The sequence below is a fragment of the Lissotriton vulgaris genome, chromosome 7 (genome assembly GCF_964263255.1).
Source record: "Lissotriton vulgaris chromosome 7, aLisVul1.2, whole genome shotgun sequence".
NCBI classification, from domain to species: Eukaryota; Metazoa; Chordata; class Amphibia; order Caudata; family Salamandridae; genus Lissotriton; species Lissotriton vulgaris.
The window spans coordinates 1,751,566,547-1,751,854,904 of record NC_141695.1 but is presented as its reverse complement, the minus strand read 5'-3'; the positions used below and the strand labels follow the sequence as shown (position 1 = coordinate 1,751,854,904).

At 46.8% G+C, this 288,358-nt stretch overlaps 2 protein-coding genes across 2 annotated transcripts; one reads left to right on the top strand and one right to left on the bottom strand.

Moving 5' to 3' along the window:
- Nucleotides 1–92,595: 92,595 nt before the first annotated feature.
- On the bottom strand, nt 92,596–208,867 carry PRR19 (proline rich 19). Its single transcript, XM_086933049.1, has 4 exons — nt 208,754–208,867; nt 164,755–165,848; nt 128,728–128,873; nt 92,596–95,688 (listed from the first exon to the last, which is right to left on the bottom strand). Exons 2-4 carry the CDS (start codon nt 165,815–165,817, stop codon nt 94,468–94,470), a joined length of 2,430 nt encoding a protein of 809 aa, XP_086789175.1. The 5' UTR covers nt 165,818–165,848; nt 208,754–208,867; the 3' UTR covers nt 92,596–94,467.
- A 10-nt stretch (nt 208,868–208,877) lies between these two features.
- PAFAH1B3 (platelet activating factor acetylhydrolase 1b catalytic subunit 3) lies at nt 208,878–274,667 on the top strand. The gene is made up of 6 exons (XM_086933050.1): nt 208,878–209,196; nt 252,915–253,015; nt 263,383–263,472; nt 264,918–265,034; nt 272,656–272,778; nt 274,126–274,667. The coding sequence occupies exons 2-6, from the start codon at nt 252,935–252,937 to the stop codon at nt 274,402–274,404; spliced, it is 690 nt and encodes a 229-aa protein (XP_086789176.1). The 5' UTR covers nt 208,878–209,196; nt 252,915–252,934; the 3' UTR covers nt 274,405–274,667.
- The last annotated feature ends 13,691 nt before the right edge of the window (nt 274,668–288,358 follow it).

The following is a 288,358-nucleotide window of genomic DNA, read 5'->3' as shown; positions in this document are numbered from 1 at the left end:
TGTGAGCAAGGTAAGCTTAGGCGCTGCACTGATGGTGAGGAGAAGGGTCCCCCATGGTTTAGCTTAGTGGGCCCGAGAGTATGGATAGAGGGATCCAACTGTGTTCAGGAAGGCGAAGAACAGGAATAGACCCCTGCTGTTCGGGACAGGTTCTATGTCCTGTTGCCCCAAGCCGGGAAGCCCATTGAGGTATTGAGTGGTCTATTGGTCTATCCTGGCTTTAGGCTGGAAGGGGGTTGTGTTGGAAATGGTCTTTTTTGCAGGGTTATCCCCAAACTTTTTGCTTCTTCCTCCTATTTGTTCCTGACCTTTGGTTGTTGGCTTTAGGACTCTGGGCACTTTACCACTGCTGATCAGTGGTAAAGTGCAAATGCTCTCTGTGTAAATTGTTATTGTGATTGGTTCTCCCTGATTGGCATATTTGTTTTACCAGTAGGTCCCTAGTGAAGTGCACTGAGTGTACCAGGGCTGGTAACTCAAATGCTACTAGTGGGCTTGCTTGTTATAAGCAGGGGAAATCCAATCAACCCTTGTAGGCTTGGGCACTGTACGGTTAAGGTCAAAGTATGCTACAAGGGACTTGATTCAAAAAGTAATCGGTCTTAGTTGTGAGTTGTACTAATGTAACACACTCAAAGGAATCCACAAATATATTCAAAGAAATGTATATTTACTCAAGAGACATAAGGTTGGGGAGACAAATACGATTCCATTTAAATCGTGCTCCACGTAAATCTACCACCCAAAGCCATCTTACTAAGGCACATTTCATAAATTTCAGGGAGTATTTTCAGCAATGAAATATTCTGTCTTGATGATGGTCTACATGACTGCCCTTTAGACCGAAACATCGACACTTCCATCATCTCTAGTCACGTTGCTTATGGCACAAACACACGACCATTCCTTATTAATTAATTTTGGTTGTCTGCTAAATCCACCAGGAGTTGATGTTTTCAGTTGTGAACTGGAGAGAAATTATTGTTTACCTCTGTTCATAACTATTGCTCTAATTCACTTTTTGTATTTGTCTCCCCAACCTTATGTCTCTTGAGTAAATATAAATTTCTATGAATATATTTTTCTTCTCTGTGTGTTCTATTTTTACCCTTCCACTGATTTATTTCAACTGTGTACTAAGTTAGATATCCAGTGGATTCCTTTGAGTGTGTTACATTAGTACAACTCACAATTAAGACCGATTACTTTTTGAATCAAGTCCCTTGTAGCATACTAGTGGGCTTGCAGCACTGATTGTGCCACCCACATGAGTAGCCCTAAAAAGATGCCTCAAGCCTGCCACTGTGGTGCCTGTGCGCAGTTTAACTGTCATGTCGACTTGGCAAGTGCCCCCACTTGCCAGGCCCTAACCTTCCCTTTTCTTACATATAAGGCACCCCTATGGTAGGTCCAAGGTATCCCTCCACTGGGCAGGGTGCAGTTTATGTGAAAGGTTGGACATGTACTGGTGTGTGTAACATGTCCTGATAGTGAAATACTGCCAATTTCGTTTTTCACTACTCAGGATTTACTAACACATATTTTAGTAAAGATGGTTTTTAAATTGTTTGTTTGAAAATAACACTTTTAGAAAGTGCTATTTTCTTGCTGAACCATCCTGTGTGCCTCTGCCTGTTTGTGGATTGACTGTCTGGCTTTGGAGTGATGGGCTGGGGAGGTGGAGTTGCTCCATAATTCTGGATGAGTCAGCACTAGGCTAAATAGGCCCGATTTGCATTTGGAGTGGTGGGAGGAGTAGCACTTGTACCTGAATACGGCTGTGCCTGCCTTTCACAATGCTGGCTCTGCCGCCCTGTGGTGTGTTTGAATCACTGACAGATTATCGATTTCTAAAAAATCGACCTACTATAACATCGAGTCTCTAATATCGATAGCACTAATATCGACACCCTATACTTAACATGTAAACTACAATAATATCGAGCAAACTATATCGATGCACAAAAATATCGTCTACAGAAATATCGTTAGCATTATTTTCGAATACCATAATATCGACACTCAATACTACATATACCACACTACAATAATATCGAATACAAAAATTTCGATAGCACTATTTTCGTCAATATCAAAATATCGATAGCTAAATTATACTCCATTTTTTATATATAACACCAATAAATCTATTCTCTAAGTAATACACACATTTCTAATGACTTCACTAATGTATTTTCAAATTATTAAGTAACATTTAGTGTACAATATTGTGTTTTCGCAAACTGACGAAATTTGTATATAAACTCTTTGTAAACATACTTATTTAATACTTAGTACTCATTTTACATAAACTTTATTTATTACAAGACTTTTATTTTACATAAATATATAATTTCAATTCCTCAACATAAACTATATAAGAAGATATATCTTAAATGTTTTACTTAAAAAAAATTCAAACTAACCAATAGTAACTCGTCTTTACATATCTGACCAATCAGATGGCAAACTCAATTACACATAGACTATATAAACCAATCACAAACAGCCATACAAGTTGCAGGAAATATTCTTCGTGACCACATACTGCCAATTTTGGGAGCACCATCTATATTCTTCTCTTCAAGAAAATTCGTCCTGAAACTACAAGTAAGTAATCATATAGCTCTGTTAATAAATTCAAATTTTTTTGTCTATTAATTATAGACCAAGATTTGTAACCTAATTTGTTATTTCTTTATGTACTTTACCTTTAAACAGACTCTACAAACAAATCAAGTTATACTTCAACTTCAAGATACAGGACACTTTAAATTTAAAAAAGGTATCTACATATGTTTAACATTTACTTAACGTTCTTTGCCAATTATTGGCCTAATTTAAAACTCTATACTTTGTTTCTTAGCCTGTAAATCTTAATACATATTGTGCAGCCAGAATTTTTTGAGGAAAAAAAGTTACAATGCTGTGTAAAAAATATTTTCTTCCTGTTCTTAAATATGTTTTAATGTGCTTTTACTCCTAATACATGTGTCATCCTCGGTTCTTTTTAGCAATTAAGTAACAATGCTTTATAACAAATGTGTATTATTTATATAACATATAAACGCATTAGTAATTTTCATCAACTTTCTCTCTAAACAGAACACAAAGGTACAGAAAACAGATAATTCACATCAAAGAACAAACATTCTGCTACTACTATAATTCTCTTGGTAAGATCATAAATAAAACATAACTAGTCTTTATAAACTCTATGGAATGTACTAGAAATAAAATGCCTCTTGTTATGCATCTGTTAGTATAATCTTCCTGTTCTTAAATATGTTTTTTTGTGCTTTTACTCATAATACATGTATCATCCCCGGTTCTTTTTAGCAATTAAGTAACAATGCTTTATAACAAATGTGTATTATTTATATTACATATAAACGCATTAGTAATTTTCATCAACTTTCTCTCTAAACAGAACTCAAAGGTACAGAAAACAGATAATTCACATCAAAGAACAAACATTCTGCTACTACTATAATTCTCTTGGTAAGTTCATAAATAAAACATAACTAGTCTTTATAAACTCTATAGAATGTACTAGAAATAAAAATGACTCTTTTTATGCATCTGTTAGTATAATCTTGGAAATTTCTCTTTTTACATTCAATAAACAAAACTATTTTTAGAGACGTTATAACGTAAAACAAAAGTTACCAAGAAAAAAATTGTAACTTTTCCTATAACATACTTAATTATTTCTCAACAGGCCGTGGCAATACAAGAACAACATCTAACTGAACAAGCATCTACTTTCGATAAATAGAACATTACTGGTGGTAAGTAAATTACTAGAAGAATACTAGCTTTATTTAAAATCTTTTATACATTTCAGATTGTATTAATATTTGTATATTAACTTTTCTAGATACCAGAAGTAAAGAATGACTGATGATGCAAGATTTATTACATCTCAGAAAGGGAAATTTTTGTTATGCTATATGGGCTACATTTATACTCAAGAGAAACAAAAAGACCTTAAAGTGAATTGGAAGTGTACAAAATATTACTCCAATAAATGCTATGGCGTGCTACAACAAGGGAAACTAGTGTTATAAATACCACTGAACATAATCACCCACCAAACATCTCGGAAATAGAAGTGAGATCCACTCTTGAAAATATCAAGGAATTAAGTACCAGATCAGAATTACCTACCAACGTAATTCTGAAAGAATTACTACCTAAAGTTCCCAAAGAAGCAAGAGGTCAGCTACCATCTATTGCTACCATTAAAAGAACAATAGCAAGAACAAAAAAAGCAAGTAGACCCAATATACCAACTCCTAAAACGTTTGAAGAAGTCATAATTCCGCCAGAGCTTGTAATTACTCATAATGACGAGCCATTTATATTTTATGATAATCATAGCAAGGACAAAAGAATAATCATGTTTGCAACTAATAACAATATAAAAAAATTAACTGAAAGTACTACTTGGATGATGGATGGTACTTTTTCTATATGCCCAAAACCTTTCTACCAGTTATACACAATTCATGGGCAATATCATAATACCTGTATCCCCTTCATATATTGTTTATTACCAAACAAACAAGCCACTACTTACTCAGAAATCTTACAAAAAATAAAGGAACAAAGTTCTGACTACTTCCCAATGAAAATCATCATAGACTTCGAGCAAGCTATGATTAATTCTATTTTGAAAACTTACCCACACACATCCATTCAAGGATGTTATTTTCATTTCAATCAATGTCTCTGGAGACATTTACAAAAATCTGCCCTTAGTGTTGAGTATGCAACAAATATACATTTTGCATACCAGATCAAACATCTCATTGCCTTGGCATATGTACCAGTAACTGATGTGGCCGAACATTACAATTTGTTAATTGAAAGTCCTTTCTACACCCAAAATGAGCAAAGACTCGCCCCACTTTTAGATTACTTTGAGGACAACTGGGTAGGAAGACTACATAGGTCAGGCCACAGACGCCAGCCAAAATTTGCAATTCCCTGGTGGAATGTCTATCTACCAACACTCAACCAAGAAGCAAAAACGAACAATGCTGTTGAAGGTTGGCACAATGCCTTCCTCTCTTCTACTGGACGTACAACACCCACATTACACAAGCTAGTCTCAGCTATACAAAAAGAGCAAAGCTTTCAGGAACTACGTGTGCAGCAATCAGTCATACAACTGAAACCAAAACTCTCTAGACAAACTGCTCAAATGTATTTATATCTTCAACAGCAAGTCCAACTATATCCTACAACAAGAGGACTGGAATATTTAAAAATGATAGCCAAAACATTGAACTAATTGCTATAACTAAATTAATTGATAGAGATCAAACAATATCCTTAATTTAAAAAAACACATATTTTAATATATTAAAAAAATATTTATTTAGTCTAATTTATTTTTTAACACTATTCTAAAAAGACTAAATAAATATATTATTATATCACAATATTTGTTTTAAAAAACTGCTTCCATCCAAATAAAATAACATAAATTTCTAACTTACCTTTAAATAGAACATCATAAAGATAATCCTTTACCGACAATACAATGTGTAACTATCAAACACTTAATCCAACCAATCATTAATTATGTTTTCTTTAACTCTGCAAAAACTATCCATCATCCAAATTAAACGACTATTTAAATGCCATTTAAAATAACGACTGTTATCTTAAAGTGTGATAAATATATCACAGAACTCAAAATATAAAGGAAGAATGTAAATCATCTCCGTTCTAACAACTGAAACACACTTCCTTTCCCTTAAAAAAAAATTATCGGAAACGGAAATAGCTGTTTCAAAATACGAGGAAAAAAACCAGCTAAACAATCCCACCGACATAACACTAACGAATATCCCAGAATATATAAACATAACATTCCTATTTATTTATAATTTCATTAAATTATACCACATACTCATTAACTCCAACTATTTTAAATGGCTCAAAAATTCGTGACCGAAAATACGTATTGATTCCACTCCATTATATGTAAATAGTCATACTTTAATTCTCAACCCCAAAATACCAAAATATAACCTTTAATTATAATTTACAATACTTTAACAATATAAAAGTAGATTCGTACCTACTCAAAAGTGAACCTGCTTCCAACCGCGACTTTCCCTTTACCAAAATAACGCAAAAAGACAAAGAGTGGTTACAAAAGAAACGATCCAAATTATATGTAACTGTGAAAAGAACTACTATAAATGTCGATTATTGTTATATATATGGCTCGAAATTATGTGTAATGTTAAAAAAATTGTATAGTATATTGTGAATAGAAAATGTTTTTGCCTGTATATTAATTATATATTACATACTTTTAATATTTATTACATTAAGTATAAAAATATAAAAATATTTAATGTAATATTTATTAAAATTATTATATAACTAAATGTGTAATATTGTTTTTGTTTATCAGATTTAATTGTTTACAATATGACTAATATGTGAAAATTGTTATTATTAAAATGTATTTATTAATAATAATAATCATACATAAGAATATTGTAATGTTAAAATAATCATTGATGATGATGTACATGTTCTAATTAGGATATTTATATTATATTATAATTTTAAAAGTGTTCATATGTTAATATCATCATCAGTATATCACTATATGTATTAAAAATTTGTGACTTATGTTTTTCATTACACATGTTGATGTTTTATTAAGAAACAATAATAGTATTATGTATGTATAATATCATACATTGCATTATGTGAACTAACCATTTTTTCTCTACAAATTAAAAGTACTTGTCAAGAAAATTACTGTAAAATGTGATTATTAAAAGGACATTGTCCTCCATTTTTGTTTATATGTATACCAAAGATAACTTAATAAAATGTATATATGTTCGTATATTTCAAGTGTTGAATAAAAAAATTTACTGGAAAGAAAACTGGTGTCATTATTTTGTATTACCTATGACAAAATCATTTTTATGTATTTTTGCAAATGTATTATAACTGTAATGTTCTATCTATTTCTATATACCACATGTAAATAAATAACATACTATACACTGAAGTTATAAAAATTATTATTCATACACCCATATACATATAATATCAATATTTGAAATACACATAATTAAATTTTTAAATATTCCGACTCCAATAACCATTTACTTTAGGTAATTGCTTCTCAAAAACAGTAATTAATTTACAATTAGAAATGCAATCACCATTTAATTAGAGTAAGTGCAGGACACAGAACATATTAAATTTACTCTTCCAACTCCAATTAACAATTAATTTAAGTAACTGCAGGACATTAAATAATAATTAATTACTATAAAAAATGAAATGTAAAAAAATTAATAATGTAATATCATTAAATTTAATTTAATATAATAATTTTAATTTAAATAGAATCTTAATTTATGTTTTCCCTGTACCCCTATAATAAAAAACTGACCCTGAAACCTAAAAATACCCCTTCACCCACAAACTAAAAACTGACCCTGAAACCTCACAAAACCCCTTTACCCACAAACTAAAAACTGACCCTGAAACCTAAAAATACCCCTTTACCCACAAACTGAAAACTGACTCTGAAACCTCACAAAACCCCTTTACCCACAAACTAAAAACTGACCCTGAAACCTTACAAAACACCTTTACCCACAAACTAAAAACTGACCCTGAAACCTAAAAATACCCCTTTACCCACAAACTAAAAACTGACCCTGAAACCTGACAAAACCCCTTCACCAACAAACTAAAAACTGACCCTGAAACCTAAAAATACCCCTTTACCCACAAACTAAAAACTGACCCTGAAACCAGACAAAACCCCTTCACCAACAAACTAAAAACTGACCCAGAAACCAAAAAATACCCCTTTAACCACAAACTGAAAACTGACTCTGAAACCTCACAAAACTCCTTTACCCACAAACTAAAAACTGACCCAGAAACCTAAAAATACCCCTTTACCCACAAACTGAAAACTGACTCTGAAACCTCACAAAACCCCTTTACCCACAAACTAAAAACTGACCCTGAAACCTGACAAAACACCTTTACCCACAAACTAAAAACTGAGCCTGAAACCTAAAAATACCCCTTTACACACAAACCAAAAACTGACCCTGAAACCTAAAAATACCCCTTTACCCACAAACTAAAAACTGACCCAAAAACATAAAAATACCCCTTTACCCACAAACCAAAAACTGACCCTGAACACTTAAAATACCCCTTCGCACATACACAAAAAACAGACCCTAAACGCACAAAATGTACCTTTGATAAAACTACCCACCCTGATCTACTATAAACTCTACATCCCACTCCTAAAAATATGATACATTTATTTATTTAATATCTACTACATTATATATTTTTGATTCTTTTTACTACATACACAAAATACCTCAACTTAGAACAACAACCTAATAGTGTTCATAATTTCGTATTTAAATAATATTTATATAAAATTTCGAATCGAAACTAAAATGAAATACAAGGCGAAATTTTTACTTCTATGATTAGAGTATACTTTGTTTATACACTACCCACCCTTATCCCCTTGAAAATATACATCCCACTCATAACATAATTAGACAAATATTTTTAGAAAATATATGAAAATAGTATAATTACAAATATATTTTAGTACATAGACAACAGCAAACTTAAAAAATAAATACTATATTCGAATAAAATCGATATCATTTCGCAAATATCGAAATATTAATTTCAATTTTTGAAATTTCGCAAATTTATATGAAATTGCGAAAATTTAATTTATATAATTACCCTATATATTTTGAAAACACTACCCACCCTTATCCCCTATAAACTCTACATCCCGCTCCTAAATTTATAGTAAAAATATTATAAATATTTAATGTAATATTTTAATATTTATAATTCTTTTTTGTACATACACAAAAATTATTCATAATGTTTAATGTACTCCCTAAATTTCGATCAAATTTCGACTACTCCCAAACAATTTTTATAAATATCGAAATTTTGAAATCTAAAGGAAATGCGAAATTTAAAATTTTACAATTTCACTATACTTTTTTAAAACACTACCCACCCTTATCCCCTATAAACTCTACATCCCGCTCCTAACATTAATATACAATTATTTAGTAAAAAAATAAATATTTAGATATATTTACACAATTTAATAATATATATCCAAAATCAAAGAACAAATAATTTAACAATACTCAATAATTTTATATAAAATTTCGCATTTATAAATATTTTGAATAAAATTTCGCAAATTTATAAATTTACTTCAAATGCGAAATTTATTATTCCATATTTACACTATACTTTTTTAATACACTACCCACCCTTGTCCCCTATAAACTCTACATCCCGCTCCTAGACTTCTAACTAAAAATAATAAAATTAAATGTAAAAATGATCTTATATATAAACAACATTTAAATAAATCATTACTTAACATACTTTAAAACATCACTTTTACATATCGATATTTTTGACAATCGATATTTTCACCATCGATATTACTGATTTCGAAATTCATGTCTTCGATATTTTTGACACACACATAAATCGATATTTTCTACGACGATATTTTTGTTTTCGACATTTCGTACCATCGATATTTTGGACTCGATATTATGGTACATCGACTTTAACAACTCGATATTTTGACTGTCTACCGTGTGTTTAGAGCCAAGGCTCACATTGACACTGAATATTGTTGTGCACTTGCAGAGTGTCCCCCAGAGCTGGTTTGAACTGGGCTCTGAGCCCCTTGCACAAAGAGAACAAAGACATTTTGGGGTACAAGTATCAGACCCAAAACCCCAGACTTTAGATCATTCCTGGAATTCAAGAGGAACCTTTGCAAAGGAGAAGAGCGGGAGAACTGAGGAGAAGTATTGCCCTTTCTGTGTGTCTGGAGTAGGCCTGCAGTTGCTGTTTCTGCCATGGAAAGAAGATGGACTTTGCTGTGTGCTGTGTCCCTTGCTTGAAGGAGATCTCTAAGGGCCTGAAGGGTGCTGGCCCCCTGTTTTGAAGTCTCAGGGACACAAATACTTCACCCCCAGCTCCCCTGAACTCTGCTGCTGTGGGTTCTAGCCTGCCAAGAGGTGCCTGTGCCAGTTTTGGGCCTCTGGAGGTTGTTGCTGCTGTTTGGGAGCTGGAATAAAGAAGAAACGTGTAGAACTGCTAAAATCGACGCATCGCTCTCCTTGCGGCTGTTTTCTTGATGCATAGGTAAGAGCAAATAGATAGGTATAAATTTACCATTCTCAACTCCAGATCTACATACATTGAAGATATATATATATTGTCAAAGTACATATATGTGGATTTTTATATAGCAAAACTTTACTTACACATAAGAAATTACCTTCACGATATTCTTGTCCTCCATATTTTTGACACGATATTCTGTCCCACGATATTTGTGTTTTCGATTTTTTTCTCCACACACCCATCTTCTGCATGTCGCAGAACTGTCGCATCGCCTCCCCTAGGTCTCAGGAGTGTCACATCTCTTTGTTTTCCGACTCTACGGCTGTTTGGCTTTTGGAACTTTGACACATCTAAAGGTACTTTGGAGAAAAGTCACGCATCCATAGTTTTCTATGGTACAAGTTCTTGAAATCTTTTGAAAGTCATATTTTTAACTGTGTGTGTTGGATTTTGGTCGTTTTGGTCTTGTTTAGTTTAGATAAAGATACTTTATTTTTCTAAACTGGTGTGGTGTCTTTTTGTGTTGTTTCCACTGTGTTACTGTGAGTGTTGGTACAAATACTTTACACATTGCCTTTGGGATAAGCGTGTCTGCTTGTGCCAAGCTACCAAGGGGGTGAGAAGGGGTTATCTAAAGTGTGCATCCCCCCTTCCCTGACTAGAAGTAAGGGTCTCTATTTGGACAAATGTACCCACCTCTGCCAACTAGAGACCCCCATTTATAACAAGGACAGACTACTAACAAACCTATGGATCGCCAAGCGACCTCCTTGACCTATCAAAAACTAGTCAACAACTCCCCTGACCCCCTCCTGCATCTCTGGGAGAACTGGCAAATAGACGTAGGGGAACGGGAGGATGAGGAGTGGCAGGAGGCCCTTGCTTCTGCTAAAGAAGTAGCTAATTCATCAAAACGCAGGTTGATCCAGCTCCGAGTACTCCATAGATCCTACCTTTCCAGTAGTACGTTAGTCAAAATGGGTAGAGGATTGGACTCTGCGTCGCAGATTATGTGGACAGAGGGGTACCTTCTACCACATACTATGGGAATGTCCAATGGGAAAGCTTTATTGGGAGGCCGTCATGCGCACTATGCAGGAGGTATGTGGGGTGGCCCTACTACCAACACCAAAATGGTGTCTCCTTAATATATGGGAGGCAACGGATCTGAGTGGAAAAGAACAAATCTGAGTGACTATGGTGATGACGAATATGAAACAAAATGTTGCTCGACATCGGGGCTTGGACAAGAAAACAATGGTTCCAGTGGAATAGTAATTATCTGTATGTAATTATATATTACATGCGCAATCGCGATGCAGGGGTTTTATTGATGTCAAAGAGAGAGGACCAGAAACACCAGTGGTTTTTTAACACATAAGTATGTATTATTCACACAGTATAGAAAGTTTGTACAAAAAAGTTTTTGTTGCAAAGTGTTCCAAGTGTCATATGAACCTAACAGTTGAGTGACATAGTGTGACAGTATTTACAAAGTTTCACACATTTTTTTCTCATTGAAAGTGACCATTTCTGAACTATTTCACATAATATATGCAGCAGCTATATATATTAATAAGTGCTGTGTGACTGGTTCACTTTCATCAATCGTGTCGACGGCGTTTCGACCCTCTCAGAGTGTGGGGTCTCATCAGGACCTATGATAGTAGGAACATCTGAATTGTAAATCGCCTAGCTCTGGTGTTTTGTGCCAACCGTGAGTGAAATAAGATGAAAATTACTCACAGGGAAACCCAGCCAGGTTCCCCGTGAGGGTGTGAGCCAGCGATCACGATGTGGTCGGCGGAAGAAAATGTAGGTCTGGATGAATGTTAGAACTCAGGAATCACACTCGATAGTGATGCGTAAGGAAAAAGAGGACCAGGATATGGCAGTGAATCTGCTTTGCAAGGTAAAGTCCTCAGAAGTTTCAAAAGGCACGAAGGATGATTGCTGCCAGCTGCCACGCCCCTTGACCCCAGCCGCATTGTTCTGCAGGTGCGCGATATCATCCCCATTAACGCACTAACTGCATATGGAAATGGCCTGACCTCGCCGGCCATATTGGATTTCTTGGTGGCCAAACACGGACCAATGTTACAGTACCCTCATTCCAGGATTGGCTTTTCGGGCCAATCTGAAGCAGCAGACCGAGAAAGGAAATCCACAGGGGCAGCACGTGTCGGCCTGGTGCTTCCCCTGAAATGAGAATGGTTGAAGGGATAAAAACCAACTCAGCACTTTAGGTTTGGTGGCTTTATGCCTGGCCAACCAATTCAAAGGGGTACGGTCAGTGTACAGGAGAAATTGGCGACTCAACAAATAGCATTGTAGCACCTCCATGGCCCCTTTTATTGCCCAAAGGATCGTGCAGTTGCACACCTGTGTTTGGGGTTCTTATTATGGGTTATACAAAGTTGTAAAAAACGTTTTAGATGTATGTAAAGGAATTGCGTGCTGCTCCCTGTCTATGGGAAAAAGACCCTAAATTCCCATTTAATTAAATGCAAAAATGGACTGTGGAAGCACCCACAGTTGAGGGAGTGCACAGCTAATGGACAAATGTCTCAAAACAAACTAAGTGTATTCAAATTTAAACAATATTCACAATTGCTCAAAGGCAAAAAGGTTTTTATCCAATTGTCAGGTTTAGTGCCAACATATTTCAACAAAAGTATAAACACATAGTTTTAAGCATTGTATGCATGTTAATAATCATGTGGTATTCAAAAAGAGCAACAATATTATCTTCAAAAGTCCCAATGCCTTGTTTATGTAGGTAGAACCAGCAGGAAAATCAAGACACATATCATAGAACACGAAAGCAGAACCTCTATTTAGACAACCACGTCTACAACGTGTTCGTGCAGACTGTCCACTCAATAAAGTTTTTGTCAAAGCCTTGTGCTTTGAGCATAGCGCACATTACGTGTAGCATTTACAATTAACGTGGCATACACATCACGAATCACATTAATGAACATGGAGGCAATACATTAGTTACTGTCTCACAGTACGGCCCTGTTATACACAATACTACATTTCTCGCGGCATTAGAACAACTACACTGTCCCTTTAAAACCGCTAAGCATCATGGGACCTCTCGTACACAACGCTATCTCGGCGTTTGGAAGCTCCGGCGGTAGAAAGAAACTTTCACGATCCTGCACTTCGGGTATGTTAAACTTTGTGTTTTTACACCTCATTTGCCACTACGCATTAGTGCGTATCAGTTCATTAACGGTGCGACAACGCCTCTTTCAGATTCTAAGAAGCTCTCGTCCCGAGTATCGACGGACAAGAACACTTCCTGGTTTCAGGTGAGCGCTTAACGTAAACTTGATCGTCCAATCTATTCTTTTTAAACTTCCAATTCAATAACGGTAACGTTTATACTTTACAGACCGTTTTGAACCATAAGAATCCTTTGTATTTCTCTGCACCTCCAAGGCTGCGAAACACGGTAGTCACAAGTATTTCATCAGGCAAGAGCACAACTACGCTTCACATTTTGGGACATGGTATCTCTGTCACTGACCATGATTAATGAAACACACTCTTTCTGAGGTGATTTTTGGTAATATAACCCGTTCCATTAATTTTAATAACACAGTACCCCACACTTTTCTTTTCATTTTGCACACTTAGGGCCAGATGTAGGTAAGTATATTTTACCGACTCATAAATACCGAATTTTACCGATTCGGTATTTATGAATCGGTAAAATTGAAGGAGGGAGATTTAGGTAAATTCGGTAATTGAATTATTGAATCTGTAAAAATTGGTATTTACCGAATCGGTAAATACCGATTCGGTAATGCCCATTGATTCCTATGGGCCTTGAAGCCCATAGGAATCAATGGGCATTACCGAATCGGTATTTACAGATTCGGTAAATACCGAATCCTGCAAGGGTGCAGGGGGTGTCACTTTGACACCCTCTAGCACCCCAAATACAGGCATGTGTGCCATGTGGCACACAGACATGCCCTAAGGGCATGTCTGTCTGTCACATTGCACCGGTGTGCATGCACACATGTGCATGCACACCTAGATTCGGTATTTTACCACCCAATTGGATTGGGTGGTAAAATACCGAATCTGTAAGGCCTTTGTGACTCAGAAGAGTCCCACCTACATCAGGAAGTTATCGAATCGGTAAAAATACCGATTCAGTATTTTACCGATTCGGTAAATTTACCGATTCTGTAAATTTACCGAATCAGTAAAATAGGGCCCCTACATCACAAATACCCATTTACCGGTCGGTAACGGCCGAAATCGGCCGTTACCGGTCGGTAAATGGCCTCCTACATATGGCCCTTAGTCACTAATTTGAGTGCAAATCCTACATTTGATGCAGTAGACTTACTGCATCTTGTTGTGTTTTAGATTACTGTGGATTTCATCCAACTTGGGAAGACAGCTCTACCCACGGAATTGATTACCCCTGACGAAGGGTTCCAATCATGAACCCGAAATGCATTGGGACTTTTGAAGATAATATTGTTGCTCTGCATTTACATGTTTATGTATAATGTTATGCTTTTTTGAACAATTACACAAAGTAATGTCTTTTTGAATACCACATGATAATTAGCATGCATACAATGCTTAAAACTATGGGGCAGATTTATGAAGGCCTTGCGCCGCCGGTGCGTAATTTTTAACATGGGAAAAAGTGACGCACCGGGGGCGCAAGTCCTTCATAAATCTGCCCCTATGTGTTTATACTTTTGTTGAAATATGTTGGCACTAAACCTGACAATTGGATAAAAACCTTTTCGCCTTTGAGTAAGTGTGAATATTGTTTAAATTTGAATACACTTAGTTTGTTTTGAGACATTTGTCTATTAGCTGTGCACTCCCTCAACTGTGGGTGCTTCCACAGTCCACTTTTCCCTTTTATTGCCAAGCATTACCTCTCACTTGTGTCGTATCAGAGTTTTCTTCGTAGAAGTTTCCTGCTAATAAACACAACTGTGTGTAAATGATCATGGGCATCCGCCTAGGACACAACCGCTCCAAGATCCTCAAAGCATCCATTTACAAAAGAAAGGGTTTTGAAAAGTCTGTGCAAAACGGGATCCCCACAGAATACATTCTTCAGTTCATTGAAACGCTTCTGGTGGTTGGGTTCCAATTGTCAATAGCAGCGGCTCGACACTTCTTAAAGGGATCTGTAAGCGAAAGGTCAGCTGCGAGAATTGAGGGACGAAACGTCTGTAATACACCAAAGCCCCAAAAATGAGCGTACTGCTTGCTTTGTAAGAGGACGGGGAATTTCTATGATATCCTGTCCCTTGTTGATTGCGGACGCACTTGCCATTCTGTATGGAGTAACCCAAGCACTGGATGGAGTCAGGAGCGAGTACACATTTCTTATGGTTGGCAGATAGATTAGTGTTGTGAAGTGTAGAGAATACTGCTATAGGTGTTCTAGATGTAAAGGAAGAGCGTTAAATTACCATATTTTATTTTATTTATTTTATTTGACAAGTTTTATATAGCGGTGGCTAGACCCGGAGGTATCAGAGTGCTTTCAGGCCAGGACTGGCCGTAGCGAGCACCAGTGCACCACACGGGTGGGGGCCGGTTTAGCTGCAAAATTGGCCCTGTAACAAAATCGGCCGAAAACCGGCCCTGGCAAAGAGCTTGGCGGCACCCACAACCCCCGGGGGTGGGGTTGGAGGGGCAGGCCGAGCACTTTGCAAGGGCCAGTTTTGGTTCCCAGTCCGGCCCTGAGTGCTTTACGTGAGTTACAGCGAGTTACAGGTTACATAGTTACATCACTTAAATCAGAGTCACAGGGGGAGGAAGTGGGGGAGGGAGGGAATATACAACGGGAGAAAGGAGGAAAACAATGTCAGAAGACCGATTGGGTAGGTGACGGCCGAGGGGGTGAAACCAGGGTCAAACTCCTCTTTAGCTGCATGTGACAGCTCCAACGGGCATTGGCCAAGGTTGTTCGTGCATCAGATACAAACAGTCTTGACGCCCATGGGGCGTCGTCAAAGGTCCAACAGAAGTTCAGAGGAATGTTATTTATGAGTTATGTATAGTGCTGGCTAGACCCGTAGGCATCAGAGCACTTTACATTAGGCTACACAATGTTACAGAGAATGAAAACAAATACACATTACATCAAAAATTAAGCAACAAATTGGGAGAGGTGAGACAAATAGAGAGGGGGGTGGTGTGAAGGGGAGGATGAGGGAAAAGACAGCAGGAGAGACGAAAAGACGGCAGGAGAGACGAAAGGAAGTCTGCCCAAAGACCGACTGGGTAGGTTAGGTCTGAGGAGGGAATCCACAGCCCATCACCTCAATAGCTGAACAGGTAGCTCCATCGGGCATCAGTCAGATTGCTGGGTCTCACCTGACGAGGGAAAGTTCACAGAAGAAAGTCCAGTGGATAGACAGGGTGGAAACTATGAACAAGGACTGGTGAGGGCAGAGGTCAATAGCAGGAAAGAAGAGAGGAGTAGAGAGGAGGGGAATAGGGGGTATGGTGAAGAGGGGAAGGGAGAAAGGTCCAGTAGAGAGACGCAGGAGAGTTTGCACAAAAGACTGGCTGGGTAGGTGATAGTCAAGGAGGGAAATCCATAGCCCATCTTCCCTTTAGCTCGCGAGGTAGCTCCACCGGGCGTCAGTCAAAATGTCTAGGTCTCAGCTGCAGATGGAAAGATCTCCGAGTCAAGTGTCATGGAGGGTGAGCAGGAGCGGGGTCGGGTGAGGACTGATCGAGCACAGGACAGAGCCTACGTTTAAAGGGTATCAAAAAACTCCAACCCCCAAATGTTGGACCCTTTAAAATCTCACAAATCATAAATCCAATAGTCATGAAGCTGGATCTGCCTGCCGAATATCAGTTACATCAAGTGTCTGTTCTTAAACCCTTTGTCCCTACTACTCACACCCTTCCACCAACGCCCCCTTGGTTGTTGAGGGATATGAGGAGTATGAGGTTAATCGAATTGTGGACTCCGGAGACATCAGGGAAAGTTGATCTGCCTGATAGACTGGAAGAGGTACCCACCTGAACAACTGTCCTGGGAGCCTTCCAATTATGTGAACTCCCCTCGCCTTGTTCAACGTTTCCACCGACCCACTGCCCGTTAGTTGGCTTGGGGGGGAGGTACCATCACCACCTGTTCTGCCTGCATGGTCTGTTCCCCTCTTAGGTCTCCTGGTGACGGTCTGACCCCCTAGGCACAGTCCCTCCACGTCTCTCAGTCGAAGCAGATCACTCTTGATTGACTTTAGCTCCGATGGCTATATGTGCATTTTGTGATCCCCGGTCATTTTCAGAAAGAGGAGGTCACCGTTGAATTCTGCCTCCTATAGCTCTGCTTTACAGTCGCTCGCATGATCTCAGCGCTTTGTGCCGCGAAGCTGTCTTCAGTGACATCCCGCCACCCCAGTGGCTGGCTTGTGCTGATGAGCACCTTCTCCAGTGCTGGCATGAGTCCTCTGTCCTGTCGCTCTTCTCCCGTTCCTTCTTGTAGACCTGTGGTGGTTGTTTGCTCTGTGGCGTCGTGCAACTCTCCTTTTCTCCTTCGGGGAGTGCCGCCCTGCCACGCTCCTCTCCTTCGCTATGTGGCATCCAGACCCACTTTTCTCCTCCTTCGGACTAGGCTTGTCAATCGGATGTGGCATCCTGCCACATGTCTCATGTTTGCGCCACATGGACATCTCGCTGGTCGTGTTTGGTTCTTGGGACGGTCTTTACTTTGCTGCTGACCTGTCACAGTATGTCCTGTTGGTAGGAAGTGCTTCTTCTACTGGAGGATCTTTTGCTGCGCCCATCCCCTCTTCAGGGATTTTTGCAGTGCTCCTCTGCCAGGAATGCAGGTTGCTGCTTTGCTCGAGGACGTAGTGCTTGCGCCTCGAGCCTGCGTCCTCGTGGTGTTTGATCCTGCCGCCGTTCAGGCGTGCTTGGCGAGGTCAGTCACTTTGAGTGGCGTGCTCCTTGCTTGCAGTGCGTTGTGGCAACTGGCCACATGCTGCGTGTCCTTGGTGCACAAGTTGCGGTGGCGGCTTGCCACGTGGAGTGTTCCACTCTCCTCTTACCTGTCTTGGGCAACTGGCAACTCCGTATTGAGGCATTGTGAGGGAGGACACTCTCTGCTGTCTTCAGCATTGCTTCTTCTCTGTGGAGAGGTCTCACTCTCCTGGGCACATGCCCATGCGGTTAAACTTCTGGGTGCATGCGTTGGCGCACCTCGGATCTTGCGTTCTTGGCCTTTCACAGCGCCTTCGTCTGGCACTTGGTGTGGTAGTTTTCTAGGTTGCGGTTGTGTCCATTCACCACCGGGGGAATGTGGTGCAATTTCCTCTCCTGTGGTGGCGGCAGACAGCCACGTTGGGGTGCGCTCAGATTCCATTTTCTCCTTGCTCATTTCGTGGGGCGTGCTTGGCTGCCTTCGGTCTCCTTACTTTCCTGGACCTCGTTTGGCCACTTGATGCTTCTCTTGGCTGAGGTATCTTTGAGGTTCTTGGAGCGCTTTCAGCAGGGTCTCAGTCTCTTCCCTTCAGCCGCCTAGGAAGTCAACTTGGGCGTGCTGCGCTCGCTTCTGTCAGTCTTTTGGCTTTGGCTGCTTGGAATGCAGTCTTAGGAGGCCTTTCTTCCATCTACTGGCTGCGTCTCTGGCACATGGCGGCTGCATGTGTCGGACGCTCTCCGAGGATGTCTTGCTACTCCCTCGTGATGTGCAGAAGGCGGCTGATGTGTCCTGAGGCTTAACACTTCTGTGATGGGGCAGCACTATCCTCCATGCTACAATGTCTCTCCCACCTGCCTGGGGCGGGACCACTGCAGGTTTCTCTTTCCCCACCTTGATACTCATCAGGGCCTTGCGGTGCTCATAGGGGTGTTGTACATGGGAAGGCATAAGAGAGCCTTCCCATTGTTGCCGACTGTTTCTGCTGGTTTGGCATGGTTTGTCACTAGGGTACATTTCACGTGCTGCGGCAGCTGTATTCACTTGCATGCCATGCTGCTCTCCCGTGGGTGATGTGCAGGCAGGTGCAGGGGTGATATTCCCAGATGGAAGCAGCAGGGTGTGCTTTGCAGAGTAGGAGCCGGGAATGTGTTTGTGCAGTAGGTGGCTTCGTGTGGCTGCTTTCCTTTGGGTGGCGACCTGAGCTTGGAGCTTCCTGCCTGGGCCTCTCTTGTCCCTGCTGATCCGGTATGTGCCTTTCCGAGTCTTTGCTCTGTCGGGCCTGCTTAATGCAATTGTAGCAGGGTGTGGTGCATGAAACCAGCAGTCGGTGGCATTGATACTTGACCGGCTGTCTCTGCTGCTGCGGCCTTGGTGCTAGACAGCTGGGTTTCTCCTCCTTGCTGAAAGTGAGGCATGTGGAGCAGGCGCCGCATGATGCACCCCACCTTACATATTCTTGCAGCAGCGGTGGGTGCAGTGCTGAGGGTCTCCGTGTCCTGTAGGTGACGCCGTGATCGCCACCGCCTGCCAGCTGAGTGCAGCTGGCCCGAAGCACCGATGCTGGTGCCACAGGCGCGGAGGCTGTGCAGGTTTTGTTGGGCGGCTCTTTCACTCTTGCTTTGCCCTTCAGACCGCTTTAGTTCCGCTGCACTGCATGGCACGCCTCCTGCCGTACACCTCCGCCTGGACAGCAGCGCTGGCCACGGGGGTCACTTCACGGGCCTTCCTGTGGCTGGCAGCTGGGCGGTCCCGTCCCCTCACGCAGACGTTGGCGATGGGGAGGTCACTAGGCCATGCGTCAGCACTTCACCCCCTCTTCAATCTCGGCCAATCGTGTGCACGCTCGAGGCTGCAGGGTCATGCCTTACAGGCACGACGGAGCAGCAGCCGGTGTGCACGCGGGGCAAGACCCCCTCATCGCCATTGTGGTGTCCTGGGCCCATAGGAATGAATGGGGAGTTATTCCTTATTTGCGATTAGCAATTTGCTAATCGCAAATAAGGAATCAGTAGGAATCGCAAACATTTTTGCTATTCCTACATGAATCCCGTTTTGCGAGTCTGGAATAGCGATTCCTTATGATTCGCTATTTCAGACTCGCAAAACCTCCCAATGATGAATCAGGCTGCATGTCCCTATGTCACAGGTCACAGGTTCCGTGGGCACCAGAGGGGTGCCCACGGAACACCCCTGCAGGGGAAGTGGACATGGGCTGACCCACTTCCTCGAACATAACATTCTTCCTTTGCCAACAATAGACTCCATAAACTAAAAGGAAGAATACAACAAAAAGGGTACAGAAGAGAGAACAGAACAGACAAGCAAAATAACAAAAACAAACAAAATGTTATCATTATAAACAAAGGTGCAATAATGTTTCTTTCTTTAGCACAATACAAAGTTCTTCAATAGCAAGGACCTCACAGGATGGAAGCGGAGATGGCACATTTCAGTCCCTTGATGAGTAACGTCATTTCTCCTCTCGTCAGAAATATCAGTTCCTGGTAATGGGCTGAGACCAGAGGGACCTGGTGATCATCTTTCCTGGACACACCTTCTTTCGCCCTCAGAGAGCGCAGGCACCACCCCAAGCGGCGTGAATGGAGCCGGACTGCCACATGACAACTGCTCGTCTCGACTTCAGTAGAGTCCTCTAACTCCGATCTCACACCGGTCGGGGTTAGGGACCCATTCTCAGGAGTTTGGTATCGGTTGAAAAACTAAACATTTCTAGCGAGGGTCTCTCCTTCTCGTTGGGCTCTGATCATGGTACCTTTCACAGCCTCCACCCTCCATGGGCGGAGCTCAAAAGGAAGCGCACATTTTCCTCTGGAAGGTCTATTCTTTACCATCAACAGGTCACCAACATCAACGGAACTTGGTCTAGCCCTGCGATTTCGGAATATGTGTTCATTCAGTGATCGATGCTGCTGTAACTGGTCTACTAAATACAATAGAGCCACCGAATAATCCCCTCGGGACTGGGTATAATCAATAACAAAAACACATTGTCCCTAGAGGAAACATTTGCAATACATTTGTCATTTATAATAATATCACATTCATGATTATTGATCTTTTGATACAGGAAAATGTATGCAGAAATACCAGATTGCATAAAAAAAGTGTAATTTATTACACTCACAATTATCTCACCTGATTACTGGCAACAAATATACTACTACAATACATACATTAGTCAGCAGTAGTATTAGAAAGACCTTTTGCCTAAACTATGGATAATCAAAACACCATGTTGATCGAAATTAAACACAGCATTTCATCACATTTATGATCTGTGAAATCGAACATATAAACAAAATGGTGCTAGGCGTCGACGTTTCGGTCCCCCGTTGGTCTAAACGATCCTTGGAACCATCTTCAGGATGAAAAAGTTGCACATTTACATCTAATGCAATAAAACAAACAATATATCTGATGATCAGTCCGGTATCTAAAAGAGGCATCGTCTGCTCAACACATAAAGCATAAAATGGTAAACACATAAAGCCAACCACAATAGTGACACACACCCAATGTGTCAACTTAAATACCACAAATTCAAAAACATGCCACCAAACAAATACCACCAAAATCATAATGTGCCAAAATCTATGTCACAAAAAATGTGTGACAAAAGATGTGTGACAGAAGAGACCAAAAAACTCATAAGATCACTCCCTGGAATGCTTACGAAAAGAAAGACATCCTATGTTTAAGTATTTCACAGCCAGTCTAAGAAAGGAACGAACAATAACAATAATATCAGTGTACTGGGTCTCAAAACACATCGTGGGCCAACTAAATCGTTAGCAACAGTACTCACATGTCCAGAATTAATCATACATTGGTCAGCAACCTTTTCCTGCAGTCCTGACACTCTTACATTTGAGGAAAAACATCACCCACGGTGCGATTCATGCACAGAGAGCTCGGGCTGACTTGAGTGGTGGAATGGGGATTCAGCCTATATTCCCTTAGAAAAGCATAGGGGTCACAGTCCACATTCTGTCCATTGGCCACAGCAATTTTGAGCATCTTATTATGAGTATGCATAAAGCGATCTGCCTCTCCGTTGCCCTGGGCGACGTGGTGTGATTTTCTGGTGGCGAAAACCTCGGTATTGTAGGTATTGCATTGCTTCTTGACTGGAGAAAGGAGGGCCATTGTCGGTACGCAGTTCTTTGAGGATTCCACCAGTGGCCATGATCATTTCAAGACGAGGTATGGTCTGGTTGGCAGTGGCGGTTTCCATTATCTCCATTTCAAGATATTTTGAAAAATCATCAAAGACCACCAGCATGTGTCGGTCATCTGGGAGGCTACCAAAGTCTGCACTGGCTCTCTGCCAGGGAAATGGTGATGATAGGTGCCAGCGGATCCACAGGTCCAGTCGCTTGACAAACAGAGCACTGATGAACCGTCTGCTCTACCAGGCTATCCAGGTTGGGAAACCACACCTTGCATCTCAATCATGATTTCGTCTTGACAACTCCTTGGTGGCCCAAATGCATACGATCAACCCCCGCTGTTGCAACACCCTTGGAACGACCAGGTGTGACCCTCTCAGGAGACAACATTCATGGTAGACAGCCAGTTCATCACAAACGTTGTGCAGGGAGACCAATGTCAATCTGGCATCATCCGTGCGATATTAGATCATGTCAAGCAGGTTATGCCACCTTCGAGACCATGCAGAGGATATGCTGACCTGGCGGCACTCATCCAGGGAGGTGGCTTTGACGGTCTCTTCAAGCGAGATAGGGAGTGGCAGGGACCGCTCAACAACCAATCGAACATTTTTCCAGACTTCCTCTGCATCCAGCTCTTCACTCGTAGAGGGTCGCGCATGCCTTGATAGATAGTCCACAGGATTCAGAGTCCCCGATAGAAGACCGCAGAAAATTGATACTCCTGTAACTGGAGAATCCATTTTTCGATGCGGGGTAGAGGCCTGGAGGAGGACCCCATGAACAATGCGATGAGAGGTTTGTGGTCTGTGTGGACCACGAATGGTTGACCGTAAAGATACAAATGAAAATGTAGACACCCCCAATGCACCGCAATGGCTTCCTTTACAATATGGGAATAACGTTGCTCCTTATCTGTTACTGCATGGCAGGTGTAAGCCACTGGAGCCCACTCTCCATTACACTGCTTCTGCGACAACACTGCCCCTAGGCCAGTAGAGCTGGTATCAACAGGCAGTTCTGATTCCTTTGCCGGATCAAAGTATGCCAAGGTTGTATCTGCCGACAGTGCCAGTTTGGTGGCTTGGAAAGCTTTCTCTTGGTCTGGCCCCCAGTTCCAACTGGTGTTGGTCTTGGTCAGCTCCCTGAGAGGAGCGGTAAGGTCCATAAGATTACGGATGAAATGGCCGCAATAGGTCGCCATCCCAAGAAAAAATCTCATGCCAGATACGGTGGTGAGAGCAGGAGCAGCCTGAATGCCTTGAACCTTCACAGGATCAGGTAAAACTCCTTGAGAAAACTGGTATCCGAAAAATGCTCTGTTTGCAGAAAAGAGCCAGTGTCAGTCCATTTTCTTGAAGGAGTTGAAACACAGCCCTCAGCCGATCGAAATGGTCTTCCAGCGTGGGGGCATGGACCAGAATATCATCACTAACATTGATGACACTATCTTGCCCAGCAAGGACACTCCTGATGGTGTCCTGTAACACTTCGTGACACTAGAGATGAGAAAAGTGAGGCACTTATACCTCCTCAAACCCACATGGGTGGAGAAGGTGGTGATGGCTCTGGATTTGGGGTCCAATAGCAGTTGATGATATCCCGCTCGCAGGTCCATTTTTGAAAATCATCGGAAGCCACTCACTTCTGACGCAATTTCATGAACTGTGAGTGTCAGGTGCCACTTGCGCTTAATCGCTATGTTGGGTAGGTGCATGTCCACGCATATTCAAACTTCCCCAGGTTGCTTAGGCTTGCATGCTACAACAATTGGGGACACCCATGGAGTTGGACGGCTCACCCTTTTAATGATATCCGCCTTGTTCCAGTTTTAGTAATTCCTCTTCCACCTTTGGTCTTAGGTGGAACGCTATGCGTCGGTGTTTCAGGGCTACAGGTTGGATTGAGTCATCGATGTGCAAACATATTTGTCGGTTTTAAAGGTTTTTGAGGTAGTCTATGCCCTCAAACAGGGATGAGAACTGAGTCAGCAAATCAGCCACCCTTTCTTGGTCTATGATGAGGGCAAACGCGACAAGCTGAGGGCGCTCTGTTGTTCAACAGCTTAAAGGCATCCCGCTGCCTGCTTTGGTAATGTAACCTTTGTACGAATTGAGTGAGACTCATGGATGATTTCAGTTGTGCATACCAATGGAAGTGGAGAGGTTGATCCATAGGCGAATACTTTGGTATTGGTGGGCCTCAGGTCAGGCTGTGCCCGTAGGGTGAGTAGCATGGACTGGGCCATGATGTTTATGGATGTTCCAGTGTCAATTAATGCCTTCACCTGGTGGCCATCCAGGAGTATGGTACATTTCCGAATGTGCTTTCGTGGATATTCTTCCGGTTGCAAAGCATGGATCACGTGGACTGCACCTTCGACATCATCCATGTCGCCTTCATCCACTGGCATGTCTAACGCAACTAGGGCATTGACTGGCTTGGGCTTCTAAACACTCAAGGGTTTTGATGAACGACAAACTTTCGCAAAGTGGTTTAGTTTGTTGCATGTCGAGCATCGCTTGCCTATTGCAGGGCATGTTCCTTGGTGAGGGTAAGAGCCTCTGCATTCATAGCGCGTTCTTGGTGGTAACATAGTTTTATTGCACGTCTTCCTTTTGCCTGCGGTTTTCACCCCAACAGCGTTGACTGGTTTAATCTTTACATGTTGCTGTAGTGCAGCTTCCATGTGTGCTGCTCGCACTTTGGGGAGTACTTTTGACCTACCCATGGTCAAAATGTCCGCTATGGACATTCCTGGGACCTGAAGACTGTTCTCTCAGAGTTTGGACCAAGAGCAACCTTGAATAATTAATTAATTAATTAATGAACTGGGCTCTAATCTCGTCATTTTCATCGGGCAGGATACAGGTGTTTGCTAGCTTACTCAGGTGGGCGTAAAAAAGCCTCCACCGATTTCTCAGGTAGCTGCCTGACCCGACGCAGTAGAAAACGTTCGTAGTCAGGGTTCGCCTGTGGCTCAAAATAGGCTGTTAGGGCCCACTTTAGCGTGCTATACGTGCAATGGGGGACCGCCTTCTACAATTTACTTTCCCAGTGTGTGTATGGCTGGCCCACCCAGGAGTAGGAGATTAAGGCGGCGCCTGTCGTTGTCATGGTCTATGGCCACAAAGTAGGTTTCGAGACACTCCACTCAATCCTTCCATTTTGCTGCCTGTACAGATGGGGGCCATCATTCAGAAAGGGTTCCACAGGGGTATGGCTGACATTTTGGATGCACCAGTAGAAGAGTCTACAGGACCTTGAAAGAGAGTAGCACAGGTCATGTATCCCCTTGTCAGATGCGTGATGGTAGGAGTTATTGCCTCTCGGTGCTCATGAGGTGTACCACACCCAGAATGTCAACCATTATGTCCCACATGACCGACCTTCCTTGTGTCTATGAATGCTCACAATTAGAAGAGAAACAGAGGCCACCAACCTGGGGCAGCTCAGAAGCACTGTTGATGCCCATTGAAAGAAGATGCCCTCACAACAGCCTCTGCAACAGAGGCACTGCCATTGTACATGAATGTTCAGCCACACGTCCCTCTGTACTTTCAGTTTTAGTTTTTTTTATGGGCGTGTCTTGGTTGAAGACTGGGGAACACTGAAGCACTGGACGCCAGAGCTGACGTTTAGACGAAGAACCTGAGCCTGTATCTTTAAGCAGGTAGTCACTCTTGCTGCCAGCGACGTCAATCACCGGAAGCTGCAGGCCGGCCTCTTTGAAGGGCAGGCCACATCTAGCAGAAAGTACGTCCACCACGCGGCCCACAGATCCAGACCGGCACAGCTGACTGCCCTGCAGCCACCAACGAGCGGTAGCTCTGTGCACCGGGAACAGTGCATGCAACCCAGCAGCCCTTCGATCATACGGGAGACCACGGCAGATAGATCTTCAGCCCTTCGGCGAGATACGGAAGAACCTACAGTAGACGCAGATGCAGAGACCGGTCCGGACACGAGCCACAGCAGACCCTCGACACAGCGAAGGATACAGCAGGCAGCTGAGGTAGGAGTGGGTAGGAACCGCCCTTGTTGCCAGTGTTGTATGTGTGTGGCGAATGCGTGGAAACATACGGCCTATGTTGCGCATATGGGGAACATAGAATACGTGACAGCACACAGCAATCTCGATTCATACTCTGAGGAAACGCCCTTGAGTCCGTTTATTTTAAACTCCATGTCCCTACATCACGGGTTGTGACTATCGGGACTAATACCAGAGGGGTTGCCCACAGAACACCCCTGCAGGGGAACTGGAGATGGGCTGACCCACTTCCTCAAACATAACATTCTGCTGCACGGTACTAGGCCTCGACCCCCCCTACCTAGGAGAAGGGTCTTACTATGCGGCCCCGGAACTCTGCTTCCGGCTCTCCTTGAACGCTCCTGTTTCTTCCATGCTGACAATGCTGCTGGATTTCCCTCCAACCTCGCGGCTGGCTACTCGGATTCTGAGGTCAGCCTGCATTTGTTTTTTGCCCCCTTTCATTTCAGAGAGGAGATCAGTCCACGGAATCGTGTTTTTTGTGACTTAGCGAGGAGTTTTCCTTTTTGCTCACTCGTGTGGACCTTTCATATTGAATCTTATCTTTGGGATGTTCATTTTTAAGTACCTTGCCCTTAGGGGCTCATATGGAAGTGAATACTGGGGAGCTACCTGAAGTAGCCTTTCTTGTAGACAGTCATTGTATAAAGGAACAGGAGCCAGGAATCTTCACTTATATTTCAGGTTTATTGTATAAGCTGGGTAAGCAGGTACATTCATCTTAAGGGCTCAAGGCAGTGGTTCCAACTGACTCAAGAACCTTCTATATCTGAATCATAACATTTTGATCAAAGTATTACAGCATTACACAGAATAAGAGTACCTACAAAAGAACAACATTCTATTTTAACTATAATATATAAGAGAAGGACACTAACTACTAAAACACGGACACCACATATCTCCCCCATTAACGAAAATAGAAGAAATGTACTTATTGGATATATCTACTGGGATTGTTCTTAACTCTGTAACATCTCCTAATATAACAGACATTTTGCAAACTCTTATCAGCAGAATCTTGGCTAACCGACCCATGTTCCACCATTGTCCATTATCAAGTTTGACAGCATTACCTCTAATATTGACAATGCAAGCAGGTTCTATAAATTTTGATTTACCTTTTTGTAACAATAACGGATCTTTAAAACAAACCCAGTCACCAATGGTGAAATTAATTACTTTTTTGTTTGGAGAAAATGTAAGTTTTCTACATCTGCGAACACTAGCTTAATCACTCAAATTTTTGGCTTTGATGGGATCTTTTGTTACATTACATTCACTGTTCAAACAATTCACTTTTCAAAATGGATTAAGAGTTGAAACAACTTTCCTGCCTCTCATTAATTCGAAAGGAACACATCCTGAAGCTGGGTGAGAGGTAGTTCTATATGCCCACACATCGTCCCTAATAGCACATTCACAATCTACCCTTGCTTTTATTGCACTTTGAATAGATTCCACTAAAACTCTGTTGAACCTTTCAACTTTCTGTTAGCTTGAGGAAAATATAGCGGGGTGCCAAGATGTTTAATACCCATTTTTGTCAGGAAATGTTGCATGACTTGTGAAGTAAATTGTACTCCATTATCAGTAAGTAACATTTCGGAAGTGCCCTCTCTGCTAAAAACATCTTGAAGAAAACAAACCACAGATTTGGTATTGGGTTCAGACATACCTCTGACTTCTACCGATCTGGATAAATGATCAATTAAAACTATGAAATACTTCATACAATTAGGAAGTACATGAAATGGCCGTACAAAATCAACAGCAACTCTTTGCCAAACTCTGTTGGGAGATACAGTGGGTTTGATAGCAACAGAAGAAGTGGACAAATGTTTGTCACTGTATAAGCACTGGGTACAATCATTAACTAGAGCTTCCAACTCATGATCAACAGAGGGCCACCAAAAGTCGTTACGAATCCTGCGCTTGGTGGCAGTCATACCTAGATGTCCTGAAAGCACAGTTTCTAAAATTCTTTTCCTGAAACAAGAAGGAGGGATTAATTTTCCTTCTCTAACTAAAAGCTTGCCCTCAAAGGATAATTTGTTTGCAATTTTACAAAAGGTTGTAAATCAGGAATGACAGATCTTTCCTTAGGCCAACCATTTACTACAAAGTCCATGACTTGTTTAAGCAGAGAATCATTTTCTAAAGCTTTACACCATTCTTCCATGTCTGTGCAAATTACATTATCACCACTTGCAGCAATAATACACTCTCCAATGTCTTTTTCTTCTGTTTCATTAGAAATGTCATCCCGAACAGGAAGTCTGGACAAAAAATCAGCTTTAATATTTTTGCCACCAGCTATATATTGTACTGAAATTTTTAATTTCAACAACTTAGTGGCAAACCTGGCTAACCTGGCAGTAGCTTTCTTAATTTTAATATCAGACAAGATATCAACTATTGGTTTGTGATCTGTCCTGAGATAAAATGTTCTCCCCCACAGATAAAGCTTGAACTTTTCAACTCCTCACAAACATGCAAGCATTTCTTTCTCAATAACTGAGTACCTCAATTCTACTTCCTTCATTCTTCTTGATGCAAATCCAATGGCAACTTCTTTATTACCCATTTAGGTGCATGTCATTGTATGCATGGAGACATTATGACTGCTATGTATTAAAAAGGGACAATGACTACATGATGTTCTTTGCTGCTGTTGGTGGAAAAAATAATAATAATTAAAAAGAAAATCTTTATTACCCACCATTTGTGATAAAACAGCACCCATTCCATATGAACTTGCATCAAACAGTTATATGTGTGTCACAACCTTCCACATAAGCCTGAAGAGCAGGAGCAGACAGTATGCTATCTTTGATACATTGAAAGTGATGCTGACAAGTGGCTGTCCATATAAAGTCAGATCCTTTCTTTAATAAACTTCTGAAGCATTCAGTGAGACCAGCGAAATTCTTGATACATTTGGAGTAAAATTCGCTAAGTCCAATGAAATATCGAAGCTGTTCTTTGTCAGTGGGATGTGGAGCATTGATGATGCCATCAACAATGCTTGGTTTGGGTTTGACACCATCTTTGGAACGAATATGCCCCAGATATTCAATTTCACCAACCTTAAATATACATTTGTCTTCTCTGACAGTAACATGGTTGTCTTGTAAAATGGTAAGAACTTGTTCCAGTACCACACTATGTTCTTCTTTTGACACAGTATGAACTAAAATGTCGTCTTGGAACACAACTACATTGGGTGTGCCACTGAACATATTACTCATCAACTTTTGAAATACAGAAGCAGCAGACGCCAGTCCAAATAGCATTCTGCGAAATTGGAAAGTACTATCAGGTGTAACGAACGCTGTGACATGTCTAGAGGATTCATCCAATTCCACCTGATGGTAGGCAGCTCGTAAATCCAATTTCGAAAACCACTTAGACTGGCCAATGGCTGTGATAAGATCCTCAATACGAGGTAAAGAGAAGTTCTCTACCCAAATTGCGTTGTTAATGGTGCGAAAGTCCACACATAAACGCAACTCACCATTCTTCTTTGCAAGAACAATGGGAAAAAGCCATAGTGTGGCATCTATTTTTTCTATAATGCCATTGTCTTGCATATTTTTTAACATTAGTGTTAATTCACTCCTTACACTGTGAGGTAAATTGCGCAACCTATGCTTCTCTGGAGTTACTCCTTCTTTAAAGTTGATAGTGTGTGAAAAATCTTTTATCAAACCAATTTTGTCTGAAAATACATCTTTAAATTTGTCTTTCCAGAAAGAATGGTGAGGGGAAGAATGGTCAGAAACAGAACTAGTAAGAGAAACAGGGTGCTTAAGACCAAGTTTGATGACCATACCGAACTCAGCTTGATGCCACCAACCTAAAACATTAATGCCCTTAAAAGCAACATACATTTTTCCCTGAATAGTTTTTGTTTCAAATGTAATGCTGCAGCAAAAAATCCCTGCCAAATCATTTTGCTACCATTGAATGTAGTGGTGATGACATCTGGCAGTAACAACATTTTATGCGCCCAGTTTTGTTTATACTTATCAATAGAAATAATGGTGATTCTTGCACCTGAATCAATAAGAAGTGGAATGTTTACATTATCAATACAAATCTGAACTAAAGGGTCTGAAATTGACTTATCAGAGTGAACAACGTTAATGTCTACACAGTCTACAGCCGATAATAATTCTTCAAGTTTGTTTTCAACTAATGCTTGATCAGTATCAACATCACAGTTTTGAACATATTGAACAGAATGGCGTTTGCCACCTCTACAAACATTGCCAAAATGACCAATCTTCTTACATTTCCAGCACTCTAGTGCCACGGCTGGACAGTTTTTAAAGTTTGAAACATGAGAGTTCGACCCACACCTAAAACATTGTATTCTGCCACGACCATAAGCTGCACCTCTACCACCTCTGAAATTAGAAAAGAAACCTTTGAATTTGTTAGTGGAGTTATTAGAAGCTTGTGGAATGTGTTGAGTTGTTGTAGCAGCCATGGCCATATTAGTAGTGGGTGACGGTTGAATTTCTAGTATTTTAGCATCAGTTTCAGAGGTATCTATGCTTTTTGCTATATCAATAGCTTCATCCAATGAAGGGTTCCTGCAAGACAGTAGTCTTTGTTGAATTTTCTTAGAAAAACATCTGGAAACAAGTTGATCTTGAATTAATTGTGATGTAAAATGATCAAAATCGCAATAGCTAGCCAAGACTTTCAATGCAGTTATGTAAGTGTCAATGGACTCATTGGGACCTTGAATCAAGTGAAGAATTTGTGACGGTGAACTACCAAATTGACCTTCCCTTCAAAATGAATCGCTACTCAAGTAGAGACAGTGGGCTGACCTGTTGGGCGATTGCTGCTCTTGGTGAATCTACGCTGAATATTGACCCTTGACGCCCAGGAAGCGGCTCTGCAGAGGGAGCGCTGCCGCTGGTGGTAGGACCCGCCCTCACCGACCACACCGCTGCGGGACTGCGAGGCAGTCCTCAACTCCTCACACCTGAAGCCTCTTCCCGCAGCGGCCCGCCCCCCCCCGCCTGGTGTTGCTTAAATTTTCGCAGCACCCGCTGCGCGGGTGCTACTCAAGTAGAGACAGTGGGCTGACCTGTTGGGCGATTGCTGCTCTTGGTGAATCTACTCTGGATATTGACCCCTGACGCCCAGGAAGCGGCTCTGCAGAGGGAGCGCTGCCGCTGGTGGTAGGACCCGCCCTCACCGGCCACACCGCTGCGGGACTGCGAGGCAGTCCTCACACCTGAAGCCTCTTCCCGCAGCGGCCCGCCCCCCCCCCCCCCCGCCTGGTGTTGCTTAAATTTTCGCAGCACCCGCTGCGCGGGTGCTACTCAAGTAGAGACAGTGGGCTGACCTGTTGGGCGATTGCTGCTCTTGGTGAATCTACGCTGGATATTGACCCCTGACGCCCAGGAAGCGGCTCTGCAGAGGGAGCGCTGCCGCTGGTGGTAGGACCCGCCCTCACCGACCACACCGCTGCGGGACTGCGAGGCAGTCCTCAACTCCTCACACCTGAAGCCTCTTCCCGCAGCGGCCCGCCCCCCCCGCCTGGTGTTGCTTAAATTTTCGCAGCACCCGCTGCGCGGGTGCTACTCAAGTAGAGACAGTGGGCTGACCTGTTGGGCGATTGCTGCTCTTGGTGAATCTACTCTGGATATTGACCCCTGACGCCCAGGAAGCGGCTCTGCAGAGGGAGCGCTGCCGCTGGTGGTAGGACCCGCCCTCACCGGCCACACCGCTGCGGGACTGCGAGGCAGTCCTCACACCTGAAGCCTCTTCCCGCAGCGGCCCGCCCCCCCCCCCCCCCCCCCCCCCCCCCCCGCCTGGTGTTGCTTAAATTTTCGCAGCACCCGCTGCACGGGTGCTACTCAAGTAGAGACAGTGGGCTGACCTGTTGGGCGATTGCTGCTCTTGGTGAATCTACTCTGGATATTGACCCCTGACGCCCAGGAAGCGGCTCTGCAGAGGGAGCGCTGCTGCTGGTGGTAGGACCCGCCCTCACCGGCCACACCGCTGCGGGACTGCGAGGCAGTCCTCACACCTGAAGCCTCTTCCCGCAGCGGCCCGCCCCCCCCCCCCCCCGCCTGGTGTTGCTTAAATTTTCGCAGCACCCGCTGCGCGGGTGCTACTCAAGTAGAGACAGTGGGCTGACCTGTTGGGCGATTGCTGCTCTTGGTGAATCTACGCTGGATATTGACCCCTGACGCCCAGGAAGCGGCTCTGCAGAGGGAGCGCTGCCGCTGGTGGTAGGACCCGCCCTCACCGACCACACCGCTGCGGGACTGCGAGGCAGTCCTCACACCTGAAGCCTCTTCCCGCAGCGGCCCGCCCCCCCCGCCTGGTGTTGCTTAAATTTTCGCAGCACCCGCTGCGCGGGTGCTACTCAAGTAGGGACAGTGGGCTGACCTGTTGGGCGATTGCTGCTCTTGGTGAATCTACGCTGGATATTGACCCCTGACGCCCAGGAAGCGGCTCTGCAGAGGGAGCGCTGCCGCTGGTGGTAGGACCCGCCCTCACCGACCACACCGCTGCGGGACTGCGAGGCAGTCCTCACACCTGAAGCCTCTTACCGCAGCGGCCCCGCCCCTTTACCCAGGAGTATAAAATCATCTTATCCGTCTCGCGTAGCGGGACGCGCGCGGGACGGAGCTCGGGGCGAAGCCCAGGCAAAGGGCGGGCCCTCTGAGGCCCTCGTAGGCCAGAGTAGGCTGGGCTGGGCCTACCCCTTTACACCTGCAATTCAGTGGTCCCCGCTCCGACAAACGTTGGCTATGTTGGCAGAAGAGGAAACCCCTGGGAAGAAAGGAAGACTACGCAATGGGTCTTTGGACAATTACTTCCCCAAGGTTCTGTGTGAGAGTGATAAGGACTCTATTTTAGCTGAGCGTAGGGCTGAGCGGCGTCATTCAGTAGAGAGCATGAAAAATAGATCCCTCACTGACAGTACTCCTCTTGTCTCGACCCGGGAGGGAGGCTTACTAGACATGAGTGGGGAAACCGCTAGTCAAGAAGGTGTTCCCCTTCTGCTTCGTGATTGCACACCCACACCCTGCTTGCCCTCGGATCATATTGTTATTGTCTCCCCTACCCCTAGCCCCGTCCGCATCACTGTCACAGCCAAGCCTAGGAAACAGAAACCCAAGCAATTAGTTGTTGCCCAGATCCATCGCCCACCACCAAGTAAAACAAGCATTTGCAATGCAATAGGTCTCGCATTAGGAAAGTTTGAGCTATTGGTATTGTAAATGATTTTTTTTTATTTATGTGTTGGTTTTGAAAATAGCGAAATTAATAGCTTTGTCATTTACAATGCCAAAATTTTTAGCTTTCGCAAATGTGACACCTATAGAATTTGTAATGCAATATGTGTTGTATTTACGTAACTTAGATGTATTGATATTACAAATATTAATGGGTTTTAATTTTTTAAATAATTAATACTTAAATAAAAGTTATTGTAATTTATAATGGTAATAGCTTTTGTAAATAACTTTTGTGAAGATTATGTTCATTGTATTTTATTGTGACAAAAATTCAAGAACAGAAGTGAAATATTAACATCTTTTTGTGACATTTGTAATAAAGCTTGAAACATTGAGAGAACATATTTGAACCAGTTGTTGTTGAATGGTTGCACAGATTGATGCTGGGGTGGTGCTGAGTGATGTTGTGATGGCGGCGAGTGATGCTGTGGCGTTCAGTGATGCTGTGGTAGTGCATAGTGATGTTGTGGTGCCCCTGAGTGATGCTGTGGTGGTGCTGAGTGATGCTGTGGTGATGCGATAGATAGAAAGAATGAGTGCGATAGATAGATAGAGTGAGGGCGATAGTAGAGGGAGGGCGATAGATAGAGTGGTATTTGGAGTGTATGTTGCATTGAGTGCAGTGTAATTATGTGGTGTATAATTATGTGGCACTGAGTGGTATTTGGAGTGTATGTTGCATTGAGTGCAGTGCAATTATGTTGCATATAATTATGTGGCACTGAGTGGTGTTGTGTGGAGTGTATGTTGTATTCAGTAGAGTGTAATTGTGTGGCGTGTAATTATGTGGCACTGAGTGGTATTGTTTGGAGTGTATGTTGCATTGAGTGCAGTGTAATTATGTAGCATATAATTATGTGGTACTGAGTGGTATTTGGAGCGTATGTTGCATTGAGTACTGTGTAATTATGTGGTGTGTAGTTATGTGGCACTGAGTGGAATTTGGAGTGTATGCTGCATTGAGTACAGTGTAATAATGTGGCGTGTAATTATGTGGCACTGAGTGGTATTTGGAGTGTATGTTCCATTGAGTGCAGTGTAATTATGTGGCATGTAATTATGTGGCACTGAGTGGTATTTGGAGTGTATGTTGCATTGTGTGCAGTGTAATAATGTTGCATATAACTATGTGGCACTGAGTGGTATTTGGAGTGTATGTTGCATTGAGTGCAGTGTAATTATGGGGCATGTAATTATGTGGCACTGAGTAGTATTTAGTTTGTATGTTCCATTGCAGAGTGTGTGAGGGTACAGAGTGTGAGGGTACAGAGTGTGAGGGTGCAGGGTGTATGAGGGTGCAGGGTGTATGAGGGTGCAGGGTGTATGAGGGTGCAGGGTGTATGAGGGTGCAGGGTGTGTGAGGGTGCAGTGTGTGTGAGGGTGCAGTGTGTGAGGGTGCAGTGTGTGAGGGTGCAGTGTGTGAGGGTGCAGTGTGTGAGGGTGCAGTGTGTGAAGGTGCAGTGTGTGAAGGTGCAGTGTTTGCAGTGTGTGTGAGGGTGCAGTGTGTGTGAGGGTGCTGTGCTCACCCTGCACACTCACACAATGTTCACCCTGCACACTCACCCACTGCTCACGCTGCACACTCACACACTGCTCACCCTACACATTCACACACTGCTCACCCTACAGACTCACAAGTCTCTCATCCTGCACTCACAGTCCTCTCACATTGTACTCATACGCACGCACGCCTCATTCTGCACTCATCCACCACTCACCCCGCACTTTCTCAGACCACTCACCCTGCACTTACACACCACTCATACACCTCTCACCAACAAATCACTCAACATTCGCACTGCAGTCACCCTCCTCTCACGAGTGTGAGGGCATTGTGCTAATAATTATCAAAGCATGTTACTCTTCAAGATACAGGCATCACAGCATATCACTTTTATCGCCAGCAATCACAGAAAGGCAGAAGAATAAGAAAGCAATAATAAAGAAAAAAAAACACCATTCTTTCAAGGACTGCCAAGTTAAAGTACCTAAAATGCATGTAGATTAGCATAGCCCCAGGCATACACTGCCGATCTCTAATACACACCTTCACTCTTCTGATTGTAAGGAAAGGGAGTGGGGGGGCTAGGACTACAAAAGCTGTTATTTAATAGAATCACAGAAGCATGTGTTTGACCTAGAGGGAGAGACAGCTCCATCTCCTGCGTGCTACTGAGCCTTATCTGGCGGGCAAAAGAACCGGCCGCTCAAGCAGCTTTATAGAAGAAAAAAAACATCACAACTGATTGGAGTGTAAGCAGTCTTTCTGTGGACACACACAGCCTTTTCCCACCCAAGAGCTGTTCTTCAGCCACCATCTGGATGGAGCCCCAGTCCCTCTCTGAAGTAACACATAAGGTCAGCTACATCTGAGCTGTCAAGCCAGACCAAAAAAGGAAATGTATAAGTGGACTGTGAGACTTCACCCCTCATGACACATCACCTTCCTACTGCCATGTCCTAACTCACCATTTATGGAATGCACAGGTATTGTTTTTAACATGTCTACAACTGTTTACCGATCAAGCAAATCAACTGTGTCTACATACACCTTAGTTGCTATTTTAAAGATGTTGAGGCACCTGTGAAAGTCTACTTAATTGTTTTACTGCTGAACTGCTTGCTGCGAGATTGAACTGTCTCTCGCCGATGAAACTTTTATGACGTTAAGTGACCTAAAGTTAGATGACAATGACTCCTTCTTTATGTCACAATTTATTTTGCCATAAAATAAATACGACATGTACGTATAGCTTCAAGGCCGGACTTGAGTAAAAAACGTGTCTCTTTACAAATTAAGGTTTAGACTCTAAAATACAGTTTTAACACCGAGCCAGCCAGGAGTCGAACCTGGAATCTTCTGACCCGTAGTCAGACGCGTTATCCATTGCACCACTGGCCCCCACTGAGGACTGACGTCACGACAAGTGGTTGTAATGACTCAGCCATGGGAGACACGAGCCTAAATTCATCAGTGTAATCGTGGGGGCTTGCAGTGCAAAGTCCCAAATCAAAACAAGCAGTAGCAATACCGACAACACTAAAAACGTGCTAAGCCGCTGGTGCCCTTGGTGTGTTTGTGCAACACAGTGGGGTCAGGCACGGTGCTAGTGAAGGGTTATTTCTGAACAAACTACGTGTAGGAGCGGAATGTATATTGTACGAGCAGCTGCATAGTTTGTTGACTTGGTGCACAAAGAGAGCGCACCTTCAATCGAACTGCAGTTCGATGGACACCACAAGCAGCAGCAATACCGACAACACCGGAAACGTGCTAAATGTACAAATAGAGTAAAAAAAATGTAACTTTAAGATATGACATGCCCACTATTTGGAGTTGTAAAGACCACAATCAGTAAACAGTAGTAGCGCAAATTGGCACGAAGTCCCACTGCAATAGTAACAAGCCGAGCTTGGGTTATGAGATCGCGGCTCAGCGCACACCAAGTTGCTTCACCGTGAAACGGATGCATTTGTCTTCAATTATCGCATGCCCACACACAAGTCTTCATGCAAGCTCAACCCAGTAAATAATGCAGCTGCTTCTGCCTTAAGTCGGTAACAAGTATAGCGAGTATAGCAACCATGCAAGCCTGCCAGAAAACTGAAGTATCACGGCCACCCAACAAACGTACAAAGACAACATCTACTGTGAAACACATCTGCACACAACACATGAAAAAAACAAGTAATTTGCCCGCAATCCCAAGTTACCGGTCTAGGTTGCTGCACGGTTTCCGGAAGCAGAGTTGCTGGCGGGGGCGAAACCAGGAAGTCAGGCATCCTTGCCCGTGACATGGGCGGGGCCTGTGACGCGGCCGGAAGAGGCCGGTGTTGCGCATTGATGCGGGCTCCCATCATGGAGGGAGAGCGCCGAGGTAGCGTGAAGATCCACAGAAGTGCCCCGCGTGTGGAGAAAAGGAGCTCAGCGAGGCGATTCAGCGAGGCGACTCGAGCACGGTGAGTGGAGGGGGGATATGTGTATATGTGTGTGTGCGCGCGCGTGCGTGTGTGTGCGTGTGAGCCCCGTGAGGAGTGGTGGTGGTGGTGGGGGAGGGGGATGCGTGTGTGTGTGTGTGTGTGCGCGTGCCTGCCTGCCTGTGTGTATGCCTGAGGGGGGAGGGGGGTCAGTGTGTGCGTGTGGGAATGTGTGAGCGCATGCGTGACTGTGTGTGATTGAGTCTGTGTATGCGCATGCGTGTGTGGTGCCGTGCGCGCCCTCGCGGAGGAATCTGAGACAGCGACGCTCGTGCGTGAGCTCTGTCTCACATTCCTCCTAACACGCCAACAAAAGATGTCTCGCAGACAGCAGGCTTACGCCTGCTTTTTACGTCTGCGAGACCTAAAAAGGAGGAAATCAAGGGCGGCCCAAGGTAAAGCTAAAATCCAGCACTCTGATTTCGGTAAAGGGCTAAAAACCCCCATTCAAAATGAGAGTGTCCTAGCAGAGGGGTCGGACTTTCCACCAGCTGAAGCACCACCTTTGGAAAGCAGATCATCTGAAGTAGCTACACAGGCCGTGGATTCTGATAGTAATGCTGGGGTTGTAGCATCAGATATTCCATTTGCCCCCTCATTGATAGGGAACTTAGAATTTCTGTTAAGATCTCTCCTTATACCTATTAACGAGACCATTAAAAAGGTTGAAATTAGACTGACCATTCTGGAGACGGCTATAAACAGCATGGTCACTCTAACCAAAGCCCAGGGGAGTGTTGTGGTGCATCCTACACCTCCGGCTAGGCTTCCCGTTACCAATGTTGCTAACACTCCAATTGCCCCACCCCAGCCGACCAAACACAAGTCACAGCCCCAGGGAAGGGCTGACCTCAGCTCCCAAAATCCACCCCCTCCTAAACACCTAAACACACCAGTAATCGAAACGGTTGGCGACCCTAAAAGGCCACAGTCAAAAGCCCCGATAAGTAATAAACAGAACGATCAAGGGGAAGGCAGATATATTAGAGACCCACGGAAAAAGGTGCCGCAAGTGGAAATTCCCCCAGAAGCAGTGCCCTTTGTGGTGGTCTTGACTGGAGTCCCACCGTTAGCAGAAAGTAAGAAGGAGGGATGTGCTGAACTTAAAAATAAAATCATTCACTGGTTGAGGACATATAGGCCCTGTTAGACGGACCGGGAGGGTCGGCCGAGACTACGGGGAGAGGTCTCCGGGGAGAGCCGTCTCCAACGACTGTACAGACAAGTAACTTCCCCCCCCACAGACGGACACCACACAAGATTGAAGGTTAACGAGATTTTATAGGCAATTCTTAGGTTACGATGATATGATACAAGGAGGTCTGGACTCAGGGGTCCCCTCGGTTCTAGTCTCTGGCTTAGGAGAGGGGTAGCGGGACAGTCTTTGTTACCAATGAGTGAAAAATAGCTCTCAATCCTTGAGCTCGGCGTTCTAGATGATCGGGCCGCGGCGGAGCCAGGCAGGTCCCGAGATGGACGAAGGAAGACGACGGTCCGCGGCGGAGCCTGCAGGTCCCGGTGAAGATGACGGTTACAACGGTCCGCGGCCACGCCAGCAGGTCCCGACGGCGATGAAGGATAAGAAGGTTGCGAAGGCTGTGGCAGCGCCAACAGGCAGGACGATGGTGCACAAGACAGAGCTACGGCAGCGCCAGTAGTCCGTCAAGGATGAGTTCCTCTTTACGTCTCTCGACTCCAAGATACAACTGCCTTCCTGCTCTGGAGCTGCCCCAGTTATAGGGCTGGCGGGCTTTGATGTCCGGACCTTCGCACTTGGAGGTCGGGAGGTCCGGGATGAGGGAGTCCAGACACCCAGCAGGGGGGTGGAGCCAGCGCCCGGGGAGGCGATGGGCGAGCGGCACTTGGCGGGGGAGAGCCATCGGCACCTCTTTCTCCCATTGACTTGCCAAGTAGCCCGCTCACCTCCTGGGTGGAGGGTGGTGCCGGAATGTCTGAGGCCGGCCAGGCCCAGGGTTGAGGTCGATCGGGGGCCAGGCGGCCTCGTGGTGGAGTGTCCAAGATGGCGCTCCAGGCTGGGCGCGTGGGCCGGCAGTGGATCGAACCCACGAGGTCAATATGCTCGAGGGCAGGGGTCCCTGAGGGGACGGAGAACGTGCAATGGTGGTGTGTGGTACTTGCGTGACTGAACTCAGGCCTGGTTGGGTCGGGGGAGAGCGGCCCTTCATGTGGCCTGTCCAACATGCGTCCCCCCCAGCTGAAGGCGGGGAGAGTTACCCATCCTCCTGGGGACTCTCCTCGTCGAGGCGGAAAAACCGGGACAGGCCATCCGCGTTGGCGTGATCTGGCCCAGGCCGGTGTTCGACTGTGAAGTCCATACCTTGCAAGGAGATGGACCAGCGTAGCAACTTTGGGTTTTCCCCCCGCATATGCATCAGCCATTGCAGGGGTCGGTGGTCGGTCTGCACCCGAAAGTGGGTGCCAAAAAGGTAGGGCCGGAGCTTCTTGAGGGCCCATACCACAGCGAAGGCTTCCCTCTCTATGGTGCTCCAGCGTTGCTCCCGTGGCAGGAGTCTCCGGCTGATGAAGGCCACCGGTTGATCAAGGCCTTCGGTGTTCACTTGAGACAGGACTGCCCCAATGCCCTGGTCGGAGGCGTCTGTCTGGACGACGAACTCCCGGCTGTAGTCTGGGGCCTGGAGCACAGGGGCGGAACACATGGCGGCCTTCAATTGTTCAAATGCAGTTTGACACTCTGGGGTCCAGTTGACTTCCTTGGGCTGATTCTTTGACGTGAGTTCTGTGAGGGGCCCCACTATGGTACCATAGTCTTTCACGAACCTTCGGTAATAGCCCGTGAGGCCCAGGAAGGCTCGTACCTCGGTTTGGGTGATGGGGGGCTGCCAGGCCTGGATGGCGGCAATTTTCAGCTGCAGAGGGGCCACTAGGCCGCTTCCCACCTGGTGTCCGAGGTAGGTTACAGACCCTTGCCCAATTTGGCACTTGCTGGCCTTGATCGTGAGGCCAGCTCGCTGAAGGGCTTGTAGCACTGCTCGGAGGGGGTGGAGGTGCTCAGTCCAATGGTGGCTGTATACAGCGATGTCGTCTAGGTAGGCGGCGCTGAATCCTTCGAGCCCCGCCAGGACCTGATTGACGAGTCGTTGGAATGTTGCTGGGGCATTCTTCATGCCAAAGGGCATGACCGTGAAATGGTAATGGCCATCGGGGGTGGAGAAGACAGAACGTTCTTGCGCTCGGGGTGTGAGGCCGATCTGCCAATAGCCTGCTGTCAGGTCGAAGATGCTGAGGTAGCGAGCAGCTCCCATTCGGTCGACTAGTTCATCTGCCCGGGGGATGGGATGTGCGTCTGTTCTGGTGACCGCATTCAAGCCCCGGTAGTCGACGCAGAACCGGAGTTCTGGTGTGGTGCCGGGGGCAGCTGCTTTGGGGACCAGTACGACAGGGCTGGCCCAGGGACTGCCTGAGGGCTCGATGACCCCGAGCGTGAGCATCTTGGCTACTTCCTCCTGGATGCAGGCCCGTACCCGGTCGGGTACGCGGTAGGCCCGGTGGCGGATAGGGGGGCTGTCCCCGGTGTCCACATCGTGCACACACCAGGAAGTGACCCCTGGGGTGAGGGAGAACAGGCTGGCGAACTGTGACAGGAGGGCTTGACACTCTTGGCGTTGTTCTCTGGTGAGGGCCTCCGAGAGCCGGACCCCATCCACGGAGCCGTCTTGCTCCTGAGTCCGTAGGAGGTCAGGGAGAGGCTCGGAGTCTTCTTCAACCCCATTGTCTGTGGCCATCAGGAGGCTAAGCTCCGTTCGCACAAAGTGGGGCTTTAGTCTGTTAGCGTGGAGGACCCGGAGAGGGTTCCGGGAGGATTCCATGTCGATGAGATAGGTGGCAGGACCCTTGCGCTCGATTACTTTGAAGGGCCCCGTCCATTTGTCTTGTAGGGCGCATGGCTCAGTGGGGGACATCACCCATACCTGTTGGCCAGGTTCGAATTCAATGGATGAGGCATTCTGGTCATACCATTTTTTCATGTCCTCTTGACTGGCCTCTAGGTTGGCTTTCGCTAGTTCTCTGAACCGCCGGGTCTGGTTGCGGAGGGTGAGGAGGTACCGGAAGACATCTGGAGGGTTCTTTAACGGAGGCATCTCCCAGCCCTCTTTGACTAGGCTGAGCGGCCCCCGCACTGGGTGTCCATATAGCAGTTCAAATGGGCTGAAGCCTAGGGATTTCTGAGGGACCTCTCGGTAGGCGAAGAGGAGGCACGGCAGCAGCACGTCCCACTGGCGACGGAGGGGCTCTTCCAACCCCCCGATCATCCCCTTTAGCGTGCGGTTGAACCGCTCAACAAGTCCGTTCCCTTGAGGGTGATAGGGGGTCGTGAATCGGTAGGTGACCCCGCACTGTTGCCAGAGGGATTTCATGTATTTAGAGATAAAGTTCGTGCCTCTGTCGCTGACGACTTCTCGGGGGAAGCCCACACGGGAGAAGATCCCCATCAGAGCCCGGCCGACTACCGGGGCTGTCACAGTTCGCAGAGGAAAAGCCTCAGGGTAGCGGGTGGCGTGGTCCACTAGCACCAAGATGAATCGATGGCCTTGTTTTGTGCGCGGGTCCAGGGGCCCCACAATGTCTATACCGACCCTTTCAAATGGGGTAGTGACCACAGGGAAGGGTTGCAGGGGGGCCTTTAGTTTGCGGCCGCTCTTTCCACTGGCTTGGCACGTGGGGCAAGACCGGCAATGCTGGTGCACATCGTTCCTCATTTTGGGCCAGAAGAAGTGGGTCACTAGGCGACTGTAGGTTTTATCCTGTCCCAGGTGCCCTGCCAGGGGGACATCGTGGGCCAGGTTTAGCAGAAAGTCTCTAAAACGGAGGGGCACCACTAATACTCGGTTGGCCCCCAGCTCGGCGATTCTTTGCTCGCTGTACAGCAGATCATTGTCCCAGTAGACCCAATGAGTTCCGGGGGTATCCCCTGCGCTTTGGGCGAGCGCTTGCTGGCGGAGTCCCTCGAGGGAGGGACAGGTCTTCTGTTCTTGGCGAAATTGTTTTTGCGTGGGCCCTCCTTCTTGAGGCCACTGTTCGAGGTTAGCGAGGTCGGAGGGTTGAGCTGGTTCGAGGGGGATGTCATGGTCGGTGGTTTCGGCTGGGGCGACCGGAGGCGGTGGCGCCGGCCATTCGGGTTCTTCTGGGCGGTGGTCGGCACGGGCGGCCATGGACCGGGTGGTGACGCACGCCCAGTCTGGGACGCCTAACATCCCCAGGTGTTCTCTTCGCTCCACGGCTGCCCACGGAGAGCTTTCAAGGTCATTTCCAAGGAGGCAGTCTACGGGGGCGTCGTCTCGGACTGTTACTTTCAACATGCCGGAGACCCCTCCCCATTCGAAAGGGATGCAGGCCATCCGACACAAACTTTCCGAGTTATCGGCTGATCGTACAGGGCAGAGAATGTTCGGTAGATACTGTTCTGGGGTCACCAGGTGACAGCGGACGGCTGTTACACTGGCCCCGGTGTCACGAAGGGCTTCGGCCCGGCGTCCATTGATGCTCACCCATTGGCTGTACTTCTGGGTGTTAGCGGGTAGGGGGACCCGCGGGACCATGTCTTTTCCCCCTAAGCATGCTAGAGCCATGGCGGCTGGCTCCCACTCCTGATGCTCTTGTTCGTATTCTTCCTGCTCCTCGGAGATCTGTTCTTCCCCTAGGGCCGCGACGGCCACTTGGCGGGGTCTTGGGCTCTGGTACTGCGGGCAGTTTGGGTCGTTTGCGTAGTGGCCGACTCGTTGGCATCGGTGACACGTGACATTGGCTCTGTACCCCGGTCGCGCCGGGGTGCTGCCCCGGTTGGCCGGGGGGGTGGTGCTGGTTGCGGGGGCGGTCGGAGTGTTGTCTTTTCCTCGCCCTTGGCCCCCTCCTCCTCCTCTGGGTCGGTGCTGACCATTGTTGTTCCGGTTCTGTTCGTAGAACCCATTCCGGCCTACTCTGGTGATCTCCCACCGGTCAGCTTCTGCTGCGAGCTGCCGGGGATCTGTTAACTTGCTGTCGAGGAGGTGCTGGCGGAGTTCAATGAAGCAATTGTTCGACAGATGCTCCCACACCATCAGATTGAACAGTTGTTCGTAGGTCGTGACGTTGCTTCCTCTGATCCAGCCCTCGAAGGCTCGGCTGAAGTATGTTACATAGTCCACCCAAGTTGTACCCGGGATGCGGGTGCAGTCTCGGAACCTCTGACGGTACATCTCGGGTGTGAGGCCATAGCGGGTGAGGAGTGCCGCTTTCATATGGTCATAGGAGGTCATCTGGTGGTCCGGGAGCTGTAGCAGGGTATCGCGGCCCTCATTGAGGAATCTCCCCCATAGACCGGCTCCCCAATCGCTTCTATCGATCCGGTGTGCAGTCATCGCGATTTCATAGGCCTTAAACCATTGCTGGATGTCGTCCTCTCGGAAATATTCTCGGACAACATCCTTGGGGATGTGTACCTTTTTCTCTGTGGCCCCTGAGGTGTGGGGTCGCTCGGGCACCCCTGCTTCTTTATTCTGCTTGCGCAGGTTGATCTCGGCTAGGTTCCGTTCGTGTTCGTACGCCAGTTTCTTTTCCTCGAGCTCCCTTTGTCTCTGTTTCTCCTCTCTTTCTTCTCGGAGACGCAGGTGCTCTAAGTTGATTTTTTGTTCGGCCAGCTTGAGTTCAATGTCCATCTTGAGTCGGGCCATTTCCAGCTCGTGTAGTCGGTTTTTTTCTCTTTCCTGGATCTCGTCTTGCGAGAGACCCGTTCTTTGCCCTTCAGGGGCCGTGGTGGTTTTTTCTGCGGTGCTTTGATCGGGGGTTCCGGCAGCCCCGGTCTCTGCCCAAGATTCTAGGGCATGCTTGAAATCGTCTTTGGTGCTTAGTCCGGTGGTAGCGATACCCAGTTCGATGCAGAATTGTTTTAGTTCACGATGGCTGTACTCTTCCAGTTTCTCCATTTGGAATTTCTCGGTTGATCCGCTTTCTTTAGTTGTCATTGTGATTTCGTCGTGGGGTGAGCTACTCTCTGTACGTTATGCGGTGATTCGAATCGCGCCGCTGGCCACCAATGTTAGACGGACCGGGAGGGTCGGCCGAGACTACGGGGAGAGGTCTCCGGGGAGAGCCGTCTCCAACGACTGTACAGACAAGTAACTTCCCCCCCCACAGACGGACACCACACAAGATTGAAGGTTAACGAGATTTTATAGGCAATTCTTAGGTTACGATGATATGATACAAGGAGGTCTGGACTCAGGGGTCCCCTCGGTTCTAGTCTCTGGCTTAGGAGAGGGGTAGCGGGACAGTCTTTGTTACCAATGAGTGAAAAATAGCTCTCAATCCTTGAGCTCGGCGTTCTAGATGATCGGGCCGCGGCGGAGCCAGGCAGGTCCCGAGATGGACGAAGGAAGACGACGGTCCGCGGCGGAGCCTGCAGGTCCCGGTGAAGATGACGGTTACAACGGTCCGCGGCCACGCCAGCAGGTCCCGACGGCGATGAAGGATAGGAAGGTTGCGAAGGCTGTGGCAGCGCCAACAGGCAGGACGATGGTGCACAAGACAGAGCTACGGCAGCGCCAGTAGTCCGTCAAGGATGAGTTCCTCTTTACGTCTCTCGACTCCAAGATACAACTGCCTTCCTGCTCTGGAGCTGCCCCAGTTATAGGGCTGGCGGGCTTTGATGTCCGGACCTTCGCACTTGGAGGTCGGGAGGTCCGGGATGAGGGAGTCCAGACACCCAGCAGGGGGGTGGAGCCAGCGCCCGGGGAGGCGATGGGCGAGCGGCACTTGGCGGGGGAGAGCCATCGGCACCTCTTTCTCCCATTGACTTGCCAAGTAGCCCGCTCACCTCCTGGGTGGAGGGTGGTGCCGGAATGTCTGAGGCCGGCCAGGCCCAGGGTTGAGGTCGATCGGGGGCCAGGCGGCCTCGTGGTGGAGTGTCCAAGATGGCGCTCCAGGCTGGGCGCGTGGGCCGGCAGTGGATCGAACCCACGAGGTCAATATGCTCGAGGGCAGGGGTCCCTGAGGGGACGGAGAACGTGCAATGGTGGTGTGTGGTACTTGCGTGACTGAACTCAGGCCTGGTTGGGTCGGGGGAGAGCGGCCCTTCATGTGGCCTGTCCAACAGGCCCATAGCACAAAACATAGATGGGGATATAGTCCATGTTAGGCGGATCAATTGGCTAGGTAGCAGACGAAAAGATATAGAGGGGGACTTAGAGGTGGTTAATTTTAGAGACCCTCGGGCAGTAGATTACATCTTAAACTGGCCACCTGGAAATGGGGACACTCGTATCATTCCGAGGGCCCTAACGTATTTCTATCCCAGGACAGCGACCCTTCCTCCTAAATACCAAAATAAGCCCCACTCCTATAGGCCACCCCCTTCCTTGCTTTATGGCAACATTTATCCCCAGCATGGGCAGTACTTTGCCCTGGCTGCTGACCACCCTGCCTGGACCACAGTGCCCCACAGACATACATTGAACCACGACACCAGGATGGACCATCTAAGACCCTTTACCCCTTTGGACACTTACAATCGGTTTTCGCAGCTCTCTGGGCTGGAAGACTGTGATTGATGTTCACTGTCCAAGGGGGAGAGAATTGGTCTGTCAGGTGTGGAGGCTCCACAATCACGTGGCAGTATAGATATAGGGCAAGAGAGATCCCATTCAATTCAAATTGCCATTACCAACATCACTATTGAGGCTTCTTCGGTAGCCGGGAGTATGGTCAGCACGGTTATCTGCCCTCAAAACCCTAATCCTTTGGTTCAGGAGGTGGGTAGCTGCATGCCCGCGGTGGGTAATGATGGGGGGAACAAGGGGGTCCACAGCAAAGTACCCAAGGGTCGTCGGGTAATAAACTTGCTATCTTGGAATGTAGCGGGGTTAAAAAGGAAGCTGGACATACCGGAATGGCATACATTCATCGAGAAGTTCGATGTTTGCCTGTTTCAGGAAACCTGGAGCCTACTACCTATAAACAAATCGGGTTACACAACCCACTTTTCACCAGCAGTAAGCAAAGGGAAGGGCAGACCGGCAGGAGGCCTCACGGTCTGGATAAAAATAGATCTGGACTGGGAGGTCACCCGCCACGATTCAGAGTGTAGTGACATACTTCACCTCTCTTCTAGGGGTAACATTGAGGGATGTAGGCTTGATCTATTTAACGTGTATGCCCGAGGGGCACCTGGGGATACTGCCTCATCAACCTTACTAGCTCTGGATTCAGCCTTAGCCAACTGCCCTCAAACAGCGAAAATCATTGTGGGGGGGATTTCAATTGTACGTTTGAACCCCTCCTCGGAGATGATCCCTTGGGTATTGAAGATGAAGACTCGAAATGGTCCATTCCAACCCTGTCCTTGCCCCCTATTAGAAAATGGTCAGCTAGGGCAATCCAAATCATTGCACTAACTAGGGATCATAAGTTAAGAGCCCTTAACGGTAGGACTATGTCCGACCGGACAGGTGCACTGACTTTCAATAGGCTCAGTGGGCCGTCCCGAATTGACTACATCCTAATGGATGTTAGTCTGTGGGCAGACTTAATTGATATGGAGGTGCTCCCAAGTCAGGATAGCGACCATAACCCCCTGTGTAGCAAGTTTAACTGGGGCATTTCTAAAGACAGGAGGGTGAATGCCCCTACAAAGATAACTAAAGAGATTATCCCATACAATAATAACCGCAGATTGAAATGGGATAAGGCAAACCTGAAGGAGGACGATCTAGGGACCATTAAATCCCTGGTGGAGGGTCTGTGCTCGGATCTGGAGGTTTGGGATTGCGAAAATCAGATTAGCATGAACCCGCACACTTCCCTTGACTCAGCTTATAAAGCCACAATCGAGCTAGTTAGTCACTTTTTTACCTCCAAAGGGAAAAGCCATAGGAAAAACACCACACCTCCCATCACAAATAAACCTTGGTATTCGGATCAGTGCAAGGGCAAAAGGAAAAATCTGACTGAAGCCCTACTCTCAAGGGATCCTTTGCTAGTTAGAGCGGCTAGGAAGGACTACTTGAAAGTACTATCAATGGCTAAACGCGAATGGGAGGAACAGCATTGGCAAGACCTAACTAATGCTGTGAGCAGGAGGAACCCGAACCTTTTTTGGGATTTGATTAACAGGGCCAGGCAGGGGAGATCGCAACCATTAGCAGCTCACATAACTAGCCAGCAATGGTTTAATCACTTTTTAGCCTTATATGGCGGTAATGAGGATATAAACAGCCCTGGGGTAGCTAGTTTTGGAGATGGGGATACCACAGGGGTGGACGACCTCCCCTTTACGGCCTCTGAAGTAGCAATGGCTATTAGACATCTCACCCCGAAGAAGGCGGCCGGTCCGGATGGGATCCCTGGGGACTTGTTGATTGCGGAACCTCTGGCTTGGGCTAACCTAATCGCCACAATAATGAATTTGATTGCTAGGGGACACCCGGTGCCAGATTCTTGGAAGGGGGCTGAGGTGGTAACAGTGTTTAAGAAGGGGGCAAGAGATGACCCTGCCAATTACAGACCTATCAGCCTGATAGATGTAATCCAGAAAGTGGTTGGCAGGGTCATCATCTCAAGGGTTGGCGATTGGATGGAGGAGGCTAGCATCCTCTCCCACCTCCAAGCGGGTTTCCGAAGAAAGGTTGGCACGATGGACCAGGTCTTTCGCTTTTTTGTTATCTATTGGAAGGCAGTTACCATCCAAAAAGGCAGTTTATATATGGCCTTCATAGATCTTAAAACAGCTTTTGACCTGGTCCCTCGGGCTAAATTGTGGGAGATCCTAGGAGGGATGGGATTCCCTGGTAGACTCCTGAGTTTAATCGCAAAGCTCCACGAGGGGAATTATGCGAGGATCAGATGGGGTACCCAGGGCCAGCTAACGGATAGGGTCCCTGTGAGGAGGGGTGTACGCCAGGGCTGTGTTATGGCCCCGACTCTTTTTTCCCTATTTGTGAATGGAGTGGTGGACCATCTGAAAGGGGAAGAGTCGGATGCCCCATCCCTGGCAGGGGAAAGAATCCCCACCCTACTCTTCGCCGACGACACCTTATTGATCTCCAAATCCCCAGTGGGTCTGCAAAAACTCCTGAACCGATTTAGTTCCTTCTGCACTAACAGAGGCTTAATCATCAACACCTCGAAAACTAAATTGATGGCATTCTCACCCTCCAAAAGATTCAAAAATAACTTTTCGCTTAATGGGGCACCCCTCGAGATGGTCGACTCATTCGACTATCTTGGAGTTCGGATAAATAGTCGAATGACCTGGAAGGACCATCTGGCCAAAATGTTACTCGGTCACAAAAGAGTATCTGGGGTGACTCTGAGGGAGCTTCGTGAGTCAAGTAGCAAACCTGTCTCCCCGGCCATGGCGATTTATGAGAGCCAGATACTCCCGGCGGCATTATATGGCTCCGAGCTCTGGGGGTTCAAAAATGTTTCAGAACTCTCCATAGCGGAAAATAACTTTTTGAGGAAGGTGGTGGCTCTTCCCGCTTCCACTCCGTTGATCCCCCTGCGATTAGACTTGGGCAGGCGAGCCCTCAAGGACTTGGTGAGGCTACGCCCATTGCTTTTCGGGACCCGCTTAAGAAGGACTGAGGAGCTTGCTAAATATGCTGAAGGGCTGGATGACCTTCTACTGCTCGACACTGGCAAAAAAATTGGATGGCTGAACAATGTGAGAGACCTGATCCACAAACTAGGACTAAGAGACGCATGGGAGTCACAAATGCCGCCGCCCAAGGAAGTGATCAAAAAGCTATACTGGGATTGGGTACAGGGCGAGGCACTGTGTGGTTCGGTTGGGGGTTCACTCATGGATCGGTTTTTGGAATTCAAATGGGTAAAAAAACTGGAACCTTTCCTTGACTTGATAACCAAACCCTTAGACAGAGCGCTATATCTAAAACTGAGGTACGGGACGCTCCCGATGCATGATTTCACCATGAGGTGGTCCAAATCTGATGCCCCCTCGCGTTCGTGCCCAGGCTGTGCAGCACCAAAGGAGACTGTGGCCCACCTATTCTTTGCCTGTCCCGCCTACAAAGTGGCCCGGAAAATCTGGTTGAAACCTGTATGTAGGGAGCTGGGGTTGAGGTGTCATAGTCTGGCATTACATGTACTCTCTACCGATCCATCATCCACTGTCATGATATGCGGGGTGGCAAAATTTTTGGGTAGTGTTTGGTTGACGCGCTCACGGTTACTGAAATTGCATTCTAGGTTACCAACGGACTGATGTATGTAACTGAAGATACCCTCACTTCATTTAGTGACTGTGGAGCATTCCTTATCTTAGGATATTTTTATGCTGTTATATTTTATTGTTTTAGCGGGGGAATTGAATATTTATTGTGCATATGTACTCTTTTATGGTGAACAATTTTGCCGAATAAAGATTATTATTATTATTATTATTATTATTATAGAATCGCAAATTATTTACAGCTAGTTGAAATTCATCAAGGTCACCTAAATCTTGAACTAAGTAAATAGGTAAATGATCAAAAGTGTTTTGTTCTTCAACACCTAGATAGTAATATAGAAAACTGCGTTTTCTTTCTGGTTTGAATTTTAAACCATCAATAGCACCTAAATATGCTTCAAAAGATCTGTACCAAATAAGCCATTTAAGAGGAGGTTCCCCAGGATCTTGTAAAAATGGTACAGGAGGGGTAACAGATTGCATACACACACAAAAAAGAAAAAATATATTTAAAAAAATTTAACAAAAAAATAGCGTGTAAATCACTGATGTCAAATAGTGAAAAGAAATGCACTTAAGTACATGCAGTTCTATTTTGGTACAATAGATGGCGCTGTGGTAAAACAAATAAGTCTGAAGAGAAAATACTTCTAATTATTAAATGGCACTGTAAGGAAGAAATACATTCAAATAGAATACTGGTTGCAACATGAGGCTTAAAATGCTGCTAAAATGTGAAAGAAGATAAACTGTTATTTCATGGGGAAAGGTCACTCAGCTGTGAAAAAAAGAAATACCAATTAAATCTTCAGAGGAAACTTGTTCAGTTGAAGGGCTCTTCACTCGGCTGTGATTAGTAAGAAATGCGTTACTTACCTGTAACTGCAGTTATCCAGTATTGATGTCTTTCATAGATTCACATGCCTGAATCATTCCCTGTCGTCGGGATGGGAGTCCCATCCCGACGACGGGGAATGATTCAGGCATGTGAATCTATGAAAGAGACCCCTAATACAGGATAACTGGTCTTCTACGCACTCAGCTGTAAAGTGAAACTGACGCATCTTCCATGTACTCAGCTCTGAAGAGAAATTTACACGGCATTCAGTGCAGACAAGCTTTGTACACATACAAATTAGGAGCCAGTGTAGTGATGTGAGAGCAGGTTTGGCGGAGCATCTGGGCTTTGTCCCAGTGAGGAGCATGGCTGCTGCATTCTGGACGTGTTGCAGTTTGTTGATAACCAATTTTGGGGCCCCCAAGTACAGGGCATTTCCATAGTCCAGTCTTGAGATGATTAGGCCCTGAATAAAGAGTTTTCTGGACTGGAAGGGAATTAGGGGGAGGATTTTTCGTGCTGTCTGCATGAGGCCAAAGCATGTTCCAGCGGTTTTCCTCGCTTGGGCTTTAAAATTAAGGTCTTGGTCAATCCAGATGCCTAGGCTCTTGATTTACTTTTTGGGAGTGGGTGGTGCTCCCATGCAGGGCGGCCATAAGAGTGTGGTGGGGAGTTTACATGGGTCGCCAAGTAAGAAAATCTCTGTTTTCTCCCTGTTAAGTTTAAGACGAGAGTCACTCATCCCTTTTGAGATGTTCTAAAGGCAGGTGGCTAGATTGTCCAAGCAATGGGCCGACTGATTTAGGGAGACGACAAGTTGATTGTCGTCAGCATACATGACTACCTTTATGCCAAAAGGTGCCACGATGTCTTCCAGCGGGGAAATGTACACATTAAAAAGTGTGGGGCTCAGGGAGGAGCCCTGAGGGACCCCACACTGAAGGGATAATGCTCTGGAATGAGCATGCCCGTCAGCTACCTCGAACGTTCTATGCTCCAAGAAAGATTTGAGCCAGGGCGGTGCCAGTGACTCCCGCTCTATTAAGCCAGTGGATGAGGATGGCGTGGTCCACCGTGTCAAATGCAGCGCTTAAGTCCAGGAGGATCACTGCCACTGATCCCCCTGCATCCAGGATGGTTCTTGCTTCTTCGATCACGGCTATGAGGGCGGTATCTGTGCCCTGCCCTGGTCTAAACCCTGTCTGGGAAAGACGCAGGAGATCATTGGACTCCAGAAAGGTGGATGGTTGTTGATTAACAATCTTTTCAGCCACCTTACTGATACCGGGGAGAGGTGAGATCGGTCTAAAGTTGGCCAGATCTAAGGGGTCGAGGTTGGGTTTTTTCAGCAAAGATCTAATTGTGGCCCTTTTCCAATTTGGGGGGCCGATGCCTTGGTTAAGGGAGGAATTGATTAGGTTGGTGAAGAGGGGAGTCACCGTGGGGGCTACCAGTTTTAGTTTATTCAAGGGGGCGGGGTCTGTCGGTGCTCCACTCTTGACTGAGTTTAGAGTGGCTAGAAACACCTCCGTGGATACCTGGGAGAAGGAGTCAAGGCAGGGGGAATCGAAAACCATAGGAGAGGATGGCGGGTCTGGGAGAATGTTGAGAGTGGGGAGGGTTTTTAAGATGTTGTTAATTTTGGAGGAGAAGAACTCAGCTGACTGATTACATCTGGAGCCTGAAGGATCAGCAATAGGCTGTGGTTCAGGGACTTTCGTCAATAAACGGATAATGTGGTAAGTTTCTTTGGAGGATTGGTCTGCAGCTTGTATTTTTCTTCGAAGAAGGCAGCTTGGGTGTTTTTTAGGCTGGCTTTGTTGCGCTTCATGGCTGCTTTGTATTCCCCTTTACTCTTTGCAGCCCAGTCCTTTCTCCATAGGCGTTCAAGCTTTTTACAGTTTTTCCTTAATTCGCGCAGCTCGGGTGTAAACCAAGGAGATTTAAATGTTCCTTTCTTGCTGGGGAGAGGTTTATTGGGCAGGACTGAATCAAGGGATTTTTCGATCCAGGTGCGGAGTTGTTGGTCCCCTATCGCCGGGTTTGGATCGAGAATTGGAGCAGTGGCTCCAAGTTTACAGGTCCAGGCTGCTGTGTCTAATTTTGGCCATGGGCGGGAGGGAGCCTGAGGGGGGGTCTGCCTAAGATTTCGGTGGAGATTTGATACTTAAAGGGGATTATGTAGTGGTCAGACCAGGGGACGGGAAGGGGCACTTCTGTGGTCAATTTGGTGGAATGCAGCCCCTATGCATGCAACAGTTCAGGAAGAGATTCTAAAATGTGCCTGGAGTCTGGTCCCATCTAATGAGAGAGGCCTAGTGTTGAATGGGCTCACAGGCTGACCCTATCCTTCCAGGGTCTGAATACAAATATCAACACGTGCCCCAAATATTCAGAAGAAGCTGATATGGTGGACACCAAATGGTGCTAGGGCTACACGGCAACAACATTCACCATTCAAGAGAAACTTCATATATTCCGACCCACATGGCAATGTGGCTGTTTGTTTTAGGTGACTCAATGTATTAAGTGCAATGTAGTCGCCCATAATCAAAGTACAGCTTTAGTTACAATATATGGAAGAAGCGCCTATCAATCAACATCGCATGCCAGGGGTGGAACTGGGCAGCGTGCCTCCTAAGAAAAATGTTGGCCACCTGCACTTGTCTTTTTTGTTAATACAAATTAAGCTCTGCTCCTGTGCAGCATTACATTACCTTGTAGCTAGATTTGCACTATAGAAAAGTAGCCAATGTAGGTACATGTTAGTGGGATGCGTGTTGAGGCTTCCCGCATAGGTGCCCTAAGCAATACTTACTCACGGCGCCTGTCCCTCCATTGTGTGACCAGAGGTGGCTGGTCAACAGGAAAGACTGGATGCTTCCTGGCAGATCACGTACCTAGAGGTCCTGTAGACTTGAGGCTGAGTCAGTGATATGTGAGTCACCCTGGGAAAGTTGGATTACAGTGTTGCTTATGTATCTTATACAACTAACAACCATTGACACATCCAATAGTCCTAGCTTCTTGTAGGTGTAATGTTAGTTGTTGTATCACTGAATGCAATGACAGAAGCAGCAAAATAGCAGTCTGCGACACTCTGCTAACCAAAGATTTTAGTTTAACTCTTTTTAAGCCACGTCCTTAATCATGTTCCCGGGGCTTTAAGTATGCCGGGTCCTGCCTGTCCTCAGCACCAGCAGTTCTAAAAAGCAGGTGTTGAGACGGTCCCTATCAGGCTCTCCATTTTTGTCCTAACCATCAGTGAGAAAGAAAATCTTACCTCTGCAGCAAAGCCACTGCTCACTGCGTTTGAGGTCACTTCAAAGAGACTCGCTATAGCTCTTTGAGTCTCATCAGCATTTCAATGTTCTATACAACGAAGCCATTGGTGTTGCCTATCAATCATAGACAACGAACAACCTTTGACAAAGCTGTTGTGGCTTGTTGTAGGTGTATTGTTATTTGTTGTATGATCTATCTGAACTTCCAGGACTGTGGGACACTCTGCTAAGCACAGATGTCCCCCTGCATTCTATCGGTTTGGGGCTGGAGACGTGTCACTGTACAGTGCCTGGTGCCCATGTGACCGCGGAGTACCGGCAGGAGCCACGACAGCCCCTCGGCTTCCACCCGAGCGCGAAGAAAGCATATGAGCGAAAACCATACTGTCAGGGAAAATGAACTGAGAAAGCAGTGTGTGCTGGAACATATACATCCATAGTGCCGCTCGCACAACGTCCATGCACTGTTACCCTTCACTTTTCTCATGTCTAAGCTAGGGCTTGGAAACACCCGTGCAAGCAGCATGCAGAGCGGAGCCAGCGAACACTCTCCCTGGTCCTGCTAATCTGGGGACCTGGAACCCGGTGCCATGGCACTCATTGCACACTACATGCACAGCCATATTCCCAACACAGACACGCAAACACCTCGAACATACCTAGCACTTCTTCTTGAGAACACGCAGGTGCCGTGCCTATCTTCAGTGACATCGAGGAGCGCTAATGAGCTATGTGGGCCTTACGACCCCAATAGCGCCTGAAGTGGGGGTTATAGGTCGAGTTCAGATGGAGAAGTGGCAATGAAGAGGCGTACCTTCAGTACAGACTGTCGGCAACTTCGTCTGACTAAGTGCTGCTGCCTATAGTAATAGGAGAGCCGTGTTTATTATTCGTTTCTCACTGCACGCTTAGGGTGTGGAGCAGCGGCCAGGGCAGCTGACTTTGGAGCACACGGTTCACAGTTCAGGCTCCAGCGGCAGCTCAGCTCAGCATGACTCTGGGCAATAGCTCACTTAATTTCCACGATGGCCCTCAGCGCATTGAGACCCGAAGGGTGAGTAGTTCGCGCTTTACAAATATGGATATATTTATTTAGGGTATTTTGTACTTTTAACTAGTGCCACGCTTCTGGGGTGCACTTGAAAGTAGAATGCCATGGCTTTCCACAAGTTGTCTAACACACAGGCAAATAAAGAAGCGTTGTTTAGGAAGTGCAAATATTTGATATGTATATATCATCTGCGCAGGAAAAGCAATCAAAGCACTTATGTCAAGTGACGTCGAAGGCCAGCACTCCATCTCTGAAAATTGTATCAGCACCACTGGTAGCCTTCCCCAAGCAATTTCAAGGTGTTCTCTTGTAACTCGCTGTAAATACACTCGGCCCTGACCCCACCCACACACAATAATATTTACCAGTCAGCCTTGCCTGGATGATAACTGACACGTGGGTCTATAAAAGTTCTGCCTTGCAGAGTGCTGCTGGGGATTTTTGGTTTTTAGAGAGGGGCTCATCTTTTCCAGGTCCTCCTCGGCATGTTTCCTCTTTCAAGAGACGCGCCTATAAAAAGTGCAGCTGGTGCAGCGGCACCGGGGCCCAAGGGTCCCACTACACATGAATTATAGCTGCTCTTAATACCAAACCAGGGGATAGGAGGATGTTTGTTGCTTGCATATATGTAGCTTGTCTCTTTGTTAGTTACTGGCGCTTTCCTTGTGCCTGTAAGCAGCAGGAGGTAGGGTTTGTGGTTGGGGACAGGACGAGCTCACTGAGGGGAGGGGGCGCCCATGTATCAGCTGCAACCTGACCAGGCTGATTGGTTATTCTGTGCCTACAGGCAACGCAGGCTGCAGTGAGAGTGGTGCTTTCTCCAGGATGCCGCCTGTGACCGGGATTCTTCTTTATGATTGTTGCGGTTGCCCACCTTGCTTGCGTATTCGCATTGGGCTAACGTTATGGGTTAAATGCACACTTGGTCCTTAAATGAGCTGATCATCGCCAGAGCTGATGCTAAGGTGTATCAACCCCCTCCCCTCTCCTGTCCAGGACCGGCAGCCTCCCTACACCTACAGCTGTTTAGTTACCATCCGATGAGTCGCCTGTGCCAATCTCAGCATCAGCACGAGTCCTCTTGGCGTGGCCCAGCCCCTGGTACTTCCAGCTATGTCCAGGGATCCTCTCAGAGAGACGCAAATCAAATAATCGCGCACCATGACGCCTGACACCATGACGTAGAATTTTCTTTTTATGCCGTCCCACTTGGACGGCCGAGGCCTGCTTTCCTTTGGTTTGTTTTCTTTATGGGGCCATCTGTTTGGCCCCCATAAGGATAACAAACCTTTTACGCCAGAAGGAAGTCAGTGCAGTCCATCCAAGTGGGACGGACAAAAAAGAGAAAAGTGTACGTCATGAACACCTCTTTTCCAATGACTGGCCACCGTTTAGCGTAAACAGTGATGCCAGCAAATGGGAATGAGGGGCGGGGCTTAAAGCCCACTAGTGAATCTCCCTCTAAATCACTAAATTGCGCCAGCGAGACTGCGCATGTGCGCAGCTCTAGGCTTCGACCTAACAACAAAGGTACGAACAGCCGCTGGAGAAGTAGGCAAACTTCTCTTCAGGAACAGTCAGCCACTGGAGAGGGTAGGAATATAATTAAGCCTTTCTTGAAGTATAGATGTTGGGGTAATGAGACAGCGTGCTAAAAGTGATGCCAAAGAGAGTCAGCAACGTAAGGAGACAGGGACAGTCTCTCAGTACTTCTTAAATTAAGGTGTGGAGGGTGTGGGAACAAACGTGTTCTCCAGATGCTTTTAAGAAATGGCGAAGTTTAAACAATATCCTTGAGCCCTCGGGATTATACGGAATTATAAAAAAATATATGTTTACAGTACCTTGCAATACGTAGATAACGATGCAGGTAGAAAAAAATATTTAAATCCCAAACTTGCCGCCAAAGTAGACTTTCTTGTAGACAGTCTTTCTAAAAAGGAAAAGGTGCCAGAAATCTTACATTGACCCCTTTCCCCGTAGGGCTAATCACCCGCACCTGTATATCTGCAGTGGAGGGCTAGCCTGGAGGTGGGAGGACTTGTATATCTGGAGTGGGGGGCTAGCCTGCAGGTGAGAGGACTTGTTTATATGGAGTGGGGGGCTGCCCTGCAGAGGACTTGTATATCTGGAGTGGAGGGCTAGCCTGCAGGTGAGAGGACTTGTTTATCTGGAGTGGGGGGCTGCCCTGCAGAGGACTTGTATATCTGGAGTGGAAGGCTAGCCTGCATGTGAGAGGACTTGTATATCTGGAGTGGGGGCCTAGCCTGCAGGTGAGAGGACTTGTATATCTGGAGTGGGGGGCTAGCCTGGAGGTGAGAGGACTTGTATATCTGGAGTGGAGGGCTAGCCTGCATGTGAGAAGACTTGTACACTGGAGTGGAGGGCTACCCTGCAGAGGACTTGTATATCTGGAGTGGAGGGCTAGCATCGAGGTAAGAGGACTTGTATATCTGATGTGGAGGGCTAGCCTGCAGAGGACTTGTATATCTGGAGTGGGGGGCTAGCCTGGAGGTGAGAGGACTTGTATATCTGGAGTGGAGGGCTAGCCTGCGTGTGAGAGGACTTGTATACTGGAGTGGAGGGCTACCCTGCAGAGGACTTGTATATCTGGAGTGGGGGGCTAGCCTGGAGGTGAGAGGACTTGTATATCTGGATTGGAGGGCTAGCCTGCATGTGAGAAGACTTGTATACTGGAGTGGAGGGCTACCCTGCAGAGGACTTGTATATCTGGAGTGGGGGGCTAGCCTGGAGGTGAGAGGATTTCTATATCTGGAGTGGAGGGCTAACCTGCAGAGGACTCGTATATCTGGAGTGGGGGGCTAGCCTGGAGGTGAGAGGACTCGTATATCTGGAGTGGGGGGCTAGCCTGCATGTGAGAGGACTTGCATATCTGGAGTGAGGGCCTAGCCTGCAGATGAGAGGACTTGTATATCTGGAGTGGGGGGCTAGCCTGCATGTGAGAGGACTTGCATATCTGGAGTGGAGGGCTACCCCGCAGAGGACTTGTATATCTGGAGTGGGGGGCTAGCCTGGAGGTGAGAGGACTTGTATATCTGGAGTGGGGGGCTAGCCTGCATGTGAGAGGACTTGCATATCTGGAGTGGGGGGCTAGCCTGCATGTGAGAGGACTTGTATATCTGGAGTGGGGGGCTAGCCTGCATGTGAGAGGACGTGTATATCTGGAGTGGAGGGCTACCCTGCAGAGGACTTGCATATCTGGAGTGAGGGCCTAGCCTGCAGATGAGAGGACTTGTATATCTGGAGTGGAGGGCTAGCCTGCATGTGAGAGGACTTGCATATCTGGAGTGGAGGGCTACCCCGCAGAGGACTTGTATATCTGGAGTGGGGGGCTAGCCTGGAGGTGAGAGGACTTGTATATCTGGAGTGGGGGGCTAGCCTGCATGTGAGAGGACTTGCATATCTGGAGTGGGGGGCTAGCCTGCATGTGAGAGGACTTGTATATCTGGAGTGGGGGGCTAGCCTGCATGTGAGAGGACTTGTATATCTGGAGTGGAGGGCTACCCTGCAGAGGACTTGTATATCTGGAGTGCGGGGGCTAGCCTGGAGGTGAGAGGACTTGTTTAAACAACAATGGAGGAGTACCCCCTGAGGGCGCGAAAAATACAAAGAAGAAAATCCTTCTGTATCAGGAGCTTAAGGCTCTGGTTAGCAAAAGATTGCCCCAACCCTTATGTAGGACAGTAGTAGTCCTTAGAGAAGACCCCTCACTCACCAACCTGGTTGGTGACATGCTTCATCATTGGGGTCCCACCCCATAGGCCAAATGCCCATAGGGTGTGCTACGACACCTGGTTACAGTGGAGCGGGTTTCTTTGCTTTTATATGTGCAAAGGATAACTGTGAAAAGTGTGTTAAAAAGGGCCAAGTCTACTCACACCAAAAATTTATTCTGGAGTGCTTGAGCCCTGTTAAAATATATATGTGGCACCGGTGCCTAATTAGGAAGGTTTTGGTGCCTCAAGACGTGTGAAAAACTTAAAAATAGCCAAGTGTGCTATGTGAGTTAATACAAATAGGTCTACATGTTTCAACCATCTGTAAGATTTTTTGGTTTTCGTCAGGACCGTGTATCTTGAACGGGGTGGTCCACACATGCTAAGGCGTGTCCAGCCCTCGTTCAAAAACAGACCATAAATAGTGGTCTGGTGTAAAAAGTGCTTTTTCCTGGATCAGGAGAAAAACACTTGAAGCGGTAATTAGCGCTTCATGGGCATCGAGTCGGCCAAGACGGCAAGTGTCCGTCACTTGCGGCTTCTGCTCGTCTGGCGTCTAAACCTACTTGGTTCTCACTCAGTACTGCCCCGTGGAGGGCTAGCCTGGAGGTGAGAGGACTTGTATATCTGGAGTGGAGGGCTAGCCTGGAGGTGAGAGGACTTGTACATCTGGAGTGGGGGGCTAGCCTGGAGGTGAGAGGACTTGTACATCTGGAGTGGGGGGCTAGCCTGGAGGTGAGAGGACTTGTACATCTGGAGTGGGGGGCTAGCCTGGAGGTGAGAGGACTTGTACATCTGGAGTGGGGGGCTAGCCTGGAGGTGAGAGGACTTGCACATCTGGAGTGGGGGGCTAGCCTGCAGGTGAGAGGACTTGTACATCTGGAGTGGGGGGCTAGCCTGCAGGTGAGAGGACTTGTATATCTGGAGTGGAGGGCTGCCCTGCAGAGGACTCGTATATCTGGAGTGGGGGGCTAGCCTGCATGTGAGAGGACTTGTATATCTGGAGTGGAGGGCTACCCTGCAGAGGACTTGTATATCTGGAGTGGAGGGCTAGCATCGAGGTGAGAGGACTTGTATATCTGGAATGGAGGGCTAGCCTGCATGTGAGAAGACTTGTATACTGGAGTGGAGGGCTACCCTGCAAAGGACTTGTTTATCTGGAGTGGGGGGCTAGCCTGCATGTGAGAGGACTTGTATATCTGGAGTGGAGGGCTAGCCTGGAGGTGAGAGGACTTGTACATCTGGAGTGGGGGGCTAGCCTGCAGGTGAGCCGGACTTGTATATCTGGAGTGGAGGGCTGCCCTGCAGAGGACTCGTATATCTGGAGTGGGGGGCTAGCCTGCATGTGAGAAGACTTGTATACTGGAGTGGAGGGTAGCCTGCGGAAGACTTGTATATCTGGAGTGGGGGGCTAGCCTGCATGTGAGAGGACTTGTATATCTGGAGTGGAGGGCTAGCCTGCATGTGAGAGGACTTGTATATCTGGAGTGGAGGGCTACCCTGCAAAGGACTTGTTTATCTGGAGTGGGGGGCTAGCCTGGAGGTGAGAGGACTTGTATATCTGGAATGGAGGGCTAGCCTGCATGTGAGAAGACTTGTATACTGGAGTGGAGGGCTACCCTGCAAAGGACTTGTTTATCTGGAGTGGGGGGCTAGCCTGCATGTGAGAGGACTTGCATATCTGGAGTGGAGGGCTAGCCTGGAGGTGAGAGGACTTGTACATCTGGAGTGGGGGGCTAGCCTGCAGGTGAGAGGACTTGTATATCTGGAGTGGAGGGCTAGCCTGGAGGTGAGAGGACTTGTACATCTGGAGTGGGGGGCTAGCCTGCAGGTGAGAGGACTTGTATATATGGAGTGGAGGGCTGCCCTGCAGAGGACTCGTATATCTGGAGTGGGGGGCTAGCCTGCATGTGAGAGGACTTGTATATCTGGAGTGGAGGGCTAGCATCGAGGTGAGAGGACTTGTATACTGGAGTGGGGGCTAGCCTGCATGTGAGAGGACTTGTATATCTGGAGTGGAGGGCTACCCTGCAAAGGACTTGTTTATCTGGAGTGGGGGGGGGGGCTAGCCTGGAGGTGAGAGGACTTGTATATCTGGAATGGAGGGCTAGCCTGCATGTGAGAAGACTTGTATACTGGAGTGGAGGGCTACCCTGCAAAGGACTTGTTTATCTGGAGTGGGGGGCTAGCCTGCATGTGAGAGGACTTGCATATCTGGAGTGAGGGCTAGCCTGGAGGTGAGAGGACGTGTACATCTGGAGTGGGGGGCTAGCCTGCAGGTGAGCCGGACTTGTATATCTGGAGTGGAGGGCTAGCCTGCATGTGAGAGGACTTGTATATCTGGAGTGGGGGGCTAGCCTGGAGGTGAGAGGACTTGTGTATCTGGAGTGGAGGGCTACCCTGCAGAGGACTTGTATATTTGGAGTGGAGGGCTACCCTGCGGAGGACCTGTATATCTGGAGTGGGGGGCTAGCCTGGAGGTGAGAGGACTTGTACATCTGGAGTGGGGGGCTAGCCTGGAGGTGAGAGGACTTATATATCTGGAGTGGAGGGCTAGCCTGGAGGTGAGAGGACTTGTACATCTGGAGTGGGGGGCTAGCCTGGAGGTGAGAGGACTTGTACATCTGGAGTGGGGGGCTAGCCTGGAGGTGAGAGGACTTGTACATCTGGAGTGGGGGGCTAGCCTGCATGTGAGAGGACTTGTATATCTGGAGTGGGGGGCTAGCCTGGAGGTGAGAGGACTTGTATATCTGCAGTGGGGGCCTAGCCTGCAGGTGAGAGGACTTGTATCTGGAGTGGAGGGCTACCCTGCAGAGGACTTGTATATCTGGAGTTGGGGGCTAGCCTGCAGGTGAGAGGACTTGTATATCTGGAGTGAAGGGCTACCCTGCAGAAGACTTGTATATCTGGAGTGGGAGCCTAGCCTGCAGGTGAGAGGACTTGTATATCTGGAGTGGGGGCCTAGCCTGCAGGTGAGAGGACTTGTATATCTGGAGTGGAGGGCTACCCTGCAGAGGACTTGTATATCTGGAGTTGGGGGCTAGCCTGGAGGTGAGAGGACTTGTATATCTGGAGTGGGGGGCTACCCTGCAGAGGACTTGTATATCTGCAGTGGGGGGCTAGCCTGGAGGTGAGAGGACTTGTATATCTGGAGTGGAGGGCTAGCCTGCATGTGAGAGGACTTGTATACTGGAGTGGAGGGCTACCCTGCAGAGGACTTGTATATCTGGAGTGGGGGGCTAGCCTGGAGGTGAGAGGACTTGTATATCTGGAGTGGGGGGCTAGCCTGCATGTGAGAGGACTTGTATATCTGGAGTGGGGGGCTAGCCTGGAGGTGAGAGGACTTGTATATCTGGAGTGGGGGGCTAGCCTGGAGGTGAGAGGACTTGTATATCTGGAGTGGAGGGCTGCCCTGCAGAGGACTTGTGCATCTGGAGTGGGGGGCTAGCCTGCGTGTGAGAGGACTTGTATACTGGAGTGGAGGGCTAGCCTGGAGGTGAGAGGACGGACCGTCTCTCTTCCTGCGGACTCTGGTTTGCAGGTGAAAGGGACCGTGCCAGAGGAACTTTGCCCCACACACAGCCTCTGTCTTAGGAACACACTGGAGGCAACTATAACGGAAGCCACCTCAAACCAGGTGACCTGCCTGCCGATTTCTGAAAACCAATAGCACATTCAACATCTCAGGTATGTTGGCCAAGGTCTATTAGCATGATTGCTTCCACATCTGTCTCGTGACTGCAGTTCGTCTGCAGTCTCCTCGCTGTAACAAACAGCACCCCTTCAACACTTTAGCCAGAGATGCAAAGAAAAAAAATATAACAGGATAAAGAAACATTCCAGCGGAATCAAATCTAATACATATAGGAAGCATGTAACAAACTAAAAAAAAGCCTACTTCTTCTTCATCAATATATCAGTTTCAGAGGGTGGGATTTGGTGCATCTTTCTGTTGCATCAAAGATACCTCAGATTCCAAGAGACTGCCTGCCCACAGCCCTGCTCTATAATTTATCCAGGGCTCCTGCTCTTTTCTGCTGACTACAAAAACATAACCATAAACAGCCTGTGTGGGGCTGAGGTGTTGTTCTCATTCGAGCTCCAACCGACAGTGCCTCACAACGCAGTCAGTGCCTGTCCTGAGACAATAACCTGAACATGTTCAGGCATCCCCTTGGGGAAGGCCCACGCAGCACACCGTGTGCATTCGCACTACACCCCTTGCATCGGCACTTAATGCACTGCACTTACAAGAGCGTTTGGGCACCTAGAACACTGTATCTGCCGCAGGGAGGCGTGCTTTGCCAGTGTCCCAATAAAGCAGGACAAGAGCTCACAGAACATGGTACTCATCTTCTCCGGTGTGCTGTAACACAGTATGGCCCATGATCGCTTTGCTTCACCACATGCTATATCAGATCCCACTGCAAAATCTGAATTGGCCAACAGGCATGCTCGACCAGAAGGAGGCTTTCAGTCCCAGCAGCTTCAGAGTCGACCTCTTTGAAATCCATGGCTGAAGGATCATAGCTTGAATGTCCTGGACTCTTTTCAGGGGAGGAAGACACAAAACTGAACCAATATCAGAAAGGGACTGGAGGAAAGGGAGCCCCTGATAAGGAGTCAAGTGTGACATCAGCACTTTGATAGTGAACCCAAAAGATGACAGGATGTTTGATGTAATCTGGAAGAAGTTGGCGACTGTCTGGGGCAAGCTGGCTTCCAACAGACAGACACAGAGGTACGGGAAGACTGGCACCCCTGATCACCAGAGGTGTGCGGCTGCCACCACCATCACTTTGGGGCTGCGAGTGGGTGTAGTGGCCTGGGCAGCCCATTGATCTTAACAGTGGGGATAGTAGGCATCACGGCCTCGACCACAAAACTATTGGGTGCTTTGTTTATGTTGGATTGATTGGTGGTGCGAGGCACCCATGCAGAAGCCGTACAAGGTGTGATCGGGCTGATGCGGCTGACAAAATGGGGCGTATAAGCTGAGGCATCCTCTGCTTGAACCCCTTGAGAGTAAATCTGCCTTGTCCCTGTTGCTCGGATATCAATATACATTAAAGAAATGAAAAGACAAGAGGTGTTTAGCAAAACAGGAACAAGATGGTTTAATTAAACGCTGAGGCGGGGACAGTCTTGACAGAATGCTTATGAAAAACATTACCCTATGTACAGGGTTTTGGCTGTTTTTATCCATGTCTTGCAAATGCCATACACTAATTACTGCATTCTTAAAAGGCATTACAGTCATACATAAACAAGGTTGGGCGTCTTGAAAAGGACACAGATGGCTCTCAACCTCGGGGAAAGTTAGTGTGGGCCAGTGTGTATTTGTCCAGGTGTCCGGCATGGGGGACGCATGATCTCTACGTGTGGTGTACATGTCATGTCCTGATTGGCTGAGAGTTTCTATCTACATGTGACATCTTGCTTTATGGTATTTTGGGGGAACACGAGCCTTTAGCAAACCGTGTTTTATTGGGGCCAATTGCCGCCGACCTGTTTGTGGTGTAACTATCTATCTGTGGGATCGATCAAGGTATTCCCTAGGCGTGTGTTTATCTTCGGGTTAAGAGAGACCTCACCAGTGACCTGTTATTCAGTAGGTGTGGGTGTGGGTCGCAGGGCCTGTCTAACCAAGTATCTTTGACTCTGGGTTGATGCGAAGGTCACTTTGGGTAAATCTGACAGTAATGATATGAGGTCACTAAACTTAATATGGCAGTCACTTTTGTAATTTTTATCGACATTCTTAATAGCTTCTGCACAGTTGCCAAAGCGTATATTTGCATTGTCTTTTCCAATATTGGCTTATTTTTGCATTCTTAGATCATGACATACATTTACATTGCGTTTACTGGTAACAACATTGTTATGAAATACATTGGTATTGCATTTATTGGTATTGTCGTTGTCGGGCCTGCACATATCACAGTACTCACTGACATCATATTTACATATTCTAACAATCCCGAACAGGCAGTCCTGTCAAACAACATATTCATGAGGGATGACTAGACATTGTCTGAAAAACCAGTGGACTGCAGCCAAGCATGGTGGCGAATGGCGACATGGGTGCCAATGGCACAACCAATGAACTTGCTGTGTCACAACTGTCCTGTATATCCTGGGTGAGGGCAGGTCAGAGGTCTTCAGGAACACCCGGGAGGACTTGAGCCACTGAATCCCAAAGGGTGCGGGAATAACACCCCAGCAGGCAGGTGTCATTTACAGACTGAAGCACCAAGGTGGTGGACGAGAATACGTCTGCATCCTTTTAGAATCCATATCCGGGGGATTAGTTGGGAACATGTTGGGGTTAGTCTTACTTGAATATTGGTCTTGACCTCCAAAGTCGGGAGCTGGAGGTCAAGGACTTTGGCCCAACCTAAGCATTGCCATGGCATAAGAAGAACTCTCCGCAGTGGCAGGACCTGGGGGGTGAGAAGAACTCCAACTCAGAGGAGGCATCATGGCCATTAGCCCCTTGTAACTCATCAAAACCACATTTCTTTGTGGTATGACTGACCAGCCTCATCACTGGTTTCGTAATTGTTGTTCAAATCCTTGCTAAAAAGGGAATACTGAGTATGTGTGGCTTGGATGGATGAAGCAGCACCTTGACGGTCGAACCAGTGCCGGCTTGGAGTCAGAGAGTACAACAGGTATCTCGTCTTCCCGCACTGATGGAGTAGGCGACAGTATTATGACAAAAGCAGCAGTTGTGGCTCTACTTGACTGCACAGGTTTGTCCCTTAATTCGAAAGTGAGTGCACCCCCACCCCCCAAAGATCCAACTGCCCCCAGACCTTCTACAATGCAATAGTATTTAATCAAATGAAAGGATGTCAACCAATATATTCATATATTTGGTATGAATACAGTCCATCAGTGAAGAGCCTTAGGTAATGGTCAGGTGTATTTCCACAATGGAGAAGGATCATCCAAATCAGAGAACTTTTTTCAAGCACTTTATCCCGGATTCTTCCTTTTGTTATCTAAAACATACAATGCTATTCCATCTTCCTTTACTAAGGTCAACATGTACAACAGTGGCACAGCCAATGCATTTCATCCCCACAATGAGACTTCATCAGGGCTTATAGAAATATACACAAAAACAATTTACAATAAAAACAATTAAAACCATCTACTTGGTGATACCAAATAATCAAAAAATACCAAGTAATCATGATTTAAAGTATGAGCTGCAGTGGTCAACCGACTTTATACCATCATCTGGAATAAAGTGCTTGAAATCATTTCCTTGTCGTGGATGCTCCTTTTCCATTGATGAACTTGGCATTGGTGTCGAAGATCCGGGAACCAGCATGGGCATTGACCCCGGAGGCAGAGTCAGAACTGTAGCCGCAGACGGCCTCATGGTGGGCCCTGAAAATCCAACCAGCACTGAGGGCAAACACGCTGGTGGTATTCCACATGGTGGACTTCTCAGCTCGATGTGGCCTGAAGAAACGCCAGATGTAGTTGGCAACCATCCAAACAGGTGGTGCAGCCTCACTGAACTCTATCATCTGCCTTGGAATAGTGGATGCCCGGAAGCTCAGGCTTTGCGGGGACAAGTTGCCGGATAGGCTCTGATGTCTACGGAGTAAGATCGAGAAGTATTACACCGCCGCCTCACCATCTCAGGAGAGTGAGAGGGGTGTGATGGGCAAAATTCCTCTTAGATTTTTTGTGCTTTTTCTTTGACCTAACCACCAACTTTGTTCATAAGGAAGATTCACTCATAGAACGACTCCAGGGACTTCTGGCTCTGGAACTGGACCAAGATGGAACTTTCATCTCGGAGCGGTCCTGTCGATGAATCTTCAGGTATTTGTCGGTATAGTTTCACCTTTCGGTCTCATCAATGGCAGACAGTAATTTTACCAAGGAGGGAAACTAGGAGGGCGGGAGGCACACACACACACCTCACGCACACCCAGTAAGACCTTGACCTTCGTCACAGGCCTGCACTCTCCCCGGAAGCTCCCACGCTCCAACATCGCCGCTGAGCCGCCTGCCTGGGTGGTTGTGGCTGTTGTCCTTGATTGGGTAAAATTGTGTAGTTGTGCCCCGATTCTTGCTGTATAAATGTGCCCCATTTTTTGCTGCTTAATTGTGCCTGGATTCTTGCTGTACATCTGTGCCCCGATTTTCGTTGTTGAACTTGTGCCCGGTTCTTGTTGTTTAACTGTGCACTGTCTGTTTTCACTGTCCATGCCCCTCTCTCTTAACCTCTCCGTTCCCGCCGCTGCTAACCCCCATCCCCTTCCCCCTGCCCTCGCCAGTTTCCTGCCTCCCAGCTAAGTGTCCCTCCCCTCCCCTACATAATGACGAGCGCTGGGCGGTTGGGCCACTGGCGCGCAAATGCGCGCCAAAGGCAAGCCCGTCTATGCCCGTCGGCGACACGACTGCGGCCAGCGCCAAAAACCCTGGATCCCCAGGGTCCCGCTGATATGACACTGCCACCCTCCTCGCTCTGAACCCCGGAAGACATCCTGACTGCCAGAGCTCCTCTCCAAACACCACTCACGGATCTTTTTCCTGCAGACACTGTCAAGGCTCCTGCCGCTGAGCCCCTGCCTGGGTAGTTGTGGCTGTTGTCCTTCATTGGGTAAAATTGTGTAGTTGTGCCCCGATTCTTGCTGTATAATTGTGCCCCATTTTTTGCTGCTTAATTGTGCCTGGATTCTTGCTGTACATCTGTGCCCCGATTTTCGTTGTTTAACTTGTGCCCGGTTCTTGTTGTTTAACTGTGCACTGTCTGTTTTCACTGTCCATGCCCCTCTCTCTTAACCTCTCCGTTCCCGCCGCTGCTAACCCGCGTCCCCTCCCCCCTGCCCTCGCCCGTTTCCTGCCTCCCAGCTAAGCGTCCCTCCCCTCCCCTACATAATGACGAGCGCTGGGCAGTCGGGCCACTGGCGCGCAAATGCGTGCCAAAGGCAAGCCCGTCTGTGCCCGTCCGCGACCCAACTGCGGCCAGCGCCAAAAACCCTGGATCCCCAGGGTCCCGCTGATATGACACTGCCACCCTCCTCGCTCTGAACCCCGGAAGACATCCTGACTGCCAGAGCTCCTCTCCAAACACCACTCACGGATCTTTTTCCTGCAGACACTGTCAACGCTCCTGCCGCTGAGCCCCTGCCTGGGTGGTTGTGGCTGTTGTCCTTGATTGGGTAAAATTGTGTAGTTGTGCCCCGATTCTTGCTGTATAATTGTGCCCCATTTTTTGCTGCTTAATTGTGCCTCGATTCTTGTTGTACATCTGTGCCCCGATTTTCGTTGTTTAAATTGTGCCCGGTTCTTGTTGTTTAACTGTGCACTGTCTGTTTTCACTGTCCATGCCGCTCTCTCGTCCCCTCGCCGCTCCCGCCGCTGCTAAACCACGGCCTCTCCCCCTGCCCTCACCCGTTTCCCGCCTCCCAGCTAAGCGTCCCTCCCCTCCCCTACATATTGACGAGCGCTGGTGCGGTCGGGCCACTGGCGCGCGAATGCGTGCCAAAGGCAAGCCCGTCTGTGCCCGTCCACGACCCGACTGCGGCCAGCGCCAAAAACCATGGATCCTCAGGGTCCTCTGATATGACACTGCCACCCTCCACGCTCTCAACCCCGGAAGACATCCTGACTTCCAGAGCTCCTCTCCAAACACCACTCACAGATCTTTTTCCTGCAGACACTGTCAACGCTCCTGCACCATCTACAGCGCCGCTACATTCACCGCAGGCTCACGGGGCGCCAGCATCACCGAAGCTCTGATGTGCATCCTCCTCAACGTGCGCTCTCTCCACAGACACGCCATAGAGATTTGGGACCTGATCGACACCTTCACGCCCGACGTCGCCTTCTTCACGAAAACCTGGACAACCGCCTCCTTAGGCCCGACATCGCCACCGCAATCCCCGAAGTCTACAAAATCCAGAGGAAGGACCGCCCAGCCGCCCAGGAAGAGGATTCGCCATCGCACACAAGATCTTCCTCCAACTCTCCACCTCCAGCACGAGCGACCGCCACTCCAACACAGAACAACTCCACTCCCAGATCCAGATATCCCCCAGGACCATGCTATGTGGCACCCTCGCCTACAGAACACTGGGACCCCGTTCCCCGGCAACAACAACTATCACCAACCTCGTCAAACCCCATGCCATCACCTCCACGGACTACATCCTACTCGGAGACCTGAATTTCCACCTCAACAACCTCATCGACCCCGACTCCACCACCCTCCTCGACAACCTCTCCAACCTCGGACTGAAGCAGCTCGTCAACACCTCCACGCACTGAGCAGGACACACCCTCAACCCCATCTTTGCAGGAGGATCAAACATCCACTTCAGCCACACCACGCAGCCTCCCTGGACGAACCACCACTGCGTGAATTTCACCATCAACACCACCATTGCACTCACACTGAAGAACTTCTCAATGCCACCCTCCTCCTAGACCCCCCCTTCACCGCGACCGACGCCAAATCCGCAGCCACTGAATTCCACTGTTGGATCTCCAGATGCGCAGACAGGATCGCCCCCCTCCACCACCCGGCCAAACTACACCCCAGAAGACCACCTGGTTCACCACCGAACTCGAGACGCCTCGAGAAGGCCTGGCGAAGCCGGAAAACCACAGAATACCTTCACAACCACAGGAGTGCCCTGAAGATGTACCACCAGCTCATAAAGGAAACCAAACGGACCTTCATCAAGAGCAAAATCGATGCCAATGCAACCAACGCCATACAGCAATTCACAAAACCCCCCAGCGAGGCCACAGACGTCACACCATCCCACGAATTCTGCAGCAAGCTCAGCTCCTTCTTCCATCAGAAAATCAAGGTCATCTACAACCACTTCAATCAACCAGACGCCGTTCACCACCCCTACCCCCTCCGCTGACCACCAGCCGACCATTACCACCTGGTCTACCTCCACGGTTGAACTCATCACCACGACCATGATGGAATCCTGGTCTGGAGCCCCAACGGACCCCTGCCCACCACACATCTACCAGAGGGCCACCACTGCCAGTGCCCCCGAACTATGACTGACCATCAACGCCTCCCTCCAATCCGGCATCTTCCTCGACATCTGGAAGCAAGCGGAAGTTAAGCCCCTCCTCAAGAAACCCACAGCCAACCCCAGGACCGGAAGAACTATCGGCCCATCTCCCTGCTTCCTTTCACCACCCAAGTCACCGAAAGACTCATGAATGCCCATCTGACCACGTTCATCTAAGAAATCGCCATCCCAGACACCTCCCAGTCTGGATTCCGCAGCAACCACAGCACAGAGCCCACCCTCCTCGCCGCCATCAATGATATCCACATGCTACTCGACCAGGGACACACCGCAGCCCTCATCCTACTGGACGTCTCCGCAGCGTTCGACGCCGTCTCACACCCCACTCGCAGCCAGACTACAAGATGCCGGGATACAGGGAACCGCCCTCAACCGGATCCGTTCCTTTCACCTCGGCAGAACTCAGAGGATCAGACTTCTCCTCTTCATCTCCGAACCCACAGAGATCAACTGCGGAGTAACATAGGGATCATCGCTCAGCCCCACACTGTTCAACATCTACAAGGCCCCCCTCGCCGCCATCATCAGACAGCATGGACTCAACATAGTATCTTATGCAAATGACACCCAGCTCATCCTATCCCTCACAAAGGACCCCAATAACACCAGGATCAGTTTCAAGGAAGGAATGAAGGACTTCGCAGCCTGGATAAAGGACAGCTGCCTGAAGATCAACACTGAGAAAACAGAGGTCCTCATCCTGAGACCCTCGACCTCCGCCTGGGACAACACATGGTGGCTCTCCGCCCACGGGAGCCCTCCCACCCCGACAGACCACGTGCAGAATCTCTGCATCATCCTTGACTCCTCCCTCTCCGTGACTCGCCAGATCAACACCATCACCTTCACCAGCTACAACTGCCTCTGTATCCTCCGAAAGACTTTCAAATGGATCCCCCCGAGCACAGAAAAACCGTCACCCACGCACTCATAACCAGCAGACTGGACTATGGAAATGCCCGAACACATGACGCAACACCTCCGCGACCTACACTGGCTCTCTGTCGAGAAAAGAATAACCTTCAAGCTTCTCACCCACACCTACAAATCCCTCCACAACATCAGACCCAAATACCTCAACGAAAGAGCCTGCTTCCATGCACCCAAAAGGAATTTCCGATCCGTCGAACTCGCCCTAGCAGAGATCCCCTGCATCCGCAGAAGCAAAGCAGGAGGAAGGGCGTTCTCCTACATCGCAGCCAAGACCTGGAACAAGCTCCCAATCAGCATCAGATGCTCCCCGAACCTGCACGCCTTCAGGAAGGACCTCCAGACCATGCTCTTTGACTGAGTAGGAGCTGCCCCCCACCCCTAGTGCCTTGAGACCCACACGGGTGAGTAGGGCACTCTATAAAACCCCTGATTGATTGAGCCATTCATTCACAACACTAACAAATACATATACATTCATACAAACATGCACGTACCGAACAAAAAAAAAAACACAGAAAACTTACCTCAACAGCAGCTCTCCAACAGGGAAGCCTTGGAGGTCCATGAGGATTGGGACTACTGCCTTCCCTCATTGGCAGCAGTCACAATCTCGTCAAAGAGTCAACTGACCCACTTCCTGGAGAAGAACAACGTCCTGGACTCCTCCCAATCCGGCTTCCGTAGCAATCACAGCACCGAAACCGCCCTCACTACCGTCACTGACGACATTAGAACCCTACTGGACAACGGCAAAACCGCGGCCCTCATCCTTCTGGACCTCTCTGCCGTCTTCGACACCCTCTGCCACCACACCCTGCGCACACGCCTCCACGACGCAGGGATCCGAGTCAAAACCTCCCCCCTTCCCGTTCCGAAGCCACCACGATCACATGAGGCGTACCTAGGCTGTGGGGTTTTAGGTTTAAACCTATAATAACTGATAAAACCCCACTGAAAGAAAAAATAGCCCTCACCGGTGAAAACATATAAACACTGAAAAAACACCTGCATAACCACAAACTAAATGCCATTCAAAGAAAGGAAAAAGAAAGTGAAAGAGTAATTTTGTTCTTACTGAAGGGGTCAATAAGATGTACATTTGCTGTAGAAGCTAGCATTAAGAATGACTGGTTAACATTATCCTGCTTGAGTTTTGTTCTTTAGGGATGCCACTAAAATATTGTTTCTTCTTCCTTTTACTTTTTTCAGTTTTATGGCCTTTGGTCTAAAGATGCAGGGTTTAGTTTCATGTTTTAGGTCTAGTTTAATTATTTTATAAACTGTAGAGAATCAGGACATATCAAACTCATATTTGAAATTTTGGCTGCATTTGATTCTTTCACTAATAGGTAAAATGGCTAGTTTCATAAAAATCTTTCCTAATATGTGTCATCACATTTACCCACAGAGAATGGGTAAAAACCCCTAATACATCAGACCATAGTTACTAGTGGATCAGTATTGATAGTAGGCGAATTGCCAACACCTCAGGCATTAAACATTAAATGCAAGGTATAGTGACAAGTATGTATATCACCAAGATTCTGGGATGGTGGTGAAAACGTTACACCAGACTTTTGGAAAACATGGAACGCAGTGTCACTTGTTCTGCTCTGCAAAAAAGGTTCTTTCCAAGTTCAACAAAGATTAGAGTCATACTGTTTGTATTTGCAGTGATTCAGCTACGTATATAAAAAATGTGTGTGATGACCTGTCAAAATTGATACCCGAGCTGAAGTGAAGAGATCCTTGCCACTTGTTAAATGGTATGCTGAAAGCATCTTGACAACCTTCAGAGTTAATGAGGGATGCTATTGACTTCTTTGTCCATTCTGGTGCACTGTTTTCTTATGCCCAGGAACTAAAACGCAAATATTTATCATTTTGTGCTTTATGTGGCATCAAGGAAAGAGTCATCCCAAATGACGGTTCTCAGCCCAAGGGGCTATGAATGCTGAGAGGGCCTTTTCAAAAAAGTTTACATGAGAAGGAAAGCGCAAGTGCAGATGACCAAAGACTCACTGAAGAAGTATTGTATGGTGTACCACAATAAGATTAATTTGCAAAAATCTCTTTGTACCTCATATACAATATACGTACACTGTCTCTATACCATGTTCTTTCAGTGCAGAAAGCAAGCAATGATATAAGCAAAACGTTCCATAAACACCGGAAAAACACTTTTTCTGTTGTTTTTAGTGGCAAGAAAATGTGTAACCACTGATAACAACTGTTTTTTAAAATATTGAAAACACTGAAAAAACCCCACCAGAATTTACCAAAAATAGAAACTGAAAACAGGACAGCCTAGGCGTACCCAAAGGATCATCCGTCATCCCGACCCTTTTCAACATCTACATGGCACTGCTCACCAACATCGTCCGAGCACACCACCTCAACATCATCTCGTTTGCCGATGACACCCAGCTGATCCTGTCTCTCACCAAGGACCGGCCACTGCCTAATCCAACCTCCACGAGGGAATGAAGGCCGTCGCAGACTTGATGAAGACTAGCTGGCTGAAACTGAACTCGGACAAGACAGAGGTCCTCTTCCTCGGTCCCACCCCCTCCGCATGGGACGACTCCTGGTCGCTGGCCATGCGGGAAGCTGCCCCGACACCATCCAACCACGCACGCAACCTGGGGGTCATTCTGGACTCAAAGCTCTCTATGACCCAGCAAGTCAACGATCTAAAGATGGATCCCCACCGAAACCAGAAGGACGGTCACCCAAGCACCCAAGCACTCGTTAGCAGCAGTCTAGACTACAGAAACGCCCTCGACGAAGGAACCACGGCCACACTACAGAAGAGACTCCAACGCATACAAAACGCCTCTGCACGCCTCATCCCTGAACCCCCACGCCACAGCCACATCACCAACAACCTGAGAGACCTGCATTGGCTTCCGGTCAACAAGAGGATCACCTTTAAGCTCCTCACCGACGCTCACAAAGCACTCCACAACGCCGGACCAGCATACCTCAACGAATGACTGTCCTTCTACACTCCAAACCGCCAGCTTCGCTCCGCCGACCTCACCCTCGCAACCGTCTCAAGCCTCTGCCGAACGACCACCAGCAGCAGATCATTCTTCCACCTCGCCGCCAAAACACCCTCCCCGTCCACCTACGTCAGAGCCAGGATCTGCTGACCTTCAGGAGACTGCTCAAGACCACCTGGCTGTATGACCTGTAGCTGCCTCTTCGTCCTCCCCCTCAAAGCGCCTTGAGGTGCTCACGGGTGAGTAGCGAGCTCTACAAATGTTTGTTTGATTGATTGATGGGATCAGTGAGACTGCTGACCCCACCCCACCCCACTCTGTGATGAGGTGTCACTGATTGACACTCGGCTCTGGGCGCACAGTTCTGAGACAATCGGTGATGCTCCCCTCTGTAGCGGGAATTCCGTTCTCCTACAGAACTGTGCATAGAGACCTGGAACCTCGGTGAATTAGGATGGCCCAAAACTCACCTCAGTACCCATAATCCCCTTACCGAGCTAGCTACAGTGTGCAGAACATGAACTTAGATTACCTCAGATATCGTGGAACACATGAACACTCTTTCGTTATATAATCATTGCAAACCAGAACATGGAGTAAATTAGGACACGTGCATGTTTGAAATATTTATTTACTAATGTATGGTTCTCAAACGCAGTATCTTGTACAATACTAGCAAACATATTATAAGCAACAAAGTTATAAGCATAGTTATTAGACCATAAAAGGCGAATGGTGACAGCATACTAAGATGCTGAAATGAATAGGAATTAACAATACCTAATTCACACCCTCCCTATTTAGCATAGTATTTTATATCTATGAAGGTCTCATTTGGGTTTTAGCAGGGCTGGCCCATACCTCAAAATCTCAGTGGCAGAGGATCACATCATCTTCCACCAGCTCTCTGCATGCGAAGCACCATCAAGTGTCTTACATGTGTGTTCAGCACAACAATATAAAACCCGCCTAGAGCCAGATTTTGGCAGCAGCATGTGTGTTATGTCTATGGAGGAGCGAAGATCAGACCTCACAACAACATTGTGTCAAGTTATCCTTGCAGCCTTCAGCACTCACTGTGCAGACAGTGTACCGAGCAAAACTGATATCAGAGCAATAACATATTATTTCTCAAGTAAATCGCGAAGCTCTTCTGGGTTGAAAGTTAAAACAACAATTATGTGTTGTGTGCAGAATAAGGCAGAAAGGTAAAATGGCGTTTAAACATTTAATAAGCTCATGCTAACTTAACACAGTATATAGAAAAGAATTAGCTATATGACACTCCCCCAATGATCCGAGCACGGACAAAACTAAGGCAAGGTAAAACCAGAACAGGGGCACAACATGAAAGCAAAGTTCAATAATAATGAGCTAAGCTAATCAAAAAAAGGCATACATGAAGGCCTATAGTGGCCAAAATAAATGGATCAATCACTCCAACACAAGGCCCTAAAATATAATGTCAATAGGCCAGGGGCGCATAAAGAGAATGGAGTGTAATAAAAAGGCACCCTAAAAAACATAAGCTGGTACGTGCCTAAATAACAAAAAGTCTCTGAGGCATCTCAGGATAGGACTGTATATGCAAAATATGCAGCAACAGCTTCCAACATGAAATCACTGTCATCATCAGAAAACAGTTCAGCCATCCAATTAAGGAGCGGAAAAGAACATACGTGCTCCTCCAGCACTGGATCCTCTAGCATCATCAGAGGACAACTCGGTGGGTTTTCAAGAATGCTCTGTGCCAAGAACTCATGCGCCGCTGCGAGTATGTCCCAATGACCCATTAGTCCATGCATCGCTGCCAAGGCCATAATCCTTTCGCCAGAACAAACCAACTCGTGAGCAACTACGGGGCTCATCAGATGATTACAATCGACGTCAGGAGACACTGTCAAGCAGAGACACAAATCAAGGGCCCATTCGAAATAAATCGCAGCTCAGGCAATGAAACACAGGCTGGACACATGTGAAATAGGAAAATCGAAACGATAATCCAAATGCCGTGCTTAAAGTCGCAAGCGGCAGGGTGCCATAGTAATCAAGCATCCGGTTGAGAAACAGCAGTAGGAGGGGCTCTGCGGCTTCTAACGCAGGATGGGCATCCATGTTTAATAAAACAAAAAATCACCAGAACGCCTGCAGTTAATGCCAGTAAAACCGGGAAGCCACCAAACAGACTCGAAAATATAGAATGGAAAAAGCTAGGGATGATTCCAAATATCTTCTCGAATGAAGTCACAAGACCACTGCTAACTAATTTAAAAAAGTGAGCCAGGCCAGAAGTGGAGGAGGCATTAAAGAATTGATGAACCAGCTCGTAACGGTAAATCAGTATTTAAAGGGCCTGCACCTCTGTGCGTGTGTTAGCTATGTGAAGGAAGAATGTTTCACGGGCCGAACTCAGGGCCACTTCCTTTTGAGACAAAAGGGCTCTTATTCTACTCATACCATTGAACTCTGCTTTCAAGGTTGGGATGCGCGGCCAGAAGGATACAGCTGAATTCCCATGCGTAGGGGGATACAGAACGTTTTTGCAACAGCCGACACGTTCTGATACAGTTACCACATAAGCGACACCTTTAATTAAACCGCAACACTCTTCGTTATTCAACAGTAAATAACTACCATTCGCCAGTAATGTGAATGTGGGAACTATTGCAGGAACTGGAGTCCCTTTTAAAAAACAGGCTAAATTAGGGCGGTCCTGATTACAGGAACCATGTAACTGGATGTGCCTGCATATCAATGAATGGTCAGGGGACTCTGTGCATTCTTCTCCATTAAGATACACTTCTTTCTCGTCTTTCAAGCATCTATAAGTGAATGGAAGAGACCACGCCTCGTGGAGGAATGAGTTCCCTAATGGTTCATATCTCCCTATAGCAATGTAACGCATACAATTAGTAAACCTGTACAAGGCAAATGGTAATGTGAGTAAACCGTGGATAAGCCACGTTGCAGCAGTAGCTTCAGCTACAGAGAACGGTAACGATTCCAACCTCTCAATGTGTAACATGGAAAAGGATGCATCACGCATTGAAAGCATGCGTTGTTTGTCAGTTAAATTAAAAGGGGCAAAAAGAGAGGAAACGTTCATGAAACTCCAAGGCACACGACCAGCCTTAAGTGTCTGCAAGGTCCATGCAAACTGCATAATAGAACGCAATTGATTTTGACCATAGTACAAAACAGACACCTCATCATGTACACTGTCAACAACAGAAGATACAATATTATTCAACGTATAAATGCGGGAAGAAAGCATGTTAATACTGTTATCGACTACTGCAAGCACCTTTTCTAAATTAGCCTGATCTATTGCCCTTAGGCGCTTAGCAGCCTCAACCTGTGAAGTTTTCCAGATTTCATTGTAAATTGCATAAATCCATCTTTTAGATCTACCATTAGCCGGGCCCTTTATGAAATCATTTAAATCCACATCATCAGTCAGCTTGGATAGATGTAATTTAACAGCAGCTAATGTAGAATGTTGTAGCCAATTCTGACATAATTTGCCAACTGAGTAAGTGGTGACAGTATGGCCAGTATCAAAACGTGGATCAGGCCTGACTTGTGTAAAACCTTCAGTTAAACCCAAAAAGCGACGTTGGCAAGAATCAGAGCTTCTGTGCCACACCAGCCAACCCCTCAGATCCAAACTGGATACATTAAAGGATGAATTGTGCATTAACGTTTGCAATTCTTGAGTGGAAAACTGTGTGAAATTATTCCAACCGGAATACACTTCTAAATCAGGAATAGAAGGGGTATTTAATTTTTTTGAAGTAGCCAATCCAAAGCATGTCGACTGAAAAATGCTAGAATTTAAAAACAACATATGATTTGGGATGAGACATGCACGGTGCAAAGCCTCAGTGCCTTGTACCTGCCAACTTTTAGAACCCCAAACCGATTTAAGGTCAATGGTTTCCTTCCATAGCTCGTAGCCCTCCGCAGCTAATTTGTCTAGAAAGGACTTCGAATACAACAATTTAGTATCGGTAAGTCTAACTTTGGACATGGACTTTTGTGTCATCTTAAAATAAAAGGACTCAGGACTTGATTGATTAAAGTTGGTGAAATAAGTGTACTTTTTCAAAAATGTACTGGAGCTGCCTTGTAACGGTGCTGGGCAATGTTCCCACAGTGTGTAATTTACAGTACCCCTTCTGGAACTTGTTTTATGCAGAAAATGGTTACCAAAATGTTGAAAGCAAAATAAATCACCATAATTAGCAGATTCTAAATACAAATGTTCAGCATCAAAAGCAGCATAATATTTTAAATCAGAAAATAATGATTCTACGCCCTGAACATCCCAATCATCAGAACGTATGTTTTGTTTCACCACATCCCCCATGTTCACTCTGAGTACAATAGGGACATTAACCACTTCAGTTGGTCCATGGATTTGAGATTTAACTGCATCCCACACAATACCATCAAGAACCGGCCAAGCAGTGATATTTACAAAATTCAAGTCTCTCTTCAGTCTGTGTGCAGAATGGGACAAGGAAAGGGGGGCCAAAGTTCCATTAAGATGCTGAATGCATGTTCTCTCCTCGACATAGTGTTCATCGATCAGATGGAAAAAATAAAACACAAAACCAATTGACATAAAAAGATAGACTGAAAAAAGCACCAGCCAAATATACGTCCATGGAGGGACCAAAAAATGTTTTTTAAATAAAGTGGCATAAGTTGCTAAACGTGAGGGTTTTTTCGAATTCACTGAAACAGAGTCAAATGAGAATCGGGATTCTGTGGCCAGACGTGTCTGTAAATCAGGTCCTGACAAATCAGCAGGATAGGCATAGTCTAGATCACCAATGTTATTAACGTGATAAGTATTTAATAAAGGATTGGAAATAGCAGGCATCTCGAGGGCCTCTTCTGGTTCAGCATTAGAAGTTGTGGCCAACACAGAATTTCTCACAATCGAAGGACAGGAGACCGCCGGTGTCATACTATGAAGAATCGGCCACCCTGTGTATCATGACATTGTCAATTGAGATTAACCTGTTTTCCTTACGACCTGGAAGTGGTGGTAAAATGACTGTTCTTGTGCCCTTCACTCCAAGAACGGGAACCGGTGCTCGATAGGAAGGACCAAATTCTTTCTTGTTATCGATCTTCTCTCAAACCAGTTCTCCAACTTTGGGCAGCCAGCCAACTACCGGGATCTGCAACGCATCATCCGATGTGGAGGGCAAATGTTCCTTTGCAAGACTGTCTCTGGTCTTTTGTAGATCCTGTAAAACATTGCAATGTTCATCTACGTCAAAGGCCGCGGCTTGAGCCACGCAGTCTAGACCGTCGAGGTCAGGGACATACATCTCGATACCAAAGAGCATTTCGTACGGGGTCCGCCCACCCAGAGACCTTCTAGGGAGATTGTTTAGAGCAAGCTGGTGGGCCAACCAGTTTCTGCCAGTGCCTATAACTCGAGCTGTCAAAGATTGCTTTAAGTCACGGTTCATTCGCTCCACTACACTATTACCCTCAGGTCTGTACGGAGACGAAAACTTGACTTGGACCCCCAACGAAATCATAGCATCCTTATACGCCTTAGAGGCGAAAGCCGGACCTTGATCCGAATGGAAGGTACCACAGGCAAAAATCCCTACAAAGGCACGCAAATCTCTTATGACAGTCCATGAATCAGCGCTGCGATGGGGCCATACCCACACAAAGCGTGTGCATGAATCAACTGCTACTAAGATGTATTTATACGCAGTATCAGATGAAAAAGGACCGCAGTGATCTAAATAAACGCAGCCCAGTGGTTTATTAGATATGTACAACTGTGTCTGAGGCGGACGCGCAGCAGTCGAAGGCTTGATCTGCTGGCAAATGTCACATTGAAGGACATAATCTCGCGTCTGTTTGTACAGTCCCCGCCACCAGAACCTCTGTTGTAGCTGTGTTACAGTGGCTGGAACGCCCGCATGCGCAGACACCACACCTTCATGCGCCGCTGTAATCAAAGTAGCTCTGCGATCCGAGTTGGGAATCAAACGTTCACCAACATCAGGAATTTTCACATAAGGAACCTTATTGGGACTTAAGTGGTATGTGTACTTCGAAGGGAACCCCGCAGGATATTTACCTGCCTTCTCAGTGGTAGCAACTGCCGCCAAGATGTCATCATCTATTTTACTTTTGGACCATGTAACTGCTGCAACTAAATATTTTGATACTGCAGATTTCGACGCTTCATCAGCAAGCGAGTTACCGACAGCGTGGATTCCTACACGCTGATGGCCGAGAGTATGAATCACAAACACAAGTGGCAACCACTCTTTAAGCTCAGCCACTCGGACCCAGGTCATTTTATGTTTTATTGTGCTACCCTTGGAATCACTAAAGTCATTCTGAATCCAAAAGAACAAGTTCTCATTGTAAGACTGGACACAGTAGTAAGAATCACTTACTATTAGAGTTGTCACACAAGGATCTGCGTACTCCAATGCAAGCATCAGAGCACGATGCTCTGCTAATTGTCCGCCTTTGACACTGTCAGTCACAGCACCCTCATACAACGCCTCAACAACATCGGCATACAAGGAAAAGCCTTGGACTGGATCATCTCGTTCCTAGCTGGGAGAACTCAGAGAGTCCGACTTCCCCCATTCAAATCAGAGGCCACCGAAGTCATCTGCGGTGTACCAGAAGGATCATCACTCAGTCCCACCCTCTTCAACGTTTACATGTGCCCACTCGCATCCATCGCGTGTCAACACAACCTTAACATCATCTCCTACGCTGACGACACCCAGCTGATCCTTTCCCTCACCAAAGACCCTAAAACCGCCAAAACCAATCTTCACGAAGGCAAGAAAGAAGTAGCCATTTGGATGAAAAACAGCCGCCTAAAACTTAACTCAGACAAAATGGAAGTGCTCATCCTGGGATCATCCCCCTCTGCCTGGGACGACTCATGGTGGCCCTCGGCTCTAGGCTCAGCACCCATACCCACAGACCACGCACGAAACCTTGGCTTCATCCTAGACTCCGCACTCTCGATGACCAGACAAGTCAACGCCGTCTCATCCTCCTGCTTCAACGTACTTCGTATGCTCAAAAAAATCTTCCGCTGGATCCCCTCCGAGACAAGAAAGACTGTCACCCACGCACTGGTCACGAGTCAACTAGATTACGGAAACACCCTCTACGCCGGAATCACAGCCAAATTACAAAAAAAACTCCAACGCATCCAAAACGCATCAGCGAGACTCATTTTAGACATCCCTCGCCAAGATCACATTACCGGCCACCTGAAGGACCTCCACTAGCTTCCCGTCAACAAGAGAATAACGTTCCGTCTCCTCACCCACGCACACAAAGCCCTCTACAAACTAGGTCCCGAATGCCTCAACACTTGACTATCCTTCTACACACCCACCCGCCAAATGAGATCCTCCAATCAAGCCCTCGCCGCAGTTCCGTGTATCCAAAGATCCACCATGGGAGGTAGATCCTTCTCCTACTTGGCGGCCAAGACCTGGAAATCACTCCCCACTCACCTCCGCCTTACACAGAACCACATCTGCTTCAGAAAAGAACTCAAAACCTGGCTATTCGATATATAATGAACCCCCTCCCCAAGCGCCTTGAGACCCTCTGGGTGAGTAGTGCGCTATATAAATTCTTGAACTTGAACTTGAACTGGACTTGAACTCCTCGTTCACCATGGCACCGACCACAATGGCGCATACGGAAACGTAGGCGTGTTTAGAGCCATGCGCAACCTGCGCCGAACCATCAGTGTAAATGATGCAATGGAAATCCTCCAGGGGTCGCATTGCTAAAGGAGCCGGATGAACAAATTCATACTCTAAGTACTCCTGCGACCGTAATGAGGCGTCAAAAAAAAACGTGACATCCTGGGATGTCAAGGATGAAGCCCATTGAATCCACCGAGGGTGCAAAGCTTTAGAATTTGGTACACTGGCTTTTGTGACTGCCTCCAAGGCAGGACACGGGGTAACAACCAACATGCGCTTTCGCTGTGACAGGGCACGTTCCTTAAGAATTGCCATCTGCACTGCCGTCAAAATTTCTCCACTGTGGAAAAGCGCAATTCAGCCGAAGTGTACAAGTGTGACTTGTAAGCAATAGGTACTGTGTCTCCTTCATTAAAAGACAGGTATGTGAAACCTACCATCCCAGGGATAATTCTTATCACAAGGTTGGTCTGGTTATCACGAGTCAGTAAGAATTTAGAAGCGAGCAGATCAGCTTGCAAAGACTGCAGAATAGCCGAATGCTCTGGCAGCCAGCATGATTTGGAAAAAGATGGTTGTATCAAAGCATACAACGGCTTGATACGCTGGGCATATTCCGGAATGTATGTCCTCCCGAAATTCAAGAAGCCCAGTAAAGATTGTAATTTTTTCAGTGTTGTCGGAGCACGCAATTGTGCGCATTTCTCCAGGAAGTGAGGAGCCAATCCTTTTCCCTCATTGTTGAGCTCGTAGCCCAGAAAAAACACTGTGTACTCTGCAATGTGCGATTTTGCAAAGTTGAATTTGTAACCTAAGGCGGCAAAGGTACAAATAATCCTGTTGAACCGACACAGATACTCCCAAAGTTCATCGTCTGTGAGATATATGTCATCCACATACGAACAAGCATCTGGGTCGATTCCCTCCAAAAGAGAGACAATGCGGGCAGTGAAAATCCCAGGACTATTCTTATAGCCCATAGGCAAACGCCGAAATTGTTTTTTGACACCGTCGCAAGTAAAGGAGGTCCACTGGGAACTTTGAGCATCCAATCGATGGGCATAAAAACCGTTGGAAATATCAAGCATGGTCTTAAACCGCTTACGCACAAGACTATTCACTAGAGCAGAGCTGTGGGTATTCTGTACTGCACAGTTACGGCAATGCGAGTTTAAATGCCGGTAATCCAATACCAAACGATATGAACCGTCTAGCTTGTTTATAGTAAAAAGAGGGTTATTCATTGGTGACACACATGTTTCAATTACACCTTGATATTCTAATTGTTCAAGGATAGCCGCGACGGAAGCCTTTGCCTCACGCCGTATGGGATATTGAGGTTGAGGTTGAGGTTGTGGCTGAGACCGTAAAGGAATCTCATGGCATAGGGACAATTTATCCCAACCACATTGATTGCGGTACACAGCGGCGCTAGAGCCAGAGCCCACTCTTCTGCAAAGTTCAGCGCATCCTCTTTCGAGACTGTGTTCGCGAAACTGGGGAGGATTACCTCCTCCCCTCGCGGAGCTGCGAGCACAAAAGGTGGGGGCCAGTCAGCCTCCAATAGCAAAATGTCATATGTAGACGAAAGATTTTCCCAAAATACCCCTTTTATGGTTCGCTGTATGTCACCCTCGATTAACAGGACAATTTCAAAAAGTCTATCAGGGGGAGCAACTCTTGTATCAGCTGTTTCAATCACAACATAAGTATCAGTCGCTGTCACCTTCAGTAGTGGATGGAGGGCCTCTCTCACTATGGTAATCTCCGCCGCGCTGTCCAGCAAGGTCAGAGCCCACGTCAGATTCCGAAGCTGCATTCTCACAATCTGTGGCATATCGATGCGCTGTTAAGGCTGCGACTTTCTTTTTGGCAAACTGCGGTCTCTTAGGCGTAGAGCCCTCCTGCTTTTCTGCACCGTTTCTCGGGCGGGGCTGGTCACGTCCTTGCTGGCCACCCCGACCCCTGCCGCACCCTCCACCACCGGTTGTCGGGCCGATGAGTCCTGAAAGGAACGAGGAGAGCGTTGGTCAGAAGCCTAAAATCGATCAGGAGTTTTAATCGTCGCACGACCGCGCAAGTCATAAACACGTTCCGACTGCGCAGGCAACGAGACGCAGGACGAGAAGCCTGGGTTTGTTGTTGTTGCTGTTGCTTTCCCTGTTTCTGTTTTTTAGGCCAATTTTGTTTTTTGGACTTGGGCTGAACTTCCGATTCCGAAGTTTGTCCCTGGGGCTGCTTCTTCTCTTTAACAGAAAAAGGCTTAAGACCCTTACTATTGCGACCCACAGTTTTATAAGCCGCCTCAATAATTTTCGCTAACTGTCGGGGTTTCTCGGCATTGGGAAGTGCCGCCAAAGCGTTAGCAACCTGAAAGTTCACTGCATCTCCCTTGACATTAGCAAGGATCAGATCGCAAATGACATCAAAAGTGCCACACAGGCGCATGCCCAATTCTACCGCAGACTCCGGTCCGTGATCATCTTGAACACGTTTAAGGACCGTAGACAGCACAGACATAGACGGGGTGCCATAGCACCTAGCATAGACCGCTGCAAAAGTCTTACCCCAGGACTCACAGTCAACAAGCTCAGGGGTCAAATCCTTCGGCAAACTTAGCGTAAGAATCCGGTGTTTTTCACCAGGAGTCGTATTAGGAAATACAGCTTCCAGCTGGTCAAATTTCTCGGCAAGCCAGAAAGGAAAATCATCCTTATCCTGGGGCTTCTTGCCCATTACAGCATTGACCATGACGGGACTGAGTTCCAAACCACCATGTCCAGCCGGAAGCGCCGCACCCCCCGGAGCTCCACCCGGAAGATTACGGCCCATGTAATGCACTAATGCTCTAATCACGGCAATTGCGACTACATGTAGTCGTCGAAGTTCAGCCACATTACAATTGCCGTGTAGAGCACAGCTTTCCAAACTTTTCATTTTGGTGACACACCTTTTTGTAAAAAAAAAATCGGGGACACAGTAACGCGAGGAAGCGCAGCGAGCGAGTTAGAACCACCTATAGTGGGTTCGGGCCCCACGCACACCCACCCCTCCCCACACACAACCCCACACACCCACACACACCACCCCACAGACACACCACCCCACACACACACACCCCACACACACAACCCCACACACACACACACACCCCACACACACACACCCCACACACACACACCCCACACACAACCCCCCATTTTTATTTATTTATTATATTTATTTAACGTATTTGTAGAGCGCAGCTGATACCTTGCAGGTTGCCTGGCGCTAGAGAATACTCTTAACTGAGGAGAACTAGAACGAGTAGCAAGCAGGAGGAGTTAGGGAAATAGCCAGGTCTTGATACGTTTCCGAAAGGGAAGGAGTTGAGAAATTTGGCGGATGTCAATGGGCAGACTGTTCCATAATTTAGCCGCTGCGACCCTGAAGGATCTGCCCCCAGTTCTGACTTTGTTGTATCCGGGCACTTTTACCAGACAGGCTGAGGCTGATCGCAGGGCTCTGTTAGGAGTGTACCAAGAGAACAGGGCTTGCAGAGGTCTGGGCCCGACTCCATGCAGAGCCTTAAAAACAAGGCAGAGGGCTTTGAATGCCACACGCTGCTTCAGAGGTAGCCAATGTAGCTCGGCTAAGGCCGCTGTGGCCGAGGATCTCCTAGTCCAGCCGAGAGCTAACTTGGCAGCGGCCGATTGCATTCTTTGAAGCCGATCTAGCAGCACAACTGGAGAATCAAGTAACAACGCGTTACAATAGTCGAGGCGACTGAGAATAGTGCACCTGACTATCAATGCCCGAGCTTGTGCAGGGAGGAGTGGCATAATTTTACGCAGGGAACGTAAAAGGGCTGAGCAGGTCCCCACTGTTTTTGTGACCTGGGTTTCCATACTCAGCTTGTTGTTGAGCATGGCTCCCAGGTTGCGGCCTGAGGTTACTGGCTGTGGTTTGTCCCGTGTTTCTGGAGGCCAGAAATCGCTCGGGAACTGGCGAGGTATTTTATTTCCAGCCCAAAACAGAACCTCAGTTTTAGAGGAGTTAAATTGTAAGGAATTCTTGTGCAACCACCCAGCCGTCTCTCTTAGGCAGTCGTGGAAGGAAGTTAAGGAGATGGAGTCTTCTCCCTCCCAAGAGAGAATGAGCTGGGTGTCGTCAGCATAGTTAATCGTTTTTATCCTGTGGGACTTTATTAACGGGATCAAAGGCTTAAGATACACGTTAAAAAGGAAGGGACTGATGGAGGAGCCCTGGGGAACTCCCTGGGGCACGGGTGCAAATGCGGATTGGAAAGGGGGAAGGGATACAGCCTGTCTCCTGTCCCGCAGATAGGAATGAAACCATGACAGAGCAGTGCCATCCACACCGGCCTCACCGAGTCTCTCCAACAGAGTCCTGTGGTTGACCGTGTCGAATGCGGCAGACAAGTCCAGCAGTATCAAAGCTACTGGCTGGCCCCTGTCTGCACGCATACGAAGATCCTCCATGGCTGTCAAGACAGCTGTTTCGGTGCCGTGGGCTGGACGGAAACCGAATTGGAGGTCATCCAGGATGTTGTTCTGCTCCAGGTGAGTGGAGAGGCAAGAGCTGACCCATCGTTCGGCGACTTTTGCTGGAAATGGCAGGAGGGAGATGGGCCGATAGTTTGACAGACAGTCAGGACTCAAGGAGGGCTTTTTCAGAAGCGGGGTAACGAGAGCCTGCTTCCAAAGGGTTGGAACATATCCGCAATGCAAAGATTGGTTGCATATTCTGCGCAAAGTGCCGAATAGTTCGGTTCCAAAGCTTTTCCAGATTTTTGGAGGAAGAGGGTCAAGAGGGGAGCCCGAGGTGATTCCGAGCGCCAGTCTTTCAAACTCGGATTCTGGAATGGGGGGGGAATTCCCTCAACCTTGCCGTAGGGATGGAACCTGAAGGCATCGAGTCATGGATGATGGTGCTAGCTCCCGGGCTGTTGGGACAGCCCAGCGAGGGGGAGGTCTTCAGATTGTGGATGATGGTGTTAATTTTATCAATAAAAAATGCTGCGAGATTGTCACAGAGTGCTTGTGTAGGTGGCAGAGTTATAGTGGCACAATCTGGGTGGGTTAGGTTTTTGAGTATCTGAAAGATACTTTTCGAGCTGTTGGAGGCGTTGGCAATGGTAGAGCAAAAGTAGTTGGCTTTACTTTGCACAATGGCAGTTTTATATGCCCGAAGGTTATCTTTCCAGAGAGATTTGTTGGTGTCCGAGTAGCCTTGCCTCCATTTTCTCTCTGATTGTCTGCAGGCTAATTTGAGGGCTCTCAAGGAGTCGTCAAACCAGGGGGCTGGTGCTCTTCTCTTAGGTTTGCACTTTTTCTGGGGGGCGAGGGATTCCGAGGTGTTAGATATCATTGTGCAGAGGGCCTTGTAGTTGTCCTCCACCGACTGAAAGGGGGAGAAGCTATTTTCCACATTGAATACGGGGCCGGACGATCTTAGTTTGTCCAAAGCTTTCCAATCTCTGTACAGAGAATCGGAGGAATTGCTATGTGGCGGCCTGCTGGCTCTGCTACCAGCTATGTGGAATTTAATAAGTGAATGGTCAGTCCAGCACATAGGCAGTATGTCGCTCAAGTACACTAGCTGGGGGGAGGAGAAGATTAGGTCGAGTTGATGCCCTGCAGAGTGGGTGGGTTTATTGACCAGTTGGGAAAGTCCCATACTTTCACAAGAAAGTATAAGATTGTTTAGGGCAGAGTCCAGGCTGCCGTTTGGCCAAAGGTTGAAGTCGCCCAGAACAATCAGCTTGTTGTGGGTGGTAGCCATATTGGTGAGGGTGGTGAGAAGCGACTGTTGCTGCAGGGAGTTGAAGGCTTCCGGGGGGCGGTAGCATATCATGGCCGTGAAGGTGATTCCAGAGTGACAGTTTATGGAAAGGCCGAGGATTTCCGTTCCAGCAACTGGGTCCATGTCTAGGATGTTTATGGACCAGGAGGCTCTATAGATAATGCCTACTCCACCACCGCGACCCTTGGGTCTGGGAAGATGCAATATTTTGAAATCTTGTGGACAAGCCCAATCCTGTTCAATGTTACAGTCGGAGTGGGTCCATGTTTCAGTAAGAAATAGTGCATCGAAATGATGGTTATCAATGAGCTGTAGGATTTCATTGGCGTGTTTAGGCAATGACCTAACGTTCAGCAGGCCACCCGATAGCAGACCTCTAGAGGCAAAGTCATGCAGAGGGTAGGCAGTGTCTGTAAAAGAGAAATGACCTTCATGAGCAAAATCTCTGAGACGGAGTAGAGACTCGCGGGTTAGATGCGGAAGGATGGAGGTGGTCTGGGGGGCCAGGTCATGGAAAGCCGCTCCAGTCGCTGCCGAGGCGCGGACGAGCGCAGATGAGCTTGCCTTATGCGCGCCTTCGGCGCGCAATCGTCACGCCCGCTGCGCTCGTCCGCTGCGCTTCCTGCAAGGACTCATATTTTATAGTAAGGGTCGGTGCGTAGGAGGGGGGGGGGCGTGGCCAGCCGAGGTGGGCGTGTCTGGCGTGTCCCTCGACCAGGAAATGGTGGCAAGACGCGATCCCAGGGCAAAACAACAAGCTATCTGCTGCTAAGCGCCAGTCAGGTGATGCCAAGAAAGTAAAGTGCACAGAGTTTTAAAATCACAGTAATACACTTTTAAAAATGAGCATACGTTTTAAAATAGCTGCTCCCGGCTTTCCGCCTCCCCACCCCCCCACACACACACCCCACACCACACACCACCCCATACACACACCACTACCCCCCACACACACCCCACACACACACCTCACCCCACACACACACACCCCACCCCACACACACACACCCCACCCCACAGACACCACCCCACACACCCCACAGACACCACCCCACAGACACACCAACCCCAAACACACAACCCCCACACACCCCACACACCACCCCACAGACATTAAAAAAGCCTTCTGTAACCTTGGTAACGTTTGTTTATGTCATGTTCCTCGTGCTGCCTTCATGACAGGTTAGACCAGGGGTACCAAGGGCATGCCAGACTACCCTTGATGGACATCCATGATTCCCACCCTCTCGGGCCCTCATGGAGGAATGAGGATGAGGTCAAATGCTTTTTTCAGGGGGGGGTGGTATGGGGGGGGTGGGGGGGCAATAAAATCAGTGTCGGGCCAGGAATGAGGTAAACATGCTTCCACTGGTTAACAGTTTCATGCTGAATTATCCGATCGGCACCAGGCATGTTTTGTGGTACCTAATAGACTACTGCGCTGTCAGCCTGCTGACATATTCGGCCCATCAAAGGCTCTCTGATATTGGTGCCGAACTTCAGTAGGTGAACACTCTTCCTTTGCATAACAAACTGCAACAGTGCGGAACAACCACCCTATCCACGAAATGAAAATCACTGTTATTTGGGGGGGGGGGGGTTGGGAATGCAGCATAACACTCTGCTCCCATAGCAGCGTCTTTTTCGGCTTGACGAGGCCTTCCAACAACTTAGATGAAATTTTGGCACATCAGTGACAAATAACAGAACAAGTGAAAAGTGAGGAAAGACCGGCGATGTCATTGAAGTCTACGAGAGGCATCTGGCTTGCTTTAAGGGTGAAATCACACCACAAGAGAGATCTGAGAGCGCTGAAGGTTCTGGTATGTTATACCGTATTTATATCGCGCACGTACACCAAAAAGGTTTCTTGGCGCTGGCGCAGGTTTCTGGACTTTGCAGTAGAATGAGAGACAATCTCCAAATGAGGAGGCTACTAAGTCTGCAGCATGACCAGAGAAACTAAACATTTTTATATAGTGTGCTGTTTAGGGATGAACGAGTTGAGAAAAGCCAATCGGACCGAGATTAGGCTTCACATTCACATTCCGAGGCACACATAATTCATCAGAATGAGGTAATTTCAATGACTTATGGGAAGTAATGCATAGGCGTTTTAAATCTGCTACTTTACGTCCTGCATGATTGGAAAATCTGGAAACGTAATTTACATGCAATGTGTAAATCAACGTGCACCGCTCTGCAGTCAAGGCGCTATAAATCTACTTCTTGGAGTTTTGGAGTGCGGCTCTCTGTATGGAACTGGGCTGAATTAGCGCGGGGATCATGTTCAGTGCGGGTGCTGCCATCAATGATACCTCACAGAGCACAAGTTGTAGAAAAAGATCCAGACCAGGGGATTTGTTTAAAATGAGAGCCCCCGTCGTGTGTGGCATCCCGGGCCCGCTCACAGTCGCACCCGAGCATTTCACAGGTCGTTAAAGACCTTGTGCATGTTAATAGGGCTTTGTTGTTGTTTCACCCCCTTCTAGAGCCCCTGCAGCTCGACTCTGCCAATTGCCGGCAGACGCCAGATCATCACATCGCGCGACACACCTACATATGGGGCGCGACACAGTAATGTGTCGCGCCACACAGTTTGGAAAGCTGTGGTATAGAGGATGAGGTGTAAATCCAGCCAAAACAGGCCAACTAGCGCCTGGAATGGATAAAGGACCTAGCCTCGGAGCGTTCAAAGAATGGGGTAGGGCGTCACCAAACCCAATTCGATGCTACCAAACGTCAATAGGAACTTCCTGTGCCCTGTACGGAGTATACTCATTAGGTACAGCCATGGGAGTGTACGCGTGGAACACACCAGAATTCGCGTCCACCGCCGGAAATGTCACCCACGAATAAAACAGTTCGTAAGGGTAAGCAGCATCCGCACTCACCACCATAATCACAGCCAAGCCTTCCAAAGGCATATTGTACATACGCAAATGATCTCGCACCGCAATGAGACTATGTTGCGGAATGTCCACGGCAGCCACGACAGCACAGGAAATATGAAAAACAAAGGAAACTTTGTAGCACAACTGGGTAGTAATTCAAGGAAACCGTTTTAGTAAGAATCAAGCTTGAAAAGACCTATTACAAAAATAGGTAGGTTTTTCCGACACCACTGTTTTCCGGAAACGGCAGTGAAGGGGTTAAGGATTGAATGATATACTACTCGAGTGTCATGATATAAGGCCAACAACGTTGGGCGCCATGTAGCGGGAATTCCGTTCTCCTACAGAACTGTGCATAGAGACCTGGAACCTCGGTGAATTAGGATGGCCCAAAACTCACCTCAGTACCCAAAATCCCCTTACCGAGCTAGCTACAGTGTCTCATTGGTCATAACAAACTCCCAATGCTTAGACAGAGCAGAACATGAACTTAGATTACCTCAGGTATCGTGGAACACATGAACACTCTTTCGTTATATAATCATTGCAAACCAGAACATGGAGTAAATGAGGACACGTGCATGTTTGAAATGTTTATTTACTAATGCATGGTTCTCAAACGCAGTATCTTGTACAATACTAGCAAACATATTATAAGCAACAAAGTTATCAGCATAGTTATTAGTCCATAAAAGGCGAATGGTGACAGCATACTAAGATGCTGAAATGAATAGGAATTAACAATACCTAATTCACACCCTCCCTATTTAGCATAGTATTTTGTATCTTTGAAGGTCTCATTTGGGTTTTAGCAGGGCGGGCCCATACCTCAAAATCTCAGTGGCAGAGGATCACATCATCTTCCACCAGCTCTCTGCATGCGAAGCACCATCAAGTGTCTTACATGTGTGTTCAGTACAACAATATAAAACCCGCCTAGAGCCAGATTTTGGCAGCAGCATGTGTGTTATGTCTATGGAGGAGCGAAGATCAGACCTCACAACAACATTGTGTCAAGTTATCCTTGCAGCCTTCAGCACTCACTGTGCAGACAGTGTACCGAGCAAAACTGATATAAGAGCAATAACATACTATTTCTCAAGTAAATCGCGAAGCTCTTCTGGGTTGAAAGCTAAAACAACAATTATGTGTCGTGTGCAGAATAAGGCAGAAAGGTAAAATGGCGTTTAAACATTTAATAAGCTCATGCTAACTTAACACAGAATATAGAAAAGAATTAGATATATGACACCTCTGTTACGAGGGGGAGGGACTTGAGGCAAGTTTCCAGACTGAGGCGGTCATACCCACAGGGATGCGAATCCTCAGCGTGACAAAGTTCAGCTTAAGCAGTCAGGAGACTGTGCATTTATAGCGTGTCTAGCTCCTGGCTGCCTCACCTGAACCAGAAGAATGTTTGTCAGACTGACGTTTGTTCAGCTTGCCAGACACACACTCTTTTTGCCTGGAAAAAGGTGGGGGGCGTGGCCCCTCAGCCCGTACAAAAAGGCTGCTGCTTGGTCTCATATGTCCTTAGAGTTTATTGATGTGAAACAACGTGAAATCACTGCAGGTCTTACAGTCATGGAGAGTGTTTGCCACAGACATTTGTTTGTGACAGTCCCCAAAATGTTTAAAACTTGCCATTTTGGGAGGTGGCATTTTCCTTGCACACTGTTTTAATTTTTTTTAGGTAATCTGCGTCTCAAAGACAAGAGAGGTAGCTCCAGATCACGCCTAGTTGAGCGGAAAGGACCTTACCTCAGCACCCAGGAGTAGCGCCCATATAGGCTTCGCAAGTCATTTCCGGAGCGGAACAGCATCAGTGTGGAACCACATGGCGCCACCTACCCGTGAGTGAAGGTAATGCTGAGAAGTTTTCGGAAACTGTCCGACACCTCAAGAATCTCTATGGAACAGGGTCATACTCTGACCGGCAACAGGCAGTCCCTCTCCCTCCATATACATTCAGCTGTTTTTATGAACAGTCTTTTCTCGCCCCCATTCCAGCACATATGCTTCGACTAGGCTGGCAGTGTATTCAACCAAAAAAGACCTATGTACTGAGGCACTGCCAGCACAAAGTAGCAAATCTCAAGTTCAATATGATATTATTTTTAATTTTGTGATGAAATAATTTTATGTCTTACCACTTTTATTCTAATTTATTGTATTGTTCTCTGTACTTTTATGCATTTTATATTGCGAAATAAAGTTCCGATTGATTGAAGTCCCATATGAGGACATGCCAGCTTTAGCCATACTCCAAGTAGGAAAACAAACTGATGCTCAAAAGAAGATCCTTCCAGAAACAGAGTCCTTGAAGACCTAACAGGAAAGAAATACACTACTTCACTATTTCAGGCCTTGATTTTATTAAGACGGTTTCTTGAGCTCTGATTATTTACGATTAACACATTTTTTCAGATTTTGTACACATGGGAACATTTATGTAGAGTTCAACAAAAACAGCAGAGTATCTCCTTCCCTTCTGTTCATCCCTAAACACATAAACAGTTTCAGTTTTACACAATGTGCAAAATAATATAGCTAAAAAAGATTGGTACAAGTTACAAACCCAACTTCAACCACTGTGACCAAGACAAAATCCAGAACCTCTGAAATTAACTTTCATGCAACCAGAAACTAGCTTCTCGGTGGGTTCCTTTCAGGACTGTAAACTAAAACCAGCTTCTGATTACTCAAAGCACAGTAACCTAAAACTGGAGAATGGTGATTCCCACCCTTGAAATCAGCTTTTGGTCATATTTCAGCACTGTGCACAAAGACCAGCTACTGCTGATCTCAAGGTTGGCAACCAGGAAATAGCAATTGGTGATCTCAAGTGTAGTAACTAGAACATGCTACTGGTGATCTCAAGTGTTGTAATCAGGAACCAGCTCCTGGTGACCACAAATGTTGTACCCGGTAAACAGCTATTGGTGATCTCAAGGGCTGTAACCAGTTACCAGCTGCTGGTGACCTCAAAGGTTATAAACAGCTATTGATGATCTCAAGGGTTGTAACCAGGTTCCCTCTTAAGGTGAATCTCCACCACTGTACACAGAGGGAGATCACCTGACGATCCTTCATAGTTGTGACCAGGAGCTGCGACCAGAAAATGGCACCTAATGATCTTGGTATATTGACCATAGCCCAATCTCCAATGGATGACAACAGGACTGGCATCAAATACAAGTTTCTTGTTCTGTCCTAGGACTGAGACCTACAAGCAGTTACAACTGATGCCTCAGCACAGTGAACAGAGACAAGGTGGCGAGCCCTTAAGTTTGTGAGTGGACGTCAATTTCTGACAATGCCCAAGGGCTGTGACCAGAACCCTAATTCTAAAGTTGCCTCTGGATGTGATTAGAAACCAGTTTCTGATGATGTCTCAGGATTGTGTCCAGGAGTCAGCTTCTGATGACGTAACAGACCTCTGACCAGAAATCAGGTTCTGATGACTGTAATCAGAAATCAGCTGCTGATGATGATTCAGGGTTGCGATCAAGGACTCGCTTCTGATGAAGTCACAGGGCTGTGACCAGAAACCAACAATTGGTGATTCTCCAGCACTGTCCACTTGGAAAAGATATTGATCACTGAGAGCTGTGATCTGAAACCAAGGATATTCTGGTTGTAAAAAATGCAAGTTTCTAAAGATATCTTGCCACCTACTAGTCGTCACCTTTGGTGTAACCAAATATCTGCCTTTGGTTATCCTTTGAGCTCTGACCAACACATAATATACACTTTTGTATTTTTTACCTTGTCCTTGTTCCACTAAAATGGTCATGGGCTGCTAGGAGTGCACACCCAGTTTCTACAGACAAACAAACACCAGTGAATACCCTGTTCACAATGCACATGAGCTGCTAAGTGAGGCTTCTGAATCTGGCATTGCTCAGTCTTGTGAATATTGCTGATGCTGACATATAAAGTGCATTTATTGCAAACTGATTCAGTGGTTCAATGATGGGAGAATGGTGCATCAAGCAACAGTAATAAGGTATGTCTAAAAGGACTTTCCTTTGCATAGTCAGAAGGAAGATGGGGAGTCTTATGAGCTATCAAATAAAACACATACAACATGAACATAAAAGGTGGATGCATAGCAGCAGATGTGTTATTTGACATGGTTGTACTTTGTTTGCATTTATGAAAAGCTAATGGTGCCATAGACACTGTGTGCACGCTCATGCCGTCTCATCTACATCACCTCCACGGTCAATACAGTTTCATTCTGGGGAAGACCCAGGACTCTGGGCTTGTTTGCTCCAAGAGTGGCCCAGCAGAAGTGGAATAGGTGGGTGTGGCCAATACCAGGCCCTGCTCCAGTTCTTCTGATGGTGGGAAGGAGGAGATTGGGAGCTGGTAGTTCTGTTCCGGGAACCACCAGTGTTCTCTATTGTGAAGGTAGGCCCCCTTACATATGCACCTTTGTTCCATATGATCACCAGAGGAGAAAGGTTCCCTAATCAAAGAAGATCTGGGGTCCCATGACACCATGCAATTTCTGCAAGCTCTGATGTTAGCTACTTGTCTCTTGTCTCTCGGGATTCCATCTCTGCTCCAATGGACTGAGGCAGATGTGCCGCACACATGCTCCTTCACTTCAGAACCATGAAGGTACACTTCCTTGGGATACTGCAGACTGGGGTGATGCTGAAGCATACTGTTTGAGTTTGGCTGAGGTAGTGGGTTAGCCCATGGGTCTTTGTCCAGCTTCTGGCACCCAAGAGGCAGTGCTCTCTCACACGAGTGAACCAAGTCAAAGGCTTTTCTTACAGTCTTCTCTCCACCTCCACTCTGAGTCTTACTACTCCAGTTGCTCGTAACTTCATTAAAAGAGGTTGGATACTCCTGGCAAATTCTTCCAAGGCTCTTACACCCAGTCTGGCGCTGCCAATGACTAAATACGTCTCGTGTAGGCTCTTGGGTGCCTTCGCTTGTCTTCAGCCGCCACTGTGTTTCTGGGCTGCACTTTCTGTGTCTGTGTAGGGTGGGTTGATGGAGGGGGAACTCACAGGTGCTTGGACAGACATTACAGTTGCGATTGTAGCTGAACTGTGACGTGTGTGTTGCTGATGAATCACTAATCTTAAAAGGAAGATTGTAGGCTTTGATTCTCTTGGTACCCTGCTGTAAAGGATCAGTATTTCTTTCTGAATTGCTCCTCCTATCCCGGACAGTTTGAGATAACTTCAACGGTGGAATACTTTGTTCAAAAAGCTCCCTATTTCTGGAAACCATGCGTGGATGATCCCCATTAAAAATGAGGCACTCCATGTTTGTTGAAAATACAGGCGTTGAGTGATCCAAGCTCCTTGGCAGCATAGATGGAAGATCAGAGTTTATAGATGAGGTAATGAAATGCTGCCGGTGGCCATGAATACAAAGCTCTTCAAACAAGTCTAGGTCCTCTTTTTGGCCCAGGGATTCTTCATCCTACATTAAGATCAAGGGATAAACATTAGGCACTTGACGTCAGGGCTCTTGCAATGTACATGGAAATAAAAGAGGCTGAAACATTATTATTATACTAAACCAGCATGACCATCCCTCATCTAAACCACTATACATACCCACAACCACAGGGTTGATCTGAAACTAAACTGACAGATGGACCATCAGCAAGAGGAACCCAAACCAACCTAACACAGAAAGTACCTCAACAAAGAGAAACCCAAACCAAACAAACAGAAAAGCACATCAGCAAGAGGGACCATAATCAACCTCTCAAGAGTCAAGACATCAGTAAGAAGAAACCGAAAAGAAAAAAGTGCAACATCAACAAGGAAAGAAAGGCCAACTTACTGGGAAAGCAGATCACTTAGGAGAAACTCAAACCAACATGACAAAGAACAACAAGGAGGTACCCAAATCAAGCTGGTGCAGAACTGATATCAATGAAGAGAAAGTCAAATCAACCTGGAGAAACCCAAACAAACCTGACATAAAAAGCACATTAGAAAATAGGAAACTAAATCTACCTGACAGAGAAAGTACATCAGCAAGGAGGAACCCAAACTGACCGAGAGAAAAAACACATCAACAAAGTGAAAACAAAACCATCCTGATTGACACCAATAAAGAGGAAAGGCCACCAACTTAGCACAGAATTGAGGTTACAAATGAGAAACACAAGTAAACCTGACTGAGAAAGACAGAAAATGCACATCAACAAACAATATTAATCCAAACAAGCCATTCAGAGAAAGTACATCAGCAAACAGGAACCCAAAGCTACTTGAAAGTGAAAGCACATGAAAAAGGGAACCCAAACTATTTGGCGAGAATCAAGAGGGAGAGAGAGGACCAGAAAGCTAGTCCAGATCCCCGGTTTATATGTATCGGTATCAATAGGAGACTAGCTCTACAATGGATTAATCTGACACGGTTATGGTAGATTAATATTAGTTATGTAGCGACTCAGTATTTTGCCGGGTGGCAATGGCACCTCTTGGGTGTCTTTTGAAAGCCCTCACCCACCAACCTAGTTGGTGGCATGCTTCATCATCGGGCCCACCCAGTGACACCTAGCGTGTCCCGGGTGTGCTTCGACGCCTGATTACAGCGGAGCAGGTATGTCACTGTGTGTGCGGTGTGAGGTGCTAAGATAAGTGAAGTTAAAACGGCTTGGCAGGTGGTCCCTGGGGTGAGGATATTTTATTAAAAGGGCCTCTGCCAGCGGTTAAAAATAAGGCTGTGGGACGTTAGAGGCGGGTTACGACCTCCTACGTCCTTGAGTAGTCAACATGTTTCAGCCAGTGCCTTATGTTAATCTGGCTTTCATCAGGACAATAAATATGTGTGGGTTAAAATTAGGGGTTGTGTAGTGTAGTCTATGTGTCTACACGCCCTAAAGTGTATCTAGCTGTGAGATGGGGGATTCCCTTCTCAAGAATGTGATCTATCTTATAACCTGCAGATGTGGACTCAGATATGTGGGCATGACCACTCGCAAAGTGAGAACCAGGATCACAGAACATCGCAGTACCATGCGATGCAAGAAAAACATCAGTAAACTAACAAATCATTTCATCACGCATGGGCATACTCCCAATGACTTTACATGGACAGTCATTGAGCAAATACAAGTCAGTCCCGTCAACAATGACAAAAAACTTCTGAACAAAGAACAAAGGTGGATATATCGTCTATCCACAGCTACTGATGGGCTCAATGACGCAATTCCCTGGAACTCCTTGACCCTATGATGCCAGTCAAACCATCAGGCCATTTATCCTAATGGACCTGTCATAATATCCACTAACCAGGACAGTACGCCCCCTGACCTCTACCTGCCCCAGGTAGGCCCCATCTAATACCTCTGCGCCTTCCTGGCACCTGAAAATAGTTGGTGCAATAAGCAAGCATTAGCTGTGCCATCTATGTGCCACCTTTGTGCATTATTGCCAATTACCTAGTTCCAACAGATACTCTCCCCAATAGTAGATAAGGGAGAAATCCCCCCGTGTTTATGCTATTCTGGTGCATTGTCAATTTCCATATATTACCCTAGCCACACCACGAAGGGTAAATTTTACATCATTAGCACGAACTGGGATAGTCTCCCGTTCGCGCCCCAGAACACTACTCCTGACGCATGCGCGGGCCAATTGCCGGCCGCGCACGCTCTCTACGCATGCGCGGGCCGCTTCTCGACCGCGCATGCGCAATACTCAGCCGCACCCGGCACCCGGCAGCTGCAGACGCTTACTCTAGCGCTCCACACTCACGCAGCTGAATGCTATTTAGACCCTCCCGCGAGTCTTTCTACCATTACTCTCCCAACAGGTGGGGTCAATCACTCAATCTATGACAGCATAAAAGCCGGTAACAGCAGTCAATCTCTACCGGTTCTGCGAAGGAGGCACAACAGGTCCCACGCTGGTGCTGGCCAGAAATCCTGTGAGTATGCTGAGTATCACCACCAAGGGTAAGCGCTCCCCACTTTTTTCCTACAGGTTCCCTAATCCCAATGGTCCTACCTCTCTCTCCCCCAACTAGGGCTTCACCCTGCCACTTCAATAACCTTGGAGCTACCAACAAGCATTGAAAGCGTAAGAAATGTTCCTTGCGCCACAATTCTTCACCTTTCACTGTAATTTTTACCGCTGTTTTAACCACTTCACCTTCGAAGTACTAGTGCGATACCACATTAATGATACCACCAGTATCATTACACTTGAGCCGCTCATAGTCTGCACCTGTCGCAATTTATGTCGGCTGTCACACTTCATGACCCATACTTTCTAGTGACTCTTTTTCTCCTATGTTTGTCCTGTACTTGTCCTCAATGTTAAATGTACAGGTGATCTTGAGAAGGGAATCCCCCATCTCACAGCTAGATACACTTTAGGGCGTGTAGACACATAGACTACACTACACAACCCCTAATTTTAACCCACACATATTTATTGTCCTGATGAAAGCCAGATTAACATAAGGCACTGGCTGAAACATGTTGACTACTCAAGGACGTAGGAGGTCGTAACCCGCCTCTAACGTCCCACAGCCTTATTTTTAACCGCTGGCAGAGGCCCTTTTAATAAAATATCCTCACCCCAGGGACCACCTGCCAAGCCGTTTTAACTTCACTTATCTTAGCACCTCACACCGCACACACAGTGACATACCTGCTCCGCTGTAATCAGGCGTCGAAGCACACCCGGGACACGCTAGGTGTCACTGGGTGGGCCCGATGATGAAGCATGCCACCAACTAGGTTGGTGGGTGAGGGCTTTCAAAAGACACCCAAGAGGTGCCATTGCCACCCGGCAAAATACTGAGTCGCTACATAACTAATATTAATCTACCATAACCGTGTCAGATTAATCCATTGTAGAGCTAGTCTCCTATTGATACCGATAACCCAAACTATTTGACAGAGAATGTGCATCAAAAGGTAGAAACCAAACTGACAAAGAAAAGACAAGAGGTACCCAAACTAACTAGATAGAGAAGGCACATCAGCCTGGAAGAATCAAAACCAATGTGACAAAGAAAGACATCAAGGGAAATCTAAAACAACCTGTTAGAGATAGCTCATCAACAATAAGAACTCCAACTAACCTGCCAAAGTACATCAACAAGGAGGAACCTAAAACAATCTGACAGAGAAAGCAAACCAGCAAGGAACTTAAACCATCCTTAACCCCTTCCATGCTCATGACAGAACGGTTCCGTCATGAGCGTCGGTTGAGCTGTGCTCATGATGGAACCGTTCCGTCATGGTTCTATTGGTTCTTTAGAACCTTCAGCACAGCGCGAAAATTCGCGCCGCGCTGAAGGGGTTAAAAGAGAACAACAAGGAGAAATCCAAACAACATGACAGAGACAGCAAATCAAGGAGGAACTCATTTATACATAAAAGAGCAAACGCATCAATAAGGAGGACCTCAATTTGACAAAGAAAGCACATCAACAAGAGAAACACAAATAAACCTTACAAAGAATAGCGAGGAGGAATTCAAATCAACCTTACAGAGAAAATTAGTAATTGGGTACCAAAATCAACTTGGCAGAGATATCACATCAAGGAGGGAAATAAACATGTTTGACAGAGAAAGAAAATCAATAAGGAGGAACCCAAACTAACCAGACAAAGACAGAACATCACCAGAAAAGGGACCCAAACCTGGTAGGAACATGTCAAGACACGTGAGTAACACAATATACAGGTACATGGTGAAGCACAAGAGGAAGAAAAAGTCCAGGCACACAAGGTCCAATAGGAACAAAACCAGAAGGGTGACAGATAGGATCAGGCACAACATGATTGGGAACACTTTGGAAATACGGGACCAAACTGTCGGGTCGGCAGTGAGCTTTTGCCTGAGACTCTTTTTTTTTTATCATGTTAGTTGAGTACTTTTACCAATTGCGCCGCATTTCAAAGCACATCTGTATTGAATTTGTTTGTGACAGTTGCCTGCATCTCTGCTTTCCTGCCGGTTCAGCCGGTTAGCAATAGCTCGATCTGTGATTGGATCAGGGGCTTTCAGCCAATCAAGTGGGGAAGGGGTCGGAGTTAGTTACACTCCGAAATAGTGTAATTGATGGTCGCAGCATGATTGCGCCGCTGGCGTGCTGAAGGCGCGCCTAAGGCAAGCTTGTCTGCATCCGTCTGCGTCTGGACAGGGCCAGAGGCTCGCCACTATGCTCAAAAACAAATTTACACTCCAATAGAATTCAAAGATTTGGTCCTGCAAGATAGGCAACTGTTATCCAGGCTAGTTGCCAAATCTCTGTAAGTACAGGAACACTTGCCAGGCCTCGGGCCAACGACTTTGTTCACCCACTCAAAAACTAAACAACTTGTAAAGGAATTAAATATAATGTACCTAAACACTCGTTCCATGGTCAAACACCAGTTGGAACTATTTAACCTTCTAGACACAGACTCTCCTGACATGTTATTAACAGAAACTTGGCTGAAAGAGGAATCCACTCCAGATATCATAGCTGCTCTCCCAGATAATTATTATCTCCTACAAACTAATAGATTAACAGGAAGGAAAGGGGGTGGGGTGGCAGTCACCATCAAAAAATGACTGTCTTTCACTGCCATCTCTCCATTTGAGATAGCACTGGTAGACAGCCTAGTTATCAAACTTGACTCCCTAAACAGCACTGTAGTTTATGTACTTCTGTATAGGCCGCCCACATCAATGCCGGATTTCCCTAAAGTATTTGCTAACTGTATGGCTTCTCTGATAGTGGACTATGATAAAATTCTGATAATTGGTGACATTAACTACTGGGCCAATGAGGCAGATGGGGGAAAGAGCACCAAGGAATTGGCCAGTGCTCTTCAAAGTTTGAACCTCACACAACACAGCCAAGGACCCACACATATTTAAGGTCATACAGTTGACCAAGCCTGGTCCATTAACCTCTAGCTGCAGAAATTAATATTTCAACCCTGCTTATGGTCTGATCACTACACAGTTAGTTTTACTGTGTGTGATATCACTCTGCCCAATATTACATCCGTTCAAAAGCATCTATCCAGGAATTGGAATCGTGGTAACTTAGAATCCCTATACGAGACCCTGAACCATAAATTGCCAGCAAGCCAGGACAATATAGATACATTGCAGAAAGAAATCACCACTGCAGAGCTAAACCTCTTGCATCAAGTGGCATGAAGTAGCCAAATGGTTCACTGCTGACGTAAATTCAGCCAAACTTGGAACACGACAGGCAGAAAGGAAATGGCGAAACAGCTATTCGATAGATTCCAGAGAACATTACAACACAAATCTTATGGCCTACAAAAAAGCCATCTTGGAGGCAAAAAGCTGTTTTTCTCCAACAAAGTACTAAACTCTAACAACAAAACAAAAGATATTTTCAACACAGTAAGGGAGCTATCTAACCCCGATTGTGTGGCCCCCTCCATCCCTGCCACACAGAAACTATGTAATGATCTCAGATAAAATTAAGAACATTCACGATTCTATGGACTCCAACAACAGGGACGTGATTGAACCTCCTGGAATCACTAACACCCTCTCCATGGCTCCTATCTCATGCCTGAGAAATGAATAGTTCCTGGAACTCCTTAACAAAGTAAAATCAGGCTCCCCTAATGATACCTGTCCCCGTCACATACAATCATTATTCCTAACAATAAACTTTAGCATTGGAACCCTACTCATTGGCCCGCAGAACTAGGACCGGCACCTGCCCCTAAGAACTAGATTAAGAGCCTAGGCATTGACTCTGAGCTCACCATGAACTCGCAGACTGGGGCAGTTACTTCAGCTGTTTCTTCCAACCTAGGAAATTTCACAAAATCAGAAGGTTTTTCAGCAGGGAGGCCAGCATTCAAATCATCATTACCTTGATCCTATCTAAAGTTGACTATGCCAATGCACTCAACCTATGCCTTCAGCGTAACCAGATACACCACCTGCAGCCGATACAAAATCAGGCAGTAAGAATTATCTATCAACAAGGCAGACGCTGTCACGTTAAACCACTGCTAAAGGAGCTGCAATGGCTTCCAGTAGTGCAGCGCTCCATGTTTAAAACAGGATGCATCCTGTTCAAAGCCATTCATGGTACTGGCCCAAAGTACATTTTCTCAAAAATTCACAGGTACTTCGCGACGCGCACTTTAAGATCCATGCACATGAATCTATTGGTGGTACCGGGTTTCAGACGTAAACGCACAGGAGGATTGCACATCTCAATTCAGGGACCCAAGTTTTGGAACGCCCTACCTACGTCATTGGGACTAGGAAGTGACCATCTGCACTTCAGGAAAAAGCTGAAGACATGGCTTTTCTCGCAAGCTTATAGTTAGACATGGACTCTTCTCTTAGCGGTGCCTCCAAGGAAAGAATAGGAAAATATATCAGCACCAAGAAACATGTTGATGAACGTGCGCTCTAAAAATTTTCAATAACATAACATAACACGAGGGCAATGAGCAAACGTATAAAGAACTCAGACGGAAACAAGGCTATTGTCAAAGATGTTATGAAGCAAATGCCCACACACCAGACCAGGAAACAGGTTCTAGAGGAGTGGAGAACAGATCACACTCAAGTGAAGTCTCCATAGTTACTGCCATACCCCTAGCTCCATGAGACAAAGCGGTGTGTCAGCTCGGTGTATAATAGTGTCCTAGTGTAATATGTGCGATGTAGAATTTTTAATTGTACCAATCTAAGCTTAGATGGTATTGCTGCCTCCTTAGGGGATGCCAGAGCCTCCTGTCAGTCTGCATCATCTATGTTACCAATTTCTAGTTCCCACTTGGCCTTTAATGCTGCTGTGGGGTCCGGCCGATTGTTTACGATTTTGCGGTAGGTCTGTGAGATTGCCTTTTTGTGGAGGTGGTTCATTAGAAGCCTATCTTCTAAAGGCAAGGATTCTTTAGGTCATGTTCCTGGTGGGAGCAGAGACTGCAGTGCATGTCTAACCTGTATGTATCAATACATTTCCGTCTGCGCTAAACCATAAGTGGCCTGTAAGTATGCAAATGTGACCATTTTCCCTTTCTTCCACAGATCCCCAACTTTGGAGTTTCCTATCAGATCCCATTGATTAAAACCATTGGTATTAGGCAGTACACCCAATCTCTTTGTGTCCCAGAGCGGCACAGCTTGTGTAATTACTCCCTCCCATCCTAGTGCGCTTCGAACCATACTTGTAGCGTGTGTGCAGTTGGGCCTGTGAGGTTGCTTTTCCTATCCCTATTATAGAGCGCTCCCATAATCCCTGTAGCGTCTAGTAGGTGTCTGTCCATTCGGTATGCTGGGTCTTCTTGGGGTATATGCAGCCATTGGTTGATGGCAACCAACTGGGAAGCCCAATAATGTATTTTAATATCAGGGAGAGCGATTCCACCATCATACCAGCTTCTCGTAAGTTTGTGCATTGCTATACAGGGAGTTTTCCCGTCCCAAAGCAGCGTCGTCACTTCTGTATTTATCGCTGCAAAGTATGTTGGGGGGACTGGGAACGGTGTATTTTGTAGTGCATATAGAAATCGAGGAAGTGCCATCATTTTAAAGAGTGCTGCCCTTCCCAGCAATGTCAGTGTGCGCCAGTGTTTGACGTTTCTTTTAAATCTCGCCATGGGCTGCATTAGATTTTGTGCAATGAACTGTGTTCGGTCATGTGTTATAAAGATCCCTAGTTATTTAAAACCGTTGTCTGCTACTTTAAGTGTACATCCAAGCAGGAGCTGCGGTGGGGTACCGTGTAGGATGTAGAGTAGTGACGTTGCCCTAATTATGGTGTATCCGGAGACTCGTCCATAAGCTGGGCAAACATCTAAGAGGCAGTTAATGGAGCGTGCTGGGGATGTTAAATATGAAGATATCGTCTGCATATAGCGATATTCCGTCTTCCCAGTCTAATGCCCATCTCAATCCACGTACCACTGGGTCTTGTCGTATCCATGTGGCTAGGGGTTCGAGTACGAGCGCAAACAGAAGTGGAGATAGTGGGCAGCCCTGCCTTGTCCTCCGTCCTAATGGAAATGCAGTCGATAGGTGGCCGTTCACCACTACTTGTGCTAGTGGTTGAGTATATAGCAATTGGATCCATGCGCAGAATTTTGGTCCGAATCCCATATGACCAAGGACTGCAAAGAGGAAAGGCCATTCAACTACATCGAACGCCATTCGTGCGTCCAGTGAAAGAATGAGTGCATCCTCTGCTATTGTAGACCTACGTTCTATAACACTATGCCGCCTCCTCAGATTTAGAGCAGTATTGCAGTTTGGCATGAATCCGGATTTATCCGGGTGGATTATCGTGGTGAGATGTGATTGTAATCTTGTGGCCAGTGTCTTAGCTAATATTTTTGCTTCTGCATTTATCAGAGAAATTAGTCTGTAGGACATACACTCCTGCTGCGATTTGCAAGGTTTACGTTTTGCGACTATGGTGGCAAGGAGCTGATCTCTCAGAAGGATCCCTTTCTCTAGGCTATCCGTGTACATGACTAGTAAGTGTGGTATGTGCTGGGGTGCTGCTTTTTTGTTGAATTCCTCCGGAATTCCGTTGGGTCCGACGGCCTTCCCTGTGTGCAGTGCTCCTATTGCCTGTGTGAGTTTCTCTGGTGTTATATAATTTTCCAGAGCCGCTACAGCATCTGGATGTAGTGTGGGCATGTGTATATCTTTGAGGAATGCAACATTGTCCACTTTGGAGGTTGTGGCAGTCGATGTATATATTGTTTTGGTAATTTGCTGCGGAGCAGCTGTTACTTGTCCATCATCAAATTGGATCTGCGCTATCCATTTATTTGTCCTCTCCTTTTTCTCCAACCAGGCCAATAACTTCCCAGCTTTGTCACCAAGTTCATAAAGCGTGTGTTGTGTTTTCGTGAGAGTTTTATTAGTCTCCTCCTGTGTGTAGGATTTATATGCTTGTTGTGCAAGGTGTAGTTTGTATGTCGTCTCCTCAGTGGTACCTGCCGCATGTGCAGCTTCTGCCATGGAGATTTCCAGTTCTAAGTTATCAATGTGGCTTTGCTGTGTCTTTTTCCGTTCAGTGATTAGGGAGATAGCGTGCCCGCCGAAGCACCGTCTTGTAAGCCTCCCATAAAGTCGTTAAAGAGAGAACCGAGTGCTGGTTTTCACCTTGTATGTCGGCTCTGCAGGAAGAATAGCAAACTGATCATCAGAGCGTTCAGGTAACTCAGTTGCCTTTGACCTGATGAAATCTGTATTTTTGGCAGACCACAAGTACAGTGCCAGAGGCCAGCCACCTGCCGATATGTTTTCTGAGGCTAACTCCCTTATCCAAGATGATTCTAACTCAGGAGCCTATGGCCAGTCAGATTCCAAGCATTCCTGCCATTCTTGTCTTGGTAAAAAGAAAAGAGGCACTATCTTAATTCCTTAAAACAAAAGTTTTCCACAAACCCTTTAGGCGTACCTAATTTCAATCATGGGGATATTGTGCACTCCAGGACTGTAGATTGGTTACCCTTACCAGCTGAGGCAGCATATGCCCAGCCACAATTATAAAAGTTTTTTGATAAAGAAGTCCATAACTGAGAGGGGAATGCCCAAGGTCATCTTTGGTGGTCAAAGTGGAGTCTAGAAAAGTAGTGGGTGACATAGCAAGATAAATTCCTCAACTAGCTAGACCTTAACGAAGATCTTGGAACTGGCTTACCAAGCCATGGACGATGTGACCCCCATGGACCTTGACATTCTTTCAGGATGCCACAAGAAGCCATTTGTATACAAGGGAACACTAACTTTACCATCTCCTGTGAGAGGCGCTGCTTAATTCTGCTGTAGATTGTCCGAAAGCTAGCAACTTTGGAAGCAGTCTCTGTGGAGAAAAGTATCCTCTTTGGAAACTCTTTCAGCGAATAGACAGGAATATCTTGTCCATAATGAAGACATTTATTCCAGCCCTCTTTACTAGGACCATGTGAGAAAGAGGTACTTTGGCTAGAAATACACTGTTTTAAGGTCCCTAAATATTTCCAGGTGCACGGAAAACAAGTAGGATGCCAAAACAATTTTTGTGGAGACACCTTCTTCCCATTAAGAGCTAGAGGTAGACAAACCAGTGCCGGAAGGAGCAACAACAGAAGTGTTAACAATTTCATCTCATCCTTCAACGACCAAGTAAAACCTTATCCATTTTCTAAGTAAAGTTGGGAGACAGACTCAGTTTGCGCACTACTGGCCCAGTCTTACTCAGGACTCATGAGTGTCAGAGATGCTGCTCCGCATGAACTTGCAGTTTTATGGGACTCTATCTCAACCATTCCACATAAAGAGCCCTTTCTTTTTCCCTAATCAGGGAAGAATTTTAATGGAAGGAAGCAATATAAAATATGTTTCTTCATCGCAAGGAGTTCCTCAATGGTGTATCCTTTGTCTAGAAGAAAAACTGAAGATTCAGATTAGTCCTGAAACCTCTGAGTTCAATAGTTTGATACTTTATTGCCATTTCGAAATGGAAGGTATCCATCTTCTAAGAGATCTGTTAAGGAAAGGAGATTGGCTGGTGCACCTGCATCTCAAGGTTGTGTATCTAATGATCCCTATTTTTCCTCATCTGCACTATCTCCAGTTTCAGTAGAGTGACCAAACATACAAATTTGAAGAACTATCTTCAGCCCCTTGGTGCTATACTAAGTTAATGAAGTCAGTTGTGGAATTCTTGAGGACCTAAGGGGTTAGATAAGTTACATGGAAGACATGAGTCTCATGTTGCGGGATTAACAAGAGTTGACAATATTTTATTGGGCGGTCACTATCCTACAATACCATGAATTCTTCATTAACACAGCAAAATTGACACTCACTGCTTAGCAACAGATTGGAACTTCTGGGATTTGGCTTAGATTTGGAAGTGGTACAATTCGACCTTCCAAAGTCAATGTTGAAGTGTATCAAAAAGGAGCTGAAAGCAGCTCTCCTCTAGAATCAGATAGCCTTGTACCAGCTAGAGCAGATCCTAGGCCTTCAGACTTCAAGTATCCCAGCAATCATGGTGAGTTTTCTTCACTTCAGAGCCCCAGTGGCGTGACACAAAATTATAGGGCCCCCCTCCAGAATGTGACGAGGGGCCCAAGTTTTCCATATCTCATAAATATATATTGATTTTGGGCTGAATGGGGCCCCATATGAAGGGTTAGATGGCACCAACGAGTTTGGAGCCCCCAGGGCCTCATAGGCTGCAGGGGCCTGCATTACACCCCTGCAGGGCCCCTCAAAGACTGAATATCCAACACTTTTGAAAGGGGCTCTCTTATTTAGATAGCCTTATCTAAGGCAGGCAGAACATTTTATAGTGGTTGGACCATGCAGAGGCCTGGAATGGGAGATGACATTCTCATCAAGTCAGTTACCAGTAAATGGGACTAGACCATCAGATGGGGCTCCTGCTCTACAGAGGATCGGTGATCGAGCAATGAGCTCAAGTTATATATTGCCTGGAGTTAGCAGAGGCAAATTTACCATAAAATCTCTGTCACATTTTCAAACAAATTATTGCACCCTCCAGGAGATGGACAACCTTTTTGACAATCCAGTAAATAAAGCTTGGTGTTACGGACTCCACAGGTTCAGATTGAGAAAGACTTTGAAATTATTGCCTTCAGCGTCAATCAGTGACAGTAGAATGCCTTCTGGGTCAGGCGAGTGTGGTAGAGGGTGATAATTCCAGGTCTCTGAAAGACTCCAGAAACTGGTGGCTGATTGTGAATGTCTTCTGGACATTGATGAACATTTTGGGGCCATGCTCCATAGATCAATTCGCTTGCTATCCTAATTTTTCATCTAGAGGCCTGACCCAAGGGTGAAAGCTACTAAATGTGTTTTTGCAAGGCTGCAAAAGAATGCACCAATTTGTGCTGTCCCAGCACGCTGGTGAAAGCTTAAGCCAGAAGGCAGAAGGCAGCTGTTGGAACTAGTCTGAGAAGCATTGATCTGGAACGCATTGGTATGGTTTCCATTCCTTCTGGAGCATTCTGGTACTCCAACAATTTCTCTTCCTCTACTTCCAGTGATTCTTGCTGATCTGACAGGTCAGCACCATTGGTAAGTCGGTTCTGCTTCACCTAATGACCTGGAGAATTTCTGGGGTCACAAATGCTGAGAAGTTCAGAACAAGTTTAATCATATATCAGGAAAGCCTGGCCCGTTTGTATACCTAAAAGGTATTCTTTAGCTCAGAGGACATGGGTAGATTGGTGCAACAAAAGGAGTTTTGAATTCAGTGGGGGTAGATGTGTCCCATGTCATACATTTTTTGAATGTATCAGTTGGTGACTGAAGGCTTTACCTACAGGACAGTGACTTTTATAGACCAACCATCTCAGTGGGACACTTCACACTGCTAATAAGCTGGTGGGGAACCCCCTTAGGTTTGTAAAAAGCTTAGGGAAATCAATTTGTCTTGTCCTCCAGAGGTTAAATACATAGCATTGTGGGATGTCAAGGTGGTGCAATTCCTTGAACGTTGGCCAGCTAATTACCATTTGAGCTGCAAGTAGCTGTCAGTGAGTCTCAACCATGTTGTTATGCTTAATTTACAACAGAAGGGCCTCGGACATAAAGGTTTTGAACTTAGCGGATAAGGTACTTTTCCCTGATGGGGTTTTCTTTACTATTTCTTGGAGAGCCATATGTGTGGTACTTATAACCTAGATCAACCATAGCTCTGTGTGGTACGTGGTTTATTGAGGACCGTACCAAGAGGTTTAGGATAAATCATAATGGACAACTGATTACTGCAATCAAAAATCTGTTGAAACCAGAGGGGTTGGCTACCCTTCCAGGTAGTAAGTGCTAATCTGACTTCATTTGGTGCTCGTTCTACAAATGGAGCTATTGCTTTAGCTTCCATTGCTTAGAGGATATTTTGAAAGCCATTGATTGGTTATCTGATGCTACTTTAAAAACATTTGACTTTAAGCCTGATGTAGATGTTGGGACACAAGACATTCCAACCTATATGCAAGTCCTGTGTTCAATGCACTTACTGGCATCAGGGTGTTTCCAAGGGGTGATAGCCGCAGCAGCTGGGGTCTCACAGAGTTGCCTGTCGCGCTTCTTCCATGCATTCCTGGATGCAATGGTGCAGAGGCTACATCATCACATCCAATTCCCCAGCACACAACAGGCATTACTGCAAACAAAACAGGACTTCTACCAGATTGCACAAATCCCCCACGTAATTGGCTGCATAGATGGAACCCATGTAGCCCTCTCACCCCATCAAACAATGAGTATGTATTCAGGAACCGCAAATCTTATAATTCACTAAACATACAGGTCATCTGCAATGCCAAATATATCATCAACGATATTGTTGCAGAATGCCCAGGCAGTACACACGACTCATTTATATTTAGACATAGTGGCATATACAGACGTCTCACTGCTTGCGATTTTGGTGAGGGTTACCAGCTAGGTAAATGCATGCCTAACATTCTAACATACAATTAAGGTCTGAAGTGGGAGGACAGTGATTGACCTCATGTCTTTCATCTTGTAGGAGACAGTGCATTTGCAGTGCAGGACTTCATCCCAACACCATACCTCAATCCAGCCAATGCAAGGGAGCGGAGATTAATCACGCACACAAATCTACGTTCTGTGTAATTGAGCGGACATTTGGGATACTGAAGAGCCGGTCCCGCTGCCTGCATAAAAGCAGAGGAGCACTACAATACAGCCCAGAGACCTGCTGCAAGATTGTGGCCACTTTGCCGTGCTCCACAACATAACTACGAAAAAAGGCATTCCAGTAGAACTTACTGAAACAGAGGCATCTGAGGATGAGGGCCCAGGTCTGCCTTGCAGACCAGCAGGTGGTGTTCGGGCAGCTGCCGGACGACAGAGACGTGATGAGATTACACAAAACTATTTCCTGGTGAGTAATGATGACACAATGTAAAAGATGTTTTTGTGCACAACTGTGTTGAATTAATCCTTTAGCAGCAGGATAATTTCAGTTACACAGCCTGACAGACACTTCATGTGTGTCACAAGATGTTGCACATGCTATGGCCACAGTGCATGTATGAAGGCGAAACACAAGTCCACATGCAATGGATCACTTCAACCATTGGCTTTCCTCAGTGGTGGCAGTTTATTTTTTACGGGAACGGCCTGCTGGTGCACGCTCAGGGTGCTGGCTGCTCTCCCTTGACTCATCAGGTGATGTGCCCTGCCTCCCACTGCGCTGTCTGGTTTCAGGAACTGGTGGGGTGATATTGCTCCTGCTTGACAGCTCCTCGCTATCCCCCGAGCCCAGGAGTCCTGTGCCACCTATGGTAGCTGTCTACAGCTGTTCCATGGTGGCCGTCACCTGCACCAGGCCTTTGGCCACATCCTGGCTGCAGTGGGCCATCTCCACTTGCATGCTCACTGAGCGGCGTGATAGCAGGGACGTGGCAGTACACAGGCGGTTGACCGCCTTGCTGTAGGTGTCCAAACGGCTGTAGAGACGTTGTCTCCCCCTGCGCCTGGATGCCTGCTCTTGCTTCACCGTGGCACACAGTTCTTTGATTGCTTACGTCATTTCCTTGATGCCCTCCCTCATGTTACTCAGGTTGCGGTTGACTGAGACCAACTGCCGGTGAATTGACCGCATTGATCTTTATTTGCAGGCGCTGTATCTTGACCATGCTGCCTTCCAGTCCAGAAAACACTGCGTGTTCCTCATCAGCAGCAGCGCTGGCGCTCGCCCTTGGCCTATGTCTCACACATGTTTCCTCTGTACTGTGCAGAGTGGGCTGTTCCTGGACCTATGCTGCACGCTGGCCCGGATCTGGCTGGGCATCATCTCCGATGGACTGTGGTTCTGCCACTAACTGTGGCAGTGGAGGCACAATGTTACACTGTCTCTGTGGGACGGGTATTGTCAGTGTGGTTTCTTCGATGTCCTCTTGCCCTGCCTGCTCCTCTGTATGTGCGGCCTCCTCAGCTCCTGCACTGTCATCCTGTGTTTCAGGTGGTAATGTGAATGAAAAGGCACATTTTAATTTTGTGTTCTGCTCAGCATTGTTCACTGAATAAAGTTTTCTGATTTCGCGTTAGCTAAGTGTTGTCTAGCGTTTTTTGCCTTTACTGATTTACTCATACTGCTTTTACATTGCTGTGTCTCATTGCTCCACTGTATGAAGCATGTGGCTACATTTCCCATGATGCATTGCTGGGTGTGCTGGGAAAAGTGTACTGGAGTAGCATATATACTTGTAGTTGGTGAATTCCTGAGTGTGTGATTGGGATGGTGATGTGTGAGGCATGATTTGGCATGCGCCTTACCTTGTCTGGTGTTGGGAGGGTCTGAGGTCCACCAACTACTCGAGGGGTGTAGACTCTGATTTGGTTGAAATTTCCCCACCAGTCTTCTTAGCCTCTGCCAGCCTGGTTGCCACCTTGTCCTTGGACCTGGAGCGAATATCATACCTTCGCTTGCGCAAGTCCTCTACAGGGCGCTGGGTCACACCAATGGCATTAACCTCTGCCTGGATGTCCAGACATATTTTTCTCTTTCTTGACTCTGACACATAGAGTGATTTCTTTCCAAATAGCAACTCATGGCTGTGTACCATTTCCTCTATCAGCACCTCCTGCTCCCTCTCTCTGAACTTCTGCTTTCTTTTCCTCCCAGCCTCCTCCCTGTCCTTCTCTTTCTCCTGGCGATCCATTAGGAATAGTTGCAGTTGCAGTACTCAGTTGGCGGCCTCTCCTCCCAGCCTCTGACACAGCCTCAGGCAATCAGGTGCAGCATGGGCAGTCATACTTCCTGGGTGTGATGTCATCAAGCTGCACCTGAATTGCAAATTCTCTCTTTTTGCGATCCTTTAATTGCGAAATCGCAATTAAGTAATCATTATTAGCAAGGTTGCAGTATATTTCTGTGATTTTTTGGGAATCGCTAATTTTTAGCCATTTTTTTATTTACATCGCGTTTTGCGATTATCAAAATGTGATTCGCTAAAAATCGCATTTTGAGAATCGCAAACTCCAAATTTCATACATTACCCCACAGACTTCATGAGGAAGGTTGAAAGCGGTCAACTGTTGATGCTCAAGGTGAAGGGTGCACAGGGCAGGGTGCAGAACCCTCCCTTGTTGCTGAGACAGAAGATCCTCTCATAGCCTGATTGGAGGTTCGACAGTCATGCTTAACAATCCGGGATACCAAACTCTCGATGCCCAATACGAGCCACAAGAAAAATGTTGGCATGGTTGACACTGATCTTCTTGAGAACGCTGGGCATACAGGAGTCAAGAGCTCCACTCGAGATGAAAAGCGTCTCTGAGCGAGAGTGGCCTTGGAAACTCCAGCATGCAAAACCTCTGATACTGCGCGTTCTCTGCTCTAGCGAACAGTCCTCACCAAGGCTCTGCCCACTGCTAAAAGAGTCCTTACACCACCGCTGGAATGAGATGCCATTTCTGATTCGCTAGGCATCTTCGACTTAGTTTGTCCACCCTGGCCTTCACAGAGCCCTTCTGGTTTTGAACCACCAGGGAAATGCCCTGGTGTTTCAGCCATGTCCATAGATGCAGAGCCTCTTGACAGAGTCCACGACCCCACCCCACCCTGTTTGTTGCAGGACCACGTGGCAGTGATGTTGCCTGTGAACACTTGCAACAGCCTTTCCTTGACAAAGGAAGAAAGGTTTTCAATGCCAAGCCAATCTCCCAAAGCACCAACAGGTTGATCTGGAGTGCAGAGTCCTCTGGAGACTAAAGTCCTCTGATCTACACCTTTCCTAGATGACCACCCCATGCCAGAAGTGATGCATCTGTCACTACAGTCAGCTCTGGTTCGGGAAGGAATAGGGATCTGCCACTGACCCAATCATGTTGTGTTAGTCGCCATTGCAGATCCTTTGCAGCTCCCTCCAAGTTCTGGAGAGATTCCCTGATGCTGCACCCACATGGACTTCAGGTCCCACTGCAGTGCCCACCTATGCTAACAGGCGTGTGTTACAAGCAGGATGCATGAAGCCATGAGACCCAACAACCTCAGATTCAGTCTTACTGAGATCCAGGACAGAGGCTGAGACATCAGTATCATAGCCCGAATATCCTGGACGCTCTGCTCCGGAGGATAAGCCCACTACAGCACTATAACCAGAACAGCTACGATAAAAGGGAGCATCTACAAGAGAGTCAGGTGTGACTTCGGCACATTGTTCATGACCTCTTTGAGTGCAAGAGGTCCACAGTAGTCTGGAGTTGCAAGACGACAGCCTGGGGTGAGCAAGCCTTAAACAACCAATCATCAAGGTAGGAGATGAACGGAGCCCCTGACCTCCAGAAATGTGATGCGACCACCGCCATCACCTTAGTGAACCCCCAAGGGGCATTGGTAAGGCCAAAAGGGAGCACTGCGAACTGATAATGCGTGCGGCCCATGTGAACCACAGATAATGCCTGTGGGTAGGCAGGACGGGAATGGGTGTTTCATGAAGTAATTGAGAGGCCTTAGATCTAAGATAGGACAATGGCTCCTTTGGCACCAGAAAGTAGCGGGAATATCAATCACGACCTACTTCTGACGCTGGTACCCTCTCAATGGCTCCTTTGGCCACATGGACCAGTACTTCCTGCCACAAGACCACAAGGTGGTCCACTGTCAGCCTATTGGTGGACAGAGGAAGTGGCATCGGAGTCTGTTGGAAGGGGAGGGCATAACCACATTGGACAATCTGGAGGACCCATTTGGCTGTAGTGATCTCCTGACAATGGGGCAGGTATTGTCGGATTCTGCCACCAACCGATGCCAATGCCGGATCAAGGGCAGAAAAGGGGCTTTGAATGTGTGGCTGCTAAAGGGATGGAGAGCGGATGGATTGAGTGAACCTCTGCCTTTGTGCCCCACAAGGCTTGTGAGAGCTGCATCTGTGGCCTCGAAAGGATTGTACCTGCTGGCTGTGGTGGCTATGGAGAAAATAACGCATCTGATAGCCCTTGCCGTAACCATGAAGGGGTATAAGGCAGAATGAAGCTGTTGTAAGGCCCTGGGGAGCCACAAAGACCTAGCAGTAGCCCTACTGTCCTTGAATATCTCCAAGGCAAATCCAACTTTTTGCCAAAGAGACGAGTCCCATCAAAGGGCATGTTCATTAGAGATGCCTGGACGCCCCTAAAAAGCCAGTATTTCTCAATCAGGTGTGACGTTGGTCCGCCATCAAAGAAGCAATTTCTCCGCCCTGTGAGTTGGTCGTACCTAACCAGCATCTTATCATGAATTTTGTTGCATCTCGCCCATCAGCAATAGCTTGGGAGAGTATGGTCTGGACCTCATCCAGATCCATAGGTAGCCCTTGAGCAACCATATCCCCCAAAGTATGAGAATAGTGACCCAACAAACATGCAGTGTTTATAGACCACAGTGCCAGGCTGGCGAAATGGAAAATCCTCTTACCAAAGGTATCCAGCCTCTTGAATTCCCTATCCGGTGGTGTGGTAGAAAACGCACTGGGATTGATCTAGGATTTTGAGGCCTGAACCAACAAGCTCTCATGGGGGAGGTGATGGGGCAGGCAGGTTGGATCCCCAGGAGGGTGACAGTGGTGATAGCGGCAAGCAATAATCCTGTGTGCAGGAGTGCTCATGCAAGGTTTGGCCCATGCCCCAGCAGAACATCAGTGAGGGCTTGGTTAAAGGGTAATAAGGGTTCTGAAGGAGATAACCCGGGCTGAAGTACCTCTGTCAAGAGATTGGTCTTGAACTGAACGGTGGGCAGCGTTAGGTCCAGGACTTCAGTCGCCCTCCGTACCACCATCGCGAAAGCAGCCTCTTCTTCTGTAGCTACTGTGGAAGGAGAGAGGAGTCCAATGTCTGGTGAGATGTCCAGACCACTGGCTTTGTACCAGTTGTCATCGGCAATGGACTGCGCTAATGGGTCATTGCAGGTATAGGGATCCTTAGATCCCTTCCATTTGGGTTCCTCAACAGGCTCTACAGGAAAACAGGGATCCATCTCCAATTCAGACTACGTGGGCCTGACCAGCGCCAACTCCTTATCAGAGTCCGGAATCACAAGAGGTTCTGCACCACCGTTGGGTGTCAGCAGGGCTGAGAATGGCACTACTTGAACGGTCCCTGGAGGAGGTTGCAAAGTCGCCGTCAATCTGGATCCACCAACATATCCTGAGGGGTCAACTGTCACCAAAAGTAGAACGGCCAGCGGCGCCCCAGTCAAAGACAGTTGTGAACCCATGGGCTCAAGGGCACTCCGAAGGGGTTCAGCCGCCCAAAGATGAGGTACTTGGCCTTATAAAACTCTTGGAGTTGGCCGGGGGTCCTTCAGGCTCCCATGTTACTTAGGGAAGCACAGTGCAGACTTAGTTTCCGATGCTGGCTGCACAGGAACAACTTCAGAGTGGAGTTCAGATTTCTGGAATCCTTGGCTTGCCTCATCTGAAGAATGGAAGCAACGTGGATAAATGGTAGAGCACCTTGACTTCTTGGACCTCTTCTTATGGGACTTACCTGAAGAAGTCAAAGAGTGCAACAGATACTGACGCAAGCTACTCTAGGAGCGATCCCAAGACATGCCACATACGTACAGGACCTAGAGCAGTGCAGTCACATGGTGAGTGGCCAATGGCATCATTGCCCACATGCAGATGGTGGGGTTCATGGCCCTGCACTTTGCACACAATGCAAAGTCGTGGTTACTCTCCAGGCACCACAGATGTCACTTCCCCCACAGATGACGCCAACTACGCCACGCAGATCTGAACTTTGCCACCTACCGGCGCACACAGGAATTGCTCAAAATTTTCCGGATCCAGTCGAATCAGCAACCAGGAGTCAGTCATCCAACCACCGAATAGAATATCAGTTTTGTGAACACCCAAGAGGCACTGGTGAGGCTGAAGGGGAACACAAGAAATTGAAAATGTTCCTGACCTAACTTGAACTACAGGTAATGTCTGTAGGTATGCAGAATGGTTATCTGAAAATACACATCATGCTATTCCAAGTCTACCATCCAGTCGCCCAGATCCAGGGCAGGCAGAACCTGGGTCACCATGAGCATTTTAAATCTGTCTTTCTGCAAGAAGGTATTCAGAGGGTGAAGATCTTAAATATGATGAAGGCTGCATCCTTCTTCAGCCTGAGGAAATAACGGGAATAACAACCCAGCTCTCTATCTGAGGTAGGAACCTTCTCAATGGTTCCTCTGGAAAGAAGAGCACTCTCCTCTTACACCAAGATGTAAATGCACTCCTCTGAAAGGCACTCTGCGGTGGGAGGAAGCTGTGATCGGTTAAAAAGGAATGGAAGGGCATTGCATAGGACCAATCTGAATGATGTGATGGCTTGCCACCATGGGAGTAAGTGATGTATCCTGCCTCCCACAGGGGTGGGTTCGCGCCGCTATGGACAAACTAAAACAGCTTGGCAGCCTGGAGTTGGACAATCAAGATTGGTGTCCTTAGTGACCTTTACGGTGCCCGCTGGATCTCTGTCCCGAAATAACAGGTGGCTGTTGCGGGGGTTGAGGGGCTTGGTGCTGCCTGTACATGAACAATCTTGAGTAGTATCAGAAAGGTTGAAACTGGAACTGGTGGTAGCACAGTCTAGCAAGGGTGAATAGTCCTAAGACCGCACTGCGCCATGGCTCTCCTTAAAAAGTTCTACACAGAGTCAGCTTTTTCAGAAAATAGGTGGAGTCCCTCCAAAGGCATAACCATACGGGATGACTACACATCTGAAATCCCTGGGGATCACATCAACACAAGACGAGGAAGCACCACATTCCCAGAGAGCATCTGTATTGGCCTAGAAGGGAAACCGACCTCAAGGCACAGCTAGCTGAAGAGAACACATTTCCTGAATGCCTCAATCCTCTCTGAAACCCTGTCTGAATGGTGAGAGGGGGCGGAGGTCATAGGGCATTCATTGGGGCCCATCATGCTGGTGGGAGCTAGGCCCATCAGACTTTCTATAGTCAGATGCTGGATCAGAAAGTCAGGGGTGCCTGGCACCGGACCAATGTGTCTGGTTAACTGCATGTTCACAAGTAGGTAAGCGAAAGGTTTAGACCAGGTGCCCAACCCATTATCAGTTAGAGGCTCGTTGATTGGAAGGAAGAACTCAGATGAAGTAGACCCAAACTAAAACGGCATTCGTTTTAACCTTAATAGAAGTCAGTTTTAGGTCCAAGATCACAGCAGCAGGTTGAACAAGCACAGAAAAAGAAGCACTGGGGCCAAATGGTAGCTAACAACTCTTTATCAGAGAAGTATCAAGCCTCCTGTAGGTCCATATATAAACTGTCATCATTATAATTTGGAGGTAAATCTTCCCCACCATCACAATTTTCATCTCCGGGAGGTAAACTTTGGTCTGATTCGGAACCAAAATGGTGATGAAGCCTCTGAGGACAGCTCTGTGGTAGTGGCTCTATACTGTGAGAATCAGGTTGTACAGGAAACAGGTGCTCCGGAGTGGACTGAAGAACAACATTGGTCGTGATCGCAATGGGTTCGGTAGGTGAACAGACATTGGAGTTGACACTAGATACCCTTCATGTGTTGACAGCGTCAGCATGGGTGATGAGGAAAGCGGGACTGATGCAGGTCTTGGAGCCACAATGAAAGTCTACAATGGAGACAGCATAGAAGCTGAGCTGGATTTGAGGGGCTCAGACAGTGCTGAGGATGGATCCGTCAGCTGGAACCAAACTTAAGGTCCCTACCGACTGTTTGGGCCTGAATGGCATGCTTGTGTCACCAATGGCCCAGCGAACTCGGGTGGATCACGACCACTTGCAGAATGGGCTCCTCCAGTAGTGATCAGGAGCGAGACCGATTGGGACTCCAACACCACGGTGACTTTCCTTTTGATAGAGAGTGGCAGGATGGGATCAAATCCTATTTTGCCTTCTTGTATTTCCTCTTCGACTTGAAATTTGACTTACCTGATGATTTCCACCATGCAGAGTATCTGTCTTGGGATGGGCATCGAGAGTGGGAGCAGGTGCGCGCTCTCAACTAGGAGCAGATTTAAGCAATGTTTGGCAACGTACATCTCATTACTAGAAGTGATGCCCAGGTCCCAGGAACCGAAGGCACACATCATGCGGGTCCATCACTGACATCTGTTTACGACAGTCAGGGCACAGTCTGAATCCTGTAGTTTTAGGTGAGGACTTAATTCAGTCTTTGAAGGTGCGAAACGAAAGGAATTGATTTTGGCATGCAGGGGTGGTGCTCATATACAGATTAGCTCTGTCACTTCCAGGGTGAAACAAAGCCATCACAGTTTTGCATGGTGCCACCTAGCAGCACACAGGCCCATTAAGAACATTTCCAGTTAAAGTCAGGTGAACTGGGATATTCTAAAGGTGAGGAATCCGCAGTTAACAGTATCCATCAGAAACTTCCCGCCCGCCTAAGTCAGCAGCAAGAAATCTGGGGATAACAATAGATAACAAGCTCTCCATGGCAGACCACATCAACAATGTAGTGCGTACCAGCTAGGGGCTAATGCGTAATCTCAGGAAAATCTTCAAATGGATTCCTCTTCCCTCGCGCATGCCCCTTATACAGGGACTAATCATTAGCCGTCTAGATTATGGTAATGCACTACTCGCCTCCATAAATGAAGAGCATTTGACAAAACTTCAGGTCCTGCAGAACACTGCAGTCAGGCTGGTCCTAAACCTCCCTCCCCGCACTCCCTCCGCGCCCAGTTTGAAGACCTTACACTGGCTCCCCATCAAAAAAAGGAACAAATTCAAACTATGCAGTCTAGTCCACAAGACCCTTAACAGCAAAGGAAAAAAGAAAGGAACAAAGGAATAGAAGGGGGTTCCCCGCTGGGGTTTGGATTTGCGGCAGGTTAAGGGGTTAAACAGTGCAGAAAATCAACAAGGGAAACCCTGCAGCTGCATAATGATAAGGTCCAATAATGGATCCAAAAAAATCAAATAGGGCAACATAGGGAACTGTCTAAGCCAAACATCACATCAAACTCCTTGAGTCAGAGATTTATTCATTACTGCTTGTTTTAGTCACACTTTTCTTAAATATAAAAAGGAATTTTATATCATTTTTTAGGTAGATAGCATTATTGGACCTTATCATTATGCAGCGGCAGGGTTTTCCTTAACGGCAAAGGGCCAAAATATCTCACTAATAAGCTGATAAAATGCCAACTGCCCAGAACTCTTCGCTCTACCAGTAAACACCTCCTAACAGTACTAACAGTCAGAACAGTAAGGAATGGGGACTGATCGTTCTCTAAAATTGCCCCTGAAACATGGAACACTTCGCCTCTATATCTCAGATTGGAATCGGATCATAAGTGGTTCCGAAAAACCCTTAAAACCTGGCTTTTCTAGTTCTGACGAGTCACCTCTTCTGACTTCTCTGAGTATCTGCTGGCGCTATGAGACCTACGGGTGATATACGCGCCTAACAAATACTTCTTGGAATTGAATTTGTTCCTTCTGGGTTTTTTTTATAACTCTTTTTATTTGCAAAAATAAACTTGTTGGTCATTACACAAAGGCATTCAGTTATTACAGTGTTGCATCCACAGATTCTTATACAAACATACCACTTCTGATGTCATAGTACACAAGATGGTAGTAATACATAAAACACTAAGGCGTTAATGGTTCATCAAGGGAAGGGATCAAGGGAGGTTCACACAGATTGCTGCGGTACTCATTCCATTTTGACCAGATTGCCACCCATTTCTGGGACAACCACATACACTGTCTTCTCTTGCAGCATCCAACAGTCCCTGTCTTTCTTCCATGCACTGAGCGTTGGAGGTGTTCTCGCTCCCCACAGACGTGCTATATTGATTCCTTCTATTTTTAAAGACAAAGTTCCTGCTTGTTTAGAAGGACAACACAACAACGATATAATATCTGGAAAGACAAGGAGGGAGTTGTGCCAGACCACTATGCCTGGAAGCACAAACGATCTAGAAATGGCTTAGAACAAAAGACTTGCACATCCCAGTGGTTATTTGCCAGGGATCCAGGATGCAAAAGCGGACTCACTCAGAAGGCCATTCCATAAAAACTCTGAGTGGGTTACCAAACACGAAGTGCTGAAAAGCGTCTTTCATGATTGAGGCAATCCACAACTATATTTATTCGCAGATGCAGAAAACAAGAAATGCTCACACTACATCTCTAGTTACAATCTAACACAGTCGACGGGGAATGCCCTTTTGATAAGACTAGTCACATAGGCTTCTGCATGTGTTTATCAAACTGTACCATTGGAAAGCCAGACCAATCCTGATAGTCCCGCAGTGGCCATTTACGTGGTGGTTCATGGGCCTTCTACATCTATCCAAGCTGCCACACAGGAAACTGCTGTGCAGATCAGCTCTCCTGTACTCCACGTCAATTCCAACATGCCAACATTCCATTGCTGAACTTAGCAGCCTGGCTCCTGAATCCACACAGTATGGGGATTTTAAATTGCCACTGGACTATATTCACAAGAAGCACCATGACCTTCCACCAGAACATCTTACGAGTTTAAATGAAAGAGGTTCTGCATGTGATGTATCCAAAATACCTACGAACCCATCATGTGAATCTATAAAGAATGCTCTTGATGATTGACCCTGAGGGCCACGGAAGCAGCACTGGCATTGGATGTCTGAGAAGAATAAGCTACTGTCCTCTTCCTGTGGTGCCCTGTCTTGGCATCTCCAATAGATTCTCAATCTATGATGCATCACTCTACCTATGAATTTACAGAGGGTGCTTTGATGATGTACCCTGGAGGCCATAGATCAGGCCTTGAGAAATCTATTCGCCCACTCACTATGGTGAGTCAGATTTTATCAAGGTGGGCTATTTTTAGGGATACTGGCCCGTTCTGCTGAACTGTCAAAGAACAGGTGTTGTGTTCACTCCGAAAGTGAAAGAGCAAGAAAGATGCCTTTAAATCTTGTTTTTATCTTGCCACATTTACTCTGGGAGACAGAGGTATAATGACGGCTTATGTCTTCTTACAATTTGCTGCTTATTTTATTCTAGAGGTTGGTGTTTACTTTCCTTTCTCTGACTGCACAGTTTGAGGATTTCATAGAGCGAACTGTCTGACAAACCTGCTATACAAAGAGTGTGAAATGAAAGGCTATAAGATGTCAGATTTTTTTCTAACACACAACATTTGAATAGCTTGTAAATGGACTATAGAAACATTTCAAAATATATTTCAGTAATTATGAAAGCACATTTTTGTAACTGTGATGGAAAAAAATGGGAGAGCATGAACACAAATTGGAACACTACTTGGTTATGTGCAAATGATAAATAATTTTGCAGAAACCCAAATTCCACTGATTATTTTCTATACACTATATTGTTTTATCAGTAAAACAGCATGATTGTGGGAAATGGGAAATGAGCTAACGGCAGTAAGCTACACATCATGCTTTAGTAAATATGTATTACAAGTGAGTTTTTAGCCATGAACTGAGAAACATTCTCGCACCCGCCCTGATTTTTTTTTTTGTGTAAATTGTGTTTTTATTGCAGATTCAGAAAATATACAATCGTTTGGCCCAACTCTGCCACCCCCCACAGACATCACACTCAGATCGTAAAGAAAGCATCATACAGCCATTTAGCCCACATCCCGGAGGCTGGGCGGCGACAGCTAGGAAACCATGAAAATAATATAGCAAAGGAAACAATGACATCTGCTAGGCAAGGTGGTCTAAGATCTGCTTTTCTATATCTACTCAATCCCTAACCCCAACAAATAACTTGTCCCATCGCGCAAATGATAATTGTGGACATTGCCATCGTACTGCAGTAGCCCTCCCTGGCCAACGAACTTCCTCACATGTGTGTCACCTAAAGAGCCAAACTCAGTGTGCCGATCCCTAATTAGGGAAACACTGCAAATAGACACGCCATCCAAATGTCCTCACACTATGCACTTAGTAGTCAGTCATCTCCTGTACCATCAGCGGGACCCCTATCTACCCCTCCCCACTCTCCCCCCCAACTACTGCCGGTGTGGGCATAATGCAGGGCTACTCCTAATCGGACAAGAGCTGAAGGAGCAATACTCATCTGTCAGTACATCACATGGAGTCCTAGGTAAGATTCTCATTCCCTAGTCCTTCTCACTAGCTTGGCAGCCACTCAGTGTTTGCACCAGTCCCTCCCATGCCCGTGCCATTTCCAAACTTTTCACATTAGCAGTACGAGATGCCTGCCTAAGTCTTACAGTACTTTCACTACGGGCCCATTTATGAAATTCGGCAGCCCATCGCCTACGAGATGGGCCCTCTGACGATTTCCAATGCCAGGGGATTTCCCTCTGGGCTAAAATAAGACCTAGATCAATGAACTTACTAGTGACTTTCGTTTTCTTCGTGTGAGGGAACCAGAGCAACAGACAGGTCGCCATGTCGTAGTCCACCTGCCTATCTGTTACTTCGTTCAGAAGCGCCCCCACCACAGACCAATACGATCCCAATTTCGGGCAGTCCCATAGCATATGATCCAGCTCCACCTCAGGCAGCACACTTCGCATCTGCTACGTGGAAATACCTCCGAATCCTCCTCGGGGTAAGGTAAGCTCTATGCACTACAAAGAAGTGCACCTGCTGAAATCGAGCGTTCCTACACCACTTCCACGTCCTTCTCAGTATATGCCCCCATGTCGTATCCGGTATGGGCTTCCCTACACTCTCCTCCCATTTTTGTTTTAGGGCCGTGAGGGGTTCTAATCCTTCGTGAAGCATTCGAGAATGCAGGCAAGTGACCGCCTTGAACGTACCCACCGCCATTACCACGTATTGGCAGGCCATCGTGGTCGGAGGTTCCGACTGCCCAGTCTTCCAGTGTTTCCTTATCGCCGACGTCACAGCCATATGCAAAAGGAAACCTCCGTCGGGAAGACCGAATTGGTCCTGCACTGCTCGAAAGGGCAATAACTCGCCATCAGCATATAGGTCACCAATCATTTGCAGCCCCATCTGCTCCCAGTCCATGAGGGGGGACCAATCCCCTCCATGTGGCAACGCTGTCAGCATGCCCAGAGGTATCTCAGGTGCATATGGATGAGCCACTCCTGCCCTCTTTTGGCTTCTATTCCAGCACAACCTCAGAGTCTTTTCCTCCAGGGTCAAGTCCCGCACATCAAGTTGTTGCTGCATGACGATATATGACAGGACATGCCTCTGTATCCCCGCCCCCCGATTCTGGGTAGGGCCCCTACATTCTCTTGCGACATTCTGTGTAAGGATCGTTAGCTGCGCTGCCAGATAGTAAAGTTCGAAATCAGGAACCGCCATTCCCCCTTCCGATTTTGGCTGGCGCAGCATATCCAGCGCCACCCATCGTCTCCCGCACCCCCATAGAAAATCAATGGTGAGCGTTCGCAGTTCCCTAAAGAACCTAGGCGGAATCCACAGTGGTAGCGTACGGAAGTAGTAGAGCAGTCGCTTTAAGGCCACCATTTTGAGCAGCGCCACTCTCCCCACCACTGACAGTGGGAGGGTGGCCCAAAACGCCATACAGCTCCTCAGAGCTCTTATGCAGCGTCCTATGTTCCCTTCCAACCTGTCATCGGCACCGTGATAGACCCTTACTCCTAAATAGGTGAAGCACGACCGCTCCCATACCATATCTGCGACCATTGGCGGTGGGGGCATATCTGCTCGCAGCGGGAAAATACACGTTTTGTTCCAGTTAACTCTAAGACCCGATAGCGTCCCGAATTCTGTAAGAATGTCTACCGCTCCCTCCAGCGCTGCAGATGTGTCCTTCATGAACATCAACAGGTTGTCTGCATAAAATGAAATATATTGCTGAATACCTCCACACATGATGCCCCTGTATGCCATCTCCGATCTAGCCAGAATAGCCAGAGGCTCAATCACCAGTGCGAATAACAGGGGTGAAAGTGAACACCCCTGCCTCGTTCCTCTCTTTACCTTCTGTTTCTCTATGTTCCTCAGTGTCTCCTCAGCGTGTTTGACCTCCGTCAGAACCACTGTCCTTTCCCCAGAGTGTTTACTAATACATATCCCCCTCACCACCACCTTGAAAGCATCCCATTCTATTCCTCTAGTAGACGCCGTCCCTTTATTGACAGTGAAATAGTGTTCAACACCTTCCCGAATCTTGGAGCTAAAAACCTGATCTTCTAACGTTTCCGGGTTCAATCGCCAAGTGGGGATCACGGTCCTCACCCGCTGCCACTGAAGGGATACCAGCTGGGGATTGTGATCAGAAATGGTCCTAGCCAGGTATTCTGAGTGCGTCGCCAGGGAAGCTATTGTGCGGCCGCATAAGATCGTATCAATTCTAACGTGAGGTTCATGGAGTGCAGAAAAGAGAATAATCCCTCTCCTCAGGGTGGTGTCCTCGCCATATGTCAATCAACTCCCATCTGTCCTGCCATTCCACCATCTGCCTCGCTACTCTGCGTACCGGGGACTCAACTAATGGTGGATGCGACCTATCCAATGGGATGTCAGTAATCGAATTGAAGTCTCCCCCCAGTATTACCGGCCCTGCCAAATAATGTGCCAATGCGCCGGATAGAGTGTCGAAAAATTGGGACTGGTCTGTGTTCGGGGCACAAACACTGCAGAGCACCACCTCTCGGCCATACAGTCTCCCTTCTACCGCCACATATCTGCCCTCTGGATCAATAGCCTGATTCGTGACCTGGAAGGGAATCCCCGCTCTCACCCATATCAAGACCCCCCTAGCAAATGCTGAGTAGGCTGTACCAAACACCTGGCCCCGACAGCGCTTCTGCAGCGCAATACACTCTTGTTTGGTAAGAAGGGTCACCAAATATGCATGCACCCTATGACGCCTGGACATGGTATGCAGCCCAAGGACGTTCTACGTGATACATTTCAATTCAGGTAATGTCCCCATAGCCGCTTCCCCTCAATGTCCCCTCCTCCAAACCCTGCCAGCCCACACCAGAACCATTAACTCCTAACCTTTGAACACACCCTAGAACACCCATGAACCTCCCCCCAGAACAGGACCTAATAGCAAGGTATCAGTCCCCATCCAAACTACCACAACAATGCACACAAAATTATCCTGCAGTAGCAGGATACAGGTTGCCTTAAGGGCAATGGGAGCGTGGTTCGACCCCGACAGGTGGCAGCACCCGCCCCAGCCTCCCGCCCCGCAATCCCGCTTTGTAGCATGGCACAGCGACAATAGTCATAGAGATTACCAGGTACTCCAGCTTCTCTAATTGCAGTCCAGGGGCAGGGATTCACCCAGAAGGCCATGCAGTTTACAGATCGTCCGTAGTTCTGGGTGTCACCTCCGGACCCTTGGCGCTGTCTTCATCTGATAGTTCAGTGCCCAAGTGTCTTCTGTCGTCCTCTGATTCCGACCCCCTGACCGAGTCCTCCTTCTGGGACCCCATTATCTCCGCCGTCGCCGCCAGAGCACCCCGCCTGTCAGCAGCCAGCTGCGTGAGCTGTAGAGCCCGTTGATTCTTGTTCCTCTTACGGACACATTGCGATTGGCGCATCTTTGGCGGTTTAGGTTGCCTCTGTCTCCCCTGCCCTTTTGATCTGTGCCTGCCCTATAGGATTCGAGCCAGGTCCAAGCTTCCTCGGGCGTCAGGAAGAACTGTGTCGTACCGTCCATGATGATTCGTAATTTGGCAGGGAATAACAGTGAATATTGGATCCCCTCATCTCTGAGCTCTTTTTTGACGGACAAGTACGAGGCTCTGCGCCTCTGTATCTCCTGTGTGTAGTCCGGGAAGATCGTGACAGTGCCGTTCTCCACTTTAAAAGGCCCAGCTGCACGGGCATTCTGAATCAAGAGATCTCTATCTTTGTAGTGAAGGACTCTAGCCACGACAGGTCGGGGTGGGCGGCCCGGCAAGGGCGGCTTGGCCGGGACCCTGTGCGCCCTCTCGAGCGTGAAGAAGGAGGAGAGGCCCTCCGGGGCAACCTGTGTCCTGAACCAATTCTCTAAATAGGTTATCATGTCAGTGCCCTCGATTTTTTCCGGCAGGCCAACCACCCTTACGTTGTTGCGCCGGTTTTGACTTTCAGCATCCTTGGCCTTTTTCTCCAGCGTTGCCAGTCGTTGCAACGCATCCTCCATCTTACGTTCTACTGTCACCACCGCCGGCTTCAGGTCTTCAACCACCAGTTCAGTTTCTTTTACCCTGTCCACCAGTTTCGAGTGGTCAGCCCTTAGAATTCCCAGCCCCGTCGCGACTTGCGTGATGTCGTTGCGCAAGGATTCCTGCGTTGCTGTGATAGCCTCTAGGATTTTATCTAAGCTTTTGTTCAGCCTCCTTTCGGACACCGAGCTTTCAGCATCGTCCCCGTCATCCTGGGCGTCTTCCTGCCCCACCGCGTCCGCCCCCTTATTTTTGGGTTTCATTTTGAATGACAGAGCGTCCACTGTTCCACAAAGAAAAGCTGTCCTCCCCAAATCACTGCTCTCAGTGCGCCACAGGCTGTTGCAGGAGCAATATATCACTTGTTGATGTCCATAGATACTCGTTTGCGCACAGCTGAAGCTCACCGCCCCACTCAGGCCACCTGCACAATAAGTAGTACTGTACACTTCTTCACCGCAGAGGCAAGAGATCCCCAAAATCACGTGTACACCCCCGCTCTGTGCGCCGTGCTCGTGAGCCACCAGAATCGTTTCTAACACCGCTGGCATATCATAGCTCCCTGTGGCGAGTTCGTAGGTTCCAGCACTCCCCCCTCAAGCATTCCCTTCACCAGTCGCTGCTCTTCTCCTGGGCCAATTCTTCCAGTGAACCCTCTAAGGCATCCAGACCTCCGGGAAGGCACTCAGTGACCCCCACATGTCCAGGCTCTCATCGCTGCCCACAAGCCAATAATAGGGTATGGCCCGGCTGGCCCCTGCCCGCTCCCCGCTGTTCCTCCACTCCAGCTATCAGGGCTCAATAGGGCGGGCCTCACAGACCACAGCGTCCTACTGCCAGGCGGTATCCCGGGTACTCTCACCCCTCAGCTCCACCAGTCGAGCATTCACGGCCCCCGGCTGCGCAGCGCCACAGGCCTGCCCCCGCCCCCACCTCCGCAGTGCCGGGATCAGGCCCGCACCACCCCACTCACCGGAGGTCCCAGGAAGGGTCCGTCTTCTGCCACACGACCCCCAGTCCTTCCGACGGGCTCCGCAGCGTACGTCCCGCCGCACAACACCCGCTCGGCCACAGAGTCTTCCAGCCGGCTCCTCAGTGGGCGCACGTCGTCCGTTCCAGCTCCCTCTGTGTTTCAGCGCCACCGCGCCACAGGATCCACCATGAGCGCTTTGTGGGCAAAGGGCACCGCAACTTGCGTGGACAGCGCCTCACCTCAAGCCCTCTGTGGGCGCCGCTACGAACAACACTGCAGACGCCGTGCAACGGAGGCAGCCCCCAGTCCGGGCACCATTTTAGGGCTCCTCGCCGCCTCAGCCAGCAAAAGCGTTGATCAGGTATGCTGCACCACAGGTCTCGCTCTGCGGTCCCTCAGCGCTCCCGATTCAGGCACAGGCATCATCACAGCGCAAATGAGTCATCACTTCCCAGTTCCCCCAGTCGCGGGCTGCCGCCATTTTGCCACTCCGTCGCCAGCACCTCCGGGAACAAACTGCAATACAGGGGCACACCGGAGCCACCGGAGATCACACCGGTGAGCGAGAAGGCTTCCGCAGTCGTTCCGACACTTGCTCAGTCAATCCTAGCCGTAGCCCAGGCAGTTTTCAGGATTATTGGCGGAATCGGGCTCGGAGCTAGCTGCTCACGCCGCCTCCGTCATCGGCGCCCAAGCCACGCCCCCTCGCACCCGCCCTGATGACAATACCATTAGCAAACTAAGAAACAAGTCCGCAGTCATGTGTGCCCTTTATGTGGGCTAGATTCTTATCACACATGGAGCGAGAGTCTAGTCTATTAAACCCAACAAAAGTATTTTGTATAGCGGAAATGCTGTATTTGAAGTCTGAGGAGACTAAGATTCAGTCCTCTCCCTGTGGTTTTCCAATCTTGGTATCTTCCATAGATTATCAGTCTGTCTCCTGACAATGAGATACAGTTTGCCACAACATGAGCATCTATGGAAGGTACCACTGCCTGTCACTGTGAAATTATTCATCACTGCAAGTGATCTTACAATAGCAAGCTAAAGGGTATTCAAAATCCTCCTAATGAACATACATATACACATTGAGGAACTGGGAGACGCTTTTCACAAGTTGTTCCATATTGTAACCACTTTCAAATGGGCATGCAATGTTTTAATTCTTTGGCAGGGCAGCTTTTAAATATGTTGTTCTTTCTTTATGCCGTGTTTCTGATCAATTTAAGTAAAACAAAAAAAAATCACCTGAGTTTATAAGTAGAGTCAGCAGCACAGCACTAAGACACCACTGCTGATGAATGCTGTGCTGTACAAAAAAAACATGCTCATGATACAATACATTGCAACGCAAGGCACAAAGGCAGCAACCTAACTCTTCCTGTCCACACTTCTGCAAGATACTCACGCTCTGTGGCCGTGATGGAGTGCTGCTGGACTGTGGGGCTTCACAGAAAGCCAATGGAGGACTCTGCTGTCTCATCCTCTTCACATGGGGGTGACGGCACTTGTCATTTCGGCAACGACTGCCACTGCTGCCAGGGCCATGGTCACCTACACACAGAACAAGAGGACACGGTTTCAGTGTTCTCAGGGACAAGCACGCTAAGGTAGATATGTGCCCTAGAGAGGACACGGACTGAGTGTTCCAGGAGACCAGTACTCTAAGGTAAAAAATGTGCCCTAGACAGGACGCAGACTGAGTGTTCTAAGAGGCCAGTACCCTAAGGTTAGAAATGTGCCCTAGAGAGGACACGGACTGAGTGTTCCAGGAGATCAGTACCCTAAGGTTAGAAATGTGCCCTAGAGAGGACACGAGCTGTTTGTTCTAACAGGCCAGCACCCTAAGGTAAGACATGTGCCATTAAGAGGACATGGGCAGAGTGTTCTAAGAGAGTAGCGTCCTAAGGAAAGACGTGCCCTAGAGTGGACACAGACTGAGTTTTCTGAGAGGCCAGCACCCAAAGGTAAGACGTGCCCTAGAGAGGACACAAGCTGAGTATTCTAACAGGCTGCACCCTATGGTAAGATATGAGCCCTAGAGAGTGTTGCAAGCATTCTGCGTAGGATTATGGGACCTTAGTATATAGGGACTGAATCATCTGACTACCTTAGTAAACATGAGCCAAGGACTAACTAGCTATAGTGTCTCTCTTTTGCTCATACTCACTTACAGAGGAAAAACTGATTAGACACCCCAGAGCACAACACTCCCGACTCTCTCAGGAATCACTGTTACAAGACACACCTTTCCGCGCACATTCTTGTACTTGTCCACAATATGATCTGACAGAGACGCAAACAAATGTAAAATATTTATTTTGACTAACGTGCTCTAATACGCAGTATACGTGCCACAATAAGCAGAAAAATGCATAGCACAAATACGGTCAGAATAGCAAGTAATCTGTAGGTCATAAAAGGAGCTGTCATAGTGAGAGACAGATTAGCCTAACCTCCCTCCCCTTGCACAGACGCAGGATGATTATATATTAGAAGATCTCTGGTGTTATCTGCAGACCCCGTATCTCAGTATATAGAAGATAGTTCTACATCCTAGGTCCTTCTTGCTCTTCTCCCTGGAAAGGTCCCTCTCCAAGTGTGTGCTACCTATCCGTGTATTTTAGTAAGACCAAAGTACGTGTTCCCAAACAACAGCTGCATCTGTATGTTTTGTCTAGGTGCTAAGGCCTGACCAGAACAGAATAATAAGGAGCATTGTTGTTTGACATTGTTCGCAATGTTCAGACTAATTCCCAGGAACCTACAAAGCATGAACAGAGCACTGGGTTCTCATCTGAAAATATCAAATGAAGCATCTGCAAAATAAGCTCATCTAGTAACGTGTGCAAAGCAGAGGACAGTCTGCAGTGTGCTCATGCTAACTTAGGGAAGACGACAATGACCCTATGGGTCACGTGACACCCTCTCCTTGGTCAGGACGACAGCCCTGGACTAATACAGAAGTCACAGGTATGCAGAACCAAAGCGCCTCCGGCAGACGACAAGTAGGATCCAAGATGCCAATAGCGGACCACGATGGAAGGTCAAATTGACAAAGTAAATTTAGTACTTAAAATGCATATCCAATCACAGCATATCCTCCAGACCAAAAACTTTGTGAGTTAAGTAGAATGCCATGAGCTCCAGAAAGGCGTCAAAACCATCAATATTAAACAGTGATGCCATCCAATTAAGTAATATAAAGGAACAGACGTGCTCCTTGTATCCTGCAAAAAGAACAATTGATGAACAGAATGCAGAACAATGTCATACATTCACCCCAGCACAGAGATCTGGGCCTAAATCCATCGTTTTTTTGTTCACCATGCCATTCTAGTTTGGCCCCAGCCATATGCAAATCAGTCTTGACCCTGCGCCCAATGGGAACAGTCCAGCCCGAACTGCCAGGCCTGATCCTCCCTGGACTAGAAACAAGCATCCTAGGACCGGTTTCGGGCTTTCAACCCTCATGAGTCAGGATAGCTTTACTCCAGTGGCATGGAGAGCACGGACCCACGTCTGGGCATACCCGTCGCACTCTGGATTACACATGCAAAAAGAACAATTGATGGACAGAATGCAGAACAATGTCATACATCCAACCCAGTACAGAGATCTGGGACTAAATCCATCGTTTTTTTGCTCACCATGCCATTCCAGTTTGGACCCAGCTATATGCAAATCAGTCTTGACCCTGCGCCCAATGGGAACAGTCCAGGCCGAACTGCCCGGCCAGGTCTTCCCTGGACTTGAAATAAGCATTCTAGGGCTGGTTTCGGCCTTTCATCCCGCATCAGCCAGGATAGCTTTTACTCCAGTGGCATGGAGAGCACGGAACCCTCGTCTGAGCATACCCGTCCCACTCGGGGTGACACATGCAAAAACAACAATTGATGGACAGAATGAAGAACAATATCATACAATCACTCCAGTACAGAGATCTGGGCCCAAATCCATCGTTTTTTTGCTAGCCATGCCTTTCCAGTTTGGACCCAGCCATATGCAAATCAGTCTTGACCCTGCGCCCAATGGGAACAGTCCAGCCCGAACTACTAGGCCAGGTCCTCCCTGGACTGGCAACAAGCATCCTAGGACCGGTTTCGGGCTTTCAGCCCTCATCAGCCAGGACAGTTTTACTCCAGTGATATTGAGAGCACAGGACCCACGTCTGGGAATACCCATCCCACTCGGGGTGACACATGCAAAAAGAACAATTGATGGACAGAATGCAGAACAATGTCATACATTCACCCCAGTACAGAGATCTGGGACTAAATCCATTGTTTTTTTGAACACCATTCCATTCCAAATTGGACCCAGCCATATGCAACTCAGTCTTGACCCTGCACCCACTGGGAACCGCCAAGCCTGAACTGCCCGGCCAGGTCCTCCCTAGACTGGAAATAAGCATCCTAGGACCGGTTTCGGGCTTTCAGCGCTGATCAGCCAGGATAGCTTTACTCCAGTGGCACGGAGAGCACCGGACGTCCCATTCGGGGTGACACATGCAAAAAGAACAATTGATGGACAGAGTGCAGAACAATGTCATAAATTCACTCCAGTACAGAGATCTAGGCCTAAATCCATTGTTTCTTTGCTCACCATGCCATTCCAGTTTGGACCAAGCCATATGCAAACCAGTCTTGACACTGCGCCCAATGGGAACAGTCCAACCCGAACTGCCAGGCCAGGTCCTCCCTGGACTGGAAACAAGCACCCTAGGACCGGTCCCAAGATGCTTGTTTCCAGTCCAGGGAGGACGTGGCTTGGCAGTTCGGTCTGGATTGTTCCCACAAGGAACAGGCTCAAGACTGATTTGCAAATTACTGGGTCCAAACTGGGGTGGTGTGGTGAGCAAAAGAAAGATGGATTAAACCAAGATCCTTGTGACTGGGGATGAATGTTTGCATTGTCCAGCATTCCGTCCATCAATTGTTTCTTCTGCATATGTCACCCTAAGTGGGAAGTTATGCCCAGACGTGGGTCCCATGCTCACTACACAACTGGATTCAAGCTAGCCTGGCTAATGAAGGGTCTGTTACATCCTGCTTGTCTTTCTTCCCTGTCCTTCTTTAGTGTTTCTCATTACTTCCTCAGCAGGCATCTATGATGTCACTTAGTGTTCCAATTGTGTATGCTTGAAAGCAGGGACAGTTACATCTGAGGCTGAGCTGGAGTCCATCTGCTCCTAGTGGGGTTTCTATTATTGGATCTACTTTATTCTATTTATCTACCTTACCTGAATCTTCTCTACAATAAACCGAATCTGTTTCATATACTGGACTTAAGGACTTCAATTTGTTACAATTTTGGTGACGAGGTACGGAAAGAAGACTGATTTAATGGATTACTGCAACTTAGGAACTTAAAGTCTTCTGCAAATACTACTGTAAATACTGCAACAGGAGAACTTTTTCATGCCAAAGAGGAAAAGGTATTTTATGAGAGCACCCTGGTTAACCTCACCAGTGTCCTCTGTGATCTGGACAGCCTGTTTCCCCAGGGTGTTGGGATTCTTGCTGCATGATTTGAAAGGTTTCTGTGTTTTAAAGAGAGAGTTTTGCTTGCCTCATTTGAATTTAAGAAGACCTGTTTCAAGTGCAAACTATTTGCTTATGAAGATGTCTGTCATGTTTGGAGAGAGACACACTTCTGTCATCAGCTGTGCAACATTCATTTGTATTCGACGCTTCAAGTGTGTGAGCAGTCGGGAAAAGACATGCAGTTTTGCCATGTCCCCTGGAGGAGAAATGCTGGTATTGCTGAACAGAGCACAGAGTGCGGTGTCTGCGGGAACATCGGCAAAGGTTATACAGCTTTATTTTGGAAAGTGCGACTGTTGCGGTGTTTCGAAGCCGCAGTTTTTTAACACAGTTTTAATGCCTTGTGGTGATTTTTTACATGTTTTCTACATTTCAACTCTTGAGGCGATTTAAAAAATAAAGAAAAAACGATAGCTTACGCGTGCAATGGGTCGTGCGCTCACAACGATTTCTGAGCGTGGTCATCTCCTTGACAACGCTGAGCTTTTTGTCTTCTCTCCGTCCATGGGAGCCGCTGATGTCATCAAGGTTGCGTGCGCAATGAGACGTACGCGACAAAACGTAGCGTCATTGTGTCATCGGCAATTTTATTTCAGATTGCCCTCAAACCAGAGAATATTTCCTGCTTCGACAACTTGATATTCGTGAAGACCGAAGGTATTTGGATGACGTTTTGTTGCCTATTGTTGATCTTTACTGTGTTGTAGACTTCATTGAGGAACTCTGGCCCAATCTTTTTAAGCCGCGGATATGTATTGGTATTAAAACTCAACTGACAATTCACTGTTTCACACGCATGAATTTTCGTCAGCTTTGGAGTCATTTTTTGCAGTTTTAATTGAGGTCATGGACTATTATCATCTGTGAGGAAAGTTGCATGGGTGATGCTTATGAAGTCTTCAGCTGGGAACTTCCTGTCCCGGTGATTTACAATCATAACCTCTAATCTGTTTTCAAAGAGGAAATTTCAGCGTCTTGCTTTGTACTGCAAATCTTTCTACTTGTTTAAAGGAAGCCCATTGTGAGAAGTCCTCGGTGAGAAATCGCTCACCGGTGTTATATGTTCATCTTTTTGTGGAAAATTAAGACCTTTATTGTAACTTGTTTTCAGAGGGAGGTGGTGGATTTTTATATATGTATTCTTTGGGAAGGACTGCACTTTATTTTATTGACATGCATTACTTCTCATATGTTAGTTGCATGTGTGTACTTTGCATGTGTGTACTGGAACTGATAATACTACAGTTAGATAGTATCTTTAATGGTTGAGGTGTTTAGTAGTACTACAGTTAGATAGTATCTTTAATGGTTGAGGTGTTTAGTAATACTACAGTGAGATAGTATCCTTAATGGAGGGAGCCATTCTTATGCTCAACGTTGGTTGAGGTGCTCTGTTGTTTTTTTTTAAATCCGATGTAGATTGCATGTTTGATTGCAGTTACATTTATTTTCTTGTTCATGTGTTGGGACTTATTGGTGTGTACATGTATACTTTACGGAGCCACATTTTGTGCTCATTTATTGAGGTGCTCCATTCTTTATTCCATTCCAGTGTTTACGGCTTGCATCTTTTGATGAGCCATGTTTGAGAAATTTCAATATTTTGAAGAGTTTTAGTATTTTGCTGAACCACAATGTGCTCTAATATTGTTAGAGGTGTTCAGTTGTTTGAGGTTTTAGTGCTGTAAATTGCTTTAGGATGTGAACCGCTTTTACTAATATGTTCGATGTTTAAAGATCCGCAGGTTGCTCATGTATAGAACTACAGGTGTTAGCTATTTTTGATTTGTAGAACCACAGGTGTTCGCTATATTTGATGTTGGAAGATGTGGATTGCTCATAGATGTGAACCATTTTAAATGCTCTAATGTTTTTAGAGGAGTTCACGTGTAATCTATCATATCCATTCTTATGGATTTTGTATTTGGTGGGTGACTGTGTTCTTTCATATGTTCACCATGTGATGTTCTATCGCTTTCTTTTATTTTACCAGCAATATTTTCTGTGTATATGCTATATCTTCTATTATCAATTTTTCTTCTCTCTTTTGTTTTCTTATCTTGTTTTATTTTGTCGAGGGGGAAGATGTGTTACATCCTGCTTGTCTTTCTTCCCTGTCCTTCTTTAGTGTTTCTCATTACTTCCTCAGCAGGCATCTATGATGTCACTTAGTGTTCCAATTGTGTATGCTTGAAAGCAGGGACAGTTACACTGAGGCTGAGCTGGAGTCCATCTGCTCCTGGTGGGGTTTCTATTATTGGATCTACTTTATTCTATTTATCTACCTTACCTGAATCTTCTCTACAATAAACCTAATCTGTTTCATAAACTGGACTTAAGGACTTCAATTTGTTACAGGGCCATGCCCTTAAACCAGTCCCAGAATGCTTATTTCGGGTCCAGGGAGGACCTGGCTTGGCAGTTCGGGCTGGACTGTTCCCACAAGGAACAAGGCCAAGACTGATTTGCATATTACTGGGTCCAAACTGGGGTGGTGTGGTGAGCAAAAGAATGATGGATTAAACCCAGATCCTTGTGACTTGGGGTGAATGTTTGCATTGTCCAGCATTCTGTCCATCATTTTTGTCTTTTGCATATGTCCCCCTGAGTGTGAAGGGTATGCCCAGACGAGGGTCCCATGCTCCCTACACCACTGGATTCAAGCTAGCCTGGCTGATGAAGGGTGATGCCCTGAAACCGGTCCAAGGATGCTTGTTTCCGGTCCAGGGAGGGCCTGGCTTGGCAGTTCGGGCTGGACTGTTCCCACAAGGAACAGGGTCAAGACTGATCTGCATATGACTGGGAACAAATTGGGGTGGTGTGGTGAGCAAAAGAATGATGGATTAACCCCAGATCCTTGTGACTGGGGGTGAATGTTTGCATTGTTCAGCATTCCGTCATCAATTGTTTGTTTTGCATATGTCACTCTAAGTGGGAAGGGTATGCCCAGACGAGGGTCCCATGCTAACTACACCACTGGATTCAAGCTAGCCTGTGTGATGAAGGGTGATGCCCTGAAACCGGTCCCAGGATGCTTGTTTCCAGTCCAGGGATGACCTGGCTTGGCAGTTCGGGCTGGACTGTTCCCACAAGGAACAGGGCCAAGCCTGATTTGCATATAACTGGGTCCAAACTTGAGGTGGTGTGGTGAGCAAAAGAATGAAGGATTAAACCCAGATCTTTTTGACTGTGGGTGAATGTATGCATTGTTCAGCATTCCATCCATCGATTGTTTCTTTTGCATATGTCACCCTAAGTGGGAAGGGTATGCCCAGATGTGGGTCCCGTGCTGACTACACCACTGGATTCAAGCTAGCCTGGCTGATGAAGGGTGATGCCCTGAAACCAGACCCAGGATGCTTGTTTCTGGCCCAGGAAGGACCTGGCTTGGCAGTTCGGGCTGGACTGTTCCCACAAGTAACATGGTCAAGACTGATTTGCATATGACTTGGTCCAAAGTGGGGTGGTGTGGTGAGCAAAAGAATGATGGTTTAAACCCAGATCCTCGTGACTGGTGCTGAATGTTTAAATTGTCTAGCATTCCATCCATCAATTGTTTCTTTTGCATCATATCCTGTAGCCGCAAGGAGCATACCAGGGCAACCTTTGTCAGTCTTGACGAAACTAAGATCCAAGAGGTGCTGTGCACGGGCCATCGGCCCCAGTGAAGAATCGTACATAAGCCGCATGCCCACGGAACAGCCATGCCTATGGGACCTCAACGGGCCCAGCAACAGTTCAGAAACCAGGGCAGCGGGTGTCGTTGTGGAGAGGCAGATGTCCAGGGCCCACTGAAAAGGGCACCGGATGTAATAGAACACAGGGTGCACACAAGTGAAGAAGGCATAACGAAAAGTCAGCCAATAGCCGATGTAAGAGCTCCCAACTGAATCAAGCCAATAAGTTTCTGCATCCGATCAAGGAACAGCTGCAACTGTGCCTGACTGGGCAGTACCACAGATCGAGCATCATTTTGGAACAGCAAAAGAACCAGCACGCCACACACCAGGAGGAGCAGCAGAGGAAACCCTCCGAGTAAACTGGAAAAACAGAATGAATAAAAGCAGGTATTACTCCAAATATTGTCTGAAATTATGTAACAAAGCCAGATCCCACAACTTTAAAAAAGTATGCAAGGCTAGCTGCATTAGACGCATTACAAATTTGATGAATTATCTCCCCAAGTGTAGGGGGAGATTTATGTTTATAAATTATTGTATTTCTGTAGATTCCTTGCCACCGGCAATTCGAAGATCTCAAGAGCTGACATGAGAGCCACTTCTTGTTGAAACAACAGCGCTTTGAGTCTGCTTAGCTTATTGAAATCTGTTTTAAATGTTGGAATGGAAGGCCACAGGGTACTATCCACACTCAGGTGTTATGGGGAAACAGGACATTTCTGCAACAAGTAACGCGTTGCAAAACTGTTACTATGTACGGGATGCCTGCCTGTAAACTGCAGCAGTTCTGATTGATGAGAATAAGATAACTGCCATTAGAAAGCAAAGTAAGAGATGGAATAATAGCAGGGACTGTTGTCCCTTTTAAAAAGAAGCTAAATCGGGTGCTGAGACGTTGCAAGCGCCATGGAGTTTTACTTGTTTACAGACAAGGGAGTACCCAACAGTAGAGTCACAATCCTCCGCTGTAAGTAAAACTTCCTTCTCTGCACGGTAAGCGAATGGCAATGACCACAATTCATGTATGAAACTACTCCAGAGGGGTTCATATCTACTGACAGGATAGTGTTTCAAGCAAGCCGATAATTGGAAAAGTGAGATTGGTAAAGAAATAACCCTATGTATTAACCACACTGCTGAATCTATTTATGCTACAGTGAATGGCAACTGTTCTAGTTTCTCAATGTGTAACATAGTGTAAGTTGCATCTTTCATAGATATCATTTGCTGTTTGTCCGTCAAATTAAATGGTAAAAACAGCGCAGAAGCAATAAGGTATTCTCACAGTATTCTCCCATGTTTCAAATTTTGTAAACGTAACTGATTTTGACCATGATATAAGAAAGACACTTCATTTTGAACAATATCAATTACAGACAAAACAATATTGTCTAAAATATAAATATGAGAAGACAGTGGGTTTATACTGTTATCAACCACTGCGAGAACCTTATCCAAATTATACTGATCAATTTGGCATAAGCGTAAAGCTGTTTCAATTTGCGAACGTTTCCAAAATTCATTATAGGCTGCATACACAAAAGGTTTAGTGCACGGGGATTTTGGACCTGAGAGAAACTAAGAAAGATCAATGTCACCTGTTAAAAGGGGAAGATGGTGTTTCACAGATGTTAATGTGGAATGTTCCAACCACAGTTTACACGATTTGCCAACAGAGTAAATGGTAACGGTAGGCAAAGTAGGGTAACGAGGATCAGGTCTAATATGGGTAAACCCCTTAGTAACAGTCAAATAACATAAATGACAAGCATTTGTGTCAGTAGGCCGCAATACCCAACCCCCTTGATCTAGCATTGATGAGTTAAAAGAGCCAACTGTATCATCCGAGTTAGGTCATCAATAGTATAATTAGTGTGTACACTCCACGACTTGTACTGAGCCAAAGATAGAATAGAAGAAGCATTATAATTATTAGCGGTGGCCAAACCGAAACAGGTTGTTTGTTGCACAGTCTGATTTAAAAATAGTATTTGGGACGGTATTAAACACGCACGTTGCAATGATTCACTCCCCTGCACTTGCCAAACTTTAGTGCCCCAAATAGACTTTAAATCAACAGTGTGTTTCCAGAAATCGTAACCTTTCAGTGACAGTTTTCAATAAAAGATGAAGAAAATTTTTGTTTAGTCTGCGCAAGCATGTATTTGTTCACGCTAGGGACATTCAATTTAAAATAATATGATGCAGGGTCCGATAAATTGTAACCAGTGAAATATGTAAATTTAATTTTCTGTGTGATGGAACACCTTTTAGAAGGGGTTGGACAATGTTCCCATGGTGTATAGTTGAAAGTGGGATCTTTGAGTATTGGATTTAAGAAGACAATGATGGCCATAATGTTGGTAACATAATCGATATGCATAATTTGCCAAATTCAAATATAGATTCTCCGTATTGAAAACAGTATAATATTGTAAATCAGAAAACAAAGAATTAACAGCACTGATATCCCAATCGACTAAATGCATTCCAGGTAAAACCACATCACCCAAAGAAACTCGGAAGACATATAGAATTTAAAAGGTCTCTGTCGGACCATATACATCGAATGGTACTTTGTCTCACACAATGGCGCCAGCAATCGGAACTGCAGAAATGTTAACCAATGTTTGATCTCTTTTCATTTTATGTGAGGACGTATGCGGAGCCAGTACTCCGTCAACCAGTTCCACTGCAGAGCGTTCAGGTAAAAAGCGTCTATTAATCAAAAGAAAAAAGACAGTCATAAAACCAATCCACGTGAAAAGGAACACCATAGACAACACAATCCAGATGTAAGTCCACGGAGGAACCAGGTATGTGCTCTTCAACCAGGAGATGAAGACACAAATCCGAGTAGGAGTCACAGCAGTAAACGAAGACAATGAAGATGTAGCCGGAGAAAAGTTATCCTAGTCAAAAGATAGTAACCGCTGGAGCTTAGCTGAAACAGTAGAGGCTGCCCACTGTTAGAAGGCAAATAGAGAACAGTGTCTGGGACAGCAACTGTAAGTTCCACTGGTGGGGAAGAATACTCACTCTCTACCTTCTCACGAGTTGAAGGCAAAACAGACAGGAAATCAATGGAAGAATCCAGTTCCCCTTCCACATTTATTACAGATGCAGGAGAAACTGTAGTCATTTGCTGGAGTGGAACATTCAGTTTTGGAGCGCTCCTAGGTATGGTATTGAGAATCGGCCATATGGTGTAGCTTTACATGTTTCACAGAAATGAAACGGTTATCTTTGCATCAAGGAAGTAGAGGTTAAATTACAGTTTGAGTGCCCTTCAGACCAAGGACCGGGACTGGAGCACGGCAGGAGGGGCCAAATTTGTTTGCCACTTTTTCCGAGACCAGATCACCAACTTTAGGAAGCCAGCCAGAAACGGGGACCAAAAGGGCTGTATCCGTCGGCGAAGACAAATGTAATTTTGCTAGAGCATCTCGATTCTTTTGTAGATCCTATAACAAAGCACAGTGGTTATCTATGCCAAAGGCTGCGGCAGCCGCCACAGCGTCTGGACCATCAAGGTCAGGTACAAACATCTAAATGCCAAAGAGCACTTCATACGGGGTCCACCCACCGAGAGATCTTCGAGGGAGATTATTAAGTGCACGTTGAAACCCATTGAAATTAGATAACCAGCCCCATACCTAATACCCTTGCTGTTAAAGAGTGCTGTAAGTCACGGTTCATCCTCTCCACAACAGAATTGCCCTCAGGCCGATATGGAGACGGGAAATACACCTGCACACCCATCGATTTCATCAAAACACGATAAGCCTTAGAGGCACAAGCCGAACCTTGCTCCTACAAACACATGCACATCTTTTATAACAGTAAAAGCGTCAGCACAGCGCTGTGGCCAAATCCGGAGGAATCTTGTGCACAGATCAACTGCAACCAACATATATTTGAAAGCATTGTCAGAGGTCAATGGACCGCAGTGATCAAGATAAACACAACCAAAGGGTTGATTAGAAATGAAGAGTTGGGTGTGTGGTGGACGAGAGACAGTAGATGGTTTAATCTGTTGACAAATGTCACACAAAAGTACATACTTGAGCGTTTGCTGGTATAAGCAGCACCACCAATAACATTGCTGTAAAAGTGAAATTGTGGCTATCACCCCTACATGCGCAGAAGCAATTCCTTCATGGGCAACCACAATATGCGAAAGCTTGCAGTCCTCATTGGGAATTAATCGATCGCCAACGGAGGGAATAGTCACAAATGGCACTTGGTCAGTGGTCAAGTGATAACTATAACGAGCAGGGAAACCCTGGGAAAACACTGTCCCCTCTTTTGTCGCAGCGATAGTTGCCAAAATATCATCATCAATTTTAGTTATGGATCGTGTAACAGCTGCTACTAAGCATGTGGCTACTGCAGATTTGTTGGCTTCATCAGCCATAGTATTACCAACAATGTGTGCTCCCACGTGTTGAAGGCCCAATGTGTGGATTACTCGAGTGAGTGGCAAACGTTCCTTAAGAGTGGCCACCCGGACCCAAAGCTTTTTATGCTTTATTGAGCTACCTTTAACATCACGTTAATCATTCTGTTTCCAGAAGAATAAGTTATCATTAAAGGATTGTACAAAGTAGAAAGAGTTGCACACTACAAGAGTAGGTACCTCAGGATCAGCAAACTCAAGGGCTAACATTAATGTGCATAATTCGGGTAATTGTGCCATACAATCTCCAAAGGACTGTATGTGAACTAGGGAGGGTTTGAAATCACCATCCACCATCGTGCCAGCCACAATTGCGCACGCAGCAGAATAAGCTTGTTTGGTACCAACAGCAGGTTGGGAAGATCCATCAGTTTAAATGATACATTTATACTGATCAAGAGGGAGTAAGGACAAAGTAAGAGGATGAACGTGTTCGTATTGTAAAAACTCTTGTGTCTGCAAAGAAAGATCAAAAATAAAATTGACATCAGCCGATGTCAAAGAACTAGCCCATTGTATCGAATGAGGATGCAGAGTCTTAGCATTGGGCATGCTCGCCTTAGGCACCGCTTCCGAAGCTGGCACAGGCGAGACCATGAAAATACGCTTGCCCTGAGTCAGAGAGCTTTCCTTCAGGACTTCCATCTATACTGCTGTTAACATTTTAAAGGTAGAGGAAAAACGCATTTCAGCTGGAGTATGCAACTGTGATTTATAAGCTATGGGAACCATATCCCCTTCATTAAAAGTCACGTAGGTGAAAACCAAAGCCCCTGGTACAATCCTTATTTAAATCTGTATTTGCAAAGCGCATATTACTCACCCTTATGGGTCTCAAGGCGCTGGGGGCCGTCATGGAAATTAAGTGAGCTATTGCCCAGAGTCACATGGAGCTGAGCTGAGCTGCCCCCGGAGCTGGGGTTCAAATCGTGAACCCTGTGCTCCGAAGTCCGCTGCCCTGGACGCTGCACCACACCTCTCCACCCAAATTAGTCGTATTATCGCATGTTAACAAGAATTGAGTAGCAAGCAGATCAGTCTGCAAAAACCACAGAACTGTGGTGTGTTCCGCAAGCCAACTGGAAGACGAGAAAGAGGGCTGTATCAACGCATAGAGCAGTTTGATATGCTGGACATAATCTGGAATGTAAGTTCTTCCAAAATTCAAGAAACCCAGCAAAACTTTTTGAGGGTAGAAGGAGGTTCTAATTGAGCCCATTTCTCCCAAAAGTCGGGTGCTAAACCACTACCTTCATTATTCAGTTTATCACCGAGAAAAAGAACTGGCAAAAAGGCAATATGGGACTTCGCGAGGTTAAATTTATAACCCAAAGTCGAAAAATGTGTAATTATGAGATCCACGCACGAGATGCAGATTTAATTCATCTACCAAGTAAAAATCATTGACATAAGAGAAAGCATCTGGGTCAATTTCATATAAAATCAACACTATGAGTGCTGCAAAAATCCTGGGGATATTCTTATACCCCATAGGCAATCTAGCATAGCGTCTCTGATTGCCAAGAACGCTTAATGCAGTCAAGTCACGGCTCTCAGGAGCCAAAGTGTGACTGAAAAATCCATTGGAAATATCTAAATTCATTTTGAACTTCTTATGAACAATGTTATTCACTAACACAGAGCTTTGTGACTGTTCAAATGTCTGTAGTCTAAAACTATACGATATGAACTGTTGGGTTTCAATATCGGAAAAAGAGGATTGTTCACTGATGCCACGCAGGATTCACTAACACCCTGATATTCCATTTGTGTAAGAATGTCACTAACGGATGCTTTAGCATCATGTTTAATGGGATACTGCGGTTGAGATCGCAAAGGCATCACATGTCTGATTGCGATACAAAGCAGGAGCTAAGGCCAGAGCCCACTCCCAAGCATAAGCTTGTTTGGTCTTCTCAGGGACATATTGAAAGAAAGACGGTAATATAACCTCCTCACCCCTAGAGGAAGCGAGGACATACGGGGGAGACCAATCCACCTCCGCTAACAAAATGCAATAAGAAGTCAAATTGTCCCAAAAGACTGCTTTTATTGTGCATTTTATATCACCTTCAATTTGAAGTTCAACGTGGTAAACTCTATCAGGGGGTGCTACGCGGGTGTCCGCAGTTTCAACAGTAATAAAAGTGTCAGTTGCTTTCACCTCCAGACGCTGGTGTAGTGTCTGTCGAACTATGGTAGCTTCCGCCGCGCTGTCGAGGAGAATTACCGCCCACCTCCTGTCCAGGAGGAGGTTTCTCACCGTCTGGGGCATACTTCGCTGTCAAAGTGGCAACTTTTTTCTTCTGAAACTGGGCACGGTACTGAGGTGGTTCCACTTGTTTGACTTTCACGTCAAACTAGTGCTGCGTGTCCCGCATCTGTTCCACAAACTCACTGTTGGACTTGGCCCTTTTTGCAAGGTCATCTCTGAACTTTTTGCTTTCCTCCTCTATTTTTTCTGACCTGTTGTTGGCTATTTTATGACTCTGGGCATTTTACCACTGTTGATCAGTGCTAAAGTGCATATGCTCTCCCTATTGTAAATTAATGAATTCATTAGTGATTCCATGATTGGGTGGTCTGGTTTACCTGTCAGACCCTAGTACAGTGCACCAGGAGAACCCAGGGCTTGTGAACCAAATGCTGCTGGTGGGCTTGCAGCACTGGTTGTGCCACCAACAGAAGCAGCCTAGTAAAGTGTGTCTCAGGTTTGCCATTGGAGAGCCTGTGTGCAGTCTGGTACTGCCATGCTGACTGGGCAAGTGCACCCACTTGGCAGCCCCTAAACCTTCCCTTTTCTTCATATCAGACACCCCTATGGTAGGCCCAAGGGCAGGGTGCATTGTAAGTATAAGGTAGGACATGCCCTGGTGTGTGGCATGTCCTAATAGTGAATTACAGCCATTTTCGTTTCTCACTATTGCAAGGCTGCCTGTTCTCCATAGGTCAGAATGGGCAGTCAGATTATTACATTTTATAAGCCCAACTGACTCAGGGAACATGGTAGAAATTCGAGTTTAGTATGCCTGAACTCAGAATGATAATACACATCTTTCAGTGAAGTTGATTTTAACATTCTGTGTTTGAAAATACCACTTTTAGAAAATAGGTATTTTCATGTCTAACTATCCAAACCTGCCTCTGCTAGGCTGTGTATTCCTTGTCTAGAGTTTGAGGAAAAGGACTGGTGGATCCAGGTGACAGAATGAGTCAGCCTAATGGTGAATAGAGAGATCTGCATCTAGATGGGAGGGAAGAGTTGCACCTGGGACCGGAATAGGACTGTGCAAGCCTCCCACAGTGCTGGCTCCAGCCCCTGTGGTGCGTCTGATGTCTCTGCCATGCACTGTGAAAGGAGAGAAGGAATCATGTCAACAAAGTGCTCCAGTGCTGTGCTTTCCCTCCACATTGCTGGCTCCACCTCATGTGGGGCGTCTGATGCTTCTACTCTGCACTGTGAAAGGAAACAAGGAGTCATGTAAACAGAGTGCTCCAGAACTGGTTTGGACTAGGCAGAGGCCCCACTGCCTTAAGAAACAAAGGACTTTGGGGTATAAATTAACCCTGGGCATTATACTACGCTACGCTAACGGAACATGCAAAGTTTGTACTCATTTGCACTTCCCAAATTGCATGTAGTGCAGTACCAAAACTGTGCTTAATCACGTAGCTTGCGGTACAAAAGGGGGTGGTGATGGACGGAGCATCTGAATCAATCATACACTCACACCCAGTCAAAAGATCTGGGTTTAATCCATCACCGTTCTTTAGCCCACTCTGCCACCCCAGTTCAGACATGGCTATATGCAAATCAGTCTGACCCTGTGCCTCATGGGAACAGTCCAGCCCGAACTGCCAAGCCATGTCTTCCCTGGACCGGAAACAAGCTTCCGAGGACCGGTTCCTGGCATTCCAGCCGTCTTCAGCCCGGCTTGCTTGAATCCAGTGGCAAAGTGAGCAAGGGACTCACGTCTGAGCATACCCTGCCACACTTATGGCGGCCAACAGCGGTACAAAAGGGGGTGGTGATGGACGGAGCATCTGAATCAATCAAACACTCACACCCAGTCAAAAGATCTGGGTTTAATCCATCACCGTTCTTTAGCCCACTCTGCCACCCCAGTTCAGACATGGCTATATGCAAATCAGTCTGACCCTGTGCCTCATGGGAACAGTCCAGCCCGAACTGCCAAGCCATGTCTTCCCTGGACCGGAAACAAGCTTCCGAGGACCGGTTTCTGGCATTCCATCCGTCTTCAGCCCGGCTTGCATGAATCCAGTGGCAAAGTGAGCAAGGGACTCAAGTCTGAGCATACCCTGCCACACTTATGGCGGCCAAAAGCGGTACAAAAGGGGGTGGTGATGGACGGAGCATCTGAATCAATCAAACAATCACACCCAGTCAAAAGATCTGGGTTTAATCCATCACCGTTCTTTAACCCACTCTGCCACCTCAGTTCAGACATGGCTATATGCAAATCAGTCTGACCCTGTGCCTCATGGGAACAGTCCAGCCCGAACTGCCAAACCATGTCTTCCCTGGACCGGAAACAAGCTTCCGAGGACCGGTTTCTGGCATTACAGCCGTCTTCAGCCCGGCTTGCTTGAATCCAGTGGCACAGTGAGCAAGGGACTCATGTCTGAGCATACCCTGCCACACTTATGGCGCCCAAAAGCGGTACAAAAGGGGGTGATGATGGACGGAGCATCTGAATCAATCAAACACTCACACCCAGTCAAAAGATCTGGTTTAATCCATCACCGTTCTTTAACCCACTTTGCCACCCCAGTTCAGACATGGCTATATGCAAATCAGTCTGACCCTGTGCCTCATGGGAACAGTCCAGCCCGAACTGCGAAGCCATGTCTTCCTTGGAGCGGAAACAAGCTTCCGAGGACCGGTTTCTGGCATTCCAGCCGTCTTCAGCCCGGCTTGCTTGAATCCAGTGGCAAAGTGAGCAAGGGACTCACGTTTGAGCATACCCTGCCACACTTATGGCGGCCAAAAGCGGTACAAAAGGGGGTGGTGATGGACGAAGCATCTGAATCAATCAAACACTCACACCCAGTCAAAAGATCTGGGTTTAATCCATCACCGTTCTGTACCTTTTCGTATTAAAATTTGTGCGTTGAATTTAATTGTTAATAAATGTTTCTATCTTTCCATTTGATACACTCGTAATCCCAGTTTTGATTTTAAAATTGTGATATTGTACCAATTTACCTTGAATGGGACCACTGTTTTTCTTAACATATGTCCACCCTCGATCCCTTTAGACTTTTAGGGTCTCCTTGTGTCTTTTTTTGAAGTCACTGAGCACCATGACTTTCACTGTGCTCAGTTGGTCAAACAATATATTGACAATTTAGAGGACTTTTACAGGTTTAGTTTTAGCTTTCACATCGTTTTTACATGTACCATGTTTTTCAGATGTTTTTTACATTTTTAGGCAACATTTGTATGCTTCTTAAACATACATGATTTATCATTAGTTTTATAATATCGTCTATCGGATGAGGAGTGGGTGTTATGAGCCCCAATGTACCCCAATATAGGCCTAGGTAGCTATATGACCTTTTACCTATATTTGTTCTACCTTGCTCTACATAACGGCTCTGGCGCCGACCTTTAACCCAATTATGTACTAATAAATGTTGTGTGGTTTTCTTAGAAAACTAGCCTAATTTATTATGCATGAGGATTCTTAGTATCACACAGCAGGATTACCATCTTCAGTATAATAACTCTGTACAAATGTCACCGCTATCGTCATTCTTGGACAACAGGCCCACAGTACCATTAAGCAGCGAGGTAAAATCCCTGAGAGAACCTTTTGGGTATAAAAGAACTACATCTTCGCTGGCCAACCAGAGGAGAAACTTCTATGCTGACACAAGACGCTGAGATTCCTGAACGCAGAAATTTGAGCACGCAGTGGTCTGACATTCCATGCGGGATGTCCAACTAGTGACCAAGACAGGGTCCTTCGTTCTCTCCCATCAGGTAATGGGTTGGTTCTTTACACCCACATACATGCTAGGTACACTTACGTACACTTAGATAGGGTCAGCATAGTAGGAGTATGTCTGATTATTGCTATGTATCTATATGTCTGCATATACTCACTGTTTTAGCACCAGGGTAGAATTCTACCTTTTATTTACTCTGTTTGTGTTCGCAATCTTATATATCTGTTTCTGTATGATGATTGTTGCAACACACATATTTTATACTAGAATGATGTTAGTTCAATAAATAATTATTGAAAACATCCCCATCGTTTATTCTTGGTATCTCTCTGAAACTAAGTGAACACCAGTGACTGAGCAAAAAGTGCTGTACTGTTTCCATGATCCCTGAGGAGTCAGGGTTGCCATGTTTGATAGTTGCCAGAAACTAATCGCTCCTTGGTAAGTTTGGGGGGCTTATAGTGAGGTCTGTTCAGAAGTTGAATGGTGATTCCCACGTAGTGGGGTGAATCCCACGTAGGGGGTGTTGCAGTATTCCAGGCAGCTGGTGATGAGGAGTTGGGTGACGATGAGTCTAGTGCTGATGGATATCCACTCGAAGATTTTCCAGAGCATGCATAGAGTGAAGAAGCATGCTGAGGATACTGAGTTTATCTGGCTTTCATGGTGAGCCTGTTGTCAAGTATGATGCCGAGGTTCCTGGGGTGTTCTGAGGGTGGGCCCAGTTCAGCTGGCCACCATGTATTGTTCCGAGGGGGGTTGTTTGTCTCGAAGATCATCACTCCCGTCTTGTTGGTGTTAAGTTGTTCTGAATTAAGGTGGCGGAGCTGGTCATATACCTGTGGAAGTTTGCTTTGGTGTTACTGGGGTCTGCAGATAGGGAGAGTTTGAGCTGTCTGTCTTCTGCGTATGAGACAATGTTCATACTGTGGGCTCTGACTAGGGAAGCTAATGGGGCTATGTGGGTGTTGAAAAGGGTGAGACTCAAGGAGGAACTTTGAGGATCACAGCAGATGATGTCCTGATGGCTGGCTTGAGAGGCGCAACTTTGTCTGCGCAGTTTGTGATTCATGTGTTGACGTTTTTGACAGCCACCTCGAGATTGGAGGTGGTGTCGGGGGTGGATGAGTTGAGGGTGTCGGTCCAGAGGTCTTCGGCTACCTTGTTTCAGCTCCTGTGGCGGGTGTTGGTCTGGGTGCCATGGGTTTTTTGGGGTGGCTGTGATGGAGAAATGGAAAAACAAATGGTTGGCCAGGTTATTTTGGGGGTGTGACTGTATCTGACCTGTATCTGACCTGTTTCCTGGCTGTGAAGAAGGGATTCAATGTGTGTCCAGCGATGTGCGTGGATCGGTGACTGGTTGCATGGGGCCAAGGTTATTCATGATTTCGAATAGGCTGCCCATGTTGGGGTCACTGGGGTCCTCGAGGTGGACGCTGAAAGTCTTAAAACTAGAATTTTTCTAACTTTACTACGACTAAACTGAGAAAAATCCCAATTTTAAGACTTTTGGTATTTACAGAAAGCATTTAGAAGTCCTAAAGTTAGGAGTCCTAACTTTACTAATACTAAACTGAGAAAAATCTTAATTTTAGGACTTTCGGTATTCACAGAAAGCATTCAGGAGTCCTAAAGTTAGGTGTCCTAACTTTGCTACTACTAAACTGAGAATAATCCCAATTTTAAGACTTTCGGTATTCACAGAAGGCATTCAGGAGTCCTAAAGTTAGGACTCCTAACTTCTGTGAATACCGAAACGAGTAAGTGCTTTCTGTGAATACCAAAACGAGTAAGTGCCTTCTGTGAATACCAAAATGATAGTAAGTTTAGGATTTTGTCTTAAGTTAGTTCTGTGAATCGGGCCCCCAGTTAATAGACGAGCTAGAATCGAAGGCTATCTCCCTCACCCACAAGATTCTTTACAATAATATGCTAGACACACTAGCTAAACAGCGAGCCAGGGGTAGAGAGACATGGTGGAGCTGGGGGAAGTGGATTAGGAGGTGGCCTTGCTGCACCCAAAAGAGGTGCCATAAAATCCCAACTGCATTAGGTTTACTATGATATTGACTGTCTACATCACATGGGAAGGGTGGCATCCCTGGATTGTGTGAGCTGTGGGAGAGCAAGGGGTATATTTATCCATATGATATGGTGTTGCCCAGCTATTCAGGAATACTGGTCACAGGTGGTGAGGTAGCTCAGTCATGGGTACAGTATGGGCTCTATGACGCCCGTACGCCAGTAGGCACTGCCCTGTTGTGAGCTGTATTGGCAGTACAGTGCAGGAAGCAACATGCCGCATCGCTGTGCAGTGGTGACCCCGTATGCCAGAGGAGGTCCCCAGTCAACTGGTTTTGGGCCAGGAGTGTGGGACCTGTGACTGCCAAAATCAGCAACCCCATATGCCAGGAGGGGCCACATTAAGGAGGACGATTGCATAAGAAGAGTCCACTCCCAAATTGTGAGTACTATGGCAACTGCGTATGCCAGGAGGGATTGCCGGTACTACTTTGGCCAATGGTTCGGGTTATTTGCCCTGACCGAAGAATTGCTGTGATCATCAGGTCAAACCCATATGTAGTGATTTCCACATGATGGATTACCTAAGGATCACCAAGATACCACTAAGGATGTTGTACCCTCGTTGAAGCTTCGGTCGTGATCCAGAGTATCAAACCAGCAACCCATCACCCTTCTGCTTCGTACAAGAGAAACTTACCTTTGTGTCTGCTAAGCAGGAACAGCTCCGATCACTAGAACGAAATGGCAGAGAGAGACAGCGGCGCCGCGGTCTGACATGTACACTGCGAGTGTCCCGACTTCGCCGTACAGGTTCCAGACTCGTAAGCACTCGCAGAACACTGTCATACTGCTGGAGTGGGTAAGACTGGAACTGGGCCTTTGGGTTCCCAGTGGACCTGCAGATAATGGTGCAGCAGCACCAAAGCCACTTGTCTAATTCCTAAAGAATGAAAGGGAGAACTAGCCTGCATTCCCTGGATGATCCAGTAAAAGGGGAATAACCCGAAACAATTTACACAAAGAGGGTGGGAAAGGGATTACCCTGACAACTACTAGAGCCCGATCTCAAGGGAGAGTGTGTTATTGCTTCCCAATGTCCTATACCTTTGCATGTGTAGAGTTAGAAATAAAATACTTCTTTTTTCTATAAAGGTAAATATTGGACTGAACAGGAATCCCTCTAGCCAAGGCCAAAGAAGAGGACTCTGTGCTGGTCGGATGAGCACGAATACCTTCAGGAGGCTCCTTCTTGGCCAAGGCATAGCAGATCTTGATAAACAGGATGATCCACCTGAAGAGCGTTCTCTTGTGGACAGCTTTGCCTTTTATCTTACCCACATAACCAACAAAGAGTTGATCGTCCAACTTGAAGTCCTTGGTTCTGTCCAATTATAAGCTGACCACCCTCTTGGGGTACAGGCAATGAAGTCTCTCCTCCTCCTTCGAAGGGTGAGGTGGAGGGTTGGAAGTGGGTAAGGTAATAGACTGCCTCAAGTGGAAAGGAGTGAACATATTAGGCAGGAAAGCAACTCTGGTCCTAAGAACCATTTTATCCTTTTACAGCCTGCAATTCAGTTCAGTTCAAAGACCTTTATTTCAGTCGCTAGGACCATAAAAGTGTACAGACATAAAAAAAAGTAGCATTGTAAATTTAAAACATACCAAACAGTACAAAGGCCACCTATTCCATCAGAGGCAATTTGCCTACACATAATAAAGTAGCATTTTCATTGATCGAGTAACACTATACATGGGCAGGGATACTAGGTAGCAGATCAGTTCATTTAGTGTAAATCGACCTAATGCATGCGACATAACAGGGGTCAATACAATAAATAATTAAAACTACGAGATTCAGTTTAAAAACTTCATTTGACGTAAAAATTTAAAAAGCTGTTTCCCATTATTAGGCAGTAAGATAGTCTATGCATTGGACGCTTATGTTGATACTGTAATCTGTCTGATGGTTTTTATTTGTTTTTCCTTTTGTAAAAATGCCCATCTCCTCTGCCACATTGCATTTAAAAAATGGGAGACAGCGAAGACAATAAATTTGGAGGTGTCGTGCTTCAGAACTCTAAATGCCGCCTTACATCGCACAAACCCCAGATTCCAACACAGTTGTATAAGCCAGCACCGCCTTGCTGCTTTGTACCCGGGGCAAAAGAATAAGACATGCAGTTCAGACTCCTCCTGGTGAATGCATGCTGGGCACCCACGTAGGGGCAGTCTGGCCCATTTAGAAGTGAAGGCCCGGAGGGGTAGAGTGCTATATCTGACCTGGACATATCATTTCCTTGCTGTGAACAGTAGGATGTCATCCAGAAAGGGTTCTAGTTTATACTCCTCCTTTACAGTGAGGCATTGTATAGTTAGAGCACCTAAATTCGGATTAACCTGAATGGCCTCCAGCTTTTGGGTTCGGTAGGTTCTCAGCAGTTCGGCTCGGGAAACTATGGAACTAGTTTCTTCAATATTACTTCAGAGGGTTGGTTTGCCTATCCTTGCACATTCATCCCTTACATGCGCAAACCAAGGAACTTTTTTTTAATACCCCGGGGTAGTCTAATGGCTCTTTGGTTTCTGCTTGGTACTCTACCAGTTCTGGGGTCACCCCCAGGCTACGCCAAAAAGTTAGGGGTCGTAGGGCAACCTAATCTTCGATCGGAGCTATGCCTAAGTCTAGCCGCAAAGGGGTTAACAGCGTGCTGAGCGGGAGGCCCACATTTTGTCTAAGGAAACTGTTCTCAACTTTACTTAAGGAGGCAGAGGAACAGTGGCCCCAGAGTTCTGCCCCATATAGCATGGCTCCCCTCGCTTGCACACTATAAATCTCAGTGGCAGGGCCAATAGGTTTAATAGTCGACTCCCTTAACAGTTTAGCTATACCCCCAGAAGTCTGGGCTAATTTTAGCTTGGCTTTGGCTATTTGGGGCGCTCAATCCATGTTTTCAGTAAGGGTAACACCCAAATAGTCAAATACAGAAACCCTATCCAGTGCAATGCCATTTAGTTGGGGATTTGGGCGTGTTTTCTTGGGCGGATTAACTACCATGAACTTAGTTTTCATGGTGTTGATCACCAGGCCCCTATTGTTACAGAAAATGACAAACCTGCCCAGTATCCTAAGGATGCCCATCGGCGACTTGGACAGCAAGAGAGTGTCATCAACAAACATCAATGCTGGTACCTGTGAGTTTGCCAGCTTGGGGGCATCGTTGTTCTCAACCTCTGTAAGTTGGGCAATGAGTGTGTTGACAAAGAGGCAAAACTGGGTCGGTGTAAGCACACAGCCCTGCCTCACTCTGTCAACTGGGAGTCTGTTGGTTAATTCTCCGCCTTTGCTGCATCTTACTTACGCATAGGTGGCGTCATACAGCTTAATAAGCATGCTGAGCAGATAGGTGGGAATCCCCAGTTCTCTTAGCACCCCAAAGTTTGATTCTGGGCACCAAATCAAAAGCCATTTTCAGATCCACAAAAATTAAGTACAGGCTGCCACCCTCCATCGATACCTTCTTCCAAACAATGTGTTGGAGTCTATATATTTGGTCCACGGTAAAGGTGTCCTTCCTGAATCCGGTTTGGGAGGGAGTTATGATGTCATTCTCTTGCAACCAGCCCTGGATTCGATCTAAAAGTACTCGTGCAGCCGTCCTATTCAAGATGATGGCCCTGCCCCGCTTGCTCTATGCACTGCAGAGCTCACCCTTCCCGGTCCCGGAGCACGTATTCAAAACTGTAGAGGCAGAGCAACGCTCATTATTGTGGAGTGGAGGGTGCCCGAGAATAGCGCTTAAAAAACGACAACGGGGAGTGCTCGAGGGAGGGGTGGCCATGCCCGACATTCGTTTCTACTATTGGGCAACACAGTTAGTCAATATAAATGGTTGGAGGAGGAACCCGCGTACCGAGCAGACCGTATGGCACTGAAGAAGACTCCTATTTGGCGGCCTTATACTCTAAAACCAGGCGAAACCAGACCCTGCCTCCTCAGACGGCGGTGGTGGTGGCGGCGGTATGGAAGCGGGCAACGAAGTCACTGGGATGGGAGGCAAAACTTACGGACTGTACACCTTTGTGGAAAGGCGACTTCCTTCGGGAGGTTGCAAAGCTGCAAGATCTGCGTCAATGGAGCCTAATCGGCATAGACAAGCTGGGGATGTCTGGAAGAGGGGAAAACTGGTGGATTTGTGATTCTACAGACGGAGTTCCGCATGGGTGATGGAGAATTTTTGCATTACCAGCAACTCAAACACGCCATACACACACACCTGCCGCAGGAGGAACAGTTACCTGAATATGCTCCACTTGAGGATAGGCTGCTGCTAGACCCTATGATTGATAAGGCTATTTCCCTTACCTATAAAAAGCTTGTGAATAACCTCCCGGACACACTGGGACCGTTGAGAGAAAAATGGGAGTCTGATCTTGGCTTACTAGAAGATGATGACTGGAGCGAGGCTCTGCAGTGCCCTAGAGAGGTGCCGATCAGGGCTAGATTCAGACTGGCCCAACTGCGCGTACTCCATAGGTCCTACACACCAAGAATGGTGCAACATAAGATGGGGTTTGCAACTTCACACTTCTGCTTAAGGGGTTGCGAGGAGGAGGGCACCTTTTTTCACATCTTATGGAACTGCCCCAAAATCCGCACATACTGGGTCCAGCTGCAGGGGATTATGGAGGAAGTAATTGGGGCAGAGGTTCCGCTAGAGGCCCTTTGGCACGTTCTGGTTGTGACAGGGGAGGTTACCTGGCCCAAGGGGCACAAGATATGGCTAGCACTTGCCAGTATGGTGGCAAAAAGGTACATAGCACGACTCTGGGGGAGTGACCTGTCACCAACGGTGGAAGAATGGGAGAGGGACTTGGACTGGTGCCAAAGGGCAGAGAAAGTTATTTACAATAGCAAGGGTTGTCCCAAAAAATGGGAGAAGATATGGTTGGCATGGAGACCATACAGGGGGGAGGGAGTGGTTGAGTACCCCCGATGGTTCACCACTGGGATGAGCTAGGCCATATAGGACCTCATTCTCTGACCGACACGCTCAGTGAGCACTTACTGCACCCTACTGTTCGAGGGAGTGCCTGTCCACTGTTGCAAGAGGGAATAGCCATGAAGCCGGGGGGATGAGGGGGGAGAGGACGTGGAGTGGAGTGGGGGGAACTGGGCGGAGAGGGTAGGGGAACTTAAGCATAGAATGTTGAATTTCGTAAGGGGTTCACCATGGGGGTAGACTTGCATGGACCTTGCCAACAGATTTGTACATTTATACATTTGTAGGATTGTCACTGTACCAATGCACTCTCACTGCTATCTGATGTGTCTTTTAATGGAGCTGTTATGTTCAATAAAAAGATTTTAAAAAAGTACTTGTGCTAACAGTTTTTGTGTGACATCGATCAAACTGATCGGTCTGTAGTTTGCAGGGGAGCAGGGGAGTACCCTTTTTAAAAACTGGGACAGTTTCTGCCCCAGCCCAGGTATCAGGGATCGGCATGCCATTCATAATGGTGCTAAATAGCACACACAAATAGGGACCCCTGATAAATGGTTCTTCCCAAACCAAATCCCCTGGTAACCTATCTAAACCAGGTGCTTTGCCTGCTGGTAGTTTCCCAATTGCCTTGGTGACCTTGAGGAGGGTTATCCCAACAGCCACCTCGTCAGCGTGTCTAGGGGCAGTAGTAGGAAAGTCCTCTACCTGCCCGCTATCTGCACCCGAGTCGCCTAAAGGAGCGCTATAGTTAATAGAATGTGGATCCGTATCAATTTCTACTGCGTACAATGCCCAAAAATGATCAGCCCACAATTCTGCTGGGATGTTCAGTTCAATTGCTGGGTTACCCTCCCTACTACCTGTTCTGGCTATGGCCCAGAATTCTTTCATATTCCGGAATTCACTCACCCTCCTAGCGTAAGTGATTACAACCAAAAATATAGTTTTAAAAACTAGAAGCCCTAAGGGACAACAATGCAATGGTTTAAAGGGTGAACCCATTAAGAATATAAGAACCAAACTCAAAACCCACTGAGGCATGATCAAAGGAGTGGGAGGAAACCTATTAGTGAGACCCTTAATGTATCTCATAACTATGGGAGATTTAAACAGCGGGGTTGACCTGGGAAACCGAGAAAATCCAAGTAGGCAGATAGTTATCTCTTAACAGTAGCTACTGCACAACCCAGTTGTGCTAGGGTAAGAGAGAAACTCAGAACATCAGATAAATGGGCCTGTAAGGAAAGAAACAATCTCTCTCCACACCATATAGCAAACTTGGCCCACCTACCAGAATATATAGACTTGGTGGAGTGTCTTCCGGCTGATAATATAACTTCGACCACGTCCGGTGGGCGAGAGAAAGTTCTCAGGGTTCCTTGTTCAATCTCCAGGTATGAAGGTGCAAGCTCTGAAGGGGGGGAGGGGGGGGCGGGGGTAGAGTCTGCCCCTGTGAGAGGAGGTCTGCACTGTGAGAGAGATGGAGTGGAGGATGCAATGAGAGGCAAAGGAGGTCTGTGTACCACACCCTTTGTGGCCAATTCAAGGCGATCACTATGATTTGGGCCCAGTCTTGGAAAATCTTCCTCAGAACTCGAGGAATCAAGGGTATGGGAGGAAAGAAGTCGTGAGCCCCAGTCTAACTGAAACGTGTCCTCCAACGTCCCCTGGATTGGATACTGGAGACTGCAGAACACCGGGCAGTGCGTGTTTTCGTGAGTGCCAAACAGGTCCAATTGAGGAAACACCTCACATCCTGAAATTATGAAGGGCCACCTCCGTATGGAGACGCCACTTGTGATCGGCCGAATACTGCAGACTGAGACTATTCACATTCACATTCAGATCTCTGGCCATATGATTTCTGACTACACAAATCTGATGGTCATGAGCCCAGGACCAGAGTAGCAGAGCCTCTCTGCAGAGAAGATACAACCCCACTCCTTCCTGTTTGTTGATGCACCACATTGCAGTAGTGTTGTCTGTTAGGACCTGAACAGACTGCATATGAAGGAAAAGAATGAAGGCCTTGAGAATCAAACGTATCACCCGCAATTCCAGAAGATTGATGTGAAACAATCTTTCCTCTGGAGACCAAAGACCTTTGACCTTCAGATCCCCCAGATGGGCTCCCTACCCTAGAGTGGAGGCATCCGTTATCACTGCGGCCACCAGAGAAGGAGGTTGAAATAGCTTCCCTTGAGACAGGTTGCCTGGAACACTCCACCATAGCAGATCCGCTGCGGTGTCTCTGGAGATTCTGCCCACCTCTTGAGATCTCCGTTGTTTTGAAACCACTGCCTGCGGAGGTACCACTGGAAGGCCCTCATATGTCAGCTTGCATGGCTGACCAACAGTATGGAGGAAGCGAACAGACCAAGCAGGCACAAGACTTTCAGGACTGGAACAGCGGCTCCATTCATAGTCTGAATGTCTTGAATCCGCTGTAGAGGCAGTAAGGCAGGACTTACAGTGGTGTTAGTACTGCCCCAATGAACAGGTTGCGCTGAGAGGGCACCAGGTGAGATTTGTTACATATATATCGAGAACCCCAACTTGAACAACAGTTGTGTTGTTACTTGAAAAGGAGAAAATTACAAAAAACTATTTGATGGACAGAATGTAGATCAATGTCTTACATTCACCCCAGTACAAGGATCTGGGCCTAAATCCATCGTTTTTTGCACTCCACACCACCCTGGGTTAGATAATGGCTTTATGCAAATCAGCTCTGACCCTGTGCCCCATGGGAACAGTCCAGTCCGAACTACACAGCCATATCTTTCCCAGACCGGAATCAAGCATCCGAGGACCGGACCGGTTTCGAGGTAACACCTCTCATCAGCCCGGCTAGCTTGACTCCAGTGGTGTGGAGGCTCTGGGACCCACGTCTGAGCTAACCCAGTACACTCAGGGAGAAAATTTAAAAAAAAAACAATTTGATGGACAGAATGTAGATCAATGTCTTACATTCACCCCAGTACAAGGATCTGGGCCTAAATCGATCGTTTTTTGCACTCCACACCACCCTGGGTTAGATAATGGCTTTATGCAAATCAGCTCTGACCCTGTGCCCCATGGGAACAGTCCAGTCCGAACTACACAGCCATATCTTTCCCAGACCGGAATCAAGCATCCGAGGACCGGACCGGTTTCGAGGTAACACCTCTCATCAGCCCGGCTAGCTTGACTCCAGTGGTGTGGAGGCTCTGGGACCCACGACTGAGCTACCCCAGTACACTCAGGGAGAAAATTACAAAAAACAATTTGATGGACAGAATGTAGATCAATGTCTTACATTCACCCCAGTACAAGGATCTGGGCCTAAATCCATCGTTTTTTGCACTCCACACCACCCTGGGTTAGATAATGGCTTTATGCAAATCAGCTCTGACCCTGTGCCCCATGGGAACAGTACAGTCCGAACTACACAGCCATATCTTTCCCAGACCGGAATCAAGCATCCGAGGACCGGACCGGTTTCGAGGTAACACCTCTCATCAGCCCGGCTAGCTTGACTCCAGTGGTGTGGAGGCTCTGGGACCCACGTCTGAGCTACCCCAGTACACTCAGGGAGAAAATTACAAAAAACAATTTGATGGACAGAATGTAGATCAATGTCTTACATTCACCCCAGTACAAGGATCTGGGCCTAAATCCATCGTTTTTTGCACTCCACACCACCCTGGGTTAGATAATGGCTTTATGCAAATCAGCTCTGACCCTGTGCCCCATGGGAGCAGTCCAGTCCGAACTACACAGCCATATCTTTCCCAGACTGGAATCAAGCATTCGAGGACCGGACCGGTTTCGAGATAACACCTCTCATCAGCCCGGCTAGCTTGACTCCAGTGGTGTGGAGGCTCTGGGACCCACGTCTGAGCTACCCCAGTACACTCAGGGAGAAAATTACAAAAAACAATTTGATGGACAGAATGTAGATCAATGTCTTACATTCACCCCAGTACAAGGATCTGGGCCTAAATCCATCGTTTTTTGCACTCCACACCACCCTGGGTTAGATAATGGCTTTATGCAAATCAGCTCTGACCCTGTGCCCCATGGGAACAGTCCAGTCCGAACTACATAGCCATATCTTTCCCAGACCGGAATCAAGCATCCGAGGACCGGACCGGTTTCGAGGTAACACCTCTCATCAGCCCGGCTAGCTTGACTCCAGTGGTGTGGAGGCTCTGGGACCCACGTCTGAGCTACCCCAGTACACTCAGGGAGAAAATTACAAAAAACAATTTGATGGACAGAATGTAGATCAATGTCTTACATTCACCCCAGTACAAGGATCTGGGCCTAAATCCATCGTTTTTTGCACTCCACACCACCCTGGGTTAGATAATGGCTTTATGCAAATCAGCTCTGACCCTGTGCCCCATGGGAACAGTCCAGTCCGAACTACACAGCCATATCTTTCCCAGACCGGAATCAAGCATCCGAGGACCGGACCGGTTTCGAGGTAACACCTCTCATCAGCCCGGCTAGCTTGACTCCAGTGGTGTGGAGGCTCTGGGACCCACGTCTGAGCTACCCCAGTACACTCAGGGAGAAAATTACAAAAAACAATTTGATGGACAGAATGTAGATCAATGTCTTACATTCACCCCAGTACAAGGATCTGGGCCTAAATCCATCGTTTTTTGCACTCCACACCACCCTGGGTTAGATAATGGCTTTATGCAAATCAGCTCTGACCCTGTGCCCCATGGGAACAGTCCAGTCCGAACTACACAGCCATATCTTTCCCAGACCGGAATCAAGCATCCGAGGACCGGACCGGTTTCGAGGTAACACCTCTCATCAGCCCGGCTAGCTTGACTCCAGTGGTGTGGAGGCTCTGGGACCCACGTCTGAGCTACCCCAGTACACTCAGGGAGAAAATTACAAAAAACAATTTGATGGACAGAATGTAGATCAATGTCTTACATTCACCCCAGTACAAGGATCTGGGCCTAAATCCATTGTTTTTTGCACTCCACACCACCCTGGGTTAGATAATGGCTTTATGCAAATCAGCTCTGACCCTGTGCCCCATGGGAACAGTCCAGTCCGAACTACACAGCCATATCTTTCCCAGACCGGAATCAAGCATCCGAGGACCGGACCGGTTTCGAGGTAACACCTCTCATCAGCCCGGCTAGCTTGACTCCAGTGGTGTGGAGGCTCTGGGACCCACGTCTGAGCTACCCCAGTACACTCAGGGAGAAAATTACAAAAAACAATTTGATGGACAGAATGTAGATCAATGTCTTACATTCACCCCAGTACAAGGATCTGGGCCTAAATCCATCGTTTTTTGCACTCCACACCACCCTGGGTTAGATAATGGCTTTATGCAAATCAGCTCTGACCCTGTGCCCCATGGGAACAGTCCAGTCCGAACTACACAGCCATATCTTTCTCAGACCGGAATCAAGCATCCGAGGACCGGACCGGTTTCGAGGTAACACCTCTCATCAGCCCGGCTAGCTTGACTCCAGTGGTGTTGAGGCTCTGGGACCCACGTCTGAGCTACCCCAGTACACTCAGGGAGAAAATTACAAAAAACAATTTGATGGACAGAATGTAGATCAATGTCTTACATTCACCCCAGTACAAGGATCTGGGCCTAAATCCATCGTTTTTTGCACTCCACACCACCCTGGGTTAGATAATGGCTTTATGCAAATCAGCTCTGACCCTGTGCCCCATGGGAACAGTCCAGTCCGAACTACACAGCCATATCTTTCCCAGACTGGAATCAAGCATTCGAGGACCGGACCGGTTTCGAGGTAACACCTCTCATCAGCCCGGCTAGCTTGACTCCAGTGGTGTGGAGGCTCTGGGACCCACGTCTGAGCTACCCCAGTACACTCAGGGAGAAAATTACAAAAAACAATTTGATGGACAGAATGTAGATCAATGTCTTACATTCACCCCAGTACAAGGATCTGGGCCTAAATCCATCGTTTTTTGCACTCCACACCACCCTGGGTTAGATAATGGCTTTATGCAAATCAGCTCTGACCCTGTGCCCCATGGGAACAGTCCAGTCCGAACTACATAGCCATATCTTTCCCAGACCGGAATCAAGCATCCGAGGACCGGACCGGTTTCGAGGTAACACCTCTCATCAGCCCGGCTAGCTTGACTCCAGTGGTGTGGAGGCTCTGGGACCCACGTCTGAGCTACCCCAGTACACTCAGGGAGAAAATTACAAAAAACAATTTGATGGACAGAATGTAGATCAATGTCTTACATTCACCCCAGTACAAGGATCTGGGCCTAAATCCATCATTTTTTGCACTCCACACCACCCTGGGTTAGATAATGGCTTTATGCAAATCAGCTCTGACCCTGTGCCCCATGGGAACAGTCCAGTCCGAACTACACAGCCATATCTTTCCCAGACCGGAATCAAGCATCCGAGGACCGGACCGGTTTCGAGGTAACACCTCTCATCAGCCCGGCTAGCTTGACTCCAGTGGTGTGGAGGCTCTGGGACCCACGTCTGAGCTACCCCAGTACACTCAGGGAGAAAATTACAAAAAACAATTTGATGGACAGAATGTAGATCAATGTCTTACATTCACCCCAGTACAAGGATCTGGGCCTAAATCCATCGTTTTTTGCACTCCACACCACCCTGGGTTAGATAATGGCTTTATGCAAATCAGCTCTGACCCTGTGCCCCATGGGAACAGTCCAGTCCGAACTACACAGCCATATCTTTCCCAGACCGGAATCAAGCATCCGAGGACCGGACCGGTTTCGAGGTAACACCTCTCATCAGCCCGGCTAGCTTGACTCCAGTGGTGTGGAGGCTCTGGGACCCACGTCTGAGCTACCCCAGTACACTCAGGGAGAAAATTACAAAAAACAATTTGATGGACAGAATGTAGATCAATGTCTTACATTCACCCCAGTACAAGGATCTGGGCCTAAATCCATTGTTTTTTGCACTCCACACCACCCTGGGTTAGATAATGGCTTTATGCAAATCAGCTCTGACCCTGTGCCCCATGGGAACAGTCCAGTCCGAACTACACAGCCATATCTTTCCCAGACCGGAATCAAGCATCCGAGGACCGGACCGGTTTCGAGGTAACACCTCTCATCAGCCCGGCTAGCTTGACTCCAGTGGTGTGGAGGCTCTGGGACCCACGTCTGAGCTACCCCAGTACACTCAGGGAGAAAATTACAAAAAACAATTTGATGGACAGAATGTAGATCAATGTCTTACATTCACCCCAGTACAAGGATCTGGGCCTAAATCCATCGTTTTTTGCACTCCACACCACCCTGGGTTAGATAATGGCTTTATGCAAATCAGCTCTGACCCTGTGCCCCATGGGAACAGTCCAGTCCGAACTACACAGCCATATCTTTCCCAGACCGGAATCAAGCATCCGAGGACCGGACCGGTTTCGAGGTAACACCTCTCATCAGCCCGGCTAGCTTGACTCCAGTGGTGTGGAGGCTCTGGGACCCACGTCTGAGCTACCCCAGTACACTAAGGGAGAAAATTACAAAAAACAATTTGATGGACAGAATGTAGATCAATGTCTTACATTCACCCCAGTACAAGGATCTGGGCCTAAATCCATCGTTTTTTGCACTCCACACCACCCTGGGTTAGATAATGGCTTTATGCAAATCAGCTCTGACCCTGTGCCCCATGAGAACAGTCCAGTCCGAACTACACAGCCATATCTTTCCCAGACCGGAATCAAGCATCCGAGGACTGGACCGGTTATACTTAAACCGGAATACTTAAAGGGTAAGACCTGAGTACGAATTTTGTAGAGGGACCAAGTTCTAAGCAATTTCCTGCATCTGGTCATGGATTTAAAGGATAATGTGCCTTTTCTTACAAAACGTTCATTGTCTAAAATCTTCAATGCAAAGAGAGCCAGACAACATTGCCTCATATCTCAAATTATCGAAATGTCCCAGAAGGATATTTTAAGAGTGAGAAAATGATCAACGATGTTTCCTGCATTGAATCGTGCGTTTTAAAAATACAACAATATTTCTTACAAAACATTCATTTTCTAAAAACTGTAATGCAAGGTAAGCCTGACGACATTGCTTCATACCCCAAATTTTCAAGATGGGTTTAATCCACCTCGTCCTCGGCTCTCGATAGAATTTGCAGAATAGTACTATGTGAATTGTTGATTGGGGTGAGACTCCGTCGCAAAGACAATTTGGTAAGGTTTTAGACCAATCATCTATGGTCAGAAAGCTTACCAAACTGTGTAATACGTCAAGTCTGAAACGTGTCAGAACAAATCTTTCATAACCTCTCATTACATATATTAGATGTGGTTGAATAGCGAGGATTGAGCGCTTCAATTGATTCCTTTGAACCATGGGCTTTGATGCCTCACTGGCAAATCTATTTGCCTCCATGTGATTCATACGTTGTTTTTTAAAATCCTTTCTAGGGATTAAACCCATCGAAGAAGGATTTTCATAGTATTCAGGCTGGCCTAAATCAGTCATGAATTCTTTCATGTATTTCAACCACCTGATCTCTAAGGCATGTTCTAAGTTAAGGCTGTCACTTAACACTTGCCGACTGAATATCGTTTTTTGTTGAAGTCCAGATCTGGTGCCACAATAAGACCGGTTGCACCTTTATTGTGTCTGTAATAAATGGTAGGCCCAATTCTGTGTAGCAAATATATGTTGATGTAGATCGTGGAACAGCCAATAAATACCTTAAAAACGTGTTCTCAACCCTCTGTATATCATTTACGCCACAATAGCCCCATATTCCCGCCCGTAGATAGCTGTACTAACGCACTTAGCTTGGTAGATTTTAATCAGCTCTACTGGGGGCCTTTTTCCTAACTTTTGTGAGAAGTTTACTAGGGCTGTTGCCGGTCTCATAAAATGAAGTTTCCTAATTTTGATGGCCTGAGACCACGATCCTTTTTGATCAATTAAAATACCTAAATAGGAGTACGTTGTAGTGGTATCCACTTTTTTGTTCTCTATAAAAATTTCCCTCTGCTTCCTTCCACCCCTCCCACAATTCATTATTAAAGTTTTTGTAGTATTTATTTTTGGGTCTAAGTTTTTCATTAAATCATTATAGCTACTGAGCGCCTATAGGAGTTCGGGCCATAATTACAGCATCACCTGCGTAGAGTAGGGCAGGTATTGGACGTTTTTGCAACTGAGGTAAGTCCCAACACCCTTCCAGCATGGCTTTCTCCAGGCCATTTGTATATAGTGTAAACAGGAAAGGTGCCAGGACACAACCTTGTCTAACCCCTCTCTCCACTTGGAACGACGCTGTGCATTCTCCGTTGGGTCCATACCTTACCCGCGCTCTTGCGTTTGTGTATAGTTCTCTTAAATATTTAATAAGAGGTGCCTTAACCCCCATTGCCTCTAGGATACTCCATAATTTTTCATGGGATACACAATCAAAAGCGACAGTGTGGTCAACAAAGGCCAGGTACAATTTTCCATTTCTGGCCTTTGTATACTTCCCCGTTAATATGGTTAAATTGAGGCCCTGTTCTATTGTACCTAGACCCCCCTAAAACTAAATTGAAGTCTGAGATTATAATATTGTCCTCAGACCATTGTTGGAGCCGATTGAGGACTATACGGCTAGCCACTTTGCCCACCGAATCTAGCAAAGAAATGGGGCAGTAACATGCCAGATTCTGCCAGTCACCTTTTTTTAAAATTGGTACCATGATGGATTCTGACCATGTCTAATCGTTCAGCAGGCGGTTAATATTCGCATTAACAGTGGGCCCCATAATTCTATGTTATATTTAAAGATATCAACTGGTCGTCCGTCTGGTTCCGGAGCCTCTTCCCCCTTACTAGCTTTTAAAGCAGATTGTACTTCTCTTAATGTGACAGTTAGTTCTATTGGTAAGGGTGAGGGTGCACAACTGTAATTTACAACACTTTCAACTACAACAACCTCCTGCCCTTCTTGTCGAAATATTTTGGAAAAATGTTCAACCCAGTGACCTTCGTCAATGGCAATTTCTATAGTTGGGGTAGTCTCTGTGTCAGAAAAGGGGATTTGCCCAAGCGCCAAAAGGCAGTACTGTTCTTATTAATACTTGCCTTATGCAGGTTGGCCCAGGTATTATTCTTTAGTTCTAATTTACATATTTTTATGCCCGATTATTCGCCTTCCTACACTGCTTTATTTCAGTTCTGTCCCTTTCCTTTTTGTGTGATGCCCGTTTTAATTCAGTGTATACTTTTGCACACTTACTATTGCACCACCCCTTATTATTTATAGTCCGCATTTTTATTTCTACTTTCAATGTATTCCAGATTGTTTCTGTTATTTGCGCATATGACTCCAGTACTTCCGCGTGTGACGTGGGTTCATTCAAACATTTCATTATTGATTCCAAGCTTTTCTCAAACACTGTCTAAGTGATCTTATGTAGTACTACCTTATCCCCTTTTAGGGAGTACTCCACAGGCAGATGTGTCCATCAGAACTACATCTACATCCGACAGAAGGGAGCCTTGACAGCTCGACCACAGCTATCACTGAGAGTCAAGTGCAGAAGGGGCACTTGGCCCAGTTGCTCAGGACCCATAATAAGTTGGGCCCTGGGACATCAGGAGTTAAAGGCCTAACCCCCACAGTTGGGCCCAGTAGCCCCGGTGTGCCCAGTGTCTCTCTGAAAGGGCCTCTGAGAGCAGCTAATACACAATTAGTTGTGATGCACAGAGATTAGGATAGTAAAGTTCATACTTTACCTTTGTGTGCACCTGGGGTGCTGCTGCAATCCAGCTTTCTGCAGGCGGTTAACCCAGATATGTCTGGTACAGATCCATGTCGGTTCACAAGGAGGGCCATAATGCTCTGCTGTCTTTCATTGATGAGGCTGCGACCCACAAAGGCAGGTGGGGTGTTCAGAATGGTAAGCAGCTGTACTACCACTTCTTTGACTGGTACACTCCTCGTGCCCACTGCCACCCTATCAGGATTCTGTCTGTCAGTGTCATTTGAGGCTTTACTCTGGCCACATTGGGCCCTTCCAAGGGGTGTGTTCTCCTTGTCACTCAAAGGTATTCTCTGATCCAATGGCACCCTTTGGATGAGTGTATTATCCTGGTCACTGATGGATCGTGAAGTTGTAGTCCCTTTGACTGGGAGTCCTAATAAAGGAGTTAGAGTGGAGTGTGTGCTACAGTACTCAGAGCATGGACTGGTCGCTGGAGTTCTGTTGTTAGGATGCCACCGATTCTCATTCAGAAGCCTCGCACCTAAGCTCTCCATCTCATGCACTGCTGTCTGACATGGTTCAACTCTTTCTTCAGGGCTGTGATTCACTGGTCTTGCCTCTTCTACTGTTACTGTACTGTCCTGGTGGTGCATGGACTTTTCCGGTGCCAACTCAGCCAGATCCGAGTCTTCTGCCAGAAGCCGACCGATGTCAGCAGATTTCACCTCTCGGTTGAACATTCCCAAGTGCTGGGTGAGACGGTTCTTTGTAATAATGGCAGGCTCAGAGCTGCAGATGCTCTTCAGGCATGTGGCTGAAGCAGACCATGCACAGCGCTGAGAGATCTGCACCCTCTGGAAAACCTCGTCACTACTCCTCTGCTCCAGAGAGGTTCTTCTGAATTTGGCATGATTACGCTCACGTTTGGTTTTCCTACGCTGGATCCTCGGTTTCTCAGCGATGCTGGAATATGCCTGTCCAACCCTCTTGCTGGAGCTCCCAGGGTGTTTCCCATCCACATCTCCACGGGGCTGTAGGTGGCCTCTGTGCTCAGATGGCCTGGCAGGCTCATGGTTTCCACTGCACTGGCTCATGGCACCTGAAAGGTAGGGGATGCTGCTGAGTCTAGAACACCAAAGACATTTATTTTAGGAAGAAATATAACAATCGAGAGTAAAACAGGCCATACAGATCATAAATGAGGTCAAATCCAAAACTTAAATGAACAACATCAAACCGTCCTCTTTAACAAGACTCACCCCATACGAAGGCTTAAAATCCTCATTAACACAGTAACCTTTCTCCTTGCCACAGAAACTTCCCCTTCTACAGTCATACCCACTCAAACTCAGCCTTTCCTTCAGGAGTCACAGAAGACCCAATTTTCTTCCCAAGAGCTGTTCCATCTCTTTAGTGTATTCACAACAGAGCAGATCATATGCCTGCAGGCACCCAATGACCAGTATCACCTGCTGGTGAAACGCTTACAGCATTATCTGCTCAATGGATGACAGGCTGCCTAAACTCGCCCATCTCACAAGTCACTTGAACGTCCTCAAACACTTGCCCTCAGTTCATTCAGAAGAACTACAGGTCTCATTCAGGAATGTAGTGCAGCTGCACCGGGGCAGAAAGGGGCCAGAGGGGCCCACTAGCCCTGAAGAACAAGTTGCTTACCTTCTGTAACGCTTTTTCTGGTGGATACAGTATCTGCCTGTGGATTCCTCACCTTTTGAATTTACCCAGCGCCAATATTCCACTGAAACTTTTTCATAGCTCTCCCACGTCGACGAGGACGTCACAATAGCACGGCTCCGCTCGTGACTTTGCTTGCGTCACCAGAGCATAAGAAAACCTAGTCGGCTTGTTGACGTCAGTTCCACCCATTTTTTGTGACTTCGAGGAGAACGGGTGGATTGACAACATATCGCAATTATACACAGTATACAATACATACAGAAATATACACAGTCTATGATTAAAAGAAGAACGAAAGAAAACAGGAAAAGCTAAAGCCAAGACATTTCCTAGCAACAAGCATCATAACAATGTGAATGACAAAGAAATACAAGAATGTCATGCGCAAAAATCTTTTTCGTATATGTAGGTAAACAACAGGGAGGAGGTGGGTCAGTGAGAAATCCAAAGGCAGGTACTGTATCCACTAGAAGAAATGTGTTACTTACCTATAACTGCAATTATCCAGTAATGGTATCTTTCATAGATTCACATGCCTGAATCAATCATTCCCCGTCGTCGGGATGGGAGTCCCCCTTACATAAGAAAAGTAATGTCCCATTAGACATATAGAGAGATAGGCCAAAGGCCACATATTAGTAACATATCCAGGTCCTTTTGTAATGAGGACTAAACTCTAGAGAACAACCAATCAGCTATCACCACCCTCTGGAACCTTCCTGGAAGGAGCTCTAGTCCCTCAGATTTTCATAGGCACAGTGCTAAGTGGATGTATCACTGAGAGGACTAGGTGAGCTCTTCCAGGGGAGGCAGGTGGGTTGCATGTGAATCTATGAAAGACACAAATACTGGATAACGTCAGTTACAGGTAAGTAACGCATTTCTTATCCAGTATTAGTGTATCTTCATAGATTCACATGCCTGAATAAGAGTAGTAAGCAATGATAAGCACATTTCGGATGGCACAGAATGTACAAGTTCACCAGATAATAACATATCAATGTGAAAATAGAAATTACCAAACTGCAATCAAAGAAAAACAGTAGAGAACACAATGGAGAAATGTGTGTGTAAAAAGAAAAGGATGGTGGGATGAAAAGAAGGCTCACCTCTATTGAAATAGATGACGTAACACCGCCTGTCCCACTGTAGCATCCTTCATGAGTATCTAAACAGTAATACTTGGCAAATGTATGCAGCGTCTTCCATGTCGCCGTTCTACAAATGTCTGTGATAGGCACATCTGCAAAGAGTGCCATGGAGGTAGAAATCGCCCTAGTGGAATGGGCATGAACCATGGAGTGCAAGGGTTGGCCCGCTTGCTGGTGACTGAAAGTAATAGATCCAGAAATCCACAGAGAAATACTTTGTTTAGTAAGTGGAAAACCTTTCCTAGGTAGACTGTAAGCTACAAAGAGTTGTTTGGATTTGAGGAACACCTTTGTTCTGTCAAGTTAGAATTTAAGGCAGCGTTTAAGATCCAGAGAATGTAGAGCTCTTTCTGCCGCCGTTTGAGGATTTTGGAAAAAAGGTTCGCAAGACTATACGCTCATTAAGGTGAAAGTCCGACGGGACTTTGGGCACAAATTTGGAATTAGTCCGAAGTATAACCCTACCATGTTTGAATTGAAGAAAAGGGTCTTGAATCGAGAATGCATGAAGCCTGCCTACTCGTCTTGCAGACGTAAGGGCTAGAAGGAGTGCCGTCTTCCAAGAAAGAAACTTGAGATCGAAATTGTGTATCTGCTCAAAAGGGTGTTTCATAAGCTGAGCAAGAACTATGTTGAGTTGCCAAGTTGGAGGTAGAGACTTTACGGTAGGGAAAGTCCTAAACAGACCTTTGAGAAATTGTTTAATCAGTCTACTTGACCATAGAGAAGGGCCTGTAGAAGATCTCCTGAAACGGGATATTGCTGCCAGGTGAACTTTATTAGAGGCGTGAGCAAGACCTGAAGTCGCCAGATGGAGAAGGTAAGGCAATATTTGCTCTGGAGAAGAAGAGAGAGGGTGTACATTTGCAGACTTATACCAGATGCAGAATCTCTTCCATTTCAAGGAATATGTCTTGTTGGTACGGTCGGCTTGAGCCCGATCCAGAACTGCCCTGCAGTCCGGAGGAATGTCTAAGCCACGGAACTCTCGGAACTCAGGAGCCAAGCCGATAATTTGAGATATGCTGGATCCGGATGTTGGACTTGTATCTGGTCCATTGTGAGGTGAGAGGGAATTAGTTTCAAAGGAATCGGCGGTTGCAGGGAGAGAAGATGAAGCTCTGTGAACCTATGCTGGCGAGGCCACGCTGGAGCTATCAGGATTATCGTGCAGGGTTCTGCCTTCAACTTCCTGAGGTCCCTCGGAATCAGGGGAATCGGTGGTAAAGCTTAGGCAAAGACGTTGAATCATGCTATCGAAAATGCATTCCCTAGAGATCCCCATTGGGGATGCCAGCTTGCGAAGTTTTGGCATTTGGCGTTGTGCTGGGTGGCAAATAGATCCAAGAGAGGGGTGCCCCATTGAGAGCATATGCGGTCGAGAGTCCGCTGGTTCAACTCCCATTCGTGACATGTTATTTGTTGCCTGCTTAGTGAATCGGCCAGCACATTGTCTGTTCCTGGAACATATTCCGCTCCTAGGGAAATGTTGTGCAGAAGCAACTAGTTCTAGATCTTTTGAGATTTGTGAGAGAGTGGCAGTGAACGACTACGCCCCTGCTTGTTTAGGTAGTGAATTGTCATAGTATTGTCCGTCCGGACAAGCACTACAGAACCTTTGATCCTGAGCAAGAACGCCAGGAGGGCCAGATAAACAGATCGTAGCTCGAGGAGGTTTATGTGAAGCTTCCGTTCGGAAGTAAACCACTTTCCGCTGATCTGGAGTTCTTGGAAGAAAGCTCCCCAACCCTCCAGGAACGCATCCCTTGTGATTATTTGTGGAGAGGCGGGAAGTAAGAAGGGCAGGCCTTGAGAAAGATTCTGTGGACGAGTCCACCACTGTAGAGCAGTGACCATCTGAGGGGTCACTTGAACGACATCGTTGAAGGATCATTTGGCTTAAATCCACTGAGTGGAGAGAGATTCCTGGAGAGGAATCATGTGGAGGCGACAGTAGGGAACCAACAGAATACAGGATGACATCATCCCGAGAAGGGATTTGAACAGGCGTACTGAGAGGAACTTCCTGGATCTTATGCGGTTTGCCAGGTGAAGAAGTTTGCACCGTCGCCCTTGTGACGGGAAAGCTTTCTTCTGGTTTGTATCGAGAATAGCACCCAGAAAAGTTATTGTTGGACAGGCCGCATGGAAGGCCTGGTCCCTCGCCGCATGGCGGGGCCCGGACCCCTGCTCCTCCTATGTCCTCCACAAGAACCATCCCGGCAACCCACCGGGGCAACCAACGGCCCATCACCAACGGAACCCCAGCTCCTGAACTCCCCGGTATCGGCTGGCCCGGGCCCCTTTCAGCACCCCGGCCCCCGGCCCAGCCGCTATTTTGGACACTACACGACAAGGCCGCGTGGCCTCAGATCGACCCCAACCCCGGGCCTGGCCAGACCCCGACATCGAGGCACCACCATCCACCCAGGGGGTGAAGAGACCACTTGGCAGGTCAATGGGAGAAGGAGTGTCGATGGCTCTCCTCCGCCAGGTGTCGATCGCCCCCAGCCTCCCCGGGCGCTGGCTCCACCCCCTGCTGGGTGTCTGGACTCCCTCATCCCGGACCTCCCGACCTCCAAGTGCGAGGGTCCGGACATCAAAGGGCGCCAGACCTATAACTGGGGCAGGTCCAGAACAGGAGGGCAGTTGTATCCTGGAGTCGAGAGACACCGAGACAAACTCATCCTTGGAGGCCTGCTGGCGCTGCCGCAGCTCGTCCCGGTGCCCACCACCAGCAACACCCCGCCCCCGGCCAGAAGAGGAAGCCCTCCGACGCGGCCAGGGTTCCGCACCAACGTTACCTGCCACCGATGCCAACGACCCGGCCACTACGCCAATGATCTCAACTGCCCGAAAAACCAGAGTCACATGCCCCGCCAGGTCGCTGCCGCCGCCCTGGGAGAAGAACAGGCCCCAGAAGACCCCGAAAGGTACGGGCCAGACCAGCCCGAGTGGGAACCCGCCGCCATGTCCCTGGTCTGTCTAGGGGAAAGAGACCTGATTCCGCGGGCACCCCTTCCCGCCAACACGCAGAAGTACAGCCAGTGGGTCACCATTAATGGACACCGGGCTGAAGCCCTCCGCGACACCGGGGCCAGTGTGACCGCAGTCCGCTGCCATCTGGTAACCCAGGACCAGATCTTACCAAATGTTCTTTGCCCAGTACGGTCGGCCGACAACTCCGAGAGCCTGTGTCGGATGGCCTGCGTCCCCTTCGAGTGGGGAGGGGTATCTGGCATGCTAAAAGTGACTGTCCGCGACGATGCCCCAGTAGACTGCCTTCTGGGGAACGACCTTGAAAGTTCCCCCTGGTCCGCCGTGGAGCGAAGAGAGCACCTGGGGATGCTGGGTCTCCCTGAATGGGTCTGCGTAACGACCCGGTCCATGGCCGCCCGCGCCATCTCCAGCCCCGAAGAACCAGAATGGCCAGAACCCCCACCGCCGATCGTCCCCGAAGGAGCAGCCCCGGAGCCCAGCTCCCCGGAGTCCAGCGAAGAAGGACTTGATCGGCTCCGGGGCCTTCCAGAACTGGCCCAGTGGCGTCAAGAGGGGGGCCCTACTCAGGAACAATTCCGACAGGAGCAGAGAACGTGTCCCTCTCTCGAGGGACTCCGACAGCAAGCCCTCACCCAGAACGCAGGAGACTCCTCGGGGGCCCACTGGATTTATTGGGACAATGACCTGCTCTACAGTGAGCAAAAGATTGCCGAGTTGGGGGCCAGCCGGGTACTGGTGGTTCCCCTCCGCTTCAGAGACTTCCTCTTGAACCTAGCACACGATGTGCCTCTTGCCGGACACCTGGGGCAGGACAAAACATACAGCCGCCTAGTGACCCACTTCTACTGGCCGAAGATGCGGAATGATGTAACCAACCATTGCCGGGCCTGCCCTACCTGCCAGGCCAGCGGGAAGAGCGGGCGAAAACTCAAAGCACCCCTGCAGCCTTTTCCCATCGTCACCACCCCGTTTGAACGGGTGGGAATAGACATTGTGGGGCCCCTGGAGCCCCGGACAGCACAAGGACACCGGTTCATCCTGGTCCTGGTGGACCACGCCACCCGCTATCCCGAGGCCATTCCTCTTCGGACCGTGACGGCGCCCGTGGTGGGCCGAGCCCTGATGGGGATCTTCTCACGGGTGGGCTTCCCCCGGGTAGTCGTCAGTGACAGGGGGACGAACTTTATCTCCAAGTACATGAAGTCCCTATGGCAACAGTGCGGGGTCACCTACAAATTCACGACCCCCTATCACCCGCAAGGAAATGGGTTGGTAGAGCAGTTTAACCGCACCCTTAAGGGAATGATCATGGGCCTAGAAGAACCCCTACGTCGCCAATGGGACCTGCTACTCCCGTGCCTCCTGTTCGCTTACAGGGAAGTCCCCCAGAAATCCCTGGGCTTCAGTCCGTTCGAACTACTGTATGGACACCCCGTCCGGGGCCCCCTCAGCCTGGTCAAAGAAGGGTGGGAGGTGGCCCCTCAGAAGACTCCTCCGGATGTATACAAGTACCTCCTGACCCTCCGTAACCAGACCCGGCGGTTCCGGGAACTTGCCAAGGCCAACCTGGAGGCCAGTCAAGAAGATATGAAGCGCTGGTATGATCAGCATGCCTCCTCCATCGAGTTCGAGCCGGGACAACAGGTCTGGGTGATGTCCCCGGTTGAACCTTGCGCCCTACAGGACAAATGGATGGGGCCCTTCAAAGTAGTAGAGCGTAAGGGTCCAGTCACCTACCTGATCGACATGGAGTCACCCCGGAACCCCCTACGGGTCCTCCACACCAACAGACTCAAACCCCACTTCGTGCGTTCAGAACTTAGCCTCCTGATGGCTACCGACAGTGGGGCTGAAGAAGACTCTGAGCCTCTCCCTGACCTGCTGAAAACGCTCGAAAAGGACGGCTCCGTGGAAGGGGTCAGACTCTCCGATGCCTTGTACCCAGAGCAACGCCAAGACTGTCGAGACCTTCTGCTCCAATTTTCCGACCTGTTTTCACTCATCCCCGGGGTCACCCCCTGGTGCCTTCACGACGTCGATACCGGGGATAGCCCCCCTATCCGACACAGGACGTACCGTGTGCCGGATCGGGTTCGCGCCTGCATCCAGACAGAAGTCTCCAAAATGCTGGCTCTGGGAGTGATCGAGCCCTCTGACAGCCCCTGGGCCAGCCCGGTCGTGCTGGTCCCCAAGGCGGCCGCCCCGGCGTCACCCCCGAGCTCAGGTTCTGCGTGGACTATCGGGACCTGAACGCCGTTACCAGGACCGACGCTCATCCCATCCCCCGGGCAGATGAGCTGATTGACCGCATGGGGCCGCCCGCTACCTGAGCATCTTCGACTTAACAGCGGGCTACTGGCAGATCGGCCTCACCCCAGGGGCCCAAGAGCGATCCGCCTTCTCTACCCCGGATGGCCACTACCACTTCAAGGTGATGCCATTGGGCATGAAGAACGCCCCCGCCACCTTCCAGAGACTCGTGAACCAGGTACTGGTGGGCCTCGAGGAATTCAGCGCCGCCTATCTGGACGATATTGCTGTGTACAGTTGCCACTGGGCAGAACACCTCCACCACCTCCAGGAGGTCCTGAACGCCCTCCGGCAGGCCGGGCTTACCATCAAAGCCAGCAAATGCCAGATTGGCCAAGGGTCCGTGACATACCTGGGACACCAGGTGGGAAGCGGCCTGGTGGCCCCCCTCCAGCTCAAGATCGCTGCCATCCAGGCCTGGGAACCTCCGGTCACCCAAACAGAGGTCCGAGCCTTCTTGGGGCTCACCGGGTACTACCGGCGCTTTGTAAAAGACTATGGCAGCATTGTGGGGCCCCTCACAGAACTCACATCCAAGAAAAACCCCAAAAACGTCAACTGGACTCCTGACTGCCAGGCGGCTTTTGAGAAATTGAAGTCCGCCATGTGCACCGCCCCGTGCTCCAGGCCCCCGACTACAGCCGGGAGTTCATAGTACAGACAGACGCCTCAGATCATGGCGTGGGGGCCGTCCTCTCCCAACTCAACACCGAGGGAGTTGACCAACCAGTGGCCTTCATCAGCCGACGCCTGCTGGCCCGAGAGCAGCGCTGGAGCACCATCGAACGGGAGGCCTTCGCAGTGGTGTGGGCCCTCAAGAAGCTCCGGCCCTATCTCTTCGGTACCCACTTCCGGGTGCAAACAGATCACCGCCCCCTGCAATGGCTAATGCAGATGCGGGGGGAGAACCCAAAGTTGTTGCGCTGGTCCATCTCCCTGCAGGGGATGGACTTCACTGTGGAGCATCGTCCAGGCCAAGACCACGCCAACGCAGACGGCCTGTCACGCTTCTTCCGCCTCGGCGAGGAGAGTACCCAAGGAGATGGGTGACTCTCCCTGCCTTCAGCTGGGGGGGACGCATGTTGGACAGGCCGCATGGTAGGCCCGGTCCCTCCCCGCATGGCGGGGTCCGGACCCCTGCTCCTCCTATGTCCTCCACAAGAACCATCCCGGCAACCCACCGGGGCAACCAACGGCCCATCACCAACGGAATCCCAGCTCCTGAACCCCCCGGTATCGGCTGGCCCGGGCCCCTTTCAGCACCCCGGCCCCCGGCCCAGCCGCCATTTTGGACACTACACGACAAGGCTGCGTGGCCTCAGATCGACCCCAACCCCGGGCCTGGCCAGGCCCCGACATCGAGGCACCACCATCCACCCAGGGGGTGAAGAGACCACTTGGCAGGTCAATGGGAGAAAAAGTGTTGATGGCTCTCCTCCGCCAGGTGTCGATCGCCCCCAGCCTCCCCGGGCGCTGGCTCCACCCCCCTGCTGGGTGTCTGGACTCCCTCATCCCGGACCTCCCGACCTCCAAGTGCGAGGGTCCGGACATCAAAGGGCGCCAGACCTATAACTGGGGCAGCTCCAGAACAGGAGGGCAGTTGTATCCTGGAGTCGAGAGACATCGAGACGAACTCATCCTTGGAGGCCTGCTGGCGCTGCCGCGGCTCCTTCTTGTGAACCATCTTCGAAGCCTGCTGGCGCTGCCGCGGCCCTCTTCATCGTGAAACCATCTTCGAAGCCTGCTGGCGCTGCCGCGGCCCTCTTCATCGTGAAACCATCTTCGAAGCCTGCTGGCGCTGCCGCGGCCCTCTTCATCGTGAAACCATCTTCGAAGCCTGCTGGCGCTGCCGCGGCCCTCTTCATCGTGAAACCATCTACGAAGCCTGCTGGCGCTGCCGCAGCCCATCCTTGCGAACTCTCCAGCTCGAGGATTGTGAGCTCCATCTCCTACTGCTCCCGTACCGGACCGGTACTAAGACTGTCCCGCTACCCCTTTACCCCAAAGAGACTAGAATTGGCAGGATCCTCGTATCCTGGTCCCGCTGTATCGCTTATCACCTTGCCTCGAGATTTCTATATAAAGTGTGCAGAACTCATCTTTGTGTGATGTCCATCTGTGGGGGGGAAGTTACTTGTCTGTACGATCACCGGAGAAGGCCCTCACCGGAGGCCTCTCCCCCTGTACTCGGCCGACCCTCCGGGTCTCCGTCTAACAGTTATCTGTTGAGAAGGTTGGAGGATGGACTTGTCCTGATTGAGAGTGAGCCCCAGGCGACTGAAAAGCTGTAGACAGACGTTGGAAGATCTGTTCGCGACATCTAGAGAAGGTGCCTTGACGAGCCAGTCGTCGAGATAGGGAAAACCTTGGTGACGTTGTTGCCTGAGGTATGCAGCCACTGGAGATAGGCATTTTGTGAAAATGTGTGGGCTGACTTGAGTCCGAAGGGCAGGACTCGGAATTGGTAATGTCTGCCTGCCACAGCGAACCTCAGAAATTTGTTGTGATTCCTGTGGATAGGGATATGAAAATAGGCATCTTGAAGATCCAAAGATACCAAGTAGTCATTTGCATTGAGAAGTTGCAGCACCTCTTGAATGGTGACCATGCGAAATGATTGTTTCTTTAAGAACTTGTTGAGACTTCTCAAATCTAGGTTTGGTCTCCATTTCGTCTCCTTTTTCGCACCAGGAAAAAACGGGAGTAAAACCCCTTCCCTCGCTGACGAAGAGGAACCCGCTCTATAGCTCCTTTCTGGATCATTAGTGAGATTTCCTGGAGTTAAAGGCGCAGATTTTTGTGAAGCATAGGCCGGGGAGGGGTCTGTGGAGGAGTCTGAACGAACTCCAGTGAGTGTCCAAATTATACCAGTTGAAGAACCCAACGGTCCGTTGTTATTTGTTTCCAATTGTGTAAAAAATGGGAAATTTTCCCCCTACTTTGGAGGGTGGAGAGGAAATGGAGACCAGCAGTAGAGAAAAGTAATTGATGCTGGGAGGAATCCTTCTGTCGTCCGCCCTTTCCGTGAAAGGAGGACTTAGTGAATGGAGATTGCTGCTGTTGGCGCTGTTGGAATTGTGGACGATATTGCTGGTTGGAGGAGGAATAGGGAGACCTATATTGTTGGCAGTTCTCTCTAGTGGAAGACTGTCTTCTACCCCTTGAGCCTCAAAAAGGGGGCTTTTTAAATTGAGGGGTACCCAAAGCCCTGGCCGTGTCTGTATCCTTTTTTATGCCTTGAAGAGCTTCGTCAATATGAGTGCCAAAAAGAAGCTGACTCTCATAAGGCATGTCCAGAATTTTTGTTTGGACTTCTGGGTGGAATGTAGTCGCCTTAAGCCAACCAGTGTTAAACTGTAACAGGTATTATGCACTGTCATGCTGTCATGACCACACGTGATACAACGGGTTTATGTTACGTTGTTTGTATTATGTAACGCTATAAAATCGATTACATTTTCTTTTTAAAAAGACCTTGCTAGGCCAAGGAAATTGAAAAGCTAAGAACATCCGATAAATGGACCTTCAAGGGGTCAATCAAACTCCATCCACACCACTTAACAAATCTGGCCCATCGACAGGAATAAACAAATTAGGTGGTGTCTTCTGTCCGATAAAATAACATCCACCACATTCGGTGGGAGAGAGAAAGAACTCAGGTTGCCAGGTTCATTCTCCGGGATGGTGCAGTGAGCTAAAAAACGGTGATGGATCAAGCCCTGATCTTTGGACTGGGTAAGAGTGGTCTGCTTAATTCAGACACTCTGTTCATCACCACCCCCTTTTCTGAATCATTTTGTCCACCATAAGCGTGGAAGGGTATACTCAGATGTGAGTCCCTTGCTCATTGCACCATCAGGATTCAAGCAAGCCGGGCCGACGACGGCTGAAATGCCAGAAACCGGTCCCCGGAAGCTTGTTTCCTTCCCAGTATAAGAATTGGCTTGGTAGTTTGGTTTGCCCTGTTCCCATCATGCACTGGGACAGGAACAGACTAATTTGCATGTAGCCAGGTTCTGAGCTGGGATGGTGCAGTGAGCTAAAAAACGGTGATGGATCAAGCCCTGATCTTTGGACTGGGTAAGAGTGGTCTGCTTAATTCAGACACTCTGTTCATCACCACCCCCTTTTCTGAATCATTTTGTCCACCATGAGCGTGGAAGGGTATACTCAGATGTGAGTCCCTTGCTCATTGCACCATCAGGATTCAAGCAAGCCGGGCCGACGACGGCTGAAATGCCAGAAACCGGTCCCCGGAAGCTTGTTTCCTTCCCATATATAAGAATTGGCTTGGTAGTTTGGTTTGCCCTGTTCCCATCATGCACTGGGACAGGAACAGACTAATTTGCATGTAGCCAGGTTCTGAGCTGGGATGGTGCAGTGAGCTAAAAAACGGTGATGGATCAAGCCCTGATCTTTGGACTGGGTAAGAGTGGTCTGCTTAATTCAGACACTCTGTTCATCACCACCCCATTTTCTGAATCATTTTGTCCACCATAAGCGTGGAAGGGTATACTCAGATGTGAGACCCTTGCTCATTGCACCATCAGGATTCAAGCAAGCCGGGCCGACGACGGCTGAAATGCCAGAAACCGGTCCCCGGAAGCTTGTTTCCTTCCCAGTATAAGAATTGGCTTGGTAGTTTGGTTTGCCCTGTTCCCATCATGCACTGGGACAGGAACAGACTAATTTGCATGTAGCCAGGTTCTGAGCTGGGATGGTGCAGTGAGATAAAAAACGGTGATGGATCAAGCCCTGATCTTTGGACTGGGTAAGAGTGGTCTGCTTAATTCAGACACTCTGTTCATCACCACCCCCTTTTCTGAATCAGGTTCATTCTCCAAGCATGAAGGTGAATGCTCTGGAGGTGGGGGTGTAGAACCTGCCCCTGCGACTGCGAGAGGAGATCTGACCTGAGAGTGATACGGAGTGGAGAGTGCGATGACAGATGAAGAAAGTCTGTGTACCACACTCTTTTTGGCCAATTCGGGGTGATTATTATGACTTGGACTCAGTTTTGGCAAATCTTCCTCAGAGCCTGGGAAATCAAGGTTGTGGGAGGAAACGCGTAAAGAAGTAGAATACTCCAATCTAATTGAAACACGTCCCTCAACGCTCCCCGCATCCGATACTGGAGACTGCAGAATGAGGAGCAGTGTGCGTTCTCGTTAGTGGCAAACCGGTCCAACCAAGTAAACCCCAACATTCTGAAAATGTGGTGGACCACCTCCGGATGGAGACACCACTTGTGATTGGCCGAGTATTGCCGACTGAGACTGTCCGCACGCACATTCAGCACTCCGGCCAGATGATTCACAATTACGCAAATCCACTTGTCCTGAACACAGGACCAGAGCTGCAGAAACTCTCTGCAGAGAGGATACAACCCTACTCCTCCCTGTTTGTTGATGTACCACATCGCTGTAGTGTTGTCCGTCAGGACCAGAACTGACTGACCGCCAAGGGAGGGAAGAAAGGCCTTGAGAGCCAAACAAATCGCCCGCAATTCTAGAAGATTTATGAGAATTAAATGACTTTCATTTGATTTCATTTAAATCATAAAAGAGCGGCACAACCTCTGATACACATAAAATTCACGAACAAATTTGTTGGTAAACTCTCATTAAAATTTGTAATAAATAACATGTTAAAACAAAGTACAGTTGATTCCTACAGTCTTGTGATCGCCTGTAATGCTATGAAAAAACGTACCTCTTAGGTTATACTTGGGCTGTGTTTGGCCAGGCTGGTTGTGTGATCTCTTAGAGTGGCCCTAGGGTGATTAGCAAATAAAGTGGCGATGTTCATTTAAAAAGAAATATATGATTCTAAGAGACTATGGGCCCGATGTAGGTAGGGCGTTACCGATCGGTAACGGACGAAAATACCGATTTTTGGCCCTTACCGATCGGTAAACAGCCATCGAGATGTAGGGAACAAAAAACATAAAGAATCGGAGTGAAAACCGAATCGGAATGAGTACCGAAGGGGAAAGAATCCGATACGTACATACCGAAAATCGGATATGTAACGAATCGGAAAAACACCGAATCGGATGCAAACACCGAATCGGTCCATGTACCGAATCGGTAGTGACACCGATTCGGAAATTCACCGAATCGGTCCATGTACCGATTCGGTAGTGACACCGAATCGGAAAATCACCGATTCGGTCCATGTACCGAATCGTTAGTGACACCGATTCGGAAAATCACCGATTCGGTCCATGTACCGAATCGTTAGTGACACCGAATCGGAAAATCACCGATTCGGTCCATGTACCGAATCGGTAGATAGACCGATTCGGACATGAGCCGAATCGGAAAACATGCCGAATCGTATGATTCGCCGATCGGGAAATTCCCCGATTCCGACAGATGGGGAGATGTAGGGAGGCACAGAAACACCGAAATCGGCTCAAAATCGGTAGAATTCACTCGGTATTTACCATGGATTGCAATCAGGTGGTAACCAACTCCAACCCATATAAACAGGCCCAAAATGCATTGCAACTTGCAGGATGGCAGCTTTCTATGTCATTGCGAGGCGGCTACGGCTACAGCAGGAAGGACAGAGGGAATGGCTAAGAAATGAACAGGTCTACAGACAGAGGATAACCCTGTTCATGCTCACAGAGGCAGAGATACTACAGAGATACAGGCTGGACTCTGACACCATACTTGAGCTCATCAGGGATCTCAAGCCATTCTTGGACCACCACACCCCAAGGGCACACGCCATCCCTGCGCACATCCAGGTGCTATGCAGCCTACACCTGCTAGCGTCTGGCAGCTATCAAAGTGGAGTAGCAGCAGCAGGAGGGGTGAGCCAGAGCAGCCTGTCAAGGTTCTTCCACACATTCCTTGACGCCATGATACACAGGATGGACCAATACATCTCTTTCCCTGCAACCCACGCAGAACTGCTACAAACCAAAGCTGACTTCTACCAGATGGCACAATTTCCCCAAATCATCGGTTGCATAGATGGCACGCACATTCCGATTTGCCCACCAGCGGACACCGAATACATATACCGCAATCGCAAGTCTACACACACCATCAACGTGCAGGTGATCTGCAATGCAAAGTGCACCATCACAGACCTGGTTGCAAAATTTCCAGGGAGTACCCATGACTCCTATATTTTCCAACAGAGCGGCATCTATGCACGGCTGATGGCTGGCGAATTTGGTGAAGGATACCTCCTAGGTGAGACACATCATCAGACCCCCATAACACATAGTAGCTAGGTGGAATACATGTATGCATGTGTGTAATGTAACCCCTTTCTCTTCCAGGCGACAGTGCATATGCCCTCCGCTCATTCATACTCACCCCCTACCTCAACCCCTCCACACCCAGCCAAAGGAGGTATAACCGGGCCCACATACGCACAAGGAATGTTGTCGAATGGACCTTTGGCATCTGGAAAAGTAGATTCAGATGCCTGCACAAGAGTGGAGGTGCAAGGCAGTATACCCCCATCACCTGCTGCAAGATCATAGCTGTATGTGCAATGTTACACAACCTTGCGGTGAAGAAGGGCACTGAGGTGGAGTTGTCTGACTACGAGGACCATGACGACGACGAAGCTGTGCCACTGACACAGCCAGCTGGGGTGTGTACGCCAAGTGATGGCAGATACAGACGTGAGGAGATTACTGAGAACTATTTCTGAGTGAGTACAGATGCAAAGACAGCTAAATGTTGGTTGGGAAAAAACAAATTTTAATACTGTTGCAACACAGTTACAGCACTGATGTGCAACAAAAAATGGTGTATAGGAAAAAAACAAAAGTCCAAGGTTCAGGTTGCCTCACCCGCCCTTGCAAGGCTATTTCTTTGCCCGCTTGCCAGACCCACTGGGGTGTCCCTCAGCCCCCTCTGAATGCCCAGCAGCATCAGCGGAGCGCCTGGTGCTCCTACGTGGCTCCGACGCAGCGCTGGCCGGGCTGCTGCGGCTGCTGCTGTCCCCAGCATCACCCAGGTCCAGGGCAGGATTGGAGGCCGTGTTCGAAATAATCATGGCCTCCATAGCAGTGGTGATCCGGGCCATCCCCCTTGTGAGCTCTGCCGTATGCTGACTCAGGCTAGATTCCATGTTCGCGCTGCGATGGCACAGTTGTGCCGTCGCCGCAGCAAGGCGGCTCATGGCGCGGTTCAGCACCCGGGCATCCCGCCTGCGCACCAGCTCATGCTCCTCCTGTCTGCTAGATGATTGGGTTATGGCAGTGGTTAGCCTGCCTAACCCTGCTGCCACCTCCTTGTTCGATTCCACGAAGGCCTGAAATCCCTTGACCATTTCTCCCATCTGCAGGTTGTGCTGCAGGAGCTGGCGTTGGCAGGCCATCGTGGATCTTGCCTGTTGCCTCTGAATCTTCACCATCTGTCCCTCGAGGCCCAGGAATACACTGCCCTCCCGTGCTGGTGCAGCAGTGGTGGTGATGGTACGGCGCCGGGCACTGCTGCTTCCGGCCTGCTGAGTGGGCTGGGGTGCCACTGGTGGGGGTGTGGTGCTGGCCGGTCCCTGAGCCCCTGCTCCCAGGACAGGTTGTACAGGTGGCAAGGCCATGGTTGTGGCAGGAGCTGGTGTAGGCGGAATGGTGTCCCTTGTAGGGGAGTTCTCTGGGGAGAACTGCAAGGGGGGTGTGCTGGCCATTTGTGGGGAGTGCAGTGCATTGAAGTCTATCACCAGGTCTCCCTCCATACCTAGCCCTAGGGTGTTTCCGTCCTCCTCCTCCTCCTGGCCAGCCTGGCTGGTGCTCGGCCCTGCGAGTGCAGTGTCAGACGGTGCTGCTCCCTCTGATGTCAATGTTGTTCCGCCTGATGGTGCCCCTAGGTACAAAGAAGCATTTGTAAACTGAGTGCCGATGTATTACAGTCAGTACAATTAAAGCATTCCACATGTCCTTGCATCTCCTTACACTGTGTCACACTGTTTCCTGTCTTGTGATTCTGCACTGCCATATTTAGCTAACTTCTGCTGACTACATGTACCATGATGCTTGTCTCTTGTATGTTGGTGACAGTACTGTGCTGGGGTTTGCCTATGCATTGTGTCTAATGGGGAGGTGTCTGGTAGGGTGTGTCATGATGCGCATGCTTCTTACCTGTAGCTGTAGCTCTCGCAGAGCTGTCCAGGGTCCCAATTCCACTGACACTCTCCCTCTCAATGGTGCTGGAGACCAGTTCCTCCAGCTCGGTGAGGGGTGGCGCCGGGTTCCTGCCTCCTCCAGTGCCTCCAGCCTGCCTCTGTATCTCAGCCATCTTCCTTTTTGTGAGGCTGCGGATGTCGTAGAATCTCTTCTTGAGTTCTTCTACGGACCTGGGGGTGACACCCGCAGCATTCACCTTTTGGGCGATTTCCGCCCAGATCCTCCTCTTGGTGCTGTCTGGCACATTGAGGGACAGCTTTCCAAACAGCTGGCGGTGCACCCTCACCACCTCCTCGACCAGCACCTGAAGCTCGGTGGTGGTGAACTTCGGCTTCCTCTTCTGGGAGGACTTCTGGCTTTCGCACTGCTCTGCCATGTTCTTCAGTAGAGTTGACAACCTCCTACTCCCACTGCTGCTAACTGTGAGTGTTGAACTCAGGCTGGCTCTCCAGAAACTTCTTAATTAGCTGCACCTGCCAGGGTTGCCACTCCCTGTTTGGGTGGGGGAGGGGGAGCCACCTCATTGGCTGAATCGGCTTTTACCGAATCGGATATTACCGAATCGGTAAAATCCGAATCGGTATTATCCGATTCGGTAAAAGCCGATTCGGTTTCTTCAATGCATTCCTATGGGCTTTTTCGCCATGGGTGTGTTTTCATGGCTACGAATCTATGATTGCCGAATCGGATTTTACCGATTCGGCTTTTACCGAATCGGTGTTCGCCGAATCAGGACTATCCGATTCGGTGTTAGCCGATTCGGTAATTTCCGAATCGTTGTTAGCCGATTCGGTACTTCCCGATTCGGTCCGTGCCGAATCGGAACGTACCGATTCTCATTACCGATGCCGACCGAATCGGTATTCATTCGCTTTTTTTTCCCTACATCTCGTTTTCCGATTTCAGAATACCGATTCGGCCCGCCTCGGTATTTTGAATTCGGAAAATCGCGTTTACCTACATCGGGCCCTATGTCTTTGTATGTGTATTTCCTATATGAGATCTTTTCAGTTCAGCTTGTTGGTCTGAGATAAAGTGCTGGTGCGATTGATGAATCCCTGTTATTTTTCCAAGTTAAAGTGCATTGTGCTTTAAACAAACAGACTGACGAATGATTCATTAAGCTTTATCACCTTGCATGCCTTACCGGTTCGAGTTCTCTGTCTCTCTTTTCTAGTTCGTTTGCAGCTAAGCTCAGAAACGTTATTGCTTTACATGCCAGTTGTACTGTCGAGCCTCCTAAACATTTTATTACGGCGGATCTACAGGTCTTTATTTTTTCTCTTTTTATTGTTGGCCGTATGAGTGCTTTCCGTATGGATAATAATGCCGGACAAATGCATAGCAAGCGGAGCAATGATTCATCTCCTTGTCCACAAAGGCGGCAGTCCATTGAGGGCAAGGTCCGTTTCCATTTTGGGATTAGGTCTTTTGATAGATAAGCTCCCAGTCTCAGTAAAATCAGTTTCTGCTTTGTGGAATTTGCAAAATGCTCTGACAGATATGGTTGAGGCTTCAACATTTTATATGTTGGAAACACCATCCATGCGTTGATTTTTGAGGTCAGTGAGGCTTTGTCTTTTTCCTGAGATATTTGCTTGATCGTTTTATTGACTATTCGTTTGATCTCTGGATAGGATTGTATTTTGTGCCAAGCTTCCTCTAACTTTAGAGCTTCAATTGATTGCTTCAGGAATGGGTAAACCGAGTTACTCAATCTGGATTGCCTTTCAACCTCCAGCCAGCAGTAGTGTGCCAGAGACTCTTCATCTGCTTCCCTCATTCTCCAATAGTATTTTATCAGAGATCCTTGTCTTGACGGGATCTGTTTTTTTAACCCGAATTCCAATCTAATCCGGGCTTGTGGAATATTGCGTCCTTTGTATTTAGGAGTTCCTAACCGTATGTGATTGATGGCAAGAATTTTACTGCCACGACCTTTAATAAGTGAGTCGTTGAACAGTCACTTAGTTTTTTTTTTTTGAAAGATTTTAAATGCAAATGGTAGCTGTTTGCTTTTGCTTTCCTCTGTTTTAGATATTGCTTGTTAAGGTGGCGATCTAACGTTACTCCCAGGTATTTATATGTTCCCTCCTGATCCAGGCGGTTAGAAGATTTATATGAAGCAATCTTTCCTCTGAAGACCAAAGACCCTTGATCTCCAGATCCCTCAGATGAGCACCCCACTCCAGAGTGGAGGCATCCGTTATCACTGTGGCCACTGTAGAAGGAGGTTGAAATGTCTTCCCTTGAGAAAGGTTGCCTGAAACACTCCACCATAACAGATCCGCCACAATGTCTCTGGAGATTCTTACCACCTCCCTGAGATCTCCGTTGTGTTGAAACCACTGCTTGCGGAGGCACCACTGGAGTGCCCTCATATGTCAGCGTGCATGGTTGACCAACAGTATGCAGGAAGCGAACAGACCTAGCCGGAGTAAGACCTTCAGGACTGGAACTTCCGCCCCTTCTTGAGACAATGGAATCATAGCCTGGATGTCTAGAATCCTCTGAGGAGGCGGGGAGGCATGGTTTACAGTAGTGTCCAGTACTGACCCTATGGACAGGTTGCGCTGAGAGGGCACCAGCTGCGATTCGGGTACATTTATTGAAAAACCAAAGTTGAACAACAGCGAACAGTTATTTGCAGATGAATCAGCACCAACTCTGGCAACCTCGCTTTGAGCAGTCAATCGAATCCCCAACCTTCTGAGATGAGCTGCAACCACTACCATCTCATTTATGAAGACCCGGGTGCGGAAGTAAGGCTGAACGGAAGGACAGCAAACTGGTAGTGTTGAGATCCCACCGTAAAACGGAGCTACTTCCAATGCGACTTCAGGATGGGGATGTGGAAATACACATCCTGGAAATCGATCGACACCAACCAGTCTTCCTGCTGCAGCACCAGAAGAACCTGAGCTAGGGTCAACATCTTGAACTTCTCCTGCTTGAGGTAAAAATTCAAGACCCTGAGGTCCAGGATCGGTCTCAACAGCCCGTCCTTTTTGGGGATCAGGAAATATTACGAGTAACATCCCTGCCCCTTTCCTGATCCAGAACCACCTCTATCGCACCTTACTGTAGCAAGGCCAGGACCTCTTGCTGCAGGAGCAACAAATGGTCCTCCGAACACTAGCCCTGGCGATGAGGGTAAGGAGGGGGAAACTCCTGGAAAGATAGGGCATACTCATTTTCTACAAGATTCAAAACCCAAAGATCCAATGTAACGCATTTCCAATTTTGTAGAAAATGGGACACCCGGACTCCTACGGGGCTAACATGCTGCAAAATGAGGGATCTAGAGCTGTTTCCCTGTAGAACCAGTGGGGGGAAAAGGAGAGGAGGAGGAGGACTGTTGCTGGGCTGCCCCCCGCAGACTTGTACCAGGGGTTCTGCTGCCGACGGCCTCGAAATGAACCCGCCCTCCCAAAACCATGAAATCTCCTGTAACGATAGCCTGTAGGCTGGGACTGCAGGCCTAAGGTTCTCGTAGTAGCCCTGCTATCCTTGAAACGTTGCAGGGCAGAATCCGCTTTAGTCCCAAAGAACGGTTAGCCGCTTTGGCAAACATCGCATTAAGAAAATGCGACGGATCCGCACCTGGGCCCGGTAAAAGTGGGTATGGATCCAGAGCCGCCTGGTCTGGATTCGACTGAGGCCGTGAGGTGGGTGGTGGATGCTGCGCCGGGGACAACAATGGAGCAGGTGAAGCAGGATGTGCCGGAGACGTTTCCCTGGGTGCTGGCAAATCTCTTGGCGCCGGAGAATGGACCGGAGTCGCCTGCGGAGAAGGCGAGGGAGAAGGCGAGATGTCATCTTTACCATTATGCCACTGGACCAGGAGAAGCCGACCTCAAAGACTTGCCTTTTGAAGAACAATGCCGGAACCCATGGTGATGCTTCGTTTTGTGCTTCTTCAACGACCTCGAAGGTGTGCAGGTCGTCGACTTCGACTTGGATCTCTTGCTGCCTCTCTTCTCTTTTCTCGCCCAGGCCATGAATAACTTTGCCTCCCTCTTCTTAAGCGCCTTCGGATTCATTCTTCTACAAGACGAACATCCTTCAACGTCGTGATCCGACAACAGGCATCAAAAGCAGTCTTTGTGGGGTCCGTGTTGGACATACGACCGCCACATTCTTTAACAAGCATTTACAATGCAATAGGTCTTGCAGCATTAAAGTTTGAGTTACTAGCATTGTAAATGACAATGCTTTGCATTCATTTTTTTTTATTATTTGCAATTGGTATATAAACATTGTTTGTGAATGGTTAGCTGTTGCTTATGCTAAGCAAAGTTGGCAGTAATATAGAGTGCTAGTCTTGCTTGGTATAAGCATGCTGATTAAAAAAATGATTTACTGCAGGAGAACCTTCCCAACTACACTAAAGGGTAATAAGCTATATGAAAATAAAAATATTGCTTAATATGCTTCAGCACGGAGATGGAGTTTCTTCACGTACGCACTTAACCCTCAGTGTACTTTTTTAAATTAATGAGAGGTGGTTGACGCCATGTGATATTTATTAGTAATGGTTGTGTTGAATTAAGAGCTAATCTTTGATTTTATGTCTCATTTATTTTCAGGATTTGTACAATTGCACACTTTGCAAGTTATTCTTGTTTATTTGAACAGTTATTTAAATGTATAATATGATTTTTAAGTGTCTGCAGCTTGTGCAGTATTTGTACCACTTCTTGCACTAAGCACTATATATGTGGGATAAAAATAGCGCCCATCAGATTGATAAAGGCTGCTGAACAGCCGAAAACGTTCTCTCTTTCATCTGCTGGGTCACGAGGGACCCTTTTCATTAAAAGAAGCCGTAATCTTACAAGCTTTGTGTACAAGCCTTTTTTCCTGCTGGAGTAATGGGGTTTTGTGTATATATATATATATATAAATATATATATATATATATATATATATATATACACACACACACAGAAAAATAACTTAGACATAATTTAACTTTTTTTTCAAGTAGCACAGGAGGTCAGATGTAAATGTAGCCTCCTAAATGTGTCTATATATAGGCACACATTTTACAAGACTAGGTTTACATAAAATTAGCTATGACAGGACCACCGTCCTGAGCACCAGTGCCCCCCTCCCGTCTGTTGCCTCCCTACTGCAAACACTAGCTGACCTCCTCCGGTAATCCGTGAAAGAAAATGAGAAATTAGGTACTTTTTTTCCCTTCAGATGCACAGTTAGGAGGGCATACGATTTATTTCTGCTTTGCACAATGAGCTGGCAATTTTCTCAAAAACCTGGGTATGTAATTAAAGTGAAGAAAAGAATCCAAAAGCTGGGACAGTCCTCTGAAAACCAGGACTGTCCTGGGAAATCTGAGACTGCTGGTTCACCTACTCTCTCGGAGAACAGGGTTCTCCAATTAATTCACTATATACTTTTAACGTATATGTTTGCGCAGGGCTTTAAATGGGCTGGGTCCTCCTGGTGCTCAGTGCTGAGATGGGTCCAAATCTAGCTCTCCATTTATGCCCTCGCCCTCAGGGTGAAAAAAGACATCTTAACTCTGCAGCAGTGCCAACCTGCACTGCCTTTGATGTAACTTCAAAGATAATCTTTATAGTTCTTTCACAATCTCATTTCATAAATGAAGCATTAACGTATCCATAGTTGTTGCTGATTTATCTTATGCATGTAACATTCATTGACACGTCCAACAGCCCTGGCTTGCAAGTGGAATGGCGTGTTGTGGTTGCATTATATATCCAAAAGCAATGACAGAAGCTGCAAAATACCAGTCGGGTAGCACGTTATGCTAAGCACAGATTTTCAGTTGATGTGTTATAAAGCCACACCCATAATTATATCGCCCACCACAGATTTTTAATGCCACTTAAAGCACGGTGCCCCCATCAAGCACGATTAACATGATGTTCATCCCTCAAGGGCAGCAGAGGGTGGCCTTGACGCCACTTCAGACTTCCGTGCTAGATACAGCATCCCCGCCTCCAGTCCAGCAACAACACATCAACGATTACCAACCACCTACTTTTTGCAGGGCACAAGTCCCTTCTTCTCCTGGAGGACCCTGGTGCGACGCTTCGTACGTCACGGACGCTCTGACGTTCCTGCCCGTAGTGTGATCGTATTGCACTGTCCTGCCCTCCCACTGCAGCGGCGCGAGGCAGGGCTTGGGCTCAGTGGTCCGGCAAGGGTGGGTTCCCTCAAGGCTCAGCCAGCAGCAGGCTAGGAGCAGAAATATTGGCTTCAGAATTCCTGCCCGTGCGGGAAAGATATTCGAGCTCTGCCCGCTCGCCATGGTATAGGGAGGATATGGTCTGGGTTCTGATAATGTGGTACCTCCGTAGCTGTAGGCACAGCCGCTTGTGGCACTGCAGCGCTGCTCTTCTGCGGGAGGCGGGTCTTACTCGTTTGCACACAAGAGGCTCGTGACAGGACTTGCAATGCATAGCTTTGGCAAGGAGAACGAGCAGTGTGCTGGAAGATTCCGGGGGCAAACAGGTTCCAGGGTGAACGTCGCTCAATGGGAAACTGCTGAGGATGTTTTAGTCCAGTTCACAGTAATATTAATCTCTGTTCTTCGTACCATATTCACCGTCTGCTTTCGCTTTTAGTACGTTTGCCCAGTCTAACTTCATAGCTGCCTGCCTAGGGTTGTCAATGGAGCAGCTTTGGGGGTGGGTCTCGGTGTCTGTCAGTCTTGTCCGCCATTCCCGAATGACAGGATTATTTTTTATTTTTACAACCTACCAACGATTTTTATTCGGTATTGGCAAGGAAAATGCACTTTGGAGCTGAAGGACACACTAAAATAACCTAGTAAAGCTGCTCACGTTTAAGTTAGTGCTCACTGGAAACATTTTAAGATAGCTCAGTGTGTTGACTACAGGGATCTATGGTCTTCATTAAGACTGCTCCAGATTTTTAAGATGCCTTTGAAAACACCAGTTTGTGCAGGGACGACAAAAGAGGTGTGGAGTTTATTGGGTCTGTCATTTACTGTGTGCGAGAAAGTTCTGAACCATTACATAAATTTAAGTATTTTTATTTTCTTTAATGCGTTTTTATATAGCGCGGACAAAGGTGAAAGGCCTAAATGAGTACAGGGAAGTACAGAATTTGGTGCCGAAATTACAAAAATCCGCGGCTATTATTCCATTTTGGGAGAGGAAATTCCAGATAATTATTATACCCTGAAAATCCCACACCCTATTTTAACGGATGCAATCATTGTTACACAACCCTCTGAGTCGGTTTTAAGCATGGTCTATGTGTATCCTGCAAGTCTCATTGTATAATACTAATAAACTAGTTCAAAAACTATTCTTTTACGAGACAAAGTGAGTGCAAGGACTCACCAAATATAACTGCAGTTTAGAAAACAAGAGACCCCCTCCCCCGCCTGGCACGCGCGCTTCAGTGCATCTCGCGCTCGCCTTCCCCTCCAGTATTGCTTCTCGCGCGCGGCCTTGACGTTCATGGTGCCCGTATCGCCCCCGTGATGCCCTCCCCTGGGTAGGAAATGCCAGTGTGACCAGCAGTCTCCACGGAAGAAGCCGGACTAACGCTGGTGGGGGGCTGGGACCTAGGCGATGTGGCTGATGGGTCGGAATCCGATGCCCCACCGGGCCAGGAGGAGTGGCGCTGATGTGGTGAGTGGGGCTTAGTTGGAGGGGGGCGGCGGGGGGTGTCTCTGTGCGCGCGCGTGTGTGTGTGTGTGTGCGGCGGTGGGGGAGGTGGTGTGTGTGTCTCTGTATGTGTGCGTGCGTGTATGTGCGCTCGTGTGTGTGTGTGTCTCTGTGTGCCCATGCGTGTGCGAAAGCAGGGGGAGGTGTGGCAGTGTGTGTTGGAGCTTCCCAGGAGACAGGAGATGTGCACACGCGTGCGCAGTCCGCTCCGATCCGATTCTTGAGGATGCGCTTGGCCATCTCTTGTCTCCTGGGAAGCTGAGCTGGTGACTACAGGTCTCTGGCGAGACCGCTCTTTCACGCGGTAATCACCACGAGACCTAAAGACTAGGACCCTGACTTCTTTTGTGTAGCCATCGCACTGCTACACCACAGAATGAAACTGAAACAATGTAAATCCACGAGAAATGGAGAGTCCCGGAAAAACTGTTACTCGTCGATGGCGTGGAAAAAAAGGAATTGACGTCAGTACGCGGACAAGGTCTTCTTATGGCTCCGGTGACATCATATGAAGTCGCATCGGAGCCTTGCTACTGTGACGTCCTCATCGACATGGGAGAGCTATGAAAAGGTTTCCGTGGAATGCTGTCGCAGGGGTAAATTCAAATGGTGAGGAATCCACAGGCAGATGTATCCATCAGAATATTTCTGTACTTTAGAATTCAAACAGCAGCCTTCCTTGCACTAAGGCCCATGACACACTGCCAACACTACAGATCTCACTTGCTACTGTTCGTAACCTATAAGGTCTCCTAAAGCTCCGTCCTCTTTACAAAAACCTTCAATGTCTAGACTGAACTTCACACCAGTTAATAAGCAGCATGCAGGTCTTCTGTACTCGTCATAACCAGGTAAATAGGGAGTAAATGATACACAGCAATGTCCCTCAAATTTCACCGGCACTGCACTGATAGGTGATAGGTTACGCTCAGTGCCACATTAAAAAACATTTTTGCATGATACAAACAGTGGCTTTTCAGATAAAAATACATCTTTTTATGTCTGTGAATTGCCAGATCCAACAAAGGAATAGATTATAACAAAAATACGGATGCTCTAAAGTTACTATTGTTTTTTTAAATTATTACATGCTTAAAATGATTTTCCATTTTACTCTCTAAAACGTATTTTACTCCCCACAATAAATAATCCAGCTTCAAACTCTCATCTGAAGCCCTGCATGGGACCCATTCACTGTCCTCTCAATAAACAGGCTACAACTATTTCAAACAACTGATGACACCAGCTGCAGCTTAAGCTGGTCATTGCTAAAATCATTCAGGAAGGCAGGCAATCTTGAAACAACTAGATGAAATATAGCTGGCACCTATCCTGATCATAGCACAGTTGGTCTCAAACAGCGGAGTCTCTAAACCACAGACCTAATACGGCCTCGCTGCAAGGCGATGGATGGTGCTGGATCCCTTGTTTCCAGCATCGACTCACTCACACAGACCATCTCTTTTCAGCACAAACAACACTGGACTTATCCTCCAACCACTAAAAAGACACTCTGGGCCTTTCCAACCCTGCCAGTGCCTGGTCAATCACTCACGTACCCGTAATCAGAAAAGTCACAGAAAAAGCCGAAGACATCCTTTTCTGGAGCTGGCAGTCAGTTTACACTGCATCGCGGCACCGAGACAATGATTATCCAAGTTCTAATCAATGCCACTTCAGGACGGGTAATGGCATCCCTCGCCCTATGATCTGGCTTAATCTCTCAAAGGCCTCTTATGTTCATCCATTAGAATCACACACACACCTATGAAATGCCGAGTAACTACTAGTGAACTGCAGAGCACCCCAAAGATGAATCCTCTCAATCCTCGATCACAGGATGGAACCTTTCGGAAATCTCATGGCTACCCATTGACACAAGAAATCAGCACACCAAAGACACGCATTAACAAGTGCCTTAAAGCTCATACATCGAATGTCTCAAAGACTTCCTCACTCTCATCAGGTTCTAGATGTCTGTTGCTTTTCTCACATTGAATCCACTAAAAAGAGAACTCAAAGCTGACAGCTCCAAGCAAGTCCAGCTTCATGACTGTCTCTCCAAAATGAGGCTGCAGAGATTCCGTTCCCAACACACCACTACCACAAAATCCATATGCTTTATGAAGGACATTACCTCTACTTCAAAGCACTCATGGCCAAGGAAGCATAAACTACCTATCAGCAGCTTTTACTGCATTGCAAATTCATGCCCAACGTTCCTCTCCCAACTGATGCACAATCCTTTAACCCTTGGATGGCAGTAAGGCTCTATTCCACGCACAGCTGCCAAACACCTGGTTCTAATGAAGTGTGTCTGCATGCAGCAATCTGAAACATCAAAGCCCTACAAAAATAGGGTCATATCACTGTGACCCTAAAATAAATACACTGCCTGCCCCTAAAAGGCTACATTTGCAATACATGTTGCAGCACTTACAAGGTAGCAACAATCCTCCCTAACTGCATAAAAAGTCAGCATCTCAGTAGACCAAAGCAACCTACACAACTAGGGCATCCTACTGGTAATCAAGGGGTGCAAAAAAACAAAACAGCCCTTCTGAAATGATAAGCTCTGGGAGTGTAACAACATCCCTCCACAGAACAGGCTTGTTCCCTCATTTCTTAACTTCAGAGAGGAGCTGAGACATCAGCTCTTCAAGGAGCACCCTACCTTCCCCTGATACGGAAAGCCACTGCTCACCTGCGCCCAGGATCCAACCCTGAATAGAGCCTTCTCTATTAGTTGTACTCAATCTTAAAACATTCTACTCATAGCAAATGACCTGGCTTCAGGTGAGCCTCAAATGCAAAGGAAACCATGTTTTCCAAGCTACACTACTCTGCCTTTGCCAGCTACCTATCTCTCAGTGACCAACAGGGCAACACATTCTACCCTACACAACCTTGGCTCCACTAAAGATTGTTTTCCACCCTCCCGCCTGCCTGATCAAAGCCATTAAGAAATGTTAGCACATCTTCCAAACTACAAAGTAGAAGCACTGGCTCCCCTTCAAGTAAACATAATGGGCAAACTACGCTTGGTTTGTCCAGTTCTGCTCCACGGAATCCGATTGATGCTTATAAGGGTCCACCTCCAAACGTCACAATTCCTCTTGTACAAATACACAGAAGATTTGAGCCATTAGGTGAGGGATAAAAAGAACAGGGAAGGGAAAGGGAAGAGCCAGCAGGGAAGGGATATTCCTTGTGGTATGAATGCAAAAACGGTTCTGGCAATACGTCTCCTCTATCACCTCCTGTCACCTCATGCAGCCATGACAACAGGCGAGACGCTGTAAACTGGATTCTGTTTAAGGCAAAGCACCCTGCTGGTTTAGCAAAAGAAATAAAAATCCACTAGGATTGAAGAAGTAATTAAGGCTTCCTTATTATCAGAAACGGTAGTGCGTGGGAAGCAAGAACCACTACACTCCGCTCTGTATGGCATAAGGTATGGACGTAGACTGTAACCCTTCCAATAACGTATAAGTACAAAGTATTCACTGATAGATCCAAAAGTGAGAAACCTCTCAACTCGAAATACAGTCAGAAAAGTAAGTACTTGTGAGTAGCAGCACACGGTAGCGCGTAGTTTTGACCACCACCACGCCCCGCGAACTGTGTACCAAAAGAAGTCTTTTTCCCAAAAGAAACAAAAGGGCAGAGATCCCTCAATGTCCTCTCAGAAGTTTGCTCATTCCTGAAACGAGAGAACGGTAACGCATGGTAGTCAACCACCGCGCTCCACTCCTTTGATGACAGATCAAAGCGCGGCGCTGCCGAAGGCAGCCCGCCCGCTAGCGAGTCAATCCCCGCAATTCCGATCCTACCTGGATCTCAAAACGCCGAAGAACTCCGGCTTCGCCCAAATCCAGAGCACCGAGCAAACGCGGCGTGCAGCGTCTCCCAACAACTTCTGGGAGGAATCCGGAAACCAACGAATTACACGCAACAGGAAGCGTGTTGGAGATACTCTAATACTTCCCCTCACCGGGGAGTCTGGGAGTTGTAGTCATTACTCTTGTTCCAGCTTTTTAATGTTCTTCCTCCTAGCACATGCCCCATAAGTGTTTGTTAATGCAGGCGCAACCCGGAGAATCCGGACATGGTTAATCCATAAACCAACTGAACAAAACCAATATCGTGTCAACAAAACGTTTTGTCATTAACTGCTTCTGGACCTCTCGCAACAGCATCCAGACAGAAGAGAAATCCGGAGTGTAAATACATATAGAACCAGGAGGCAAGCATTTACTAACTAAGGCCTCACACAGTTGCAATCTTCCGGTGACCCTGAGTTTTTTGCACTAGTCTTCTGTTCTTGCCATACCTGCCTGAGCTCAGTTAACCAAATTCAAGCATATCTCTCTGTTGAACAATGTGGTGAGTTAACATTCCTACAGCAGACACAAGGGGGCACATGCATCAAACGAAATTGCGTTCGTAAAGGGGCAGATTCGCGGACCGCGACTACAAAAATCGCAATTTGTCATTGCATTATGGAACTCTCAAACTGTGATGCCTTAAATGCAATGCAAGATTGCATTTAAAATAGAGATTTCGCTATTATGGACTGTTAAATACCGATTATTTGAACATGATGGTATTTAGTGGAAAATTTGAAAAATGCACTAAAGTGCATTTTTTAAGTTTTAGGTCACACACATGCCCTTGGGGCATGTGTGTGTGTGCAATATGGGTGCACATCACAATTTCAGGGGTGCAACAGGGTGTCCTTTTGACACCATTGCACCGTTGAAATTGCATGCGCAATTTGCGAGTACCTATTGGTACTCGCAAATTGCGCATGCAATTTGCCATTCATTCCTATGGGCCTGTATGACATTTGAAGACCTCGATGAAGAATCAGAGGATAATTTACAGGGTACATCTGTGACAATTATGAAAATACTAATTAGACACAGTGACAAAAAGGTATCCAAATTACAGACTGAGATTGACAAAATGGAAAAGGAGATTGACACAAGTGGTCTGAAAGAGGTCATTATAAACATCAATGACATTTTGGAAAAGATAATGGAGGGTCTTCAGGTATACTTGAGAGATACAAAACTCAAGAAAATCAGGAGTAATGAGATGGATTTCAAGGAAGAGAGAGTGTACACGTTCGCAAGAACGTATGAATATTTTAAGGTGCCAGGGGATGGTAAGAGAGGACGCGATGAGACACTGGGCACTAGATCTATTAGTAGTAGCTCCCTGACTTCTGCAGAAAGCATCCCTGTACGAGATAGAGACCCAGGTACTTCTACCACACAAGGTCAATCTACTTTTTTAGTGAAAATGGAAAGTTTGAGATCAGACAACACAAGGTCAATCTACTTTTTTAGTGAAAATGGAATGTTTGAGATCAGACAACAAACAGATGAGAAAAGATCAAAAACCAGAAGGGGTGGGAGGAGATGGAAGAAAACTAAAGAAACCTGCGGGTCCAAGGGGGCAAACAGGGTCCAGGAAAAACAAGGACCTTCCATTACTACTGACAGTCGGGGTTGGAAAGAGTGAATTGAACAAAGGATCTTGAGTAAAGGACTGGGCTTTTGCCCCACACAAGTAGGGAATCCTACTAATGTATTTGTGGACCTTTACAAATGTACTTGATTGTTTATATAAAAGAATAATTTTCAAACAACTCCGATACGAAGACCGCCGTTTGTGGAACAACCTCCCTCCCTGAACACACCGTGTCTGACCTGTATGATTTGCAATTGTTACTTTGATTAGCGGAGGATGAACCAATACCACTGGAAAGGTTGCCAGATAGCTTGGACATTGTCGAGAATGTAAATATAGACAATGGTTTAAACAACGATCTAACTTTGTACCTTCTTGAACACATCAGAACATAGATATTTGTAGGGAAAGCGTGCCAAAAGAATTACACAAACGTTATGACACTCTGAATAAGAGACAAAACGGTCCTTACAACTTGACACAAGAGGAGTGGGGAGCACGGTGTAAAATGCAGAGTAATGATACGATTGTAGTGAGAGAGGCAGACATAGGCAGCAAAGTCATTGTAATAAACAAGACAGTTAATATTCAAGAAATTGATAGGCAGCTATTGGACACTAGTTGTTATGAATTGAATCACTTATAACCAAGTCAAGGAATTTGCTACTTTCATCAATATGAGACTTATGTGACTGGCTGGAAAGAGATATAATTTCTGATGAAGAATATTGGTACATGCTTGTAAGGAATCCATCATTTCCTTGTATCTACATTCTTCCAAAAATCCATACAGAGGGTGATTTCCCCCCAGGAAGGCAAATCATCTCTGGGCGCTTCCCCTACCGAATGTCTAGCTGAATATGTAGACAAGTTTTTTTAGCCACTTGCTAGTAATTGGCCCGCATATATTCAAGATAGTAACAACATCCTCAACAGGTTCGAGGATGTCACATGGTTGGAGGACCTCATGTGTGTGACTTTTGATGTCACAAGTGTTTATACATACATACAAAAGTAATTTGGCATTGAAACTGATGAATCATTCCTAGGTACTAAAACTGCGGATTGGTTAGAACATAACAAAATGATTATGGAAATGATTGATATCGTCTTAGCCAATATCTTTTTTCTGCATTATGGGCGATGGGATCTTCAAATACAAGGGACAGCGATGGGTTTCAGGTTTGGCTCCATTGTATGTCGGCCTTTGGAAGAGGTGTGGTGTAGCGGCCAGGGAGTCTGACTCCGGAATACAGGGGCTCATGGTTCGATCCCTGGCACTGGTGGCAGGTTAGCCCATCACCTTGTGACTCTGGGCAATAGCTTGCTTAATCGTTCCGACGTCCCCAGCGCCGGGACACCTCTCCGGAGGTAGCTGTGCGCTTTACAAATGCTGGTATTTCATTTCATTTCCTATTCATGGGCTGGTGGGAGAGCGAGCCTGCCTAGGGCAGATATGTCTCCCCCTGGATGGATAACATTGTGTTCTGGGGGAGGTATATCAATTATATCATTGTGCTCTGGAAAGGATCAATTTTTAAGCTGACAGAGTGCTATGGGTATCTCAATGACAACCCTTACAGTGTTAAACTTACCATGGTTCACAATAGGGAGATGACTGATTTCTTGGACCTTCATTTTCATATTAAGCATGGACAGATACACCAGCACCATTTTCACGAAGACTATGGCCTGAAATAGTGTCCTCTACGCTACCAGTGCCCACTGCAAGTCAACACGCAATAGCATACCCTATTAGGACATGATGCATGTGAGGCACAAATGCAGTGAAATAGAGACCTTTGCACCAAATATAGTGGGGGTAAAACACTGTTTTAGATCCAGAGGCTATGATGACAGCATTTTACAGAAGGCCAATGCCATGATACAACCTGTACCTTGAAATGACACACTGAGGAAAAGGGTCCCACAAATGAGGGGTAAACAGTGTCAATTGGCATTCATCATAAATACATGAAGCACAGCAATGACATTTTCAAAATTTCATCAAGACATTGGCACTTACTTTTGGACATACCTGGGGTCAAGGATGACATTTCTACCAAACCCAAGCTAACATATCGAAAGGGTAGAATGGTAAAGGATAGGCTGTGTCCAAGTTATGTAACTTGCCTGAACCTACAAAGGGTTTCTTTTCGTGTAATGACTGTAACATACGCAAGTATGGTAGAAATAGGGTCAAACAATTTTGTTACAATACTAGGCATACTTATGATATACACCATTACATCAATTGTAGAACAAAGTTTGTGATACATGTTATTTGTTGTAAATGTAATATAATATATATTGGCTGCATTGTAAGGTTACTGAAATCCCAGAAACAGGAGCATATTCGTGCCTTAAGGAATAATGATAGGAGATATCTGATGACCTCTCATAAGTTTGAGCAACATGTGGGTATATTGAACATTTAGTTTCATGGTATTGACCATGTCCCCCCTTACACCTGGGGTGAGGACAGAGTTATTGCTGAGACGCAACGAGTCAGGGTGGATCTGCCGCTTACGTTGCGTTGAGAAGAGATGGGTACCAACACAGATGAGGAGTTTCATTACTTCTTGTGATTCACCTTTTGACTCTATTCTCATGGCCCGGTAACTTGGAGGACAGTCTGCTATATTTCTAATGAAGATCTAATGCTCATGAGAATTATTGAGGCTATATGCTGATCGAGAAACTTGCCTCCTCATGGATAGCATTAAAGTTTTCCATTGGGATAAGACAGGAGGGTTCTCCCTTACCATGTTTGTTTACATTTCTTTTGGTTGTTTATTCTTGGTGTCGTGACTATAACCCTTGTGGAATTGCTACCAGGGTTCATCTATTTATCCATCCTCCTACTTTGGGGTTTTGACCACAGAATAATTATATGGAATATTTGAACATTGGGTCATTGAACAATAGTCTAACTTATGCGGGGAAAGCACGATCCTGCCTTCCTTTTTTGGTCATATGCCATGAAGACCTGGCATTTTCATGCTATAGGAGATCTCTGGTATATCCATCGGTTTTACTCCATGTGTGCAGTCTCACACCTCTACGACAATATCGCGTCAACACCCATGGGCATTTGTTGCACTTTATAAACATCATTCAAATCAAATCCATTCAAATCACATGGAACATTGAACAAAATCACCCCAGCAAAATTAGGCCACTGCATATATGCTTTTTTATTTGTAGTACTAAATTATGTGACATGTGGTGGGTCTTTACACTTTAAGGGAGTTTATTTGTTTGACTCTGGTTAGATATGATCCATCCGGGTTCCTCTCTGTATGAGGTATGGTAAGGAAACCAAAGAGCAATTAAGGCATTGTGAGGATTACCCCTTTGACACTAATATGGAGTGTGGGCGGCCATCATGGGGTTAATATGGCAAATGGAAATTTGGTTGTAACATGGAATGTAATATAATGGAGGTGAGGTACACCTTTTTGAGATTAGAATAAAATAGAAACATCTTTTTCAGTTTCTTACACCGCCCATCCCAACTTATTAAGGTGAACATAGGATGGACAAATGCATAAGTTGTTGTAGGCCAGATGTACAACCATTTTGCATTCGCAAAATCGGTCGCAAATTGATTTGTGCATGCAAAATTGGCCGTAAGCAATGTACGAAATGCACTTTCAAAGCAAAAATTGCGCTGCAACTGAATACCGAGTCGCAGAAAATGTGACCGCAGTTTGCGTATTCTAAATTGCGACTCGCAAATAGCAAGTCTCAAAATAGTTTGTAGGGAGCAGTTGCAAATTGCGACTATGAGTAAAACTGGCCATTTGCGCATGCAATTTACCACTAACCTGAACCAGGTGGTAAACAGTCCCAAACTATTTAAACAGCCTCAGAATGCACCAGAACCTTTCCAAACTGGCTGCCCTGTATGTGATAGCGAGGAGGATGCGGATAATTGCTGCTCTGCAGAGGAGGCAAAGACAGGAAAGGATTTTCAGAGTCAGCCTGACATTGTTTGAGAAGACAGAGGAAGAGATATTTGAACGGTACAGGCTGCCAATTATGCTGATTTGTTTTGTTATCAACATTATGGGCATCATTTCATCCATAAGACTAATGCACTCCGACATGTCGTTAATTATACACAGTGGGAACATTGCCCTAGTCCAGTAAGAGGTAGTTCGAAAACACTTAGAAAGAAATAAACATACTTCACTGATTTTGATAGGTCATCACCTGAGTCATATTACTTCAAATTAAATGTTCCTTCAACTCCCAAAGTTATGTCGACCCATACGAAATTAATATATTCAAACTTTTTCAGACATGATCTGTCGATCGGGGGTTATGATCACTGGAAGGCCACCATCGATTTGAAATCAATCTGGGAGGTGCATGGCACTGAGGCCTTGCATCATGCCTGACTCATCCCAGCACAAATGTTGTTTTTAAATATACAGTGAACCAAACAACTTGCTTTGGATTGGCAACAGCAAAGAAGTTGCATGACCCTGCCGTTCCATCTTTGGCTGAATATCACAATTGGCGCAAGTCCACAAACTTTACGATTGATGCATTACAAAATGTATTTAAAAATATTTCCTTTATTGTATCTGAAATGGATCCTTCAGGTTGGCTGGTATGGCAGACAAATTCAAATGCATGCAAACTCCGTTTTCATAACACTGCTTTAGGTTATAAACCAGACAGACCCGACCAAAGATTTCCAGATACCCATTTAGTAACAACCTATTCGGTTGGTAAATTAAGTCAACAGTGTTTGCAGCACTCAACCCTATCGTACGTTAAACAACATTTATCGTTGTTGTCCAATAATATTAATTTGGCCGTCTTTGTCCTGGGACCCAAAGTTCCTAGAACGTAAAGATATATATATACGTAGCTTATAATAAAATTTGGCAACTTTCACAAATTGAAGCGGCGTCCCGTTTACGGGAAATCAACCAAGCTAACTTAGAAAAGGTTCTTGCTGTTGTTGACAACAATATTAATACACTGTCTTCCCGCATTTATACACTGGATAATATTGTTTCTTCTTTTATTTATATTGTACAAGAAGATGTGTCTGTGTTGTATCATAGTCAGAATCAATTGCGTTCTGTAATGCAATTTTCATGGACTTTGCAGACCCTAAAAATGGGAAAAGTACCATTGGAATATTTGAATGCAACTGCATTGTTTTTACCGTTTAATTTAACAGACAAAAAGCAATTTTATGTCCATGAAAGATGTTATTTACACTCTTCTGAACATTGAAGAGTTAGATCCTTTACCTTTTTCTGTCGCAGAGGCTGACTCTGCTGTCTGGCTCATCCATGGAGTTATATCTTTACTTTTCTCACTATTTCAATTGAGTTCTTGTATGAAACATTACCCGCTAGGTCGCTTTGAACCCCTGTGTAGCGCTTTTCTGCATGAACTGTGGTCTTTGCCTTTCACCTATCGCTGTTTACGGGACGATAAGGAGGTATACCTTACAGGTGAGAACTGGGACTCCACAGTAGGTCATTCCCTGGTGTGCAAAAACATAAAGTTACACGGGGCATGTAATATGTTAGCTCCAAACCTTGCTTGTGTTTTAATGGGTAAACCAGTTCCTGCAATAATTCCCACGTTCAGTCTGCTTATTAACTGTAGTTATCTTATTCTAATTAACCAAGAATGCTGCGGCATGCTTGCTGGCATACCTTACATTGTAACGGTTTCACAGAGCGTAATTTGTTGCATTAATGTGCTTTTTACTCCCCCGCATGGACAGCTCGATAGCTCTGTTTGGCCTTCAATACCAACTTTGAAAGATTTCAACAAGTTGAGCAGATTAAAGGTGCTTTTAACCCAACAAGAAGTCCCCCTTACTTACGCACGAGAAACCTTCAACCTGCAGGTGGCTAGCACTGCTACTGAGACTCAAAAGCTTCTAAACAGTAATCTCCCACTACGTTTTGGGGAGGGAAGTCATACATCGCATATTTAATGCGTCGACTACTCAAGGCCTGGCACATTTTTTTAAGGTTGTCGGCTCTGGCCTTGTGACTTCTTTTCAGACTACATTTGGTGTAATACCGGCATTCATTCATTCTATCTTTTCCAGCATCTTTGGTGGGTTCCCATTAATACTGTCATTAGCGGCTGGAATGCTGCTTCTGCTGTGCCTGCTACGCAATGACTTCTCCTCTTGTGGCACTGCACAGACCAGGGCGGCTGCAATTGCTCCGTCACTGCATGCATGAATGCTTTGGTACATTACCACTGGCAACACTCAGGGTGTCCTATGGGTTGTCCTTCCGTTTTGCATACTTCCCTTGCGTGCAACCAGTATTTTCATGCTTACAATGTCAGTTCACATGGACATTGGATTTATGCCTTTCCAATACTTCATTCCCAGACCCGGATTTCGACCAGCTGATGGGTCCTTTGGTGGTCCATGAGCAGGACTTTTCTGGGATTGGCTTAATGGCACGTGCAGCTGCACTTGGAATTTTGACTCAATGGGATATCTGTGAGGCTGCACAGAGTCTTCTACTTCAAAGTTACACGGAATATCACGCCAGTTATCCATGCTAATGGAAACACCCGACTATGAGGAACCCTCATGTTCATTCGACTTGCTGAATTGGATGGCGTCTCCGTTTTCTTCTGACCACAATGATGTCCTTTTGGAGGGTGTTGCATTCTTTTGCTCCTACACTCTGATTGATTGACCTCACAAATGCCCCACCAGCATCACTGGAGTTTCGGATGCTGTTCTTCGACTAAATATTTTTTTCTTCCAAAAATTGTTTTTTTAACGAAATTTCATCAAACTTTTCTAAATTGATTGGCATGCCTTTTAAAACTCATAAGGCTGCTTTTGCGCACAACACTGCACTCGTTTATTTTGCAAGACTCTTTTTGTGCCCCTTTTCACATGAGAGCTGTCTGCCTTTCGCGTTCTCTACTGTGCTCTGAGGTTTAGTCTGCTCACGATGTACAAGGCCGATCAACAATGCCCCATGTTATTCTGTTCTGGTCAGTCCCTCACACCTAGACATAACATGCTACACACAGCTGCACTACTGGAAATCGTATGCTTTAATAATTCAAGCGAAACATGTGGTTCAAACTTGGAGAGAGACGCCTTTCCAGAGAGAAGAGATGTGCTTGTCCTGAGATGTAAACCTTTCATCTAGGCCTTGAGGTATGGGGTCTGCTGACAAAGCCCAGAGGTCTTCCTTTTTATAACACATTCCTTTTTACCACGGGGAGGATGGTCAGGCACTGTAGTCCTTTTCCACTGTCTTTATAAAATGATTTGCCCGTTTGTATTCTATGGAATTGTGACAATGCTGACTATATTGTGTTTTTGCATTTTGCTGCTAGTATTGGCACGTGTATTGTACCATAGAGCGCTTTTGTTAAAATGAACATATTAAACTATACCGCGTCTCTGATCACTCGCATTGTGGACAAGTATGAGTGAGTGAGCTAAAGAGTTGTCTGGCTCCCGCAATCTCTGAGAAGCTTTGGGAGTGTCATGTTCTGGGTTGTCTAATCATTGGTAGCTTTGCTGTTAGTTGGAGAACGAATGAGACACTATTGCTAGTCGGTTTGGGATTTTGGGTACTAATGTGGAAGGTCAGTACACCCCCTATTCACTGAGGTCCTGGTTTCCTGCGCATAGTTCTGTATATGTGGAGAATCCCCTCAACAGAAGATTATCAAATTTATCAGAGATCACTAAAAAAAACATCATTCAGTCCCTTATAGTCTCTCGCCTGGACTATGGCAACTCTCTTTATATAGGCTCGACAACATATGCAATAAAGAAACTCCAGGTGGTCCAAAACGCGGCAACGAGGCTCCTATTAAAAATCCCAAGCTTCGTATCAGTAAAATAATCTTTTAAACAACTCCACTGGCTGCCAATCAAAGCAAGAATCAAGTTAAAATCCCTCTGTATTGCTTACAGGGCCATAAATAAAAAAAAGCCCTGTAAAGCTCCGTCAACTGATATCTATGTACACTCCTACCAGGCACCTAAGATCCTCCCAACTACAGCTCCATAGGACCGCTAAAGTCAAAAAGGCAAGATGGGGAGGCAGATCATGTGCCCATCTGGTACCAAGGCAGCGGAATGCCCTCCCACTTGACCTTAGATCACTGCCTAATAAAATCTCCTTCAAGAAAAAACCTTATGACTTGGCAGTTTCCCCTTTAATTTATGTGTGGTCGTAGCCCTCAGTACAGCACTCGCCAGAGTTGGAAGCCTTCGGGCAGCCAGCGCTTTACAAAACACAAACATAAATATACTACCAATATCTAGGAACCGGTTTCAGGTGGTTCCTCTTTAACCTCTTGGCTGCTGGGGCTATTCCCCTGCTGTGCTGGGGGGCGGGGGCGCGCACAGCGCCCCCATGCTCATGACGAGCTCAGCTCGTCATCAGCCACGGTGCTCATGACGAGCTGAGCTCATCACGACCACGCCCGTTTAATGGAACGCTCAGCACAGCAGGGGAGTTAGCCCCGCATGCGAGCGTTCCACGGGCTATGACGCACTCAGCTCATCATGAGCACCGGAGCATCGTGGCTCATGACGAGCTGAGCTCCAGGCTTTGGTGTGCCCAACCGATGGTGTCCCAGCATCCTCCCACTATCCAACTCACCTCTCCAGTCGTAAGATTTCTTCAGTCACTCATCTGGACTGAGCCTGTAGCCTTTGTCTCCAACCGAGGTTCTCCTCTGATTTCTATATGGCAGCGGACACCCCCTTTGCACCATGCACCCGGCCTCCCCTGTGCCTCTGGTGGTGCAGCTTTGGTTCTACTTTGTATCCCCTACAGTGCTGACCTCAACCACTAGGGCCTATGTTCCTGAACCATGGGTACTTACCTGCAACCGTTACCTCTCCGAGGTGCCCCCAGCTCCCATAGGCTAACATCAGGCCTACAAATATAAAATTAATATGAGACGGTGGACATGTGGGTCTGTTATCGGGGTTGAAAAGGACAGTGGAGGGATGGAAGAGGGAGTGGTTTGCACTTATGTAGTGCTTGGTGACCCTGATGAGGCATCAAAGCATTTTTAGATGAGTAGCATGCTACTCTGGTACCCAAACAGGATTAGTGGTGAATAAGTTTAGGGATATGATGAAATTAATGTGAGTTTTGTACGTGCAAGTCAGTTAGTTGGATTGAAAATGATAGTGGAGGTATAGAAGATGGAAGGGTCTAGAAAGAGCTTATTTGAAGATCATAACAAAGGGAGAAGGTTTGGGATGAGTGGGGGGGAGTCGGATGGAAGGGTTTAAAAAGGCTTATTTGGGAGATCTGAATAGTAAAAGAGGTTTGAAAAGATTCAAGGGAGGGGTGAAGAGGGAAGAAAAGAAAAGGGTTCTTTTAGGGATTATAGTAAGGGTAGAGTTGGGAAGCGTCTAGAGAGGATTATTTTGTGAACCACAGTGGTTAGAGAGTGGAGGTACAAGATATACTGAGAGGTATAGGATGAGAAATAGGGTAGAGCATTCGAGAGAGTAGTAGATTGAGGTTTGGGATGAGTCAGACAGTTGCGGTAGAGGATATATTTAGAGAGGTATGGAGGAGATTGAGGGTAGTGCATTGGAGATGCTCAATTGGGAGTAAAGTAATAAATATAAAGATGCATAAGTACATGGAAGGTATGTATGTGTAAGCAAGGTAATATACCTAGATTCAAGTTGTATTAAATAAACTCAGACTTTGAAGTGTTGTTGTAATTTAAGAATATATATATATATATATATATATATATATATATATATATATATATATATATATATATATATATATATATATATATATATATATATATATATATATATATATATATATATATATATTGTTGGAAAGGGGATCTTAGGGCTGGCCAAGCAGGGGTGAGAGGCCTCCTGGCGAGGTTCCCCTCCTAGGATCGTACAGATGAGCAATCACCCCCCCTTCAGATGGACACCACACAAAGATAGGTTCTTAATGCTTTTATCAATATTCTTAGGCAGGTTATCGTACGATACAGGGATAACGGGATCCAGGGATCCTTTCAAGCTTAGTCTCTGAGGGAAGGGGGTAGCGGGACAGTCTGAGTACCAGCCTGGTACAGGGATACCCTGCGCTCAGCTCTCAATCCTCGAGCTGGGGGGTTCTTCGGTATGGGCCGCGGCAGCGCCAGCAGGGCTCCAGAGATGGTTTCACGAAGATGGGCCGCGGCAGCACCAGCAGGGCTCCAGAGATGGTTTCACGAAGATGGGCCGCGGCAGCGCCAGCAGGGCTCCAGAGATGGTTTCACGAAGATGGGCCGCGGCAGCGCCAGCAGGACTCCAAGGATAGTTCGGCGAAGATGAGCCGCGGCAGCGCCAGCAGGACTCTAAGGGGGTTACGGGTTCCACGCGGATGAGTTCGTCTCGGTGTCTCTCGACTCCAGGATACAACTGCCGACCTGCTCCGGAGCTGCCCCAGTTATAGGTCTGGCGTCCTTTGATGTCCGGACCCTCGCTCTTGGAGGTCGGAGGGTCCGGGATGTGCGGGTCCAGACACCCAGCAGGGGGGTGGAGCCAGCGCCCAGGGAGGCTGGGGGCGATCGAAACCAGGCGTCAGGGGACGGATGGGGGACCATCGAAACTCCTTCCTCCATTGAGCAGTCAAGTGGTCTCTTTACCCCCTGGTTGGATCGTGGAGCCTCGATGTCGGGGCTTCGCTGGGTCTGCGGCTGGGGTCGGGCCGAGGCCACGAGGCCTGGTCGTGGAGGGTCCAAGATGGAGTCTGGGCCTGAGATGGTCGTCCAGGATAGGGTGCGGGCCAGCCGAGAGTGTTGAGGAGAGGTTGTCGAGTTCCAACGGGGGAGAGCTGGGGGCTGCCCGGAGGGGCGGCACTCGTGGAGGGTGGATGGTGCTGCTCTCGGCCGGGGAACAGAGGTCGTGGTAGTCCGGGACCCGCCATGCAGGAGGAGTGGGGCCACGCCTCAAGGCCGGGTCCAACACACACATATATATATATATATATATACATATATATATATACATATATATATATATATATATATATATATGTGTGTGTGTGGGTGTGTGTGTGTGTGTGTGTCCCAAATAGTGAAGCAATTGTAGATGAATACTTATTATAAAAATTTACTCATTTATGCACTGACCTATATACATGATAAACAAAGAAAAATATAACCATAAGTGATATGTACATTTGTTAAGCAGAACTAATGAAAATGATTATATTTATAAAAAAGATTATTCTACACATTTATACAAAGAAATACACGTATCTAGGTACACATATATAATACAAATAACTGCTCGCTGTATACTTATGTTTGAGTATGGTGGTTATGTGGGGAAGAGCCAACTCCTGAGTAGTCTTCTGCAGATAAGGTAGTTATCCATGGATCTTATGTTTGGGGGTAAAGAGTTGAATAGTTTGGCTGCTTGAACAGAGAAGGATGTGCCACTTTTGTTTTTTTTTCTGTATATGGTGGGATTTTGAGGCGAGATGCAAATTTAGAGCGGGGTTCCTTTGTTGAATGTTTTTAGTGATTGTATTCCTGATGAAGAGAGGCCCTGTTCCGTGTTCCATATTCTCAGACTTCCAAACAGGATTCCATCCAGGAAGAGGCACTTACTGGTGTGGCAGTTGAAAGTTTGTTGTGGACACGGATCATAAGAGCTTCTGACAGGCTTGCTTGCTTTGACCAGGTCCATAAATAAATTCTGTGATATTTACTTGAAGGAATGGAAAAGCTAGGTTGGCCTACTCTTGGAGGGTTGTTTTGGAAAAGGGTCGGTGCTGGTGGTTTTTCTTTGGTTTAAATAGGAGTCCAATCATTCTGCTTGGTGATGAAATGATTTGCCAGTTTATCTGAAAACCTTGAGTAATGGGATGAGCTCCTTCTAGGCAATAAGGTTTTTGAAAGTTGGTCAGAATTTTATGGAATACTTAATTAGCACATTTTGTTTAGCATTTTAAATTCTGTGTGAATAGTATCTTTTCTTAGCTTTTTTGATTTCTGACTTGTATAATCTATTACGTTTCTGTAGGTGATTTTTTTCTTGATTGGTGTTTGTTTTGAGTCAGGCCCATTGCAGCTTTTTAATTTGCAGTTTATTCTCTTTTAGCTCTCCAAGGTGCTTGTTTTGTTTTGTTCTTTTGTGTTGTTCTGAATGGTATTAGGATATCAAAAGCTTCCTGTAGCCACTCATATATACTTATTGAGCTGAACTTATTGTGTCTATATCTGAATTGGATGTTAGTGGTCTTTCTAAGTGTTCAAACTTGAGATGGTTCCACAGTCGATAGGTGGATGCATGTGTGGTTGTTTTAGGTGCGTTGCTGTGTGTTGTTTTATGCGGGAAAGCAAGCAAATTGTGGCCTGACCTTGTGACTGAAGTAATCATTTGAAAGGTAACTATTTCTGGATTTGAAAAAATGACATCTGGGATGCATCCAGCGATGAGTGCGGCCAGTAATTATTGTTTTTCAATGTGGCATATTTTGTTTGTCAAACCAAATGTTTAGGTCAACAAGAATGCATAGGGAGTGTGGTGTTATCAGGTTTGAAACTGTGTCTAGAAGTGTGTCTGGGAATGTTGCATTGCTAAGTTAAGGTCCGTAAAGTGGAAGGAAATTATAGGAGGAAGATGGTGTAGGGTTGCATTTGGTGAAGTGGGCTTCACAACCTTGTATGGAGACGTCGTCAGTTTTAGTGATATTTAATGTTTGTTTGAGTACAACAGCTAGGCCACCTTCTCTTTTGCTTTTAGGATTTTGGGTGATAGTTTGATAGCCTAGAGGAATGGCTTTATACATTACTGGAGCCATGTCATCTCCCAACGATGACAACATAATGAACAGTGTGTCAGGTTGTGTGCCAGTTAGGAGGTCATAGAAGTGATTGCTGCTTATTTTATAGTGATCGAGCACTTATTAGTAGGCAGTTTAGAGAATGTCTTTTGGTGGTGGTGTGACTTTGTTTTATAGAAGAGCGAGCAGTGTTTTGTGGACTTGTAGCAGGTGTGTCCTTAGTGCTGGCGTTAGCTGTATGAGGAAAGCAACGGTGTAGTTGTTCTGCATTGTATTCCTTTTCCAGCAGGCTAAGAAGGCATTTTGATGGGTCTTGAATAAACATTGATAAGCACTGATTTCAAAAGGTTTGGATCACACCTAGAAAACACTGAGATGTCATAGTATCTTGTATGACGTCACTTCCTGGTGTGTGACAGCATCACATGATGGTAATTCCGTGTATTTGTAGTGTTGTGAAGCAGTGAGTCTTACTGACGTCATAGTTAAGAGCATGTATGACACTGACATGTACACTGTACATGTACATGTACAATGTACACTGACATGATGTCACATCAGTGTACATTGAGATTGTACAATGCATGGTGTCCTTGACCCCTGTGACGTCACAATGCGTGGTACTATACCACTCTGCAGTGTATGTATGGAGCTACAGTACCAGGAATGACGTCACGGTGAGCTGCATTGCGTCACTCTCTGTATTATGACATCGAACATCCCTCCCCCCTACCTGTGATAGGTTCTCGCTCCTGCATCACTTCCTGTCGGGGCCCCGCCCTTTGCCCGGCCTCCTCTTCGAGCACCCCCACGCCTTCGCGGGAGAGGACATGCGCCGACTAACCGCCTCCGCCACTGCGCACGCGCGAGCCCCCGCCGTTGCTGGACCGGACCATGTCCCGGGGGTGGAGCTAGGACCGCACCATTCGCCGGGTTCCTCTAGGATACCTTCTCAGTTCAGGTGGCTTTGGTTCGCCCCGCCCCCCGGTTGACGTCAGGAGGAAGCCCGCCGGCGCGCGCACTGTGGGCGGCGGAGCTGGAGCTGGAGCTAGGACGGCTTTGAATCCGGGAGGAAGAGCGCCATTCACTGCTCACCCTGCGCTGTTGTCGGCATCTGCCTGCCGGAGCTGCACCGACCGGGCCTCGGCACCCCGGGCTCCAGCGCTGCCAGCCTCGGTGAGCCAGCACACCCCCCCCGTTCCGTGATGGGAGAGTCCAGACTCCATTAGTGCAGGTGGTCATGGAGTGTACCACCCCCTGGATATGGGGGAGTTCAGCATGTGTTAGTGCAGGTGGCCATGGGCTGTACCACCCACGGGATATGGGGGAATCCAGCCTCCATTAGTGCAGGTGGCCATGAGCTGTACCAACTCCCCCCCCCCCCCCCCCCCCGGGATATGGGGGGGATCCATCATCCATTAGTGCAGGTGGCCATGGGCTGTACCACCACCTGGGATGTGGAGGATACAGCATCCCTTTGTGCAGGTGGCTATGGTCTGTACCACCCCCCAGGATATGGGGGAGTCCACCAGCCTCCATTAGGGCGAGTGGCCATGGGAGGTACCACCCCCCAGAATATGGGGAAGTCCAGCCATCATTAGTGCAGGAGGCCATGGGCTGTAGCACCCCCGGGATATGGGAGAGTCCAGACTCCATTAGTGCAGGTGACCATGGGAGGTACCACCCCCGTGGTATGGGAGATAGAGCATCCATTTGGGCAGGTGGCCATGTTCTGAACCACCCCCCAGGATATGGGGGGGAGTCCAGCCTCCATTAGGGCAGGTGGCCATGGGAGGTACCACACCCCGGGACATGGAGGATACAGCATCCATTTGTGCACGTGGCCATGTTCTGTACCACCCCCAGGATATGGGGGGAGTCCAGCCTCCATTATTGCATGTGGCCATGGGAGGAGCCACACACCGGGATATGGGAGTCCAGCCTCCATTTGTGCAGGTGGCCATGGGAGGAGCCACACCCCGGGATATGGGAGTCCAGCCTCCATTAGTGCAGGTGGACATGGGAGGTACCATCCCCTCATAGGGCTAATATACTCTACCCTGCTTGAGAAGGGCTTCCATGTCCCTGGATTCCTCTGCCCTGTCTGCACCCCTTCACATTCCAGCTCCCTCTCCCCAGGCCCAGACCCGCTGGAGACAGGCGTGCTGCTTGAATGATGGGGCTGTGGGAGTGTGTCCGGGGATGGTACATGTGTGTGTACATGTCACATGCTTGCATTGTTCCAGTCTCTCCTGCAGCGGCCATTCAGTGTCCACTCCCGGTTGTTGCTGTATCCCAGGTTGATGATCAGTCTGCTCTAGGTGACGCACAGATGTGTTTGACTGCCCTCTTTGCGTTCTGTAGCACGTCACACATGGTGATGCTGTCATCTGTCAGTGTTTGTATTGAATGTTTGTGCTTGGTAGGGGGTCCGTGCAGGAGAAAGTCTGCTTCTCACTAACTGGGCACATTCTTGAAGTATGCTTACCACCGCCCCCCCCACCCCCCCTCTCTGGTCCCTGTAGTCTTTCTTTCTAGTCTATCCTGCATGAGCATTGTTCTTTTAACTAGTTTATTCTGTGATTTTTTAGCACTACATCCCACGTGTGCTTCTGAGCGCTAGGTGTAAGGTGAGGTCCAAATGATTTAGACAAAGTGGGCTTAGATTGTCTTTGTGCAGATTTGTGGGGCACGGCGGTATGTTTTGGAGTGGGGAGGGCCATGCTGCTGGAGGATCGAGAGTGCACAGAAAGCTAGTAGAAAGGACATTAATTGAGCCAGGTGGCGGAAAGTGTTGTATTCATCTGACCTGCTTATGGCTGAGTGTAGTACTTCCTAAAGTAATATGGGCGAAATGCAAGCAGTTTATGGCGTAATGAATTAACTTATTCTATGAATCTTGGACGGGGGGGCTTCTTCGTGAGGGCTCCCTGGGCCCTCTTCACAACATAACAAAGAGAGTGACTTCGGCGTGTGTGATGGTAGCCACCTTGTTAGGAACTCCTCACATGAAGCGCCCTTGAACCCCTCTGGCAATCCCACAAAGTGCAGATTATTTCGCCTGGTGCGGCCTTATGCGTCCTCCTGCGCGGCAAGCTCTTGGGTCACCGCCGTGAGTCGAGTTACTTTTTGTTGAAGTGAAGTTATTGTGTCTTCTACGGCCGACACCCTGGTCTCGGTCTCTGTAACGCGGTCCACAGCCTTCCGGAGATCCTGTTTAAGAAATGAGACCTCCTGTGCCGACCGTGCCAATTTTTGCATCCGTAAGAACAGGAGTAAACCCATAGACCACGTCGGGGTGGGTGTGAAGTTAGAACAATAACATTTCCCAACAGGTTTCAATTTAAGACAGTTATGTAATGTAATATGCGGCCACCTCCAGACCACAACCTCTTCTACCACCCGGTTTTTAGCCCGCGGCCGCGGCCAACCGCCACCTCAGAATCGACCAGCCAGAACCAGACAATACCAACCACAAGTACCAGGCGAGCGCCAAACCCGGACTCGCTATTACCAATGGGGGCCACCCCAATAACCAACACTTCAGCTACCTTGGGCACTGAAATGACCATTCCCATTTTTAACCTTTCCAACCACATTTTGACACCCGAAGAAACCACAGTTTTATCTCGAGGTCTGACTTTCGTACCCACCGTACGAACCAACTTCCTGGAACTACAAACCAATCTCTTAAAATTCTTCAGGAGAATTCGCCTCAAGCACTTTTTTGCTGATAGACCAGACTCCATGACATTCCAATTGTCTCCCTTCCGGCTTCCATCCACCTTCAACCCCCCTTCAAATCTTATGCCACCCGAAATATTGGCTTTCGAACGACTGGTCATGAAGGAAGTGATGGACCTCAAAACTATACCACGGTTCATCCCTTACAACCTACCGCTTATTGAAAAAAACGCCCTCCACTCCCTCCGAAACAACAATGAAATCATCATTAAACCCGCGGACAAGGGCGGAGGTATTGTCATCCTGAGCGACACCCAATATGACCAGGAGATAAAACGCCAACTCTCTAACGCGGAACATTACCGCCCTCTCTCTAGAGACCCTATGAATGACATTAAAGAGAAAATTCTATCAACTACCACATTGGCCAGAGACCTTGGTATTATCACCAAAAAGGAATTTGAGTATCTTAACAACCCACACCCCAGGACACCCGTCCTGTACGTCCTCCCTAAAATACACAAGGACGCTACCAATCCCCCAGGATGACCGATCGTCTCCGGTTGTGGATCCATACTGGAACCTTCGGGAAAATACATAGATGCCATCATCAAAGAATTTGTGCCTACCACCGACACCTTCATACGAGATACAATGGACCTCATAAACACCATAGAGGATAAGGCCTTTGATTTGAACACCCAACTGCTGGCAAGTATGGACATCGAGTCACTCTACACCAATATTCCTCACCATGAAGGACTCGCAGTAATCAAAAACCTCCTGCTTTCCAGACCCCAACCCACCAAGATCCCAACTGAGTTCATCATGGAACTTCTTCGAATTGCTCTTCAAAACAATTACTTCCTGTATAGAAACACATACTACTTACAAATAAAAGGAGTCTCGATGGGCGCCTGCTTCGCGCCGAACTTTGCCATTCTGTTTGTCCACGATATGGAAAAAACAATCATCCTCAACCCCATCAATCCGTACCGATCGCAGATCGATCTATGGCGACGGTACATAGATGATATTCTCCTGATCTGGAATGGCACCCCTGAAACTCTTTTACCCTTTGTTGATTGGCTTAACAACGCACAAGAACACCTTAAATTCACCAGTGAATACAAGACGAACGACTTACCTTTCCTTGATGTGGTTATCCATGCAGAAGATGGCGCCCTTGGTACATCCCTCTACCGCAAACCGACGGAGCGAAATACACTGCTACATTACTCCAGCTACTACCCTAGAGGCCTACGCGACGGTTTACTGTATGGCCAATTCTTACGGATCAGTCGCAATTGCAAATGGCGCAAAGACTACTTCAGGGAGGCCGACATATTGGTCACCAAGCTCATTAACAGAGGTTACCCACGTCGCCTAGTGACAAAAGCCAAGAAACGCGCCTGGTACAACCACGGAGAGAACTTACTGACCCCGAACAACAAAAAGACGATGACCAGAATCCCTTTGGTTTCAAAATTCAGCCGTGACAGCAACAAGATTAGTAAAATAATCAAGAAAAATTGGTCCCTCCTACGTGCCCAGAAACATTTTCAAGAACCCCCCCTATTCTCTTATCAAAGGGGCAATAACATCGCCAACCATCTGGTACAGGCTATCACCTGGCCCATCCAAACCTCGGACAAAAATACCATCACAGCAGCCTGGGGCCTAGACCCTGTAGTGGGCCACTACAAATGCCAATCCTGCAGCGTGTGTGATCCCACCACCAACACCAAGGAATTCATCTATAATGGAATCACTCACAAACTCAATCACCATTCCAACTGTATAATTCAAAATGTGATTTATGCTATTCGTTGCCCATGCGACCTCATTTACATCAGCCAGCCCTCCCAAATGGTTAAGCAGCGGATTATACAACATAAGAGTAGAATTAACTGCAAAGTTCTGACCGCCCCTCTGGTCACACATTTCCTTGAACAACTACATCTCGACACAGACCTGAGTTGGTTGGTAATTGAGAAACCGCAACTACCCATCAGGGGCGGTGGTAATTGAGAAACCGCAACTACCCATCAGGGGCGGTAATGTATCCACTCCTTTGAACAAAGCAGAATGCAAATGGCTTTCACGCGTCGATTCTGTAAATCATGGTCTCAACACACTCGACGAGTGGAACAGTACCATCACCGTCTAACACCAGCCAAGTCTTTTGCTACTCTGCTCTGCCCAACTGCTGTGTCGTTACTCTCTCTGCTCAAGGTCACCCCCTCTGGGACCACTGCCCACCCCTGCCCCAGGGCGTCTCAAACATCACGCCCTTACAAGCATTTACTAACACATGTATAGCCGTCGTTTGCCCTACTACACCAAGACCGATGTACATTTCACAATTGTCTTAACCTATGCAGCGACTTTGTGCCTCTAATGTACACTGTATTTATGACAACCACACCAACTCTATGTTTTACTTTGAAATTGTAAATTAACCTCCTGGTTTTATACCGCTTAACCTCTGACATTGTTCCTGCAAATACTGATGTAGTTACATGCTTTTCTACTCCATTTGTTTGGACGTCCATTATGTTCTAATGCGAACGTTTTGCTGGCTATGCGCTTTCCTTCCTGTCTGTCTACGTCCTACATGGCGTTTTTCCACACCAACTCTTCCTGGTATATTCAGTTACCACGGTAACACTGACACGTCTCTACCCTGCCCCTCCCCAGCCACGCCCCCCCCCCCTGTCTCCGGCAGCCTAACCTAGGTTATTTACTATATCCGAACCCTTCCGGGTTTCACGGAGCCTCGCATTAACCGCGAGCTGCCCACAGATCCAGAGCCCTAAACTCCTTCGGCCGCCTTGCTCAATTCAGGTATGCACATCAGTCTGAACGCGCTACTCGGCTTATACCGGCGCGCACCGGTATTGATCGTAGCTTTACAGCTATGTCTACAGTTGTCCTATACCCTAAACGGCCCCTTGCCTTCCTTTCTTTTTTCCCTCGCAGGCGCGGCCCAATCCTCAAAGCCATTGACTGTGCGCTCCTTCTTCAGGTAATTGTTTTTACCTACCGAGCCCGTACAGTACCTTCTCACCCCTCCGATAATTAACAACCCTGTTTCCCTCGTAGACGCCGCATTCTTAGATGATACCAGGGCGTCCAGCGACTCACGGAATCCACACCACGTGACCCAGTCCGCCCTTGCCCTTTATCTCACGCTGCGCTTAGTTCACTTATACCGAAGCAACCCTAAGTTGCCTTCCACTCCCTCACGCTACCGCGCACAAACGATGCTATCTAATTCACCTTGTGCCCAAGTAGCCTTCACGGCCCCCTTAAGATCGCTCACACACGTAGTACCTTATGCACTTGGTGGTAACTTTGACCTTTCCTTATGTGCCTCACTATTGAGCCAGGTACCTACCACCGCACGCCTCCCTACCACTTCCCACCATTGATAGCACCGGGTTTTGACAATTGCGCCGGTGATCCGCTTACTCACCCGTCACCTGGCCCCCTTCGGTCTGTTGACGCATGACATGTTCACATGCCGACCGTGACCACTCACCTGCGCTGTGCACCCCCCCCAATACCGCACACCCCACCCGCCCCCCCACGGACTTGCCCCTTTTCCATCCCCTTCCCTGATTCTTTCCTTTTTCCCCCCAGCACTGCCTGACATCGACAACCCTGTCCTGATGACGATCCCGACTCACGGGGATTGAAACGCCGTCGACATACAGCGCAATTTTAGGGCGCTCATTTACGTTTTTTGCTCCTGTAAAACTGTTTATTCCACGATTTAAGTGAATTTAACTTAACCCTGGGGAGCCATCACTGTATTATTTTCTTGTCACTTCGCGCCGTTCACGCTGTTCACCTTTTAGCACTTGCGTCTTCACTTTCCACTAAGTGTATATATTCTTCACTCACCAAGTGCCCTCGGGTTGTCACATGATTTTCTCTGTACAGTGCTGTTTAACTGTATTGCCATGTGTAACACCCCTCCTTTACTTTGGTGAATAACAAACTTTTAAATCATATGAGCCTCCTTGTCTCCTGTTTTTGTAATGCCGACTGCATACATTACATAACTGTCTAAAATTGAAACCTGTTGGGAAATGTTATTGTTCTAAATTTTTGCATCCAGCATGTTTCATGACTGTGATTGCAGGCAGCAGGGCAGCGTTGTCTGGAATAGGGTACCCACCATTCGCCCCTCAGTAGCCGCAGTGATGGCGGTGGTATTTGGTTAAGAGTGCTCTGTTTCGTGGAGTGGGCCGACATTTTATCCTTTGTCATTGTGCCACGAGGAAGGTGTCTGTAGATAGAGCCCGGTCTTCACCTAATGCTGTCCCGGCTCCAGTCAGGATCCTCCCATACTGCACCTGACTGAGGACCTGCCAGGAAGTTCCTCCGCACAGCGGGTGGTGTAGTCATCCAGGCGCTGAAGACCTCGCACAGTCAGCGTGCCTCCCAGCAGCCACAGGCATTGAGTTGAAAGCCCAGGGGCCATCCACTCTGCCCAACGGGCTGGGTGTATCACTCCTCCCTAGAGCTCACAAATGGCCTCCACACCAGGATCTCTGCGGGCCAGATGTAGTCTGGCCTGCCACAGGACCACTGCCCTCAATTTTCTCAAGGGTGCAGGCCGAGCGCAGCATGCAGCCCTGATGTCCAGGAGCCCGGATCAGACACTCATGGGGCAGGGGACCCACTCCCACTGGTCTAGAAATTGCCCAGTCAGCCTTTTCAGGGGAAACTGGCGGATGCTGTCGGATATTGAGGCTCAGTGGGCCGGAGCGCTCTTAGAAAGTGGCCGCCATGATAACTCGTCCGGCCACGCCCTTTTCCTTTAGGGTTTGATTACTTGGTTTTTCAGCAGCTGGTAGCAAAGGGTCGCCATGATAACTCGTCCGGCCACGCCCTTTTCCTTTAGGGTTTGATTACTTGGTTTTTCAGCAGCTGGTAGCAAAGGGTATTTGGGTTACTTCATTGTTGTGGCAGCAGAATTTACACTGTCATTTACTTTCATCTGGTTGTTGGAAGCTAATGAAAGCACTGGTTGTGATAAGTTGCAGTTGATAGAATGCATGTTTCTAGTGGGACTGCGCCACAAAAAACGTATATGCAAGAAACATTGGAGAACCGTTTTAAATGGCTTTGTGCAAAACTGCCATAGACTTAAAAGCAATTTTGTGACGTATAGGTAACCAGAGAAGGAATCTTACATCGGCTTAACATGGTCCAACCTAGCATAGGCAGCCAAAATGCGAGCTGCTGCGTTTTGTTCAAGTTGACCACTTTGAAGCAGTCTGTTAGAAGATGCCAATTGGCATAGTCTAGTCTTGACTGGATCAGTGCATTGACTACCGCTGACTATGTTCTAGTCACCATCCAGAAAATTGAGAATTTTCTGTATAACTTTAAGCCGAAGGAAGCAGTTGTTTGTTTTTGGTGGCTTGAAGTTTCATTGACAGTGAAGTGTCAAGATGAATCTTTAAAATTTCTTCCAGCATTAACACAGGTGCCTGTTGAGGACTGAGGGCCAAGAGGTCTTGTTCTTTTGCTCGACACTGAGAGGGGCAGGACCTCAGTTTTTGTGTGAACTCAACTTTACAAAAATGAAGGGCATCCTTCATCAAGTGATTGCCAAGAGGTTTGCTTAGAGTTTGATGTAGAAGTAATCTGATATCAAAGATCTCTAAATTCTTGACTGAGTGGTTGGAAGGAGCAGTCCGTGGGCTAGTGGACCATTGATAATTCACAACACCCTCCTGCCCGCCTAAGATTTATAGTAACTTTCAGGTAAAGGAGGCCTTCGTCATCCACTTGTGGATGTCTTGTATGCAGTTGGTTATGTTCTAGAGGTCCTGAGCTATTCTTCCTGCTGGTGTGGGGCTCTCCATCGTACACCTACTTGTATCAGGTGGAGACAAATCCAGGTTGGTTGTTGGTCTTCTAGTTTAATGAGGAACTCTTGCCAATGTGCCAGAGCTGATGAAGCACCACTTTCAAGCCAGGAACACGATGAATCTGCTTTCATTGTTTATTGTGCTCTTGGAGTTGATTTATTGCAGCTTTTTCCAGGTATTTGCTAGGGTGTGGTATGTCAGAAATCTGGCCTCAGTTGGTTGAGGGTTATGGAATGCATTTTGAGTGATGCCCAGGACATTCTGTTTAGGTCAAAGATTACTTTTCCATGTTGTATACATGATTCATTTAGGCAGAGCCTTTACTAATGGGGCGAGTGCTTTCAGGAAATTCTGAGCTCAGCTTGCATAACAGATAGTGGTCTCGATATAAAATGGGTAACTCCTTTGCAAAAGTTAACATTTTAAGGCCATTTAGAATGCTCTGAGCATATGCATGCATAAGCATAGAAGCATGATTGTGGAGTATTTGCTTTAAAAATAAAATGTACTCCGAAAAATTGCAACTTAAAAAAAAAAAGTTTGCTGAACCGACCTTATTTCTTGATACAATACAAATGTGAACTTCTCCCCAGAACTGTCTGACTAACAGAGCGGCCGGAAATGCGTGTGCTCTACCTTAAAGTATTGCATGTGTTGCTTACCAGATGCCTTATGGAATATCCCAGGATTCCATTGTTTTTGGGAAACTTTAGTCGGGTGATACATTGTCCTGATGAGACTAAAAGTCAACTACAGGTTGATTCGTCAACATCCCTAAGTTGCTTTCAAAGCATGGTATGGTTCGCCAAGACATACCATGTAGGAACAGATTGGACCTCCCCTTATTTTTGTGTGATATAAAATCATATACAACCTTGTAATCTGTTCACTGTCCAGGCCTCAAATCTAGAATATTACTAGCCCTGGGGGTCTAGTAATTTGAATAATTCTCTCGACCTAATTGCAATGTACTTGACCCCTTAAACTGGTCTCCAATTGTGTGATCCTAGGCAATTATTTGATTTACAGAACCGCTTTTGTCTTTATCATCACATTTGACACCCCCTTCAGATATGAGTTCAGCATTTCTGCTATACAAAAAAACCTTGTTTGGTTAAGTAGACTAAAAGTTTGCTCCAGGTGTAATGAGAATCTACCCACATAGGGTACACATGATCTGAATTAACTCATACCATTGCCATCGGGCAGGAGTGTTTCTCAGTACATGATCAAAACTCACTTTTAATAAATATTGGTAAAGCTTGATGTGGTAGCGCACAGTCATTTACAGACTGTATATTTTGCGTGGAAAATGCCTAACATTCACGGGCAGTTTTACTGATAACTATATACTGTATAAACAATCTTAAAATTGGTGTTAAGCAAAACCTTTATCATTTGCACATCACCAAGTAAAGTATTCTGATTTGTTTTCACCTGGGCGTCATCCTGGATTCCTCACTCTCGATGAACAGACAAGCCAACGCCGTCTCTTCATCTTGCTTCAACATTCTTCGCATGCTCAAAAAAACATTTCGCTGGATCCCTACCGAAACTAGAAAAACCGTCACCCACGCTCTGGTCACGAGCCGACTGGACTACGGAAACACCCTCTACGCCGGCACCACCGCAAAACTCCAGAAAAAACTACAACGCATCCAGAACGCCTCAGCCAGGCTCATATTAGACATCCCACGTAAAGAACACATCTCTGATCACCTGAAAAACCTCCACTGGCTCCCCGTCAATAAGAGGATCACTTTCCAGCTCCTAACCCACGCACACAAAGCACTCTATGAAATCTGACCCGAATGCCTCAACACACGACTATCCTTCCACACCCCCTCCCGCCAGCTACGATCCTCCAACCAAGCCCTTGCCACTGTACCTCGCATCAACAAAACCACCATGGGAGGTAGATCCTTCTCCTACCTAGCAGCGAAAACTTGGAACTCACTTCCCACTCACCTTCGCCTTACTCAGAACCACCTAGCATTCAGAAAGCAACTCAAAACGTGGATATTAGACAAGTAACTCCCCACCCCTCTTCAAGCGCCTTGAGACCCTCTGGGTATGTAGCGCGCTATATAAATCTTTTGACTTGACTTGACTTGACTTTATAGAAAGTAACATTTGAATATAGGCAAAATTAAAAATTAGTTGAAAAAAACAGCCATTTGTGCCAACGTTTTCGCCTGTAACTTCTTCTGAATAGGACATCTGTTTGAAAGAAATATACCGTTACATCCGCTGGGCCTTTCTGGTTGTGGGTGTATATAGGACTTGTAGGTTCTCCAAGAACCCGAATAACCCAGAGCCAATAACTGAGCAGCTCTTGCAATCGTTTATTATGTACAGGATATATAGCAATTTGGGAAAATATATACAGGGAAAAATCGGTATGAAAGATACCCATGTATTTCTGAACTTGGAACAAAATATACAGTTTAGAAACAGTGGCTATTTGCAAATTTCCGAAATTGTGAGTAACCATAGGAGCATAAGAATTATAGGACATTTTTCAGTGACTTCTTTTTTACACATTGTCTTTCATTAGGAAGGCAGAAATGCATCGAAAGTCAATAGATAGTAACAGTTGCTCTACAATTCTGTTACCCTAAGTCTCCAGATAAAACTGGTACCTCACTTGTGTGGGTAGGCCTAGTGCCCGCGACAGGAAACGGCCCAAAACGCAATGTGTACATATTTTATTTTTACAGTGAAAACTGACCCTTTTTTGCAAAGTGCCTAGCTGTAGATTTTGAACCCTAGCTCTGCCGGCACCTAGGGAAACCTAACAAACCTAAGCGCAAAGAAGAGTCCTCCTACAGTTCCAATAATGTTTCTTAAGGTAGGGAAAAATCAATTAATGTACAGATTTAAGGCACTAAATATATGGACCATGATTAATGCTGAAACATAAACGATAATGATCAGAAAGAACCAAAGACAACACGTTATTTATCAAAAGTACAAAATCCGCATTTATTAAGTTATTTAAACTATTAAAAAGCATGTAATAATCAATCATTCGATTTCATATCCATCAAACAGACTCACAGACATACTGAAGACAAGTTAAAAACAAAGTTGGAGTGGTAACAAATTGTTTAACCAATTAAATTTGTGCCACTGAATTTCCAATTGACATTGTTTTACATATATTGTGTTAATCTTCCAGTGTTAAAACAATTTGCAGTTACTTAGTTGTGTAGTGCCTTATATGCGTGGGTGAATAACTTGAACTGGCATCTCTTCATGACTGGTAGCCAGTTGAGTTTCATGAGGTGATGGGTTATGTGCGTCTGCCTTGGGCGGTCGAGGATGAGCCTGGCCCCTGTATTCTGGATCGTCTGGAGTTTCTTTGTGAGTTGGGCTGTTATTCCTGCATAGAGGGAGGTGTCATAGTCTAGACTGCTGCTGGCTAGATCCTGTGTGACAGTTCGCCTGGTGTTGGCCGGCAGCCATCTGAAAACCTTCCTGAGCATTTGGACCACGAGGAAGCAGTCAGTGGAGATAGTGCAGATTTGCTTCTTTTTGGATAGCTGGGTTTCGAGGATGATGCCATGGTTGCTTGCGTGTTTGGTGGGTATCAGGGTTGGGCCCATCTCCAGGGGCCAGTCATGGCTCTTCCTGTGTAGTCTAATGATAAAATACAAATGCATTGTATGTTGCCATATGGATCAGGTGGGTAAACAGCTTCTTATACCCACTGTAAGTTTTATGACTCATTGTATGGCTGAAGAACTTGGTAGTTCTTATCCACTCCGCCCATGTACTTGTAATCAAGTATTCAAGTGGGATTGTGAACTTCGGCCATCTGACCCCAAACCATGACTGGGGAAGTGCTTTCATTATTAATTGCAGTGAGCATGCACACATCACGCCTATCGGAGAACTTGAGTAGAACTTGAGAGAGTAGTTCATTGGAATGCAATGCTGTGGGATTTCTAGAGCTTCTTACTAACCAGCTCCGCCGGAAATCCTTTGTGGTGACCATGAACTGACCGCATGCCTCAGTGCCAGCAACAGCTCTACTACCGTATAGAAACAGTCTTCATGAAGGTTGTAACATTTTTGAAGGAGCGGCTGGAGAAGCTCTCACACAATCTACTCTGCGACTCCTAGCGTGGGAGGGCAACCTATAGGGTTTAGAGTAGAGTCCTTCCCTGTATACACTCCCAAGCTGGACACAAAACCAGTAGAGCTCTTACATAGCACGTACAACATGATGCCGTAGCAAGCTCTTTTGCTCGCAGTGTAGTGCCTGAACAGTAGCCACTCTTTGTACTGGATCAAGGACTCATCGGTGGCTATAACCTGGGATACAGATGTTTGAAGACAGGCTGAATTTTCAACAACTTTTCATGGTCTGGATCCGATAGGTACTCATAGTATGGGCCGCCAGTAGCCAGGCAGGCCTTCTTTGGTGGCCAGCGGACCTTCTTTTTTTTTTTTTTTTTGTTTGGTGCAAAACATTTATTGAGCATTGTCAGAGTTGCACAGCATCACGCCAACAACCCGGAGGCTGGCCGCTATCCGTGCACAGCTATAGGACAAGCAGTGACAGAAGAATAACAGTGCGAATATTGTTGTGCAAATCAGCATCTTCAAAATGACAATTACAGTGTCAACATAGCTAAATCAATGTGTCTAGCATTTTGTATTAATTTTTGGTTAACTTTAACATGTGCAGTATCTCGGTGAGCCGGGGGGGGGGGGGGGGGGGGGGTGCGCCAGTCAGTCGCTGGACAATCACAACAGGCGGCACAAGGCGTGCAGCCTGCAGATCCGGAAACTTATCAAGGCAGAGATAGTGTGTCTCAGCACCTGAGATAGACAGACGAGCCACCGCATTCTAGGCAATAGGCCGTGAGCTGCTAGGGTAGTATCATGGGAGCATGAGTAGGCCGCCGGCACTGTACAGTACGGGGGGGGAGGGGTGGAAATAAGAACCACAGTACCTCGGACCATACTAGGTCAGTCCTAGGCCATCATCTCTGGAATTGAAACAACACAGCAATGTCTCATCATCTCCGCATCAATCACTGTCATCTTCCTGAGGGTCAGTTATTAAATAACATTGCAATGGGGCCCAAATATCAGTAGACCTGGAAGTAGGTGGCAGCAGTTCGGAATAGGTATTCAATTGTTCTTGACAGAACACCTTGTCACTCATCCAATCCTTGAACTTGGGTGCCCTTTCCCTTCCCCACCTACAGGCCACCCTGTGTTTAGCCAGAAGCATAGCCAGTGCCACAAATTTGCGGTGGGCCGCCTGGAGCGGCTCAACATACCCCAGTAGAGCTACCAACGGGGACGGGACCACTGTCATGTGTATCATCTTGGATAGTGCTTGAAAGACCTGGATCCAGTAGCGGTTCACTTCAGCACATCCCCACGCAAGGTGAAGGAAATCCACCCCTGGAGCCCCACACCTATCGCACTTGTCAGTAGGTCTTAGCTGGAATCTGTGTAGGCGCGCCGGTGTGTGGTATAGTCTGTGTAGGAATTCATAATGAATTATCCAATAACGGCTGCTAGAGGATATGCGCTCGGTCTGTTGTAAGCAGAATTCCCACTCCCTGTCAGTAAGGGTCATGGCCAGATCCTGTTCCCATTTTCCCCTGGCAGGAAGAGCAGCGTAAGTCATGTTGGCTCGGATTGATTTATATAGTGCAGACACCAGTTTAGTGGGGTTGTCGTGTATCAGCAGGTTCTGTAGGGGAAGAAGTGCGGGGGGTTTGTGTGGAAAATCAGGCGTGATGGCCTGCAGCCCGTGCCGGAGCCTGATATAGTAGAACAGTTCTAGAGGTGTAGGTTGTATGCCTTCATATAACTGGTCTTTGGTACCATTACGGTACAGGTCCCCCCATGTAGTAACACACATTTTTTTTTAACAACTTTTGAAAGCCAGCTTCCTGCAGGAGCGGAAGTTGTGGGTGGTAGGTCAAGGGTAACAGGGGGGCATATAGGAAGTGCAGATAGAGTCTTAAAGTGATGCAGTTCCACGCCGTCACCGTGCTAGAGACCGTGTTAGGCGTTTTGTCTCGACCTTCAATCAGGGAGTAAAATGCACCGTCTATGGGGGTCGGGTGGGCCAACCAATGTTCAGCCGCCAATTGGGGCATGTATCTCGGCTGGAGAACCCAGAAGTATGCATAATGGGCCTGAGCAGCCCGATAAAGTTCGAAATCCGGGACACCAAAACCACCCTGCGAGTATGGTCTGACGAGGACTTCCCACTTGAGCCTGGGCGCCTTTCCGCCCCACACCAGCCGGAGCAATTCCGAGCGCAGCAATCGAAAAAAATAGGTCCCGGGATGAAACGGTATGTTCAGAAAGAGATACAAAAGCTGAGGGAGTATCACCATTTTGACTAGTGAAGCCCTCCCGGCCATGGAAAGGGGAAGTGTGATCCATCTGGAGATATTGTCACTCATCTTATCCATCACCGTGCCATAGTTAGCACAAATCAATGCCTCTCTATCTTTTTCCACATGTATGCCCAGGTACTTAAAATCGCCTTCACTCCAAGCAAGCGGGAACTCAAACGGAAACTGACGCGTCGAGGCAGTAAGCGGGAAGATGCATGACTTATTCCAGTTGATTTGGACTCCCGATAGGGTGCCGAACCGTATAAATTCCCTGAGTATGGGATGCAGGTTGTCGCCTGGGTGGCGAACATAAAGTGTAATATCATCTGCATACATAGAGATGAGTATCTGTCTCTGAAAACAGCGGAGTGCACTATCTCGATGATGTTGACGTAGTTTAGCAGCTAGGGGTTCCGTGGCTATAGCAAATAATAGTGGGGATAGGGGGCAGCCCTGTCTAGTCCCCCTGGAGACAGGGAATTCCGGAGACAATTTCCCATTAATGAGGACCCTGGCTACTGGGCGTGTGTATAACAACCGAATCCAGGAGAGAAAAAAAAGCGGAAAGCCCATTCGCTCAAGAACTTTGAACACATAATCCCACTCGAGCGAGTCAAACTCCTTGGTGGCGTCTAAAAAGATGGCTGCCATCGGGAAGTCCTCGTGGACTGAGTCAAAGACCGAGGAAAAAGGTACGGAGGTTGTGCGACGTCGCCCTTCCAGGGACAAATCCGGCCTTGTCGGGAAGGACCAGATCGGGTAGCAGGAGGCTAATGCGCGCTGCAATCAACTTGGCGAGTATTTTCACGTCACAATTTAACAAGGATAAAGGTCTATAGGAGTCGCAGCTAGTAGCAGGCTTCCCTGGCTTGAGTAGAGACGTAATAAGGGCAATTCTCATGGAGGCAGGGAGGTGGCCCAACTCCAGCGCATCTTCATATACTTCACACAGCACGGGCGCCATGAAGTCAATAAACGTTTTGTAAAATTCAATGGGGGTGCCATCCAACCCGGTGGCTTTACCTGATTTCATATGCATGATGGCCTCTCTGACCTCATCTAGTTCGAACGGGGCACTCAGAAAGGCTCTTTGTGAATCGCTTAGCCACCCCAAGGACACATCCGCCAAGTAGTCATCCAGTGTAAGTTCACCAGACCTGGTAGAGGAGTACAGCGTACTATAGTGCCGCACAAACTCATTCAGGATTTGCGTAGTGTCTCTGAGGACCAGCCCCTCGGCAGTCTCCAATTCCAGGACAACGGTCGGTGAGCGCATAAGTTTAATCGTTACCGCCAACGCCTTTCCAGGTCTCTCACCCTCCCCATATCGTCGGGCCACCCAGTGCTTGTTTCTGAACTTCTCCTCCCGAGCAGCCTCTTCCGAGTACTCTGACAGCTTCTCCCGTATGTCAGCGAGGGTGGTATTCTCAGGGTTCGCTCTGAGGCTCTCCTCCGCCCTCCGGAGGTCAGACTCCAGAGCGTGTAATCTATTCAGTATGCTTTTGAGTACCCCCGAGCCTTTCGAGATGCAGAGACCTCGGAGCGTGGCCTTAAAGGCGTCCCATATTGTCTCAACGTCGCGGACAGAGTCTTTATTGCGTTTAAAGAAATCTAAACATTCTTCCCGGAGTTCTTCCTGGAACTCCATGTCTAACAGCATTGAGGGTTGCATACGCCACGCCGTTACTGGGGGCCCCAGTTCAGAGCCGTTCAAAGGGATAAGTACGGGGGAGTGGTCGGAATATGTTCTGGGGAGGTGCGTCGCGTGAACCAGTGTCGTATAGAGGTGCGAAGTCAGGAGTATATAGTCAAGTCGTGCCCATGATCTAGCCTGCGCTGTGAAATGTGTACCTTCCCCCCTTGCTCCGCAGTGGGAGCGCCAGGCGTCTATGAGATTATTACTGTCAATAGTCGCTCTAAGGACCTCTCTCCCATTAGTATAATGGTGGGGGGCGGGGTGTGATCTATCCAGGGGAGGGTGTAGGGTTGTGTTGAAATCTCCCCCCCATATGAGGTGTTATGGTCCCGTCTCCACTATCGCCGCCCACAAATCAGTAAAATACTGTGGATCATCTGTTAGGCCCATAACAACACGCCAGCGTCACTGCCATACGTCCCAGCCTACCCCACAGTAAGCAATACCTCCCCTGAGGGTCAGCCTTGGAGCCAGCTGGATGGAAAGGCGTATTCCTCTTAATCAGAATGGCCGTACCTCACGCATATGAGGAGTAAGTAGAGAGGACTGTGTGCGATGCCCATCTGCGTCCAAAGGGGTGCAATCTATGGGGCGCAAAGTGCGTTTCCTGTAGGAAAGCAATGTGAACTTTGTGGCGGTCAAGGTAACTCAATACTTGTCTCCTTTTCGTATGATCTCCCAGCCCTCTCACATTCCAAGTGATCACATTTAAACGTGAATCCCCCATGTACGTTCTTGTGTATCTGTATGCAGGATCAATGTGTCAAGCACGGCGCAGCCATCCTCAGCTATTAACGGGCAACTGCCGGGTCGCACCCGCCCGGTGACACCCAGAGGGAGCAGGAGTCTCAACACCGAGGCAACACCCCCACCACCTGCTTTCTGTCCCAGCCACGGACAGTGTACACACTCCACATCTGGCTCTCCCACCTCCCGGCCACAACCAAGTCGCCCTCCATAGGAGCGGAGCAGCGAGTTCACGATACCTAATGCACATGCCATAAACCAAACCCCAACAGTTCCCCCAACTTGACCCCCCTCCCATCTCCCCACAAAGAGTCCCAACAAAAGGACAAAGCCTGTAGAGAAAGAAACTTTCCTTAGCACCCATCCATGTAGGACGAGTCTACCTGGCTCCACTAGAGTGAGCCAAATCCTGCCAGCTGCATGCCCACCATGCAAGGTCGCCGGCCCACCACCCCCCACCCACTGAAGCTTCCCCAACTCGCCAGCATCCCAAGCCCACCCCCCCCCCACCCATATACCAATCAAAACAAACAAACAACCAACAGAAAAAAACAAGAGTCAAGGTTCTTGGGGAATACCCAGTAGGGGTCATCGGAGGTGCACGGTCGACCACCCCCAGTCCTCCCACTCCGTGCAAGTCCACCCTCAGCGTCTCTATCCGGAGCAGAGAGGGAGTAAGGGGGGTGGGGGCCTGGCATACATTACCACCTGCAGTCCAGCACCCGTCCATGACACCCCAGGAGTCAGTCGCAGCCACTGCATATAGTGTTAGCATCCGCCATGTAGTGCGTCAGTGACAACAACCCAGTAGGCTGCTAGATCCAAAAACAACACAAAGCCAGTTGTCGATCATTCGGGACCAGATGCATGTTGGTCTTCAGTGTCCGCAGGTCGCCTCCCCCGTTTAGGCAAAGTTTTAATGTAATCCTCAACTTGCTGGGGGTTGAGAAAGAAGTGTTGCGTGCCCTGATGGGTGACTCGCAGTTTGGCCGGGTATAGGAGGGCATAATCAATGTTCAGGTCCCGCAGCTTTCTCTTGACCACAAGGAACGTCCGCCGTTGTTCTTGAACCACTGGGGTAAAGTCAGGGTATATAGAGAAGGACACGCCATCACACTTGAGGTTTTGGTTCACCCGGGCCGCTCGTAACGCTGCATCGCGATCACGATAGTTGAGTAAGCGTGCAATTATGGGTCGTGGCGCAGCGCCAGGTTTGGGCTGGGGTCCGAGTGAGCGATGAGCGCGTTCCACAATAAATTGGCTCGAAAGAGCCTCCGCTCCCACTGCTGCTGTCAGTAGCTTCTCAATGTACAGCTCCATCTTCCCCGTGTTGGTCGATTCTGGAATGCCCTTAACGCGAATGTTGTTCCGCCTACTCCTCGCTTCCAACTCCTCATTTTTGGTGGCAATCACCCTGAGCACATTGTCCATTCTAGAGAGTCGTGAGTTATGTGCCGCCGTGATGTCGTCGTTCTCAGATATTCGGCGCTCCACCTCCGTTATGCGCTCCTCGTGCACATCCATCTTCTGGACTATGCCGTCCATTCTGGCAGACAGTCTATCCACTTTGTCAACCACCGTTGCAAAGCCTTGGTGCATCTCTTGCAGCATGGTGGCGATGTCTGGGGCCGGAGGGGCCGACGTTGAAACCTCTGCGGCCGGGCTCCGGGGCTGCACACTGTCCCCCGTGTGTCGTGTCACCTTTTTCTGCGTTGCAGGTTCAAACTGCAGCTTGGGTTGGCGATTGTCCGGTTTCCCCATGTTGACAATAGGAAGGAAAGTATTGCTGCGTCTTGGCGCTCTCCCCACCTCAGCTGAAGCGGCAGGAGTCGAGGAATATCACCCACCGTTGACTAGGCGTGGTTGCGTGGTGCCCCTGCCCCGCACGTGTCACTAGGCAGAGGGGGGAGTGTGGCGGGTGTCTCCAGCGGTAACCTACTGTGAGGTGAAGTGCAGTCACGGGCGTGTGGTTGTTGTAGCCTGGTTCCAGGCGCCGAAGGTGAGCGCGCCACCGTAAGCGCTACAGTGCCAGACAAGATGCAGCGCCTCGAGACTGCCACCAGAAGCACCAGGTTGGAGGAGCCTTCCGCTGGTCTGGAGTTGTGGCAATAAAAGGCCACGCAGTTTGTGTGCAGCCAGGAGGAGAGCAAGCCGCTACAAGCCTAGGGCGCACCGCAAGTACGGGAAGGCAGTCTAATATGCCACTAGAAAAGCGCGCCAGACGCCACAGCAGAGGTGAGTTTGTTGGGGCGAAACAGCGTCCGCAATGCCCCACCGTTATCCCAGCACGGCTATTGGCACTTGCCTTGTGGTTCACTGCGGTCGTGTCCAGGACGGTGTGCCGGGTCTGCTCCTGCCACCAGGAATGGCGGCGCCGCCCGTCCCAGCCTCGCAGGCCTGCTTGCCTCGTGGCGAGCCCCGGGCTCGCGTAATCCCAGGAGCCGGGCACGGGCTCCACTGCGGCTGGACACCCGTCGGCTGGGGGGCTCCGCTGGCGGTAACTTCGGAGTCCAAGGAGGTAGAGCCTTCAAACTTACACCGAGTGTGCAGTGGCGCTTGCTGCCCCTTCGTGGGGATTTTCGGGCGGGTGGGAGCAGGAGAAAGAGGATCAATGCCGGATAATCATGCCAGGCTGCTGGAGCCTCACAAAGGTGCGGCCATTCAGCTTGTGCGCCCTCTAGCGCCCCCCTGGCCAGCGGACCTTGCTGTGCCATTTTTAAGTTTCCAGTGAAGCTGGCAGTTAACACGGAAGGTGGCCGCAGGAGCATTGGTATTCAATACGGAAATGTGCAGACCATATGCAAACCATGTATCTAACCGCACAGGTGACTTCCAGCCCATTCACAGACCTCCTTCAAAGACTGTGCATCTAACGCTACAGATTAATCTGAGCGCACAGATGAAAGTTGAAGCTCATTAACAGACCGTGAATCTGACCCTACAGATAAAACTGCCCCCTTCACAGACATCAAATGTAACCACCTAGATTAAACGTGCAGCTATTCACAGACTGCAAATCTAACCAAACATATTAAACTTGTACTCCATTCACAAATCACTGAGTGGGCACAGCAGGCTGGTGAATACATGCGCACTTCTCTTCTAGGTGCTATGCCACTGTCTGATCTGGTGGATTTGGCACAGGCCTAAACTGTCCTCACAGCTCTTTTGATACAGGCAGTAGAGCGACAGTGTGAGGATGAAATCCATGGATAATCAAACCAATCAATGTGCACTGTACCTGGCCAGAAAATCCTACCATATTCGGAACCACACCCCTCACAGCTATAGGGTGTCATTGGCACCACAAAGCAGACCCTCCAGGATTTCGCGGTTTGCCGCGAAATCGGCACTTTTGTAGAAATCGCGGTATTTTTCCAAAAACTAATCCATGCCACTATATCCTGGGGGGGTCTGTTTAAAGAGTTAAACAACACGCAAGGCCTGTTCTCTGGGGGGATCAATTTCCTCGACTACTGAAACACAGACGGTGTTTTTTTTCCCCTTTTTTACCCGTACACACTGCACTGTTTGACAAAGGTGTCATCAGATATTAAACATGATCTCAAACCTGCGAACACTAACCTTTGCCCCAGCATTCAAATATGAAATGTAGATTTGGCCTGGTGACAAAATCCCTTCTAGAGAATGGATTAGAAGAGAAAGTTTACACGCCAGTTTGAATCGGAGCCGTGCAATGCGGGGGTCAGCCTAACACAAAACACCGAGGCTACGAGACATAACGCAGGCGGCCTCAGACAAATTACCAATGTTGTAAAACTATTTCGCTCTGCAATCATTGCAAGTCAATATCAGACGTCAGGAGAGGACCTAAAAGACCGGAAACAAGAACCAAATAAGTGGCAATAGGTGAAGTTCTGTAGTAAAAATAATTAGAAGGGCCTAGTAAATCAAGAGTACAGTAAAACCGCTGCAAAAGTCCCAATTACGCGATATTTACGCAATAATTACAAAACACAGTCGCAGTGATTGAGGGGCATTAAAGTACTAGGAAAACCAAAACTCTTTACATTGACGATGTGACCATAGCTCCCTCACTGTATTTAAAGTAACTACACATCACAGCAGAAGCATATGTACACACATCCAGAAATTGCAGCCTAAAGCAAGTTCTATAACTATAGTTGTTTGATTTGGGAATGCAGTCATTTTCTTCTGGCTAGCTGGCGATTCAAGGTAAAAGGGTTTGGGGATTGGGAGGTAGTATAGGAATTTGGAGGCACAAAGTGTAGAGCCTTTGGAACTGTATTTCTTGTTCACTGTACAGCCTATATATTGACTCAAAAGAAGACCTTTATTTTAACAATCCAAGTGGCCATGGTAAAGAAGTGCACCAGAAATGTAGCAGCCGTTTTTGCCCACTTTTTGCATCCAAAGGGATTTACAAATTTCAGAAAGGTCCCAGATTCCGTTATCTTTTTCCCTGCTGGCTCAATAAAGTTCAACAAAGCCGGCTCTTGTACTGAAACTTTCCTTAAACCAGCAAAACTGTTCTTGTAAGTTAAAAGGTCAGTCTGCGTTTGATCCATACAACCCTGCCTCCCAGTCGTAAATCCGTGAGGTACTACCACTTTACTCCCTTTCTCCCCGCACCTTACCGCAAAAGAGTAAAGCTTCTTTCTCTCAGTCGCTGTTTTGTGAGGTTGTTGCTCAAATGTATATGTCGCCGGGCCTCTTAATTTAAGTTTGAATAATACGGAGCGAAATCTGCTCCATAAACACCGCCAGCGTTCTTCCAGCGTGGATTCAGGTTAGCGCCGGTCCGTGAAGGTCCTAGCGCGGTCTCTTTCCATGAATATTCAAGCCAGCCGTAGCCAGCCAAAGCCTCGAGAAAAAAGGAAAGCAGAGCGGGTTGCGGTTAAACGATATACGGGACCCTCTCGCGCTGCAAAGCTCTCATGTCTCACCTTAAGGCAGGTGGTTTTCAGCGATCAAAAAAAAAGGCTTTTCTCGCGCACGGCTCATCTGCTCTCGATTAGAGCCACGGCGATCCTTGGTTGCGTCCGCGACCGGCTCTCAGCCTGCCGCCATGTTCCTCGTGGGCGTGTCCACCAATCTGGTCGGATGACAATCCCCAAAGACCGGCCTCTTCCAGTCTGGGGGTAACATTCCCCTCCACTCACAGCCCAGTCTGGGGGTAACATTCCCCTCCACTCACAGGAAAGTTTCAGTACAAGAGCCGGCTTTGTTGAACTTTATTGAGCCAGCAGGGAAAAAGATAACGGAAGCTGCTACATCTGGGGTAATAGTCTGTTAATGTTGATATAAGTTCAAAACTAGTAAAAAAAGGAAACACTCCCCCAACAAGAAGAAATAGGTACCAGCTGAGATCTAGGGTAGAACTAAAAGAGAGAGGGGCTTTAGAATTTGAAGAGAGGGAGCGACCTATGCCATTAACTCCCTGTAAAAGTAAAAAGAAAAAGACTACTTTAGTCAAAAAATCTAAAGGAGTAATCCTCGAGAATCAGACGGTGAAAAGTACCCCATCTCTTAAATCTTTTTTCAAGGTCCTAGATCAGGCTAGGCGTCCCTCAGCGCAGTTGGAGGGCAACATTGGCACTATACCCTTAAAAAATCGTTTCGGGGCTCTAGAAAACTTGGGAAATATGGAAAATGTTGATGAGGGAACAGAAATTTTGAGTTCAGCGGGCTTCGGGCAGCATAAGGCTCAGCCAAATCTTCCTGAGACTGAAAGTGCAAAGGTACCCCCTGCATCAGTTACCCCGGTCAATGTAAATAAAGCACCTGTAGCAGACAAAGTGCAAGGAAAGCAAGACACTAGACCCAAGAGTCAATCTTGAACAGCTAAACCTGCACAAAGTAGCTCTAAGGAGATAGAAGAGGGGACAAGGAGACCGGATGTAAGTAAAGTCAATCAATCAGACCCTGCTCAAACATTCACTGGAATAAGGAGAAGTTCTGAGGACTCATGTGAGCGAGAGGGCGATCGTCTAGGGGACCTATTTCGATCTTTGAGAGGTGATATGATGTCGAAATTTGAGATATCAGAAACTAATCAAAAAACAATACAGGATAGATTTGATTTGCTAGAATCTAAGTTAGAGGAGGTCACTCTTCGTACAGGGAACCTTGAAACAGAAGCAGCTGTTCTGAACAAAACTGTACATGGAAATCAAAAGGATATAGACAATCTAAAGGCCCAGAATAGATCATTGGTTATGGACATTGAGCGACTGGAGACTCGAGCACGGAGGAATAACTTAAGGATCCTGAAAATACCAGAAGGGGAAGAGTTGGAGGACATAAAGGGATTTGTCTGTAAACTCCTGAGAGAAGGTGTTTTAAAAGATCGCCCGGACATAGATTTGGAGGTAGAAATTCAAATGGTGCATAGAGATCCCTATAAGAGACGCACGGACAGGAAAGCACCTAGAAAGATATTAGTCAATTTCCAAACATACAGTGTCAAGGAGCTTATTTTGGGGAGATCCCTTTCAAAAACAGATCTCCGCTACAAGTCCAGTCCTTATTTCATCAGGTCTGACATAGGTGCAAGAACTGCACAAAGACAATGGGAGCTGGGCACAGGAATGCCAGATCTGAGGTCATTGGGAGCACACGTGCAGATGAGATTCCCGGCTTTGCTCAGGATTATGTGGAAGAATAAGACCTATAGCTTCACGCAGCCAGAAGAGGTTGATAATCTTTTAGACCGAATGAGAAGTGAGCAGGAGGAATAATAATGGGCAGATCTGGTTACTATCTTAAGGGGGGAAAAAAGGAAAAGGGAACAAAATAAAAAAAAATAAAAAAAAATAGGTTGGGGGAAACTTTATAAAGTAAATTAATGTACGAATATGCTGTATGACAAAACAGGGGGCATGATTTATTTGTGATTTAATTTGTCTCGCTATAGTACAGTTAATTGGTCACAGGAATCACCTGGTTGTTCCGAAAGGCGAAGTCATCGTCAGGTATGTTGGGGGGGTTCCTCACGGGGGAGGGGGTTCACTGGGTAAGGGGAATAAGGGGGAAAAATAAAAAATCCTCATATATAAACAAACGTACTTTGTATATAGGCACGGATGGGTATGAGTGGATAATAGACTCATGAGTAATCCATATAAGCTTAAAGTCCTATCATGGAATATTAATGGCATAGGGGAAAAAATAAAACAGAACAGAATCTGTGAATTTTTAAAAAACTCAGATGCTCAAATTATAATGTTACAAGAAACACACTTAGAGGCAGCTTCATGTAATTCTCTCTTTAAGAAGTTAAGGTGGGTTCAAGAAATAATTAGCTCCAGGCAATCAGGTGCTACAAGGGGAGTCTCCATCATAATTCGAGCGAACAGAGGGATAAGTTTAAGAAGTTATGAGACAGATCATTCGGGAAGATGGTTAGCTGCAGTAGTATATATTCAAAACATCCCTTACACAGTTGCAGTATACTACGGTCCAAACGAGGACAATCCGGGCCCTCTAAACTCGAAATAGCACTATTAGCGACAACCGGCCCTTTAATTTTAGGTGGTGATTTTAATTTGGTCTTTGACCAAAAATTAGATAGAACCTCTAAAGCTAAATACCATGCTCCCTCAAAATCACTCGCTACTTTAGACGCCTTAATGAAAGACTTTACTCTATTAGATGTCTGGAGAAAAAAGTGTAAAACACAACTAGGCTTCACCTTTTATAGTAAGAAATATAAGAACTATTCTAGGATAGATCACTTTTTAGTTGATCAACTACCTTTCCTTTACGCCTACAGGTTTATCGGACCACGCTGTTCTGGAAATGGTAATTGAATTGAATATAATTCCTCTAAAACCAAGGTGGACCCTGGAAAGATCACTTTTATTAGATAATCAAATAAAAGCAGAAGTTAAAGATAAAACATTAGAATTCTTTACAATAAATTCAGGAACTTCCTCCCCCCAAGTCATATGGGAGAATTATAAGGCCTATTTGAGGGGAGTCTTAAGCTCTCTAATGAATCATAAGAGAAAGAGCATGAAAGTAAAAAGAAGGGAAGACTTGGCAGCAATAATAAGAAAGGATCTTGAATTACAAAATGCAATCCTAACCAACTCCAGGAGAGTACATCTGCTAGAGAAGGAACTTACTGATTTACAACTTCAGTTAAAAATTTCGGATGAGAGAATTCTTAAGGAAAAATGGGAGTCTAGTAGATTAAAAAATTTTGAATATGGAGAAAAGTGTGGAGCCCTCTTAGCCTGGAAAGCTAGAGAAGAAAGAACGAGAAACAATATCAAATCCCTATTACAAAGGCAGACAGGAGACTTGATGGAAACAGACGCAGAGATCAGAGAAGAAGCAAGGTCCTTTATGAGAAGTCTCTATACGGAAGACAAAGATCCCAAGGGGGAGGATTTAGAATCCTGGCTGCTAATGAAAAATTTGCCGCAAATGTCTGAACTGGATAAAGTATACTTGGAAAGTGAGATCACAGAAGGGGAAATATTGGGTCAATTGAAGAAAATGAAACTAGGGAAAGCAGCAGGTTCAGATGGGTTGCCAGTGGAGATCTATTTGGACAATAAAGATCAATTAATATCTTCACTTAGGGAACTCTTCAACCTTTTATTAATTCATGGTTATTCTGCACCTCCCTCATGGGCAGAAGCCACTATAACGCTTATACCAAAACCGAATAAAGACCCAAAAAGAATAGTCTTATAGACCAATTTCATTGTTAAACACGGATATGAAGATCTATTCCGGAATCTTAGCTACTAGATTATCGAAGGTCATAAATTCTATAATTCACCCCGATCAGAGAGGCTTTATCCCAGGGAGACAGCTAAATGAAATAACATTTCAAGTTATAGGGGCCATAGACCACGCTAACGCCAAAAATCTCCCGCTGGCCCTGGTCGCGATAAATGCGGCTAAGGCCTTCGATCAAGTTAATTGGAAGTATCTATGGGCCACAATGTCGGCATTTGGGTTCCCTCTAACCTTTATAGAGGCGGTCAGATCATTATATCACAATCCAAGGGCAAAGGTTTTAGTCAACGGAATCTTATCCGACTGGTTTGATATATCCCGAGGTACTAGACAGGGCTGCCCTTTATCCCCTATTTTGTTTGATGTTTATATGGAGCCTTTTGTTTGTGGAATCAGAGATGACAACATAATCCAACCATTTCAGCTCGGCAATTTGTCCCTGAAAGTGGCTTTGTACGCAGATGACCTTCTTTTATACACTTCCGACCATTCAGTGGCAATACAGAGGTTGTTTCTTTTATCGGAAGAATTTGGGAAACTGTCAGGTTACCAGATTAATAAGGAGAAAACAGGGATTATGGGATGGAACAATAACACACATATATTGGGCGCAAAACATAAAATGAGGTACATGGGAATTTATTTAACTCGATCATCAAAAAAATATAACATCACTCAGCTGGCAAATGGTGGTTAAAGATATTAATAAAACCTTAATAAGATGGGGGAACCTGCCTTTGAACATATATGGTCGTGTTAACCTCATTAAAATGACAATTCTTCCAAAATTGATTTGTTTATTTAATTGTATCCCCTTATCATTCTCCCCGAAAGATATTAATACTCTACAGGGTAAAATCGGATCTTTCATATGGGCCTGTAAGTCAACAAGAATTGCATGGAAAAAATTGAGAAGGGGCTTAAAAATAGGAGGCTTAGCCCTCCCTGATCTATTGTCATACTGTCATGCGTTTCATTTTAAAAACTTTAGGCTACTTGCAAATAAGTTAGATGCTTCATCACAGGGCCGCCTGTTTCAAGCTTTATTAAATGATTCACCTTACGACCATGATTATTTTCTATTTAAGTTCGGAGACCAGAATTTTTTTTAAAAATTTGCCTTAAAATTCTACAGACTGCATTAAAAAATTGGGGGTTTATCAGGAAGATATTTGATATCCCTTACTATCACACATATACCCCAATATGGGATTCTCCTGGTACACCCCAATGCCCCCAGGATCAATTGTCACAACCTTTGAAAACAGCTGGATTAAAAAAATGGGGAGATCTTTGGGCAGATTCAGGCCTGGTGAATTGGAATTCTTTAGTACAACTTACTAACGGTCAGTTGACTAGGTTCAAATACTATCAACTATCTGCCTGGTGGTCAAGTCAAAATCTGCAACGGGAGAAAGATAGACATTTTCGATGCAATCGGCAGAGGGGGGAAATGGTTAAAAGAACTTTCGTTTTGGTACAACTTGATAATTAAAGATGAGGAGAATAAACAGCACTTGGAGGTGATAAATTTATGGGGAAACTGTATATCTGAACCTCCTGAAGAAGTCAGCAAAATATGGTTAGACTCCTTTTTTCTTTCTCAGAGGCTAATTAAACCAGCCAACTTAAAACGCAACCATCTGTTTACGGCCTTTAGAGTTTATTGGACTCCGGCCAAATTGTACAAGATTACACGAAATAACTATTATTGTCCCCGTTGTAACCATTATGCAGCTGACGACATTCACATTTTCTTGGACTGTCCAGCTATTCAGGACTACTGGAAAGCGATAATGGACTTTTTGGGTGATGTACTTTCAACAACTATTACTTGTTCACCTAGACTTGTCTTTTTTGGTTTATTGAAAGATTATAATATTCACAGTTTGGATACTCAGTTCATTTTTTATATAGTAGTCATTGCGAGGAGACAAATTTGCATGGAGTGGAAGTCAACAGCTCCTCCTAGATTCGCAGTATGTTTGAAGTATATAATGGAAGTATGTAAAATGGACTTGGCTGGTCGTAATGAGAACACCGAGAATGTCTGGTCTAAATTGGTTGTCTGGATAAATAAGTGAGCGGTCCTGTGATTATGCCAGAGGTTGTGTCGGTCCTGTCCTCCACCAGGCCTAGGGTTCCCAAAATAGGCTTGGGGGAGTAGGATAAGGAAAGCAGCCTACCTCTGGGACATCTGTCTGCTATGATACTGTTTCCAGGGCGGACTCGAAAACAACAGTATAAGAGGCAACAGTGAGACCCATCTAGAGCATACAAATTCTGGTGGCTTATATGAGGACAAAAAAAAAAAAAGGTCCCAGATGATTGTGCGGCCTCTTCAATATTATTAAATCTGTGTGCACCAATTTTGGTCACCTGTGCATCTCTAAGGCAGCTACTTAGAAGAGACTTCTGGATTTGCCATTGGACTTGGGAATGCATAGGGAGTTCTGCATGTTGGAGTTTAGGGGTTAGGAGAGGGTGCATTCACAGTACACATATTGCTGCAGAGAACCAAAAGTGCACCGTGCAGCGCGACGAGGCATAAGTAGGGCTGTGAGCCAAAGGGTTTGCATCACGGTGGACTCGGGTGAACTCTGCATTTGACATCTCACTCGGTCACGCCATCACCTACTCCAGGTCTGGTTCGACAACAAGCAGAGCACGCACTTCAAGAGACCAATGGTGCGGACTGTCCATCGACGTCACGCCCCTGGAATACTTCACCACTTCATTTCCCCATGACCAGCACCAGGATTTGACACGTTGAGAATTCCCAAACCATATCCAGTGATACACTTGAATATCTGTACATGCTTTTCGAGGGAAACAAAGTGTCTACATTGTAATTAAACCAAATATACATAGCTTCATGTTGTTAAATAACTAAAAAAGCTAAGATATCTGTGTTTTTTGTAGGAAAAATGGCCAAATAAAATGCTGCAAAATTGCCGCTAAATTTCAATATTTGTGCCGCTAAATTTCCATTTTTGTGCCGCTAAATTTGCGAATCCATGCCGCTATATCCTGGGGGGGTCTGACGAAGGGTGTGGATGGAGCCCACATAGAGGCTGCAGCGCACACGAGTCATACAGTGCAAGTTTCTGTTTCACATTAAGCCCCGCAAGGGGTCCCTGAAGGGACCCGGTGTGTGTCCAACCTCTGATCAGCTTTCTGTTTCCGTGTTGCTGACATCCTCTTCGGCTGCACCCTCTTCTCCTCCCACAGCCGCTCATCTTCAAATTTTTGTCAGATATTATGTGCAGTAATAATAGTGAACTGCTGATGTGTTACAATATTGATAACACTCATCACTATCCCTGAACATTAGATGTAAACACATTTAGAATTTTGACATTTGCACCTGTATACTATCAGTGCCCTGGCCCAAGGGGAGCATAAAAGAGATGAAATTAAATCATAAATTCAAACCTCCCTGTTTCTTTCTCCACCCCTACTGTATGTGTATATATGTGTGTGTGTGTATATATATATATATATATATATACACATACACACACACACACACACACACACACACACACACACACACACACACACACACTGCAGGCACCAGTAAAAACCCTCAGTAATGATGCCCAGGTGTAAAACCTGAAGCAATGCTCTCTGGGACTGGTGGTTCAGTAAAACCCAAGTGGGTCGCCGCTGCATGCAGCTTGCCGCCATGTCACATGTGCTGCCACTGAAGAGGGCGTTGGCCCGACACGCGTCTGGCAGGAAAGGGACTCTGTTCGCTGCTCGCACCCTTGCGCTGGCATCAATTCCTACCTGTAAGTGCTTCCCCACCTAGCGGCAACTTTTTCTTTCCATTTTTTGCGGCCTGCCCGGTCGCGGGGTTGCACTACCGCTTACAACTGCGGGTCCACAGCTGCCTTACTTGGGCAGCTTTCTGTGGTACAGGAGGTGCCTTTGCTTGCGGGGACATTGGAAATCCCTTTAACACTTTTTTTGCATGCGAATGGCGGCGGCGACCCACTTGGGTTTTACGGAACCACCAGTCCCAGAGAGCATTGCTTCATGTTTTACACATGTGCCTAATTATTGAGGGTATTTACTGGTGCCTGCAGCTTGCCGTCATGTCACATGTGCTGCCACTGAAGAGGGCCCGAAACGCGTTTGGCAGGAAAGGGACTCTGTTCGCAGCTCGTGCCCTTGCGCTGGCATCAATTCCTACCTGTAAGTGCTTCCCCACCTAGCGGCAACTTTTTCTTTATTTATTTATTTATATATATATATATATATATATATATATATATATATATATATATATATATATATATATATATATATATATATATATATATATATATATATATATATATAATATTTATTTATTTATATATATAACTTTCCGTAAACAACACAAGGAGATTCGGCGAATCTTCTACAGAAATTTGAATTGGTGAATTTGTAGTGAATAAACCCAATATCACGTTCAGAAAATCTGTATCCATGTCTGATAGACTAGTCCGTAATTTTTTAGAAAAAGCTATTTCGGACACTTGGGGTGCCCTTGGAGGTGGTTTTAAGAAATGTGCTGTATGTAAGGCCTGTAAAAGCGGGTGCAACAAAACCCAATACACAGTGCCTTTCAACAGCAAACCTGCATTGATCAAAAAATGCATGTCATGTAGGACTGAGTTTGCAGTCTATGTGCTGCAGTGCCCGTGCGAGTTACGATATGTAGCAGCACTCGCTTGCCGGTACATAAACGGGTACTGCAGCACATTAGAGCAATTGTGGGTAAAGACCAATCTTATCCTGTGGCCCGTCACTTCGAAAGTGTACACAAAAGTGATCCATCAGGCCTACAATATTTTGCTATTGACTGTGTTATGCCACTAAAAAGAGGGGGTGATAGAGATGCAAAGCTCCGTCTGTTGGAGACTAGACATATAATCGAACTTGACAGTAAGGCCCTACGAGGCCTTAATGCAAGTGAAGATTTATATACATGTTTATAGGTTTTGTACTGAAAAGTATACCGGACACAATAGAGAATCAGTAATTTTGGACAACCGGTTTTAAATATTTATTTTATTTATTTATTTTATTTTCAGAGTTTTATATAGCGCGAACAAGATCTTTGCAGATATCAGAGCGCTTTACATAGACGGGTACATGAGGGAACAAAGTCAAATAGGTGGTCGATAGTTCACACAGTACAGAAGGGTACATGAGGGAACAAAGTCAAATAAGTAAATCAGTAGATCATACAATACAAATAATACAATTGGGTGGCTGCAAAGCAGTCAAGTGGGTGATAAGACAGCTCATACAAGTAGATAAGGGGTCATGCAAGTAATACAGATCATCGCAGGGTGTTGATAGGGTTCGAGATAGTAGTACAGGTGAATTTAGCCATGAGGATAGCTTTTACTTCTTTTTTGAAGAGTGTAGTGGAAGAGATAAGCCTGGTTTCGGGAGGGAGTGAGTTCCAAATCCTAGGCGCCATTCCTGAGAAAGAGCGTTTGTATGTTTTCTCCTTCCGGAATCTTCGAGGTTTCAGCAGAAGATTGTTTGCGCCTCTCGTGTTTCTGATTCCCCCAGAGATTGACAATTTCTGAGCAAGGTAGCCGGGTGAGTTTAGGTGTACCGCCTTGTGTGTCATGCAGGCTATTTTCAGATGTATTCTGGCTTCAAACGGCAACCAATTCAGGGATTTCAAGTCAGGGGTGATGTGGGAGTGCTTTTTTGACCCCGTGATGAGTCTCGCTGCAGCATTTAGAGATGCTTTTAGTGGTGCGGTTGTAGTTAGTGGGAGTCCGCAGAGGGCGGTGATGCCGTATTCAATTCGTGGGATGACTAGTGCTTGCACCGCTGTTTGGAAGTCTTTGGCTGGGAGGTAGGGTTTAAGTTTCCTCAGAGTATTGATCTGGAAGTTCGCTCCCTTTGTTGCTTTGCTGACATGTTGCTGCATGTTGAGATTGGTGTCGAGTGTTATGCCTAAAGATTTTGCTGATTCCACAATGGTGGGTTGGACATTGAGTGCGGTTAGGAGTTTAAGCCAATGTTGAGTGGTGGATATCTTCGCTGGAGGTGCGATCAGAAGGAACTCTGTTTTCAGGGCATTGAGTTTGAGGTGATTGTCGGCAAGCCAGGCTTGGGTGCATCTGATCGTTGAGTTCAGGAGCAGGATGTCGTTGGGTGATTGCAGTTTGAGGTAAAGTTGGGTGTCATCGGCATACATGTGAAAGTGTACATTGGATTCTTGTAGCAAAGTGGTGAGAGGTTCCATGACTAGGTTGAACAAAGTTGGGGATAGAGAAGATCCTTGGGGGACGCCTAGCGTTACAGGTACTGGCATGGACATCAGGTTGTTGCTCTTGAATTTTTGCGTCCTGTTGCGGAGAAAGGAAGTGAACCATTTGAGGACAGTTCCAGATATGCCCATTCTTTTGTTTAGTAGTTCTAGTAGATTCTCATGTTTAACGGTTAATAGCATTTCATCCTTGGTTTTTTGATACCGATTATTCTGTCTAACAATGTGTGATTGACAATCTTTTACATCTAAGTTGGTGTGTTAATATGCTGAATCAAATAGGATCAAAAATGACCAACAAATTTCCTACCACTCCCCTGAAATATTGAAACATGTAAAAAAAACCTTTTAAAAAAAACACACAAATATTTGAATGATTATGTTAAATTTCGCACAATATGCACGTATGTTTTGGGGTTTATGATGAGATTTGGTACTTAGAACCTGGATGAATTAAGATGGTTTAAATTGTTTTATACAATCCGGTTGTACTCTTTTTGTAGTAAGGAATGGTGTTTATTAGATACATACCAACAGTTCCTCGGAATGATTCCTTTTTATAAGATTGGATCATGAATTTCATATGAAGTTTGCTCTTGAAAGAAATCATATTTAAATTGCTGTAGTTTGCACAATACAAATGCTGCTAGATCAAAATCCAAAGAGGGTTATTTAATTGTATAGTAGACACTTTGTCTTTTATTGTAAATAATGTATATAGTATGACATTTATAACAAAATATGTATATAATTTTCTGTATACTTTCCCCCTTAAAATTTGAGTTTTATTCTATTTGATTGTATATAGGATATTAACATACTATTGCACAGCATTTTTTGTGGAACTTGTTGAGAATTTAATTGGGCACTGTGCCTTTTATTTAACAAAAACTGACACCATTCACCAATGTGAACAAATCGTGGTACATCAAAGAGTTAAGGGGGGCGGACCAACAATATTCTGTGCCACCTCTTTGTAGTTCACAAATTCTATAAGTACCCTCATTTATTTTTAGTAACGTATCATGTGATCAAGCCTCTGGCTAGAGGCGAAACGCGTCATGCGGAACTGCTTGGGTGTTGTTCTATGAAACTGATGGAATAAAACACTGTTTTTGCACAAAAATCGGGTCTGACTTGTTCGTTCAGAGAGTCCAGTCGAAGCAGCAGGACTGGGATGCGAAGTGAATAGAATATATATATATATATATATATATATATATATATATATATATATATATATACACACACTAGTGTTATATTAGTCCATTAATTTATATGCATAAAATAAAGGCAGTGGTCAGGAAAGTGTGTGTGTGTGTGTGTGTGTGTGTGTGTGTGTGTGTATATATATATATATATATCAAGAGAAAGTTTGTGAGTACCCATGGTCTAGATGGTTCTGGGGCAATGCAGCAGAATTGTCATTGAAATGCAGGGTATGCTGCAATAGCAAAAAAATAATCTGCTCATGTACGGTGCGAAGATGGGGATTATCCAAACCATGTGAGGAGACCAGTATGAATGCAAGCTTAATTTGTCAACCAACCCCACTTTGAGCTTAAAACCATAAAATATCTTCAAGTGGGTGTCCTGGCTATAGAGTGCCTCCATGCTCTCAAATTGTTTAGCGTGCAAATGTTTGCTGCACTTTGCTCAAGGTAGTCAACATCAAAAAAGATGGGCGTGTTCAGTTGGCAAAAAATTGACTGTACCTACTTTACATTCCGTGTCCCCAGTGAAAGATGGAATTTTGGGGCTGAACTAAATTGGGGGGCTGCCAAGAAAGCACTTTGTCTGTTTGCCGCCATATGTGCCTGCTCTCTGGGTTTGTCTAACCTGCTACAGTTGTCCTGTTGCACAGGTTGTGCTTGTGAATGGACGACAGCACAACTGCCATCATGTCCCTCAGAATCGTTAGAAGATGAGTTGCAGGATGAAACTCTGCTCACTGCTACTAGATTGTGCTCCATATACCTCTTCCTCAGGGGCTGTCTCATTATCTGCCATCTCGTCTTTGATCCTGCCTCAGAGCTGTCCTCCATAAACCGAGTTGGGACCTGGGGGCAGTAGTTATCCACCGAGGCACCGCCTTTGCTAACTGACTAAACAATTCTTTCTAAAACTCTGTCCTGCGTAGAAGGCAGAAAGATTGTTATAAATGAGTGGTTGAGTGGATGTGTTTGTGAGATATGTGCAACAGTAAATTAAAACATATTTTTGGGTGAATCTGCAGGTTCTCCAAAAGCACACAAAGAAAGTTTTACTTCACCTCGCCACATTCCCTATTCCACAGCATACTATTTTATGACTTATGCAAACCTTTATTGTTGGGGGTTATCCAGTATAAAACGAATTGCCTAAAGCCAAAACACAGTGCTATCCATAGGGTCACTGAAATTATACCACTAGGAGAGCCCCCAGTTATGCAACAGGGTTGACTATAGAACATGAAAATGCAAATTGCAAATTATGCAGCACAATGTACAGTATGGCTTTTTAACATGTTTTATAAATGTGTTTTTTTCCCAGTGGGGGGACATAATTGTCCCACCTGGGGAAAACACACATTTTTATTAATAAAAAAGAATGGAGGCCCCAAAGGAGGTCGACCCATGTCCTTTAGGCTGACCCCCATCTACAGCTATCGCTCACACCCCACATTTCCTAACAAACATGGCCCCAACAGGGTGCTGACCCCTCCCCCTCCCAACTGGTAGTTGTTGGTGGTTCAGTGGTATTCCTGGCTTTGGATTGCGGTACAACCACAATCCACTGCCAGTACACTGTTTCAGGAAGGCATCATTGGAAAGGGAGAATCCCAAAGGTGATAGTCTCCCCTATCTAGCGAGGCCTCCCTGAAGCGTGGGTGGACCTTTTTTAGGCTTTTGTTTACCCCACCGGAGCAGGGAGAGCACTTGCCTTGCTGCTGTTGCCACTCCGGTGGGAAATCTGTGAACAAACAAACAAACAAATTTATTTATTATGTTTTGGCTCTCAAAGAGGGCCACATAAATATGTACATACAAAGCAACACAATCAATAATAAAAATTACGAGCTTAAAAACATAGTATTCAAGCCAAAATAGGTACACTGCAAACCATCAGTCCCACAAGGCCAGGCCGGCACCGTCTTCCAGAAAATTTAATAAATAGCTAAAAATCCTTTAAAAAAGTTAAAAACATAGGCGCAAAACATTTCATTAGGTGGGCAGTAAAGTGCATGAAGAAAATCTTGTAAAGTGACAATGCTGAGGCGTAGACAAATTACTTTAAGCCATCGATTACGCAAGCTACGTAGCATAGGACAAATCAACAATACATGCATACAGTCCTGGATATTCAAATTACATAAGTTGCACAGCGGTGAAGTGCCATGCCATTTGGACAGCAGCACGTTAAGAGGGATTAAGTCGTAACGTAATAGAAACCAGAACCTACGTATCCCATGTGGTAAGTTCCACAGGGCATACGGTTGGGGCTGTTTTAACCTATAGGATGAGATGAGCAGCTCCACATTCCTTTTACCACTAACTGTTTTTTTATCAGATAGAAAACAATACTCCCACGAAGCCTCCTTGAGGACCTGCTTTAACTGCGTGGGAGAGTAGGAGAAAAGAGCGCTTTCATCCAGTCTAAGGATTTTCACAGCCCCTCTAAAATTGCTAACAAGTTTGGAGAACTCCTTGAAATTGCCCAAAAGCTCATTTTTGAGTAAGACTCGCAGGGTTCCCTCTCTTGCTCTAGCCAAACTGGCTACCCACCTTATTAAGGCACACAGCCCCTGAACCCAGGCACTCCTGAGTCCAAAATCCAGCCTACAGGCGGCCAGTGGGCAGGCATTATTAAGAGTCGAGAGGGATCTCAGGAGTTTTCCCTCAACCTTGTGGCAAAAGTCCCAGTACTTAATCTCTATTATTTCTATACCATACAAAATGGTAGCGGGGATTTTAGCTCTGAATACTTCCAGAAGGCTGGAAAAATGTCTTTTCCCCGTTGCAAGGTATAGGGACTTTAGCCCGTTGCCATGGGCAAGAGCTTTGCGGGAGCAATGCTCTATATGAAAATTCTCGCTCATATTGGCCGAGAATATTTTCCCCAAAAAAGTATAACAGGTTACGACCTCCAATCTATGCCCTCCAATGGCCCAACTAAAGTTTGTCGAGCGGCATTTCTTCCTACCAGCAATACACATCACTTTACTTTTATTAGTATTGATCTTCATGAAATGCTCCCCAGCAAAGTCCTGAAGAGCCTGAAGCCGATTTGCCAGACCCACAGGAGTTAAGTCAAGCAATAACACATCGTCGGCATACATCAGACAGGCTATTGGCACTCCTCCTAGCATCGGTGCGATCCCCTCACTGTGGGACACAATATCAGGGAGGTCAGATGTATAAAGGGAGAACAGCAGGGGCGCCAGTAGGCAACCCTGTTTCAGGCCATTCTGAGCTGGTATTTTGGCTGAAAGCCCCCTTTCGCCCCCCATTAAGACCCTGCACCAGGTCTCAGTGTGCAGAGCCCGCACCAATTCCAGCAGGGGAGTAGGGACACCGAGCATCGCCAATTTTCTCCACAGCGTTCTCCGATCTACTTTATCGAACGCTGTGGAGAAATCAATAAAGGCGGCGTAAACAACACCCCCCCTCACCTGGACATATTTATCCGTAATAATCTGAAGGGCAGTCAGGTTGTCCAGAGTGCCATGTTCCCTACGGAAACCAGTCTGTTCCAGTGGCAAGATATTGCGCTCCTCGACCCAATCAGAGAGAGAACTCAAGAGGCATTTTGCAAATACCTTTCCGATGGAGTCGAGGAGCGCAATCATACGATAATTACTGGGGCTGTCCCTTGCCCCCTTTTTAAAGATGGGGACCAGAATGCTTCCTCTCCACGATGCAGGGACACATTTGGACTGATGGCATGCCCTGAACAGGGGGTACAGGATTTTGCTCCAGATTAAAGGGTCTTGTTTTAGGACCGTCATCGGGAGCTCATCCGGACCCATGGCCCCGGAGGGTCGCATATTTTTTATACCAAACTCGATTTCCTTCTCAGAGGGAAAGAAAACCGAGTCATCAGGGTCAGCGTACGTGAAATGATCCACACCGGTGGGCTCATTCCCTGCATATAATTCTCTAATATGGGAGGACCATAGGTCTTCTGGTATAGCTATGGGGGTAGGGGAGTGGCGCGTACCACATCCTTTCCCGATTATTGCCCAGAAATCTTTGATATTGCCATGCGCTGCAGATTCCCTTAGTTTAATCCATACTTCATCCTCCCTATCCCTTTTAATTTTTAGCTTGAGTCTGCTTCTCTTTCTTCTTAACCTAGCGATTTCCTTCCCACGTTCCGGTACCCTTTCAATGTACTGTGCACGGATTAGTTTGTTTACATCCCTATTCAAATTGCGGAGGGTCAAAGGAACTGCCTCTCCTTTTTTTCTAGGGGGGACAATTTTTTTGACATTCCATATAATCTTTTGCATGAATTCCTCAAAACGAGCTATTTCTTTTCCGTGCCACTCTTCTATTTCCCTGAGGGTATCCGTCAATAACTCCTGCACCCCATTAATGGCGGCATTATTCCAGAAGCATCTTCCAGATGTTGGGTGGAGGGTAACCTCCTTGCCGTTAAGCGACCAGGATGCCGTAGTCAAAGACTTTAACGAAATAGATAGTAATAATATGCTATGGTCGCTCAGAGATGTGGGTATGATCTTTAGGTCAAGAATCTGGGGAAACAGACTATAGCTGGCGATAGCATAGTCCAAAATTGATGATCCAAAGGGGGATTTATGGGTGTAATTTGCGGGGACGTCAGATTGAAATCTTCCGTTTAAGATAATGCCATCCCCGATCGCAAGTTCTTTTAACAGGATCTTCCCCCTTTTATTTGTTCTTAAATTTTCAGGAAAAAGCGTCTGGGGGATGCAATATGCTTCCTCCTTAGCTTTATCCCTGAAAAGTTTTAGACTAGCGTTTGAAACTTTACTATTCAAATCCCCAATAAGCAGAATTACAGGGAAAGGAGGTGAATTTTTTACCTTATCCATATACTGGAGAACCCGCTGCAGTTTATCGTTAAAACATTCCTCAGGCGGAATATACACATTAAAAATTACCATAGAGTATTTTACATTGTCATAAAACATATTTTCCAATGTTATTGTGTGAAAAAGTCTACTGGGATCGATGTAATGGGAAAATCTCCATTGAAACTTATTTGATAGTAAACAGGCAAGCCCCCCCCCTGGCATGCCCTTTCTTAGAGGGCGCAGCCGGGACTTCCAAAACAAAGAAATCATTTAAAGGCGTTAACCTATCTATGCACCATGTTTCCTGGATACACAGTATATCAGCCTCCAGAGTGGATAAAAAGGTCATTTTCTCCGGGCTGCAATGAAATCCAGCCGCGTTCCAGGAAATTATGTTTAAGGCTGGGTTAAAGGTGTTGGAACAATTTGGGGTTATCCTTATTTTTTTTGGATAATGCACTATGAAGCCAATTCCACCGGTCGTCGTTAAGTGTGGGATTCTCAACAAGTGGGAGAGGCTTCACGTGTGATACTGAGCGTTTTCCCCTGGAAACCCAAATTTTCAGGTCTCTCAGAGGCGAGGTTACCCCATTTTGCTCACCATCCCTCAACCCCAGATTATCAAAAGAATTTGGCTTGCCTGGGGTAGCGATAGGCAGAATATCAATGCCTAAGCGTTGAAAATTTTCAGCCTGTTCGAGTATCAGATTTGTTATAATAGGGGAAAAGAATTTCACCCGAATACTCAAAACCCGACTACCTCCCAACAGAGTCACCAGATCTATGTCTCTAGACTGAATATGATAGAGACATTCAACCTCGCTAAAACGCTTAAGAAGCCATGCTCTATTTAGTAAGAGGTCAGTGTCAAATAATGGAACAAAGTCTAATATACGCACATCCGCAGGTGCCTTAGACATACTTGCTTTAGGCCAGGCCGGAGGGCGCGCATTTACAGAGTCAACTGTTACCACAAAGGGAGGGGCAAAAGGGTTTAAGGTCCCGGATGGATGAGAGAGTAGTCCTCCTAGTGCACTCCGAGAAGGAGAGCCGGGTAAAGAGTCCTCAATTTGTGGAAAATCCTCTTGGGGAGGCAAGCTGCCTTGATCATTTTCCTCCTCCACAGATGTTGATGTGGTTAGGTTCACATCCATGTCCACTTTTAAGGAAGTAGATGAGGGTTCCCCATTCCTTGTTTCATTCCCCCTTTCCTCTATTCATTTTTGAAAAATGATCCTCCGTTGCTTCTTCTTTCTATATTTTCGAACTGGTTTCCTCTTGCTGGCTTTGGTAGTTATTTGTTTACCGTATTTTCTTTTTTCTACAGTGACCTCGGGGTTGTCGGCCAGGAGATCTTTTCCGCCATCCGGGGCAAAGATAGGAAATAACTCCTGAGCCGGTTTGAGGCTGGGCAAGACTTTATCCTCCTCCTCTATCTCCAGGACTATATTCTTGATACAGTTAGATGCTGCAGTATGAGGCACCTCCTCATGAGTACCCATGAGGGGCATTTCATTTTTCCTAACTGGTTCGCTTCTAGTGGCTTTAAATTTCCCCTCCGGTGCGGATTGTTCAGACTTGGGGGAGGAGGCCTTAGTTAGGTCCGGCACTTTCTGCAGCAATAATTTTAAGATTTGGGTGACTGATTCAAGGATACAGTCCGAGCTGCCTACAAATTTCCCTAGAAGCAGCAGAATTGAAGCAAGCAGTTGTTCCAGCGCGATCATAGACTCTGAGATCGGCTTTTCTCGTGCTTCTGCCGTACAAATATTATCCAGGAGATTCAAGTCAGGGCTCTTGGAGGAGTTAAGCAAGTCAGATATTTCATGTCTATTTAGCGACGGGGTGCTACTATACAACATTAACCCTGAAGGAGTGGCACCCCCCTGAGCTTTAAATTGCTCCAGAGATTCCACTTTAGCCGGGCTTACGTAGCGTCCCCATAGTTCCAGATCAATGGATAGTGCAGACAGGTCGTCCCTTGGCCTGTCATTCGTAGATAATTGCGGGATCGATGAAGTGTGCATAGGTTCGCTTACAGTCATCAGCTTCCCATCTGTGTGATCCCGAATGGGGGACCCCCCTACTATAGTTTGGGAGGCCCCCTGCTGGACTTGAGGAGATCGGGTCTCAGAGGTAGTTGGTAAGTGAACTTCCTGTACTTCCAGGACTTTAGAATCTGAGTTATGTGAAGTCGCACAATTAAGTTTTTTTATAACAGGTAGATCCCAGAGTTCGGATAACTGACATTGACCTTTCAAAGGTGGATTGTTTACTGACTTAGTTCTTGTGCGGATTAGAGTGAATTTCCGACCAGGTTTTTCTCCCACTACCCTTCCAGATCGTAGAGTTTTAGACATTTTCCACAACAGCAGATAGGAATGTAACAACTTAAAACGGATAAAAAAACTGGAGTCAAGTCGGTCCCTGGCAAAACAGGTAGGACCAGGGTGCAGTGTAACTATCACAAGACTTGTATCAAAATGCCCTCCCACAGAGATGGGCACAGATGCAATTAGAATCACAAAGCAGTGAATACAATATAAGGGACTGGGCCCAGCCCGGCCTACCTCGGTCACTGAGGGCCACAGAGGGCCCGCCCTTTGCCCGGGCTTAGCCCGGCGTCCCGCTCGCGTCCCGCGAAGCTGGAGCTGTGCTTTAATTTATGCGCCTCCAGACGCGCTGCTCGCCGAGGTCACTTCCGCCCCTGGGAATGCTGGGAGTTGTAGTACCAGCGTCCCTCTCCACTGCGGCCGCGCGAGGTTGGAGACTGCGGCGGCGGGAGGGATTCAACCAGCGGGGTTTTCAGTGTCAACGGGATTCAGCAGGGTTCTTTGGCCACAAGAAGGTTCTCGCCGACAGGGTGCTTCTGACAGTAGAGGTATGCCCGCTCCACCGGAGCTGTGCTTTAATTTATGCGCCTCCAGACGCGCTGCTCGCCGAGGTCACTTCCGCCCCTGGGAATGCTGGGAGTTGTAGTACCAGCGTCCCTCTCCACTGCGGCCGCGCGAGGTTGGAGACTGCGGCGGCGGGAGGGATTCAACCAGCGGGGTTTTCAGTGTCAGCGGGATTCAGCAGGGTTCTTTGGCCACAAGAAGGTTCTCGCCGACAGGGTGCTTCTGACAGTAGAGGTATGCCCGCTCCACCGGAGCTGTGCTTTAATTTATGCGCCTCCAGACGCGCTGCTCGCCGAGGTCACTTCCGCCCCTGGGAATGCTGGGAGTTGTAGTACCAGCGTCCCTCTCCACTGCGGCCGCGCGAGGTTGGAGACTGCGGCGGCGGGAGGGATTCAACCAGCGGGGTTTTCAGTGTCAACGGGATTCAGCAGGGTTCTTTGGCCACAAGAAGGTTCTCGCCGACAGGGTGCTTCTGACAGTAGAGGTATGCCCGCTCCACCGGAGCTGTGCTTTAATTTATGCGCCTCCAGACGCGCTGCTCGCCGAGGTCACTTCCGCCCCTGGGAATGCTGGGAGTTGTAGTACCAGCGTCCCTCTCCACTGCGGCCGCGCGAGGTTGGAGACTGCGGCGGCGGGAGGGATTCAACCAGCGGGGTTTTCAGTGTCAGCGGGATTCAGCAGGGTTCTTTGGCCACAAGAAGGTTCTCGCCGACAGGGTGCTTCTGACAGTAGAGGTATGCCCGCTCCACCGGAGCTGTGCTTTAATTTATGCGCCTCCAGACGCGCTGCTCGCCGAGGTCACTTCCGCCCCTGGGAATGCTGGGAGTTGTAGTACCAGCGTCCCTCTCCACTGCGGCCGCGCGAGGTTGGAGACTGCGGCGGCGGGAGGGATTCAACCAGCGGGGTTTTCAGTGTCAGCGGGATTCAGCAGGGTTCTTTGGCCACAAGAAGGTTCTCGCCGACAGGGTGCTTCTGACAGTAGAGGTAATCTGTGATGTCGTGCTGGCATCACAGATGGGCAGGAGGTGGGCCGACGCAGAAGCGATTCTGTGTCTCCCTGCCTGAAAAGGGGGGGGGGGAAGAAATTCCTAGGTTCAAGCACCAGAGGATCCTTTTCGGCCCTCCCCAGTGTCTTTCAGTGGCTGACAGACGCACTAGGGCTGTGGGTGTCAGCCATTGAGTGCCTCAACTCGATGACACCAGGCCCTTTCATTCATACGCCCAACCGAATGGTTTTGCTAGTGCTTGTTTAATAGTTCATGCTGTTTTAACGTTCAAATACAGTCAGGCAGTGATTTGGTCAGTGATCTTATTTTTTTTTATTTCACCTTTCCTGAATAAAGTACTAAAAATACCACTTAATTAAAACTCACATTATACAATATTCATTTAGAATTTCTTTTTAATTCTTGCTGAATTTCTTGTTGCTGTTTGCAATTCTGAAATCTTAAAGCGTTGTGCTATTTATTTTGAAAGTTTTATAGAGCACAAACAAGACCCTTGCGGATATCGGAGCTCTTTACAATCAGTGATGAAAAATTATAGAACAAAATCGAAACGGGTAGATTAAGTATACATAACATATTGTACAAAGTAATACAAAAAGGTGCAAAGCAACCGTGATGCCTAGGTTGTCTAGTTGTCACCACATCGGCCTATTGTCCGAAAAGGCTTTTACAACTGATATTACTTTTCTATGGAGCTGGGGTATGAAGCTGTGTATTCAGTCGTAATGCAGTGACAAGATGGAAGAATGTCGTGTGTGGCTTCACCAGCTACGCAGATGTCATAGCACCTACTACATAAAAAAGAATCTGCTGTATAGTTTGAAACCATTTCAGGTGCCACATTAGGTGATGGGAATCTTCTAAAATCTCCCAAATTGAACAATTTTTGAATAAATTCTATTGCTATCAAGTGTATAGCTAGAAAACCTTGGTTATTACTTATTTTCATACGTTATCACCCGCATAGCTTGAAAATGCTGTACATTTTTTCATAATGGAATTACTTAACATGTGTGCTATTTCCTTTTTTCTCGTCTTAATAATCTTAAACAGGTCTTTTATTATTTTGTTTGGGATATCTTTGGCTACAGTTTTTAAGCAAGTGGTCCTTGATCAGTGGTTCATGCTGCGGATCGCTCTGAAGGGATTCTGCCAGCCGCACGCTTCTTTGTACCATGTGCGCGTTTATGAAGTCCATGCAGGGCTTAGTAGTCGCATATCTAGGCACAAGACAGTTCATCCCACCCTTTAGCATGGGAACCCCTACGCCCTTAGAGACCGGGGCTGGGCATATAAAGCTTTCCACCCTCACGTCCTCTACATATGGGCATTCCACCACCGTCGTCTACTTTTGGTGCCCTTTTATAGTGTAAATGACTGCTAGTATCCAGATGCAAGCATGGTATGCTGAAGAGACGCAAGCAGCACCGATGTGTAGTCTCTTTTACATCTTCTCAATGTACTCGGTGAAAAGAGTTCTCCTAGAATAAAGAATCTTTCCCCATCCCTGATCCTACATTCCTTTCCTTCCAGGTGTCGTGGACATTCACACAATGAGTGACGGCGACAGAAACCCCGCTGGTGTCCCGACTGCTGTCGAAGATGTCCAGGGGGATGACCGGTGGATGTGTCTGGTAAAGGATGGCTCCTTGAGCTTCTTGTTGATTGGTTAAATTAGTGCTTGAAAGGTTGTGTGGGGGTCCTGGGAAGATGTTAATTTGTGTAACTATATTTTAAGTTATTACTAATTACTTAAGAATCTCACCAAACATATTCAGGTAGGACTTGCTGCCTTTATACTTTTTTTTGCTAATTCTAGATGGTGAAAACCCGTCAAATCTTGAAATGGGGCGAGTAAATATAATAATCTGCGCAGCATGACTGTAGCATAACATAATAGATGAAGGGAGGCAAAACGCAATCTGTTATTTTAAGGAAGTGAATGTTTTATCATTGGCGAGCAAATCAGCTGAAAGGGTATCCAAGAACCGTGGGCCTAACACAGGGGGTTCTGTGGCAGGCTGGATATCTATAATCTCATTAGAATATGCAACATCGATTTAATTGTTCTGTATCCAAACCACATCTTTCCTGATTATCCGCAACCTATTCCTGCATATTGGAGACCAATTTCTTATGTATTAATTTCACCACACTCCTGGAATATGAGTTGTAGGAAGAACAAAGTCTTAAGCTTTAAGAAATTCCATTTGATGGCAGAGGAATTGTGCATGCTGGGACAGAAGTTTCTTCTGTAATATGGCCACATCTATTTTATAGCAGTCCAGGTAAGCGAGCTTTTCTCACCTTCCAAGTGTTGTTAAGATCCTGAACTTGGCTGCTCAATAAATAGTCGGAAGGATGTTGTTTTCTCATTTTGAGGTCAGTATGTAACCTTAATCTGCCTGCATGCCAATACCAGTCAAATTATATGAAGGTCTTGATAGCCATATAAATAGTACTGAGATGGGAGTTAAACTGCCTTCCTTCTCACCACATCAACCCCAGTCATCGATCAACTGCTCTCCTAAATTTATTCTATGGCACACCAAACTGCTCAGCTATGAAAACCGTACACTGCATGCTCCACGAATGGAGGTGCATGGAAACTCCGTAGGATGGCTGAGCTTTCAACCATCAGTTGAAGGTCTAAGCAGGTGTGTAATTGATGTATGAGGGCCAAGGATCACCATGCAGGGCTCCAGCCGCTAACGGGGCACAGTCCTGCCTCAGCTGCTCGAGGAGTCGGGTGATCAGACTTAGTCCATTCTGGTCCACCTCTTGCTATCTCTTTGGTCGCCATGCAGGGCAGCCAGAAGCACCTTCTCTTCCCTAATTTCTCTGGCCAGAACGTACCACCATTGCAGCTACAGCCAGTGCACTCATCCTGACTAGTGCGAATTTACATGGAACCAGGATCGGAACGCACATTTTATTGGTTTTCAGAACTCTGATACTCTCATAGTTCATTTGCAGACTCCTACCAGTCACCAGATTATGGAATTCATAAAGTCACCCGATACCAACGGGGTAACTGTTTTATTCATTTCACTGTAAGCCAACATTTGCTGCCCTTTATTTGCCAGTAGATTTGCCAGTAGATCTTTTATCAGTCTTTCACTTTCTCCTTTGGCGAAAAGGAACCCATGTACTGTGCTCAGATAGTTCATCTGTCTCATAGGAGCTTCAAGAATGTTATGTTGGTAAACGTGAACTTGGTGACAACTGTGAGCTGTTTCCTAGTTTCTGTCTCCTGCTAACCCGACTAGATTGCGATGACTACTTCCAAATGGGCCTTTAGATGTAAGGGTTTGTTCCTTTAATTCCTTTCTGTGAACACGTTTAAGGCTTGAATTAGAATGTTTTAACAGCCATGTGAAAGCCTGTCTTCTTGCTCCATGTAAAGTTGTTTGAAAGCAGCAGCCTTTCGGCTCGGTGGGGATGGCCTCATGGTGGAGTTGCGAGACTTTACCTGACAGGAGTTGTCCTCTTCGTGGAGCATGTGAATTTTATGGCTTTTCATCCTATTCTGTTTGGTACTTTCCACTGTAGCTGCTAATGTCATCCTGTAGTCTTTGGTCCACCAGCTGAACTAAGTCTTAAGTCTCAAGGCATACTGGCCTGTTGGGATGGGACAGATTCACATGTTGTCTATTAATGACTGTGGTCTGCCAGGTGTTGAACAGCTTCAAGGCAAACTAAGGTCCCAGGCAAGCACAAACGCCATTAAAGATCTGTCACTGTTCCCTGGCTTCATGTCTGGTGATCCAAAACCTGTGATGTACAAGCTGCGTGCAAGGAAGGGCCGCACTCGCACTTCAGCAGGTGAGCAGGTCCTGGAGGTTTCCATAGCAGTCTGTCCCTGCTGAGGCTCATATACTTCTAGTGAAGGTGTAATATCTGCTTTCTATGTAGGGAGTGCCCCCCCCCCCATGTGAAATTGGTAGTTTAGAATCTGATATGTGGAAAACTAGTCATTCTGCAAAAAATACTTTTGTACCTGGCGTGGAAAGAACTTTAATTTATATTTAGATTCTCTTTCTGAACACAGATCTTTGTGTGCTCTTTATATCTGGTATTAATAATCTTCTATTTTTCTCTTTCTCTTCTGTACCTTTCTAACAATCTTTTATTTATTTTTTATTAACGTTTGTGTGCTCGACTCTAAGCAAACAGATGCAAGTTGTTTTAATTATATCCTGCTCTGGTCAGCCAGATATGTTTTAGCCCTCATATTTTGTTACTGCAAGTATTACGTTTGGGCCGAACACAGATGTGATAGTGGGATCTTAATCTTACCAGCAATAAAAAAAATTATAGCGCGTATTATCATAATTTTTCCTTTTTCTAAGTGCTGTAAATAAATTGTCAGTTCGAGGCATATGGGCTGCAGATGGTACATTATGAATAGATCGCCATCTGGTGTTGGGCTCGGATGATTGCACTTTGTTTTTCTCTTGGAGAGTCTTTTGTATGTTGGTGACTCCTCCCTTAGTTGGTAGTGCGCATGGGCATCGGCTCCATCCTTAGATTGTTTTTTTCCGCCATCGGGTTCGGGTGAAGATCGAGACGCTCCAGATCAACTTCAGAAGAAAGTGATTTTTCGGCGCGTATTCCCTTTCCAATTCGACGGTATTGTTAGCGAACGCGTTCTTTTCCATTCCGACGCGTTACAAATTCAAAATAGAAGAGAAAAACTTGGATCTACGTCGAAGAACAGGAGACCTTTCTCGACGCAGTCAAGCCCGGAGTCCATGGAAAGGACTCCATTCAAAAAATGTCCATCGTGTGGTGCTAAGTTCCCACACAAGGACCTACACGAGGTGTGCAACCTCTGTCTATCGCCTGAACACGAATCCAGGGACTGCGAAGCCTGCGCAGCATTCTCCTCCAAGCTAACGATTAGAAATCGTCGAGCCCGAAGACACGAGGCTTCCAGAATGCAGGCGGAGGCAATCCCGGAGCTGTTCGGAGACGAACAAATCGAGGAAGAAGAGGACCAGTCGGGGTCGGAAGGGGACCAGTCGGAGGTTGAAGAACTCTTCGAGCAACAAACCGTGAGTGACGACGTCCCCTTACCGAAAAACCGACCCCGTGCGGTAACGACCCCGCCCTCGGGCCCGGTCAAACCGCTGAAAAAAGTTTCCGACGCCCCGCCTTCGGGCCCGGCAACGAAACCGAAACTGAAACCGAAATACTCGGAATCCCACCACGTCGGATCCGAGAAAAGGGCGTCATCGACTTCGACACCGAGGCTGCATACAAAGGAGAGCTCGGTATCGAAACATTCCATGTCGAAAAAGAAATATGATGTATCGCCCAAAAGACACTCGATACCCAAAAAGTCGGAATCGAGCAGACATTCGGTGTCGAAAACAGAAAGATCTGAAGATCGAAAACAAAAACAGCTCTCGGAACCAGGACCCTCGGTACCGATTCAAGAGCAACAAACAGATCCCAAACAAAAGATCTTGTTTATTGACCCACAGACTGGGAAAGTGGTCACGAAGAAGAGAAAGAGTGAACAGTCAGAAGATAAACCTCTTCCTTCAAAAAAGAGAACAATGGGGACGAACATAACTCCTCCTGCTTCTCCTCGTCCTAGAGACACACCCTCTTCTCCTATTCCTCACAATAGGCCACATATTCCTACACCCTCCACACCAAGACCAGCTACACCTCAATCAGATGTAGACAGTGATATAGGGGAGGGAGAACCTCAAGGGGATGACAAATCTATCCAAGATGAGGAAGATCCATGGGAAAATTACGATGTAGGGTCAGATGAGGACAACGACCCAGAGCTATACCCCTCAAAGCCTTCACCACCTGATGATAACACAGGTTTTGTGCAGCTCATTAATAGGGCAGCAAAATATCACAAACTAGATATGCACACAGAACCTCAGATAGAGGATTTCTTGTTAGAGACTCTACCTAGTGCACAGAGAACATCAGGTACTCTTCCTATGCTAAAGGGTCTTCTCACTCACACAGAAGAAATATTCGAAAACCCAGTGAGAGCCAGGGTGTTAAACCCAAGAATCGATAAGAAATACAAAGCGGCTCCAAAGGACCCAATATTTATTAGAGGGCATGTACCTCTAGACTCGCTGGTGGTCTCAAACGCTCGTAAAAGAGCAAACTCATTATCTACAGGAGAGGCTCCGCCACCAGATAAAGAGTCGAAGTTAATAGATGCATCAGGCAAAAGAGTAGCATCACAGGCAGCGAATAGCTGGCGTATAGCTAATACACAAGCACTACTCGCACGTTACGACAGGGCACATTATGATGAGTTAGAAAAACTTCACACATCTTCCAAAAGAACATCAGAAGAAGGCAGACCAATTAATACAGGAAGGTAAAATAATAACCAATACTTCCATTAAGTGTGCATTAGACGCAGCAGACACTGCAGCAAGGTCTATTAACACTAGTGTCATGCTAAGAAGGCACGCGTGGCTTAGAATCTCAGGATTCAAACAAGAAGTTCAAACAGCCCTACTGAACAGACCATTTGATCAGAAGACATTGTTTGGTTCAAGTACAGACGAGACATTAGAAAAGATGAAGAAAGATACGGAAACGGCTAAGTCAATGGGAGCATTGCAACAGCCAACGCACAGAGGTTCCTTTCGTAGATCCACCTATAGAGGGGGCTCAAAAAACACAGGAACAAATCAGCAATCCACATCTTTCACACCAACATCACCCAGAGGTAATTCAAGAGGTAATTACAGAGGTAACAACAATAAGGGTAGAGGCCGCGGGAATAATAACAACCGCAACGCCTCAACACCAAAACAGTGACTTCATAGATCTCCCCCCAGACCACATAACACCGGTCGGGGGACGTCTATCACAGTTCCTACCTGTCTGGGAAAACATCACGTCAGACAAGTGGGTGAGACAAATTATCCAACATGGTTATTGCCTAGAACTCACAGCTACCCCACCAAACATCCCCCCCAAACAGCGTCCAATGAGTCAGGATCATCTGACATTGTTAAGAGAAGAAGTGCTAGCACTTCTACAAAAGCATGCAATAGAGAAGGTCCCAAAGGATCAACAAGGAACAGGAGTATACTCTCTATACTTCCTGATCCCCAAAAAGGACGGGTCCCTACGACCAATATTAGACCTCAGACCTCTCAATGCTTACATAAATTCGGAACACTTCCACATGGTCACGCTCCAACAAGTACTCCCTTTACTGAAGAAAGGGGACTTTCTTTCTACACTGGATCTAAAAGACGCTTACTTTCATATCCCAATTCACAAAGCCCACAGAAAATACTTAAGGTTTGTGTTAGAAGGACAACACTACCAGTTCAAGGTCCTTCCGTTCGGTGTCACAACAGCACCGAGAGTTTTCACAAAATGCCTAGCTGTGGTGGCAGCACACCTAAGAAGACAACAAATACATGTCTTCCCATACTTGGACGATTGGCTAATAAAGGCCAAATCAAAGGAGGAATGTCTTCACAACACACAGAAGACAATTCAACTGCTGCACCACCTAGGGTTTACGGTGAACTACAAAAAATCACACCTGCAACCAAACCAGATCCAGCAATACCTGGGGGCTACAGTAGACACAGAAAAGGCAATAGCATACCCCAACCCAATCAGAGTACAGACAATGGTCGGGTTAATACAAAGATTTCAACCACAACACTCACTACCAGCACGAGTGTTTATGCAACTATTAGGCATGATGTCCTCTTGCATACTGCTAATACCACATGCCAGACTACAAATGCGCCCACTACAAGAGTGTCTAGCGACACAGTGAAATCAGGCTCAAGGTCAGATTACAGATCTGGTGTTGGTAAACGACCGGACGTATCGCTCTCTGAAGTGGTGGAACACAGAAAACATTTCCAAAGGACGGTCGTTCCTAGAGCCAATTCCACAAGTAATAATAACAGAGGACGCATCGCTCTCCGGATGGGGAGCGCATATGGACAGATACACAGTACAGGGGAAGTGGAGTGCGCAGCAAAAGAAACTGCACATCAACTACCTGGAACTATTAGCAATATTTCTAGCACTAAAAGCTTTCCAAATGCAAATAACAAACAAGGCAGTCCTGATCAGAACAGACAACATGACTGCAATGTATTATATTCAAAAACAGGGGGGGACACACTCTCTCCAACTGTCCAAACTAGCACAGGACATATGGAGATGGGCCATTCCTCAAAAAATCTACCTGTTAGCGGAACACCTACCAGGAATTCAAAATCAAATAGCAGACATCCTAAGCAGACAGTCAGAACAAGTTCACGAATGGGAACTGCACGACCAAATACTACAGCCATTCTTCCAAAAATGGGGGCAACCAGAGATAGATCTGTTTGCAAATCATCAGAACGCAAAATGCAAACAATTCGCATCCAGGTACCCACACCAAAGGTCCCAGGGCAATGCACTGTGGATAAATTGGTCCAACAAATTTGCTTACGCGTTCCCTCCTCTACCACTAATTCCATTACTGGTGAGGAAACTGCAGCAACACTCAATGACAATGATACTAGTGGCACCCACGTGGGCAAGACAGCCGTGGTTCACCACGCTGCTACAACTCTCACAAGTACCACATCAAAAGCTAAGGTTATTACCCATGCATCTTACACAGAACCATGGAGAAATAATGCACCCAGATCCCAAACAACTGAACCTAGCGATCTGGCTCCTGAGGTCATAGAGTTTGGGTATTTAGATTTACCACCAGAATGCATGGAAATCATTAAACAGGCAAGACGTCCTACCACCAGAGCATGCTATGCAGCAAAATGGAAGAGGTTTGCTATACACTGTAACAGTAAGCACATCAACCCTCTGGACGCATCCACTAAACAAATCATTTGCTATTTATTACACTTACAGCAATGTAATCTAGCATATACCTCTATTAGGGTTCATCTAGCAGCCATAGCGGCGTACCTACAAAACAGGCAACACCTGTCACTGTTTAAAGTACCAGCAATTAAAGCTTTCATGGAAGGACTCAAAAGAGTCATTCCACCAAGAAGACCACCTTCCCCAGTCTGGAATCTCAACATAGTGCTTACCAGACTAATGGGGCCACCCTTTGAACCTATGCATAGGTGTGAAATACAATTCCTCACATAGAAGGTGGCCTTCCTCATAGCTATCACGTCACTTAGAAGAGTAAGTGAACTGCAGGCTTTTACGATTCAAGAACCATTTATGCAGCTACACCAAAATAAAGTGGTTCTTAGAACAAACCCAAAATTCTTACCAAAGGTTATCTCAGCATTCCACATCAATCAGTCAGTGGAATTACCGGTTTTCTTTCCAAAACCACAAACAGTAGCGGAAAGAGCCCTACATACACTGGATGTTAGGAGGGCCATATTGTACTATATAGAGAGAACACAAACTTTCAGAAAGACAAAACAGCTATTTGTTGCGTTTTCTCCCACACATAAAGGCAATCCCATCTCCAAAGCGGGCATTGCCAGATGGATTGTAAAATGCATTCAAATATGCTACTTAAAGGCAAAGAGAACATTAACTGTCCCTCCTAGAGCTCACTCTACACGTAAACTAGGAGCATCTATGGCATTTCTGGGAAACATTCCACTAGATGACATATGCAAAGCGGCTACCTGGGTTACACCGCACACTTTCACAAAACACTATTGTGTTGATGTGCACGCAACCCAACAAGCTAGAGTGGGACAAGCAGTATTAAAAACATTGTTTCAGACAGTTGCAACAGACACGGGCGACCACCGCTAGGGAGAGAACTGCTGTATAGTCTATTCATAATGTACCATCTGCAGCCCATATGCCTCGAACGGAAATATGCTACTTACCAGTATGCATCTGTTCTTGGCATAGAGGGCTGCAGAGTGGTACATGCCCTCCCAGCCTCCCCGGAAACCTGTGTCTGTTCCAACATTATCTTATTTAGATACACTTACATGGGCACTCTTATCTGTATTCTACTATACTACTCCATCTAACCCTACTATGGCAAAACAATCTAAGAATGGAGCCGATGCCCATGCGCACTACCAACTAAGGGAGGAGTCACCAACATACAAAAGACTCTCCAAGAGAAAAACAAAGTGCAATCATCCGAGCCCAACACCAGATGGCGATCTATTCATAATGTACCACTCTGCAGCCCTCTATGCCAAGAACAGATGCATACTGGTAAGTAGCATATTCCTTATCCTGCTTTGATGGTTCCTAATTTTCAACAATGAAGTAATGTAAACCTGAGTTGGCCCTTCGTGCAACACACCTCCTAGCTTCACATGCTGACTCACAGACCTATTTTCCCAGCAGTCTCCTCTGCTGTGCGAGTTCTTCCATCCTTCTTAGGTTGCAGGAATCTGAGGAGGCAAGTTTAAGATAGTCACTAAATTTAAGGGCGTTTACAGGGGTTTGCAGATAGGCCAATGGCTCACTTCCTTGGGAGGGGTACAACCCCATTATGCCACACTGGGTGGGTGGCATGAGCCTCTCTAATTGACTGAGGCCACTCTTTAAGATGTAGGGGTCTGAGGTCACCAACCCCCATCAGAGGGTTGGGGTTGGCAAAGGTGTGCATATCTCTCCTCCTAACTAGGTTCCTCTCCGATTCGCCTGCCCAAAGTGGGGGTTGAACCGGAGGGAGCCAGTTGCTGGGGACAGCAAAAAAGCAGGGACCGCTTCCAAATGCGGCAGGGATTTGAAGCTTCTCCTTCGTGGACCCAGTCCATCCTGGGGGAGGAGGCATGCCACCTACCCAGGGTGGGCTTTGTTTCTGAACCCAGAGAGCAGAGGCTCTCTACCCAGGGGTCCAGAAACCTGTCTGATGGTGGCAAATGGCATGCAGCCTTTCAGGAACAATACCAGGGCTGGTCGCTTTTCAGGGTAACTCTCTAAGAAGCATCAGTGTGGATTTAATGTGCAGAGGAGTTTTCCACCAAACATCCCAGATTTCAGTAAAGCCATTATGGAGCTGTGGAGTGCGTAATGACCAAATCCCAGACCTTATTCTCTTTATGGCAGGGGTCTCCAAATCGGTCCTGGAGGGCCGGATCCATTCCAGATTTTTTGGATATCCCCATTGAGATACATGTAGTAATTTTAAAAATCTGGCATGGATCCGGCCCTCCAGGACCGGTTTGGAGACCCCTGCTTTATGGCTTTACAATGTCTAGGAATGGACTTGGACACTATAGGGATACAGGGCTCATGCACATGTACCCTCACCTGGGTCTAGTGCACCCTGCTAGAGGGATGACGTACCTAGGACCCAGATAGTGGGCTGCAGGCGTGGCACACAGGTATGTGTGCTGTCGACTCATCACTTTTCTCTACACCAAAACACGCAGCCCACAATGGCAGTGTGTGTGTTAAGGTACAGGGCCTCTAAGAGTGGCACAATAAGTGCTGCAGCCCTCAGAGGCCTTCCCTGGTCACAGTGCCCTTGGTACCAGAGAGGTGCAAATTGGGTGCACACAGGTTCAGTTTTGGGGACAGAACACACGCCCTGGGAACCCGTTTGGTAGGGACCCTGGGCACACCAAGAAAAAGTGAATCCGAAGCATGGCAGAAAAAGGGGGGTGGAGCATTACTGCAACAAACCCATTTTCCTTCACCTGGTCAGATATGTCTTGCACTGTGTGTTTGTCTGGTGATCTAGACCCTGGTTAGATATGGAGCCATGTCTCGTTGCACTGGGTGTTTAGTGATGTAGTCCCCGGGCAGATATGGAGCTAGGTCTCGTACTTTGTGGTGATGTAGACCCTGTGCAGATATGGTGCGATCTCTTAATATACTTATCATATCTGGAGGTACGGGCTAAGAGTGGTGGTAATGACCTCTGGACTGATAAGGAGCCAAGTCTCTTAGTACTATCGGTGTACGTTGGTACAGGTCGTGTGTGATGGTTATGACTGCAGATATGGAGCCAAGTCTTTGTTATACTGTCTGTTTCATCTGCTGATAATGGTTCTCTTCTTTCTCACAGCACAATCGCTTTGTGTCTGACAGCAAAGACAAGGAGCCTGAGGTGGTGTTCATTGGAGACTCTCTGGTCCAGCTTCTGCACCAGTTTGAGGTACGGTGCGGACAGGAGCTGTTACGATTACTCCTTTCCAGTATTGGGGCTGGAGTTGTCAGTGTGATCAGACACTCACTAGGGTCGAGAGGGACTAAGAAGAAGTGAAGGTTCCTTAGTCTGTAGGTAAGAGTGGGACTAGTGGTGGATGGGAATCTCCCCAGAAAGTCATGGTCTGTATGGAGCAGCAGTGTAGGGGTGGGGCTTTCTGGCCTGCAATTAAAAGTCCTGTGCACTGTAGGTAGGAATTGTGTAAGTATAGGGCTCTCTGACCTGTGACTGAGTGTCCCTTGTTCTGTAAGGATCAGCGATGGGCCTCTTTCTCAAAGCTGAGCCTGGTATCTTTCATGAGAGTATATTCTCTCTGCCATGCTGTATGCTACAAGAGTGTCTGGGTGTGGTATCCTGTTCAAAGAGCAGAGCGGAGACCTTATGCTACCGGACGTTCATTGAGGGAAAATAAGGTAGGATGATGTTGGGTCTGAGCTGAGGCAGGATGCTATCTGAAATGAAAACAGAACTATGGCAGGATAGTGTTGGGATTCAAAACTGATTCGAGGCAGGATGGTGTCTTGCACGATTGTGAAGCTGAGGCAGGATGGTGTCTCGTCGGTAAGTGAAGCTGAGGTAGGATGGTGTCTTGACAGATTGAAAAACTGAGGCTATATTGTGTCTGCAGTCAGATGCTGAGACTGGATGGTGTCAGCGGCCGGATGCCAGGGCTGGATGGTGTCTGCGGCCGGATGCCAGGGCTGGATGGTGTCTGCGGCCGGATGCCAGGGCTGGATGGTGTCTGCGGCCGGATGCCAGGGCTGGATGGTGTCTGCGGCCGGATGCCGGGGCTGGATGGTGTCTGCGGCCGGATGCCGGGGCTGGATGGTGTCTGCGGCCACAGACACCAGGGCTGGATGGTGTCTGCGGCCGGATGCCGGGGCTGGATGGTGTCTGCGGCCGGATGCCGGGGCTGGATGGTGTCTGCGGCCGGATGCCGGGGCTGGATGGTGTCTGCGGCCGGATGCCGGGGCTGGATGGTGTCTGCGGCCGGATGACGGGGCTGGATGGTGTCTGCGGCCGGATGACGGGGCTGGATGGTGTCTGCGGCCGGATGCCGGGGCTGGATGGTGTCTGCGGCCGGATGGTGAAGCTGAGACAGGATTGTGTTTTTGGTCACATAGTGAAGCTGGGGCGAAATGATGTCTGCAGTCAAATAGCTGAACAGAGGCTGTGTCCTGAATTAGAGCAGGATGGTGGTTGGAGTGAGAACAGAGGCATATGGTGTTGGTAATAGGAGCAGAATGGTGGCACCATGGTGCTGGGGAGTGAGCAAGCTGTTACAGGATGGTGCCAGTTCAGACAACCGAGATGAGGTAAGATTGAATCTGCAGTTACAAGCAGAAGCTGACTCTCCACCGAGCCTCATCTTGATCGCTCTCTTCTTCACACAGATCTGGCGGGAGCTCTTCTCCCCGCTGCATGCTCTCAATTTCGGAATTGGCGGGGATGCGACTCAACATGTGCTGTGGAGGCTTGAAAATGGGGAGCTGGAGCACATCAAGCCTAAGGTAAGGGCGCAGTGGCACTGCCTGCTATTGCTGGGACACAGTTTTATATCCCGCATCTCGTCTGACAGACCTGGACCATTCCTTCAGAATACATGTCTGTGCAGTGTATGGTACGTTAGTGTACCATATAAATCCGTTTTAGTGTTGGCCCGTCTAAAAAAAAAAGAGGAAAAATTGTCCAGAGATTTTCATTTTTGATTTGTGTTTTTGTATCATTAAAGAAGTCATTTAGCTTGGGTAGACATTGCTAATCCTGGTCGAATTTTTCTTGCAACATTTTAAAAAGTTGCAGTGATGTAATATTTCAGGAGCAATGAGACCTACATTCTTCATTTTGGTTTCAAAACATACGTTTTGGGGGTCAAGTAATTGTGTAGAAATAGAAAATAACTCCTCATAGCAACCCCCCTTCTACCGTTTTCCAGTACAGCGGCTCTATGGTGTTTTAGCCATCATATTGGTGATTTATTTTAATATTGTTTTGTTTCAGGTTTTCTGTTGATTCAAATTCATAATCATGAGCGGATCAGGTGGTACCAGAGGATCTTTACCTCCTGATAGTGTTGCTAACTATAAAATCTGAGGACTCCTAACAACAACAACAACAACAACAAACTAGCCGAAACGTGTTTCGTCACCAACGCACCCTTTTTAAGGCTGTGGATTTTATAACCTAGAGAATGTATATATTGGGAATATGTTTTATAATTTCCAGTTAATCTGAATTAGAGAGATAAAGCATGTAAAGAGAATTAGTAAAAAAAACTGTCCAAAGAAGTGATGAATTCAAGGGCAAACCACAGAGCAACCTGTAGTCGCCAAGTCGATTTAGATCCAGAAGTAAAGAATAGAAAGATTGTGCTTGTGAACGACACCAGTTATTCCCAATCTAGTAATGGGGAGATAGGACATGCAAACCTCAGCTGAAGTGTGATCCACCGTGCCAGGAATAGGGTACTATCCAATCATTAAAGACATTTCTTTCTGCAAAGTTGTCAAGAGTAATCAAATGTACACAATATTATGTTGTTCTCCTCTGTCTAATTGGAAAGAGGTGAATAAAGTCATAATAAGTTTAACAACTAGGAAAAACTGAGACTACATCATGTATAGCTGGCAAATAAGTTTGGGCAGATGCCTCTATATTGAATAATAATCTTCCAAAGTCGTCTTACCTATACAATAAACCAGGAAGTATGCTGTATGAATTTGTTGAGTGTAGGTGGAATCATAAAAAAGGAACTTATTACAATTGGCAGTGGTAAACTGTAGAAATTAATCCAGGTCCAATGTCTCAATTTGAAACAAAAAACAGATGCAAATCTTATGGGAAGTTTGGATCTTTGATAGAATTAAACTGCAGCCAAGTGCGAGCCCCTTAAATTTGTCAGGCCATAGCAGTCAGATGAACAAAGTAACAGATATAATCCCCAAAATAGGTGGAGATTAAGGTGACCCATAATAACCATTAAAAAGTCAGCTTCACTGCCTCTTCCTCAAAGATAGGAACGTGAGGGCCTCCCATATTTAGCCTTCGTTGTGGTGCCACCAATCTGTTTATTTTTTCCAGGGCGCTGCGTGTTCCGGTTCAGTTTGAGCTGTGGCTGTTTCTTGCTCCAGAAGACGTTACATGGTTCGTGCTGTAGTGAATAAAGGACACTTGCAAAAAACACAGTTGATGGACAGAATGCAGAACAATGTCTTACATTCACCCCAGTACAAAGATCTGGGCCTAAATCCATCGTTTTTTTGCACTCCACACCACCCTAGGTCAGACAATGGCTATATGCAAATCAGCCTTGACCCTGTGCCTCATGGGAACAGTCCAGCCCAAACTACCAAGTCCTGTCTTTCCTAGACCGGAATCAAGCATCCAAGGACCGGTTTCTGGCTATCAGGCTTCTTCAGCCTGGATAGCTTGACTCAGGTGATGTAGAGAGCCTGGGACTCACGTCTGAGCATACCCAGCCCACTCAGGGTGAAAATTGCAAAAAATGAGGCACAGGGTCAAGGCTGATTTGCATATAGCCATTGTCTGACCTAGGGTAGGGTGGAGTGCAAAAAACGATGGATTTAGGCCCAGATCTTTGTACTGGGGTGAATGTAAGACATTGTTCTGCATTCTGTCCATCAACTGTGTTTTTTGCAGTGAATAAAGGAAACACATGTCCAAGGGGACAGGAGAAAAGCGGGTTACTTTGGATGCAGGCGTTTGTGTGGTCTAACATTTTTCAACTGGCTCAAGAAGAGACTTTCAAAATGCAAACGAGGCTGCCATAAATATGTTTATCTTGCCCCCGACAGCTTTCGTGAAATACAACACCATAATAATGAAGATTTATTTACAGCTGGACCACAAAGTGGGATTGTAGCTGGCCATTGCACCTTGACTTGTGCCTTCAGTGCTAAACCACAAATCATCTGATCATGGGCAAACAATTGTATTTTGCCGTACCTAGAACTGCAATGTATGCACTAGAAAAGCACTGGTCCCCTGTTAGATGGAGTGAGTACGTCTGCCATTGACGCCCCTCAGAGGGTTTATTGTTACAGAAAGCAGAACTAAGAACACCACAGCTTCGTCTCATGGAGAAGGATGGGGCAGCGTTGGAGCCACGCTCCCACACTGGCACCCTGGGACTACCTGGCACAATTCCTGATGTTCAGCCCTTGTGCCCAGCCATAGCCCCACACTCCGTTCAGAATCTGCCTGCATTATGGTTCGGGGCTTGGATGACAATGGAGGAATTTTAAAGGAGAGACACTGAAATACTTCAGCTTTACCCAGGAGTCTCTGGGCTTCCTGTGATTGTAATGTAAAACGTGTTTCCCCAGAGCCCATTCCTCCCTTACCTGTCAAACAGGAGGCAGGAAATTTTAAAATTAAAAAAACGGGCACCGTGACTAAATATAAAGCGCAGCCCCAGTGCTTATTCAAGTTATATGCATGGCGGCCCGTGAAGCGGACATCATGGTGCCTCCTCCGATAGGAAAAAAAAAGTTTAGATTTCTTATTTTCCAGGTAGCCGGTAAGAGCAGCTAGCAGCCCAAACAGGATTAAGAGAGCCAATGGAACTCTTCTGATTGGTTTATGCTGGCTGCTGAATACACTTGGTCTTTAGTTTAATTACGCCAGTCTGCCTAGAGCAATATTTAACATGCTTACATTAGCCATGGCAATGCATATCCACCCACTACGATCCTGTGCCCTAGGGCACCTGAGAAAGCGGTATCATGCCTCATGGGTCCATGAGGCAGTGGTGCGTACATGGGTGCTAGAACATCCCAGGGAGAAATAGGATCCCCTCTCATGAGGTTAGGATTGTAGCTTTGCTTCCAATGAGCTGAAGACACTTTAAACATGCCTATTTAAAAGTGGAGTACTCTGCTAAAACAGTTTCCATCGATTAAAGGCTGAAAATGAGTATTAATGAGGAAAATAAAGTGCCGCAAAAATGCAGCTAAATTTCCATATTTGTGCCGATAAATTTCCATATTTGTGCCGCTAAATTTGCTAATCCATGGCGCTATATCCTGGGGGGTCTGTATAGTAGAGATGGGCTAGTAGACAAGTAGTGTAAAGGAACAGATAACCTCATCCACAATAATTAGTGTTTTACATGTTTAAATTACAGAAAAAAACACATTACGTCTCCATGGGTGAAGCAACCATATAGACAGTTGACCGTACAATACAACAGAGTTTGTATGTTATCTAACAATATTTTTTGACGTGTTTAAGGTACATACAGTCAATCTCAAAAGCGGAGGATGCAACCATAGTACAACATAAATGTCAGGTATATCAGTATAGCTCAATACATATAATCGTTCTTTTCAACAAGGTGTCATCCTACATGATACATAAAGATTAAGTTTCCTATATTCACACAATCCCAAGTCGACAGCCCTAAGTTTGGTAATCCATTTAGTCTCTATTTTCCTAGGAGACATTGTTCCCCCCGTATTGTTTAAAGCCTGCACAATGCCATGGAAAGTTATGTGCATCAATTCTGCGGTAGGATGAGTACTGTTGTAATGTACAGCAATAGAGTAATTAGGGTTGTTATTCCTAATGACTCTTGTATGTTCCGGTATGCGGTCCTTAAGCGGTCTTATTGTACTGCCTATGTAAATCAGAACTCATGGACAGATGATGCAGTACACCACACATGTAGTCTTCCATTTAATAAACTGTTTGATAGAATGCTTGCTGTTGGTGTAATATTGAAAATGTCTGGTATAATTGACCACATATTGACATTACATTTTGAGCATTTGAAGAACCCCTTCGGTTTCTCCGGTAACTAGGCACCGCTTGAACATTCAGAGTTATGTCATATGTAGCTTGGGCAAAGAATGTTACGTAATGTAGTACCCCTGCTATGTCGTTACTGGGTTTTGTGTGATGCATTGACTAAGTACAGGGTCTAACTTGAGAAGATGCCAATGCTTCTTTAATATCTTAAATATATCCATGCTTTGTATGCTGAGCCTCGTGATGAAATTAACCCTCTGGTTCTGATGTTTATTCCTCTTAATAGCTGTAAGTAGAGAATGTCTCTCATTGTCGATTATCTTGTTTCTAGCAGAAGTCAGAAACTTGGCAGAGTAACCTCAAACTCTGAAGCGTTCCTCTAATGCATTCAATTCCTGTAGAAATACAGTATCCTCGCTTCAGTTACATCTAAGATGTCCTCTCGCCCAAAGGAATCACATTGGTTTGTGTTTTGGGATGGGCACTGGAAGCATGCAAGATAGGGTTGCTAGCCGTAGTTTTTTAAAAAAGCCTTGGAAGAGATTTTATGCCCATCTGTATAGACGACCACATCAAGGAAGTCTATCTCTTTTTTGTTCATGTGATGAGTGAATTGTAAGCTATGGCTTGCAACTCTATCTTTAGTACCAACGTCAGAAGGTTACTCTACCAAGTCTTGTGTACTTTTGATTTACTCTTGACAACTTTAATAATTTGAGAGTATCCTATACCTGGCAAGGTGGCTCTCTCACTTCAGTTGAGGTTTGCATGTCATATCTCCCCATTACCGGATTGGGAATAACCACAATATTTCCACACTTCGTACTTTTATTATTGTAGTTTTTATGTTCTTATTTCGACTTTCGCAGGTGTCTGTCTCAAGTGCAATCTTTCTATTATTTACTTACGGGTCTAATCGACTTGGAGACTGTGGTTGTACTGTGGTTTGTCCAGTAATTGATAACCTCTCTGGACTGTTCTTTACTAATTCTCTTTACATGTTTGATATCTCTAGTTCAGATTAACTGGAACTTATAAAACCTATTCCTAATAAATACATTCTTGGTTATAAAATCCACAGCCTTGAAAAAGTCACGTTGGTGGGGAAACACGTGTCAGCGTTTTTTTTCTGAATGAAGAACCTATTAAGAAATGGATTGTACAGATGAACATAGTTTTACCTCCTTTAGTGAATACATGTTGTTTCCGCCACATTTACCTTTGTGTTCAAACTGTTAAACTGTTTTAATACAGCTAGAGTGCTTGGGTTGACCAGCTTTTGTAATTTTGTAAGCAGTTGTGGTTCTCTGGCCCATGACTGTGACTAACACCTCAGGTAGTAGGGTGTTGTCAAACCCATGAGCACCAAGATTTTCTACTTGTACCCACCATTGACTTTGTGTATATTTTTAGAGTTGTGATTTCGATACCACTACTAGTGTTTCTGTTGATAACAAAAAAACTAAACAAAAAAACTAACCCAGAAGAAAAGCTAACATCAACTGAGGCTGGGACAGAAGAGTTTGACAGCAATAACTTCACAAAAGATGGAAACTGATGGGCGAAGAGTATCAAATATTTTATCATTGTAACAAGTACTACGAGTAGTATACAATAGAGAAAAGCTTGGAAAAAATGTTACATAAATAAGACACCAGGGAATCCCAAGAATCTGAGTCTTAATCTACAGCTAGTTTCTTCCAAGATGTAGACTTCAGCCGAGTAGCTAATATTTAAGAGGGAGGTGGATTTATTGCAGCAAATTTCTATGCCCACCCAAGCTGCATGCATGTATACATTCGAAAACATTAATGTACAATGAGCTCCCAGCAGCAGCATAACCACCAGCCTTTGGGTAAGTTTGCGCTCTTTGAAAATGCAACTGAAGTTCTAAAGCCACTCTAGTGCTGGCTACATGTTTATACTCAGAAATCAGAGAAATAATGATCAGCATTGATGAAACTGTATTTATCCATAATAATGAAATTAAGATTTTTCTGGTGAGAATGTAAAATTACAGAATTAGTTGCTCTGAGTTATTTTCTTTCTCTATAAGGCTACTTGACCCCCAAAACCTGTTTTGACACAAAAATTAAGTATATAGGTCTCATGGTTCCTGAAATATTACATCATCTCTGCAACACATCTGCTATTTTTTAAAAAGTTGTCCAGAAAAATTCTGCCCGGATCAGCAATGACTACCCAAGCTAAATTACTTTTATAATGATCCAAAACCGCAAATCAAAAATGAAAATCTCTGGACAACAATTTCTTTACGGAGGTATATCAGGGGGCCGGGATTATTTCATGTCCAGTGCTTCTCAACTAGGATTCAGGTGAAGTTTCGTGTGGTCAGGTGGTCGTTCAGAATGCGGGGTTCAACATGGGTGTGGAAAGTTTTCATGTCCTTGGGGCCCAACCCCATTTCTTTTGATGCACCAGCTATTCCAGTACTGGGCACAGGCACACATCTGCTAATAGACCACTTGAAGCACCTTTTGCTGTTTCAGTGCAAGAAGCCAGGTGCAGCTCTGCTAATGCACCTTCCCCTGGAGCACCATATGTTATTTCATTAGTGGGACCCAAGCACAGCTCTGCTAATGCACCTTCACCTGTAGCACCGTATGTTATTTCATTACTGGGACCCAAGCACAGCTCTGCTAATGCACCTTCACCTGTAGCACTGTGTGTTATTTCATTACTGGGACCCAAGCACAGCTCTGCTAATGCACCTTCACCTGTAGCACTGTGTGTTATTTCATTAGTGGGACCCAAGCACAGCTCTGCTAATGCACCTTCACCTGGAGCACCGTATGTTATTTCATTAGTGGGACCCAAGCACAGCTCTGCTAATGCACCGTCACCTGTAGCACTGTATGTTATTTCATTACTGGGACCCAAGCACAGCTCTGCTAATGCACCTTCACCTGGAGCACCGTATGTTATTTCATTACTGGGACCCAAGCACAGCTCTGCTAATGCACCTTCACCTGGAGCACTGTGTGTTATTTCATTACTGGGACCCAAGCACAGCTCTGCTAATGCACCTTCACCTGTAGCACTGTGTGTTATTTCATTAGTGGGACCCAAGCACAGCTCTGCTAATGCACCTTCACCTGGAGCACCGTATGTTATTTCATTAGTGGGACCCAAGCACAGCTCTGCTAATGCACCGTCACCTGTAGCACTGTATGTTATTTCATTACTGGGACCCAAGCACAGCTCTGCTAATGCACCTTCACCTGGAGCACCGTATGTTATTTCATTACTGGGACCCAGGAGCATCTCTGCTCATGCAACTTCACCCTAAACGTTTGAATTTGAAGCCATTTTCCTACCTTACACAAGTCTATTTTTTGGCAGATTATAGTAATCTGGGTTGGCACCAATAACCATGGGCACACGGCAGAGCAAGTTGCCAGTGGCATTGAAGTCATTGTCCGTCTCATCAACGTTCGCCAGCCGCAGGCACGAGTTGTTGTGTTGGTGAGTACCGCCTGTGGCTTACTTTCAAACCACTTTCATATGCTCCCAAACTATTTCTAGTGTACGGCAAATGTCGACAAGGTCACCATGTACTACACCCTAAACTAAGGCCCCTTTCGCTATGTGTATTTCTGAGCATTTATAAAGCGTGACCCTACCTCATAAGGAAGAGCATTTAACAAGGGGCTTGAGCTCTGAGACACGTTTTAGGGTGGTTTATAGTTGCTGATGATTTCTTTGGTTGCAAGAACCCACCCCCATCTCCTTTAACCCCTGATGATCAGTGCTGGGGTACTGGTAATTTGTTGATGTTGGGTCAATCTCTGGCCTTTCTATGGCATTTCTCCAGCCTTGTGATGAGTTGGGACGGTGGGTGTGTGATGTCCTGAATGCCACACCAATCCCTGGTCACTTTGGTGAGAAGTACATGAACTGGATTCTCTTAGTACTGAAGAGCCCATGCCGGAAGGAGCGGTCCAGTCTTGATTACAGTGAGCCTGCTGTGTTCTGGCTTGGCTCCCTTTACCTGGGCCTGCTGATAAACTGTGGGAGGCCGGTGTGTATCCTGGGGCAGTCTGATCTGAGAGCACGGCCCCTAAGAAACTTCTGGTTGGTAGTCTTCTTTGTCGTGTATATATAGTTCATAGAAATCTGAACTGAACACATGTGGTGGGGTTTGTCACAAAAGTACATGGGGAAGCTCTCTCTCTGTAGTGTGGGAAGTAATAGATTGAGGTAAAGAGGTGAAAAGTAAGAGTTCTGTGGTCTATTGCCTCTGGAGGGAGTGGTTTGCAGTAGAGTGGATACAAGCACAAGTCCTCTAGTCTGATCCTCTAGTGTTGGCTGTTAAGGGAACTGAGTCATTTGAGGCAAGCCTGTAGGAAGACTTCCAGGGTCTGTTCCTCTGCTGGGGATTGGGTGTGGTTTGAGGCACAGAGGCTACAAACGAGAGCCATGTATTCTGACCTCTGATGGGGACAGGGAGTGGTTTGAGGTAGAGTGGCCAGATGGAAGATTTTGGAGCCATTTGCCTCTAATGGGAACTCCCTTCCACACATCCAGTCTCACTTTATTAGAGAGCGTGATGGGTTTGACAGATTTTTGCCCCTGTCTGTTGGCTGCATGTCAGCAAGAGACGGTAGCATTATTGTGACTTTATAACCTGGAACTCTAAGCTCACTAGAGTGTTCAATGACTCCAGGCATGTCCATATGTGATCAATACTTACCTGTAAACCTAATGTCTGAGGCTTTTAATTTCAGTCCAGTAGGCTCCTTGTAACTTGTTTTCTTCTTGCTGTTCTACTGGGACTTTGCATGTAAGCTTGTGTTCTTTTTATATTTCTAGGGCTTACTTCCAAGGGGCAAAAGCCCCAACCCGCTGAGGGGAAAAAATCAGAAGGTGAATGAGCTTCTGAAGCTGTCCCTGCCGAGGTTGGCCAATGCTCAGTTCCTGAACGTGGACCCTGGCTTTGTGCAGTCGGACGGTAGCATCAGCCATCACGACATGTATGACTACCTTCACCTGACGCGCTCTGGCTACGCACGCATCTGCAAGCCCATTCATGAGCTGCTTCTGCGCATGTTGGAAGAGTCCCTTCCAGGCACACCCAATGCCACATCCTGATCCTGTGCACACTTTGTCCAAGCATGGCACCTGCTGTGGAACCACAAGCTTCAAAGGTCTGTGGGGGCAGAGAGCAGGAGGACTCTTCACTCGTTCTCTCCTCCCCCTCTCACTTTGTGTCTTTCCAAAGACATGGACTTGAACCAAAAACAGCACAGCGGCATCTCCCTTTACTGCTCATTCCAGGTGTACGCCTTCCCTTGGAGGCCTCTGTTTTATTCTCAAATATGTATATCCGTCAATAAATGTCAGTTCTCAGTCTCTCCTGTTGGTTTCTTTTCAAAAGTGCAATTGCTCGTTTCAGTGTTCTTTGTGGCTTTGTTTTTGTTGCTGAAGGCCCATGTTTGAGGTGCTTTGCAGTAACTCCAGAATTTGAAGTCCTTAAATTCATTCATACGCAGCATGAGGAAGGCCTTTTGTTACTTCTATCGCAGCAGGAGAACTCTGTTATATTGTTCATTTCTTTGCAGCATGAGGATGCCGGTATATTGGCAATCAGTCAATCATGTGTTAAGCGCTACTACTCACCCGTGAGGGGCTCAAGGCGCTGGGGAGGGGATTTTTGCAGGTTCCAGTCCATCAAGGAGGGGTCAGTCGAAGAGCCAGGCTTTGAGGTTTCTTGTAAAGATGGGGAGAGATGTCTGTCTGAGGTGGAGAGGGAGGGCGTTCCAGACTCTGGCCCTGAGGAAGGAGAAGGAGCGGCTGCCTGATCTGGTCTTTCTGATGCAGGGGACCACGGTGTTGGAGAGCTGGGCTGATCGTAGGGCACTTTGGGGTGCGTGGAATTTGAGTTGGCTGTTCAGGTATGCTGGTCCGGTGTCGTTGAGGGCCTTGTGAGCGTGGGTGAGCATCTTTAAGGTTGGCAGCATGAGACTGTCCTTATCCGGTTCCTTATTAGGCAGCATGAGAATGTCCTTATCCTGTTCCTTCACAGCATAAGGATGTTCTTATCCTGTTCCTTTCTCTGCAGTATTAGAATGCCCTTATCTTGTTCCTTCACTTCATAAGAATGCCCTTATCTTGTTCCTTCCTTTGCAGCATAAGAATGTCCTTATCCTTTTCCTTCCTTCACAGCATAAGAATTTCCTTTTCCTGTACCTTCATCACAGCATAAGAATGCCCTTTTCCTGTACCTTACTTCGCAGCATAAGAATGTCATTATCCTGTTTCTTCCTTTGCAGCATAAGAATGCCCTTATCCTGTTCCTTCTTCACAGTATTAGAATGTCCTTATCCTGTTCCTTCCTTCGCAGCATAAGAATGCCCTTATCTTGTTCCTTCTTCACTTCATAAGAATGTCCTTATCCTATACCTTACTTCGCAGCATAAGAATGTCCTTATCCTGTTCTTTCCTTTACAGCGTGAGAATGTCCTCATCCTGTTCCTTCCTTCGCAGCATAATAATGTCCTATTCCTTCCTTGGCAGCATAAGAATGCCCTTATCCTGTTCCTTCCTTGGCAGCATAAGAATGCCCTTATCCTGTTCCTTCCTTGGCAGCATAAGAATGCCCTTATCCTGTTCCTTCCTTGGCAGCATAAGAATGTCCTCATCCTGTTTCTTCACAGCATAAGAATGTCCTCATCTTGTTCCTTCACAGCATAAGAATACCCATATCCTGTTCCTTCCTGGTCAGCATAAGCATGTCCTCATCCTGTTCCTTCCTTCACAGCATAAGAATGCCCTTATCCTGTTCCTTCCTTGGCAGCATAAGAATGCCCTTATCCTGTTCCTTCCTGGTCAGCATAAGAATGTCCTCATCCTTTTCCTTCCTTCACAGCATAAGCATGCCCTTATCCTTTTCCTTCCTTGACAGCATAAGCATGCCCTTATCCTTTTCCTTCCTTGGCAGCTTAAGAATGCCCTTATCCCGTTCCTTCCTTGGCAGCATAAGAATGCCTTTATCCCGTTCCTTCCTTGGCAGCATAAGAATGCCCTTATCCCGTTCCTTCCTTGGCAGCATAAGAATGCCCTTATCCCGTTCCTTCCTTGGCAGCATAAAAATGCCCTTATCCCGTTCCTTCCTTGGCAGCATAAGAATGCCCTTATCCCGTTCCTTCCTTGGCAGCATAAAAATGCCCTTATCCCGTTCCTTCCTTGGCAGCATAAGAATGCCCTTATCCCGTTCCTTCCTTGGCAGCATAAAAATGCCCTTATCCCGTTCCTTCCTTGGCAGCTTAAGAATGCCCTTATCCCGTTCCTTCCTTGGCAGCATAAGAATGCCTTTATCCCGTTCCTTCCTTGGCAGCATAAGAATGCCCTTATCCCGTTCCTTCCTTGGCAGCATAAAAATGCCCTTATCCTGTTTCTTCCTTGGCAGCATAAGAATGCCCTTATCCCGATTCTTCCTTGGCTGCATAAGAATGCCCTTATCCCGTTTCTTCCTTGGCAGCATAAGAATGCCCTTATCCCGATTCTTCCTTGGCTGCATAAGAATGTCCTCATCCTGTTCCTTCCTTTGCAGAATGAGAATGCCCTTATCGTGGCACAGGTAGGTGTTCATTGCAGTGCCACACTTGTGCATATTCTCATGGCCTCACCCCTTGAGTATACGTTCATTCAGGGAGAGGGTGGTAGATGGAACTAGAGTGAAGTCCAAACAATTACAAGTTGTTTATTCTATGTCTTTCTTTTCGAATGACTTGCAATCTGGTACCCTGAAGTCCACATAGCAGTGAGACACGGACTTCCATTACACATTATTTCTGCCTTCGGGTTCAGTTGTATTTTGTGTGCGTTCTGGTGTAAGGGTGTATGCTCCTGCCACTTTTAGGCACTAAAATAAATCAGTCAAGTCAGAGAATTTATATAGCGCACTACATACCCAGAGGGTCTCAAGGCGCTAAGGAAGGGGAGGAGGATTACTTGTCAAATATCCACGTTTTAAGTTGCTTTCTGAATGCTAGGTGGTTCTGGGTAAGGCGAAGGTAAGTGGGGAGTGAGTTCCATGTTTTAGCAGCCAGGTATGAGAAGGATCTGCCTCCCATGGTGGTCTTGTTGATGCGAGGTACAGTGGCGAGGGCTTGGCTGGAAGAACGTAGTTGGCGGGAGGGGGTGTAGAAGGACAGTCGTGAGTTGAGGCATTCTGGTCCGATGTCGTAGAGTGATTTGTGTGCGTGGGTTAGCAGTCGGAAAGTGATCTGCTTCAGGTCTATGAAAAGGGAACCAATCTGAAGTCTCCGGATTCATGCATGAGAATGGCCTGGCAGTTGGGCGATAGATGTCCGCCCGTCCTTGAAAAGCCTTCATTCTCTTGCCCAAAGTGTGCCCCTTTCCATGTGAGTGACTGCTGCCCAGGGTCTGCAGCAGCTGACTGTGAGGGAACCTTGTTTTGCAGCTGGTTACTCCTGCCTTTTTACCTTCATGCTTGTGGGTTGACTGGTGTGCTTGCTCTTAGTCATGTTTGGGATCTAGGTAAAAGATGCCTGTACATGTATGTGGGTGGCTTGGTATGTATGCATCTGCACTGGTGAGCTCTGCATGGCGGGCGAGATAGTCGGCCAGCACAGCTCCTTGTGAAGCACAGATTTCCTTACCTATAGTGAAGGCAACCCCTCCCTCACTTTCTGCATTTTGGCCATCTTCCAGAAGCACACTCCCAGCTGAAACTTGTCAGAGCGACCACTAGAAACCAAGAAACCTGCGCCATCAGGAACATTCTCCATGATTTGTAGTTAATGATTGCAGTCTCTGCCTTCGGGCTGCAGCAGTACATGATGATGCTAAGTCTGCCAAGAACTTAATCAAGAATAGTAGAAGTTTTATGCTGAGATGTACTCAATGAATGCCCTTGTAGGTGACAAACTCTCAATAACCAGATGTAAACGTGACCATTGCAGGCTCCCAAGCTGGCTAAGGACATGACTCTTTAAAGAAGAGTCCAGGAGTGGGAGCTCCTGCACGGTCGTTGTTCTGCTTCCCTGTTGCTTTTAAGACTTTTGCTCCCTGCCTCCTTGTAGGTTTGGCATTGTTTCATAATATTCTAAAAGCTTGCATGCTTGGCATGGTTTTTATGTTCAAGGCGTATGAGCTGCAGATTGTACACTTTGCATAGATCGCCATATGGTGTTGGGCTCGGATGATTGCATGTTGTTTTTGTCTTCGAAGAAGTCTTGTAGTCACGAGACCGGTGACTCCTCCTTCGGTGCGAGTGCGCACGGGCTTCGGCTCCATCGTTAGATTGTTTTTTTCCGCCATCGGGTTCGGATGAAACATGCTGTGCTCCGGTTCGGAACCCTTTCCAGACCTCTTCGATGCGCAATTACATTCACCAACGGTATTGTTTCGATCGAGTGCCTTCGACGCGCACCTCGAAAGCTTCCATCACTCTTCGACGCGGGCAGTTGGGCCTACCCACGCCAATATAGAGGGACTTCAATGGAACGTACTCCATTTAAAAAATGTCCACAGTGTGGTACTCAATTTCCACACTTGGACCTGCATCCTGTCTGCAATTTGTGCCTCTCTCCAGAACATCAAGAGGACAATTGTGAAGCCTGCCTTTCATTTAAATCGAAAAAGACTATCCGGGATCGTCTAGCTCGACGCCAAGACATGCAGCGATGCACAGGCTCCATTCCGGAGATCTTCAATCCAGGTCCCGACCTTCCGGAGCCAGAAGAGATCATGCACTCCGAAGTGGACTTCTCTGACGCTGAGGTCGATGATGACATCACTCTTGACCAAAGGGACATGAGTACTGAAACCCCGGCCCAACCCAGCCCAAAACAATGGCACCGGTAACACCTTCGCCTTCAGGCTCAGGTTTACACCGAACCAAGGCTTCGAACGCCTCTGGCTCGGCACCGAAGGAAAGACAAAAGCCATCCGGCTCAAGCCAACCACTCGGCGCCGAATAACCACCCTTGACGCCAATGGTGCAACCATCAGAGTTGCCACGCCCTCTTACGTCCTTACCGGCTAAACACTTGGTGCCGAAAACAACAAAAGACCCCTCAGCACCGAAGGACTCGGATAAAGTCGGCACCGAAGCAAATCGATAAAGCATCCACGCCGAAAAAAAGCCGGATAAACCGCCGGAACTGAAACAAACTGAAAAACCTTAGACACTGAAGCATATAGAAAAGACCTTCATGCCATCAAAACACAAGGCACTGAAAATTTCGGAACCAAGTTGTACCGGGCAATGTCCCAAAACACCCAACATCAGGTTCTAAGGACAATTCTTCGACGCCAAGCAAGTCTGCAGTGTCTGAAGACCTTTTCTTCCCAGATCCAAAGCAAACTACTATATTTATCCACCCAAAGACTGGTCATATAGTCACAAAGCTGCCTACAAAGAGGAAACCAGAACATTTACGACAAGTTCCTGTTCCTCCAAAAAAGATTCATATATCTACTAACACTTCTCCTCCATCTTCACCCCCACCACCTGATAACCCTAACTTACTAATTTCACCACCACACTCTCATTTAGAGGATAGTGATGATTCACAAGGGGATGTAGATGACGACGTAATGCCATTAAGTCCTGTCCATTCACCACAAGAGTCAGACCCATGGCATGATTATAACACGGATCCTGATATAACTAATGATCCGGATTTCTACCCCTCAAAGCCATCCCCACCAGATGACAATGTGGGGTTTGCACAACTTATTAATAGGGCAGCCACATATCACAAAGTCAAACTCAATTCAGACCCTGTACAAGAGGACTTTTTGTTGGAAACTTTCGCACAACCACAAAAATCTACTCATGTGTTGCCTAAGCTACAAGGCCTTATCAGACATGCTCCTGAGGTTTTTGAAGACCCAGTCCGAGCTATGGTTCTTAACCCCAGAATTGATAAAAAAATAAAAAGCAGCCCCTAGTGACCCTATCTATAGTGAGGGCCAACTTCCCTTAGATTCTTTGGTGGTAGCCAATGCACGTAAAAGGGCAAACTCCCAGGGATCAGGTGACGCACCACCTCCTTACAAAGAATCTAAGCTATTAGACGCATCAGGAAAACGTATGGCATCTCAGGTGGCTAATTCATGGAAAATTGCCAACACACAAGCCCTGCTAGCAAGATATGACAGGGCTCACTAAGACGAGCTCGAAAAGCTCATTCAACATCTTTCACCAGAGTACAAAAACAAAGCTAATGACCTTGTACAAGAAGGCAAATTAATTACTAATACTTCAATAAAATGTGCACTAGATGCAGCAGACACCGCGTCACGTGCCATAAACACTAATGTGCTACTACGTAGACATGTATGGCTTAGAGTGTCCGTCAATTTATTTATTTAGCATAGTTAATTAAAACCATTGCAATACAAAATCAGAATAAGACATTTTTTTTAAAACTACATACTTAATAATAAAACCAGCAAAGTACAATCAGTTTCTCGATTCATTTTAGACACAAAATTTCATCCTATTAAATCAATCTATTAAAATTTGATTCAGTTTTGTTTTGTGATGCATTGTAGTGTCAGATTCAAGTTGTAACTGTTTCTTTCCCAGTGCCTTCATTTTTCTCTTTAAGTCAGCCATGACGATAGATGTAGTTTTGCATTATCAAACTGTGTGGAGACCTTTAGGGATCAGTTTTTGGCATCTTCTTTTCCACTGCCTTCATAAATTTCACGAAACTGCAGTTCAACTGTGGGTCCTGAGATGCAAAACAGGCAAGAACTGCATTCCTTCGTGTGCGTATCCCTCGTCGATTAAAGTGGTGTTTCAGCAGATATTTCCGTTCATCCAGCAGTTTCTCACAGGAGCATAGCAGGTGCGGCATGTCCTCTTGCACTAGGCCGCATAACCGACAGGGAGCCAATATCAATTAGGGCCATCAATCGATAGTTTTGAGGGGAAGCCTTATCCCCTGCCTTAAAAATTGGAGAGATGATAGTGCCCTTCCAAGAGCCTGGCAGGATGTTATGTCTTATCTCCAAAAAAAGGGGTTCGAGAGCTGCTGCCCAGCCGTTCACGTCTTGTTTGTAAAGGATTGGCGGGATTCCATTTGGTCCTGGAGCTCCCTCTCTTCTTCCTTTCTTAATTTGGTGCTTTGTAAATTCGACAAATCATTTAAAATTGATTTCTGACCATCTTGGATGCTAATGTGCATTTGGGGCGATTGTACTTCCTTCTTCGTGGGAGACTTGCACTGCTGGCTGCCCCACCTCACTTGAGCCGTTACCGACATCCCAATAGTCACTAGAGGGCATCAGAGAGCTGCAATTCCGGAACGCCAGAAACTCCATTCTGGTCAAACAGGTTGACGTGCTATTGCTGTTGCATGACAAAACGAGCTGCTGGCTGAGTTTTTCCTGTGTAGGCCGTTGATGCCGCGGGCCCATCGGTGAAACCGCTGGTTTTGAAGGACGACGGGGGGGTCACTGCTGGCACCCCCTCCACAGTTCTCGAGCGGCTGATTCGAGCCGCGCCGCCACTGCGGTGAACTGAAGCACCTGTGAGAGCCGAGAGAGACCTGGCTCTTGCTCTGGTCCCGGAATTGAAGTCGGCCTGCGCTGTACTGTGTCGGGCCAAGGTGCTGACATCAGTTTTGGGCTTTTCAAGTGCGATAGTGCATAGGTGCAGTAAGAGAACTGTTCAGGGGTTCACCTGGTCGCTGCGTCCGGTGTCCTGCACCCAGAGCACCTCTGTCCACCCCTCCTCCATTGAGGATTCTGGAGGAAGTTGGTTTGAACTTTAGGGGTGCCGCACCAAGCCAAAACCGTGTGGAACTGACCAGCAGGTGACTGTGGTGACTGTGTGGCACAGGCATGGGAGCACATTAGTTGCATCGCCTGCATCGCCTGGTCTCGATTGGCTGGTCTCGCTGATCTCGCCTGGTGGCAAGGGAAAGGCCGCAACATTGGACATTTTACCTACATTGGACCTGCTTTGGCCCTGCAACCCGAGCAGTAGCTGCAGTGGAGTTGAGTCGAACGGTGCAGAGTGCAGCGGCCGGGAAGGACCGGGTGACGACTGCGGGTCCCCTGTCCCCTGTTGCGGCTCCCACCGTGATTCATGGAGTAGGCGGCTGACCTTCCAGATACTACCATCGACAACGACGCATCAGGAAAAGGGAGGTCAGCACTCTTGACTCATTGCTGGATATTTGGATAAACGGACCGCTGTTTGTGTGCGGATTTTCCTCGCTGCTTCTGAACGCTGCTTTGAACCCACCCGCTTCGCGGGTGCCGCTCGGGAGAAGACTCAAGGGTGCTATAGACAGGGAGGACCAGCCTGCAGTGCGGCTGGCCATCTCCCGCAGCTGGTCCTCTTCCCGACCTCGCCTCTTGCACGATATAAACTATTGCAGGCCACACGCACGCGGGACATAGCCCGGGCAAAGGGCGGGCCCTCAGAGGCTGAAAAGGCTGATGCTGTGCCGATCCCTGCACTATTTTTTTGTATATTGTATTGTATCTTCTTGTGCTAACATTCTTTTTTTTTTTTTTTTTTTAACCCCTTGCACGCTGATGACGGAACCGCTCCGCCGCGGGTGCGCTGTGCTGATGACGGAGCGGTTCCGTCATGGCCCGCTCGCCGCTCATGCGCGGCGCGAATTTCGAGCCTGCGCTGAACGTTCTATTGAGCGGGGCGGGCCATGACGGAACCGCTCCGTCATCAGCACAGCTCAACTGAGGCTGGTGACGGAGCGGCTCCGTCACCAGCATGCGGCCGCCGCACGGCCGCCCCACCCCCTTAGCGCTGCGGCGGAATAGCCGCCGCCGCAGTGAAGGGGTTAAAGTGTATTTATTACGATTTTCACACTTCTCCCCCCCCCCCCCCCCCCCAAAAAAATTCCAATACATGTTACATTACACATAGTACAAAATACACATTCGTAGAAAAAAAAACGACAAAAGCAAGCAGCTTCCCATTCTACTTTCCTGTAGTTAATATATATATATATATATATATATATATATATATATATATATATATTGTCCTTTAATTGACATATATATATACTGCCCTCCCCTTCCAATGAGGAATTGCTCACCCCTGACCCACCCTGTTCTTCCATTGTTCAATGGGCATCCATATCCTTTCGCCCAATGCTCTTGCCCTTCTACCCTTCCTGTCATATATAGCTTTCTCCATATTGTATGTCGATAGTAGCCTTGCTATCCATATCTGAAATGTAGGAGTCGTTCTGTCAAGCCATGTTCTTGCGATGCCAATCCTATATACTGCCATTACCATAAATAAGAAATCTGTGGGGAGGCCTTCTGCTCCGGTAATTACCCCTAGCATTATTAGTTCGTCCGTCATTTTAGTCTTAATCGCAAGGGAACCCTCCAGAAATTCCTCTATTGCCAATTTCAATGTGTGCATTGCACAAACATGTGTACAACATCAGCATTATCAAAGTTGCAACGCGGGCAAGTTGTTCCGGTGGTCCCCCCCCACTGTGCGATTCTGGCGGGGGTGTGGTATAATAAATATACTGTTTTATAATGCTGCGCTTGTAGTGTCGCCGAGCACAGCACTGTCCGGCCTAAGTTTAAAGAAGCCTGTAGGCATCGGGACACGAGCTCACTTTTTGCTATAGACAGTGAGGCTGTCGGCGGGACTGCGAGGACCAGCCTGCAGTGCGGCTGGCCATCTCCCGCAGCTGGTCCTCTTCCCGACCTCGCCTCTTGCACGATATAAACCATTGCAGGCCACACGCACGCGGGACATAGCCCGGGGCTAAGCCCGGGTAAAGGGCGGGCCCTCAAAGGCTGAAAAGGCTGATGCTGTGCCGACCCCTGCACTATTTTTAGGTTTCGACCTGGCCGTAGCACCTGCGAAGCAGGTGCTCCGCCCAGGGCGAAATCTTATGATCCTACACTATGGGGCTTAGTTCCGCCTCTGTCTACCATTGGCTAGCTCCATAATTGGAGGCTAGCCATTGCAAGAGATTGGCTGTCAATTACGCTTTCCCCGTGAAAACGCGATTCGGGGGCGTTTCCGTGTCTTTTTTAAGTCCCGCCCTCTCCTCTTCCCATTGGCTGGAATTTTATCTTCCAGCCAATGGGAAGGGGAGAGCGCGAAAAACACGCCCCCGAATCTGCCGGCCGGGACACCCCTGTGACGTCATTCCCCGGACCGCGCTGTGATTGGCTGCCGGCCCGGGACCTGACTTTTTTTTTATTTTTAAACCAGTCACAATTTTTCGTGATTTAAAGGGCCCGAACTTCCGCACACTATGTGGAATTACAGGCACTAAAGTACTCCGCTACTTTGAACTCTATCTTGCAAATGACAAAGCCATGGTTCGTTTGTTTTCAGGTAAACCATCCGAAATCTAACATCTGCTTTTCAATTGTTATAGTTCGAGGTTTCGTCCGAAAGAAATACAGATAGTTACCGACTTTAAAACAAAAGCCTTCAAGCGCAAGGCTAAAAAGATTCAATAAGTAAAGTGCCCAAAATAAATTCAATACCAGCACACCACCTCTCCTTCCGGGAGACCCACCGCTCTCAAGAAGTGTTCAACATCAACTGATGTCTTCAGTTTTCCTTCAACAGCCTCAAGCGAACCCGACCGTTTGACACGAAACCTCGGTATACCGCACTATTTTGGATTGCACATACGTTTAATGCGAATGTCTGACCTTCCTAATTGTGGAATGTACTATAACCATACTCACCCCCACCACTGCTGCGGAGACCTACCTGCTTCCCTGGTGCCCCGCCCATTGCAAGTCTTTACCCGCCCCCACTCCGCGCTAAGTTTCCAAGACTATTCAAAACTAGAGGCCACAGGTGCAAGAGGACCAATCGCGGAGATGGCTGCATAGACGCTCGGCTCTGTGAGCCTTCTCACCCCGCGCATACATCCTGGCAACTATCCTGAGCCGTAACGGCATATTTAAGTAGACAAAGGAAAACTTTCACTGACCGTTTGCTCCTGAGGCTTTTGCGTGCGGCAGACCCGTGGAAATGTCCCCAACTGTTTTGCGGCCTTCACAGAGCTGGGACCGGGGTGTCGAGTAAGAAGAGCAGCCGGCCGCGACTGCGACAACAGCGGCCACTGGTGGAGGTGAGGAGTCGGCCGGAGGGCACCGGAGATCTGATGGGCCGATGGCTACAGTGACGACTCAGTCCGTCTAGCGGAGTGCTTCGTGGGATGTGCGGTACAGCAGGGTCGAGGGGAGTGCACGATACTTGGCCCCCTTTCCAGTGTTGTGTCTGGGCATAACTAATGACCTCTCCCGGAATCCGTGGGCGGCTCCCAGGGAGCGCCGGAGATTTTGTTTAGCCTTTTGGTGGCCCTTCGCTGGGAAGCCTGCCTTGACTTTCTGGGTCCTCGCGGTGAATCCTGTTGCGCCCTGGTGTGGGGCCCGGTCCCGAGGTGAGGTGGAGAAGGACGAGGCCGGATCAGCTAAGATGGCGGCTGGCACCCTCTCACGCAGACCACATCCAGGCAGAGAAGCTGCTGAGCGGGAGAGTCCTTGGGTCTGGCGCCACGAGAAAGAGCCCACGTCCAAAGATATACTGGCTGCGCTAACAACCCTGCATACGACCCTGATCCGTGACGCCCGGGATCTGAGAAGGATTGCCGACATTGTTGTCCCACCGTTCCACACGGGCATAGTTCGATCTCGAGGAAGCGCTGATGTGCCCGCCACTGCATCAGTGATGAGTGCTCCAGCTACGCCTATGTTCGTGGAGACGCTGGAAGACCCGGTTCATGAGATCGCCTTGGACAGACCTGTTGTACATGTGAGTGACTCGTCGGGGCACATATCTAATCAGCGGCTGGGGAAACCACGCCGATCTCTGGTTTGGACTGCCCCGGTGACGTTTCAGCGCTTGCCGGATGGTGTGACTCTCTTTCCCTGGCTGGTGAGACTGTGTTTGGACTGGAGGATGTTTTCGGGGGCGATACTGACACAGACGGATTTCCGCCATACATATTCGGCTGGGTTTTGGTGGCTGAAGTCCCATGGAGTAACAACACTGCCCGGTCCGCCCGGATCACTTGGACCCTCCACGCTGCTCTGTATGCCGATTGATAAGTGGACGTATGTTGGTACTGCAGATATAAAAGGCCAGGGGTGAGACCGTCTAGGTCTTGGTGGACTTATTGTTGGCTGACGGTGATTTGGGGGACACTCGGCGGGGATGTTATTGATTGTGCTATCGGTGATTAATGTTTTCCATGGCTATTCTGATCTCGCTTTTAGGATGTTTACTGTGCGCGGTGGTGGGGGAGGGGGGGGGGGGTTGCCAGATCGATGGCCCCCTCTCCACATTTTTCTTCTTTCTCTTCTTTTTTCTCTTTTTCTATATTTCGGGTTTCTTATTTAGGGCGACAGGCACGCTGCTGGGGGGGGGGGGGGGGGGGGTAGGCCGTAGCCTTCTGCAGGGGTGCAGGGTGGGGGGTAGGGGGATGGGGTTTGTTAATTTGTCCTTTCTTTGTTTCTATGGCCCTTTGTCTTTCTTCCTTTTTGGTGGCGTTGTTTTTCATGTTTCCTACAGTATGTTTCGTTTTGAGGGGTGGGGTGCAGCTTTGCTGCGGAACGTGTTTGTTTTTACATTTATCTTGACTCGTATGCCTTACCCCCAGTACCTCAAACGTATTTGCATTATTTGCGGATTTCCTGCTTCATGCTTGCTATTGTAGGACCATGTATGACCGTATGGCATTGATTCTGAGTTTTTCTTTATTGTAAAATGAACCTTCTCGAATCCTGAATCTTGATCAGTACGCTTGAATACAAGTTATATCCTGGACACTTATTAGATCCCGATTTTTGGGCTGCTGTATTTTCCCACATTGATTTGCTGTACTTACGACTTGACTAGCGGCCGGCCGGGGTGGTTGTAGGCCCATGCTTGTATTTGCTTGAAGTATCAATAAAGGTTCTCCAAAAAAAAAAAAACTAGAGGCCACAGTCAGCACCCCCTTATCTTAAGCGTGACATCACTTCTGATGTGTGCAGCGGCGGTGCTCGGAGGCTGGAGGAAGTAACGCTTTGAACTCGGAGCACGGAGGGGTCGTGAAACCTTAGGTATGGCCTCCAATGTAGAAGAACTGTGATGTCTCTCCCTTGCTGTGACAGGCTTGTGACTATTCACAGGCTCACGAAACCCCGTCCATTGGGGACCAGCTGAAAGGAGGACTACGAGGGAAATCCAGTATTACGATATCGAGATGGATGGTTCGCCATAGGGAAGGGATGTTGGGTGCCCGAGGAAGAGAGCTGTCCGTCTGTTGCCAACAGTAGAGGCGTGTGTGAAAGTTTATAAAACTTGTACGTCGGGGTTGGGGGATTAGTTCGGCTCTTGAAAGGCGAGTCACTGAATAGTTTTTAAGTATGACGACAATTTTACACACCTGATTGCCATAGTTGTTAATGTAACGCTACGTCTGGATGGCGACACTTTTCTACGAAGCGTCCGTGACAACGTTTCTGTATATAATGTTTTAATACAAGTATTCAAAATGAAGTGACTTTTTTCAACCACATGTTAATGCGGTGTATCTGGATCAACGTAACGTTCAATATAGCTTTATTTAAACTTTCCCTCCTGTCGTTGCTGGGAAAAAATGGTTGCATGAGAATCCACAAATTGAGGGTTGGAGTGCGGAGACGAGAAGCAGTAAATGACAGCTTGTAGTCTTGGATCACATAAGTATTTTACAGCTCTCTCCCCCCATCTCCAACGACATTTAACATGGAAGAATGAGATTGAAAATCTGGTCAAGTTTACATCGACAGGCAGCAGTTGAAAACTGCTTTAGGGGATTAATGCACCTGCTTTACAATACATCTACTTGTATCCAGCAGGTCTAAGGAATATGATACTTGTAAAATAACTCGTGTTGGATACATTTTCTGCTGGGAACTGAGAGTTTAATTATGTCACGGTTTTGAATTGCCGTAAAATAACCCAACAGGTTTAATATGCCTGCTGCTATTGTGTGTAACCTACAGGTCTCAAAAGTGTTGTGTAATAACAAATAGCAGAAGCAGAATCTTCCTTCCATTTTTAGAT

What these genes read in the sequence shown, in the direction of transcription:
- PAFAH1B3 (XM_086933050.1), top strand. Translation starts at nt 252,935, where the DNA reads ATGAGTGACGGCGACAGAAACCCCGCTGGTGTCCCGACTGCTGTCGAA. An exon ending in AGCTTCTGCACCAGTTTGAG is followed by an intron (nt 263,473 to 264,917) that starts GTACGGTGCGGA and finishes TTCTTCACACAG; the next exon opens with ATCTGGCGGGAGCTCTTCTC. An exon ending in AGGCACGAGTTGTTGTGTTG is followed by an intron (nt 272,779 to 274,125) that starts GTGAGTACCGCC and finishes TTATATTTCTAG; the next exon opens with GGCTTACTTCCAAGGGGCAA.
- PRR19 (XM_086933049.1), bottom strand. Translation starts at nt 165,817, where the DNA reads ATGAGCCAGTGCAGTGGAAACCATGAGCCTGCCAGGCCATCTGAGCAC. An exon ending in CACCCCAGGTGCACACAAAG is followed by an intron (nt 128,874 to 164,754) that starts GTAAAGTATGAA and finishes TTCTGTGTGTAG; the next exon opens with GTGACCATGGCCCTGGCAGC. An exon ending in CTCCATCACGGCCACAGAGC is followed by an intron (nt 95,689 to 128,727) that starts GTGAGTATCTTG and finishes ATCTTAATGTAG; the next exon opens with GATGAAGAATCCCTGGGCCA.